This window comes from Saccostrea echinata, unplaced genomic scaffold (assembly GCF_033153115.1).
Source record: "Saccostrea echinata isolate AGI-Se365-2 ecotype Australia unplaced genomic scaffold, CSIRO_AGI_Sech_v1 ptg000007l, whole genome shotgun sequence".
Lineage (NCBI taxonomy): Eukaryota > Metazoa > Mollusca > Bivalvia > Ostreida > Ostreidae > Saccostrea > Saccostrea echinata.
In genome coordinates this window covers 5,297,641-5,585,998 of record NW_026889756.1, presented here as the reverse complement: position 1 = coordinate 5,585,998, position 288,358 = coordinate 5,297,641, and the positions used below count along the sequence as shown (strand labels likewise).

At 34.3% G+C, this 288,358-nt stretch overlaps 14 protein-coding genes, 4 long non-coding RNA genes and 1 other non-coding gene across 21 annotated transcripts in view; 6 read left to right on the top strand and 13 right to left on the bottom strand.

Annotated features, from left to right (window-relative positions):
- Positions 1 to 9,810: 9,810 nt before the first annotated feature.
- Positions 9,811 to 11,472, bottom strand: LOC133180685 (uncharacterized). Its single transcript, XM_061315152.1, has one exon. The coding sequence runs from the start codon at positions 11,470 to 11,472 to the stop codon at positions 9,811 to 9,813; it is 1,662 nt and encodes a 553-aa protein (XP_061171136.1).
- Positions 11,473 to 18,060: 6,588 nt separating this feature from the next.
- Positions 18,061 to 19,761, bottom strand: LOC133180684 (uncharacterized). Its single transcript, XM_061315151.1, has one exon. The coding sequence runs from the start codon at positions 19,759 to 19,761 to the stop codon at positions 18,061 to 18,063; it is 1,701 nt and encodes a 566-aa protein (XP_061171135.1).
- A 39,318-nt stretch (positions 19,762 to 59,079) lies between these two features.
- LOC133180683 (tripartite motif-containing protein 2-like) lies at positions 59,080 to 62,944 on the top strand. The gene is made up of 4 exons (XM_061315150.1): positions 59,080 to 59,161; positions 59,260 to 59,865; positions 61,330 to 61,408; positions 62,854 to 62,944. The coding sequence occupies exons 1-4, from the start codon at positions 59,080 to 59,082 to the stop codon at positions 62,942 to 62,944; spliced, it is 858 nt and encodes a 285-aa protein (XP_061171134.1).
- A 5,009-nt stretch (positions 62,945 to 67,953) lies between these two features.
- On the top strand, positions 67,954 to 69,902 carry LOC133180682 (uncharacterized). The gene is made up of 2 exons (XM_061315148.1): positions 67,954 to 68,290; positions 68,680 to 69,902. The coding sequence occupies exons 1-2, from the start codon at positions 67,954 to 67,956 to the stop codon at positions 69,900 to 69,902; spliced, it is 1,560 nt and encodes a 519-aa protein (XP_061171132.1).
- A 32,986-nt stretch (positions 69,903 to 102,888) lies between these two features.
- LOC133180681 (E3 ubiquitin-protein ligase TRIM63-like) lies at positions 102,889 to 103,641 on the bottom strand. Its single transcript, XM_061315147.1, has one exon. The coding sequence runs from the start codon at positions 103,639 to 103,641 to the stop codon at positions 102,889 to 102,891; it is 753 nt and encodes a 250-aa protein (XP_061171131.1).
- A 5,352-nt stretch (positions 103,642 to 108,993) lies between these two features.
- On the bottom strand, positions 108,994 to 109,755 carry LOC133180680 (uncharacterized). The gene has a single exon (XM_061315146.1). It carries the CDS (start codon positions 109,753 to 109,755, stop codon positions 108,994 to 108,996), a length of 762 nt encoding a protein of 253 aa, XP_061171130.1.
- Positions 109,756 to 121,157: 11,402 nt separating this feature from the next.
- On the bottom strand, positions 121,158 to 180,685 carry LOC133180771 (uncharacterized). Of its 2 annotated transcripts, none has more exons than XR_009720378.1 (2): positions 180,500 to 180,685; positions 121,158 to 121,472 (listed from the first exon to the last, which is right to left on the bottom strand). It is a non-coding gene; the product is annotated as an uncharacterized LOC133180771 (long non-coding RNA). The 2 variants fall into 2 exon arrangements; XR_009720377.1 differs by lacking the exon at positions 180,500 to 180,685 and adding an exon at positions 179,710 to 179,778.
- LOC133180770 (uncharacterized) lies at positions 129,806 to 130,925 on the bottom strand. Its single transcript, XR_009720376.1, has 2 exons — positions 130,841 to 130,925; positions 129,806 to 130,173 (listed from the first exon to the last, which is right to left on the bottom strand). It is a non-coding gene; the product is annotated as an uncharacterized LOC133180770 (long non-coding RNA).
- Positions 131,129 to 132,391, bottom strand: LOC133180769 (uncharacterized). The gene is made up of 3 exons (XR_009720375.1): positions 131,834 to 132,391; positions 131,394 to 131,494; positions 131,129 to 131,243 (listed from the first exon to the last, which is right to left on the bottom strand). It is a non-coding gene; the product is annotated as an uncharacterized LOC133180769 (long non-coding RNA).
- Positions 131,921 to 134,042, top strand: LOC133180768 (uncharacterized). The gene is made up of 4 exons (XR_009720373.1): positions 131,921 to 132,350; positions 132,953 to 133,049; positions 133,272 to 133,420; positions 133,703 to 134,042. It is a non-coding gene; the product is annotated as an uncharacterized LOC133180768 (long non-coding RNA).
- Positions 160,637 to 163,639, top strand: LOC133180764 (uncharacterized). Its single transcript, XM_061315235.1, has 2 exons — positions 160,637 to 161,054; positions 162,794 to 163,639. Exons 1-2 carry the CDS (start codon positions 160,706 to 160,708, stop codon positions 163,342 to 163,344), a joined length of 900 nt encoding a protein of 299 aa, XP_061171219.1. The 5' UTR covers positions 160,637 to 160,705; the 3' UTR covers positions 163,345 to 163,639.
- Positions 165,510 to 176,123, bottom strand: LOC133180765 (actin nucleation-promoting factor WAS-like). Its single transcript, XM_061315236.1, has 2 exons — positions 175,425 to 176,123; positions 165,510 to 165,604 (listed from the first exon to the last, which is right to left on the bottom strand). Exons 1-2 carry the CDS (start codon positions 176,071 to 176,073, stop codon positions 165,600 to 165,602), a joined length of 654 nt encoding a protein of 217 aa, XP_061171220.1. The 5' UTR covers positions 176,074 to 176,123; the 3' UTR covers positions 165,510 to 165,599.
- Positions 178,007 to 229,283, top strand: LOC133180759 (uncharacterized). The gene is made up of 48 exons (XM_061315228.1): positions 178,007 to 178,069; positions 182,199 to 182,408; positions 183,906 to 184,036; positions 184,208 to 184,334; positions 184,768 to 184,848; positions 187,204 to 187,248; positions 188,299 to 188,394; positions 191,044 to 191,180; positions 191,462 to 191,666; positions 192,265 to 192,376; positions 192,574 to 192,728; positions 193,135 to 193,257; positions 193,667 to 193,842; positions 194,751 to 194,901; positions 195,011 to 195,112; positions 195,200 to 195,232; positions 196,136 to 196,296; positions 197,833 to 197,925; positions 198,304 to 198,517; positions 203,933 to 204,043; positions 204,317 to 204,451; positions 204,806 to 204,977; positions 205,881 to 206,041; positions 206,292 to 206,408; positions 207,531 to 207,632; positions 207,934 to 208,032; positions 208,263 to 208,443; positions 208,557 to 208,690; positions 208,968 to 209,042; positions 209,254 to 209,463; positions 209,651 to 209,775; positions 210,064 to 210,202; positions 214,553 to 214,732; positions 214,854 to 214,969; positions 215,206 to 215,383; positions 216,323 to 216,478; positions 219,852 to 219,931; positions 220,637 to 220,759; positions 222,388 to 222,478; positions 222,631 to 222,717; positions 222,839 to 223,024; positions 223,296 to 223,385; positions 223,504 to 223,663; positions 225,370 to 225,539; positions 226,672 to 226,839; positions 227,173 to 227,275; positions 227,421 to 227,588; positions 228,052 to 229,283. Exons 2-48 carry the CDS (start codon positions 182,283 to 182,285, stop codon positions 228,186 to 228,188), a joined length of 6,222 nt encoding a protein of 2,073 aa, XP_061171212.1. The 5' UTR covers positions 178,007 to 178,069; positions 182,199 to 182,282; the 3' UTR covers positions 228,189 to 229,283.
- Trnat-ggu (transfer RNA threonine (anticodon GGU)) lies at positions 179,378 to 179,450 on the bottom strand. Its single transcript has one exon. It is a non-coding gene; the product is annotated as a tRNA-Thr (tRNA).
- On the bottom strand, positions 199,880 to 201,694 carry LOC133180761 (tripartite motif-containing protein 55-like). The gene has a single exon (XM_061315232.1). The coding sequence runs from the start codon at positions 201,692 to 201,694 to the stop codon at positions 200,006 to 200,008; it is 1,689 nt and encodes a 562-aa protein (XP_061171216.1). The 3' UTR covers positions 199,880 to 200,005.
- A 1,346-nt stretch (positions 229,284 to 230,629) lies between the features above and the next one.
- LOC133180763 (uncharacterized) lies at positions 230,630 to 235,912 on the bottom strand. The gene is made up of 4 exons (XM_061315234.1): positions 235,575 to 235,912; positions 232,752 to 233,063; positions 231,330 to 231,644; positions 230,630 to 231,146 (listed from the first exon to the last, which is right to left on the bottom strand). The coding sequence occupies exons 1-4, from the start codon at positions 235,906 to 235,908 to the stop codon at positions 230,983 to 230,985; spliced, it is 1,125 nt and encodes a 374-aa protein (XP_061171218.1). The 5' UTR covers positions 235,909 to 235,912; the 3' UTR covers positions 230,630 to 230,982.
- Positions 235,913 to 237,259: 1,347 nt separating this feature from the next.
- LOC133180762 (tyrosine 3-monooxygenase-like) lies at positions 237,260 to 257,512 on the top strand. Its single transcript, XM_061315233.1, has 11 exons — positions 237,260 to 237,552; positions 244,119 to 244,370; positions 248,596 to 248,779; positions 249,040 to 249,128; positions 251,431 to 251,498; positions 251,945 to 251,995; positions 254,879 to 255,024; positions 255,851 to 255,986; positions 256,227 to 256,353; positions 256,687 to 256,916; positions 257,271 to 257,512. Exons 1-11 carry the CDS (start codon positions 237,460 to 237,462, stop codon positions 257,440 to 257,442), a joined length of 1,548 nt encoding a protein of 515 aa, XP_061171217.1. The 5' UTR covers positions 237,260 to 237,459; the 3' UTR covers positions 257,443 to 257,512.
- Positions 257,513 to 258,695: 1,183 nt separating this feature from the next.
- LOC133180678 (uncharacterized) lies at positions 258,696 to 263,185 on the bottom strand. The gene is made up of 3 exons (XM_061315145.1): positions 263,128 to 263,185; positions 262,153 to 262,610; positions 258,696 to 261,329 (listed from the first exon to the last, which is right to left on the bottom strand). The coding sequence occupies exons 2-3, from the start codon at positions 262,564 to 262,566 to the stop codon at positions 259,041 to 259,043; spliced, it is 2,703 nt and encodes a 900-aa protein (XP_061171129.1). The 5' UTR covers positions 262,567 to 262,610; positions 263,128 to 263,185; the 3' UTR covers positions 258,696 to 259,040.
- A 6,233-nt stretch (positions 263,186 to 269,418) lies between these two features.
- Positions 269,419 to 288,358, bottom strand: part of LOC133180760 (uncharacterized) — a 19,767-nt gene continuing 827 nt past the window's right edge. Inside the window, exons 2-14 of one of the 2 annotated variants that reach the window (XM_061315230.1) lie at positions 285,445 to 285,550; positions 285,101 to 285,223; positions 284,164 to 284,332; positions 282,187 to 283,948; positions 281,211 to 281,523; positions 279,288 to 279,686; positions 278,142 to 278,237; positions 277,618 to 277,660; positions 277,406 to 277,429; positions 276,788 to 276,922; positions 275,736 to 275,996; positions 275,337 to 275,393; positions 269,419 to 274,330 (exon numbers count right to left, since the gene is read on the bottom strand). In XM_061315230.1, the coding sequence (XP_061171214.1) occupies positions 274,134 to 274,330; positions 275,337 to 275,393; positions 275,736 to 275,996; positions 276,788 to 276,922; positions 277,406 to 277,429; positions 277,618 to 277,660; positions 278,142 to 278,237; positions 279,288 to 279,686; positions 281,211 to 281,523; positions 282,187 to 283,948; positions 284,164 to 284,332; positions 285,101 to 285,223; positions 285,445 to 285,519 (3,654 nt within the window). In that variant the 5' untranslated portion in view covers positions 285,520 to 285,550 and the 3' untranslated portion in view covers positions 269,419 to 274,133. Of the gene's footprint in view, positions 274,331 to 275,336; positions 275,394 to 275,735; positions 275,997 to 276,787; positions 276,923 to 277,405; positions 277,430 to 277,605; positions 277,661 to 278,141; positions 278,238 to 279,287; positions 279,687 to 281,210; positions 281,524 to 282,186; positions 283,949 to 284,163; positions 284,333 to 285,100; positions 285,224 to 285,444; positions 285,551 to 288,358 lie in introns of both variants that reach the window. The other variant, XM_061315231.1, reaches the window with a different exon arrangement.

Sequence of the window (288,358 nt, the reverse complement as noted above, 5' to 3'; positions counted from 1 at the left end):
CGAGCCTGTATAGTTTACACATGAACTCGATAAAAGCAATCATTTAATTTGGTGTTTTGGGAGTTGATAGATGATGTTCAGCGTAAAATAAAAATAAGATCTATTGCATATGAATATAAATGATAAAAATTCAAACATGGAACAAAGGTAAAAATTAGCAATCAAATGAAAGAAAATACTTACGACATAGTTATCCGTACTTCAAAAATGATATTTTAATCAATGAATAGCTGTTCTGTTCTGCTATGAGATACATGTAACTACTGACATTAAATAAACGCAATATGGACTCTGAACTGATAACCCTCACAGTTAAATTAAAATAATATTTACACATTTGATAATTAGAGTCCTAAGTTATGAAGGTGAAGATAACGAACTGTGATCAAAATCTATAAAATGATAAAAGTATGTTAAGAGGGCAAAAGTCGCGAGCCCCTGCAAGTTCCAGAGGTAAGATCAGGTAACTAGGAGAAGTAATTAAGCATCCCCTGTTGATCCTGTCACGACTACAGCACCACGAACAAGATGAACACAGTCAGATACAATAATATCTTTATTCCTGTTTTCTGTTATATAGATTGGGTATTCATATAGTCTTTGGCCTGAGTTGTCGTGATCTATTGTTTGTATGTGTTGTCCGTTGTGACTGTAATGATTTACCTTGGTTGTGTTTGATTCAGTATTCGACATCCCGACCAGTAGATCTCCATTGGATGAGGAGCAGCAGACACAGAGTGGTCTCCATGGTTTTATTTTCTTTATCAGTGTAGACGTTTTTTTTATAATCATTAGATAGTTTCATAATGTTTTCGTCCTTGTCTATATAAATTAGATCCCCTGTTTTAGTCATTGTGTGTGCTCAAAAAAGACTATTTATATCCTTTATATAATGCAGTGTGTCATCTTCTCTGTTTTTCAAAATGAGATTTTGACCGTCACTGATCCACATCCGGTCTGACGCCACACAAGAAATGTTTATATGTTGTTTAACGTCCCTCTCGAGAATTTTTCACTCATATGGAGACGCCACCACTTGCCGGTGGAGAGCTGCAAATTTTGTCCTATACTCGGCACTTACGGCCATTGAGCAGTGAGGGATCTTTTTCGTGCCAGCACCTACTGCGACACGGGACCTCGGTTTATCCGAAGAACCGGTCTCCACGTCCCACAGTGGGATTCGAACCAGCGACGTAAGGATCAACTCCTTACTTCGCGACTCTAGAGCAGACGCTCTAACCACTGCGCCACGCGGGCGACCACACAAGAAATGTGTCTTATCTCAAGAACATATGTCACTTTCAAAGTTATTTGTAACACGGGTGTACACAGTTTTAACAGGAATTCATTTCTTACCTGTCTTTTTCCTGTCTCTATGGTTTGGATTTCAGTCAGTAACATAATCACATCCTCGTTGTTAATTTTCTCAGACTGGGGGAGCAGATCGTGTTTCGCAAGAATAGGAGTGTTCTTTAGCTTTGGAACAAAGGCTTTTTTAGGAATAAGAGAAAATTTACCGGTCTATTTGCTAACTGTTCAGATAATGTTCATGGTTCCCTATGCTGACAAGCAATCTGTTCACTTTTTTCTCTTCTCGTTGTAATGCATCAGGCATTAAACTTTCATGTGATTTCTTAACTTCAAATACCACAGTGTCAATAAAGACCTTAAGTTTTTGGGCTTTCATTGACATCTCTAATTGAAGATCGGATCTCTGTTTTTGACATTTTTTTAAATATTGCTTTTGATTTTAGTCAGAAGAATGTAGCTTTTAAAAATAGTCTCTCTTTCTAATTTTTGAATGTTTTCTCTTTGTTGATGACGATTTTTAGGTATTTGGTGTTTTCTGTGGTCAGTACAGTTGACACAAATAGGAATTTTACATGAGTGCCAGTACCGTAAATAGACTTTGCCTAGATGTCGTACATATCTTGTTTTGTGATAAATCCAGATTTTTCACGATAAATCACAACATCATGGGTTATAGTATCTAGATGCATAACATGTCTCTCTTTACACAGTAGACACAGGTCATGTTTACACGTTTTACAGTAGAATTCTGTGTCACCCCGACATTGAAAACACATGTCTTACTTTACAATGGGTTTTAAAATTTTGCGTACCCATGCTGTGGGTTTCTAAGTATTTTGGAATACAATTGTCTGAAATAAATAACACAATACACAGAAGTTCGAAGTTGAAAGGTTATGAAGATAAAAGAGTCATTTTTATCTAATTCATACAGATTTCTTCCCAATACTACTTCTATAACATTAATTTTACATAATGATCTAAAGATTAATCACAAGTAAACTAGTGATAAGAGTCTTCCTTCAACAGATACAAAAATATCTTGAAAGTGGTCGATGACAATTCTTTTTGCAAGTAACCCTGTACATAAGTAGGACAGATCAAAACATACGTCATGTTCAAACTTTCATGCTTCACTTATGCAATCCTTGTAACAAGACCCTAGTTTGGACACAAACAACTTTGACCATATGACCTTGACCTTAGAGTTTGACCTACTTTTGGAAAACTTCATCAAATTGTTTTTCAATAGCTGGTCTCGTTATATAAATTATTAGGTGGAGCATACTCTTGCGTATCTAATCAAATGAGAGACAAAAAACCTATGTATGTGATATGGGTTTATTGGTACATAAGTAAGGGAAACTGACGATAGAAAACTCAAAGTCATCACGTTTATAGTAAAGTATTGTACCGTTCACGGTAGCTCAGTCGGTAGAGCGGTCGCTCCGTGATCGGAAGGTCGTGAGTTCGAATCTCGGCCGCGACTGACCTAAGTCGATGAAAAATAGGTAGCAACTGTTCCTTCGCCATGCGCTCGGCACTTTGAAGTGAAAGTTGCGGATCCTTCGGATGAGACTGAGGCCCCGTGTCACGGCAGGCGTTGGCACGATAGAGATCCCTCACTGCTCAATGGCCTTGAGTGCCGATTATGTTCAAATTTGAAGCCCTTCACCGGTATATGGTGACGTCTCTATATGGTGAAAAATCCTCGAATGGGACGTAAAACAAAATACAATCAATCAATCAATCATAAAGTCTTGCTGTTGGGTTACCATTAAGGACTTTTTCCAGTAAAATATTCAAATATGAAACAGATGTGTCAGACTCAGTTGCATTTCTTATTTCAAGTTCACTGGTATATATCTAGCCGACATATGAATGGATTTAGCTATAGTAAATTGATAATACGTCATCGATATGTCTAAATTTCGAGTTAAAGGCCTTAATAAGTGTCTTCTCCTTTTCATGTACACGTTTTTGAATAAAGTATGCTTCATATGTATACAATAATAGGTCTGCTAATATCAAATTCATTTTTTACATATGCGTAGTGTCCACAAGATGTTATGGTATGTACACATTATAGCGTATAATTATGAGGTTATTGGTCTTCACTATTTACCATCAACGGAAGAGCTATGCCCAATGACATATCCTATCTAATTTTACATAAATTAGTTATACTGAGAAGAATTGTAAAGATTAATAAAACTGTTGCACAAATTCTTTACACATTCTCATGCAATCGGAATTTGAGAAACTTACACAAAACTGTGTATTTTTACTCTGCTTTAACTCCAAAAATTACAAATAGTTATAAAAATCTCGATATTCATGCAATTCTTACAATACCCTGCTTGATTATACTTTATTTTTAAAGGGTTAAATAGGGTATGTCCTCGTGCCGATGTTTTCTGTTGGTATCTTTATTATCTTGTTTAATAAAGGACAATGTCTCATAATATGATGTCATCATGTGTACTGCATATAAACTGCATGTAAAATACAAGTACATTTCATGTAATGAGTTTTACACTTCTGTGTAAGTATTGGCCTTATGTGTTTTAGTCACTTCATTTGCAAAGAAAAATGACCAGATACATGCAGTTTATTTCTAATTAGTTGTATAAATAAATGAAATAAATTAAATTCATAAAAAATGAATACCATTCTTTCTGTATCCTATCTCTGATGAAACTATATTAACATATATTTTCCTTACAAAACAATCAATGATTGGTTGGCTTTAAATTAAGTCGACAATATTACTTATTAGGTTGCTTACTGACTGTCCAAAAATATATTTTCTTGATCAATCTCATAGACGGCAAGCTGATTTATTTTCATTTTAGGATCATATTGTGAGATATAAAAACAAGACAGGCCATCGAAGCAAGGTTTTACAAAAATTGAGATAGGTAATGAAAAACATGACAAACAAGGGAAAAAAACACTATCTGCAAATAACTTTTTTAAAAAAAATCTGTAAAATAATCCTCTAATTGTTTGATATTTTTTAACACCACGGGACACTTCCTATTGTAACAGAAAGAATTCAAACCCAGAACCCCCCTGCACCCCCAACCCTCTAGTACCATGGATCTGCAAGAAGTGATGATCAAAATGATTGGACAAAACAAATCTCAATTCTGTTAATTTGTGTCTCACCATCTCGACTATCGAGTTTTGTCCACTCTCAGAGAGTGAAAATTGAAAATTGAAAATCTCACCTTTCACCCTTTCTTCAAAAATTTTTAGGCACATTTGTTTACTTTATATATTTATTTCTATTTAATTTTAAATCATCCTCTTTCGTTTGAGCGATTCTCGACGCTACCACCTAAATTTCTATGTAATATCTTTCTAAATTACCAAACTAAAAATTCTGTTTGTACGTTTAAAATTTTAAATTAAACGGGTTTACAACTATAAATTGCCCTTTAGCAAATGTTTAATTTTATACGAGTTAAACATTTGAAAAGATCTAAGAGACATTTATCCATATCCAAGAATATCTGAGAATTTAGTGATGCTTTAAAGCCTGATTTCAATGGAAACATCGTCTGCCACTTTTATAAAAAGCTCTCATGTTAAGTAATTAACTGTTGGCACTAGTTTTAATAATCATTTACCATTGAACTCTTCTTTGCATTAATAACAATAATGGCCAAATCGTTATTTAAATTCAATTAATAGGTGTAAAATGTAGGCGGAAACAGAGAGTTAGCGTGCGTAGTTCTTTGAAAAATAAGGAATTTGAAATCTCAGAAAAAAAAATCCACACATTTAGATAAGGTCAGGAGCTTAAATTAAGATAATACCTTATGATTGTTAATATTAAAGTGCCTTACTATAGTCAAAATGTACAAGTAAGACAAAATATTATTATCAAATCACAAAACACCAGACGCAATAATAATGAACCAGGGCTTAAAATGCTTATCAATGAATAATAAGTCAATGCTCTAATCTTATAAATGATAAGTTGGTGATTTAAGAAATGCACTATCGAGTTAGAACTGATAAGTCTTACTTGTTTCGATTCCAAATTTTGTTTTCATTGACAACGTAATTATTTGATTTCTAATGGATTATATTAATAACCGAAGCCCAATATCGTAAAAAATATTGAAAAAATAAAATATCAAATACAAAACCAACTAACAGTTATAACTAGAGCAAAGCTTGTTGTTGACCTTTAATTTGTTTAAACCACCTTGCATCCAGGTTTTTACACAATCCCTGATTCTAATCAACATGTATGTCAAAATAAGCTTCCAATGTTTCTTTTTCTACATTCTAAGGATAATTACATAAATAGACGAACAATATGACTCCTATATATTGTAGAATAAATATCATAAAAAGACTGATTTTTTGTGAAGGGGAGATTCAGTGGAATGTTTAACATTGACACCTGTGATGTATTCAATGCTGATATGTAAATTAATTTGAAAACAGGCTTATTAAAAAAAATCGTGGTCCTCCGCTGTCGGTTATTTAGCAGTAGGGAAATTATTTATGGTCTATTGTAACTGTTTTGTTTGTGTGTCCTGTCTTGTCTGTCCACAATACAAACAATATGTAAAGTCTTGAATTGTCTAAAGTTACGGCAAAAAATAATGTTTCTGAAAACTGCATCAAACTTCATGAACAAGGTCATGACGTCATATATCATAATATTATTTAAAAGAAAATATTACACATTTGGAAAAATGTGAAAGCTCTGTCTCTTCTTGATCAGAAGTTATGACAAACTTTAAAAGATTTGATACGTAGGTCAAACAACTAGGTCAAGATCATGGAGTAAAAAATGTTGTTTTTTTTTCTAAAAGGTGTAGTCAGAGGTAATATACATGTATGATATGAAAGCTCTATCTTCTCTCATTCCAAAGTTATAAACAATGTAAAGAAAAAATGAAAAGAATGTAGGCTACACTCAAAGGTTAATTCCATGAGGTCAAATACCAGCGTACATTTGGAACGATCTTGAAATAGGTAAAGCATATGTCAAATATGAAAGGTAATCTCTTATTCCAAAGGAATAAGCAATGTTAAATTTTTTGAAAATAAATTCAGAATTCAATGTCAAAATAATGGTGTTAAAAATCATAACATATTTGTAAACGTCTCGTCACAGGTACAAGTACTGCGTGTATCAAATTGAACGCCCTAACTTCTTTCATTCAAAAGTTTTCAATAATGCTTGATTTTTTAACAAAAGGGTCAAACTTCAAGATCAAGGTCACGAGGTCAAAAATCATAGTATATTTTGAAAGGTATTGCTTAAGGTAATTTTCACGTTAATTTTAAGAAAGACCTATCTTTTCTCATTCAAAAGTTATGACCCAGGTTAAAGTTATGTTTATTTTTTGAAAAGGAAGTCAAACCTCAAGCTCAAAAATCATAGTATATTTGGAAAGGCCTTTCACAGACAATGTGCATGTGAAATATGAAAGCTTTCTTTTCATTCAAAAGGTCTTACCAAGGTTGAAATTTTCGTGATACACAGACTGACAGATTGACAGACGAATGGACTTTAATGTCCCCTCGGTTTCGCAGAAACGGGGGATAAAAACTGTGATGACCCATTCAGAATCTCAAAGTACCCAAAGTTACAAATCAGGAAAGGTTGATAAAAAATGATAGTTAATATCCTTTATTTCAGATTAAATGTCGTCCAGTGCGGATCTTGGAAACGCGGTATAATGTTTGCTAAACTTCTCGTCGAGATTTTTAACTCATGTTAGGACACCACTGCTTGTCGGTAGAAGACTGTACATTAAGACCTGTATTCGACGTACGCTGCCATTGAACAGTGAGGGATATTTATCATACCAGCATGAGACCTCAGTTTATCAGTTCATATGGACTGATCTGAGGATCACGAAGCAGTTTCGGCTTAAGTCAGAATTTGACATTGCTACGTCTTTGAATTTTATTGAAGAAAACACATACAATAGAATAATAATGGAGAGGGTTAAAATGATGTTTGTTGGTTGTGATGGTCACCATGCCCATTCAGGGAAAGGATTTCCTCGTCCACCCATCCTTTTTGCCGAGATTTGGCCATTTCTGACAAATCGACTGTTCCTGTTATAACAAATAACTTGCATGGAAAGAAATATAAGACTCGGAATATCTTTTAGCTTCTGTGAACAGAAGCATGTCAAGTGACCGGCTGGATCACATGATTCGCGCATGTCAGAACGGTTTCAGATGTGCATTAAATTTTAGAGGACTACTTTTACAAAATAATGAACACTGAAACTTGATTTTATTTCTTTTATGGAAGTAATTCAATTAGTTCGCCATCTTTTTGATCACCCCTCGTATTTTACTAGGGAAAAAAAACGTTAATAGTAACCTAACAACAAAGCGTTATGATAAACGTGACTTCCCTTACTTATGTAGCAATAAACCCTTATCGCCTGCATATGGGATTTTATGTCTCTCAGTTGATTCGATACACAAGAGCATGCTCTACGTATGAACAATTTCTAAAACGAGGCAACGTTTTGACAAACAAGTTGAAGTGGTCTCAGTTATCCTGTGCTACAGATGATACGTCAAGTAAATGGTAAAAGGAGTTTGTGTAACGAAATTCATACTTCGCTCCAAATCTTTACAAATCCATACAAAACAGCTGATTATCAATGTTTATCAAACATTGAGTTAATACAATTCTACAAATTCTCTAAACGTTTAAGTGATTTTATGAAGAGTTCAAATTTCATCGGGTATAACCACATATGTGGGATGTATACTCTGTTGTGAACACGATGTATCCCCAAAGCGATTGGAAGGTGGTGGATATACCCTTTTTGTCTAATTTTGCAATTATTGGATATATTTCTCTGGAAAGCACATGCTTTCGAAAGAAGCATTAATTTCTGAAAGGACTCTCTGGAAACATCTAAATTGGTTTGACACATAACGATCAAATACCTTGACAAAGCTTTTGTTAATTGTCACTTTTTTTAAAATTACTTATAATCATATTTCAGCTTTATAAGTTTGTGCATGAAATCATTCGAATTTATTGACAGAATAAAACTAAACTAAAACAAGGGGTACCTTAGTCGCCTACGTCGCTTTCCGTTCACAATAGAGCCAACGTTCCGCATGATATGGAATAACTGGTAATTTATTGGTGATTAGTGAATTTGTTCAGGACAGAGTCTGATCATTTCGAACCAAGCTGGCGTTTTGAATGAACGTACTCCCTATTGTGACGATGTAGAGAGCTCCCTTAAGTATTGTTCAATATGGGAAGTATTTTTATCACAAAATGCATTGTGTTGTCATCAGCAAAGATATCCATAATTCAATGTTTTACAAACAATAGCAAATTGTTGATGTGTATCAAAAAAGAAGAAAGGGCCTGAAATAGAACCCCGTGGCACATCAGCTGTTACTGGAAGTGATTCAGATGTGTATGCAACTATTTTCACTCTTTGAGATATTAATATGATAGTAACCATTTAAAACTTTTGATTAGTTGGCAAAATTGAGAGCGGGCGATAATTCCTGGATTCCACTTTTCACTTTTTAGCTCACCTGAGCTGAAAGCTCAAGTGAGCTTTTCTGATCACCCGTTGTCCGTCGTCCGTCCGTCTGTCAGTCCGTCCGTCCGTCCGTCTGTAAACTTTTCACATTTTCGACTTCTTCTCAAGAACCACTGGGCCAATTTTAACCAAACTTGGTACAAAGCAACCTTGCGTAAAGGGGAGTTTAAATTCTTAAAATGAAGGGCCAAGTCCCCTTCAAAGGGGAGATAATCAAGAAAATACAAAAATTGGGTGGGGTCATTAAAAAATCTTCTTCTCAAGAACCACTTGGCCAGAAAAGATGAAACTTATGTGAAAGCATGCTGGGGAAGTGTAGATTCTAAATTATGCAAATCATGACCCTCGGTGGTAGGGCGGGCCCACAATAGGGAATCCAAGTTTTACATTGAAACATATAGGAAAAATCTTTAAAAATCTTCTTCTCAAGAACCACTGGGCCAGATAAGCTGAAACTTACTTGGAAGCATCCTGGGGTAGTGTAGATTCCAATTGTTCAATTCATGACCCCTGGGGATAGGGCTGGGCCACAATAAGTACTACAGGGGGGGGGGGAGAGAAATCAGGTGAAAAACAGCAAGGCCAAAGTTACTCAGGTGAGCGCTGTGGCCCATGGGCCTCTTGTTTTTCTAAATAGAGTAAATTGTGCAAACCTTTAACTGTAAAAGGAAAGATCCATTAATTATGCTAGAGCTTATTAGATGTGTCAGATTTTTGGATATATCCCGTTATATGTGAGATTGTGTGGAGTGTTACAACGCAAGATATAATAAAGACGCAAAATATAGTAAACTGACATTATCACATTTTCCTTTATAACATTCTGCGTCGAGGTCAATGCAGAATGTAATAACACAAAATGCATAACATACTTTTTGCATTATTTTATTACAGGCTCTCCAGATTCTCATGTGTGTATATAATATGTTTAATTTAAATACAATTTGTTGTCAGAAAGTTTTCTCTCTATGCATCTGTATGCATAAATTGTATTGTCACTGCCTGATCCAACCCATAGGAGGCGAGTTTTGTCATCATAACTCAGACTCCGTGGTCTGTGTATATCTTGTTGTTGTGTCTGTATCAGTGTTAGAAAGTGACCTTCTTTGTCAATCATCTGTACTGTGTTGGTGTACCAATCACATACCAGGATGTGCGATAAGGAGTTTGTACAGGCTCCTTGTGGATAAAGTCGTGATCCTGATGGGGGTCCTGTGTAGGTGAAGCGATATCTTCCTTCATAATCTGTCACCACTACACCACGGTAATAGTCAGAGACAATAACATCTCCATTGCTGTTCTCTGTTATGTATACAGGTCCTTTATACAATTCCTGACCTGTGTGGTCATGCTGTATTGTCTGTATGTGTTCTTGTTTGTTATTGTAACGGTTTAACTGTGCTGTCTTCGTATCAGAATTAAACATAGCGACTAGTAGGTCTCCGGTTGAGGGGGACCAGTAGACACAACGTGGCACCCAGGGTTTTGTTTTTACCATCGAAGATTTTAATCTATTATCTTTAGACAGTTTTTTGATGTTATAACCCTCGTCAATATAGATAAGATCACCTGTAGTGTTTACTGTGTGTAGACCACAACTCCAGTTATATCTACATATATCTGTCAAACGATGTAGTTCATCACCTTCTATGTTTGTCAAGATGAGATTGTTTTTATCACTGATCCAGATTTGGTCAGATGTCACATGTGATATGTGTGTTATAGCCCTAGTTCCTGTCACTCCCACAGTTCTATGTAACACGGGTGTAGATATCAGTTTCAGAAGACATTCATCTTTTACTTCTCTTTTTCTTGTCTCTATCAGTTGGATTCGACCCAGTAACGTAATCACGTCATCAGTGTTTATTTTTTCACAAAGGGGGAGCAGGGCGTGTTTTGGAAGATTATTAGTGTCTGCTTTTCTATGGAAACACATTTTCTTCAAGAACAAGAAAAATTCTACCGGCCTGTTTGCTGAGTGTTCATATCTGTGTTCATAGTTCTCTAACATCCCAAGGTGACGGTTCATTATTCGGATTTGCCGTTGCAATCTATAAATAAATCTTTTACGTCCAAATTTAACATCACATATCGCTGTGTCAATGCAGTCCTTCAACCTTTGGGCTTTTGTTGACATCTTGTTTTGACCGTTGGAGATTTCTTTGCAAAAAGTTTTTCGATCAGTTTTGATTTCTGTCAGGAGAAAACAGCTGTTATATAAAGACTCATTTCTAATTATATTAAGGATTTCTTTACACCGACGTAGATTTGCTTCATAGGCTAATCTTATGTCCAATATTTTGTGTTTTCTGTGTCCTATACATTTGACACAGACAGGAAGTTCACAAGACTGACAGTACTTTCTATAACTTTTGTCTGTATGTCTCACACAAGTCTCTTGTTTTTGAATATAGTCATGTTTTTCTCGGAAAACCACAACATCATGGTACATGGTATCTAAATCAATAACATGTCTCTCTTTACACTGTAGACACAAATCGTGTTTACACGTGTTACAGTAGAATTCTGTGTCCAACTGACACTGAGAACACTGCCGGACTTTACACTGGGCGCTTGATCCTGAACCCATGATTTAGAAGATCTTAGTCTCTAAGAACACAATCTCCTGAAAGAGATAGAAGAAAATCAAAATAGTTAAATACGGAAAGCTTCTAAAATGAATTCTTTGCAAATTAGATATTTATTTCTTTTTCTTATCATTTAAAATTTTATCATATAATATTCTGTAACTATTTTATGGGGTATGATCATGGCCTACGGGGATTAACAATCCTCGGGCGATCGGTCACACGTCCAACAAACCTATTGTATTGATCAGATAGATGGAGTATTCCCTAGTCAAAATAACTAATAATACAATTGTCTATATTAGAACTGGTAGGAAACATGCCATCCAAAGTACCACATATGAATAATTTGTATTTGAAAATGCGACCAAGCCGGTGTTTACATGTATCAGATGCGGATACTTAAGGTAAGATACCACACAGTGTCTACACATCTCTTTCATATTTGGATGCTTTACTCGAAAATCCAATACCGGGTATGTTAGAATTAGAGAAAATTGATCAGAGATTTGATGGCATTTACTGATTGTATTCCCTAAATATATGTGATATCCATTTTTATGTTAATAATAACAAAAAGTATTCAATTTGGTATAAAAAGAATATTAACAAAATCCAGCTCAATAATATTAACAAAATGTTTAGATTTATTACCATTTACTAATTTCTTTCTATAATTCATGATGAAATATAAAGTGTATCAGTTCTTTATTAAATTCTGCTTATCATGGCAATACAGGTAAACATTATACTGTACCCATATCCCCATCCCCTACCCCATCCATCCCCACTCCAACAAACAGGGCTTCTTCATCACTACACAGAAAAGTAGTAAACGGCGAGTAGCCGTTCGAAGAATACAATTTACTACGTGCTGTCTACACATTGTAGAAACGTCCTTATGCACGGGATAAAATACAAGTGTTTTCATTGTCGCATTGCCTAATAAGTTAACTTGCATAGTGATATTTGTTTTTCGTTTGAATTCACTGTATGCGCTCGTTAAAGAAGATTCACGAATATGGAATAAAAAGGTGCTTGTCAGAAGGAAATTTATTATTTAGATAATTAAATGTTCACCTCGAACAATCAATTACTAATAGTTGCTTCTGATCTGAGAAGATGACCAAAGCAATACTTGGGAAAAAATGTTTCAATAGTACAGTGAAAATGACTTAAAGATAACATTGATTACCTTTTTTTCGACAGTATGTTTGTAAAACGTCCAAAAATAAAATGACTCAAAAATTTAAAAAAAAAACTTAAGTACCTTACCAAATTGCGAAGAGTACTGTTAAAAGCATATTGATAGGATACGTGCAGCTCGTTTAAAAGATAGTTGAAGATAGTTGAAGTCGTATCAATGAAAATATATTAATAAGTATAATTCTTTTTTAAAAGAATTACCATTTTGTAAGGACTATTTCTTAAGCAGAGGTTTTTATGTGATTTTAATATTTGAAAGGTAATTACCTCAATCATTACGGAAAAAAGGTTAACAAAAAAATCTTGAAAACAAAACAATTGTTTATGGTTAACTCGTTCACTCCACAAACTTCCTGATTTGGAAATAATTCAAACCGGAGATAACAAGCTTTTCAGAGGTCTGTGAATTGAAAAGGTGTAAGAGATGTTAAAAATGAATAAAATCCAAACCTTATGAAGATATATGTATGTCTGTGGCTAGCCTATTCCAAGTGAGAATAAGAATAGATAATAAGTTATGAAATTACAAAACACTATTAAACTTACCACTGGTATGAGAATGATATCAATGAATTTACAAAAATCATTGACCTGCTCCAGTAGGAGAAAAAAAACTAGCGATTTAAAGGTCTCCTATTGATTTTGAACTGATAAGCCTTATCTGTTTCAAAATAATTTTTATTTGACAACGTAACTATTTCATTTAAAGTATACAGAGGTAAAAGTGCAATGAATAACATATGAAAAAAAAAGAAATATAAATCAATTAAAACGGTTCGAATCATAAAAGGGGGAATCTAAGGATGCTGTGCCTCTATCTATTTGCTTCAATTTCGAAGAAATATAATTACTTTTACAACAAGTACCAAATATCTAAATATAAAAATCTTATTCATGAAATATGAAGATAACGAACGTTAGTCAATCTCGAAATTCCAATGAAACGATCCAAATTTGGACAAGAGAAAATTCTCATAAAAGAAAAAGGTTCAGAAATAATCGTGAATAAAAATTTAATTTACAAAATCTATTTTAAAATGGCAAACAAAATATAATTATAAAAAAGGTGACAACATTGAACACCAGAATGAAGTAAAAATAAAAAGAAGGTATGATAGCAGGTACTTTTGTCTGAGAGTGGTGAGGAATAAGCAATATATGAACTGCCGAAATCCATCTTATAATTAAGTACAAATTCTGTAGGAAAAAAATGAAAGTAAAATCCCAGTATGTACCATAAGAAAAAGTGTGAAGAAAAAACGTGTTTTTTCAGCTAACCATCCAAACCCATGTTGAAATTACATTCATTGCAATAAAGTTTTCTCTTTTGATTTAAAAAAGATGTTTCAACATAATGTAACCTATTCACCTGAGACCTGTCCAATTTAATTTTGATCTTGTAAGAGTTAAAAAGCATTTCTTTCATACTTTTCCTCTTTTCAACGTGCTTTTATTTTCAAATTGTAGGTAAGAAACAGCATTTTATTCATTTTGATATTGGCTTTATCCAGTTCTTTTTTCTAAGAACAAGGTACGACTTAAATACAAATTTTGCCCGTATTTTTCTTAATTGACCTTCTAAATGTTAAATGTGACGTCAGGAACTTGTGCATTTTCTTAAGAAGTAGCAGAAGACATCAATTTTCAGTATAACTTTCTATAAAATAATATAGAGCACATGCATCGCCCACAAAGATTTTGATAAATGTGATTTTTTTATAGGATTTTACACAACATATCCAAAAATTAAAGTGGGCGACGGCTGTGGACACTATTTTCTTAAGGGAAATAACCCCTGAAATGAGTCGTTTTGAGGCTTTTTATGTTTAAAACATAAAAATATAACACATTAATGATGTCATACATGTATTTCCACAATGGTCCTCCTTAATGCCATATTCTTTCATGATTTTTCACATCCATCTCCTCATACCATATTTAAGCTAATTTCATAACTTTTTTTAAGAACATCAAATTTTAGGGCACAATAAAGCCCAAACAGTACCTTCTTCTTTGTTGATTTCATATTTCCATCTTCTTATTACCTGGGACACGTTTGTTGCAAACACTAAAGAAATAACGTTCACAATTGAAATATCTAATTAAACAGTGTTTGAAAATGCATTTCAAAACTCAAACCAGGTTGCAACCACTATTGAAATGACGTGTACTAATGAAAAAAAATATCTTGATAGTAGTTAAGAATGCATTTTTAACCACTTTAGCCATAATTATTTCAATAGTTCTTTCAAAAGTGTTGCAACAGACGTTTAATGCTCTTCTAAAGAATTTCCAAATAAGATCTTAAAAGGTCCAAAAAAGTCATGCTACTATGTCAACTTCAGATTTCAATAAAAATTTATTCCTAGTATTTGTTTAAGATTTTAATGAATAACGTTGCTAATTCTATTTCTTAAAAAAAAATCTTCAAACCTACAGAGCTGTCATGATAGCTCAGTCGCTAGAGTGCTCGCTCCGTGATCGGAGGGTCGTGTGTACCAATCATGGCCACAACTTACCTAAGTCGATAAAAAAAAATAGGTTGCAACTAATCCTCCGCCAGGCGCTCGAGACTTTGAAGTGAAAGTTGCGGGACGTTCGGGTGAGACCTTAAAATCCGAGGCCTCGTGTCACGGTAGGCGTTTGCATGATAAGGAACCCTCACTGCTCAATGGCCCTGGGTGCCGAGTAGAGGTCAAAATATGAAGCCCTTCATCAGTATAAGGTGACGTCTTTATATGAGTTAAAAATATTCTAAAACGGGACGTAAAACAACATACAATCAGTCAAACAATTAATCAAATCTACAGTATTTTCATAGTTTGCTGGATTTTAACTCTTCCCTCAAAATACTATATTTCTTTAATGTAAAACTTTACTCACATCAATAATTAAAAGCTAAACAGTTACTGCATATACAATGCATATTGTATTTAGAAATTAAAACAAATTAAATGTATTTGAAAAATAAAATAGAAGTAAGATTTTCTTTGGTAAAATCAAATAAAAAAAGGAAGCATATGGCAGTTGTCTCATGTATTTTGCAGGAAAGAAAGAACAAACTAATTTAAAATCTTAAACCATGTGATATTTTTGTACCAACCTTTTAATGCCCCTCTACAAAATTGCGAGTCTTCTTAAAGGAAAATTTAGATGAAATAAAAAATAAACCATACCATTGATTTGATACATCTTGCCTTATGTTCTCTTGAAATTTACCCATACATAAATAAATCAATTTTGTTTTTCTACTAGATATATGAGTTTGGTCATTGTTTGTCATCTTATATTTTTCCAATACCATACTACTTCGATTTGTCTGTCTTGAATATCTCTGGCGATCATAACTAAAATACTAAATAAGTTTTAGAAAGCATATTTTTATTTAAAGATATGATACATTGTGGAGTACGGGATAGTAAATTTGAATTTAATGCCCTAGGTATTTTATGATTATGTCGACTGTAGAGCAGAGCGGCACTTAGGTATCACCTTACCCGGCACCTGTCTGTCTGTTCGTCTATTACACCCTATCTCTCGAGAATTTTAAGAGGTATGGGTTTGATATTTTGCACATATATTGCGTGGGACTGTAGCTTTTGTAAATCATCATGGTTACCGTCCTCATGACCCTTTAACCTTAACCAATTTTTCAAGATAGTTCATAGTACCGATATACAACATATTTTATGGGGTAAGTCTATGCTATTTAGCATATGCACTGTTTGTCTTAAGACATTACAATCCACTTGATCTTGACCTTTGACTTTCTTTGCCAAAAAAACCCGAGACAGTTCAAATTGACTTATGACTTTTGAATTTTTACAGGAAGAATTTTGATAAGTACCATTTATACATGTTTATGAACTCATTGCACTGTAATTTGAAACTGTATGATATTCAGTTACCACACAAACCTATATTTAAATACTATAGAAATACATCAGGATCGGTTTTCCACAATGTATCGTGTAAACTGAAAAATTGCAGTAAAGACAAACTGAAATCTCTTTTTGGAGTTTTGTTGGAAACACGTTGAGCTCTTGATACCGTACTTTTAAATTCTATGAAATTCAGTTTCCTTACAAACTTATATTTTAAATACTATGAAAATATATCGGGATCGGTATTCCACAATGTATCGTGTAAACTGACAATTGCAGTAAAGACTAACTGAAATTTCTTCTTGGAGTTTTGTTGGAAACACGTTGAGCTCTTGATACCGTACTTTTAAATTGTATGAGATCAGTTTACACACAAACTTATATTTTGAATACTTTGAAAATACATCGGGATCAGTATTCCACAATGTATTGTGTAAACTGACAGTAAAGACAGACTGAAATCTCTTTTGGAGGATTGTAAGAAACACGTTTTAATAAAATGACAAATAGATATTTCTAATAATTTCATTCTAATTATTTATTTGAGGGATAGAAAACCATGTTAATTTTCATTGTCAGATTCTATTGCTGTCTTATACTATCTATGGATACAATTCTTATTTTCAGACAAATGCATTAACGATCGATCGTGCTAAAAGTAAAGAGAAATCTGACAACTCCTCGATTTATTTACATTTTTAATGAAGCTATAAAGCAGACAACAAATACTCTCCTTGGAACACTCTTGCTTTATTGATGAAACAATAGTTTTCATTACATCATACTATATACAATGTCAAATAAAAATCTTATCTGATCCATTTCAAATACCCTTTTACAGTCTGTAAAATTCTTTTTTCACATAACTATAAACAAGCAAGTTAACTGGTCTTCGGGTTGAAAAAAAACAACAAAATTTTACCAAATGTAAAACCTGATTCATTGCCATTATACTTCACTCATCCGGAAACCTGCCATACATTTAATATACAGTGCAAAATCTTCTAAAAGTACATGTAATACTGTACAACAAATGCAGGATAACAAGTCATTTAATCTAACTGCAGATAATTGTCAACTCTATATGAGGCGATCATTTTTCAAATCTTAAATTTTTGTTGAAGCATTTTATAGTCATTTACTTTTTTTTAAGAGAACATTTGAGACTGATCTTTTTTTTCAATTATCTTTACTTTTTTCCATCTCAGATACATGTACAATTAGATTGAGATTATGCAAAAACCTTTCTTGTGATTAAAATGTTGACATCTCCAGGGATGTTAACAATACAACATTTATACATATGAAATCTATTAAAATATTACAATCTTTCGGAAGTCCGATCAGTTGTTTTGATGGAAACAACAAACTGGACTATTTTACTTGTACAATGACAAATAAAGACATCAAATAAAAAAAACGGATGTGGAATCTGGCCGATAAAATTAAATTTTGAAACCATGTAGCTTTAGAATGAGGCTTTTTCTGGTTTTTAAATCGTCATTTCCGTACAATTAAGTTCTGTAGCCTTTTATAATCACCAGTTAGATATTCCTGTTTGTTTACGTATCTGTATACAGAAATAATATTGCTGTTTAACGATCCGACCCAAAGAAGATTTGTTTCATCATCATAACTCAGGCTTCGTGGTTTGTGTACCCCTTCGCTTTCTGTAAGCAACAATAAGAGGAAATGGCCATCTTTGTCAATCATCTGGACTGCTTTTGTGTTCTCGTCACACACCAGGATATTTAACAGCGCATCTGTACATACCCCTCGTGGTTGAAGTCCTGTTCCTGATGGAGGTCCGGTATAGGAGAATCGATGTCTTCCTCCATTGTCTGTCACCACAACAACACCGCGATGAATTGAAAGGTAATTGGCCACAATAACATCTCCATTGCAGTTTTCTGTGATGTATCTTGGATACATATAGAGTTTTTGACCTGTGTTATTTTGTTCTATTGTCTGTATGTGTTCCGCTGTTTTACTGTAGCGGTTGATCGTGGCTGTCTTTGAATTAATATTTCTCATTCCCACCAGAAAATCTTCATTCGACTTGGAGTAATAGACAGACAGGGGTTTCCATGGTTTCTTTATTTCTATCAGTGTTGAGTTTTCGTTTTTACCTTTAGATAGTTTGTTAATGCAGTGATACCTATCTATATATATAAGATCACCTTTACTATTTACTGTGTGTATACCTCCATAACTACCAGGTATATCTGGTAAATGATGCAGATTGTCACCTGCTGTGTTTGTCAGAATTACATTTTCATCCCAGTAATCACTGATCCATAACAAATCTGATGTAACACGTGAAATGTGATATACATCACCAACACCTGTCACTGTAAAATTTCTGTGTAACACGGATGTATACATCAGTTTCAGGACAGATTCATTTTTAATTTTTCTTTTTCCTCTCTCTGTTATTTGGATTGCATTCAGTACCCTTTTCACAACCTCAATGTGGATATCATCAGTTAGGACAATTTGTGATGTATTAGGACTCTCTTCTTTCTTGAAGATGCGTGCTTTCTTTAGGAATTTGAGTAATTTTACTTGTCTGTGTGTAAACTGTTCAAATTTGTGTTCGCAGTTTTCAATTCTGGCTAGGTGTCTGTGCATTTTTTCTATCTGTTGTTTTACTCTACAGATAAAACTTTCATTTAAAGAACATATCACAGAATAAATGACGTCAGTTATTATGTGTGCTTTCTTTGACATTTCTGACTGAAACTTAGAGATTTCATTGTGGCAAGTTTTAATATCAGCTTTAATGGTTGCCAGGAGAAAACAGTTGTTATAAATAGTCTCACTTCTGATGTTCTGAATGATTTCTTTATGTTGTTTACGTTTTGTTTGATATTCTTTTACAAAGTCTAATAAAATGTTGTGATTTCTGTGTTCTTCACATTGGCCACAAATTGGAAGTTCACAGGAATAGCAGAAGTTTTCAGAAATTCTTATTGGATGTCTCACACAAGTCTTTTGAATTGGGATGTATTGAAATTTCTCACAGTAAATCACAACATCATGGTACATTGTATCAAGATCAATAACATGCTTCTCTTTACACTGTAGACATAGATCATGTTTACACGTGTTACAGTAGAATTCTGTGTCCCTCTGGCATAGAGAACACTGTCGTATTTTACACTGGGCGCTTGATCCTAGAGTGCAGATTACCGTGTACATGATCTGATATTTCGATGCACTGTCGTACTTTACACTATATGCTGAATTCTAATACTAAGAGTATATCCATGAGGTTCAGATTTGTGGTCTTCAGAAACACATTCTGCAAAAATTAAGCAATGGATTTTTAACAAAAATTCAATTCAAAATATCCTTTTATTTATTTTAAAATGTTATTCCAAAACTTACTTAATTGTACATTATTTTAAGATTATTTTAAGATTGAATATATATGTTTTAATATCGATATGTTATGATACACTATTCGATCATAATAATCTATAAACAATACAAATTTGTCAAGAGGCCATAGAACACAGACCCCTGGAAATCCAAAGGTTGAATCAGGTGCCTAGGAGGAGTAAGCATCCCTGTTGACTGATCACACCCGCCATGAGCCCTATGTAGAGATCAAGCAGACGGAATATCCCGTTTTCAAATTCAATATACAAAGGCCAAAGAATTGGTATGAAACACGTCAGCCAAAATACAACGTAATGACAAGTGTATTTACTAACGGGGTCGTTATAACGACCATAGAATTTATAAAATGCTGACTTTAAGCAGGTTGTTGAAATCCTTGTAACATCAACATACATGTCAGTAGCCTACCTCGGTTTAAAAATTGATCTTACTCGGAGCATGCTCTTGAGTATCGAATAAGCTGGGAGATGTAAACATCATATGCAAGTGATAGTGGGATATTACTACGTAAAGCTTAAGTCATCTCGTTTGTCATACAATTTAGTTGATAGTTTGTCTGAGTAAAACATCCAAATATTAAACAGATGTGGTATGCTCTGGGGTGTTTTAATTCAAGTTCACTGGAATATATTGAGTCGACATATGAATGAATGATATATATTAATTCGAGCTGAAGACCAAAGCAAGTGTCTTCTTCTTATTATTATTTAAAAGGTTATAAATAATTTCTGCTTCATGGGAATATAAAAACAGTCGGCTTATAAAGGAGCACAATTGGTTCATATCGGAATTCCAACAGTTTGTTGGAAGACCTTGTCTCTGAAGACTACAGAAATGTTGTCTATGAGGAAAAATATTCTTACATAATAATAATGATAGACAAAGATCATAATCCGATTTAAACCACATCTATATCACTTTTTACGTAATTAGCTTTCATTCGCCAAACAGTAAGAAATGTTTACAAAATGTATATGCCATCAGCTGTGTAAAATTATATATAAAAATGTTCACGCTGTTTCAGGTATGGATTCAGAAGCATGTTACCAGTTGTATACACGGCTAATATATTTCTGTATCTATATAATTTGACAAAGGAAATTGTTTCTTATAATGAATTACTAATGGAAATCTGCACGTGTATTTTCAAAGTAATTTCTACCTGAAGCAGGTTAACACTAAACGATCGGTCAGCGGTCAAACGTCCGGAGGAATTCTGGAAGGGATTTCTTTTGTTTCCAATTATTTTTTTTTAATAATATTGATTGTAAAACTTTCAAATATTCACTACGCAAGTGAGTTAAGGCTATGTATAGGCTGTGCTTTTCTATGCAAATGAGCTAATAAAAATGCATAAGATGTATGTCTCTTATACAGAGAAAGTTTAAATTTATTTTCCTATACATACTTAGTACAACAAATTAAAACTAGTGCACATTATGGCGTTATGTTATGACTTCATGTTCTTTACCACTTAAGGTTATAAAACATATCAGCAAAACAGCGTCGATGTAAAGAATATCCTGTTAAATCTAAAACAAATAATGGATGATATTAAGAAGAATATTCTAAAAATAAATAAAATTGTTGCACAAATCCTATACACTTTTAATTTCACAAGAATTTTAGGAAATTTGCACCAGACTGTGAATTTGTACCCTGTTTCAACTAAAAACTATACGAATAGTAGCTAAACAATTGCCCTGTTGACATTTGTGCAACAATGTCATAAATCCTTGGAATATTCTGCTTATTTTTAGACATTTTTTTAAATAAAAAAATAATAAGGTATGCCATTGCTCCCAAGCTATTTTCTTGATGTTCCTTATAACTTTGTGTAGGTTAGAACGATGATGTCATAATATGACGGCATAATGTGTACTGGCTATCGCATGTTGTGGGTACCAAGTTTGTTTTAAATTTTTCTGTAAGAGAGGTATAGCCCTCATGCGTTTTAATTAGATTCCCTTTTACTGCAAGCTCAATAATGTGTCCTCTCTAGGCTTGTCATCGAAATCGACGGCCATAGTGGCAGTAGTAAGTTTGGAGATGTAAATACCAATGTAGATGATAACGGTATATCACAACATAAATTAGGAAAGTTGACGATGGAAAAATCTGAAGTCATCTCATTTATCATATGGTTTAGTTTTCTTAGTTGGCCCTTATTGTCTATGGTCGGTAAAACATCCAAATATGAAACAAATGCGGTAGACTCGGTGATTTCTTGTATTTTGAGCTCAAGGGGATATATCGAATCAACGTAGGAATTAAATTGAATATTGCAAATTATTTCTGAACACTTTTCCGTTAGTGTTTCATTAGATGTTTGGTTTCTGCAGTTCAAACAAAGGTTTTAATATGTTCTAAATACCTGATATAAAAAGGCAATTCCTTATTCAATAGTTTATATCACTTTGGTTTGATAAAATAGCACCACATCAATCAATTCAACCATTAACAACGAGACAAGACAGGATATATTTAGAACAAAAAATAAACGTTCATGATTTCTAGATGATCAAATATAAACAAGAATTTAAATTAGACTCAGGTATATTGAATTGTCCCAAAAATACTACAGAACTGCAAAATGCAGCCTTACTCAAAGTTTAAATGCCCACAAGTGTGTATTATTCTAGTACAATGGCATTCCTTTGAAAGGTATATCGATGATTTGTTTATGATTATTAAATTCAGACTCAGGTTTAATGAATTGTCCTACACAAAACACTGCACTGTAAATGCAATCTTATTCAAAGCTCAAATGCAACAAAACTTATTTTATTAACTTGGTGAATGTGTATTATCTTAATCAAAATATGACAATGTCACTATAAGAAGAATACACGTCATATACATGTCACTCGCAGCGCATATTGTACTATCAAGTCATTGTTTTCATCAGAGTAATATGTATAGTAACAATAGTACACATGATATGTTTGTTATTGAATAATCGGTAAATAGTTGTAAAAGATATTGATTAAATGCTGCCAATCGTATATTATTGTTTTGGAGTCGGGTTCACTGTATTTCAACCCAGTCTCGATCTCTATAGCATGTTTGAAGTCATTTATCACATTTCTTCTTTGAACATTTCATTGTCATTGTTAATATTAATTTAATAGTTTAATAGGCAAGTTAATATGTCTTGTTTAATTCTTATCAACTAATTAAAATCCACATCAGATATAGCTCAATGCTGAGTCCGTATATCCGTGAACATTTATCTTATTAATCAAGAACAATTAACTTAAAGTACTTTGTCTATAATTGTACTCGTTTCTAATAATATAATTACAATTAATTAATTCTAATTACAATATGCCTGTCTCTGTATGTATTTGTATAGACAGACACTGCTTGTGTTGTATGAACCAACCCAGAGAATTTGGGTTTCTCAACATAATGCAAAAAATATAGTTTATTTTCCTTCTTTTTTTCCACTTACAATTGTCAAGGAGTGAATTTCTGTATTTTACTTTTACTTTGATGTTTCAGCATCTGTATTATATTTATCAATTTGACATCTCTCCCCCTCGTGTCCCACGGTATCAATGGCAGTATTGTAAGTTTTTTTTATATTCAGCGTAGAGATAAAAGATTGAGCATTTCCTGTCTTGAGAATTCGGCCTAATTTAATGTCAACCATCTTTCTTTTGATGTTACAATTTCTGTTTTATTCCATTTCATTGGCTATCTTTAGAAATGTGGGATGAGTCTGGGGGAAAGAGATGAGATTTGTGTGTATGTTAGTTCTGAGTCTTAGGGTAGAGCTTTAGCGAGTTGTATATAACTTTTTTGGGAATTCATTAATAAAGAACCATAAAACATGTAGTGACGAGTGTTTTCTTGGAAGGCCTAATCACATTGTCACAATTGGTGGAGAATCCGGGTATCTTGGATATTAAGGGCACCCGACCGAGGCGATGACTTGCAGGTAAAATGCCTCTTACTAGGCAGCAGGCCAAAGAACCAGGTGAAGAGACAATAGAGAGAGAGAGACTAATAGAACTGAAATGGCGGGTGATTTAAACGCGACTATACAGGAACTAATTACAGTTTCAAAGGAAAAGACAACCGGGGAAAACACAGACACAATGAAAACCAGTGCTTTTAAACCCGAGAAACTCTCCGGACAAGAAAATGTCATTAACCTTTGGATCTCTCGGTTTCAAAGCTGGACCAAAATTTCTGGCATTTCCACAGATGCGGAAGCAATTTTTAATGCTCTGAAGTTGTAAGTGCCAGATTCCGATGTCAACTGGCTTGAGAACATAGAGTTTGCATCTGCTAACGAACTTCATGAACAATTAGCAGAGCACTTTAACAGTAAAACTCCCAATATGGCTTCTGGAACAAACACTTTGGAACCGGACCATGTCTAAATCAAAAACCTTGAAAGACTACATCAAGGACATAGAGAAAGTTTGCACCAGACTTCAAAAGTCAGAAAGGGAGAAGAGGACGGCTTTCGTTAGAGGTCTGCCACCAAACATCAGAATCCATGTTGTGCAGAATAACCCACTAACTTGGGAGGAAACGACGAAGAGAGCCCGTCTGGCAAAAGAAGCAAGCTCCTTGGAAACACCAAAGCAATCTCCAAAGGATCTAGAGTCCATTGTCACTGTGCAAACAAAGTGCATTGAGGAATTAACCAAGGCCGTGGGTGCGCTTCAGGCACAGTCCACCGTGTGTCCGATAGGAGAGCCGGCGTCCAGAGATGCACAGGTCCGGTGTCAGTTATGTTTCAAGAAGGGCCATTTCGCACGCGAATGCCGTAATAATAACCGAACACAAGTGCCGACAGATGTCCAGTGCTTTTATTGCCGTAAAACCGGACATATTAAGAGACAATGTAGGAAATTCCGCGAGGATACAGTCAAGTTAAACGAGTGAGACCCAGTAAGACCGGGGGTGTTACTGGGTCATGTGAAATTTCCGAATCCCCTATGAAGTCAACAAGTTTTGAGGGAACTATTTCTCACACCAGAATCTCAAATTAACAATGGTATTTTAGTAACATCATTAGGTCTTTTGAGAAATTTTGTACGTATGAGAATTCAAGAACACGATCTTTTTGCTATGGTTGATACGGGTGCAGACATGTGTGTTGCAAATGAAAACATTGTTTGTAAATATGATTTTATCAAAACATCTTGCACCATTACAAAGAGCGATAAGCAATTTATTGTTACAGCCAATAGTGAGAAAGTTCCTATCACCAAAATGTTATTTGTTGATGTTGAAATATCAGGATGCATTGTCAATGTGAAATTTTATTTGCTTCCAAATCTAATGACTGATTTTATTTTAGGTTTAGATTTTTTGCATGCAAACAATGTCACCATTCACTTTGGTAGCAAAGAATTGTCCATTGACCCCAGACGAACGTTGTCGACGATTAATGACATGACGATCCCCTCAAAGACAGAGACCGTTATAACTGCATGTGTACAAGGGCAGAAATTACCTCAAGGGGTTCTTGGCATCAGCTCGGGAAAGGTGGGTTACCCCGAGGGTCTAATTTTTGGGAATGCCTTGTGTCACATAAAAGATGGGGAAACGTTCTTAAGAGTGGCAATTTTTACAGATAGAGATATCAAAATTCAAAAAGGGGATGCCATTGGGAAATTTTGTTGCTTAGCTCGGGATGACAGCTTAGTTAAGCTACCCGATACTAAAACAAATTACACCAAAGAGGAAAATGTTCACTTGACCCCACCCCCTATTCAAGGATTCAGAATAGGTGAAAATTTCAATGAATCACAGTCCCGAAAATTACAGAATTTGTTTGACAAATATTCACTCGTATTTTCCGGACCAAAGGGTAAATTAGGCAACTGTGACATTATTCAACATGAAATCAGTATTGTAGAAAATACAATGCCAATCAGGCAGAGGACTTTCCGCTTAAGTAAAAAACAAAAGGAAGTTATGTCCGAAATGTTAGAGGACATGATATCACAGGGTATTATTGAGGAGTCTACAAGCCCCTGGGCTTCGCCTTGTATGTTAGTCGCTAAGAAAAATAATAGTGGCTACAGATTTGTATGCGACTACAGGAAATTGAATCAATGTTCAAAAATTCAAGCGCAACCAATACAACTGTCGAGGAATCGTTAGACAGTTTGGGGTGTCAGAGTCCAGCATGGTTTTCTAGCTTGGACCTACATAGCGGGTTTTATCAGGTTTCGATTCATGAAAATTCCAGACAGTATACAGCCTTCAGAACTCACATGGGCTTGTTTCAATTCAAGCGCTTACCTATGGGTCTGGCCAATTCACCGGGTACTTTTCAGAGGGTCATGGAGGCTGTATTACGGGGTTTGTCTTGGAAATCATGTCTCGTATATCTGGATGATATTATTGTATTTTCAAAAACATTTGATGAGCATTTGGTGCATCTTGAAGAAGTGTTTGAAAGGTTAGCTGCAGCTGACCTACGACTTAAGCCAGAAAAGTGCAATTTTGCACACAATGAATTACGATACCTAGGTCATATTGTTAGCAAGTCTGGTATCAGTCCAGACCCAGACAAGGTCAAGGCTGTGCAAGAGTTTCCAACTCCTAGCAATCTCAAGGAATTGAGAGCCTTTTTAGGTCTCTCGGGTTATTATAGGAAATTTATTCCTGATTACAGTAAAACTGCCTCACCACTGTACGAACTAACAAAGATGTTAGTTTTCACATGAATGAAAAAGCAATGTCTGCGTTTCAAACATTGAAACGAAAACTCATAGAACCTCCAATATTAGGCTTCCCTGACCTTGATCAACCTTTTCGCTTATATACTGATTGCAGCACTGATTCGGTCTTATCACAGGTGCAAGGCACGGTTGAAAAGCGCATTGCGTACGCTGGACGCACATTGTCTCAAGCAGAGCGCAATTATGGAATTACAGAGCGCGAATGTCTGGCGTTAGTATTTGGAGTGAAACACTTTGATTGCTATTTACGCCATTCAAAATTTGAAGCAATTGTTGTCCACTCTGCTTTAAAATTTAAAATGGTTATTTAGCCTCAAACAACCGCGTGGTAGACTGGCCAGATGGATTGCTTTGTTACAATCCTACACCATGGAAATTACATACAGGTCAGGTAAACTGCATAGTAATGCAGATGCTCTCAGCAGAAGAACTTACAGTGTTAAAGAAAATGGTGTCGACAAAGGTACGGAATCTACACAAGCGGTCAAGGTTTCTGTCCTCAAAGACAATGACAAGAAAGGTAAACAAGCTAAAAGCTGTGAAACCCTCAACCAAACTTTGACTACTTCTTTCTCATTACAAGAGATTTCTAAACATCAGAAATCTGACCCAAAAATACGGCCAATTTATAATTACATTTGTCATGGCAAAATACCTAAAGGTAAAGAACGGGAAATTCTTCCTAAGCAAAATCAATATTTTGTTTACAAAGATGTGCTTTACCACGTTTATACACAGAAAAAGGTCGAGGCCTTAGCTGACCTCCCTGTCCAGTTGGTAATTCCACGTCCCCTTGTTCCTCTTATTTTGAAGGAAACACACGATTCACATCTGTCTGGGGGACACATGGGAATTGCACGAACAATAGCGAAAACCAAGGTCAAATATTTCTGGGAGGGCATGTACAGAGATATTGTAAATTGGGTCAATTCATGCGAAATATGCTCTCAGCGAAAGCGGCCTCAGACTCAAGTGCGAGCGCACTTAACACCTATGCCAATCAGTGAGCCATTTGAGCGAATTAGTACATATATCTTGGGACCTCTGTCTGTTTGCAAGGGCAGTCATAACAAATATGTTCTTGTGTTTATTGACAATTTCACAAAGTTTATAGAATTGATTCCAATTTCGGATATCAAGGCGACCACTGTGGCTCGCGAGTTTGTCAATAGAATTATTTGCAGACATGGGGTACCAAGATTTCTACATTCAGATCGGGGTACTCAATATTTATCAAATATTGTGAAAGAAACTTGCAAAATCCTCGGTGTTAAAAAGACACAGACAACTTCTCTTCATCCACAATGTAACGGACAATCAGAAAGGATGATGTCTGTTATTTTGAAAACTTTGTCTACATACTTAGGTGATGAGAAACACAATGAATGTGACCAATTAATACCGCTTGTACAGCATGTGTACAACACATCTCCATGTTTAGACTCTACCGAGTTGACCCCCTTCTTCCTAGCACACGGAAGACACCCTAAATCCTTCCTGGATTTAGATCTTGATATGCCGACAGGCGTACAATCTTCGGCAATGGAATACATTGGTCCATTATTAGAGAGACTCAAGAAGGCAAAGAATTTGCGAAAGAAAAACTTAATGAAAGAAAAAAGCAAATGGTCAAAACATCTAATGAAAAAGCTAATCACCCACAATTCAGTGTAGGGGATACAGTTTACTTGTACAAACCTGTAGTAACCCCAGGGAATTGCGCCAAATTCTTAAGACCGTGGGTGGGTCTCTATCTTATATCCGAGAAAATTTCTCAGATTCATGTAAAATTGCGTGGGCTTTTAGATGGAAAGGCAATTAAGAACAGAATTCACATTAATAGGTTAAAGAGGGGGACTTTGCTATTTGATGAACTAAACGAAGCCCCTCCTGACAATGTTGATGCTATTGAACCTGCCATTTTAGGGGATGATGAAATCCCAGATCAGAATGAACGAACTGACATTTTGACTCAAAATGAACAAGATGAAAATCAGATTTATGAAATTGAGAAAATTATCAAGAAAAGAAAAGTGTATGGAAAAGAACAATATAGAGTGAAATGGTTGTCATTTGATAGCAAGTACAATTCATGGGTAGATTTTGACGATTTAACGCCAGATGTCAAAACTTTGTCAAGAAAACAAAAATTCCTTTGTTTAAAAAGCGGCGTTAATTCATTATAGCATGGTAGCATAGTGTATTCCTAGCTTGTAGTCTCTGTATTTTTTCAAATAAAGACATGTTTGTCTTTTTTTTCATTTTACTTAAGAAGACTACATTTTATTTTTCACAGTGCATATTTATAACCACGAAGGATTTTCATATTTTCTTGTTTTCAAGTAAACACATGAAATCAGTTTTATAAGTTTGCACATAAATGTGGAATGAATAATGTTTGTTTTCACACATTATATTTCTTAATTGTATCCATATGTTTTAACTATTTTTGAAAACTAGACTGATGTACCGAGTATATTGTCAGTTAATTGTAAAACAACGGGGCATGATTCACATTTCTTCTGTTTAAGAAATACATGTTAATTCCCAGTTTTATATCTAATAACAATTTCTAAGTCGGACTACATATTTTAATGTTTTCACCTTTGTTATTTTATAATTACATGTTGATGTATCACCTTTATAGACACAGTTGTGAAATGATAGGAGAATGACATTGTTTTATATTTTATTTTACTTATGTAAATCTTTAATGCTGGCCGTTATTATGATTTGTTTATGTGAATTAATTTCAATGTTACTGAATTATGGTACCATTCGGTTTCATTGTGTATAAAACGATGTTGTTCTTGTTTTATTTTAAACAATTGTTTCTTTCACCATTGTAACAATTTACTTAGTACAGAAAAATGTAGTGGAAACATTTTTAATTGAGCCGAGGGTAATGTCAAGGAGTGAATTTCTGTATTTTACTTTTACTTTGATGTTTCAGCATCTGTATTATATTTATCAATTTGACATATCTCCCCCTCCTGTCCCACGGTATCAATGGCAGTATTGTAAGTTTTATATTCAGCGTAGAGATAAAAGATTGAGCATTTCCTCTCTTGAGAATTCGGCCTAATTTAATGTCAACCATCTTTCTTTTGATGTTACAATTTCTGTTTTATTCCATTTCATTGGCTATCTTTATAAATGTGGGAGGAGTTTGGTGGAAAGAGATGAAATTTGTGTGTATGTTAGTTCTGAGTCTTAGGGCAGAGCTTTAGCGAGTTGTATATAACTTTTTTGGGAATTCATGAATAAAGAACCATAATACATGTAGTGACGAGTGTTTTCTTGGAAGGCCTAATCACATCGTCACACAATGTATGTTATGCCTATTTGTAAGAAGCTGGTAAAACATGCGCAGATCTTGAGGGTTTTTGGGGGGTCTAGACCCCCCGGAATTTGTAGTTATAATTTGTATATACTGAAGCTAATAAAATGACCCCCCCCCCCCCAGAAAACGTGGACCACCATGAAATAGGCTTTTTTCGCGTTTTGCGTTGGGAATGGACTTTACTTTTTTTTTTTGCTTGTCAAGAAATAATCTAAGTTTGTGACGTTTCGGAAAGGATTTTTTTTTATTTTATTTTATTTTGCTTGTGAAGAATTTTTTTTTGGATTGGAAATTTTTTGACTGTTGTGAATCCCCCTGGAAAAAAATCCTGGATTCGCGCCTGTAAAGCTCGGTCTCTTTCTTTTTTTGAGCTTCTCCATCCAGAGTTGGTTAGATTCACACCTTATGAACAAAATAAATATGCTTTTATGATCTCACAATTTATTATTTTTCACGGATACATGTAAGAAAAAATTCATTGACCATGATTATTGTTTGGAAGTGTTAGTAAAAATTAAAATCCGTAGATCAATGATCTTAAACAACTCTGTTTCGAGAGATTGACTGTTAACATGATTAGTCGATGTATAAAAAAAACAGCATCTGAAAGATATTTTAATACAGGGGCGTAGCTTGACTTTAAATTCTAGTGAGGCAAAACCATACATGTAGCAGCAAGAGGTCTGGGGCCGTCTTAAGCCCCCACCATATGAGAACAGAATTCTGATCGCCTTCAAATTTGGAATATCACCTGCATTTTGATTTGACACAGAAAGAAAAAAAACAGCTAAGAAATGAGAAAACGTGCAATTAAATATTGCACGTATTAGGATACAGATTTATTATAAAATAAATGCTTAGATTCTACACACAACACTGAATAAACATCATTTGCTTACGAAATATCTCTGAGAAGTCCTCTACCAGAAAATACGCAATATTGATTTACTAAGTAAGTCGCCTTTTTAATCAAACACAAATTAACATATGACATGGCAATAACAGAAAACTAAGAATACTTACCACAACAAACTGCTACGCAGCACGGTTAAGACTCCATTAAGGAGGCGGGCCCTAATTTTTATTGGGAAATACTTACTATGACATCACACAAAAATACATGTTCTTCAAATTACCACAAAATGAAGTGATACGCCATTTTAAACTGTTGGATAGCTTTAAACTACATTAGTACTTACAATTACATGTATTTTTGTCGTTGGTTAAATCCCACACAGCAATATATAAACAATTCACTGATCACAATGCACTTGTCAATGTGACGTCATATGGTAAAATTTGACGCAGTTTGTATGCAGTGAGAGGCGGATCAAGTTCTATTTTATACAATGAAAAATGTGTTTTGTAATTAAATAAAATATTATTTGCAGATATATAAGTGGCCATTAACTTGGATGCGATGTCTACTTTTTGATTTTATTCATATACTTCCCGTACATTTCCTAGACAAGTGAAACTGCCGTATATTTGTATGTAGATTCATTGAAGGGTAATAGAAGGGTCGTAATAAATCGATATATTGCAAGGGCATACCCTCAATGAATTACGACAAGCTTTTACACATAAACTCAAGAGGTATGAAGGTATTTGAAAAGTGCTGCGAACCTGATGAAATCTTGCAAATGAATTAATTATATCTACATTTAATGTACTTGACCAGCAAAATATTCAACATAGGGTCTAACAAATATAATTTTAGCAATTATACAGTAGCATCTATATAGGTTCGCAGCACTTTTCACAAACTACAAAGAGTGTTGAAAATAATTATAGATTAAACTTAGATTTTTAACTTGGTTATGCCCTTGCAATATTGGAATTTATAGATGACCTCAATACTGCAGGTATATTTGCTTAAATCACGTGACTGTCAAATTATGTGACAAATCTAAATAAGAAATACAAACGTCTTCAACATGTAGTTTTCAGCCATATTACATCTGTCCGACAATAGCAATGGCCTAAAAAGAATCGCCCATCCTTGTAAAGAATGTATTTTCTGTCTACAAAATTCGCCGATATTTCCATTTTGCACCTTAACTGTACTGCGTAAGTTTCATTTAAGTAGTTTTTTTTCCGTCTTGTATATCTTTTTTTTAACTAATAACAATTCCCTATCAGATACAGTATAATACTGTGTACGTATGCTTGTCTACATTTATCTAATTAATTACAATTATCTATAAGATAGTACTTCGCATGAATGTATGAGTACTTGTATCTAATAATCTAATTAGTCATTAGATAGCCCTGTCTCAATCAAATACAAATTGACATATGACATGGCAATTACAGAAAACTAAGAATACTTTCCACAACAAATTCCTATGATACATGTAAGTAGTTTTTCCTGTCATGTATATCTTTTCTAACTGATAAAAATTCCTTATCAGATACAGTATAATACAATGTCGGTATGCTTTTCTGCATTTATCTAATTAATTACAATTATCTGTAAGACAGTATTTTGTATGAATGTATGAGTACCTGTATCTAATAACCTAATAAGTCGTTAGATAGCCCTGTCTCTCTATGTATCTGTATAGACACACCTTGTTGTTGTTGCATTATCCAACCCAGAGAAGGTTGGTTTTATCATCATAATGTATGCCACATGGCCAGTTTACTCCTTGTTGTCGCGTCAGTAAGCACATAAGAAAGTTACCATCTTTGTCAAGCATCTGCTCACCAATTACTTCACATACCAGGATGTGTGACAGCACGTCTGTATAAATTCCATATGGTGATACTCGTTGTCCTTTTATAGTTCCTGTGTCGGAGAAGCGATGTCTTCCCCCACGCTCCGTCACCACTACACCACGGAAATAGCCACACACAATAACGTCTCTATTGTGGTTCTCTGTGATGTATCTAAGTAGTCTATACAGTCCCTGGCCTTTGTTGTCATGCTGTATGATCTGTATAATTTGTCCTGTGTTATTGTAACGCTGTATTATACCTGTATCTTTATCCCGTCTATACATACCGACTAGTAAATCTCCATTCGATGGGGAGCAGTAGACACACCACGGTATCCATTATCGCGTGTTTTTATGAGTTCAAGTTCTTTATTTCTTTGCGTCATACGACACATTAGATTACATATATTAATAACTAAACATATATACAATATTATAAAATATAACAATATGAGAGTGAGTAAAATCAATAAATAGCAAGTAAACTATGTAGGAAGTGTTTTCTAGCAGCCAACTGTAATTATAAAACACTTAAAAATTTACAAATGTTTCATTCTTCTAGTGGAAGCTTGATATAAATATTTTCCAAGGTTACAAAGTTCCTTTATATTTTGTACACTTAGAAGTTGAATTAATTTCCAAACACTGGATTTCTTATGATAATATTTTTCCAAACACTTAGATCTAAGGTCATGATAAAAAGGACATTGTAAAATAAAATGAAATTCGTCTTCGATAACATTCAAAGAGCACATTTTACATAACCTGTTTTTTTTTCTAATTTCATTAACATATCTACCAGTTTCAACATTTAGATTATGTGCAGATAGTCTAATTCTAGCAATTTGTATTTTGTACATATAATTAATAGGTTTACGCAAGTAATATTGTATACCAAAATTATCAACCAGATGTTGGTATATCGGGCTACGGGCATTGTTACAAATATAAGAAATCATATTATGGTTATTCATCTCAAGGAATCTTTGTTTTACTAACATATAAGTATTATCATTGAAAGCTGCATCAAATATATAGCCAAGTCCCAGTTTATTAAGTTCATTTTGAATATCTCTGATCCAAATATCATTATTCTTTAATCTTTCTTCCAAACATGATTTTAGTAGAATATTTTGTGTCTCCTTTAGTTTCAAAAATATTTTTTAATTTTCAATTTTCTAGATTCCCCCATAGGCATTCTTCCAAGTTCGAATTACACAAGATTGTTACAGGCTCTTTTTTTAAACGAAGTAACTTTTTACAAAAGAGACTTTGTATTTTTTCTACATCTGGAGCTTTATGAAATCCCCACACCTCTGATCCATAATTAAGAATACTACAGACACACATTTCAATAAGTAATATTTGGGTGTCGACGTTAAAATCAAAGTTGCAGAATTTTTTGTTCAACGCATAAAATGCTTCCCTGTTCAGCTACGTACTTTTGAGTTATATTAAATTTACTATTATAATTGAAACACATTCCTAAATAACTGAATCTATCTACTATTTCAAGTTCTTTTCCATTGTAAACCCATTTTTCTTCATTTCGTAAACTTCTACCATTTCTAAATACTAAAATTTTGGTTTGTATCTGTATTAACTTCAAGACCCCATTTCTTATTATAAGTACTTAATTCATTCAATAATTTTTGAAGTGACATTGGTGAGTCTGCAATAAGTACCATATCATCTGCATACATCAATGGAAAAATGGAACTTAACTGCAGTTCAACATAAGGACAATTCTTTTCTAAAAAATGCATCTCACAATCAGTAACATATAATGAAAACAATAGAGGTGATAAGAACAGACTCTGTTGCATTACATTTAGATAGTTTATTAATGATTTCATCACTGTCTATAAAGATAAGATCACCTGTAATGTTCACCGTGTGTGCTCAACAAAAATCATTTGTATGTGCATCTAAACAACAAAGTGTGTCACCTGCTGTGTTTGTCAGGATGTGTTTATCCTTACCACTGATCCAGACGCGGTCTGATGTCACACAGGAAATATGCTTAACATTATTAACACCTTTACTCTAACACGGGTTTAGACACTTCCAACAGACATTCATTTCTTACTTGTCTTTTTTCTGTCTCTGTAATTTGGATTTCGCTCAGTTCCTTAATCACATCCTCTCTGCTGATTTTCACAGTCTGGGTGAGCAGGATTTGCTTAGTGTTTTTTTATTCTCGGGACAAAGGTTCTTAAAAACAAGAGAAATTTTACTGGTTTGTTTGCTGACTGTTCAGATTTGTGTTCGCAGTTTTTTATGCTGGCAAGATATCTGTTCATTTTTCTTGTCTGCTTTTGTAATCTATAAATAAAACTTTTGAGTCTTATTTTCTCATCATACATTACTGTGTCAATGTGATCCCTTAGTCCCTGGGCTTTTGATGGCATCTTCTGTTGACAGTTGGAGATTTCTATGTGACAAATCTTTATATCAGTTTTGATTCCTGCCAGAATAAAACAGCTGTTATATAGAATCTCACTTCTAATCTTGTGAATGATTTCTTGATGTTGTTGTCGCTTTATTTTATAGGCTGTTATAAAGTCTAGTATTTTGTGTGCACTGTGTTCTGTACAATGGACACATAGAGCAAGTTCACACGACTGACAGTACTTTTCATAAATAATATCTGGATGTCTCACACACGTCTCTCGTTTTGGGATGTATCCATATTTCTCACGGTAAATCATAACATCATGGTATACGGTATCTAGATCAGTAACATGTTTCTATTTACAAATGACACAAGTCATGTTTACACGTGTAACAGTAGAATTCTGTATCCCTCTGACATTGAAAATAAAGTAGAGTCCTACACTGGTTGCTTGATCTCAGATTGCACATGATGTGGAGCGTCTGGGTCTTTAGGAAAACAATAGAATAAAAAAATGATAGGTGATAAAAAAAAACGATTTCAAAGATTAACTTTAGAATTTTCTTTAAAATGACATTACATACTCTTTGATATCAAACAAAAACATTTAGTAAAGGAAACGCTAAGAATTTTGGATAGTATAGTCTTTCAAAGAGCTTGAGTACTATGAATGTTGCTCTAGGGGTGAAATAAGACTTTGTTGTATGTAAATGTGATGCATTTTTGTATGGAAATTTTGAAATTTTAATTTAGTTTCGATGCAATTCCAATATCTGATACACGTGAATATTTGAAACTACTCTAGTATTTGTGGGAAATTACATAAAAGAGAATATTTATGAAAATCCAGTTTTCTTTATTCATTTTGTATCATGCAGCTACTTCTAATCATTTTGTTGTTAAAGGGTCTTGAACATGGATCTGGCAATAAGTTTCAAAAGTTTGACATATATGCCATTTCTCTTAAATATCAAACTTTGTTAAACTCCAAGAGTATCCAATGGCCTTGAATTGCAGGAATTAAAATCACAAAAGCAGTTTGTGCACTACAAATGTGAGTCAAAAGTGTGATGTAATTTTGATGTTCTTTCAATGCATGATAAATTTGAATACTTTGGAATTACAGATTTCCAAAAGCTCTGATACGAATATGACACAAAATAATCCCAAAAAGGTGTCATCAAGTAATCCAGAACTTTCGTTTCTACTAAGATGCTTTTAATTTGTTATTCACTTGAAGTTTGAACACAGGTAATTCTGTTATTCTATGAACAAACAAAGATGTGAGGTTCACAATAGATAAATAATCTTTTTGGCAGATTGAATATAGATCAGCTGGGAGGAATTGGACTGGATTTCACGGGTGCCAAGTAGAGGAAATGGCTGTGAAAGACCAGAAAAGTCAAGAACACAATTTTCTTATCTTGTGAAAGTTATTGGTCATCTATAAAATTACTTTGCAAAAAACACACCCATTCTACACGTAAGTACTCTAAGGTTAATATTAAAAGGATGTTGGAGTTCCTAAATTGACAACATTTATGTAGTCTTTGGAGTCCAGGTCTTACAACAACTTCTTGGAATTCCGATCGGCACTGATTGTGCTACTTTATTAACCGACCTGTTTTATATTCCTATAAAAAGAATTGTCCCCAAAATCTTCCTTTCGAGAAGAAGAAAAAATCAGATAAGGACCAACTAACAACTAAACTACATCACTAACTAGAGACAACATCGTTTAAAGTAAGTATTTCTTACATTTTATAATGACCTTGTTAGCAAATACAACCATGTCTTATTTTGACACATTTCAAACTAATTGTTGGGCCTTTGTTGAATACTAATTTTGATTACAGGTAACGCCATCCTACCGATCAATAAACACGGCTCACTGCAGGTGTGACAGGTCGGCAGGGGATGCTCACTCCTCCAAGGCACCTGATCCTACCTCTGCAATTTCCAGGGGTACGTGTTTTATCCCTTGTTCATAGATCTATTTGTATTGTTTGTATGTTTCTTGAGATCGATCACTGTTCTATATCTTTACCTTAAATCTTTACCTTTTACTTTTAATCGATGTCTTAAGAACAGACTAAGTATAGCGGCTGCTTATGTTATTATTATTAAATCATAGGAAACTTATTCGACGAGAAAGAATATTTCGAGACAGAAATGATCCAATGGACTATATAGGTATCTTCATACCTCTTGAGTTTATGTGTAAAAGCTTGTCGTAATTCATTGAGGGTATGTCCTTGCAAATATATCGCTTTATTACGACCCTTCTATTACCCTTCAATGAATCAGCATACAAATGTACGGCAGTTTCACTTGTCTAGGGAATGAACGGGAAGTATATGAATAAAATCAAAAAGTAGACATCGCATCCAAGTTAATGGCCTCTTATATATCTGCAAATTATGTTTTATTTAATTTCAAAACACATTTTTCATTGTATAAAATGCAACTTGATCCGCCTCTCACTGCATACAAACTGCGTCAAATTTTACGATATGACGTCACCTTGAAAAGTGCATTGCGATCAGTGAATTGTTTATATATTGCTGTGTGGAATTTAACCAACGACAAAAATACATGCATTAGTGAGTATTGATGTAGTTTAAAGCTATCCAACGGTTTAAAATGGAGTATCATTTCATTTTGTGGTAATTTGAAGATCATGTATTTTTTGTGTGATGTCATAGTAAGCATTTCCCGTAAAATTAGGCCCCGCCTCCTTATTGCACCCTTAACTATGCTGCAAATTGGCCTAGTGGTTATTGAGAAGAAGTCGAAAATGTGAAAAGTTTACAGACGACAGACGGACGCCGGACACTCTGTGATCAGAAAAGCTTACTTGAGCGTTCGGCTCAGGTGAGCTAAAAATGAATGAAATAAACCATGTCAATATCATTGAAGTTTCGTGTAACCACAGGACAATATCAATATCATTGAAGTTACAGACTTCTACACCTCGGAAACGAACCGTTCCGTGCTAGAAGCGTACCGTACCTTGCAAGAAGCGTACCGTACCGTTCAAGAAGCGTACCGTACCGTGCACAAAGCGAACCGTACCGTTCATGAATGAAATATATGGAGATAACGAACAGTATTCAAGCTCAAAAGTCCATTATACAATACAAAATAGGAGCAGAGCAAACACGGACCTCCAAACATCAGAGGTGGGATCAGGTGCCATGGAGGAGTGAGCATCCCCTGCCGACCGGTCACACCCGCCTTGTGCTCCTTGTCATGATCGAAAAATAACGGAAAATTCCGTCGACAATTCAGTGTGTAAATAATGGTCTAACAATTAGTATGAAAAACGTCAGTCAGCATTTGACTCAATGATAAATTGTATTTGCTGACAAGGTCATTGTATCGACCATAGAACTTACGAAATGATGACTTTAAACGAGACAGTTGATATTCTTGTTTGATCAACGTATTTGTCAATAATTGACCTCGTTTTAGAAATTGTACATACGTAGAGCATGCTCTTGCGTATCGAATCAACTGAGAGATATATACCCCGTATGCAGGTGATGAAGGTATATTGCTGCATAAGTAAGGCAAGTTGACGATTGAAAAGTTAAAGTCATCACGTTTATCATTGGTTGTTAGATTACCATTAACGTCTTTTTCAAGTAAAATATCCAAATATGAAACAGATGTGTCAGACTCTGTGGTATCTTTTATCTCAAGTTCACCAGGATATATCGTATCGACGTAAGAATGAAAATAGCCATTGTTAATTGACAATACGTCGTCGATATATCTAAATGTCGAGTTGAACGCCACAGCAAGTGTTTTCTTCTTTTCACGTACAAGATTTTGGACAAATTCTGCTTCATATGAATAAAAAAAAAGTCTGCTAATAACGGGGCGCAATTGGTACCCATAGAAATTCCAATAGATTGTTGGAAGACCTGGTCTCCAAAAACCACATAGATATTGTCAATCAGAAACTCAAGCATCTTTTTAATGTCAACTTCAGAGTACTTGTGTGTACAATAAGAATGTTTTTAACAAAATAATTTTGCAAATGACCAATGACAAGGTAAGTATATTTACGAGTTCCATTTTTATTGAAAAAGCAGCTGTCAATGACATCAAAACGCCTGGACTTTAATTTATCGTGGGGAATGGTTGTGTATAAAGTTGAAAATAATTTTTGAAATAATTATGCAAGCCACGCCCCGAAAGCATTCCGAATCTTGCAATGACCAAATACAGTAAGTCATTTTCTTTTATTTCTTTCGACGCAGCGCCCGTTTAAGAAAGACGAAAAATAACCCTAGAGATTCAAAATATTATTATTAAGTACCATGTATCGGGACTTACATCTGTTAATATAAGGAAACTACTCAAAACTAGTTACGACTACAAAACAACTCGACAGAGTGTGGGGCGATTCCTATGCATGATCGGGTTGTGCTTGACTTATTTTTTTTTTCATATTAAATGCAGCATCGTAATATTTTCGTATACAATAATAATAAATAAAAGTGAATTGTATACTTTAACATTTATTTCTATAGCTTTTTTCGGTGTCTTCTACCTATTCCCACTTTTTAAAGATCTCAGTTTCACCTATTCCCACTTGCAAATAACAATAGATGTTTAGATACTAGTTAATTTGTTTTTATAGTAATTAGACTAATTACATCCCATCCTAGATTTACCTGTATTTTGTACATTTCAAGACAGAAAACAGGGTTTGGATCAATTACTTTGAAATGTAATTAAATACTTTCAAATACGTTGAAAATTTTGTCAAATACTTGCAATTACAATTACATTGATTTTTACAAATATAATTATTTACTCTCAATTTTATATATTTTATATCATATTATATATCGCGCTGTTCCTGTACTGCTAGAAGACAGACTGCGCAGGTCGAGAGTTCAACCTTCGGGTTGGGGCGAAAGTGAGTATCCTTATAAAGTGAATGAATTTGTCTCTCTCTCTCTCTCTCTCTCTCTCTCTCTCTCTCTCTCTCTCTCTCTCTCTCTTGATTATGTTTATTTATTTATTTAAACATTTTTTTCTGTCCAAAATCATGTAATTATGCATAGTAACATAAAGTGTTTGAAATGTTAAGAGAAACATTTTTATTATTAAGGAAAGGATTCAGAACCATGGGCAAAATTATTATTAATTTAAATTAATAAAATTAATATTAAAAATATTAACATTACCATCCCCCAAGAATTTAATTTGTATAAATTTGAAATTTGAAACTGTTCATGTTGTTGTCTTTACTATTTTAAATCACCCAACTTAAAATAAGTGACTCTGGATTTTAAAAATGGCGGTGGTTGGTGTCCTTTAGAAAATAAAGAAAAACCTGTTGCATTATAGATTCTATGTTCACAAGAAGTATACCTTTAATAATGACACACTGACAAACAGTTGATTTGAGCTGTGGTTAAACCATATTGCCATCGTCAAATTACACACGGAACACTAGTGTATTTTAACATTGACGTCGTTGATATATCACATTTTGGCATTTGGGTAAGGCTTTTCTTTTGCCTGATTATCAATTTAATATTTGTTTTTTACATCAATCAATCGTAGTAGCCAGTGCGATACATTGATCAAATTTGACATTTCATTGAGGTTATGACAAAAAAAAACGAACAGTAATCAAGCTCAAACCAAAAACAAAAGAAATCGGGAGCAGAGGAAACTCGGACCTCTAAGATATCATATGTGGGATCAGGTGCTATGTAGGAGTAAGCATCGGCTGTGGACCGATCTCTCCCGCCGTGTTCTCCTTGTCATGATCGGGAAAACTGAAAAATCAGTAGATAATTCAGTGTGTAAATGATGGCTTTATAAAAGTATGAAAAACGTCAGTCAGCTTTTGACATAACGATAGATTGTATTTGCTGTCAAGATCATTGTATCGACCGTAGAACTTGCGAGAAGATGATTTTAAACGAGTTTGTTGATCTTTTTTGTTCATCAAATTGTTTGTCAATAGCTTGCCTCGTTTTAGAAATTCTTCGTACCTAGAACATGCTCTTGCATATCGAATCAACTGGGAGACATTAACTCCATAAGCAGGTGATAAGGGTATATTGCTACTTAAGTAAGGAAAGTTGACTATAGAAAAGTTAAAGTCATCATGTTTGTTGTTAGGCTACAATTAACGTCTTTTTCTAGTGAAATATCCAATATGAAACATGTGTCTGGAGCTGTGCTATCTCTTATTTTATGTTCATTGGAATATATCGTGTCGAAATATGAATGGAAGTAACCATTGTTAATTGATAGTACGTGTTATATATTAATTTCGAGGAGAACACCACAGCAAGTGTTTTCTTCTTCTCATGTATAAGGTTTTGAATAAATTCTGCTTCATAAGAATACAAAAATAAGTCTGCTAATAATGGGGCGCAATTGGTTTTCATGGGAATTCCGACAGACTGTTGGAAGACCTACATAGATATTGTCAATCACAAACTTAAGCATCTTTTTTTAATATCTACTTCAGATTACTTGTGTGTACAATCAGAATGTTTTCTAACAAAATAATTTTGCAAGTGACCAATGACAATTTAGTAAATTAACGACTTCCATTTTTGTTGAAAAAGCAGCTGTCTTTGGTGTTTTATTGTGAAGAATGGTTGTATAAAGTATGGAAAAGTCGTACGTTTTGATGTTATTCATTTTGGTAAAATTAAGTGATTTCAAATGAATATTGTTACTTGATAAAACGTTGCCGATACATTGTAACTAGTTCCTTTTTATTTATTTTTTTAAAAAAGCAGCTATGTATGCCGTAAAAAATTCTTGAATTTAATTATAATTTTAACTTGATAAATGGTTGAGAAATCGTACCTTTTGATGCTACTGACTATGATAAAATATTGTGATTTAATTTTTTTTTTCTAAAAGATCCTTGGAGTTTTTGAGTATCAAAATCTGATGAATACTATTTCTTGAATATATTGTTGTACCGTACCCCTGAAGTTTCTCCATCACTGTTGTTACTATGTTGGTGTGGAGTATAGAAAGAGACTTGGCAGAACATATACTGGTACCCGCTATGTATCTTCGTTTGTAATGATTTTAAAATAAATTATTATATGTTTTAAGGTGTGACCGTTGGGGTGAGCGCAGTTGTCCATCTTTAGACAGCTTACACTTGTAACTTTCATCCGCCTCTTCAAACTTCAAACTGCACGAGATACAGTCTAGACTATGACGTCACATGATGTCTTATGTAAGTTGCATTTCCGTAGCGTAGTCTAAATAGGTCTAGTGCAATTTTTTTTACTGAAAACATTGTAGAGTAGATGCAAATATTTTCCGTTGTTTCTTTTAATATAAGCTCTTTGCAAGAATCTTCAATTTAACTGCGGGCCTGTCATTTTCGCCATTAACACATGGAGTCCTGGTAGCGAAGGAATTCTGATAAGGTTTCACACAAAAATTTGCTTGAAGAACATACAAATTTCATGCCGAATTTTCTCTGTTCTTACACTTCCGTCTATCGAGCTCGCTATAATTATAGAATTCTCAGGTCCAGGATTCATGTTGATCGGTTTCTGTTTAGTTCATGATGCATTACTCTAAAATAAAGAATAGAGATATAACTGCATGATAAAAGAAAAATCACAAGGTTATTCTATTAAAGCATTTTGCAAATACATAGTGTAGAGCAATTGACCTCCCCATGATCTCCTTCATTCACAAAATATAAATTCAATTCATTGCTGAGATCTTTACACATTTTATTCTATCAGACACCACCATATTAATGCACCGCTGCATTGATCAATGCTTGGTCTAAATGCTTTTTCAAGGTCTATATATCTAGGGAAGGACCTCATGAAAATATAATATTTTTATAAAGTTATTTGTTTCTTTGTTTGTTGTTTTGTTTGTTTTGTTTTGTTTTGTTTTGAGTATGAAATAATGATTTGCTACTGAAGATTTTTTGTGGAACTGTGTTGTTTATATTTTGAAAAAATGAAAATACATTGTAAAATGACAAAGCTTATATTACCTTCTAAATAAAAGGAGACTAAATTAAAATGTTGAAACAAATGATTTAAATTAGGAAAGGAATCAGAATGATTATTTTTAAGAAGCTCTACATTTAAACCGGCTCTATATTCCTTTACCTCATTTGAATAGATTCTGTCCCGAAAGACCTATACCCTTCACATCATGGATACACTATGAATAAGTACTCAGTGTTAATTATAACAGTGTTCTCAATGTCAGGATACTCAAAATTCTGCTGTAAAATTTACAAACATAAAATAAGGTACCAGGGTAAGTTAGAGTGACAATCTATCATTTTTATCTGAAGAACATGAAAAAAGAATGATAAGAGCGTTGTGTTTACACGTCCCTGAAGTTGATTAAAAAATCGATATCATAATGTCTCTATATAGAAGGTGTTGTATGGAATACTACAATTTATTCTTAAAAGATCCTCTATGTTTTTGTGAATATATGTAATTTTAAACAATTAAATGCATATCTCCTGCATATGGTGTTTATAACTTCCTTGATTCTCTACTCAAGGATATGCTTTATGTACGATTGATGCAAGGATATCAACAATCCCGTTTTAAATCAATATTTTGCAAATTCTATGGTTGATACAATGATCGTTTTTTGCAAAGCAGTCTATCTCTAGGCAGAATGTTTACTGACGTTTTTCATACAAATTATTAGGCTAATATTTTCATGCTGAATTTTCTACTGATTTTTCAATTAATCTTTATCCGGTCATGATAAGGGGATCAGGATGTAGGTAAAACCGACCGACGGGGGTGCTTAATACTTCATGACACCCGATACCATCTCTGATGTATTCAAGAAATCATACTTTTTTGCAATTTTGCAATCTTACGTACGCGTTTTGGACAAAGTTTCAGGACAAAGGTATAACATTCAAGCTGCTCTTATATTGGACTTAAGCTTGCTGTTCAATAAAAAAAAAACACACAAAGCTTACATTTTATTGTTGTACTTGAATGTACACCGTTAAGTTGTGTTGGTTGTCATACAAAACCTTTGATTTTAATATCTCCCAACGTATTCGATACCCAAGAGATTCCGTCTACCTGATCAATACATAGGGCTGAAGTTAGGTGTGACCGGTCAACAGGGGATGCTATTTCCTCGTTGGCACCTGATCCAACCTCTGGAATGTCCAGCGGTCCAAATTTGTAATGCCCTGTTCACAGATTTGTACTGTTTGTAGGTTTTATTGAGATCGATTGCTGTTCGTCATTTTCACCCATTTCTCTTCAAAATTCTTTCTCCTCGGGTGCAAACGCATAAAAATAGGATAGTTAATTTATCTGTCTCGCAGCGTGTTTCACAATGTCAATGTACATGTAAGATATATTTACATAGATGAAATCTGAGAAATAAAATTTGGTTAAACATGATCAAGAGAAAATCTTATATGGGAGCTCGAAAAAATAAACCAAATGTAAATTCATACAGTGAATTTAAAGATTAATATGGTCAACAAAAATACATGTCTTTTTTACTAGTCGTTTTCAGCTTTAATTGGATATTTGAGCATGTATACAGTTCGTTATATGTACATTTCATTGACAAGGAACAAATGCCACTGACTTTGACTTGCATACACAAAGCCCAATACACTTTTTATCCCTACATGAGTTTTATAGTCTATCTAGAGAAGAGGAAAGTATTCAATGTAAATGGGTCAGAAGATTTATTTTTTATGTCACTTGCAAAGACAAATGAGACTAATAATTACTTGTCTATCTGTTATTTCGCGCTCTATAAATGCATCATAATTATTAGGATAATCAGGGCTAGTCCTTACATATCTAATAGATATATAATATTCATTATATACACTGAATAAAGATTTGATTGTTATAATTATGTATAATGTATTTGCCTTCTTAACATATAGAGGTTTACAAAAGGACAAATATTATACAAACCAAATAAATAAAAAAAGGAATAAAATCAGTGATACCTACCATCTATTAAATTTTGAGACTTACTAGCGTAAAAGACCAATTTATGTTAGGTCCTGTTTTCCTTTTATTTTGTGTGCATTTCCTTAGATATTATGATACGCAGAATCTGTTAGCTAGGGTAGAAGCAATAATTAGGAATTTTGCAACCTGTTGGACTTATTTATGGGTGTTATCGAAGTTTTAAATAATTTGTAATTCCAAATTGCTATAGGATAATGTATGTATATACCTGAATGACGAATTTGATAAAATATGATGTTCATGTTTACGTTATCAATGCCCTCCATTATCTATCTGATTGTCAACAGAATGATTCCATGCCTTCTCATCTGAACTCTAATTTGTTATTTGCAATTTTCTAGTAGATACTCAGGTGCTTTCATTTGATCAAATCAAAGAAAAAGTGTGCCTACATAAGCCTGATAAAAGCAGACAACAAGAATCCCACAGTGCAACACTTTCTTATAAAACAACTATTTTACAGCTTTTAAGCCAATTTCTTATATTTGATCAAGTCTCTATGTTTTTTTTTTCTTCTTTCTTTTTTTAATATTATAATGTGTTTACTTTGCTCTCTACCATAGTTAATTGTTATCAAACGTTTATGTTTGACACTATCAAAAAGTATTAAAGAGAGTGCTAAAACATAAAGACTTGAACGAGTCTACCAATTTCTTATCGTAATTCAAGATTAAGACATACAAATTCCTTTAAAAAAATCTGTTTTTTTTTTTTTAATATAATCATTCTTAGTGCAAAAAAGGGTAGTAGTGATGTTGACGGTAAAAAAAGCTATGGAACGCAGTTCAAAAGACAACAATTTACGTAATACTAGTATCATTACTATATTCCCATAGATATTACTTTTTTCGGATTTTCTTGCCAGATTGTTCTTTTAATTGGCAACATATTTGAAAAATAGGATATATTTTACCCCTTGCTGCGGTGTTGAACTAACGCAAACGTTTTTTTGCCACTTGCAGCGGGAAGGTTGCATGCGATGACATGTTTAAGTTCAAAAAGGAGAGTTTAACTTTTATTTCAAAGGGTTTTATTTACATTCATTCAGAAATTCAAATAAATTTAAATTTTACGTACTCCAAATGATAACTTGAGTGAAAACAAACTAAATTTAATAAATAAAATAAACAGATTTTATTTGAAAATATTTTCCTGATAATAAAAATAGGGGAAAAAATATTAATTGACTGTAAAACGGAAGTACTTTTTGTCGACTGCGTTTTGTGAACAAGAAATAAAATTGGATTTCCATTTGTTACAAGAAAAAACATTAAATCATATGAAATTTGATGCTGAAATTTTTAATAAATGATATAATTACACACTAGTACATGTATTTATTAATTACTCTGTTTCAGCATTTAGCTTCATTTCACATAATTAAGCTAAACGCGACATTGAACTCATTGTTAAAATTACGACGATTTACAGCGATGTATATATGATGCATGGCTTAAGATAATGTATATTTGTTTTATGAGCAGCAAATGTTTAAATTTGACTCATATTCAGTATAGACTAAGTCTTAATATCAAATGGTATTCTACATCCTGTTACACATTTATTTTTTTTTTTTTTCAGAGAGAGGGTGGGGGTAGAAATAGAGGGAGAGAGATCAATGCACATATACACTTCTTTATTCTAAAACAAAATACCTTCATGTAAAATGAATTTAGCCATTTTTATTTTGATCCATAGTTAATCATGTCGATATGCGCAGTTAGACCAGCTCATATCAATATGATATCGATATCCATATCTGTGTTTCAAGAGAAGGGGGAGGGGGGAGAGATTATTGAAAAGCAAAAAAAAAAATCCCAAATAAAAAAGTTATCGGTAAAAGTTCAATCTAAAAAAAGAGAACTTATCTTTTTTTTTTTTTTTTTTTGGGGGGGGGGGGTTATAGATACTGGTATCATGGGAGATTCGAACCTCCTACTACAACAACGAATGGGGGGGGGGGGGCGCAAACGGCCCCGATATAAATAATTCTTTGCTAAATTAACAGCAAGTAAATATGCTAAGGGGAAAATCGGAAAAGAGGGATGCCACGGCTATTTTGCAAAATATAAATTATGATAAAAAAACATTTTGAAATGATCAAATAAATACATAAAGAAAGTGGTCTCTGATAAAAATTACTCTTGTATCAATTCTTTTAAATTGTTCCGATAAAAGCTGACTTAAAATTGAATTGCAATATGTTAAGGAAATAAATTCAGCTAATTTGGACTTTTTCCAAAAGCATTATGATCAGGGTTGAAGAAAATAACAATTACTTCGACGGTGATATTAGGACTAAAAATATTTATGAAACAGAAGAAACAACAGATTAAACAATACATTAGGCTGTAAAAAAATTACAAACTTCTGATATATGTTGATATGGCGACATCTTTTTAGAATAAATCACTGATAGAGGAATAAGTACTAGTTACAAGTGGTTATGGGTGTCATATTCAAATGTTAAGAAATTATTCAAAACCATCAACCACACCAGTGGAAAGACAACAATCAAAAGAAATCAAACTTTTGATAAAGTTAAAAAAAAAAAAAAAATAACACTGGTGATGTTTCGAGAGGAAAAAATGGAGGTTCAGGCAAAACTTGTATAACCATAAAATATGTTTTAAACAACTTTTTTTTTTGCCGACTGCTGAATTTATGTACATCTGTATGTTATAAATTAGTCACGTTTCGTGTTGAAATCTTGGATGTTGAGTCTCAGCTCTGATATCTCCATACACCGGATAGATCTATCTCGACATTTTTTGAAAGTTCTGTTGATGTCGGGATACTGAAGGAAAAGGATTAAACAAACACACACATCTTTCTGATTTTAATCGAGATTTTGACAAATTGTTATTTTTAAAACAAGAACTAGGAAAAAATGGTCTGTCTATTTTATCTTTTGCTTTCAAGACAAAAGCAGATACTAAGTCGTCTTTGATAGTCAAGTTAGACTGGTAGAGTGACAAACATTCAATGGATTATTGCTAAGCCAGATCGCCTCAAAATGTATAAACATGTGTGTTGGATGTAATATTGAATTATTGTTTAAAAATATAATTTTGTGTACATTTCATCGCATCGAAAAATGAAAAACTTAGGTGTCGGGTTAGCTGATGCCACAGAAGAAGATGAATAGTTGACCTTCATTATGTTACAATATAAAATACATATATTCAAGCAGGTTCGTAGCTACAGTTTCAACAGTTTGGGGGGGGGTCAACATCCTCCAAAAATCTGACAAGCAAAAAAACCTATACTGACTAATGAGTGGAAGATGGGGGGGGGGGGGCAACTTTTCAAAATAATCTGACGAGCAGATTGATTAATTGATTGATTCATTGTATGTTGTTTAATGTCCCATTCGAGAATTTTTCACTCATATAGAGACGTTTGAAAAGGAAAAAAGGGGAAACTTATCTGTACAAATCCTGGAATTTGCCAGTGATCCACCTTACAACAACAGAAATTGGTGGTGGGGTGGGGGGTGGGGGCGGTGAGGCGAGGGAACCAAAACCTATTAAAGGAAAATTTGCTATAGCAAAATACTATACTGAGAAACATTGTGGGTGGGCAGGCCCCCTCTGGTCCCCCCCCCTCCCACCAGCGTTCTACGGGCCTGTTAAGTCTCACAAGATATTCGGTTTCAATTTCAAATAGATAAAAAAAAAATGTAGTGCAACTGTATTTCATTTCGCTCAGAAAAATATTATATATATATATATATATAATATAATATAATATAATATAATATAATATAATATAATATAATATAATATAATATAATATAATATAATATAATATAATATAATATAATATAATATAATATAATATAATATAAAAATCCAAAAAAATCTCAAAATATATTTTGCAAGCGCTTTCGCCATTTTAGGCTCTTCAGGCAGTTATACAAATGTCAGTAAGGTTACCTGGTAACGTCCAAAAGCAAAAGTTCATTGTGACTTCATAATAGAACAAGGTAGCGTAAAGTTGCCTTATTAGATAATGTACAAATATTGCATTAACTTGAACACATAATATGCATAAAATCTTACAATATGTTATATAATAAAGTATCATTTGCGATTTTTTTTTTTTTTTTTTTTTTTTTTTTTTTTTTTGATTTTTATTCACCCAACAAAACTGTACCAGTTCTTCATTTTGTTCCTGAAATAAATATATATATATATATCTATATCTATATATATATATTTGCTGCCATAATTTGCACTGTTTTCGTACTACTTTTTCTAGAAACGTAAGGTAATAAAAAACTTTCTAATTTTTCAAAATATCTGTCTGTTGAAATGAATGATGCTTAAGCTATTGAATAAGCTATTGAATATATTGTGTTGCAATTTGTCTATAGATTGACCGAACTAATCGAGTATGCAACTGACATGTTAATTGTTCTATGCACTGAGTGATTAAAATCTAATCGCTAAGCTTAATTGACAGCTTTGGTAGGTAAAGCAATACTTTCTGGGTTAATAGGGAGCACTTTAGTTTTGCTTTGGGTTCACTCGGTGTCAGAACTAGCAAACATACCCGAAACGAACATGGAAAACAAGCCTGGGGTTGGGCTGTGCCTGGTGTACTTCAGGCAATGATTGGTCAAAGTAAGATGCTAGCATAGAAAAGTTGTTGAAATGATGACCTCAGGGGTAGGGTAGTGTCTGCAATTGGGGATCACAGTTTAACATACGAATGGGAAATGGGAAAAATCATTTTAATAACAACGAGATTCTGATTTGTCAGATAAATATATTTATGTGCCTTATCATACTATTTCAAATTTGTTCAAAACTTCCACTTTTGCAACATGATGATCTTTTGTGAACTCTTCTAAATATACCCTCTGGTGAAAACATTTGCAAGCTTGACTATGTAATCCTCAAGAAACATAAATATAGGCCGCCTAACTAGCAGAAGGTTGGACTGGCCTCAGGAATAAGGGAACAATACCGATATCCTCAATGACAGATTCAAGAAAGGACTCCTGTACAATCTCTAGATCTGGGCCGGGCTTACACGTCTGACTTCTGGGACGAGAATTTTCCTAACCAAGCGAAGAACAGGTTAAGGCAAACTCGTCTCAACCACTGTGTCCCCTGTCAACGTTGCTCTCTCCTCCGGAATCTCATCAGGCCTCCCGATGCTCATCCTTATCACTTCTTCTCCTAAAGTAAGCTAAAGTAAGGATCCCATATCTCAAGTCTAGCTGGACTTTTCAGGCCTGGAGAAACTCCATGTCCGGCAGCAGTGGGTTATATAGGAATCAACATAGGGATCAACTTTATGTTGCTGATTGCCTATACTAAGACTAATCTCTTAAACCTGGATTTCGATGGCATATGCTTCCCCACTTCCTCTTACATGGTATCCACTTCTTCCTCAGCCAAGAAAAGCTCCGGTGTTGATGGCGTCTCAAAATGGTCCCTTCACCTCTGCCGTTTGCATCCATCCCACATGGTCTGAGTCTGTCCTCCCTGTGATCTAGGCCTATCAATCTGTATTCATCTCTCTCTCTTTCTTTGGACCAGTGGGTCCTTCCTCTTGGTCCTGCTCCCCAGCCCATCAGTAGTCACTGTTGCTCAGTAGCTAGAGTGGTGCAGTCTCTACGGAAATTCCCAATCTCTAAACACATATAACACACAGCAGGCTTTCGCTTTCACTCCGTCCATCTGAGGTGTCCGGGAAGGGGGGAAAGCTTCCATTTCTTAAATTGTCTCCTCAATCTTCTCTCGCCTGCTCAAAAGGACTTTTAACTCCTCCTCAGCAGTAACTTTTTCAGTCTTGAGATCATCCCATTTCTCATGCCAACTCTCTTCCCCCTCTTTTGCCAGGCCGCAAGAATTAATAGTATTGCATCCGCTCTACAGTTTCCTTTACAGTCCAGGGACGGTCATCAAGAGCCAGATCAAGGCCAGCTTCTCGGTCCTCCACCGAATAACAGACGTGGCATAGTGTATCTGTATACATCTGGCACATACGTGAAAGCTAGAGTACCTGAAGAGGCACCCTTTCATACCACTAATGAAGCAGATCCCAATGGTTCTGGCTGGCAGACTGGAAATTCAGCCTAATGGGTGAGGTTTGTTACAGAGAAACGAAAGCGCTTATCAAACTGCTGCAAAGTTTCGCCTAAGCAGAGCTGGCTGCTTGTTTCTAAAAGCAGGATATAATATTCTATTGCTGCCCCTTTAAGGGAGAAACAAACTAGTTATACTCCTTCTCGTCCGTTCACTGCTGGGTAAGAGACAATCTCTATACTTTAATTAACTAAAGTTTACAATAGTATCAAAGTTTTGACCATAGTAAATCAAAGTTTTTGTTATAGTAAATCGAAGTAATTTTAGTATGAATTTCAGATTGTTATATTTATGTTTTCCAATTGATACATGCATATATTTAATATTTGAGGAAACTGTTACTTGTATATTCACATATTATTTCAATTGCATTATAGTTATATCAGTAATCCCGAAAAACTCAGTCAGTTAATATGGTAAAGAAAAATACTTTTTTTTCTCTGTTATTCAGAGAAAACAATCTAATAACTAAATAATAACATGAAAATACAATGAACTAAATTAAAAAAAAAATATTAATATAAATTCAGTTTTTGAAAATAAACGGATATCTCAGACATCTCTGAAATCACAACAATGACTCTTAATGACCTTCATCCGACGCCTGAGAAACTTAAAAGTTATCGGAATGAAAATAATTTTGCTGTGTAAGTTTACAGAAGACGACAACTTATTGATTGATTACATTGTAAGTTATCGATTGAATACATTGTTTATATATGTAAAAGTAAGCTTTTTGGTGTTAATTCAATTTACAAAAAAGACAAATAATTGGTATGGAAATAGCGTGGACCACCATTTATAATTTTTTGGGGGGACAAGCAGTTTTGCTTAACAAAGAGCAACTCTGCATATAGAAATTGAGTTACCATCAAGTCGAAATTTCCCGTCTTCAATTTCAGACCACCAACTATAGATATATTAATTGATTGATTGTATGTTGTTTAACGTCCAATTCGAGAATTTTTCACTCATATAGAGACGTCACCATATACCGGTGAAGGATTTCAAATTTTGACCTTTACTCGGCACTTAGGGCCATTAAGCAGTGAAGATCTTCATCGTGCCAACGCCTGCCGTGACACGCGTACGTGGCCTCGGTTTTTAAGGTCTCATCCGAAGGACCCTCAACTTTCACTCCAAAGTGCCGAGCACATGGCGAAGGAACAATTGCTACCCATTTTTTATCGACTTAAGTCAGTCGCGGCCGAGATTCGAACTCGCGACCTCCCGATCACTGAGCGAGCAATTTACCGACTGAGCTACCGTGAACGTTCACCAACCTTGGAACTTCTAAATCGCTATTCATTATTTGAAAGGCCGCCAGCTAATTAAGGGCAGCTTACAATAGAACTTCTTTTCCTGCATTCAATCCCGAGGGAATTGAGTCAACTCTCTATCATTGATATGTTGCATAAAACATCACAGCAACACAGCGCGGAAATCTCAGTATTTGAAATAACTCTGGTTGTATTAGAAATGCTTACATCGATATTTCGTTTATAATGTATTTTAATCATTAATATAAAAGGTTTTTTTTTTCAAGGAACACAATAAAATATTAAAATATAAAGATAACGAACAGTATTCAATCTCAAAAGTCCATTGGAACAACGTAGATTAGGGGCAGAGACAACAAAAACCTCTAAAAACATCAGAGGTGGGATCAGGTGCCATGGAGGAGTAAGCATCACCTTTCGACTGGTTACACCTGCCGTGTACTTATTTTCAGAAAAATCTGTAAACATTTCAGTGTGAAAATAAAGGTCTAACAATTTGTTTGAAAAACGTCAGTCAACTTTTGACTTAATGATAGATTGTATTTGCAAACGAGATCATTGTATCGACCTAGAAATTTGCGAAATGTTGACTCTAAACGGGACTTTTGACATCCTTGTATTATCAACCTATTTTTCAATACCTTGCCTTGATTTAGAAATTATTCGTACCTACAGCATGCTCTTGGATATCGAATCAGCTAGGATACATGAACTCCATAATTATGTGGGTGATAATGATATATTCAAGGAATGTTTTTACTTTGTGTGTTATTGGTGTGTAAATCACACAGACCTGTCATATAGGCATATTGCTATTTCTATATTTTTCACTTTACATAAAATGGCATTAAAATCAGTTTCATGGTAGTTATAGTAGAAAAACACAGCAAATGTTAATATTTAAGGAATCACTGTCTAGTTAGTAGAGTGTGCCAGGGCATCAACGATAGTTGGAAACGTGGGATAATTTGCTTAATGGGCGAAGCCCGTTATGCATAAATTATCCCACCTTTCCAACTGATGTCCCAGGCATACTCTACTAACTAGACAGTGATTCCTTATATTTCCATTTGATTGTGAAATAAAATTGTAAATTTAGATTTTAAAAATGTAGACTAATAGATTTAAATTACACGAGGCCTCACATGTCAATTTCAATAGTCCCCGCCCACTGACGTCAAACACAAAGACAGCCGCACGAGAATTACATGCATATTAGGCCTTCATAGCTCCTACCTTTCGCTTGGCGAAATTTGCATTCCGGTTGAATGATCAAGAAATCAACTCAACTAACTTTCAAAGAGGTATTACAGAGAAAACAAATAGAAATGTTAATATTTCTATATAAATAAGGATAGTTGACGATAAAAAAAAAATTGAAATCATCACGTGTATCATAAAGTTTTGTTGTTAAGGTGCCATTAATGTCCTATTTTTAAATGAAAATATCAAAATATGAAATAGATGTGTTAGACTCTGTGATGTCTATTACTAGTATTTCGAGTTCAAAGGGAAAAACTGAATCATCGTTAGAATAAAAACGAATATTGTTAACCGATAAAAAGTTGTTGATATGATTAATATGAGATTAATGCAACTGATTATTCATCTGAAAACAAGTGTCAAGATTCTGCATAAATATAGGTAAAATGTAAAAAAAAAAATAATAATAATAATAAAAAAATAAAAAAAAAATAAAAAAAAAAAATAAGAAATCTATATCAGGAATACAAATTGTCTATATTTATTTTCTTCTTTTATCATTGTACCTTCACACAAATCACAAATACAAACAATCACAAATATATACATGATATAAATATCAAATATAAATAAATACATATCAAAAAGAGTGTGAAAGGTTTTTTTATAGATTGAGAAAGAGAGAGGGGGAGAGAAGTGGGCACTAATCTTTCAATACATATAGATTATTATTTTAGTTTTTACAGTTTTTCATCATTTTCCTACCAGTGTTTTCTAAATTCTTCAAATCGGCAATTTCTTAAAAGTTAAACTTTCCAGTTCTAATTCTATCAGTAAGTACGTTTTAAATCCTCAATTCTTAATTTTTGTTGGTTTCGTGAGCTTACTTGAAAAAATGAACTGTTTAATAAACATAATTAGAAGAATTTCAAACTTCTATAGGTCTTTTTTTGTAAATTCAACAAACAAGTTTAATTGATTTACTATTAAAACAAAAAGGCCGGTTAAGTTTCTGCAAGACCCATTGCCCAATCTCAATCCGAAGTTCTTTAACAAAACAGTGTTCAACAAAAAGATTATCAATAGTTTCAATATCATTTTCACTGAGGTGAATCTATTAATTTTAACTTATAAAGATAACATTTAGCATTTATTCTATGTACAATTTGAAATTGTAATTAACCATTAAAGGGATATAATGTTATTCTGCTAATTTTGTTCCCCGCTTTCATTGAAAGTGGGGGATATTAATTTCAGTCTATCCGTCCGTCCGTCCATCCGTCTGTCTGTCCCTCCGTCTGTATTTCTGTCTGCCTGTAACACTTTCGCTTCCGCGCGAAATCTCGAGAGGCCTTTGATCTTTTGCAATGAAATTTTAAATATCAACCCCCTATGGCCTAAAGAAGACCACTATTGATTTTGAGGTCAAAAGGTCAAAGGTCAAATTCTTAAATCCATAAATTCTGTCTGTTTTAACACTTTTGTTTCCGCGCGATATCTTGAGAAACCTTTGTGCTTTTGAAATGAAATTTTAAATAACAACTTCCTGTGGCCTAAGGAAGACCTCTATTGATCTCAAGGTCAAAAGATCAAATGTCAAGGTTGTAAATTCATATATTTTGTCGGTGCGAAACACTTTCGTTTCCGGGCGATATCTCAAGATGATTTTGAGCTTTTGCAATGAATTTTTATACCATAACTCTCTATGGCCTCTCTCACCCCCTTTCAAAGTGTCCCGCCCCGTTTTTTTTTAATTGAATTGCCCTTTATTACACTATTTTTAGCACAGTTGCATGTGGAGAGTTATTACATATAACACAGGTTGTCGGCGGACTTCATATTTTGATTACATCTATAAGAACTGCTTAGTAAAAACTAAATTAGTCACCATGCATTGTGTAAAATTTTGACAATATCGAACGTGAATGTAAACAATTATATGTGACCTAATGTTTGCGTTTAACTTTCTTTACATTCAAGTGCCTCCTTGGTCTGGGAGTATGATTCTTTCTGGGCTAGTGAGAGGTCCCGGGTTTAAGTCCCGAACGATGCCGTTTTTTTTTTTGTTTTTTTTTTTTGGTCCCCCGCTTTCACTTAAAGTGGGGGATATTAATTTCGGTTCCGGGCGATTTCTCAAGAAGCTTTTGAGGTTTTGCAATTAAATTTTATACCATAACTCCCTATGACCTCCCTCGCCCCTTTCAAAGTGTCCCGCCCCGTTTTTTTTTCTTCCGTCCGTTCGTCTGTCTGTCCGTCTGTATATTTTTTTCTGTCTATAATACTTTCGTTTCCGCGCGATATCTCGAGAAGCTTTGAGCTTTGCAAAGGAATTTTACATAACAACTTCCTGTGTCCTAAGGAAGACCCCTATTGATCTTGAGGTCAAAGGGTCAAATGTCAAGTTAGTAAATTTATTAATTCTGTCTGTGTGTAACCCTTTCCTTTCCGGGCGATTTCCCAAGAAGCTTTTGAGGTTTTGCAATTACGTTTTATACCATAACTCTCTATGGCCTCCCTCGCCCCTTTCAAAGTCTCCCGCCCCGTTTTTTTTTTCTTTGTATTGCACTATTTTTAGAACAGTAGCATGTGTAGATTTATTACATATAATACAGGTTGTCGTTGGATTTTGTATTCTAATTACATCTAAAAGAACTGTTTAGTAAAGGCTAAATTAGACACCATGTGTTGCGTAAAATTTTGACAATATCGAACGTGAATATAAACATGTATATGTGACCTAATGTTTGTATATGATTTGTTATAAGCAAGTGCCACGTTGATCTAGGGGTATGATTCTAGCTGAGCATGTGAGAGGTCCTGGGTTCAAATAACGGACGATCCCGTGATTTTTTTGTCTCCCGTCTTCACTGTAAGTGGGGGATATAAATTTCGGTCTGTCCGTACGTCCGTCTGCATTTCTTTTCTGGGATTTTTTTTATTTACTGAATGACGGTATCCAACATATGAAACGAAGGTATGACGTCTGGCGTATACAATCTTCTCATAAAATTATTATTGCAGTGTGATAAATATTTTATGTAAAAAGAATCCTTTATACACATATTAAATATAATCAATCAAATCTATATACCCGTATTGGCATTTTCTATTTGCTTCAGTATACATGTATACATTTAATAATTCTGAAAATCCAGTATGTCCGAGAACCCCCCCCCCCTTTTTTTTATATCTGTGCATGCTCTTCTTTTTCCTTAAGTGGGGAACGCAAATTCTCTGAATCAGCTTGTTCACTGTAGTTTTCATCGTATAGAATTTCACTTCTTATGCCGTTATCGACGAGTCGGGGCATATAGTTTTTGACTTTCGTCCGTCTGCCTGTCAGTCTGTCTGTTTGTCCGCAAAAAATTTAACCTTGCCCGTAACTTTTGATTGGTCGGAGCAATGGCTTTCATATTTCACATGTTTATTCCTTGTGACAAGATCTTTCTTTTGGTATCAACAATTGACCTCTTGACCTTGAAGTTTGACCCACTTTTGCAAAAGTACACCAAGCCTTAACCTTGGCCATAACTTTTGAATGATTGGTGCTAGGGCTTTCATACTTCTCAAGTGTATTCCTTTTGAAAAGACCTTTCTCTGTATTTTTTTTTTACCTTTGACCTTCACTTTGGAGTTTGACCCACTTTTGAGAAAAACTTAACCTTGGCCATAACTTTTGAATGGTTAGAACTAGGGCTTCATATTTTACAGGGGTATTTCTTGTGACAAGACCTTCCCTTGGGTACCAAAAGTTTTTAACACTTGACCTTGATCTTGACGTTTAAGCTACTTTTGAAAAAATTAAACCTTTGCCATAACATTTAACGATTGGTGCTAGGGCTTTCATATTTTACAGTTATATTCCTTGAGACAAAGCATTTCTTTGGGAACCAACAGATTATGATCTCTTGACATTTACCTTTGAATCTGACTTGAATTTGAGAAACTTTAACCTTTGTAATAAGCTGTCATAAGGGGACATCAGTGTTTCACAAACTCATCTTGTTTTATATAGATTTTGAAAACAATATTTTAGTTCCATTTAAAGTGTCATATTGTTCTGAATTAAGGGCACCATTTTCTTTTTCTATTCTGGGTATTTTTTACAATGATATAATTATATAATTTCTATATTCTAACTGACTAAAATATTTGATTGGTTTTTCTCCTTCATCAATCCATTTCATTCGAAATCGAATAACTTGTCCCTTTAATCCAGATAGATAGATAGATAGATAGATAGATAGATACACAGATATTTTTTTTTTATTTTAGCAGATTGTCATTACGATAGAGACTCTCCACATCATGAAAGCGCTCGGATTCAGCATCCAGTGTAAAGTAAAAAGGTGTTTTCAATGTCAGGGAGACACAGAATTCTATTGTAACACGTGTAAAAAAGACCTGTGTCTACAATGTAGAGAGAGACATATTGATTTATACGCTAAACACCATAATGAAGTGGTTGGTCGTAAACCAAAGACCCTTCACATCCACCTAGGATTCAGCACCCAGTCTAATGTACGTTCTCAATGTCACGGAATCAAACAATTCTACTGTAACACGTGTAAATGTAACATGTGTCTACAGTGTAAAGAAAGACATGATTTTGATCTAGATACCATGGATCATGATGTTGTGATTTACCGGGAGAAATATCAGAACATCCTAATACAAGAGACGTGTGAGAGACATCCAGACAGAATTTATGAAAAATACTGTCATTTCTGTGAACTACCTGTCTGTGTTCAATGCACAGAACACAAATATCACAAAATACTAGACATGCAAACAGCTTGTGAAAGAAAACGTGAAAAGCACAGAGAAATCGTTCGCAACATCAGAAATGAGACTCTGTATAACAGCTATTTTCTCTTGGCAAATATAAAAACTGATTTGAAAAATCTTCAAACGGAAAAATCAAACTGTCAGTCAGTGATGTCAACAAAAGCCCAGAGAATGAAAAACCTTATTGAAGGTATGATATGTAATGATGAGGTCAGACAAAAGAACATTTTAGATAAAATAGCACATGTCAGAAAATTGAACAGACACATTGCCAGCATTGATATCTACGAATATAGATTTGAACAGTCTGCAAACATGCCGGTTAAATTTCTCTTATTTCTAAAGAAAACTCGTGTTCCCATGATAAAGGATACTATACAACGCCCCATGATCTCTGATGAACTCAACATGGAAGAGGTAATTAAGTTTCTGAGTGAAATCCAAATCATAGAGACGGGAAATAGACAAGTAAGATATGAATGTCTACTGAAAATGATGTCTACACCTGTGTTACAAAGATCGGTCACACAGGAAGATGTAAGCGGCGTAATGCAAATTTCCTGTATGTCATCCGACCTGGTTTGGATCAGTGATTTAAGGGATAACAGTCTTATTTTGACAAACACAAAAGGTGACTACACTACTGACACACTAAGACAGACATAACAATTTATAAATGGAGTTATGGAGCACACACAGTAAGTATTAAAGGAGATCTTATTTATATAGACAACAAAGACTACATTAGAAAACTATCTAAAGATAACAGAAGAAGTTCTATATTTATGAAGCAAACAGAAACATGGAAACCACGCTGTGTCTTCTGTTCCCATTTAAATGGAGATATACTGGTGGGGACAGCTACAGGCAAAGTCAACCGTTTCAATAGCACAGGACAACACATACAGACAATACAATATAACAATAAAGGAGGGAGACTGTTTAAGACACCTAGATACATCACAGAGAACCACAATGGAGATGTAATTGTGTCTGACTTTCTTGATTATATCCAAGGTGCAGTAGTGGTGACAGAGCGAGGGGGGAAATATCGTTTCTCCTACACAGGACCTTCATCTAGTTCACGACTCGATCCACGTGGGATCTGTACGGACGCGATGTCACACATCCTGATATGTGATTGGATAACCAGCACAGTACATATTCTTGACAAGGACGGTACCTTCCTGTCACAGATACATACACAGCAACAGCAATCGATATGCAAACCACGGTGCCTGAGTTATAATGACAATACACACCTCCTGTGGGTTGGATCAGACGACAACAGAGTGTGTATATACAAATACATAAACAGACAGGACTGTGGGACAGGTATATTGTAGATACATGTAGTTGATTTTCTGCGTGAAAGCATTCCTAAGGGTATACATATTCTAGGCGTTATTGTCATTGTGCGTTCATAGGTTTTGAGAAAGCATTTGATTCTGTTTGGCATATAACACTATGGAACAAACCGGTCGGCAGGGGATGCTTTAATATAATTAGTAACTCGAAAAGATGTATTAATTCAAAGGTAGTTAGCTAATTCAACGTGCTCAGAAATGTTTAGAATTTTTATTTTAATTTTACTTAAACACTGTTAACTCATATGGGGAATTTTATCTTAAAACGGATTCATCTTGTATCTCTCATAATCTGAAGAATGAGTTCAATTTTCATTGTACGTATATAGATATTACTAACTAGGTGTCGGCAGTGCCAGATTATTTAAAAAATTGCAATGTCTGGCTTCTTAATTCTTATATTAAAAAAAGCAAAGTTGGAATAGTTGGAATAGTTTCAAATTACAGCTCTTTTTTATTCGAAGGCTTACATCTCTTTACATTTACTGGTTTAAAATATCTTGGTATCATGATATTTTATTTTTGCAATTCTTTGAATTAGAATTCCAAAAGGGAGTTAGACAAAACTACCACACAGATGTTTGGTGTCACTAGAATATGTTGAATACGTTTTTTAATTTAATCTAGAAATTAGACTTGTTTAACAAAATTATCATATCTAAACTTTGTAGTTTTCACAATAGTAAACAAACCGAGTGGAGTTGTCACAATAGTAAATATTTACATTTGCAAACGTTTTCTTTTATATAACACTATTAAAAGCAACGCGTATCTATATCCGTATAAACACGGGTTCCTCGCGTCATAAACGTTCGACGTAATTTCTCAGTGACGTCATAAAGGGTCGACGCGCAATCAATGGATCAAATACGTGCCGTTGAGTTTGAAAAATAAAACATTTCACTCGTTAAAGATTATAATCAGGAAAACATAAAATATGAATAAGTCATAAATGTAAATATAAGTAATAATGTATCATTTTTAAACATCTATCGGGATTTAAATACGGGTTGGTACGAGATCAAATTTACCATAAAGCCCTTCGATAGATGTTTAAAAATGATACATTATTTCTTAAATAAACCCCACCTCACATCTGTAGGCACATTTAAAGCTTGAACTTCTCAACACCAAATTTCTTTGCTTCTTGGGAGAACGGTTGGTATCCCCTAACTATTGATGTCAAAGTTAGTTTTTAAGGGGAAAAAGTACTTAATACACACAGTTTTTGACCGTTTGCCCTTATTAAGAGCACAGAAAAATTATTACAAAAACCCATTGAGTTCAGAAAGGTCCATTCTCTATAAGGCCGTTTTCCGGCTTACAACCACATTAAAATTTCAAGTAATATTTTCCCCCTTAAAAACTGCTTCAATCATCATACTAAAAATCTAATTTATTGATAGATCTTATTTGGTTAATGATTCTGTAGTATCTGTTATGAAATGGGGTCACAAAGTGATGTACTATCGACCCCTATTAGCATTAGGGCAATGGGAAAACTCCAGAGTGTGGGTGCGTTTGGCAACTCCTGCACATGTCATAACCACCTTGAACCAACACCAAAACTTGCATGCAAACTTCTTATCAATTTAAAAAGTGACTACTAGCTTATGAACTTGGTTTACCGTAGTTTGTTGTGGTTATGACATTTAAATAAAAACTTTTCGCTTCATTTTAAAGATAATTGTAGGGAAAGCTTACTTACGCATAATGAAGACATCACCTTGTTTAGATTATTCATACTCTAAAATTTTAGTTAGAGTACAATTTCTAGTTGATAAAAGAAAATGAATATAAGCCATGCAATTTTCACTCGGAAATATTATTTTTATTCACTTAAAATTCAAGAATAAGGACTGGAAAGACTGGATGTCATAAAATACTGTTCTGAAATCTAGTTATTACATATGATTATAAATCTATTGAAATGGTCGCTAAAATACATAAACAATACTTTTTATAAAGTATATACATATAGGAAGAATCTTTCTACTGAAACTTGATTATCCGACAGATAATTGTAATTTGATAATTAATTACATACTTGTACATAAAAAAACACAATTCTGCCTCTCAGTTCTTTGCAAGTATATAGTTCAAGTATACTTACATATAGACAAGGAAAAATCTGATAGTTCATTGTAATTAGTGAATTCGCTCCATGCCATCATTCATACACACGCTGGACTATCTGGCGTCCCATCATAATTAGTTTATTAGATACATGTACATGACTATTTGACAGTTCATTACAATTACATGTAGTTCATTAGATAAACGGATAAAGGAATATCTGACTAGTTATGACTTGCATAGTTACAAAAACCTGCACGAATTATCATAGTTTGTTGTGATACATTAGTAATCACAAGTGTTGTGAAATTTCCATGATTAAAATTTGTGTTAAATTGTCCCAAAATGATGTGGGGATTCTTCCATCGTAAATTATTTTTCCTGATAAATGATGACTGACTGATATATGAGGCAAAAACATTTATTCTCTCTACTGTTTGACAACTTCTTTTGTTTATTGAACACATCTTTTCATTAAATGACAAGTTCGTTTGTAACACCTGAAGTGGTAATTGGTTTGTTGGTCCTTTTTTGGTTGTTATTATTATTATTATTATTATCATTATTATTATTAATTTTCAATCAGTGAAAGATTTTTTTCAATCAAAGCAAAATGTGTCCGGTTCCAAATTTTACTGGCTGAGTCAGTTTAAAATATCTCACAGACATTTTTTTTTTATTTAAAAAAAAAACCATCGTCAATTTCTTTGACAGTCCATCGCATTGAAACTCAAAATTGTTAAAATCACTGCTCTGTTGACATTTCCAAATAATACTCCTGTACAAAGTTTACATTCTTTACATGTCTGTTTGAAAACAATGTGTTGAGATAACAAATACTAAAGTGGTATTTTCTGTTGCTTTATTTGTAATTTATCAGGTGTGGAACCAAGAAGGAGGAACTCAAAATCCTACAGAAAACAAAGAAAACAAAGAACAAGATAATGTTTAATCCAGCTTCTTACACATAGATCCGACTCATAATTGTAAGTAACTGAAAAGAAAAAAAACGTCGAGAAAAAACACTAATTAACAAATTATGTAAAGTTTTTTTTTTTTCTAGAATTTTTAAACTGAACAACAAATTAAAAGCAAAGCCTAATGTCATTTTATTTTTATAGATTTTGACGTGGATCCAGTGAGAACAGAACATTCTGGTTAAACCATTTGGAGAATTGAAAATAAAACAAATCTACTTTTAAAATCCAGATAAAACAAAGTAGTTATGGTGATGGCGTGTTCATTTTTGAACAGTGATTTTTCTTTGCTGTAATAAATAAAAATAATTCAAATGAAATTATTTTCTGTGTGTCTAAACAATAGTAGAATATAGTTCAATAAAAAGAGCATTTTCTAAAATAATTACAAGTGTGATGAGAGTAATACCCGCATCTAGGTGTTTGCCTCTAAATGTACTCACCTTCATATTTGGGTAACAAGGGAAGAAACCACAATAATTTCATTATATATATATATATATATATATATATATATATATATATATATATATATATATATATATATATATATATATATATATATATATATATATATATATACATCTACAGGACACGCCTAGACTTATTCTAAAATATGATTGGGCTACTGTGAACAAAGTTATATGAGTTCAGGGAACCAGGTTTTGTTAATATAAAAATCATTTTCGACCCCAGTTTGCCCCTCCCCCCACCTGGGTGAAAATCAAAATTCTGAAACCACAGTGCACATCTACAAGACACCATTAATCACTGTCCGAAAGATGATTTGGCTACTGCAAAATCATAGTAATTTAGAAAAACGACTTTTTCCGATCCCCAAATCATCCCTTATAGTAAAAATTGATAGTTCCGTGCAAAGTTGCACCGTTTGACTAATTTACGACAATGCACCGTACTTCAATTAATTATGTCTTTTGTATGAATTGTATATGAAGTGATGGTAAATTTACAGGGCATATTATTTTTATTTTAATGACATGAATTATTTTAGTCTATAACAAGAAGTTATAGATCTGATTATAGAAGTTATAGATTTTAGTTTCAATATGCACGGAATTACGTTCATAAAATCGGTGCGCTTGCACCTTGCACTGTGAGAATTTATGTTCGGAGATAAGACAAGTAAGTAAGGATAGCACCAGTAATGATAGAACTTAGAACCAATTAGCTTACATCAGTAACACCTGAATATCAGACACGTAGAACTAATTACCTCCAGTACCATCGGTGGTACCTGGCACCTTATGAGGGCAGCACATATCACCAAATATAACGTGAAACTGTGACATTTGAATGTGATTATTTTTGTACATCATAAAGACTGCGGAGTGGGACGTTATATTATAATCTATATACTGTATTAAACATCCACTCATTAATTTAGTAAATGTTGTGTTTTAATTGATGGCACTTGTTTTATTTAAATTTACTTAAGTGTACCAATACCTCCGAACCCAATTATTGTAACGTGCATTATAGTTACCATCTAGTTAAGTCTACACCCACAACACAAAAAAAACAAAAACGTTACATATGTCAAAGTTTATGTATCTAAAATTTTGGTATAGCGATCTAAAGACGTTTATTGACATTTAAGAATTTATAGGAACAAGCAGACCAACTATGTATTTTGATCTCATCCGATCACAGCAGGAGAGGATTAATTATGTTGAAAGAACTTGTATCCAATCCTTTTGTATGTATTATTACAATAAAATATGTTCAAATCAAACAGCAAAACTGAAGGAGTATGCAACATTCAGCAAAACGTTTTCAAGTTTAAGATATAATATTCTAATTTCAATGTGATTTTTTAATTATCTGATTTACTTCAAAGAAGTGTGCTATCAATTTTAAAGACTACATGAGAAATGTAATGCGATACAATGAAAATCAATGCGCTTTTCCGTTAGCGTAAGTAATCTTAGGGACTGTTTTTAAACGGAGAGTGTGATACATTATTCAAGTAAGTGATACAAACTTGAAATACCTTATTCCACCTAACTAGATTATCAAGAATACAGTTTTTATCGAATCGGAACGAAATTCTGCAATATTTTGAATACAGTTTTGGTATGACAATGACTTCTTAAAATCAGCATTACAAAGGGCTATAGATTCCTCTTCAGAATATGTTGTTTCCAGTCTTGGTCTCTAAAACATGAACATAAATTGAAAACATAGATTAAAATGACAAAAACATGAAAACAAACATTAATTAAAAGCAGTCATAGATGAAAATAACGATTATTTTTTATTGATTCATTTCATGTACCTTTTCAATTGTTGACAGAGTAATAAAATATTCATAAGGATTGTTTATATATTTGTATTACCACATTAGTTTTCATTTTCTGTGACGCTGAATTTGATAGATATATATAAACTGCACGTATCCTTCGCCTACCACTACTTGCATGAAGAAGACACGGATATTCTTTTCCTCTAGTCACAGCACTACACTTTTGGAAACTGATATATGTACAATTTATTCCCTTCGTCCCATTTGCTGGTTTGTTGCAAACACAAAGCTGTTTTTTGATTACAGAAAGAAAATTTAAAGTCTTGAAATAAAAAGACTGAGAAAGAAGATCCTCCTTTACTGGGACCCTGAATAAAAAGAGAATTGAAGACCATTAAAATTGGATTATCCAATATTTGTCATATGATTAATAGAAGGACATCCAATGAAATAGAAAATACGAGAGAAAAATGTGAATAATTGGAAATTATTCAAACATATACTATAACTTTGTAGATGTAAAGAGATCAATTCTTGAAAATTTATCAAAATTTCATCGGGAAAAAATAATACAAATAGACAAAAATTCTCCATAATACTAGCAAAAGATGTCTTCCTTTTCTGTCTATCGTAATTTGATAACTTTCTACACACAAAACGAGCACAATTTCTCCTCATTACTTAAATCTCTATTACGAACCTGTGTGTTGTTGCTACCCAAATGTCAAATTCCCATGAAATGTCTCATATAGTTCATTCGCCATAATACCTGATAATCGTTTAGCTCCCTTGCTTTCAATTTAGTTGAATGAGTGAGAAAAATATAACTGCCATCGACAAACTAGAGTCTCAGATATACTCTGTCGTTACACCACATTTTATTTAGGAATCATAGATTTATATTACGTTATGAAATTATTTTATATGCTACGTATTTCTAATCGAAATTATATAAACTTTGCATCATGTCGAGTCAAAATGAAATTTAAAAAAATGACGTATATTATTTAATAATTCCTCCACTTACCCTTGATTCAACAAGACTTACACATGTAGTACGCAGTAGTTACATATTTTCTATATCTTTTTTTGTGACTACACTTGATACCCACCATCCACTTATAAATATACCATTTAGAAGAAGAAGAAAAATTCAGAAATATTTAACTTCCATTTATTTATAGTGTTTGTAAATGTATATGCATTTTTAAAAAAAAAGAGGATTGAAAGAAAAGTTATCATATGGTTTCAAAAATATCCCAAAAACCCTAACATAAAATGACATTTAAAAAAATAGAAAAAAAGAATATTAAGAGAATTACAGCTGCTTTTTTTTCTTAAAATACCTCCATATTATAGAAAAATCGTTGGGCGGGTTCCATTGATTAAAGTTTTTATCAGGTGCAAGGTGCAGATTGTTGATCGTCTTGTACCAGGCGAGGTTCGGACAACCATTCTCAAAATCTTGTCTTTTATACCATGACGCAATGATGTATTGATCGTTTACGTCATTTGTAATTCTTTAAACTTCAAAAACTATACTTTAATCAGTTTACTGGAATTTTTGGATTATGTGATTATGTTTTGATTACCATATGTTGAACATACGTTGAACATAAGAAATTTACCACAGTATATTTAACATATGTTTCAAAAGTATGTTGAACATATGTTTAAAACATATGTTGAACATATAGCAGACTCAAAATATATGTTGATCATATGTTCGTGGTTACCATATTATGTTTAACATATGTTGAATTGATTGTTTCAAACATACGTTTACTTGCACGTAAGAAAATGTTCAACAGCTCAATTTCCCTGAACCCAAAACTTAGGTGGTTTACCTGACACTTAACAAAAAACTTTTTAAAAAATAATAAAATTATACAGGTAAAAGCACATCCATATTAATTACATTTTAATAAAATTAACATAATATGAATTCATATTATTTTAATTCATTGAGGGAAAAAAAATACGTTAATTTATTGTAAATCAGTGAACAATAATTTCATATTAAGCTTGATATAAATAACACTATATTAATGTTTTTTAACAAGTGCACTGCATGTTAAAAAAATAATTTCAATAACATATATCAGGATAAATTTGAACGTATATCTATTTAAAAGAATCAAGATGATCATTTCTTGTAGAAGCTTGCAAAAAGGGGGTGGGGGTGATTTTGTAATTCTTCACCCTTCCCCTTTTACAAAGTTAAAAATTTGTATTTCTTGAACATTGCATTTCGAAAACAAAATTTATTAAGTACGAGGGTTGATCCAAAAGGAATGCAACAACTGCTATAAAATGTTTAATAATCAAAAGTTTTCAACAAAACTTTATATAATAATACCTCTATGTATTTTGACTTTTGTCTTAAAATTTCATTAAGATATATGCGATACTTTATAAAATAGTAAAATATTTACATCCACCAAAGGTTTTTTCCTTTATTTCTTGTAAAAATCCATTGCTCGTAATACCGGTGTAAACCTACCCTACATTTCTCAAAGTAATCTGCCCGCGTATGAATATGCACATTCTTTGGACTACTTTTTAAAAGTACTTCCAAATGTAAACAAACGTATTTTGACGGTGCTTAATGACATGTCAGTCGAAATCTTAATAAATTATGAAAAATAAATGTTCATTTTGTTGTCATTTTTTGTTACTTTTCATTACTAACATAACCATATACAAAATCGTTTGCAAATGTGATGTATATTTCATTACAATGGCTAGTTCTCAGGGCCAGCATCAGTTTGGTCACTTTGATTTAGAAATGGAGTTTGATGAATTCTCTTTTAATGAAGAAGATTTCGACTTTGCGACAATCGATTTTGAACATTTAGATATGTTGTGTAGTAGTAAACTTGAAAATATCACAGAAAACCTTAGTATTCCTGCATTATCTGATCTCCCCAAACCTGAGACTCCTGCAACCCCTCTCAACATGCTCAAGCCCAATAGATTCAAAGAAACTACAGATGAAGAAGTGAACAAAATTTTTGAAGCTCGCCAAACTGCAGGAACCAAGAAAAACACTAACTGGGCGTGTAAAATGTTTCAAGGTAAATATGAGATGTATACATGTAAATACTGCAATACAAAAGTGTTAATTCATAAAAACATGTATCATAAAAGAGAGCGATGAAGACTAACTTTAAATTAAAAAAAAATATGGGAAATTGGCATTACTATTCATTTCTAATTTAAAAAAAAAAATTGCCAACAACAGGGATTGAACCTGTTCCTCTTTCCTCTTTATAAAGGAAAGTGTGCACCAATACACCATATCAGCATTCAAATGTGAAATGAATATAATATGTAATATCAATATTTCTGTCGAGAATAGATCTACTCATACACAGCATAATAAATCTAACAAAATCATTCCATGCAAAAATAAAAAAAAAAATGAAGAAAAATGTAATACATAATACGATATCTTGTCTATTAGACTGGGGCATTGAGAGAAGAGGGGAACCTGTAGATTTACAAACAATCTCACCAAATCAACTCAATAGTCTCCTCGAGAAATTCTACTGTGAGGCAAGGCCCTTAAAAAATGGGGAACTTTATCATAAAAATACTTTGAAAAACTTAAGAGGAGCTATAAACCGAAAACTGGCAGACCTAAAGAGAAACATAGACATTGTTAAAGACAAAGATTTTAAAACATCTAATGGAGTTCTACATGGTTTGTTGAAAGAGCGTGTTAGGGAGTGCACCTCAAAATCTACACAGCACAAGGATCTCATTGAAAAATGTGATATGGAGAAAATAATTACTTACTTCAAGGATGCGCAGCTTAACCTCATCATTCTCCGACAATGTGTTTACTTCCATATTGCAATCCACTTCATTTCTAGGTGCCAAGAATTTCATCACCAACTGAAATTGGATTCATTCTCTTTTCATACTGATGAAACAGGTACATATGTTACACTTAACCATGAAATACAACAAAAAAATCACCAAGGTGGTTTGGGAAATGTGGAAATGAACACTGATAAACGAATGTATGCTACAAATGCAGATTCTTGCCCTGTAAAAATGCTTCAACTACTAATTGAAAAAACGGATGAATCTGCCTCGTCTCTGTTCAACAAATACAAGTCAGAGTCAGTTTCTCTACCAAGAAGTACAACAAAATGGTACATGGATGCCCCCCTTTCCAAACGAACATTTTCAAACTTTATGAAAGATATCAGCAAGGCGGCTTGCCTTTCACGTATATATAAAGGACATTGTTTAAGGGCGACTGCCATCCAACATCTCAATGATGAAGGCTACGAAGCTAGACACATAATGTATATGTCAGACCACAAAAATGAAGGTTCCTTAAGATCTTATAACAGAAAAATTTCATCGACACAGAAAAAAAATCTTAGCTGCACTTTGTCAAAAATAATGAACCCTACAACAAATGAACATGATGAACAAATCGGTACCTCAAAATTAGAATTTCCTCTGCCACTTGCAAATGATGGAACTATGGTACCTGCTTCAACAACCTCTCTAACCGGTCTCTCATCACAATCTGTTCACAACCTTGCTTTGAATAGCAAATCTTCGACCCGCACCTCTGCACTTGTTCAGAATTCGTCCTTCATGAATTGTGAGATCCATTTCCATCACCACCATGACCACGCTGTACAGGAGCCAAATAACACAACCTAAAAAAAAAAGATTCCGCGTCCTAGTTACATGGAGTAAAATAAAAACGTTGAAAAATTACTTTTTCAATTTATTGTTGAAAATTTTTTCAATACAGCTTATTAAATCGTGTTTACAATCAATTTTTGGTTGCTTATTTTATTCATTTGAACTTTAACTCTGTGGCCTATTTTGATGACCGATTTAGTTCGATGACGTTGAACTTCCATATATGGAAGTAATCTTCAATGGCTTTTCCATCGTTGAAACTTACAACAAAACAAATGCATAATACTATGTTTCACATTCTTGAATGCTTAATGTGAAAGACGGATATAAATATAAACAATAAAATGTCTTTCTTTGTTTGTTAGTACGGGAATTAACGGTCGAAGCTATTGCAGAAAAAAAATTACATAACCCGCTTACGCGGGTTATGTATTTTTTCTGCAATAGCTTCGACTGTGAATTCCCGTACTAACAAACAAAGAAAGCATTTTATTTTTTAAATAAACACAACCTTGGATCTCGTCTATCGCCGCACGGCAAGAATTTGCAGACGCCGTTACAGTGGCTGCAACGTTATTGTTGACAAACCAATCGTGTAGAATCGTTCGTGTAACGTGCGTGATCGTTCGTGTAACCTGCGAGATCGTGCGTGTATCAGACTCAATCGTTTGCGGTTTTAATCGTGCGTGATCGTGCTTTAAGAAACGTGTAAATTTCGTTTTGTAAGTTTTTATCGGAATGTTATTTGTTATACAAGCATTTCTCTTCTCTCTCTTTTTTTTTTAAATCCAAATAAGATAAATGAAGCACGATTAACATAATTGAAAGCAGTACGAACTAATTATCGCTTGGAAATAAGCAATATAGCAAGTCGTGCAATATTGTGTTCTCGTCAAATAGCGTGATTTTTGTGATAAACCGTGTTTAGATGTTTAATGATTTTTTTCTCTGATGTTAATTATGTTTACTGCTAATTATGGTCAAGATATTTTTAAAATCAATAGATTAAAAATAGATATTTTTACAAATGAATAATAAACAATTCTCAATGCTTACATAAATATTTAGTCGGCGAATGTACATGTAGACTATATGATTGTCCGGGTTTCGTTTATCAATATTTATCTCTGGAGCTTACTTTTAATTATTTTATGATTTCTGCAAATAAATGATTTGAAAAATAATTGTTGATTTTAGAGATTTACAAATGGAAACATGGATATAACTTATAATATAATTCATTTTCATGCCATTTTTTTTCCACAAACTTATCCCTTTCTGCATATTATGAAGTCCATTTCAATCAAACCGCACGGTCCACCTACATGTACATCTTCTGATAGAACGAAAAAAAAATCAATTTTCTTAAGTCGGAGAATTATGTAAATAATTATTTGTAATCTAAAATATATAAAGGTCTTAAATGTATTTAGTTCTAGAAATATCCATTTCTATTTTTTTTTTCATTTTTCAAAGTCGATGAAATAAAAGCAATAATTATTTGAAATCTAAAATAAGTATTAAGCCTTATTTCTTTTTAAAAATATGCATTCCTAAAGAATTTAAACTATTTTGCATGAAGAATCGTGCGTTTGCGTTAGCAATCATGTAAGATCGTGTAACGTGTAGAATCGTGTGCGTGAAGGATCGTTCGTGTAACAGATTTTGTCGCGCGTTAATCGTGCGGAATCGTTCGTGTAACGTGATCGTTCGTGTGACTTGTCAACAATAACCTTGCAGCCACTGTATCACGTTTCTCTTCGACACTCATTTCGAATCTTATGATACATAAGATTTGCGCAAAAAGGAATAAATTTAGAAATAACAGTTGGACAAAGTTCAAATAATTTTAATACTACAACTCAAAACAAGACAGTTTATAGCAAAATGGCAGTAAAGATTATCAAATGAAGCAGGTGAGAGGTTAAAAAGATATTCGGATGAACTGAAGATGAGTGCCGAAAAGTAACGTCATAACGGCGCCGGTAGCATTCTTGCCTTGCGGCGACAGACAAAACCTAACGTTGTGTTTATTTTAATAGCTCTAGAAGTATTTTATACAATCAAATGAAATTTTTAGGCAAAAATTAAAATAGATAGGGGTATTTGTATGTGAAATTTTGTTGATAACATTTGATTATAAAAGATTTTATAGCACTTGTAGTATTGCTTTTGGATCAACCCTCGTATAAATTAAAATTTGTATTTCATTTAAAACTGTTTTGATTGGGTTTATTTCATGAGTAAATTTAAACTTATTCCACATTTCCGGACCGGTTTTGGTTTTTATCGGATGAAAGTGTACGTCATGGTAAACGTCACTGCTGCAACTGAAGACTTGGTGTTGGGTGCTGGAAAAAGTAAGTGCTCCCAGATATTTTTGTTTAGACTTTTATTTCATGGTGTTAAGATAAATTTATTACGGATACAGGTGTTTTGAACTTTTCTAGTTCTCTCATCAACATGTAATTGTTGAATTAATGCATTTCGTAAAAAGCTGATAAACATAGTGATCAATAAGTAATTTTGGATTTTTTTTCTGATGAATGTAAAAGCCATATATCATTACTGATTTGTTTTCTTTATGTTAATAGTTACGTTTGCATTATATAAACGATCTCGATATGAAAGGGAAAGTAGAAACCTTGTATAGCAGTTGAAGTAATATGTATGTTAAGATCGTTATCCATCATCAAGTTAGTGAAGAATGTTTGTTTTTGATTATGTATTAAGTAACGAGTTCAGTGTCACAGTGCCGTTTTTATTGAAAGAATCCAAAGTAGATTTGACTGACGATGATTTGAATTACGATTGCATGATCACAATACAGGTAAAAATAAATTTATACATAGAATAATAATCACAGTATATACAAGTAATGACTCCTTAATGACGGGATATTTCTTGAGAATTTTTCTTTACTTCTTAATTCTACATTGTTTGGCTTAATAAAAAAAAAAATAATTCAACTCTTTTTTTTTCAAAGGAATAATTCAGCACACTTTTAAAAATATGTAAGATAAGGACAGAACTTGCTCTCTAAAAACTACACAATATCTTCTAGGGGATAAATGAATTTCAACCTAATCAGACATTCAAGGTACAAGTGTATGTGTTTTCAAAGTACATCAGCCAATTCATTGACTTAATATCTTCAGTTTATTAACTTAAATTACATGCAGAGTTTAATTTGTATTACCGGGAACCTCATCAGCAGAAACCTTACATTGCAGACTCCACCCAGTGCCTTATCATGAGATAATTACAAATCCTTTGAAGATGGTCCAAGGGGCTGGAAAATGAAGAAAAGGCCCAGAGAAGAAATTCTTATGTGCTCATGGTGATATTTTTTTTTTCTGCTAACTAATAAATATCAATTCATTACACATGTATTTGACATGAAATCGGGACTTCTTAATTTTCATTAATTTTTTGGTGTCATTTCAGGAGCAATGCAGTCACTGTCAGGGAAATGAAGCCAGAATTATGTAAAAATTTGAAAAATAAATAAAGGAATAATGCTTAAGATTTTGATCTTTTAATTTCTTATTATTAAGTGTTAAAAGGGCAAGACGTTTAAGGACAAGATTAATATAAATTTCACATTGCAATCCAAAGAAATTCGAAATAGTAATATATAAGAAATGTAAGGTAAGAAATAGAAATAACATATGCTCAACATTTGAAAAACGTGAGAATAAATATATGCATGCTTATCTTATGATCATACAAAAAATATAAGCAACATATGTTAAACATATAATCAACATATGTTTAAAAACATATGTTGATAATATTGTGCGCGTTTTATGGAGAACATATGTTTATGGAACAGGGATGGGGTCAATTACATAGGAAAGTAATTAATTAAATTACAACTACTTGCCCAAAACCTTCAATTAAATTACCATTACCATTACAAGGATTTTGAAATGTAATTAATTAAATTAGAATTACTTTGCAAATGTAATTAATTAAATTACAAATTACATTTAGAAAAAACATATAAAAATAAAAATGATAAATAGTCATGAACGTTCATTTATATTCATATAGTTTCAGTTACTATTTTTTACATTAAATAAACATTGTGTAGATGTTAATGAAATTTTAAAATATTGTGTCCCCTAACCTACCTCTATCAGGTTTAAAGATTTTTCTGCCACAATGAAGATATTTTACACTTGGGTATTTGTGACAGGAATACATAAATATTTACTAATAGCAAGTTCCAGGGCTTAATTACCCTTTTTGGTACAGAGTCCTTTTGTGAATTCTTAATCGAAAAAGTGGCAAAATTGGGAAATGTTATTGACATATTTATTTGTTGATTAAAGAGTTAAATAGTAGATTTGTTTCCCATCTACATATCTAAAAATGATCAAAATTTCAAAACACGTTATTTCTTTATATAAACAGCATCAAAAAATTGAATTTGGTCATCAGTTGGGAATTGTTACCTGCATTTTGGGAAAAAAGAGCCAATTTTTCAACTGAGACACGGTCCTTTTACAGGACCTGGATGCTGTTTTCCATTAATTCATGTGTCCGTTTTTAAGCTTTCTGATATATTTATGCAAAACAATGGATGCGTTTTGTCTCGTTTCCTTTGCTTTTTTCATCATCCTAAGCTATACATCTCAAAATGTTATAGTATTTGACAAATTGTGTGTTAAACTACTGTCTTCCCACAATTTTACATGCTTTTCTCAATAGTAATTAATTAAATTACAATTACATGTAATTGAAAATTGGGCCAATTACACATTACTTTCAATTACATTTAAATTTGTAATTAATTACTGTCAATTACCATTACACATTACCATTACCCCATCCCTGTTATGGAACATATGTAAAACGTATGTTCAACACATGTCAGACATATGTTGCAATTTTACCTGTGTAACTACTGTATTGAGAAACCTAAAACTGACACTTTTTCTAAACTATCATTGCTACGTTGTATATTGGCATTGATTGATTCATTATAAATAAATTTGAAGTTTCAAAATGTTTTATTCATTTTTCCTGGTGTATTTGTTTTCTTTAGCCCATAACTCTAATCACCATAACTCTAGCAAATTATATATTTTCTCTTGACACTTTATCGAAATTACCCCCTCTCCCCATCATTTTCAAGTGTTGATTTACGCAATTTCTTTTGGTTTCAGGCTGCTATCATATAAAGCATTGGGTTTTTTTCTCTTGTAAATAAAAGAATATCATCCAGAGTGTGATAAATATACATGAAATAAAGCTAACCTTAGTTTTTTTCGTCATAAGAAGAACAAAAATTTAAATCTACCCTTTTTATACTGGATTCCTATGCTTCATAAAAATCCTTTCAAACAAAGATACATTGCCGGGTCCAGCAACTGCTTTACCCAGCCTCTATCTTTACTCCCCACAAAATATATACTGAAAAGGAGACACCTCAGTCTTAGAGTGCTACAGAATATCGAGAGATTGTGAAAATCAAATAAGTATTTTTAAAAAAAAGTCAGATAAGGTTTTCGAAAATTTAAAATCCCAAGATTTATCGAAATTCCCACCAAATTAATCACTTTTCGATCTATTCTTTATACATTTATTCCTCACGATAAATTAAATACTAGGCTTTTTATATCATAGGAAAAGACTTTTTCAATAAAAAAAAATGCATTCAGAAATTTTCATACCTTGTGATTGGTCATCAGCAAAATTATTTTATCAGACATTAATCTGATTCTATACATTAGTGCTCTGAAGCTTGTATTAAAAGAATGATGGAGTCTCAAATGTATAAAAATACAGTTAGACAGGCTGGTCTTTTTTTTAATTATATTTTTTACTCTTGTTGTCATTCATGAAAATATATTTTAAAAAATCCTGTCCCACTCCTGAACTAAATTTCATACACAACTACAAAACATTAAATGTCCTCAATTTCTACGAATAATTTCACGAAAAAAATACTTTGTATTTTGGCTGACTTCCTTCATACGAATTGTTCGGCCTTTTATTTGTTTTCATACTAAATTTAACTACAAAAATGTCCGTCTAAATGATCAATACACAGGGCTCACGGCGGGTCTGAACAGTGAACAGGGGAGCTAGGTTAAGCTAGGTTAAGGACGCCCATGATAAACTGATTAATATAATCAGAGAAAATGAATGCAATTTTAATTTTTTTTTTTAACAGCATTAGTTTTGATGAAAGTGAATCGTGGTGTTTGAACTTATATATATCGGGTCTTGGTTACGCCGAAAATTCCTTAACATGAAAAGTACTGGGAGCAATTTCTGTAAAATTTAGCCGTCTTTCTATAAACTTCAGACATAGATGTAATACGCATTGTAATAATTTTATATTACGGAATAAATGAATAATGCACAACCAGCTCCCAGCACTTTTCAGAATAGTAGGAATAATAGCTACACGTGTTTAAAAATTTAGAATTTATAGTGAAGCGGATATCGTTTCGAGGGGCTTGGCCACACATTCTAGCACGTTACTGTACAAATGTGCTCCGTACAGCTATAGATAAAGTCTGCACATTATCAATTTAGTTTGACAATAAACTGTGGATTAATATATTAGAATATGTCTTTATTTTGGTCCAATTAAGCTTGTTCCGTATTTATTTTAATTCTTACAAACTACGATAATAGATTGATCCACGCCTCAAGTACAGAGAAACTGGGTTAATCTAAGAAATGACGTCATCTCAGTAAGAACAGCGAGATCAAGCTGGCTTTCATTTTACATACGCCAAGTGCTATTTTGGCAAGATAAGTTGCATATACATTTATCTGTATAACATTTATGAGAAACGAAAGTATTTGAGTGTGTTTTAAAAAGAACATATGGTATCTATTCATCGAGATTTAATTTTATTGTTTTAACGTGACGTCATAATAGCTTTCCCGCTCCTCTGCATAGGCCGTCGTAAATATGGGAGTCCTTAACCTGCGTGCTTACTCCTCCTAGGCACTTGATCCCACCTCTGGAATTTCCAGTGGCCCGGGTTTTATGCCCTCTTCACATATTTGTATTATTTATAGATTGTTTTGGATCGATCCCTGTTCGTTATTTTTCACTTTTACATTGTATAAGCAGGCAGCACGGCGTTTAGCTAGGTCTGTTAGTGTTATGAAAAGTGATGACCCTGAGGTCCACGCAGAAAATATATAAGCGGGGTTAAACCGGGTGTCATGGGCTTACGTCAGGCTACGCATGCGCGAGAATGCTAGAGAGTTTGCCTCTAAGACAACTTGCCCTTAGAACAATTCGCCCTTTTCGAATTAGAATATGCCAATCATTGGCAAACCTCGCTCTAAAATCTACACATCTTATTTATGTATTTTTCGGCGTAACAAAGATCCGAATTTTCCTTCTGTACATATATCCTTATATACAAACTAAATTCTATGGTACAAGCATTTTGAATAAGTAGGAAGAACTTATATAGATAGCTTAACAGCTTGAACATGTTGAATTAAAAACTTAATACAACTACTAGGTTTTAAAAGATCTTTACCATGTTTACCGGCATTAGTTTTGTGTGCATCAAGGTTCGCAAAATAATTTGATAGACAGCAATCCAAATACAGCTTGATAAAGGCCTGTAGCAACCAAGGCCATAACTAGGCTCTAATTTTTAGTGAGGCAAGGGATCACGGGACCACTCAAATCCCAAGCGGGTCCAGGGTAGGGTGTTGATGAGGGTTCTCGCGGGGAGGGGGGGTCCGAAACCTGGATTTTAGCAAATTAAAGTCTTATTTTTACATGCGTTCTTAAATATAATGAAGCAACTGGAGAGATGATCGATTTAGAGTTTAGTTGAAAGTATTAATTTAGTACAAAGAAAAACATAATTAAAATTCAAATTAAAACTTTTTCACTTTTCAGAAAACCCTAAAATTTTAGTGAGGCATTTGCCTCACTTGCCTCAATGGTAGTTACGGCCTTGGCAACATTTTTCCATGTTGGGGAGAGGAAGAAACATAAAAAAAAATCTGCGTTCTACAGACCTGTGCTACACGTGTACCATCCATCTTTCCAATGATAAGCATAGGCGTCGGAACCGGGGGTGGAAGGGGGGCTAGGGGGGCTTAGCCCCCACCTTTTTTGCAAAGATAGACAATATAGGCATTGAAAATTGGGGCTTACTTTTTTTGTTGGTTAAGCACCCCCCCCCCCCCCCACTTTCAATTTGCTTCCGACGCCTATGTAAAATATCTTCCGTATAAATCTAGTACAGATGTCAGGTCCCAGTCAGGTTATGGGTTGCATGTATCGAAATTGCCCGATTTTTTCAGACAAAACTAAAGGCCAATCAGGGATAAAATTTAACAATTTTGCTATGAAAGCACAATCACTCAAGGTAGGCAGATCATTGTAGAAAATGTTAACTAAATGTTAACCTGTGCCACCTTTCAGAGTAACCAATGAACTCGTCCAGGGTGCATTGACGGCCGTTGTAACAAGAATAGATATGGGATACCCCATATCCAAGATATTCGACTTTTAATTTACTCCAATTTTCACTAGAAAAAAACTGCACATGTTATGAAACTAGTGTATAGTTCATGCCTGTAGCAAATACTCTCACCAGTCTAAGCGTCACTAGGAAACGGTGCACACACCTGTTCTTGCAATATCAAATAACTTAGGTCTACACACGTGCGATGAGACTGTCAGTCGCATCTTCTCAGACCTTTCTGGCGAGCTCGAAAAAATTCGTTGTTTTGCCGAGAAGTCACGATCGCAGGTGCTGTAGATTAACCATTCCGTTATTTAAAAAGAGACAGAGAAACACATACACACACAGAATTAATCTTTTTTGTGTTTTTAAATTGATCGAGTAAATCGATTACCTAGCATCGCTTTAGATAACTCGAGACCCTCCAGTGCCGAGACCCTCTGGTGCTCCAGTACAGGGTCGGATCCAGCAGTTTTTTAAAGGAGGGGGAGCGGGTTCTAGGTAACACCGTAGGCACTTAAATTCAAGCCCGTAGCAACGGTTTTCAAAGGAGGCAACCTCCAAAAAGAGTTGTCAAGCAAAAAGATTATTTTTCTAAAGAAAAAGTGAGCCCCCTCCCCCACATACTACGGGGACATTTTGAACCTTTCTGTTCATTGATTAAAATATCCACATAATATGAGGAGATAAATATTCTCTTATGCATACTCCCTTTCCTGACTTTAAATGCATACTTCTTAAAGTTAGTTACTTTAAAAGATGGTCCAAAAATGGCACTAGATGTACGCGATCTCCGGAATCTTCCGATGATATCAAAGTGAAATCTTTCATGTTACGTGTGGGTGTTCCAAGACCGGGGCCATGGCTGTGAAGGTATATGGAGGAAAGCAATAAGCAAAATTCTTTCTAGAGAGCAGAAAGGGCAAAGATTGAAGCACTTATTTTATTGAAAAAGCTAGACATAAATGAAATATGAGTAGATAACGAACAGTATTCAAGCTCAAAAGTCCATTAATCAATACAAAATAGGAGCAGAGCAAACACGGACCTCCAAACATCAGAGGTGGGATCAGGTGCCATGGAGGAGTGAGCATCCCCTGCCGACCGGTCACACCCGCCGTGTGCTCCTTGTCATGATCGGGAAATAATGGAAAAATCCGTCGACAATTCAGTGTGTAAATACTGACCATTATAACTGAAAATAGGTAATCTGACAAATAGATATCTTAAATCAAATATGGATGCAAACTTCACAACAAATTTTCATTGAATTTTAACCCCGCCACACTTCTGAAATCGCTTAAAATACACAAGCGCAAAAAGAAACATTTTCATCCTTCGGTTGTTCACTGAATTTTATCAAAATCGAAATAGATATATGATGGGAAGAAATGCACCTGAGCTCACATTGCATGTTTGAAAGATTCATAAAATTAATTGTCCTTTCCCAAAATAAAAATATCATAGTAATGCTAAATGGGGTACCTGCGTAACAGTCAGACATACGAATTGAACTGCATCATGGTTGTAGCACTACAAATTTACGCTTAGATAAAAGAAACTATTAGAACGTCTTATTTTTATCATGAAATATGAGCGTACAGTAATCAATGCCAGAAGTCAATTTGAAATATAAATTTTTATGCAGAGCAACTATGTACCTCTAAAAACATCTTACCTGTAGGCGGGATCAGGAACCAAGAAGGAGTTATCATCCCCTTTCGACAGGTTACATCCACCATATGCTCCTTGTCATGATCAGGCAACAGAAAAATTCTTTAACAATTGTGTAAAACTATTGGCCTTATAATCTGTATAAAGTCAGCATTCGACGTTAAGCGTTATCAAATGATGACTTTTAACTAACTGTTCATAATTTTGTTTCATTAACTTACATGTCATTGCTTCGCTCGTTTTAGAAATCGTTCCTATGTAGAGCATGCTCTTGCATATCGAATTAACTGAGACATAAACTCTATGCAAAGGTGATAGTGGTAGATTGCTACAAAATAAGGGACGTTGACGATAGAAAAGTCATCACGTTAATCATAAAGTTTTCATGTTATGTTACCATGAACGTCCCTCTTTTAGTTAAATACCCGAATGAAATAAAAAGATAATGAACGGAAATCAATCTCAAAAGTTCACTGAAACAATGCAAATATGGAGCAGAGCAAACACGGACATCGAAATGTAAAAAAAAAAATTAAGGTGGGATCGTGTGTCATGGAGGAGACTAACCCTGTGCCTATTGTCATGAAAGGAGAAACGGAAAAAATCCGTAGACAATTCAGTATTTCAATAATGGCCTAACAATTAGTATGAAAAACGTCAGCATTCGACTTAATGATATATTGTATATGCTGACAAAGTCATTGTATCGACCATAGAACTTGCAAAATGATGGATTTAAACGAGACTGTTGATACCCTTGTTTCATCAACTCGTTTGTCCATAGCTTGCCTCGTTTTAGAAATTGTTCGTACGTAGATCATGCTCTTGTGTATCGAATCAACTGGGAGATATAAACCCCATGTGCAGGTGATAAGGGTATACGTAACTAAGGGAAGTTGACGATGGAAAAGTTGAAGTCATCACATAATTATAAAGTTTTTTTTTTTGATAGGTTGCCATTTACGTCTTTTTCTAATAAAATATCGAAATATGATATAGATGTGTCAGACTCTGTGGTATCTTTTATTTCAAGTTCACTGGTATATATCGAGTCGACATATGAATGGAAGTAACTATTGTTAATTGATAATACGTCGTCGATATCTCTAAATGTAGAGTTGAAGTCCACAGTAAGTATCTTCTTCCTCTCGTATACGAGTTTATAAATAAATTCTGCTTCATGTGAATACCAAGTTAGGTCTATTGATAACGGGACGCAATTGGTACCCCTGGGAATTCCAACAGATTGTTTGAAGACTTGATCCCCAAAAGCTACATAGATATTGTCAATCAGAAACTCAAGCATCTTTTGAATATCTACCTCAGAGTACTTGTGTGTACAATCAGAATGTTTTTAACAAAATAATTTTGTAAATGACCATTGAAAAGGTAAGTAAATTTACGAGTTCCATTCTTATTGAAAAGCAGCTGTCTACGATGTCAAAAGGCTTGGGCTTTTATTTATCGTGGAGAATTGGTTGTATAAAGTTTGAAAAGTCGTATGCTTTGATATTATTGATTATGGTAAAATCTTGTGATTTTAAATTTTAAAACGCTCCTTGGAGTTTTTCAGTATCCACATCTGATTAACACAACTTCTCAAATATATTTTTGTAATATGAAACAAATGTGTCAGCCTCTGTGGTATCTTTTATTTCGAATTCAAAAGAATATATCAAATCAAAGTAGGAATGAAAATGAATATTGTTAATTGAAGAAAAAACGTCGATATATCTAATGTCTAATTGAAGTCCACAACACGATACTTCTTCTCTTCATATAGAAAGCTTTTGAAGATTATCTGCTTCATATAAAAACGAAAATGTCAGCCTATAACGAGCCGCAATTAGTACCCATGAGAATTCCAACATATTATTCCAGGACTTGATGTCCAGAAAGTATATAGATCGAGTCAATCAGAAATTTAAGCATCTTTTTAATATCAACTTCACTGTACTTGTGTGTATAATAAAAATGTTTTCGAGTTGACAACTGACAAGGCATGTAGATATACGTGTTCCATTTTTATTGAAAAAACAGCTTCTATCATGTTAAAAAGCCTTGTCTTTAATTTTATTACCACCTGCATAACTATATCTAAGTTCCTCTAAAAGACAATTAAAATAATGAGCCTTACAAACAAAGATATTATTGTTACCTGCTTTGCCAGTTGGAACCAGAACATATTGATCGTGTAATCTATCTAGTTCTTTTTTTCACTCCTGGATTCTTATAAACAGAAGGGTATATGGTTTTCATCTTGCTCCTCAACCGTTTATTTTAGATTCTAACATTAATGTGATATTTTTAATCCATTGTGAAAAAAAAAGTGTCATGGTATTCTTTTTCATTTTTGGTCCATCGTTTTTTTCGTCCATCACCTGGCGTTATCTTCAAGCGAATTCATAATATTTATAAAATTTTTGACGCCAGTTGAAAGAACGGGGTTCTTAAATTTTGGCTCTTTCAAAACATGTAATTTAAGGTCCTCATTATTAACTACATTCACATCACTAGCAATGAGGAATATACAAGACTGGATCATTTTGTGATTAAGAATAATTAGTAATAGTATCTGTGTCGATTGCCGTATTGACAAACTTGAGTTTATGGAACATACGGTTTACTCGAGCAGTATTCTCTTCATTAAAACGTGATGGTAAAAAAAGCCTCTGATTTTCAATATCCCTATACACGATTCCTTTTCAAAAGTTTTACAGAGTTATTGCTTTTTGCCACACGGTGGCGCTGTCGTCGGCCGCAATTACGGTACTCGGTGGAATATAGAAAAAATGATCTTTTAATTTTCAGTGTGGCAGGTAAGAGATTTGTTGACATTTATACATAATACCCCCCCCCCCAATTTTAATCATACATAATAACCCTGAATTTTTGAATTCATTAAAAGTCGAACGAGTCGGAAGCAAATTTAGAGGGGGTGAGATGGAGTGGTTAACTCTGTTGAATGTGGAAAAAGTTGGAGAAGGTGTAAGCTGTATGCTTCACTAATAAAAGGGGAATTAGTCCTACACTCACTCCTCTTTAAAACGTGTTAGTTAGTAAAGAATTTATATACATTTTATGAACATACTGAAAAAAAATCCATCGTAAAAATCAGAATTAAAGCCTGGGTCAAAGTTCCCGACGTAAAGCATTGGTTTGTCTAAATATGCTTCTATGTATGCGTATTTTCCAAAACGGCTTTTCAAATCACATGTTTTAATAGCAGATCTGCGAAACCCCCCCCCCTCTCTCTCTCTCTCTCTCTCTCTCTCTCTCTCTCTCTTGGAAGGTTTCTTTATTTTAAAACACGATAAAAAAAAAAAGAAAGTTGTCGCCGAATAATCTGTACGGGAACCAAAGAGCATATTTAAAACCTATAATTCCAAAAGAAAAAAATATAAGGATTCTGGGTTGTAACATATATTATTTATAGCAAGTTTATTTCAGTTTTACGCATGAAGAATTCTTCACTAGCCAAATGAAATGAACATTGTTAAATGTTTACGGCTCTAGGTTTTATTCCTGCCATAAACAAGACTCGAACAAATAATATTTTCATGAGATAAAGAAGACAACTTTTTTATCGATACCCATATCGAAATATTTATCGTTTTGGGGTTATACAGGAAAAACTTTCAAGGTCCCTTGATCCCTTTAAGGGGCCAGCTCCTTTTTAGAGGTGTCAAATGAAAGATCTTAAAATTTTACAATTGTCGATTGTTTGTATATTCATCTCGCTAAAATAGTTCGGAGCGAAGGGATAATAATTTAATCCTACTGAGAAACCTGAATTGTAGTATTTGTCAACCAACACTTCTTATTATTAAGTTGAAAAAATCGGTTCCCAGAAAAATCGTCCGGAAATTGAAGAGTCCGGATTACTGCGATGCCACTGTATTTTGATAAGTAATATTGAACAAAAGATGTTCAGAATCATATAATCACAGATCAAATCAGAGATAGGTTGCTAATTTGTAAACATAAGAACATGCAAGATCGATTGAAAATATTAAAACGTTAATTTTATAGCATTTGTTGTTTAAGAAATATAGTCCTATGTTTATATATGCCTTGAAATCACAGTTTGGGTTACAAAATAGGATCAAATTTGTATTTAGTACGATTTTCAAATAATAAGTGTTGGTTGACAAATACTACAATTCAGGTTTCTCAGTAGGATTAAATTATTATCCCTTCGCTCCGAACTATTTTAGCGAGATGAATATACAAACAATCAACAGCCAAAGTCCTGACCTGCATTATTTGCATTGCTATCACAGGAAAGCGAGAAAAGTCAGAAAACAACGGATTAATCGTGGAACAAAACTGAAAAAAAGCTTCCTGCTCACATTGAATAATGCAGTTTTCTGTATTGAAAAATTAATAAATTCTTTGATTTTTAAATACATAAATCTTTAGTCGAGGCTGGGCTTGTGGTGGACGCCATTTGATATTTCAATAAAGATGTTAAATGAAATGTTCTAAAAAGAGGATTAATAGCAATTAAAACAGAATGTCGCGGTCCAAAAGTAGTTTATGTTGTGTTTGGTATTTTTTTTTATTGTTACCCTCCCTTCACATCTATGCAAAACATTGATGCAAAGTATTTTATTTTATTGTTTAATTTCCGTCGTTCTAGAAACCACGCAACTATAAAATTTGAATTGTTTCACTTATCTTTTTCACTATCACAGTAAATATCATCACGGATCTCCTTATCCATTGTCTTTGAGATAAATCAATGCTGCATTCCTTTTCTCTACACGGCATTTTCATATATGCTTCGGACAGGAGTGAAATTGTAACTGACAGACCATAAAGTAAGTTGATCATAACATTATAACAATAAGATACAAAATGCATTAGATTTGAAGTATTGCTTACTCTTTGCTTTCAAATGATTTTATTGCTTTTCCTCATCAATATAAGCTTCAGAAATACCGATTACCTTGGGGATGAATATCATTTTTCACAGGAAAAATTCACCTCAATTCCGTACTTTTAGTACTTTGATTCTTTGGTGATTTTGCACCTAATACATGTACCTCTTATCTTAAGGTATGGCTGTTTGTTTGTTTTTTTTTTTTTTTTTTTTTTTTTTTTTTGTAAGAAATGTCATAATGTATCGAAGGTTCAAGCTTGCAGAAGAGAGACGTGTGCAAATCTCAATGTCAATTAATCTGATAATATAATTTTCTTCCTCTCTATGCCTAGATAAAGAATTGAGGCAAACCAGACCTAGAATATTTTTTAATACATTACGGAATTATTAAATTACATACCATTTTAACTTGATTCTTTCTTCTTGTAGAGACTCTAAAAAATGTTTTTAATATGAGTAGTTTTAAATCCGTTGATCATTTAAAGATAATAATCATCATGTTTGAATTTGGACTTCTTTAACCATAGGCTAACCCGAGTAGCACATTTTCAACGGACAACAGGAATTTTGCGCCTTAATTTGAAAAATTATAGCGTTGATGATATGAACATGAATCATATTGGAAAGGAAACTTAGATTGTATATTTCTCCATGAAAATAAAAGTATTTTTAAAGGCAACTTTCTTATGTAAAAGCTATCGTTTCTAATAAGTTTACAAGCAAGTCTATTTACTCTATAACAAACAAAAATTAATGCTGTTTTTGTGAGAAAAAATGTTGTACGCCTACATCTTGAGAAAAAAAAATACTAGCAAAAACCAGATGAAATTCAGATTAGAATCTAACAGGAAAAATGTCTTCCCCTATGAATTTCTAGGCAGGCCAAAACAAAAACAGACAATTTTTAAAAGTAGGAACAACATATAAAGTGTTTAAAAATATCACAATATTAACAACGTTTTTAAAATCATATAACATTGAGTTTCTGTAATTTTGTTTACTAGTTTCAAGGATTTGATATTGAATAGTACTTATTGTACCCCTTGGAATTCATCTTTAAACAAATATAACAGATTTTTTTCCGTGGGATGCCATATATATATATATATATATATATATATATATATATATATATATATATATATATATATATTCACTCGAGCTCACTTACACTGAACTCTCTTTATTTGAAAAATCGGCTAGTTTGAAATGAATTTGGTTTCCCCGCAAAAAACTTGTACAGTTTCTTTGGAATAAATACTCGACGTTTAGATTGAACTCGGTTAAATTAAAAAATACTATTAATTTGAAGTGATTTTGTGGGTCTGCTGACTACAAAGCTTATTGTTTTGATAACAGTTACATTGAAGTCGCCGATTGCGTATATTGTGTGTGTGTGTGTGTGTTCAAATCGGAGAGGAAGGTTATCGTAAGATATTTTTCAGCGATGTTTCATCATGCCATTAGGCTGGCAAAAATGTTGGGGTAAATTGCCTTTCAAAATATCAGTTAATTATATTTCTTGAATATGTTCCTAAATATTTTTGTAGCCCTTTCTTTTCCAAATATTAACTTAAACAATTCTTTTTACAGTTCACCAAAAGTTTATTAATACAAGTTCGAAGAACATTATATATCCTGATAAGCGATAGCATTACTTACTGTGACCGACAGACTATATAAGTCAGCACCTTCTTTATTCTAAAGCTTTTGCTTGGTTTCATCAGGCAATGATTATCATGAAACTTGTTATTTTTCTGAGCATTATTTTCGGTAAGATGAAATACTTATATTAAATCAAAATGAAGAGGTAACAATAACATCTTCTGAATTTAAATTTGTCAGATTATCATTGCATAAAAAGGATATACCAAACAATCACAAATGCTAGTATTTTAAGCTCACCTGAGCCGAAGGCTCAAGTGAGCTTTTCTGATCATAATTTGTCCGTTGTCTGTCATTGTTGTCGTCGTCGTTGTCTTTGTATACTTTTCACATTTTCATCTTCTTCTCCAGAACTACTGGGCCAATTTCAACCGTACTTGGCACAGAGTATCCTTGTGTAAAGGGAATTCAGGTTTGTTCAAATGAAGGGCCACGCTCTCTTCCAAGAGGAGATAATTACGAAATAGCAAAAAATTAATGGCATCATTGAAAAATCTTCTTCTCAAGAACAAATGTGCCAGGAAAGTTGAAACTCATGTGGAATTATTGTCAGGTAGTGTAGTTTGAAGTTTGTTCAAATTATGACCCCTGATTTAGGGTGGGGCCACAGTGGACGATCAAAGTTAAACATAGGAATATATAGGAATAATCTTTAAAAATCTTCTTCTCAAGAACAGCAAAGCTATGATGGGTCGTATTTATATTGAAGCATCCTCAGGTGGTGTAGAATCAAGTTTGCTCAAATCATGACTCCCGGGGGTAGGGTGGGGACACGATGGACGATCAAAGTCTAACACAGGGGTATACAGGAAAACTCTTAAAAATTCTTCTTCTCAAGAACAGCAAAGCCATGATTGGTCATACTTATGTGAAAGGATCCTCCGGAAGTGTATATTCAAGTTTGAACAAATCATGACCCCCGGGGGTAAGGTGGGTTCACAGTTGACGATCAAATTTTAACATAGGAATATATGGGAAAAATTTTTAAAAATCATCTTCTTAAGTACAGCAAAGCTATGATTGGTTATATTTATATGGAAGCATTCTCAGGATTAGTAGAATTAAGTTTGTTCAAATCATGATCACCGAGGGTAGGGTGGGGCAACAATGGATGATCAAAGTTTTTCATAGGAATATATAGGGAAAATCTTTAAAAATCGTCTTCTTAAGAACAGCAAAGTCATGATTGGTCATATTTATAAGGAAGCATCTGCAGGAGGTGTAGGTTCAAGTTTGTTCAAATCATGACCCCCGGGGGTATAGTGGAGCCACAATGGACGATCAAAGTTTAACATAGGAGTATATAGGAAAAAGCTTTTCAATACTAAACTGATTTTTGTTTTTTTCCTAGCCACAGTGCTCAGGTGAGCGATGTGCCCCTGGACCTCTTGTTTTTACTTCTAGTCGCCCGCTTGGTGCAGTGGTTAGAGCGCTTGCTCTAGAGTCGCGGTGTAAGGAATTGATTCTTATGTCGCGGGTTCGAATCCCACTGTGGGACGTGGAGACCGTTCCTTCGGATGAGACCGTATAAACCAAGGTCCCGTATCGCGGTAGGTGATGACACGAAAAAGATCCCTCAATGGTCAATGGCGCTAAGTGTCGAGTATTGGTCTAAATTTACAGCCCTCCACCGGCAAGTGGTGGCGTCTCCATATGAGTGAAAAATTCTGGAGAGGGGCGTTAAACAACAAACAAGCATTCAATATTTCTATTTGTACATAGAATATTTAGATTATAACTGATATACTAAATTTGCAGTGTTTGTTATTGTTGACATCATGAAGTACTTTTACAGGTTATGTGGCAGGCGAGTCATGTCGTTTTGACGAAGATTGTTACCACACTTATTGTGACTCAGGATCCGACCTACACTGCATTTATGGATTATGCACATGTGTAGTCTCGTCTCATTTTTGTAAGTACTTATTTACAAAGTATACCAATAAATCATTGAGCAAATTAAACTTTAACACTCAACAGCTTTTTACAAAACGTAAATGATTGCTCTAAAGTAAAATAGAAATGATTTTTCGTAGAATGTTAAAAGGAGTGCAAAATTTACTATAAATTTATATTGTTTTTTTTTCAGTTTGCATAAGTCTGAGTGATTGTCAGAGTATAAGCATCTGGTACTGTCCACAAAGTATGCGTCACTGTATAGACAACATATGCAAATGTTCAAGAATCTAGGAAGATTAAACAAAGTACAATGAAACATATAAATTTATTATTATATGTCTCAGAGAGAGAGAGGGAGAGAGAGATAGTTACTTCAGTCGAGAAAAAAGAGCATAGATTTAATACATATATCGACCTTTTGAATAGCAGAAACGTACATTTTACACGAGGTCATAATTTTGAAGAACCACAATTCTGTATACTGATACTGATACTCTCAATATTTATTAGAGAAATCATAATTTCATATTGATATCACTGATACCATAAATATGTATATTTGAATTTCTTGAGAGAGAGAAAAGGAGAGTGATGACATTGACCGATAGCCATGCCTCCTATTTATATTGATTAGGTGACCTAAAAACACTTTGATTGAAGTCAAATTCCGGACAGGGACACTCATGTATCGTTGCTTCATTTTTGATTCTCAACACCAGAGCATTGCTTTTGTGCAAATGTTATATCTTGTATAATCATATATACTTCGTTCATGGTGTTGCTTGTAAAATATTTTGGATTCACTTCATTTACTGCGCTTGGTAGAGGAACCGTAAAAAAGACCCAAAATATGTCGTAAAGTCCACTCATTCTTTAGTCAAATATAAGTATATATCACATGTGATATATGAAGCAAATCTTGCATGTAGCAGGTTATCTTAGATAAACCTGCAGGGTTTGCTAAGGTACATGTAAGCTTTGCAGTTTTTTGAAACAGATCAGCACCTGGCCACTGAAAATAGAAGACAGATAAAACATTCATAAGAAGTTCATAAGAAGTCTTGCAGTGAGCATCCGTATGCCCTATATATACCTTATGAGTTCTTTCTGTTTTGATGACTTCACTAAGGGTCCGGAGATATTCTCAATGTAATGATTTTTGAAGGGTCGGGCTGTCCGCAGACAGAAGATGAAACACTTCCTTTAAGCTTTGCTTAATGATGGCTTATAGGTCCTTAATGATGGCTTGATGGTCGTCTTTAAGTCACCATTAAGCACCTTTAAGCTATACCATTAAGCCATCTCAAAGTCCTTAATGGGTGCTTAATGGTAGCTTAACGCTGGTTAAAAAAAAAAAGGTCAGAGGTCTTCGAACCGGGTAAGTCGATCCAACTTGGGCTCTGGTGAAATTGTTGAAATTATATCAGTTTACTGCATGAATGTAAATAGAAAATGTGCAAGCTTATATCTTTTTCATTGATTAAGACATTTATAGCACAATTTAGGCGAAATTCAACTTTAAATCGATAACTTCTTTGTGGTATGTGCAATCAGTGAGTTGTGAGTTCAACTCACGAAACCTTCTAGGTTGTTGACTTGTGCCTGTAATTTCTATGTGATTCCTATCCTGCCTCTGTGGACTTACTCATCTTGTTTCAAAATGTGTGATACATCTGAAATTCTAAAGGAGAGTCATTCTGTGATTTTTGGCCAGCCAGAGTTCGAAATTGCCAGTACCACTGTCAGTGATAAAGAGCCTGAGAGCCAAATCATTTTGTCTTCAATTCACTCCTTATTGACACAAATGAACTCAAAACTAACAAACATTAAACTTAGGAGTGATTCACTGGAATCTACGCTCAATGCTATTGAAAATAAAATGGCTTCCTTTAATGACTTACAAGGATCTGTGAATTTGTTAAAATCAAATGTGTCAAAGCTTGATGAAAGCGTTACAAGTATGAAGAAGGATGTCCAAAACTTTGACACAGGTATGGAAGCACTAGGAAATACCTTTGCCTCCGTGAAAGAGACAACAGAAGCGAACAAGAATCTGATTATGAGCAAAACTAATTAAAACTAATTCTTTGCGTGCTTTGTTTGAATAGAATCAGTCATTACTCTGCGTACATAGAGCTCACGGTGGGTGTTACCAGTCAATAGGAGATGCTTACTCCTCCTAGGCACCTGATCCCACTTCTGAAATTTCCAGGGGTACGTGTTTTATGCCCTGCTCAAAAAAATTATATTGATTATAGATTTTTGTGAGATCGATCTCTGTTCGTTATCTTCACCTTGTCATCAATGAAAGTATTAATTGTTAGATTGTTTGTTCTTCTTGGAAGAAAACGTGCAACCCCCACATTTAAAAGTTTTGGATCTCATTTTGTTGCCATGACAATCGTGAGGTCATTTTACTATGCATACTTAAAAACTTTAACATCTTACCTTTCAGGATATATATTGGTCACTTTATGTAAATGTGACTAAAACGTCGTAAATTTCTTTTGAAACCATTTCGTAAGTTTTGCAGAAATGTTGTAAAATCCATGGGGGTAAGGGTTAAACAAACTATATGTAAATACATTATTCGAAAACTTGTACATGTACTAGGTAGAACTGCACGCACACGGTGCAACGATCCGTCTAACAAGTTATATGGCTACCCGTCAAATTGGTTGCTATATCTCATCAAAATATTGTAAAAAAAAAAAAAATGCAAGGGAAAACAGCAGACGTGGCAAACCTCCGACTTCATCTTCCGACTCTTACAAATTAGGTCCCTCTATATACACGTAACAAAACAACCTCAGCAGTATGGAACCCAATTATAACAAAATGCAACAATATTTACAATATTCTAAAATTATCACCTTTGTCACATCAAACTCAGAATTTATGAGGTAGTGTACAATCATCATGTTTATTTTGTTTCTATGTGTTCAAAATTGAAGTTTATTTTTAATTCTAATGTCACTTTTCCAGACATTCTTACATTTTCCGGTCCAAACCATCAATGGGATTGTGTTAGTCTAAAAACTATACAAACATAAATGTATTAAATACTTGATAACTGTTCGTTATTTCCATATTTCATTCAAAAAACATATTTGACGCTAAAATTTTTACTTACAATGAAAGTTAAAGCGTTCATTAAATCTATGCATAAACTCTTCTTCTTCCTTCTTTTCACTAGGTGTTTGGGCTCCTATATGCGCCATTTCCCCTCGGGTCACGCTTTTAAGTAATAACAAAGTCGTGTATATGCTGTCAGTTGTATGGGTATTTTTTGTTTTTGCATTGATATATTGCACTTTCTTAGTCTAAAAAAAATCTTAATATTTTACATAACTTTTCAGTTTTATTTAACTTCAAGTGGCTCTAGAAATATGTACTATAAGCTACTGTTTTTAGCTCCTATAAATTAAAATATTTATAATGTTTCATTCAAATTTAAAAATACTCATGTACCGTAAATAGTTTTATTATTTTGCATTTTTCCCTCCAAAAAGAAGCAGAGAAAATAATGTGATATTCAGACTCAAAAAAAGCATCGCGTTTGACACAATATCTTATTTTAATATTTATCCAATTTTTTAATACAAAATTGTTGTGAAAATAAATTATTGCTCTTTCTATTCACTTTGTCCAATTTTCTCCGTATCATAGTTAAACAGAAAATCAATTTCTGAAAAAAGTACTCCTCTCTTCATGATTTCTTTCAATTTGAATCTAATGTTTAAAAATATTATTATTCTTTATAATGAAATTTAGAACAAATGGGTATTAGACGTTAAAGTGGTGCTGTCTGAATCTTATTTTTGCAATTCAGTTATTCCCTCGACACCAGAGCACTGGAAGGCCTACAAGAGATTTCAGAGTAAAAAACACACGTACATCATTTTCAAAATTAAAAAAAATCACCGATTCCGCGGACAATCCTTAAACATGCATTAGTATGTAATTACATGATCCGTCAGATATCATGCTGTGTGCGAATGTAAGTTTAGTACTATTTGTATCTAATTAACAGATTAAAAAGACCTGTCATAGACCTGTGTGTGAATGTAGAAGTGTTATATCAGATAGCTATGCTTGTGTATCCATGTGTACATACAGATGTATATCTAATCAACTAATTGCGGTACTGTCACATTACATAATGAAACCTGTGTCCGTATATCCGATAAATAAACTAAGCTATCATAATAGTAGTAAATACACCGATTTCGCACTGTGCGATACGAGTGACGTCACAATATCCCATTTCAACGACCAGTCCTATAACCAATACCATTTTTTAGACCGGCGTGAAGAAATCAATGTCAAACCGGAAGTAACGATTTAATAACTTTTATTAATTAATTTGTTAATTATTTTGATTTCATTGAAAGATATAATTATATGTAAAACAATTCATGTACTAAACTGTTTTGACTTGATTAGTTTTAACTTGACCTAAAATTGCTCTATTAGATATTAAAGAAAAAGGTCAAAATGCAACTCGAATATCAAATATCTTAAATACATGATGAATAGAATACTACATACTGAAATCCATATCATATGCCATATAAGCTCTCTGGCCCCATATCAGCTCCGGACCTTCGGCCCTCGAGCTTATTTTGGGGTTGATATAGCAATTAGTATTTAACATTCTTTATTCATATTTCAGATAGTCTTGTGTCTGTTTATAAATAAAAGTGTATCTCATTAACTGATCACAGTTACCTGTCAAGAGGTCTTCTCTGTTTATGCATCTGTAAACACAAACTCTGATCCAACCCATAGAAGATTGGTTCTTTCATCATAGCTCAGGCTCATTGGTTTGAATATCCCTTGTTTTCTGTCAATATTAATGACAAGAATTGTCCGTCCTTGTCAATTATCTGTACTGTGTTGCTGTAATGATCGCACACCAGGATGTGTGACAGCGAGTCTGTACAGATTCCACGTGGTGCTAGTCCTAATCCAGATGGAAGTCCTGTGTAGGGGAACTGAGGAGCAATTCCTGATGGAGGTCCTCTGTAGGTGAAGCGATATTTTCCTCTACGTTCTGTCAAAACTACAGCATTAACACGCATTCTCTGTAAGCACCAACAAATTTACTATAGGGCTTGGAAACGACATGTCTCGGATTTTGATGAAATTTTTACCACAGATGTATCTTGGTACAAAACTAGCAAATATGGTGTCGGAAGTTCCACACGTGCACTTGGTTGCCATGCAGACGGATCCATTGATTTTGGCCATTTTTGACCAAATGAAAACATGAAAATTAAGGAAATGTAAACGGATATTTATCGGTATCTACTACACTCAAACTAAAACCATTGGATCATATGATAACTTGAACTTTTAAGGTACACAGAGCATATAATCATTTATTCTAGAAATATTCCCAATCTTAGAAAAAGGTCATGCAAATTGACATGGTTTCTGAAAATTTGAAAAATGGGGAATTTAGCATTTTTTGAGATCTTTAAGGCTAATTAAGAAAAATTGTCCGTGGAAAATTTCCAAATCTTATGTGTGTTTTTATACTTGAGAATTAGTAGTGTCACCTCATGAAAAAATATCGGTGGACTTTAACTCCTATTTTTAGTAACATGTATCTATAAATAGATATATTTTAGAAAAATGTAAAAAATCAAATTTTGGCAAAGTTTTAGATGTCAATGCTGGATAATTAGGAAGTATATTGTAAATATTAAGATGTTAATGACAGTAGCTAGACACCACTAGCTGGAGTGGACAATGGTTGAGGGGGATTCCCATTTCTATTTATAGTATCAAGCACCTAAATATAGATATGTCTCTGAATATTAGGAAAAATGACAGTTTTATGCAAATTGGAAGCTTCATAGAAAAAGTCTTAACAAATATTAAGCTTTCTACAATATACCTTCAAAAAGAACATGTGATTGTGCAATAATTGATACAATATTGAGGATCGACTCTTGTTTCTTTTTAAAGCACCAATGGTCTAAAATCAGATATCGCGAATTATCGAGAAAATGTAGATTCTTGCACTTTTTAAGGCAATGATGGATGGGAAAATGCAGACTAGTTGTTATAAACCTAGTGTGACTGACAAGTACTATAAAACATTTACAGAAATATACACTATCTGAAGGGGGTTCCCTTTTCTATTTATAGCACAAACACCCATAAATAGAAACATCTCAGCATTTGAGGAAAAATGACATTTTCCACCAGTTGTAAGCTTCATTGAAAAAAAATATTTACAAAACATACTGCTGTCTACAATATGTCATGAACAAAAACATTTAGGCAATTAATAATTGACACAATATTGAAGATGGTCTCTTTTTTCTTTTTATAGCAACCGTTGTCTAAAAATAGTTGCAGTGAGTTATTTAGAAAAAAGAGATTCTTGCATTATTTTAGACGTTATGGATTGAAAATTTGAATACTCTCTATTATAAACATTATGTGACTGACAAGTACTAGAAACCAATGACTGAAATGCAAAATGTTTCAAGGGGATTCCCATTTCTATTTTTAGCACACACAAAAAACTTATATACGTCTTAGTAGGTAAAATGAGGTTAAATAAAAATTTTCCACATACTGAAAACTTCGTAAAAATATTTACAAACAATTTGCTATCTACGATATTTTAACAACAGGAACTGACAAGTTCTAGTAACCATTTACTGTAAGGCCCTGTATTTGAAGGGGGTTCCCATTACTATTTATAGAATTAAACACCTTAAAATGTACATGTCTCAATATATGAAAATAAATAACAATTCTTAAGTAAATAAGCTTCACAGGAAAAAAATTTATAAAATAAACTGCTCTCTACAATATGTCATTAACAAGAACAGTTAGTCAATTAATATTTGACACTATTTAAGGGATGAACTCTCATTTTTTATAATAGCAAAATTGTCAAAAAATATCCGTGAGTTATCCAGAATATGTACATTCTTGCATTATCTCACACATAGCGGATGAAAAGTTTGCATCCTAACAGTTACTGTTATAACCATTATGTGAATGACAAGCAATAGTGACCATTTACTGAAATGCACACTATTTGAATGAGATTTCTTTTTCTATTTATAGCAACAAACACGTGAAAAAGTTTCTGTCTTAGCATGTGAGAAAAAAATGACAAAGTTCCACTAATAACAACCTTCATCTAAAAAGATATTTACAAAATAATACAATTGTTTACAATATGTCATGAACTAGAACATTTACTTTCATTTGTTTTTATGGCAACAGTTTTATAAAAATAGAAACCCTGAATTATCACAGAGATGTAGATTCTTGCACTATTTCAGACAGTAAGATAATTTTCCACCAATCAGAAACTCAAAGAAAAGGTATTCACAAATAAACTGCCCTCTACAATGTGTTAACATCAAGAACATGTGGTTAGACAACACTTTGTATATTATTGAAGGTAGATACTCAATTCTTTTTATAGCTATAATTGTCTGAAAAGAGATGCTGTGAATTATTGAGAAAATGTAGATTCTTGCATTATTTCAGATATTGTAAAGAGCAAAGAAGAAGGTACATCTTAAATACAAATATATTTTTTTTTAATATGAAAATGTGGTCAGAAACTAAATAAACGCTTTCTCAACCGTTTAAATTCGCATGCAGAAAGAACATGCAATTTTTAGCTCAACTGGTCAGAGACCAGAAAACCTTATGCGATAGTAAGGTGTCCGTCGTCTGTCCATCTCTCTGTCCGTTTATCTGTGAACAATGTTTCTCAATGCTACTCTACTTACAGTTTTGGGCTGATTTCAATATGCACACACGTAGACTACTTTAAAATACATAATTTTGTTTATCAGTTTTTGATTTCAATGAACGGTGTTGCCATGGTAACTAAAAATAAAAATTTCTTTAAAAAACTTTCAAAACGCTACTCCTCCTACTGCTTGGTTTGATTTCAATATAACCTGGCACACAAAAAATAAACTAAAATATATAATTCTATAAATTGGTTTTTGATTTTGATGAGCAGTGCTGCCATATTTACTAAAAATAAAAATTTCTGTGAAATACTTTCAAAATGCTACCCTCCTACAGTTTTGGTCTGATTTTTATATAACATGCAAGTAGACTACACATAAATACAAATTGTCTATCCTTTTTTGATTTTGATGAATGATGTTGATATGCTTACTAAAATAAAAAAAATTCTGTAATTTTCTTTAAAGGCTACTCCTCTTGCGGATTTAGTCTGACTGCAATAAATCTTGCCACAAAAAGAGGCTAAACCAAGGATCATTATTCTACCTAATGCTGTTCCAATGTTTCAAGTCAGGATGCTTCTTTCCTCTTCCTCTTTTATAAGTATAAACCGATAGAGCTACAGTCTCATTAGAGACTTCTAGTTTATAGATGAACTCCTAATTACCAATTGTGACATCATGAGCCTGTGCATTTTTCTGTATTTTAATTAAATTTTGCAGAAGACATCAATTATCATTGGAATTTTCTCTTAGACAATATGGACCACATTCATCTACTTTTTGTGTTGTTGCTGATTACAAAACTTATTATTTTTCCGCACAGGTGAGTTAAGGCTAGGTATAGGCATTTCTATGCAAATAAACTAATTAAAATGCTTAAGGACTTTATCTACTATACAGAGAAAGTTCAAACTTATTGTCTAATACAAACTTGGTACCCATGACATGAGATAGCCAGTACACATTATGACGTCATATTACGACGTCATTGTTCTTTACTACACAAAATTATAATGGACATCAACAAAAATGCTTCGGCGCAAGGACATGCTCTATTTTATTCAACTGAAACAAGGTATATTTAGAAGCAAAATATTTCAAAGTTTGCTGGTATTGCTGCAGAAATATCAACATCTCAGTTGTATAATTTCTTTTAGTAAAGTTTTAAGTTGAATAACGGTAAAAATGTACAGTCCGGTATAAGTTTCCTCAAATTCCGATCAAATGAGAGAATGCCTAGGATTTGTCCAGCAGTTTTATTAATCTATAGAATATTCTTCTTAGCATTATACAATTTTTATGTAAAAATAAATAGGGTTATCCCTTGCGCCGAAGCTGTTTTGTTGATGTTTTTTATAACCTTCAGTTGGTAAGATCAGTGACGTCATAATATGTACTGTCTATAACATATCGTGGGTACTAAGTATGCATAAGAAAATAAATCAAAACTTTCTCTGAATAATGAATATACCTCTTATGCGTTTTTATAAGCTCATTTGCATAGAAACGCCTATACCTAGCCTTAACTCACATATGCGATTCCTGATTGCCCTAATTCTTGTCTTTAAGCAATATATTAATCTACAAGTTTTTTTGTCTACAGTTTTTAATTCTTTTTAGCCAAAGACTCAAAGAGCTTATTTTGTGGTCTACGTCAACCTTTTGGAATATGGACCATATCTAAAGAACCTTTAGGCCAATTTTTGTCAAATTTGGCACAGAGTGTCCTTGGCTTAAGGGCTCTCATTAATACCAAACATAGGGAAGTGCCCCTTAAACGAAGGGAGATAATTAGGAAAACAAGAGGCCTATGGGCCACAACGCTCAGCTTAATTACTTTGTCCCTCCTGTTCCTCACCAGATTCCCCCCTTGTCAAACTTATTGTGGCCAACCTTACCCTTTGGGGTCATGACATGATTTGAACAATTTAGAATCTACACTACCTCTAGAAGTTTCCACATACATTTCAGCTTTTCTGGCCCAGTGGTTCAGATTTTTAAAAAGTTCCATATATATTTCAATGTAAAACTTTGATTTCTTTTGTGGGCCCATCCTAAACCCAGGGGTCATGATTTGAACAATTCAGAATCTACACTACCCCCGGAAGCTTCCACATAAGTTTCAGCTTAACTGGTCTACTGGTTCTTGAGAATACTTAGTATGTTTTAATGACCCAAAACTATTTTTGTTTCTTCTTGATTTTCTACCCTTGTAATGGGGCTTGGTCTTTAATTTTAACAATTTAAATTCCCCTTCACCCAAGAATGCTTTGTACTAAGGTGTTTAAAATTCACCCAGTGGTTCTTGAGAAGAAGTTGAAAATGTGAAAAGTTTACAGACGGACGGACAAACGGACGGATGACGGACAACAGGTGATCAGCTTAGGTAAAAGTAGTGGTTGCTAAAACAAATCCTCTTCTTAAGAACCACTGGGCAGTTTATCACCAAGCTTTAATTATATGCTAACATGGATGAAAATATGATGTAGATTAAAAATTGTTCAAGGCATCACCCTGGGGCATTATTATATTGCCCTATATAATATCTGGAATTAAGATTTTTTTTCAATTGATGCATCATAGGACCTCATGTCAAGTTGACTCAAAAGTAGGACACGATGAACTTTTTTGAATTTTGCATGTATTCATCTTTCATTTGATTTTGATGCATATCTCGGACACTTTGAAGCCTCTAATCATCAAAACTTATCAGTCAATGCATCATGGGGCCTTAGAATGTGTCAAAGAAAAAGTAGAAAAGTAAGTCACCGTGACCTACTTTCCGAACTTTATGGCAAACCATTTTCAAAAAAAATTATTGACATTATTTTAGCTACTGAGAGGTGTAGACTCATAAAACCTTGTAAGTTGATGCATTTGAATTTTGCTAGTATTTAATTTCAAATCATTTTAGAGGCATATTTTGGACACTGTGAAACCTGGAATCATCAAACATTGTCAGTTGATGTATCTTGAGCCCTCGGAATGTATCAACTAAAAGGTAGATCACCGTGATCTACTTTTAGAATTTCATGACGATATTTAAATATTTCAGATAGTAATTGGCTTAAATTTATCTAACTTCGTCACGTGATGCATCTTGGGTCCTCAGGATGTGTCAAACAAAAGTAGGTCATTTGAATTTTTAAGGGAATATCTAAATATTTGAGAGAGTAAGAAGCTAATAATCATCAAATGTTCTCATTTGATGCATCTTGGGATCACGGACTATGTTAACCTAAAGGAACATGTATGTTAAAGTGACTTAATTTTGGAATTTCTCAGCTATATCTAAATATTTCTGATAATAAGAGGCTTAGAGTCATCAAACTTTGTCAGGTAAAGCATCTTGGGTCCTCGAAATGTGTGAACAAAAAATAGGATTTTTAAGGCAATATCTGAATATTTCAAATTATAAGAGGCTTACAATCATTGAATTCACAGAGTTTATCCAAAAAGTAGATCACATAGCTACGTTTGGGATTTCAAGGTTTAATCTAAATATATAAGATTCAGAAGAGCGATCCTAGGCCCTCGAGTCTCTTGTTTAATTGCCATTTCATCAATCCGTTACAGGGTTATTCTCAGATGACTGTTAAAACTCTCTTGTCTCTTGTGTAAATTTGTTGCTATAAATAGAAATGGAAATCCTCACTGATTTTGTGTATTTCACTTATAAATAGAACTGGAAGTCCTCGTTGTTTTTTTGTGCTTGTCACTTAATGGTAACTAGCACATGTACTTGTTAGTCACATTATGGATATTTTACTAGAAAAAGACTTTAATGGTAACCTAACAACAAAGCTTTATGATAAACGTGATGACTTCAAATTTTCAATCGTCAACTTACCTTACATATGTAGCAATATACCCTTATCACCTGCATATGGGATTTATGTCTCCCACTTGCTTCGATATGAAAGAATATGCTCTACGTATGAACAATTTCTAAAACGAGGCAAGCTATTGACAAACAAGTTGATGAAACAAGAATATCAACAGTCTCGTTTGAAGTCATCATTTCGCAAGTTTTATGGTCGATACAATGACCTTGTCAGCAAATACAACCTATCATTCAGTCAAATGCTGACTGACGTTTTTCATACTAATTGATAGGCCATTATTTACACACTCAATTGTCTACGGATATTTCCGTTTTTTTTTTTTTTTGTTTTGTTTTTTTTTTTTTTTTGATCAGCAGGGGATACTCACTCCTCCGTGGCTCCTGATCCCACCTCTGATGTTTTAGGAGGTCCGTGTTTGCTCTGCTCCCAATTTGTATTGTCTAAATGGACTTTGAGCTTGAATACTGTTCGTTATCTCCATATTTCATTTCGTTTTCACCATTCAGTTAGTCTGCAAATTTCCCATCCATGATATCTCAAATAGTGCGAATTTACACAATACAGCATCTATTTTTAGACAACTGTTGCTAAAAAAGAATTGTGAGCCTACCTTCATAAATATGTAAAATGTTGTCTAAACAACTGTTCCTGTTGTTGAAATATTGTAGATAGCAATATGTTTGTAAAACTTTTAATGAAGCTTCCAGTATGTGGAAAATTTTTATTTTACCTCATATACTAAGACTTATCAAAGTGTGTTATTTATGTGCTAAAAATAGAAATGGGAATCCCCTTGAAACATTTTGCATTTCAGTCATTGGTTTCTTGTACTTGTCAGTCACATTATATTTATAATAGAGAGTATTCAAATTCTCAATCCATAATGTCTAAAACAGTGCAAGAATCTCCATTTTCTAAATAACTCACTGCACCTATTTCTAGATGGCTATTGCTATAAAAAGAAAAGAGAGTCCGTCTTCAATATTGTGTCAATTATTAATTGTCCAAATGTACTTGTTCATGACATATTGTAGACAGCAGTATAATTTGTAAATACTTCTTCAATGAAGCTTACAACTGGTGGAAAATTGTCATTTTTTCCTCATATGCTGAGATGTTTCTATTCATGGGTGTTTGTGCTATAAATAGCTAGAAAAGGGAACCCCCTTCAGATAGTGTATATTTCTGTAAATGGTTTCTAGTACTTGTTAGTCACACTAGGTTTATAACAGTTAGTCTGCATTTTTTCCATCCAACATTACATGAAAAAGTGCAAGAATCTACATTTTCTCGATAATTCAAGGAATCTATTTTTAGACCATTGGTGCTATAAAAAGAAACAAGAGTCGATCCTCAATATTATATCAATTATTGTACAATCACATGTTCTTTTTGAAGGTATATTGTAGAAAGCTTAATATTTGTTAAGACTTTTTCTATGAAGCTTCCAATTTGCATAAAACTGTCATTTTTCCTAATATTCAGAGACATATCTATATTTAGGTGCTTGATACTATAAATAGAAATGGGAATCCCCCTCAACCATTGTCCACTCCAGCTAGTGGTGTCTAGCTACTGTCATTAACATCTTAATATTTACAATATACTTCCTAACTATACAGCATTGACATCTAAACCTTTGCCAAAATTTGTTTTTTTTTTTACATATTCTTAAAATATATCTATTTATAGATACTTGTTACAAAAAATAAGAGTAAAAGCCCACCGATATTTTTTCATGAGGTGATACTACTAATTCTCTAAACACACATAAGATTTGGAAATTTTCCAGGGGCAATTTTTCTTATTTAGCCTTAAAGATCTCAAAAAATGCTAAATTCCCCATTTTTCAAATTTTCAGAAACCATGTCAATTTGCATGACCTTTTTCTTAGATTGGGAATATTTCTAGAATAAATGATTATATGCTCTGTGTACCTTAAAAGTTCAAGTTATCATATGATCCAATGAATTTAGTTTGAGTGTAGTAGATACCGATAAATATTCGTTTACATTTCCTAAATTTTCATGTTTTCATTTGGTCAAAAATGGCCAAAAATGGCCAAAATCAATGGATCCGTCTGCATGGCAACCAAGTGCACGTGTGGAACTTCCGACACCATATTTGCTAGTTTTGTACCAAGACACATATGTGGTACAAATTTCATCAAAATCGGAAACATGTCGTATCCGATTTTTTGGTGCTTACAGAGAATGCGTGTTAATTAGTATGTCCGATACTATTACATCTCCTTTGCTATTCTCGGTGATTTATGCAGGAAAACGGTATCGTTTCTTGCCCTTTTCATTGTGTTGTATTGTCCTTTTCGTTATATCGGATTACCATACCTATCTGTGTCTCATATATCCCGACCTGTCTTTGTATACGCATCACCACCATAAGATCTCCATTGGAGGAAGAGCAGTAGACACAATGTGATTCCAGTTGTTCAGTTTTCTTAATCAGTGTAAACTTTGTTCTGTTATCTTTAGATAAGTTTGCTGATGTTATGATCCTTGTCTATATAAATAAGTATTGTTCACAGTGTGTACACCATAATTATAGAAGCGCCGTTGGAATCACTCCATTTATAATTAACTGTATCTGTAAGATTGTGTAATTTATCACCTGCTGTGTTAAGATATTGAAAACACCGTTACAGATCCAGATACGTTTTGATGACACACGGGAAATATGTGTTACACGACTCTCGCCTCTAACCTTGATTATTCTATGTAACAAGGGTGTAATCATCAGTTTCAGCAGACATTCATTTCTGATCTGTCTTTTCCCTGCCTCTATCATTTTGATTTCTGCCATTTACTTAGTAACATTCTTTCTGTTTATTTCTTTAGTCATGGAGAGCATTATGTGCTTTGTAAGTTTAGCATTATTCTTTTTCATGGAAACACGGGGTTTCCTAAGAAATAAGAGTAATTTGACGGGTCTGTTTGCTGACTGTTCAAGTCTGTGTTCAAGGGTCTCTAAGCTGGCAAAGTATCTATTCATTTTTCTGATCTGTTGTTGTAATCTTTGAATCATTAAAGTTTTATGTCTGAAATTAGCATCACATATCACTGTGTCAATGAGGTCCTTTAGTGTCTGAGCCTTTCTTGACATCTCCGATAGATGGCTTGAGATTTCGATTTGACATCTCTCTATATCAGTTTTGATTCCTATGAGCAGAACACAAGTGTTATAGATAGTCTCACTTCTGATATTGTTAATGATTTCTCTGTTTTGATGACATTTTGTTTCATATACTGTTGTTATGTCCAGCATTTGGTGATTTTTTTGTTGTGCACATTTTACACAGACTGGAAGTTCACATGAATGACAATACTTATCATAAATCATGTCTGGATGTATCTCACAGGTTTCATGCTTTGTTGGGTTTTCATATTTTTCGCGATAAATCACATCATGGTGTTTTGTATCTAGATCAATAACATGTCTCTCTTTACACTGTAGACACAGGTCATGTTCATACGTGTTACAGTAGTATTCCGTGTCCCTATGACATCGAGAACACTTTCGTTCTTTACCCTGGTTGTTGAGTCTCTGATTGCCCATAATGTTGAGCGTCGGTGGTTATGAATATAATATGCTGAGAATACCTATAATGAAAAGGCAATTTCTTATTTCCAAATTGTCAATTTTATGTCAGTTTAAGTTAATAGATATCATTACATTAAACACTACATCCATTTGCAACAAGAGAAGACGGTACGTAGAGTTTTTGAGCACAAAATACAAACGTCCATGAATTGCAGATGATAAAATACAAACAGAAATTCAAATCAGTTTTTATAAGGTTTTATTGAATTGTCCCCCCCCCCCAAAAAAAAAAATACCGAATTACGAAGTGTAAGCTCATTTACAGTTTAAATGCCACAAAGTGTGTATTATTCTAGTATGTCGATTATGGTTGGACATGCTACTCACCCCTAAAATTACTTTTTACTTCAGTAAAAATGCCACAAAGCTTTGTGTTAATTTGATAAGTTATATTATCTTAATTAAAATATGAAATTATCTCTATAACAAGATTATATATATATATTATGTGCTGAAAAAAAAAACGACGCAAAATAGAGAATGTAATAGTATGTCGAGTGACTCAAATTATTGATATTCAGTTTCTGTAAACATGATGAATAAACCACAACTACACGAAAGTTATAACTAGAGGAAACAAGACGTAGCCTTATTCTATAACTACTATAAATATACTAAAAGCTCAAAGGAAATCCAACTTACACCCATAAATCCCTTTCTTAGAAGGAAATTCTTCAAAATCATTATCCCTTTTAAATATTGTTCATATTCCCAACAATCAAACTGAATTTGAATTATAATACCTTTTAATAGATTCCAAAAATACATAAAAATCCTTGCAAACAAAGACACATAGCAGGTTCCAGTAAATGTTCTACCAAGCCTCTTTCTTTACTCCTCACTAAAGTACTAACAGTAGTGAAGGAGAAACTTCAAGAGTACAACAATGTATTCGAGAAGTGGTGGAAATCAGATGAGGATACTTAAAAACTCCAAGGAACTTTTAGAAAATTTGAAATCAAAGAATTTTACCAAAATCAATAACGTCAAAACGTACGACTTTTCAACGCTTTATACAACCATTCCCCATGATAAATTAAAATCTAGGCTTTTTGACATCTTAGACAAGCTGCTTTTTCAATAAAAATGGAACTCGTAAGTTTACGTATCTTGTCATTGGTCATTTACGAAATTCTTTTGTTAACGAGGTTCGCTCCTGAGCTTTTGAGCAGATTCATATCTTAACCTGTATTTCAAAAATTCTGCAAAAAGTTTTAATTCTTACAATAAATTTGGATTCTACAATGCCAATTAAACAATATTCAGCTAAAACTCCATGATTAAATTCCATACCACAGGCATTAAGCGAGGAACTATATTTTGTGGCGGAAGGTTTTTTCGAAGAAAATGATCATTATTTCTTTTTCGAAGTAGTTAAAGTATGTTAAGTTTGGATTCCTATTTTTCCATGCAGCCTGCACACAGAGTTATTTTGTGCAGTGAACTGTTTTATACTGATCCTAAATTATATATCAAATAAACTGTCATAGATTCTATCATCATATTTGATAAATATAGCAAATATATTGTGAAAAATCAAGAAAAAGTAGCCTTGATTTAAGCTTAAAATTGGCACTTTTTTTAGTAATATCTGAAAATTAACATCACAGACACCCACTTTTTATTTTCTTTTCTGAATATATAAGATACTTTTAACCATTCTTCTTAAATTCAGTAAAATGTCATTACTTTCAAATTATTTTTTTGCTTGTTAAATTTTTAATGCCAGAAAAATGAATTTTTTTTGAGTGCAAAAAGGTCAAGTAATTGAATATGCGGAGTAATTTGAAATTTTTTTCATTGTCACAAATTTTAATGTGTCTATTCAAGATGAAATAAGGCTGTGTTTGTTCCCATATTTTATTTGAATATAAAATATTGGAGGAAAAACCTTAAAAATTGATTTATGTGTAAGACGTATTTACAGTGCAAAAAGGTCAAACTTAATGCTCTGTAGCGCCAAAAGAAGCGCATTGACCCCCATTTTTTGTTTTGATTTTTAATTACGCTATGTGTATAAATTCTAAAAATATACTTGATAAAAAATTCTCATTACTTCTGAAGGCAGGATCCAACCTCCTTAAAAAAAAAAAAAAACATTTTGATTCTACACACAAGTACTCTGAAGTAGATATTAAAAAGATGTTTGAGTTTCTGATTGACTATATCTATGTAGTTTTGGGGGATCAAGTCTTCCAACAATCTGTCGGAATTTTCATGGGTACCATTTGCGCACCGTTATAAACAGACCTATTTTTATGTCTATATGAAGCAGAGTTTATTCACAAACTTATACATGATAAGAAGAAGACACTTTTGTGTGGCCTTCAACTCGACATTTAGATATATCAACGACGTATTGTCAATTAACAATAGTTACTTCCATTATTTGTCGAATCGATATATGCCAGTGAGCTTGAAATAAAAGATATCACAGAGTCTAACACATCTGTTTCATTTTTTAATATTTTACTAGAAAAAGACTTCAATGGTAACCTAACAACAAAGCTTTATGATAAACGTGATGACTACATCTTTTCCATCGTCAACTTTCCTTACTTATGCAGCAATATACCCTTATCCCCTGCATATGGGTTTTTGTCTCCCAATTGATTCGATACGCAAGACCATGCTCTACGCATGTACAATTTCTAAAACGAGGCAAGCTATTAACAAACAATTTTATGAAACAAGGGTATCAACAGTCTCGTTTGAAGTCATCATTTCGCAAGTTCTATGGTGGATACAACGACCTTGTCAGCAAATACAACCTAGCTACCATTAAGTCAAATGCTGACTGACGTTTTTCACACTGTTAGGCCATTATTTACACACTGAATTGTCTACGGATATTTCCGTTTTTCCCCGATCATGACAAGGAGCACACGGTGGGTGTGACCGATCTGAAGACGATGCTCACTCCTCCATGGTACCTGATCCCACCTCTGATGTTTTGGAGATCCGTGTTTGCTCTGCTCCCGATTTGTATTGTTTCAATGGACTTTGATCTTGAATACTGTTCACTATCTCCATATTTCATCGATAAAAGATAGGTAGGAACTGTTCCTTCGCCGAGGTCCCATGTCATTTCAGGCGTTGGCACGATAAAGATCCTTCACTGCTCAATGCCCCTAAGTGTTGACTAAAGTACTTAAATTGAAGCCCTTCAGCAGTATATGGTGACGTCTCTATGTGAGTGAAAAATAAATCTCGAATAGGACGCAAAACAACATACAATCAATCAATCAATCAACAGTACCTGTGATATTTTAATGTTATCTGAGCACAGACCATTCAGATTACGAACAATTTCTGCTAGGTACAAACTTATTTTATTATAAATTATTGGATTCTATAAACAAGAAATTAATTTAGAATTTTGTGGTTTGTGGTTTGAACTGATTTAGCAACTACAGAAAACAAAGAGCACTTAAATGCAGCAACAAATTAATAATTAATGTCTTGTTTTATTCTTATAATCTAATTAAAATCCCCATCAGATATACATGTAGTATAATGCTGAATCCGTATATTTGTAGATATTTATCTCATTAATTAATTACAATTAATTGGAAGTACTCTGTCTGTAATTGTTCTTGTTTCTAATAATATAATTACAATTAATAAAATCTAATTACAATATTCCTGTCTCTGTATGTATTTGTATAGACAGACTCTGTTGGTGTTGTATGATCCAACCCAGAGATTGTGGGTTTCGTCAACATAATACAAAAAATACGGTTTATTTTCCTACTTTCTTTCCACTTACAATGTATGTTATACCCATTTGTAAGAAGCTGGAGAGTGGTCGGGGGGTTAAGACCCCCCCCCCCGGAATTTGCAGTTATAATATGTATATACTGAAGCTAATAAAAATGACTTTGCCCCCCCCCCCCATAACGTGGACCCACCATAAATTAGGTTTTTTCACCTTTGACGTTTGAAAATGGACTTTACTTTTGTTTTTGCTTGACAAGAAATAATCTATGTTTGTGACGTTTAAGGAAGGAGTTTTTTTTAACCCTCCCCTCCGGAAAAAATTCCTGGATCCGCGCCTGTAAAACTTGGATCTTTTTTTCTCTAAAAATTTCAGCTCATCCATCCATAGTTTGTTAGATCCACACCTTATAAACAAAATATTCAATGCTTTTATGCTCTCATAATTTATTTTTCATGGAAACATGTAAAGGAAATAGTCATTACTGGTATTGTTATTGTTTGGAAGTGTTAATATAAAATCCGCAGATCAATGATCTTAAACAATTCTATTTCGAGTCATGTGACTGTTAACATGATTAGTGATTAAAATAACAGCATCAAAAAAATATTTTAATCTAATCTGAGAACAGAATCCTGCTCGCTTTCAAAATTTGGAGTATCAGCTGCATTTTGATTCGACACAGAAAGGAAAAAAAATAAAAACAACTAAGAAATGAGAAAACGAATAATTAAATATTTCATGAGTTAGGATATGGATTTTTTTTATATAATAAATGCTTAGATCCTATAAACAATAAATATAAGTTAAAGTTCGGTTGTTTAAATACATACAAAACTGAATAATCATCATTTGCCTTATAAAATATCTCTGAGAAATCATTCACCAGAAAATACGCAGTGTTGATTTACTAAGTAAGTCGCCTTTTCAGTCAAACACAAATTGATATATGACATGGCAATTACAGAAAACTAAGAAAACTTACCGCAACAAATTGCTTAGTTTTATTTAAGTAGTTTTTTTCTGTCTTGTATATCTTTTTTAACTAATTACAATTCCCTATCAGACACAATATAATAATGGGTCCGTATGCTTGTCTACATTTATCTGATAAATTACAATTATCTGTTAGATAGTACTTTGTTTGTATGTATGTATGTATGAGTACTTGTATCTAATAATCTTCTTAGTCGTTAGACAGTCCTGCCTCTTTATGTATCTGTATAGACACACCTTCTTGTTGTTGTATGACCCTACCCAGATACCTAGTAAGTCACCTTTTTCAATCAAATACAAATTGACATATGACATGGCAATTACAAAAACTAAGAATACTTACCGCAACAAATTGCTAAGTTTCATTTAACTAGTTTTTTTCTGTCTTGCATACCTTTTTTAACTAATAACAATTCCCTATCAGATACAGTATAATACTGTGTCCGTATGTGCACGTCTACATTTATCTAATTAATTACAATTATCTGTAAGATAGTACTTTGAATGTATGTATACTTGTATCTAATAATCTAATTAGTCGTAAGATAGCCCTGCCTCTCTATGTATCTGTATAGACACACCTTGTTGTTGCATTATCCAACCCAGAGAAGGTTGGTTTTATTATTAAAATGAATGCCACATGGCCAGTTTACTCCTTGTTGTCTCTTCAGTAACCACATAAGGAAGTTACCATCGTTGTCAAGCATCTGCACACCAATTACTTCACATACCAGGATGTGTGACAGCATGTCTGTACAAATTTCAAATGGTGATACTCGTGGTCCTTTTATAGTTCCCGTGTAGGTGAAGCAATGTCTTCCCCCCCCCCCCCGCTCCGTCACTACTACTCCACGGAAATAGTCACACACAATAACGTCTCCATTGAGGTTCTCTGTGATGTAGATAGGTTCTCTATACAGTCCCTGACCTGTGTTGTTGTCGTGCTGTATGGTCTGTATAATTTGTCCTGTGTTATTGTAACGCTGTATTTTACCTGTATCTTCATCCCGTCTATACATAGTACCGACTAGTAGATCTCCATTCGATGGGGAGCAGTAGACACACCACGGTACCCATTGTCCTGTGTTCTTTATGAGAACAGACTCTGATGCATTACCTTTAGATAGTTTATCACTGTCTATATAGGTAAGATCACCTGTAATGTTCACAGTGTGTGCTCCACAAAAATCATTTGTATGTGCATCTAAACAACAAAGTGTGTCCCCTGCTATGTTTGTCAGGATGAGTTTATCCTTACCGCTGATCCAGACATGGACGGATGTCACACAGGAAATATGCTTAACATTATCAACACCTGTCACTGTGACAGGTTTGCGTAACACGGGTTTAGACATTTTCAACAGACATTCATTTCTTACTTGTCTTTTTTCTGTCTGTTTGGATTTCGCTCAGTTCCTTAATCACATCCTCTTTGTTGATTTTCACAGTCTGGGAGAGCAGGACTTGCTTAGTGTCTTTTATTATCGGGACACGGGTTTTTCCTAAAAATAAGAGAAATTTTACTGGTTTGTTTGCTGACTATTCAGATCTGTGTTCATAGTTTTTTTTTGCTGGCAAGATATCTGTTCATTTTTCTCGTCTTCTTTTGTAATCTAGGAATAAAACTTTTGAGTCTTATTTTCTCATCATACATCACTGTGTCAATGTGATCCCTTCGTCCCTGGGCTATTGATGACATCTCCTGTTAACTGTTGGAGATTTCTATTTGACAAGATTTTATATCAGTTTTAATTCCTGCCAGAATAAAACAGCTGTTATAGAGAATCTCACTTCTAATCTTTTGAATGATTTCTTGTTATACCGGTAATGTCTAGCATGTTATGTTCACTGTGTTCTGTACATTGGACACATAGAGGAAGTTCACACGACTGACAGTACTTTTCATAAATAATGTATGGATGTCTCACACATGTCTCTCGTTTTGGAATGTATCCATATTTCTCACGGAAAATCACAACATAATGGTATTTGGTATCAAGATCAATAATATGTCTCTCTTTACACTGTAAACAAAGGCTATATTTACACGTGTTACAGTAGAATTCTGTGTCACCCTGACATTGAGAACAAAGTCGTATCCTACATTGGTTGCTGGATCCCAGATTGCCCATGATGTGGAGCGTCTGGGTCTTTATGAAAACAATAGAATGAAAAAAACTATAATAGATGATAAAAAGAGATTATAAATATTAACTTTTGAAGCTTCTTTAAAATAACATAACATACTCTTTGATATCAAACAAAAAAAATAATAAAGGAAAGGCTAAGAATTTCAGATAGTATAGTCTTTCAAAGAGCTAAGAGTACTATGAATGTTGCTCTAGGAGTAAATAAAACGACTTTGACGTATGTTAATGTGATGCATTTTCTATGGAGTCATGACCATTTTGAAATTGTAAAGTATTTTTGATGCACTTTCAATATCTGAAACTACACTAGTATTTGTGGGAAATTGGATAACAGAGAAATTTTTTTTTTTGAAAAACCAGCCTTCTTCACTCATTTGTGTATCATGCAGCTACTTTTTATCATTTTCTTGTTAAACAAGGATCTAGCGATAAGTTTCAAAAGTTTGACATTAATGTCATTTCTCTTAAATATCAAACTTTGTCAAACTCCAAGAGTATCCAGTGGCCTTGAATTGCAGGTTTTATAAAAGCAGTTTGTGTACTATAAATGTGAGTCAAAACTGTGATGTAATTTTGATGTACTCTCAATGCATGATAAATTTGAATACTTTTGAATTACAATTTCCCTAAGCGTTGATACGAATATGACCCAAAATAACCCAAAAAGGGTGTCACCAAGAAATCCAGAATTTTTGTTTCGATTAAGATGCTTTTTTATTTGTTATTCACTTGAAGTTTTAACACAGATAATTCTGTTATTCTATGAACAAGCAAAGGTGTGAGGTTGTCAATCAATTAATAATCTTTTTGGCAGATTGAATATGGATCAGCTGGGAGGAACAGAACAGGCTTCGGGGCCACCAACGTATAAAAATCTCAGCTCAAATCTCAGCCTCAAATCTTAGATTTCTGCCTCACCTGAGATTTTCCTAAAACACCGTGCCACCAACATTTCTGAGATTCGTCTCACGTAAGCTGAGATTTGAGAAAATTCTTAGACTTATTCTTGTTGTTATATGCGACATTTTTTCTTATAATGCACGAAGCTGTTGAATCAAAGATTGAATTTACCTTTCAGTTAGTTGTTTATGCAATATTTTGGTGTATGATCGTGAAAATACACATTCTACGAGGGGTGATCAAAAAGTTCGCGAACTATCTCTATATTTACAAAACTACAATTCAGATCAGAATGAAATTTGGCACACAAATAGTCATACACATATTCTATAAATATCATATGTTAAATAATGTTTTGCTCCGTGTTTGGGACGTCACAATGTGACAATGACGTCAATATGTAGGTCACTTGTGACAAAAAATGGTTGACTCAGTCGTACTCGAGCAACGAACGGCTTTAAAGTTTAACGTATATCTTGGAAATTACTTTCCAGTAGAATATGATAATTTGTACAAGGTTTATGAGGACAAAAGACTTACCAGAAGTTCAATCATTAATTGGATTGATTGTTGAAGTAAAGACAGGGAGACGGTTAAAAATGATGTTTGTTCTGTTGCCCAGCGAAAGCAAGCCGGGGAAAAGATGTGCCCTTAGTTAAGCAATTAGTTATAAAACATCGTCAAGTAACAATTAGAAAAATGGTTGTATATCTTAAAAATAATATAATTATTAAATCGCTAAAATATCGTTTACTTTAGACTTTAAACATATGAGATATGATAAAAAGAAGGCGCCCATTCTTTATCCACATTAAAATCGGAAAGGACTACTTTAAAAAATAATAAACACTGAAACTTCATTTTATTTCTTTTAAAGAAGTAATTCAATTAGTTCGCGAACTTTTTGATCACCCCTCGTACACTTCCTTCGTCTTTTATTTGCTGTTTTGAGTCACTCAACGAAAAGGATTCCATTACGATCTTTGAGACAATAAATATTCACCGAGCCCCCGTAAAATATAATCCCTACAGAAGAATAACACAAAACATATCCAAACTTGATAGTCTTGGTTCGTCTGTCTACATAAACACACAAAAATATACACCGAGGCGTCACTTCCGTCATTGTGACGTTACGTGTCGAAAGATTACAAAGAGTAGATAGGCGGATCAAGACCATAATATATACAGGCTGATTACACATTTTTTTCTTTTACTGTCAGATATATTTTTTACATTTTACTCTCCATAGCAAAAATGTTTTAAATATAGGGAGTTTTTGTCCCCATTTAGAATAATTTAAAAAAATCATTTTAAGCGATCAAAGAAAATAAATTTTACCGCCGAAGCGATGATTTTAATACTGCAAACTCGGCATTAACAGTAATAAAGAAACCACCGAGTATTTTTTTTCTAGCTGATTAAATGCTAATTTTCTCACATGATAATTTTCTTGAGTGTTCCGTAAAATTCGTGAATAAGTTGCGGCAGAAAAAATGTCAGTCAAGGGCGAGTAACATAATTACAATTCAATTCAATATACATGTATGCTTGGTTTTAAGTGAACCCAATTTATCAAGAAAATTTCGATACAAATTGTTTAATGTCAGGTTATTTCAGGTATACACACCCCTTCCCCCGAAAAAAACAAAAAAACCTGAATTGAACTACGGACATGTATGTAGGGACGAGGCTAAATAACACATCACATTTTCCATGATCCCCTGTGAGAAAATGTCACAGGAAAAATATTCTTCTTTTCAGGTATAAAATATATAATAATTATTAATTTCAGATACAATAACAACGAATATAGTGAGCAATATTCGTTGTTACACTGGAAACCTAAATCAATCTAACAATCACTTATCAAGTGACGATTAACTTATTAATTCCTATGAAAAGTTTCACGGCGTAATCATGTACTATTTGAAACTTAGGACCATACTTGTTTTTTTTAATCTCAAAATGTAACTGGTCGTATTAAAAAAAAGTCAGGCTTATTCTTACAAATAATATAAACGGTCAGGGATATTTGTGTGCATAGCGAGTATAAAGCAGATGCCCATACGCGGATCTAGAGGGAGGAGGTTGTCGCCCCCTCCCCCTGGAATTTGCAAAGTTATTAAAAGTATATACTGAATCAAATAAAAATTGATTTTGGACAACCACCCCCTCCTCCCCCCCCCCCCCCCCCTTGAAAACGTGGACCCCACCACTACCATAACGAAATAGGTTTTTCACGTTTGTGAAACGGATTTTTTTTTCTTTTCAGAAATTTTCGCGGTTTGATACTTTTGGGAAATCAGTTTTACTTGTCAAGAAATTTCTGGGTTGGATTTTTTTTTTTTTTGACTTGGATGACCCCCCCCCCCCCCCACACACACACACACACTGGAAAGAATTACTGGATCCCTACTCTCAATTAAGAATTTTATAGATTTAGTGAAGATCCAAATTAGACAGATTGCTATCATCAGTGATTAATAAATGGTGATTTATGAATAAATAGAATATTTTTACACAGAAATTTAGACAATGTTTTTTTTTTAATATTTGCGTATAATTTACAGATTAGGTACGTATATTGTACAAGTAAAAAATAACTACCGGAGAAAGAACAAAGAAGAGGCCGTGGAGATTAATATTATCTAATCATATTTTCTTTTCTGATATACATGTATATATAATGTGAATTAATAAATTTGCCTAACCATGAGTAGCACACTAAAATATGAATTTAATTAATAAATGAAAATAATTCTTGCATGAATGAAGATATACATGTTATTTAAAACGTGTCACAAGAATTTTGATTTTATTCCTTTTTTTTTCTTTTGATATAGTTTCAAGTGCATTGTTTCATTGCGTGGACAATATTATGAGATTATGAGATTTTTTACATGTGCGTAAGACCCCCCCCCCCCTTTCTTAAAAACGTATGATCTTGGTTTGGGAGAAATAAACATGCTCTCTGTGTTTGCACGTTAATTTCATGTATCCATGGATTAACGTGTGCACTGTCATAATATTTGCAACCATTTTACCATAAAATAATTCTGTGAGATTTTATTTGAGACTACTATGTACCAATCTCAAGATTTTCTGAGAAATCTCAGATTTTTTTCTCAGCTGAGTCAGAAAAAATGTTGGTAGCACGCACGTTTCAGAGAAATCTCAGATTTGAGAAAAATCTCAGATTTAAGAAAAAACTCAAAAGATAAGTCTGAGTTTGAGAAAATATTTCATTGGTGGCACAGTTTGGTGAGAAAAACTCAAATTTTCTGAGAAATCTCAGATTTGAGAAAATCTCAGCGTTGGTGGCCCCGAAGCCTGGATTACATGGATGCCAAGTAGGGGAAATGGCTGTGAAAAGACCAGAAAAGTCCAGAACACAATTTTCATATCTTGTGAAAGTGATTGTTCATCTACAAAATTACTTTGCAAGAAACACTCCGATTCTACACATAAGTACTCTGAGGTTAATATTAAAAGGATTTTGGAGTTCCTCATTGACAACATCTATGTAGTCTTTGGAAACAAGGTCTTACAACAATCGGTTGGAATTCGAATCGGCTACTATATGAGAAGAAGAAAACATTTGCTGTAGCTGTCATCTCTGCATTCAAATATATCGACGATGTTTTATCAATTAACAATAGTAAATTCCATCCGATATATGCCACCTTGATATATCACAGTGAACTCGAACTAAAGGATCCAACAGAGTCTACCACATCGGTTTCATTTTTGGATCTTTTACTGCCTATAGACGATAAGGACCAACTTACAACTAAACTGTATTACAAACAAGAGACTTCGGCTTTTCAATCAACTTTCCTTATTTACGTAGTAATATTCCACTATTACCTGCATATGGTGTTTCTGTCTCCCAACTAATCATATATTCTAGAGCATGCTCTGAATACGATCGATTTTTAAACCGTGGCAGGCCAATGACAAATAAGTTAATGTTACTGGAATTTCCACAACCTCGTTTAAAGTTAGTATTTCTTACATTTTATCTCGTTATAATGACCTTATAATCAAATACAACCACTGTGTTGTATTTTGACACATTTCATACCAATTGTTGGGCCTTTGTTTTTTTTTCTAATTTTGACTACGGACAACGAGATCTACCTTATCAATACATACGGCTTACTGCGGTCTTGCCAGGTCGGCAGGGGATGCTTACTCCTCTGAAGCACCTGATCCCACCTCTGCAATTTCCAGAGGTCTGTATTTTATCCGCTGTTCACAGATTTATTTTGTAGGTGTTTTTTTTTTCAGATCGATCACTGTTCTATATCTTTATCTTTTTCATTTTTTTCTTTGCAAATGCAGTATCATGAAATATATGGAGATAACGAACAGTTTTCAAGCTCAAAAGTCCATTAATCAATACAAAATAGGAGCAGAGCAAACACGGACCTCCAAACATCAAAGGTGGGATCAGGTGCCATGGAGGAGTGAGCATCCCCTGCCGACCGGTCACACCCGCCGTGTGCTCCTTGTCATGATCGGGAAATAATGGAAAAATCCGTCGACAATTCAGTGTGTAAATAATGGCCTAACAATTGGAGTGAAAAACGTCAGTCAGCATTTGACTCAATGATAAATTGTATTTGCTGACAAGGTCATTGTATCGACCATAGAACTTACGAAATGATGACTTTAAACGAGACAGTTGATATTCTTGTTTCATCAACTTATTTGTCAATAATTTACCTCGTTTTAGAAATTGTACATACGTAGAGCATGCTCTTGCGTATCGAATCAACTGAGAGATATATACCCCGTATGCAGGTGATGAAGGTATATTGCTGCATAAGTAAGGGAAGTTGACGATTGAAAAGTTAAAGTCATCACGTTTATCATAAAGCTTGGTTGTTAGATTACCATTAACGTCTTTTTCAAGTAAAATATCCAAATATGAAACAGATGTGTCAGACTCTGTGGTATCTTTTATCTCAAGTTCACAAGGATATATCGTATCGACATAAGAATGGAAATAGCCATTGTTAATTGACAATACGTCGTCGATATATCTAAATGTCGAGTTGAAGGCCACAGCAAGTGAATGAAGGAATACATATGCTACATGTACTTTGACGGTCACCTTAGTATTTTGGGTTTCTCATGCCATGAGCAATTGGGCCAATGTGGAACTGGTCTGGATTTTCCATAACATGGGGGAATTTTGTGCATATGTATTTAAACGCAAACACAAATGCAAAGGAATTGGCAGAAATAAAATTCAGCAAATAAATTGGTTTGAAAATAAATTTGGTGCAAGTTTTGTTTTTGATCCTAACCCAGGTTTTTGTCCATGAAGTGTGCACACATTAGTTTCATTTTCACGTAAACTGTTTGTCATTTTCCCGAAATATTGCAGTAATATGGACAAAGGTTAAAATGTTTGTGATAGGGTGAGAACTCATTATAATCATGCAAACAGTTAGCCTGCTACATGTCCATGAGTGCATTTCCACTTTCTGACAAACTATATCCCCATCCTCATCCTGTAGTCTAAGCCCTGAAGAGCCATGATTTCACAATTTTGCTAGGGGACCCACTGCTTCTTTGTATTTATGCTTACAGTTTGTTTGCTTAAAGTCCAGGATAAAGAAAAAAAGAATTTTTAAAGATTGCAGTAAGTTTGATGTTTTTGGTCTAGTCCTTTAAATTCCAGTGAGGGGAGACAATAACATTCAAAAATTATTCCTCTTTATTTGTAGATGCTATGTACAGAAAAAGGTTGTAATTGATTGAGAGGTTTAGAAAAAAAATTGAAAATGTTCAAAAGCTCAAGACCAATGAACGAGGGATGACGCAAGAGGACAGAAAAAACAAAAGGCAAAGCCTTCTGAGTGACTTGGGTTACCAAACAACCAAAACTATATTCACTGTGGTTTAAATGTGGTTTATCTGTTATCTAAAGATAACGAAGAGGAATCATAATCAAAAGTCCAAACAAACGATATAATTTTAGACAAGAGAACACCCAGAGGTCGGATCAGGTGCTCTGGAGGAGTAAGCATCCTCTGTCGATCGGTCACACTCGCAGTGAACCTTTTGCCTTGACTGGTTAAACGGATAATTCCGTAGTCAGTACAGTACAGTATGTTAATAGCTACCAAAGCATTTGTATCAAAATCGTCAGTCAACATCCGACCTAATGACAGGTTGTATTTACAAGCAAGGTCCTAATAAAATCCCTTGAATTTGCAAAGGTTTACTTGATACCCTTGTACGATAGGCTTATTTGTCAGTAGTCTGCCTCGATTTAGAAATTATTCATACGAAAAACATGCTCTTGCGCATCAACTGGCAATCATAAACACCATACACAGTTGACAATGGGATATTGATACATAAATAAGAGAAGTTGACGATAGAATGGTTAAAGTCGTCATGTTTATTGTAAAGTGTACTCTTTAGTTTCACATCATTGTCTTTCTCTAGTAAAGAGAATGATCTGAAACTGGCAAACTAGTGCTAGTAATACATCCAAGTATGAAACAGATGTCACACACTCTGTGTGTCTTTCATTTCGAGCTTAGTTGGATATATCAATTCAAGATATGAAGGAGTTATGGAGGTGTACTGAAAGGGAAAAGTATTTTAAATTTTGCATTAATATTTGTTTGTAATAAAAGTGGCAACATTGTTGCAAAAATTGAAAATTAATAATATATCTCAGTTTAGTCTACTTGTCTATCGAGTTTTATTATTCTTCAACAGTTAAATTATTTTATTTAATTATTACTTGACCAAAAATGATATTTTCACACATAATCCTATCAGACGTGATAATTTTCTTTGTGATAATATTAAAAGTGAAATTAAAATTTTGACTGAGAAAATATAAAGGTAGCGGAAACACTCTCTATTCTAATTTCCTTCCAAAAAAGTGCACGTGTTTGTAGCTTTAAGTAACCATTCACTTCTGAAACTAAAAGCTTTTCAGTTGTATAGAAGTGGAAATAAGGTAGGGGTAAACGTAGAATATGATCCATACCTCCCAATCGTCAATGTTAATATGGCAAATCCAAATCCACTTTTAGGACTGGACTGTATTTTAAAAAAAGGATCAAATGAACAGTATATACAACGCAAATACACTTGTTTGCACCTCGGACATTTTTTATCATTTGATAAAGTCAATCTACTTATGTGCTTGGAGATAAATTATTGATCTAAGAGCCGAAAATTGGACTATAAACTGATATATTGTACATTAAACACTATGCTGAAAAGCAAATGGTATATTAGTTTATGAAATTGATTTTTTTTTTCATTTGCTCCAATAAAGTTGTTACACTAAGTCTTGTTACCAATGAGAATACATATATTATTTGAAATACGTGGGATGAGATTGGTACTTGGTTCCTGTGATATAAAAAAAACATCTCCTCCTCAACAAAGATTTGATATTTTAAATCATTTTTACGAGTTGATGGTATCAACTAATGTTATGTGACTTGTAAGGGATTCCCCAATGTATCGAAACTAAAGTCTGTCCCACGGTACCAAGGACCTCACTTTTCGCCTCATATCTCAAAATGTATAAATACCTTGGCCTTCAAGCTAGGTTCGATCGATAGATCATTTTTTTCCCCAAACTTCCTGCATTTATCCGAACCCTCGAGTTCAACCGGTGTATTGACACGGCGGCAAATTCAAAGTCTACGGGGATTTAACATTGCCAAAATGGCCACCACTTCGGAAGGGGATCCATCATTGTTCGTGATTTTCCGTACATCGCCGTCATTGACGTAATGACGTAAGACACGTTCGGGAATGCTCTGTGCTTATTGATGTACGGAACGGAATACAGCCCGAGACTTTCCAAGTGCCCAATAAACACATATTTATCTGCGAAAAAATTGAAAAACAGCGTCTTCGACGTATCCGGGAACAAGTGCTTAACACTACTAAGAAAACAGGTAAGATTCAACTCATATCTACTTCAGAAGTCATAACTGGCAAAAGTAATCTGTAATGGAAAGAACGATCGAGGCTACAACAAAATTCAACCAAGTGACATCATTGCTTTTACCAACGCATAGCATGATAGATCTATCTGTAAGCGAGTATTATTATGTTCTAATAATTTAGATTTGTAATTAATTACAACTGCTACTTTACCTTTTACCTCGCAAATAAATCCAACACACTAAACAGTATACTCTAGTAGTTTGTTGTAAACACGATTAAACAGTTTGTGAAACATCACTTCTATCATGAATTCACAATGCTTCCTGGCTTTGTTACATTTATAACTCTTAAGCACATACAAATCCATGTTTATACATTTTGAATCACTGTGCAAAACAAGATCTAGGCTTACATGTTGTCTGCATCAAACTACGTCATCAATGGATTTTGACCTTGCCCTTTGAAAACTTCCTGTATCGGCATTAGGTAAATGCAGGCCCTGAGACGTCAAACAATTATGTATTTTTAATAGTTTCTCCATATATGTAGCAGTTTTAATGCCAAAAATAAAATACGAAGATAGTAATTACACAAACCCCAGAACATGAATGGAATATATTATTTATTTTTTTTAATTTATTAAAATTTATTTGTGTACTTTATTTTTTTTAATAAAAAAACTTTTGTGGCATAAATATCAATTATTTTAAAAATCAATAAAACTTATGAGACCAGGCCCCAGGATCATGAAACAGTCTTAAACTTAAGTCACATTTTCAGTCGGTTGTAAAATGTTTATTTATTATTGAATTAATATCTAAATTTGCAGAAAACTACACTTTTGTGAAGCAATATTAAAAAATATTCTATTTTTTGGTCTGCCTGACTTCTACAACATTTTAGTATAAAATAAAGATTTTGACTTAATCTCAAGATGTTTCATGATCCTTGGGTCTGGATTTTAAATTTTAATGTGAAAAAATTCTACATTTGCAAAAAATGTAAGTCAAAGTCCTCTCATTATTTTTTGTTAATTATAATAACAATGAAATGTAAAATAAAAACAATAGATAAAGCTAAATTAAACATTTTAATTTTGAAACAAGAATTTAATTATTAGGAAAGAGAACATGAATACATATCAGACAGAAAAGAGCATGCAAACATGTACATTATATTAATTCAATCTTAAGTAGATGCAGAAATGTGTATGTAGCTTTAAAGGGGGGATTTGTCTTCAGTCATCTGTGAAATCATTTTAAATTTAATTTATGGGTTCAAGCTCATGGGAAGTAATTTAAGGAGGGGGGGGGCAATCAAACATTTTCAGTTCAAGCTTGACAAGCCAAAAAAAGAGATCATCATAGTGTTTATATTTATCATGTTAATTAGTCAAACTTTGTTGTCAAACCTCATCCTACGATGGGACTGATAAAAACTTCTGAGATATCCGAGTTTTCAAGATATCAAGTATAAAATATCGTACTTCAAGAATATTCAAGTGGTTGAGACTTCCAAATCACTTTGATATGAGATATCAGTGTTCAAGACACCAAGTTTCATAATTTACAACTTCTGCTTTGCAAATTAAATTCATACTCTGAAAATTGTTACAAGACTTGAATTACAAGTTGTAAAAATATCAAATCTCACATTATTTAAATCTTAAATTAGTGAAATTAGAGGGTAAAACCACTCAACATACTATGTTATTTGTAATTTTGTTTGAACTATTTTCAGCATTTTAAGTAAATTTGAAAATATTCCAAGTCTATCCTATATTTATTAAGATTATCTTACAGATATTCAGACTGAAGAAGAAATGAAAGTAAAATGCTCAGTGCTGCAGGTGTCCATGGTTTGAATGTCAATTGGTACAAACTTTAAAGAAAAGTTATGAATCATATTGGACATAGCAAACATGAAGCCGGGGAGAGAAACAACATCTATGAATGGATTAGAAAGTGAGTATTTTTCTCTCCATTATATCACTAACACTTCAATTTGTGTCTGGCTCATCAAGTGATCACTATTGGGCAAACTTTCAGGTAATCTTTGGTTTAGACTTTTCTTTGGGCCTGAAAAAGATAACAATAATACATATATTAACTGTCATGAAGATTCTGGTAAATAAACAAGAGGCCCAGGGGCCACATCGGTCACCTGAGCACTATGGCTAGGAAAAAGCAGAAATCAGTTCAGTCTTGAAAGGTTGAAAAGTTTAAATATAAAAGTGGTTCGGGGGGGGGGGGGCATGAATTGAACAAACTTGAATCTACATTACCTGACGATGCTTCCATTTAAATATGACCAATCATGGCTTTGCGGTTCTTTAGTAGAAGATTTTTAAAGATTTTTCCTTTGTATTCCTATGTAAAACTTTGATCACCCATTGTGGCCCCACCCTACCCCCAGGGGTCATAATTTGAACAAACTTGAATCTACACTATCTAAGAATGCTTTCATATAAATTTGACCAATCATGGCTTTGCTGTTCTTAAAAAATAGGGTTTTTTAAAAGATTTTTACTAATATGTATTCCTATGTAAAACTTTGATCGCCCATTGTGGCCCCACCCGACCCCCGGGGGTCATGATTTGAACAAACTTGAATCTACACTACCTGAGGATGCATGCTTCCATGTAAATATGACCAATCATGGCTTTGCTGTTCTTGAGAAGAAGATTTTTAAAGATTTTTCCTATATACTCCTATGTAAAACTTTGATCGCCCACTGTGGCCCCACCAGACCCCCGGGGGTCATGACTTGAACAAACTTGAATCTACACTACCTGAGGATGCTTCCACATAAGTTTCATATTTTCAAGCACAGTGGTTCTTGAGAAGAAGATTTTTTAATCATGCCATTAATTTTTCACGAATTCATAATTATCTCTCCTTGGAAGAAGGCGTTACCCTTCATTTGAACGAACTTGAATCCCCTTTACCCAAGGATACTTTGTGGCAAGTTTACATGAATGATGAAAATTTTGCACATATATGAATTTTTGGATTGATTTTCTTTTTGCACATAAATTTGGGTGTTTGAACAAAATGGGTCTACTATGGGGGATGTAAGTAATAAAATTAATAACTTTAAAAAAAAAAATCTACATGTAAAAGAAATTATAAAAGATGATTTTTTTTTTTTTTTTACAATACTTGTTTAAGTAAATAGAAGTCTGGAGGGTTGTATGTCGGGTAAACTTACATTATATTTTGACAATAAAAAATTTCTTGAAATAAAAAAGTCATTTTTTGAAAAGTTATAACACTAGAAAAATTATTATACATTAAATTAAACATATGAAATCACAGAATTGAAAGTGAATTACATGTACAGTATATATAAAATTGTCAACACTGAGAGACAAAAAAAATCACACATGAGAGAATTTGAATAATGTGAGACATGAATTGTGTTAAAGATTCATTCACTGACTGATTGTCCTTTATGTAAAAGATACAGGATATTTTGAGGATATTGGACATTAATAATAATAACAAAGTTTATCAAATAGTGGGGAAAAATTCTGTGGATTATGTCAAATAAAGATAAATAAATGCATTGTTCATTTAGCTCGGAAATTTTTTACCCGACATTTTTAAATGAGAAATAGGGCCTACTGCATTCAGTTCATTTAATGTAAAACCATAAGCAACACCCCCCCCCCCCCAAAAAAAAAAATATTAAAAAATGTAGAACAGTAGGTGTAAAACATATAATGTGAATCTCTGATATATGTAATTAATGTTTCAAAATTATATTTTTAGCATGTCTTAAATATAATATAATACAAATAATTGATATTTACCATATGCACTTGTACCTAGGTGAAATATTACATCTTTTGATTTTCATGCAATTTTATCAATGCAAGTATTTTAGTGGATAATTATGTTGATTTTCTTCCATCATATTTTCTTGGGCAAAGCACGCAGTAGATAAGTAACCCTTTAAATATAGTTAAATCTGGACTGCATCCATTTTTTTATAATCACATTTTCATATGAGTATTTTGCGTATGGGTTCTTTTATAATATCGGTTTATTTACAATTTTCATAATCTACAGAACAAGAATATGTTTCCTGATATGCTTTGAAGTGTTTATAAACATAAATATTTATTCATTTTATTGGAATTTGTGTCTATCCGCGAGAGAAAATAGTGTTCGGGACATGCGGTCAACAAAAGTGACATGTCGTGCAAACAAAGTTTTGATTTATAAATAAATAAAAGTTTTTCTATAATACGAAGTATTTCTAAAACTGTTTTTTAAAGAAAATTCACAAAATTGAACATTGTACAAACGAGGTTATTTTTACAAGATTGACGTGCTGGTAGTATATAAATAAACTAATTCTTGCGCTGTTATGCTAATGAACAGAGAAGTTTTCTCGCGTTAGTGATGAATCGTTCAACACAGAGATCACTGCCTATGTTAGTAAACAAAGCGAGAAGTTTGCAGTAAAGAAGGTCGAAGCAAATCAATTACTTATCTCAAACGGAAGAAATAAACTGAACCAGTTGAAAAAAAAAAAGATTTTGAAATTATAGTTCTTATTTCTTGTGCAAGCAATGAAAGATCGATTTCGATTGCTTCAAGGGTTAGATTTTTTCAGCAGTGAACAACTTTGTGCTCCAATTTCTTTTTCCCTGTTAAAAACACTGTTAAGCATTCCTGTCTTCACAATCTAGATCTGCCTCACAGCAAGCTTTAAATACAGCAATGGTCACTCAACACGCCTGTGATTCTTATCTCATTAATTGTCGGCACTACACTGGAAACTGGTTTCCTTTAATATGTCCAGCTGTGTTTTGCTATCAGATAAAGTGAATTAATAATACTGAAGGCAATAAATAAAAACAAAAACAAATTAAAAATAAGTGGGGTGTTATTGATAAATTAAATGTGAAATGCATATTAATAAATGTGAAGAGATCAAGAAATCAAATTAATTCAAGAATAGAAAGATAATATAAATAGTAGATATCATGCCAATGTGATGAATTTAAAGTCTTCAGTCGGAAAAGCCCAAAGAATTGAAATATTAAACGTGCATACATGTATCAATGAAAGTCAGGTAGTTGAATTTCAAGAAAGGCTTAACCGAGAGAAATGATATATAAAATGTGCATATCAATTAAAGTTAAGTAGTTATATTTCAAGAGTGACTAAACCAAACGAAATGACATATAAAAATTAATGCTCATTTCAGTTAAAAGTCAAGAAGTTGAATTTCAAGAGTAGGGTAATCAAGAGAATTAAAATACTTTTTGTGCATATCGATGATCATAAAAGACAGGGGGTGAAATTTCAAGAGTGGCTAAATCAAGAGTATTGAAATATTAAATGTGAATGTAAATTTTGAAAGACAAGGAGTTGAATTTCAATAGTAACTAAATCAAGAAAATTGAATTAGGTAATATACATATAAATGAAGGTAAACGATATGAACTTTAAGGCTGGCTTAATCACGAGAATTGGAACATATTGATGTGCATTGAAAATGTAAAATTGTTTGTCAGTTTAAGAAAGCAGTGAAAATATTCAATGAGCATGTTAATGAAATAATTCAATTTGCGCTGTTTGTAGATAATAATTCCCTACTTGTAATACTTTTGTAGGTTTAGCCTATTTATTTGAGATATGTGTGTTTAAAGCTTTTTTTTTTTTTTTTTTTTTTTTTTTTTTTTTTTTTTTTTTTTTTGTCTATTTAGTACTTGTTTCAGTTCTGTAATATGCTTTTACAACAGTTGTACCATTTATCCTTATTTGGAACTTTTTAGTCACTTGATATACATGTATAATGTTTCTGTCAAATGATATCGAGTGCCCAAAAGCTGTTCTCGGTAGTTTTCATGATGATAGTCTGTGCTCTGTGACCATTTCGATGATTGTATCCTTTTAAATTAATATTTTGTAAAAATACAAATTACTTTACAATGCAAGCTACGTTGTCATTTTACGAAAAATCCCAAAATTAACTAGAATTATTTGTTTTCTATGTTTAAAGGTTCCATCTGTGATAAATTAATATACATTCCAGCAGATATTAAAAAATAAATAAATAAATATAAGTGTTGAAAATACATGATGGAAAAGGTGTAAATAAAATTATATAATTTTATTTCTCAAAGAAAACAAAAAGAAAAGATTTTAAAGTTATAGTTTTCATCATTGCATATAATATCACATAATCCAAATATGGATTAGAGACCTCAACTCATTTAAACATTATATAATCAATACCATCAACTCGTAGTAGTACTTTCAGTACTTTGATTATCTGTTTTTCATTGTAAGCTTTATTCACAATGCTTCTAGATCTGCATGTATTTCATTTTTATCGGACAGAAACCCGATGGCCCATCGTATTAAAGAATATATTGGTTTATATGATGAAATTGATTTCTTTTTACTACATTACACCACCCTACATTACCCTAGTATAGAGACGTCACCGAATGCCGGTGCAGGACTTCAAATTTAGATGAATACTTGGTACTCAGGACTGTTGAGAAGATTTTGTCAACGCCAACCGTGACAAGGGACATCGGTATCACCCAAAAGATTCATGACGTAAACTTCTCATGCCGGACGCTTATTTATGTTTACGGTTTGATGCGGCGTGGCGATCGAGAATTGAAAACGGGCCACCAGATCACAAGGCGAACGCCCAACCACTAGACTACCGTGCCCCGTTTATATTGGAAAAAATCTTATGCTGAAGAACTGCAGGGCCAATTTGTTTTTTTCAATGGATTTTTGCGCAATACCGGTATTACTGTTCATTATTGTTATCTTTCAATATCTTGATTTCAAAAAGTTATAAAGGTATGGGCAGCGGAAAGGGCAAAAATTACCATAATGAGAAAACAATTATAATAATTTCAATGACCATTAAAAGTTAAGAAATGACATTCAATGTATAATCAACAGACCTTTTCGCAAAACAAATATACATAGCAAAACCAACGAGCACGTACGTATATAACAAACATATATAAATGCAAAACGAACGGTCATCTTTGCAGAACAAACGTACATAAAAACAAGACAAACGATAACAAGATGCCCAGGGGCCACATCGCTCACCTGAGCACTATGGCTAGGAAAAAGCAGAAATCAGTTTAGTCTTGAAAGGTTGAAAAGTTTAAATAAAAAAGTGGTTCGGAGGGAGGGGGGGTCATGAATTGAACAAATTTGAATCTACATTATCTGAGGATGCTTCCATTTAAATATGACCAATCATGGCTTTGCTGTTCTTGAGTAGAAGATTTTTAAAGATTTAACCTATGTATTCCTATGTAAAACTTTGATCGCCCATTGTGGCCCCACCCGACCCCCGGGGGTCATGATTTTAATAAACTTGAATCTACACTATCTGAGGATGCTTCCATATAAATATGACCAATCATGGCTTTGCTGTTCTTGAGAAGAAGATTTTTAAAGATTTTTCCTATATATTCCTATGTAAAACTTTGATCGCCCATTGTGGCCCCACCCGATCCCCAGGGGTCATGATTTGAACAAATTTGAATCTACACTACCTGAGGATGCTTCCACATAAGTTTCATATTTTCAAGCACAGTGGTTCTTGAGAAGAAGATTTTTTAATCATGCCATTAATTTTTCACGAATTCTTAATTATCTCCCCTTGGAAGAAGGCGTGGCCCTTCATTTGAACAAACTTGAATCCCCTTCACCCAAGCTTAAGGATACTTTGTGGCAAGTTTGGTTGAAATTGGCCCAGTGGTTCTTGAGAAGAAGATGAAAATGTGAAAAGTTTACAACAACGACGACAGACAACGGACCAATTTTGATCAGAAAAGCTCACTTGAGCCTTTGGCTCAGGTGAGCTAAAACCTTAACAAACGGACGCTGGGTGGCGCTGCAGGTTTTTTTAGTCAGTTCGTACCCTGATCGACTCGTAATGAAGTCAACTATCTCCATCAATTCTTGTTGCGAATGGACTCTCTCTTGAAATTATAAATAATTGATGATAATTTAATAACTTAATCAAAGCTAACAGGTACATGTAGACCAATCCGGCGAGCGACACAATATTACACGCAGTTCGTGGACATGATAATTTTACTGTTGAATTTTTAAATTTGTATTTTCAAATTATGCATTGGCAATGACAGTTTTGAAGAAAATTCCCTTTTTAGCTCACCTGAGCCAAAGGCTCAAGTGAGCTTTTCTGATCAAAATTTGTCCGTTGTCTGTCGTCGTTGTCGTCGTTGTCGTTGTTGTTGTTGTTGTAAACTTTTCACATTTTCATCTTCTTCTCAAGAACCACTGGGCCAATTTCAACCAAACTTGCCATAAAGTATCCTTGGGTGAAGGGGTTTCAAGTTTGTTCAAATGAAGGGCCACGCCCTCTTTTAAGGGGAGATAATTAAGAATTAGTGAAAAAAATAAATGCATCATTTAAAAATCTTCTTCTCAAGAACCATAGGGCCAGGAAAGATGAAACTCATGTGGAAGCATCTTCAGGTAGTGTACATTCAAGTTTCTTCAAACCATGACCCCTGGGGGTAGGGCGGGGCCACAATGGAGAATCAAAGTTTTACATAGAAATATATAGGAAAAATCTTCTTCTCAGGAACAGCAAAGCCCAGATTGTTCATATTTATATGGAAGCATCCTCAGGTAGGGTAGATTCAAATTTATTCAGATCATGACCCCCGGGGGTAGGATGGGGCCACAATGGAGGATCAAAGTTTTACATAGAAATGTATAGGAAAAATTTTAAAAATCTTCTTCTCAGGAACAGGAAAGCCCTGATTGATCATATTTATGTGGAAGCATCCTCAGGTAGTGTAGATTCTATTTTGTTCAAAGCATGACCCCTGTGGGTAGGATGGGACCACAATGGAGGATCAAAGTCTTAAATAGAAATATATAGGAAAATATCTTCTTCTGAAGAACTGCAAACCATGATTAGTCATTTTGATATGGAAGCATCATAGTATCATCAGCAGCAGCATCAGGTAGTGTAGATAAAATTTTGTTCAAATGATGACCCCCAGGGGTTGGGTGGATCGAAAGTTTTACATAAGAACATATAGAAAAAATATTTCTTCTCAAGAACAGGAAAGCTATGTTTAGTCATATTGATATGGAAGCATCCTCAGGTAGTGTAGATTCAAGTTCAAATGATGACCCCTGGGATAGGGAGGAACCACAATGGGGGATCAAAGTTTTACAAAGGAATATATGGGAAAATTTTTTTTAAATCTTCTCAAGTACAACAAAGCCATTTGTTATATTGACATGGAAGCATCATCAGGTAGTTTAAAATTCACCCCCCCCCCCCCCCCCGGGCAATCGTTTCAATACTGAACTGATTTGTGCTTTTGCCTAGCCAATGTGCTCAGGTGAGCGATGTGGCCCACGGGCCTCTTGTTTATACATATGATCATATGAAATACATGTAGTTTTGTTTTAAAGAGTCAGTTTTTGCAGACCATTAGATGTTACCCATTAAAAAGCACGAAATCTGTTACTTTTTGATACGTAGTAAAAACCAATGTGAAAAATTGAACACCTTTTTTCTGTTACTCCAAATTGTTCGTATTACGTATCTGCTACAATTTCATCTGATTGCTAATTGGTATCTTGTTTTTATCAAGTTTTTGATATACATATAGATAGATATTTATAAGCAAACACATAGCATCGATTTTCAAGTTTTGCATTTGTGTGATGTGTTGGGGGGGGGGGGGGGGGGGATAATAATTATTTCAAGGTGTTAGGGGAGGGGGAAATAATTGACAAGCAAGTAATAAAGGGAGAATAGAAATAAAGGAGATTCAATTATACTGCGACAAACAGAAGGAGCTAGGATGAAAAATAATTTAAACAATTGCACGAGAATTTGAAAACTTATTTTACACCAAAATGGGGACGCAGATCGCCTTTCCCATTCGAGGGCTACAGACCTGCTGGTTAAAAACATATAACTTATGCCATTTTGAGCATATAATGGAAATTCTATATAGTAAAAAGCCGTAACATTGCATCTATCACTGCATGAAAATTTGGCTTTACAAAACAAGTAAAGATAATGTAAATTTAATATTTACAATGCCTTTAATTGGCTTTTCTGAAAAAAGTCAAAGTTGGAAAAGGTAACCTTTACATTAACTTTACATGCACTTAAATATGATGTAATGTCCCACTTTTTCTTGACTTTACAAAAAAGTAAAGTTAATATTTACAAACAATAAACACAGTATTTGGGGTACATTAAATCTGATAATTACAAATATTAAATTTAATTAAATACCATCTTTAATAGCCACAAAAGTTAATAATTACTGTTTTCCATTCTTCTGAATAAAGCTTGTGCATATGATAAATAAGCTTTTCCTTCCTTAATATACTAAGTAACAACAAATTGAATTAAACTTTGTTTATTACTATACCAAACATTTTTATACAAACATATAATCAAAAACATCAAATTTCGTGACAGTATCTGTTGTTCATAGTCTATCCTGCAAATCCCATACACATAAATAAGTATCCAGGACAGAGTACATTTCACCAAAATCCTTTTCAAACATGTCATTTTGTTTTATAAAGAACCAATTGTTCATCCTTGAATTTAAAGATTTGAACTGACATGAAACTGTGCTCCGCTTTCTTGTTACTGGACATGTGTTTCTGTGGAAATCAACAACTGTCCAAATATATATTTTGTCACATCTTCCTTTTCAGAGTCCAAAACTTTTATTCTCATGCAGGCAGTCTTCTACTATTTTCCTTAAAAGAAAAAAAAAATATATTTTCAGTGACATGAATATGAATATTTTCATAGGCATCTGTGTTATAAATTCAAATAAACTGTGATATCAGTATTCACAGTATCATGACTAATCAAAATTGAAACAAGATGCAACCACATTAATAGATAAAAATTTCATACATGACCTTTAACCTCAAAAAGAAAATATTTTGAACCATTAATGTCAGCCTTTATTTTTACCAAAAAGACAATGTTAATCTTATTAAATAAGACAGATACAAACAGATGAACATGTTGTTATTAACTTATTTTATGATATAAATGGACTGGGCCTCTAGCCCTTATCTTACCCCTAAGATTAATATTTAATAACTGTAATTTCTTTGTTTATCATTACCTAATTTTTCTTTTGAAAGGATTATTTACAAAATATACTAATGCAGGAGTAATATAAGATTTCTCATGACCTTCTGTAGCTAAAATACTTTTGCAGAATTGGAAAATGGTTGTCTTACTTGCAAGATAATTTGTGAAAAAGTACTGGCATCAGTATCTATGCATAATTTCTGAACACATATAATTAACTCCATTTTCCTTCTTAGTAATCAGGTAACAAAAGGACCAATAGTTGCTGCTTATTCAGCTATAGTATGATACTCAAGTTATGGTTTATGATATATGTACCTTTCTCCCAGTAGCATGTTGCTGCTCATGAATTATTTCCTGATCTTGGAATTGTAAATTTGAGAGGTCCCTCATTTTGAAGATAACATGCTAAAATGGAATTCATACTTTGATAAACATTTCATACATCTGGAGAAATATAGTCAATGTTTTCATAAATACATTTGAGTTTGAAGCATGCCAAAGAATGATTTTAAAAATACACAATACAATCACAGTCAATAGTTATGAATTGCCGAACACCCTTACGTTTGTTTTCTTCACAATTAAAGAATACTTTAGGTCCAAGCAATACTTGCCATCTATAAAATTAAACTATTGAACCCTTCTCAAGTGTTTCTTCTTCATGAAAGATCTGTCAATAAGGTGTTAACTCTCTCACAGTAAGCTGAGTAGCTGGAGCCTGGAAAAAGTCATAACACATTTTTTGAAAACAGAAATGTATAATTATACTGACTCCTAAACAAGTCAAGTAATTGATAATGTAAATAATTGTTTAAGTAACATTTTTATGATACTATTTATTGATTTTTTTTAAAAAACTAATACGTACAAGTACTGTCAAAAAACATTGGTATCCCTTGGTCTGGTAAATCATACATTGTTGTCATCCATGACTTTCTTCAAGAACCTGCATAATTGATTTCACTGTACCTGTTTTTGAAAAATGGACATGGTTTAGAATACAAAATTATATCTATAAAATATAAACTAACTTGCCCTCTATTAAGAACATTGTCCCTACCCTGGCTTCTATTTTTTTTCTAGCACTAATGTAAACAGGTAAACTGCTAAACATTCTAAAACTGTGACCTAGAATTGTTTTTCTTGGTCTTGTTTAATCCACGATCCTTTACAGAAAAAAATGGAACATCATCCCCAATTTATCAAGTAACTTATCTAAAATACATATTTAGCGTAGTTTTTCCTGACTTTCATCTGTTTCAATGTTCCACAATGTATGCTGAAAACAGATGGAAAACGTAAACAAACCTGCAGTGCATGCCAGCCCCGGAGCTCGAGCAGTTTTCCAAGCAATAACCTCCTTAATTCTACCGGTAGATGAAAAGGTATCAAGTCAACTGATCACTGGTTGCATATTTTCGTCAAAAATACCAGAAAATCCGATGAGACCCGCTCAACTTAATTTGAAATGATTGGCTATTCAACCGAATACACAGTGCCATATTTGGGTTACTATTAAAAGTAGATCGTTCTTTTTGTATTCGAGAAGACTTGGATGAAGAGGATTACACAATACTGAGGTGGAAACATCTGTATAATACGATAATATATAATTCAGTATTTTAAAGTAAAGGTTGTCAAATGAACGGGACATATTACTGATATTACCTCTTATAAACAAAACTAATAAGCGTATGACTTATTCAGGGCACTTGCAATGTATGGGAACCAGTCTACAAGGCTACAAAATTCCGCCAAGAATAAACAAAGACTGAAAGAGATTGCGGGATGTTGTTTACGTGTGTCACTCGACACTGACTGCAAGGTAATGAAAATGTGCTTATTTGTTGTGTATAACTGTTTTCTGTCTTTCAAGATATTGAACAAGAGTCGTTTAACATTTCAGACGAAACATCTAGGGGAGGGAGGGAAGAAGAGGGGTCACCTCTTAATTTGTTGCATCTACTACCACTGTGTATCAGTGTCAGGATATAATAAATTAAAATGAAAAAATATCATCATAATAAAAATTTTGTTATAGATTTAGGACAGCTAAATAAAGGGGCGACTATTTTTTGTTTGATGCGGGGAGGGGGGGGGGTTAAAGATATATTAACCTCAAAAATGTAAAAATGTTTAAAAGATATAATCTCATCTCAACTGAAAAAATGAATAATAATCTTTCCTTGTCTGATTCCATTATTGCCTTTTCCTCACTGCAATAAGAGTTTCTGAGTCAGTTTATTTTTTTCCTTTTGTAGTGGCAATGGGGGGGGGGGGGGGTCAAACTTTGTTCATTACAGATGAACATGAATAATCTGTCCCTGATTTTTAAGGAAATCAAATATTCTGTTCATCACTGGCTGGAAAATAATTAATCTGACTTAGCTGTCAAAAAATTACCTTTTCATAATTTATCTTTTGTAGAAACAAAGAGTGGAGAACTAATGCATGGTGCTAAGTATGGAGAGGTCTCTTGTGGATTGGTTGTGCCAGAGACAAATGTACATTATTTCCATGTTGGGTAATGTCCTTAAGAATGGAAGTTTTTTTTCAAATATAAGGGACATGACTTTTTCATGTTATCATTGTACAGAGATCAAAATATTTTTAAACATAGTCAGATACTCACTACATTATTCCATCTTTAGAAAAGTATTTAAAATTATTTTCTCACATTTTTTAGAGACCAATATAGTGAAGAGATTTTTTTTTTATTTTAATCTTGAATTTGGGTATTATACAGGTCAGAAGTCTCGGTACACTTTGGGTGAGTGGCAGTTGGGAAGATGGATGACCTTCAGATAGTTTGAGATGAAGAAGTTTTTTTCAAATGATTGAAAGTGATCATCACAGAATCAACTCCATTTTGAAGATAAATTACAAGCAAGTCAGGTGAGGAGTTGACTTCAATGTTTATCACATTGTGTAAATGAATCTTCATTATTAAGATCTTTTACATCTTATTTTTATATTTGAACTCACTTTTCTATTATTCTAAACTTCCAAAAATAAAATTAAAGTAGTTAAAGCATGCTACAAACATTTTAGGTATCTTGGCAAATTTTCAAGGATATTGCAGATGTGCTTTAATTTCAAAAGATAACTAATTAATGCAAACCTGGAAAAGAAATGGATGTTATTCTCTATAATTTCGGAGATTATGTTTTTTATTAGCACTCCTTTTGTCCAACACCTGAGAGATCTGAGTACCCAGCCTACTGTTGAATTAATTAGTGACCAAGAAAAGATGACAGAGAGGGGAATCAAATGTGGATGCCATCTTGATCAAGAATATATACACTGACTAGAAAATATCTGAAAATATATAGATGAACATTCAAGCATTTATAATAATGAAAGTTATTCAGCAAGAGAGTTTTTGCACAAGTTTAATTTTCAGTAAAATTATGTATATTGTGCACTGAGGAACTTAGTATGTAACTCATTATGATTATCCATTTCTTTAGAGGATTTATTTGGAGTATACTTAAATAATCATTATCTTCTAGAAAAGACAGCACAAAACTTTTCTCTCTGTGTGAAACATGACACGTTTGCATACACTCCAGCATTTACCACAACCACAGTTACATATTTTCCAGGGCGTGTGAAGTCGAGCACATACATGAAAATGTGTGAAGCTGGACACATATGCACACACACAAGCATCTATCACAACCAATTACATATTTTCCAAGGTGTGTGAAGTCGAGCACATACATGAAAATGTGTGAAGCTGGACACATATGCAAACACACAAGCATCTATCACAACCAATTACATATTTTCCAGGGCGTGTGAAGTCGAGCACATACATGAAAATGTGTGAAGCTGGACACATATGCAAACACACAAGCATCTATCACAACCAATTACATATTTTCCAAGGCGTGTGAAGTCGAGCACATACATGAAAATGTGTGAAGCTGGACACATATGCAAACACACAAGCATCTATCACAACCAATTACATATTTTCCAAGGCGTGTGAAGTCGAGCACATATGTGAAAATGTGTGAAGCTGGACACATATGCAAACACACAAGCATCTATCACAACCAATTACATATTTTCCAAGGCGTGTGAAGTCGAGCACATACATGAAAATGTGTGAAGCTGGACACATATGCAAACACACAAGCATCTATCACAACCAATTACATATTTTCCAGGGCGTGTGAAGTCGAGCACATACGTGAAAATGTGTGAAGCTGGACACATATGCAAACACACAAGCATCTATCACAACCAATTACATATTTTCCAAGGCGTGTGAAGTCGAGCACATACATGAAAATGTGTGAAGCTGGACACATATGCAAACACTCAAGCATCTACCACAACTAGTTACATATTTTCCAAGGCGTGTGAAGATGAACACGTATGCAAACATAATCTCCTACCACAGACACAATACACGTAACATTTAGTCCAAGTATAAAGTCAAGCTCAAACAGGCTCACTGCGTCAAGCTGGACATACGCATTTACTTATTCATCTTGCAAAACTACATCTGAACCTATATTCTAATAGGCGTTTAAGCAATTTTGTTTATTTTGTGAATATGTAAATTGCACCATTATGCTTACAAGATGTCAACATTATTAACCTGTACATAAATACTCATTAGATAGCCTTTAATAGTTTAAGCTGGAAATGCTAGTACTTTGCCTGATTTATGTTGTGTAGTTACTCGTCAGTGATCTTGAGTAATAACTGAGTATGGCATTTTTAGTTCCATTTAAACTGCAAAGTTTTAACACATGTACATCCACCATAAAGGATAAATAATATTGTATTGTATTTTAACCTTTTTAATTTTATTCTTTGTCATTTTATTGCCTGTTCAAGTAAAAGATGTAATCTTGTAATGTTTGTAACTGTTTTTGGTAGATATTTATGAAGCAGAAATTATAACAGAAAAGGTTTCAATATATCTACACTAAAAGCAAATAAAAAAGAGTTCTCCATCTATCAGATATCAGCGTCATAGGGAATTTTAAAGTTTATTATATCTATATTCTGATATCTGATACCATTTTTACATTTTTGATTGTCCATCTATAGTATACAAAAATAGTATAATTTTTATATTTTATAGATGACAATCTCTAATACTAAATACAACTGGAAATTGATATAACGCTTGAAAATTTGTGCATTTTTAGTAAGATCGAGTTTAACAAAAATGACCTGGGGGTATCACAATAGACACACCAGGCACCTATTTATTTTAAAAGTCAAAAACCATTTGTTGAAATCTTTAAGTAGAGTGTATTAAACAAAGGCCAGTATTTAAATAAGGATTTAAAAAAGTTTCATATATATATATATCTCAACTTTAATGCAGCATTAAAGGTGAAAGGTTAAATTTAATTACCTTTTCGTTTAAGTAAAGGTTACCTTTTCACCTTTACTTTTTGTAAAGTTAATACAAAGATGACCTTGCTTTTTTGAGCACCTTTAAAGAGATTTACTTGGCAAGTAAAGTTTTGTAAAGGTGTTTTTTCAAGCAGTGTATATGTTAAAGTTTACACATTTTAATAAGCCTCTTGTAGTACATTACACCAGGAAACTCGTTGCCTTACATATAAAGCATGCAAGGCACTCAGTCAAAATACTGATTTCCTTGTAAACTGCTTTTCCTAACAATTAAGGAGGGATTCTCGTCTGGTTTCTGACTAGATGAAACATCCAAAGTATATTTGCTTATATGTCTTATATATTTAGATTTAAGAGATTTAGAAGATCATATTTTTCTTTCCTCATCATTATTGTACAATTTTAAATAAAAATGGTAAACTGAGTTTGAAATCTAGCAGGGACTATAATTTTGGCGGAACGGCGGCGTATGAAAATATCTCCTTTTCTGCTTTTCAAAATTATTATAGAACAATGAATTTAGTTAAAATTTCTAAACAATCAAAGACTACAAGATAATTTCAAATGTAAGTAAAATTAATAATAATGGACTGAAGTTTTAAAATATATCAAATAAATATGATTTTCCAAACAAACTACAATTTTGTTAATTTTTAAAAGCTTCCGATCTAAGTACAGATTTGAGCCAAAAATCCGTAAAAAGTGTTTTTTCTTTCTTAGTAAACGGTCAAAAGTTTTTGTTTTTGTATTGATTTGTACCTTTATATGACTACTTTACCAATTGTGAAAATAAGAAAAATTTAAATATACGAAGCATATAAAAATAACTATTATATCCTAAAAATCTAAGAAAAATAGAGGAAATTCGGATTAGCCAATATCCATTTTAGTTAAATTATCCAGGGACCTATATACTAATATATATATATGTATATAGGTCCCTGAATTATCTTTGTCAATTTGGTAATATCATCTGATAGACCCTATATGGTAATATCTTTTTATGCAAAAAGAAAAACATTTAATCTTTTGAAATAGAAGTAGGCATCGCATGATTGGCAACGGTATTTTTTTTATTCTTAAGGTCAAAGAAAAAGATAATGACCTTGACCTGACCTTGCTTTTAAAATAAAAAGGTCAAATTTAATCTAGTTGATACCATCACTTAATGATAATGTCTTCTTGAATCTATGAAAATTTCATTAATTTTTAAATACAAGAAATATGAGAAGAATCCCTCCTTAAGGAATTTCTAATTGAATTATAGCTATAATTACAAACATAAACCAGGGTTTTGTTTTACAGCAATATTAGGGTCTGGATGTGTGCAAGTATGTGTGTGGGGGGGGGGGAGGAGGGGGCTTAACAAGCTGATATTTTCCTCGTATTTTTCTTTAAACTTCCTAACCAATAAAAATTTCAATGTAGCACCCTTCTTTTGTCGTAAATCTCTTTCATCTGATTGATTAAGCAGTACTACATGATTTATTCAACAACATAGATAAACTGTAAATGCAAAGATTTACACACAGTACATGCACATACATGTAAGAAAAATATTGAATAATTTGAATGCAGTGAGTGACGGCCCCGATTACATGTAAATGTACATATGTATCAAGGGGGGGGGGGGGTATTACTTCTTACAAACAAGCCGCTTTCCTTAGTATAAAATCTTGTCATCAATACTTGTATATAAAATCTTGCTATCTTAACCCTACAACTGAATGAGAAATGTCATATTTCCCAGTAGGTATGAAGACCTTTTAATAACTCTGAAATTCATATAGCAAAGTTTAAGTGGCGGGAACCCCCCACCCCCCACGCTGGAACCGCAACCGTAATATCTACTTGTCATCTTATATTAAAGATGAATTATTCTCTAATTATCTAAATATTGAATTAGTCCAGTTACTTATTATTATCAGTAAGATTATAAAAGGGTGTTAACTCGATACAAGAATTTTGGATGAAGTTGACTTCATTACGAGTCGGTCAGGGTACGAACTGACTAAAAAAAAACCTCCAGGTGGCAGGGGATAGTTTCGTACTAAAGACCCGGTCAAATTTCTTAAAAAATTGAGATATCCCCTGTTTGATGTGATATTTTATGTAGAAAAATGATTAGAATAATTATGGGACACATTTGCAGTGTAGCAGAGTGCTTGCTGAAAAAAATGATGTGCAACATGTAGGTGTCACTATGACGCTTATCATATACAGAGTTGTAAATGCGAAACTAAGACACGTGGTCAGTTGCAGAGGAAATTCAGCTGAAAAGCAGTAGGCCTTAGAAGAAGGTGTGTATCTCAGAGGGAAGGTGAATGACCCCATATCAATTGGTGAATTTTTATTAGGGCTTGCATTGATTTACAGACTACTGGGTGTTTTATCCTGCTCGCTCGGGCCCGGGGGTGGGTTGTATGGGTGTGAATGAGGCCCAAATCTTGGAAAAACAAGCCAAAATTTGGGGAGTCCCCAGGTGCATTTTTGGTACATGTGCACTCTAATACGCAGATTACATGTAATTTGTTGACATAATTTGTGAGCCATGGGCATATGAAGTGTAATTAATTAGCCCCTGGAAAACTGTCCCCATGTACATGTTTTTATGGATCGCATGTATATGTGTACCCTCTCGGCACATGTTTGGCATTAAAAAAAACTATCCCCTGCTACCTTCAAGAAAACACCAATTTTCAGAAATATGTAATTTAGTCTAATTCTTCTCTAAATAAGTTTATTGATGTATGCCATTTTCAAAACTCACCATATTTCTTTCATTTGACTCTTATTCATTTAGGTAGAGAGACCTAAACACAAGGGGGGTAAACCTTTTCCAGTACACATTTTCAAAGAGTTTGAAGCATCAGCATAACAAATCTTAACAGAGTAAGGCAATTTTTTTCTGAGAAAAATTTACTTGCTTGAAAATAATAGTTTGGGCACTGTCACATATATTTTATCAAATTTTGATTCAATTACTTAGTATTAATTAAAATTAAAGGGGCTTAATTATTGCGATATCACTGAAATTACATAAATTTACTCTTTTTTACATGTGTTTCACTAAATATCATTATTTAGAAAAAAAGAATGAGTCAGTATGCAAAAATATCAGTTTACAGAACCACATTTATTGAAAGAATTGCTGTGCTTTAATTTTTTCTCAAAATAGACCCATTTTACTATTGATGATTACATAAAAAAATACCCCCCTCCCCTTCATTTTCCCCCTCATTTGTCTTCTATAATGTGATAGAACTTAAACTTTTCATTATTTTCATATAGATTATATATATTTCTTTAAATTAGAACAAAACAGATGGTCTTTTTGCATATTTAATGGACAAAATATCAAAAATATGTACATTTTCATGTAATTATTGGATTCTACTAAGCACCTGAAATTTACTCACAAATGCCAAGTAAGGACAGGATGATCACTTTAAATATTCAGGGGAATCAAATGCATGTATTTGATCATTCAGATATGTTGAAATTGAATGAAATATACTCAGAAAAAGGACAGTCAGGAAACTCAGATTTCCACAGTATATTTTCAATAGAATCAGGTAATGGTTGGAGGGGTAGGGTAGATAACTGCAATTTCCAGGGCACTTCTTCTTGAACCTTTGATGCAAGAGGGGTTTTTGTATATTACAATAAATATCCTGAAAAATAGATTAGGTTTTCTTTTTGCAAACAAGCTGTAGATGTATAAATTCAAGCAATTAAGAGGTAAAATGGGATTTCTCAAAACATCAAAAATAGGAGAGTATGTGTTACATGTGAGTACATTTCATCAAGGCATGCAATTCTTATTGAGTTTTTTTATATGTAGCTGCATTTGAAATTGATCAAAGTTACCATTAAACACTGTTTTGATAAGAAATAGTTTCTTTTGGATTGTAGGAGTTGGTCATTTTTGAAGTAACACAAAGAATATGGGGTTAAGGTGGTTGACCGACAATTGGTGGGGTCACATATTTGCCTCTAACTTTTTTATTTTTCATTGAAATAAGACATATTTAGTATATTTTTACTCAGAATTGATTGCACTTTCTAAATATGGAAAGTTATTTTAATTGAAAAGCAAACTTTGAAAGTTAAAGGTGGCAGGGGATAGTTTCGTACTAAAGACCCGGTCAAATTTCTTAAAAAATTGAGATATCCCCTGTTTGATGTGATATTTTATGTAGAAAAATGATTAGAATAATTATGGGACACATTTGCAGTGTAGCAGAGTGCTTGCTGAAAAAAATGATGTGCAACATGTAGGTGTCACTATGACGCTTATCATATACAGAGTTGTAAATGCGAAACTAAGACACGTGGTCAGTTGCAGAGGAAATTCAGCTGAAAAGCAGTAGGCCTTAGAAGAAGGTGTGTATCTCAGAGGGAAGGTGAATGACCCCATATCAATTGGTGAATTTTTATTAGGGCTTGCATTGATTTACAGACTACTGGGTGTTTTATCCTGCTCGCTCGGGCCCGGGGGTGGGTTGTATGGGTGTGAATGAGGCCCAAATCTTGGAAAAACAAGCCAAAATTTGGGGAGTCCCCAGGTGCATTTTTGGTACATGTGCACTCTAATACGCAGATTACATGTAATTTGTTGACATAATTTGTGAGCCATGGGCATATGAAGTGTAATTAATTAGCCCCTGGAAAACTGTCCCCATGTACATGTTTTTATGGATCGCATGTATATGTGTACCCTCTCGGCACATGTTTGGCATTAAAAAAAACTATCCCCTGCTACCTTCAAGAAAACACCAATTTTCAGAAATATGTAATTTAGTCTAATTCTTCTCTAAATAAGTTTATTGATGTATGCCATTTTCAAAACTCACCATATTTCTTTCATTTGACTCTTATTCATTTAGGTAGAGAGACCTAAACACAAGGGGGGTAAACCTTTTCCAGTACACATTTTCAAAGAGTTTGAAGCATCAGCATAACAAATCTTAACAGAGTAAGGCAATTTTTTTCTGAGAAAAATTTACTTGCTTGAAAATAATAGTTTGGGCACTGTCACATATATTTTATCAAATTTTGATTCAATTACTTAGTATTAATTAAAATTAAAGGGGCTTAATTATTGCGATATCACTGAAATTACATAAATTTACTCTTTTTTACATGTGTTTCACTAAATATCATTATTTAGAAAAAAAGAATGAGTCAGTATGCAAAAATATCAGTTTACAGAACCACATTTATTGAAAGAATTGCTGTGCTTTAATTTTTTCTCAAAATAGACCCATTTTACTATTGATGATTACATAAAAAAATACCCCCCTCCCCTTCATTTTCCCCCTCATTTGTCTTCTATAATGTGATAGAACTTAAACTTTTCATTATTTTCATATAGATTATATATATTTCTTTAAATTAGAACAAAACAGATGGTCTTTTTGCATATTTAATGGACAAAATATCAAAAATATGTACATTTTCATGTAATTATTGGATTCTACTAAGCACCTGAAATTTACTCACAAATGCCAAGTAAGGACAGGATGATCACTTTAAATATTCAGGGGAATCAAATGCATGTATTTGATCATTCAGATATGTTGAAATTGAATGAAATATACTCAGAAAAAGGACAGTCAGGAAACTCAGATTTCCACAGTATATTTTCAATAGAATCAGGTAATGGTTGGAGGGGTAGGGTAGATAACTGCAATTTCCAGGGCACTTCTTCTTGAACCTTTGATGCAAGAGGGGTTTTTGTATATTACAATAAATATCCTGAAAAATAGATTAGGTTTTCTTTTTGCAAACAAGCTGTAGATGTATAAATTCAAGCAATTAAGAGGTAAAATGGGATTTCTCAAAACATCAAAAATAGGAGAGTATGTGTTACATGTGAGTACATTTCATCAAGGCATGCAATTCTTATTGAGTTTTTTTATATGTAGCTGCATTTGAAATTGATCAAAGTTACCATTAAACACTGTTTTGATAAGAAATAGTTTCTTTTGGATTGTAGGAGTTGGTCATTTTTGAAGTAACACAAAGAATATGGGGTTAAGGTGGTTGACCGACAATTGGTGGGGTCACATATTTGCCTCTAACTTTTTTATTTTTCATTGAAATAAGACATATTTAGTATATTTTTACTCAGAATTGATTGCACTTTCTAAATATGGAAAGTTATTTTAATTGAAAAGCAAACTTTGAAAGTTAAAGGTGGCAGGGGATAGTTTCGTACTAAAGACCCGGTCAAATTTCTTAAAAAATTGAGATATCCCCTGTTTGATGTGATATTTTATGTAGAAAAATGATTAGAATAATTATGGGACACATTTGCAGTGTAGCAGAGTGCTTGCTGAAAAAAATGATGTGCAACATGTAGGTGTCACTATGACGCTTATCATATACAGAGTTGTAAATGCGAAACTAAGACACGTGGTCAGTTGCAGAGGAAATTCAGCTGAAAAGCAGTAGGCCTTAGAAGAAGGTGTGTATCTCAGAGGGAAGGTGAATGACCCCATATCAATTGGTGAATTTTTATTAGGGCTTGCATTGATTTACAGACTACTGGGTGTTTTATCCTGCTCGCTCGGGCCCGGGGGTGGGTTGTATGGGTGTGAATGAGGCCCAAATCTTGGAAAAACAAGCCAAAATTTGGGGAGTCCCCAGGTGCATTTTTGGTACATGTGCACTCTAATACGCAGATTACATGTAATTTGTTGACATAATTTGTGAGCCATGGGCATATGAAGTGTAATTAATTAGCCCCTGGAAAACTGTCCCCATGTACATGTTTTTATGGATCGCATGTATATGTGTACCCTCTCGGCACATGTTTGGCATTAAAAAAAACTATCCCCTGCTACCTTCAAGAAAACACCAATTTTCAGAAATATGTAATTTAGTCTAATTCTTCTCTAAATAAGTTTATTGATGTATGCCATTTTCAAAACTCACCATATTTCTTTCATTTGACTCTTATTCATTTAGGTAGAGAGACCTAAACACAAGGGGGGTAAACCTTTTCCAGTACACATTTTCAAAGAGTTTGAAGCATCAGCATAACAAATCTTAACAGAGTAAGGCAATTTTTTTCTGAGAAAAATTTACTTGCTTGAAAATAATAGTTTGGGCACTGTCACATATATTTTATCAAATTTTGATTCAATTACTTAGTATTAATTAAAATTAAAGGGGCTTAATTATTGCGATATCACTGAAATTACATAAATTTACTCTTTTTTACATGTGTTTCACTAAATATCATTATTTAGAAAAAAAGAATGAGTCAGTATGCAAAAATATCAGTTTACAGAACCACATTTATTGAAAGAATTGCTGTGCTTTAATTTTTTCTCAAAATAGACCCATTTTACTATTGATGATTACATAAAAAAATACCCCCCTCCCCTTCATTTTCCCCCTCATTTGTCTTCTATAATGTGATAGAACTTAAACTTTTCATTATTTTCATATAGATTATATATATTTCTTTAAATTAGAACAAAACAGATGGTCTTTTTGCATATTTAATGGACAAAATATCAAAAATATGTACATTTTCATGTAATTATTGGATTCTACTAAGCACCTGAAATTTACTCACAAATGCCAAGTAAGGACAGGATGATCACTTTAAATATTCAGGGGAATCAAATGCATGTATTTGATCATTCAGATATGTTGAAATTGAATGAAATATACTCAGAAAAAGGACAGTCAGGAAACTCAGATTTCCACAGTATATTTTCAATAGAATCAGGTAATGGTTGGAGGGGTAGGGTAGATAACTGCAATTTCCAGGGCACTTCTTCTTGAACCTTTGATGCAAGAGGGGTTTTTGTATATTACAATAAATATCCTGAAAAATAGATTAGGTTTTCTTTTTGCAAACAAGCTGTAGATGTATAAATTCAAGCAATTAAGAGGTAAAATGGGATTTCTCAAAACATCAAAAATAGGAGAGTATGTGTTACATGTGAGTACATTTCATCAAGGCATGCAATTCTTATTGAGTTTTTTTATATGTAGCTGCATTTGAAATTGATCAAAGTTACCATTAAACACTGTTTTGATAAGAAATAGTTTCTTTTGGATTGTAGGAGTTGGTCATTTTTGAAGTAACACAAAGAATATGGGGTTAAGGTGGTTGACCGACAATTGGTGGGGTCACATATTTGCCTCTAACTTTTTTATTTTTCATTGAAATAAGACATATTTAGTATATTTTTACTCAGAATTGATTGCACTTTCTAAATATGGAAAGTTATTTTAATTGAAAAGCAAACTTTGAAAGTTAAAGGTGGCAGGGGATAGTTTCGTACTAAAGACCCGGTCAAATTTCTTAAAAAATTGAGATATCCCCTGTTTGATGTGATATTTTATGTAGAAAAATGATTAGAATAATTATGGGACACATTTGCAGTGTAGCAGAGTGCTTGCTGAAAAAAATGATGTGCAACATGTAGGTGTCACTATGACGCTTATCATATACAGAGTTGTAAATGCGAAACTAAGACACGTGGTCAGTTGCAGAGGAAATTCAGCTGAAAAGCAGTAGGCCTTAGAAGAAGGTGTGTATCTCAGAGGGAAGGTGAATGACCCCATATCAATTGGTGAATTTTTATTAGGGCTTGCATTGATTTACAGACTACTGGGTGTTTTATCCTGCTCGCTCGGGCCCGGGGGTGGGTTGTATGGGTGTGAATGAGGCCCAAATCTTGGAAAAACAAGCCAAAATTTGGGGAGTCCCCAGGTGCATTTTTGGTACATGTGCACTCTAATACGCAGATTACATGTAATTTGTTGACATAATTTGTGAGCCATGGGCATATGAAGTGTAATTAATTAGCCCCTGGAAAACTGTCCCCATGTACATGTTTTTATGGATCGCATGTATATGTGTACCCTCTCGGCACATGTTTGGCATTAAAAAAAACTATCCCCTGCTACCTTCAAGAAAACACCAATTTTCAGAAATATGTAATTTAGTCTAATTCTTCTCTAAATAAGTTTATTGATGTATGCCATTTTCAAAACTCACCATATTTCTTTCATTTGACTCTTATTCATTTAGGTAGAGAGACCTAAACACAAGGGGGGTAAACCTTTTCCAGTACACATTTTCAAAGAGTTTGAAGCATCAGCATAACAAATCTTAACAGAGTAAGGCAATTTTTTTCTGAGAAAAATTTACTTGCTTGAAAATAATAGTTTGGGCACTGTCACATATATTTTATCAAATTTTGATTCAATTACTTAGTATTAATTAAAATTAAAGGGGCTTAATTATTGCGATATCACTGAAATTACATAAATTTACTCTTTTTTACATGTGTTTCACTAAATATCATTATTTAGAAAAAAAGAATGAGTCAGTATGCAAAAATATCAGTTTACAGAACCACATTTATTGAAAGAATTGCTGTGCTTTAATTTTTTCTCAAAATAGACCCATTTTACTATTGATGATTACATAAAAAAATACCCCCCTCCCCTTCATTTTCCCCCTCATTTGTCTTCTATAATGTGATAGAACTTAAACTTTTCATTATTTTCATATAGATTATATATATTTCTTTAAATTAGAACAAAACAGATGGTCTTTTTGCATATTTAATGGACAAAATATCAAAAATATGTACATTTTCATGTAATTATTGGATTCTACTAAGCACCTGAAATTTACTCACAAATGCCAAGTAAGGACAGGATGATCACTTTAAATATTCAGGGGAATCAAATGCATGTATTTGATCATTCAGATATGTTGAAATTGAATGAAATATACTCAGAAAAAGGACAGTCAGGAAACTCAGATTTCCACAGTATATTTTCAATAGAATCAGGTAATGGTTGGAGGGGTAGGGTAGATAACTGCAATTTCCAGGGCACTTCTTCTTGAACCTTTGATGCAAGAGGGGTTTTTGTATATTACAATAAATATCCTGAAAAATAGATTAGGTTTTCTTTTTGCAAACAAGCTGTAGATGTATAAATTCAAGCAATTAAGAGGTAAAATGGGATTTCTCAAAACATCAAAAATAGGAGAGTATGTGTTACATGTGAGTACATTTCATCAAGGCATGCAATTCTTATTGAGTTTTTTTATATGTAGCTGCATTTGAAATTGATCAAAGTTACCATTAAACACTGTTTTGATAAGAAATAGTTTCTTTTGGATTGTAGGAGTTGGTCATTTTTGAAGTAACACAAAGAATATGGGGTTAAGGTGGTTGACCGACAATTGGTGGGGTCACATATTTGCCTCTAACTTTTTTATTTTTCATTGAAATAAGACATATTTAGTATATTTTTACTCAGAATTGATTGCACTTTCTAAATATGGAAAGTTATTTTAATTGAAAAGCAAACTTTGAAAGTTAAAGGTGGCAGGGGATAGTTTCGTACTAAAGACCCGGTCAAATTTCTTAAAAAATTGAGATATCCCCTGTTTGATGTGATATTTTATGTAGAAAAATGATTAGAATAATTATGGGACACATTTGCAGTGTAGCAGAGTGCTTGCTGAAAAAAATGATGTGCAACATGTAGGTGTCACTATGACGCTTATCATATACAGAGTTGTAAATGCGAAACTAAGACACGTGGTCAGTTGCAGAGGAAATTCAGCTGAAAAGCAGTAGGCCTTAGAAGAAGGTGTGTATCTCAGAGGGAAGGTGAATGACCCCATATCAATTGGTGAATTTTTATTAGGGCTTGCATTGATTTACAGACTACTGGGTGTTTTATCCTGCTCGCTCGGGCCCGGGGGTGGGTTGTATGGGTGTGAATGAGGCCCAAATCTTGGAAAAACAAGCCAAAATTTGGGGAGTCCCCAGGTGCATTTTTGGTACATGTGCACTCTAATACGCAGATTACATGTAATTTGTTGACATAATTTGTGAGCCATGGGCATATGAAGTGTAATTAATTAGCCCCTGGAAAACTGTCCCCATGTACATGTTTTTATGGATCGCATGTATATGTGTACCCTCTCGGCACATGTTTGGCATTAAAAAAAACTATCCCCTGCTACCTTCAAGAAAACACCAATTTTCAGAAATATGTAATTTAGTCTAATTCTTCTCTAAATAAGTTTATTGATGTATGCCATTTTCAAAACTCACCATATTTCTTTCATTTGACTCTTATTCATTTAGGTAGAGAGACCTAAACACAAGGGGGGTAAACCTTTTCCAGTACACATTTTCAAAGAGTTTGAAGCATCAGCATAACAAATCTTAACAGAGTAAGGCAATTTTTTTCTGAGAAAAATTTACTTGCTTGAAAATAATAGTTTGGGCACTGTCACATATATTTTATCAAATTTTGATTCAATTACTTAGTATTAATTAAAATTAAAGGGGCTTAATTATTGCGATATCACTGAAATTACATAAATTTACTCTTTTTTACATGTGTTTCACTAAATATCATTATTTAGAAAAAAAGAATGAGTCAGTATGCAAAAATATCAGTTTACAGAACCACATTTATTGAAAGAATTGCTGTGCTTTAATTTTTTCTCAAAATAGACCCATTTTACTATTGATGATTACATAAAAAAATACCCCCCTCCCCTTCATTTTCCCCCTCATTTGTCTTCTATAATGTGATAGAACTTAAACTTTTCATTATTTTCATATAGATTATATATATTTCTTTAAATTAGAACAAAACAGATGGTCTTTTTGCATATTTAATGGACAAAATATCAAAAATATGTACATTTTCATGTAATTATTGGATTCTACTAAGCACCTGAAATTTACTCACAAATGCCAAGTAAGGACAGGATGATCACTTTAAATATTCAGGGGAATCAAATGCATGTATTTGATCATTCAGATATGTTGAAATTGAATGAAATATACTCAGAAAAAGGACAGTCAGGAAACTCAGATTTCCACAGTATATTTTCAATAGAATCAGGTAATGGTTGGAGGGGTAGGGTAGATAACTGCAATTTCCAGGGCACTTCTTCTTGAACCTTTGATGCAAGAGGGGTTTTTGTATATTACAATAAATATCCTGAAAAATAGATTAGGTTTTCTTTTTGCAAACAAGCTGTAGATGTATAAATTCAAGCAATTAAGAGGTAAAATGGGATTTCTCAAAACATCAAAAATAGGAGAGTATGTGTTACATGTGAGTACATTTCATCAAGGCATGCAATTCTTATTGAGTTTTTTTATATGTAGCTGCATTTGAAATTGATCAAAGTTACCATTAAACACTGTTTTGATAAGAAATAGTTTCTTTTGGATTGTAGGAGTTGGTCATTTTTGAAGTAACACAAAGAATATGGGGTTAAGGTGGTTGACCGACAATTGGTGGGGTCACATATTTGCCTCTAACTTTTTTATTTTTCATTGAAATAAGACATATTTAGTATATTTTTACTCAGAATTGATTGCACTTTCTAAATATGGAAAGTTATTTTAATTGAAAAGCAAACTTTGAAAGTTAAAGGTGGCAGGGGATAGTTTCGTACTAAAGACCCGGTCAAATTTCTTAAAAAATTGAGATATCCCCTGTTTGATGTGATATTTTATGTAGAAAAATGATTAGAATAATTATGGGACACATTTGCAGTGTAGCAGAGTGCTTGCTGAAAAAAATGATGTGCAACATGTAGGTGTCACTATGACGCTTATCATATACAGAGTTGTAAATGCGAAACTAAGACACGTGGTCAGTTGCAGAGGAAATTCAGCTGAAAAGCAGTAGGCCTTAGAAGAAGGTGTGTATCTCAGAGGGAAGGTGAATGACCCCATATCAATTGGTGAATTTTTATTAGGGCTTGCATTGATTTACAGACTACTGGGTGTTTTATCCTGCTCGCTCGGGCCCGGGGGTGGGTTGTATGGGTGTGAATGAGGCCCAAATCTTGGAAAAACAAGCCAAAATTTGGGGAGTCCCCAGGTGCATTTTTGGTACATGTGCACTCTAATACGCAGATTACATGTAATTTGTTGACATAATTTGTGAGCCATGGGCATATGAAGTGTAATTAATTAGCCCCTGGAAAACTGTCCCCATGTACATGTTTTTATGGATCGCATGTATATGTGTACCCTCTCGGCACATGTTTGGCATTAAAAAAAACTATCCCCTGCTACCTTCAAGAAAACACCAATTTTCAGAAATATGTAATTTAGTCTAATTCTTCTCTAAATAAGTTTATTGATGTATGCCATTTTCAAAACTCACCATATTTCTTTCATTTGACTCTTATTCATTTAGGTAGAGAGACCTAAACACAAGGGGGGTAAACCTTTTCCAGTACACATTTTCAAAGAGTTTGAAGCATCAGCATAACAAATCTTAACAGAGTAAGGCAATTTTTTTCTGAGAAAAATTTACTTGCTTGAAAATAATAGTTTGGGCACTGTCACATATATTTTATCAAATTTTGATTCAATTACTTAGTATTAATTAAAATTAAAGGGGCTTAATTATTGCGATATCACTGAAATTACATAAATTTACTCTTTTTTACATGTGTTTCACTAAATATCATTATTTAGAAAAAAAGAATGAGTCAGTATGCAAAAATATCAGTTTACAGAACCACATTTATTGAAAGAATTGCTGTGCTTTAATTTTTTCTCAAAATAGACCCATTTTACTATTGATGATTACATAAAAAAATACCCCCCTCCCCTTCATTTTCCCCCTCATTTGTCTTCTATAATGTGATAGAACTTAAACTTTTCATTATTTTCATATAGATTATATATATTTCTTTAAATTAGAACAAAACAGATGGTCTTTTTGCATATTTAATGGACAAAATATCAAAAATATGTACATTTTCATGTAATTATTGGATTCTACTAAGCACCTGAAATTTACTCACAAATGCCAAGTAAGGACAGGATGATCACTTTAAATATTCAGGGGAATCAAATGCATGTATTTGATCATTCAGATATGTTGAAATTGAATGAAATATACTCAGAAAAAGGACAGTCAGGAAACTCAGATTTCCACAGTATATTTTCAATAGAATCAGGTAATGGTTGGAGGGGTAGGGTAGATAACTGCAATTTCCAGGGCACTTCTTCTTGAACCTTTGATGCAAGAGGGGTTTTTGTATATTACAATAAATATCCTGAAAAATAGATTAGGTTTTCTTTTTGCAAACAAGCTGTAGATGTATAAATTCAAGCAATTAAGAGGTAAAATGGGATTTCTCAAAACATCAAAAATAGGAGAGTATGTGTTACATGTGAGTACATTTCATCAAGGCATGCAATTCTTATTGAGTTTTTTTATATGTAGCTGCATTTGAAATTGATCAAAGTTACCATTAAACACTGTTTTGATAAGAAATAGTTTCTTTTGGATTGTAGGAGTTGGTCATTTTTGAAGTAACACAAAGAATATGGGGTTAAGGTGGTTGACCGACAATTGGTGGGGTCACATATTTGCCTCTAACTTTTTTATTTTTCATTGAAATAAGACATATTTAGTATATTTTTACTCAGAATTGATTGCACTTTCTAAATATGGAAAGTTATTTTAATTGAAAAGCAAACTTTGAAAGTTAAAGGTGGCAGGGGATAGTTTCGTACTAAAGACCCGGTCAAATTTCTTAAAAAATTGAGATATCCCCTGTTTGATGTGATATTTTATGTAGAAAAATGATTAGAATAATTATGGGACACATTTGCAGTGTAGCAGAGTGCTTGCTGAAAAAAATGATGTGCAACATGTAGGTGTCACTATGACGCTTATCATATACAGAGTTGTAAATGCGAAACTAAGACACGTGGTCAGTTGCAGAGGAAATTCAGCTGAAAAGCAGTAGGCCTTAGAAGAAGGTGTGTATCTCAGAGGGAAGGTGAATGACCCCATATCAATTGGTGAATTTTTATTAGGGCTTGCATTGATTTACAGACTACTGGGTGTTTTATCCTGCTCGCTCGGGCCCGGGGGTGGGTTGTATGGGTGTGAATGAGGCCCAAATCTTGGAAAAACAAGCCAAAATTTGGGGAGTCCCCAGGTGCATTTTTGGTACATGTGCACTCTAATACGCAGATTACATGTAATTTGTTGACATAATTTGTGAGCCATGGGCATATGAAGTGTAATTAATTAGCCCCTGGAAAACTGTCCCCATGTACATGTTTTTATGGATCGCATGTATATGTGTACCCTCTCGGCACATGTTTGGCATTAAAAAAAACTATCCCCTGCTACCTTCAAGAAAACACCAATTTTCAGAAATATGTAATTTAGTCTAATTCTTCTCTAAATAAGTTTATTGATGTATGCCATTTTCAAAACTCACCATATTTCTTTCATTTGACTCTTATTCATTTAGGTAGAGAGACCTAAACACAAGGGGGGTAAACCTTTTCCAGTACACATTTTCAAAGAGTTTGAAGCATCAGCATAACAAATCTTAACAGAGTAAGGCAATTTTTTTCTGAGAAAAATTTACTTGCTTGAAAATAATAGTTTGGGCACTGTCACATATATTTTATCAAATTTTGATTCAATTACTTAGTATTAATTAAAATTAAAGGGGCTTAATTATTGCGATATCACTGAAATTACATAAATTTACTCTTTTTTACATGTGTTTCACTAAATATCATTATTTAGAAAAAAAGAATGAGTCAGTATGCAAAAATATCAGTTTACAGAACCACATTTATTGAAAGAATTGCTGTGCTTTAATTTTTTCTCAAAATAGACCCATTTTACTATTGATGATTACATAAAAAAATACCCCCCTCCCCTTCATTTTCCCCCTCATTTGTCTTCTATAATGTGATAGAACTTAAACTTTTCATTATTTTCATATAGATTATATATATTTCTTTAAATTAGAACAAAACAGATGGTCTTTTTGCATATTTAATGGACAAAATATCAAAAATATGTACATTTTCATGTAATTATTGGATTCTACTAAGCACCTGAAATTTACTCACAAATGCCAAGTAAGGACAGGATGATCACTTTAAATATTCAGGGGAATCAAATGCATGTATTTGATCATTCAGATATGTTGAAATTGAATGAAATATACTCAGAAAAAGGACAGTCAGGAAACTCAGATTTCCACAGTATATTTTCAATAGAATCAGGTAATGGTTGGAGGGGTAGGGTAGATAACTGCAATTTCCAGGGCACTTCTTCTTGAACCTTTGATGCAAGAGGGGTTTTTGTATATTACAATAAATATCCTGAAAAATAGATTAGGTTTTCTTTTTGCAAACAAGCTGTAGATGTATAAATTCAAGCAATTAAGAGGTAAAATGGGATTTCTCAAAACATCAAAAATAGGAGAGTATGTGTTACATGTGAGTACATTTCATCAAGGCATGCAATTCTTATTGAGTTTTTTTATATGTAGCTGCATTTGAAATTGATCAAAGTTACCATTAAACACTGTTTTGATAAGAAATAGTTTCTTTTGGATTGTAGGAGTTGGTCATTTTTGAAGTAACACAAAGAATATGGGGTTAAGGTGGTTGACCGACAATTGGTGGGGTCACATATTTGCCTCTAACTTTTTTATTTTTCATTGAAATAAGACATATTTAGTATATTTTTACTCAGAATTGATTGCACTTTCTAAATATGGAAAGTTATTTTAATTGAAAAGCAAACTTTGAAAGTTAAAGGTGGCAGGGGATAGTTTCGTACTAAAGACCCGGTCAAATTTCTTAAAAAATTGAGATATCCCCTGTTTGATGTGATATTTTATGTAGAAAAATGATTAGAATAATTATGGGACACATTTGCAGTGTAGCAGAGTGCTTGCTGAAAAAAATGATGTGCAACATGTAGGTGTCACTATGACGCTTATCATATACAGAGTTGTAAATGCGAAACTAAGACACGTGGTCAGTTGCAGAGGAAATTCAGCTGAAAAGCAGTAGGCCTTAGAAGAAGGTGTGTATCTCAGAGGGAAGGTGAATGACCCCATATCAATTGGTGAATTTTTATTAGGGCTTGCATTGATTTACAGACTACTGGGTGTTTTATCCTGCTCGCTCGGGCCCGGGGGTGGGTTGTATGGGTGTGAATGAGGCCCAAATCTTGGAAAAACAAGCCAAAATTTGGGGAGTCCCCAGGTGCATTTTTGGTACATGTGCACTCTAATACGCAGATTACATGTAATTTGTTGACATAATTTGTGAGCCATGGGCATATGAAGTGTAATTAATTAGCCCCTGGAAAACTGTCCCCATGTACATGTTTTTATGGATCGCATGTATATGTGTACCCTCTCGGCACATGTTTGGCATTAAAAAAAACTATCCCCTGCTACCTTCAAGAAAACACCAATTTTCAGAAATATGTAATTTAGTCTAATTCTTCTCTAAATAAGTTTATTGATGTATGCCATTTTCAAAACTCACCATATTTCTTTCATTTGACTCTTATTCATTTAGGTAGAGAGACCTAAACACAAGGGGGGTAAACCTTTTCCAGTACACATTTTCAAAGAGTTTGAAGCATCAGCATAACAAATCTTAACAGAGTAAGGCAATTTTTTTCTGAGAAAAATTTACTTGCTTGAAAATAATAGTTTGGGCACTGTCACATATATTTTATCAAATTTTGATTCAATTACTTAGTATTAATTAAAATTAAAGGGGCTTAATTATTGCGATATCACTGAAATTACATAAATTTACTCTTTTTTACATGTGTTTCACTAAATATCATTATTTAGAAAAAAAGAATGAGTCAGTATGCAAAAATATCAGTTTACAGAACCACATTTATTGAAAGAATTGCTGTGCTTTAATTTTTTCTCAAAATAGACCCATTTTACTATTGATGATTACATAAAAAAATACCCCCCTCCCCTTCATTTTCCCCCTCATTTGTCTTCTATAATGTGATAGAACTTAAACTTTTCATTATTTTCATATAGATTATATATATTTCTTTAAATTAGAACAAAACAGATGGTCTTTTTGCATATTTAATGGACAAAATATCAAAAATATGTACATTTTCATGTAATTATTGGATTCTACTAAGCACCTGAAATTTACTCACAAATGCCAAGTAAGGACAGGATGATCACTTTAAATATTCAGGGGAATCAAATGCATGTATTTGATCATTCAGATATGTTGAAATTGAATGAAATATACTCAGAAAAAGGACAGTCAGGAAACTCAGATTTCCACAGTATATTTTCAATAGAATCAGGTAATGGTTGGAGGGGTAGGGTAGATAACTGCAATTTCCAGGGCACTTCTTCTTGAACCTTTGATGCAAGAGGGGTTTTTGTATATTACAATAAATATCCTGAAAAATAGATTAGGTTTTCTTTTTGCAAACAAGCTGTAGATGTATAAATTCAAGCAATTAAGAGGTAAAATGGGATTTCTCAAAACATCAAAAATAGGAGAGTATGTGTTACATGTGAGTACATTTCATCAAGGCATGCAATTCTTATTGAGTTTTTTTATATGTAGCTGCATTTGAAATTGATCAAAGTTACCATTAAACACTGTTTTGATAAGAAATAGTTTCTTTTGGATTGTAGGAGTTGGTCATTTTTGAAGTAACACAAAGAATATGGGGTTAAGGTGGTTGACCGACAATTGGTGGGGTCACATATTTGCCTCTAACTTTTTTATTTTTCATTGAAATAAGACATATTTAGTATATTTTTACTCAGAATTGATTGCACTTTCTAAATATGGAAAGTTATTTTAATTGAAAAGCAAACTTTGAAAGTTAAAGGTGGCAGGGGATAGTTTCGTACTAAAGACCCGGTCAAATTTCTTAAAAAATTGAGATATCCCCTGTTTGATGTGATATTTTATGTAGAAAAATGATTAGAATAATTATGGGACACATTTGCAGTGTAGCAGAGTGCTTGCTGAAAAAAATGATGTGCAACATGTAGGTGTCACTATGACGCTTATCATATACAGAGTTGTAAATGCGAAACTAAGACACGTGGTCAGTTGCAGAGGAAATTCAGCTGAAAAGCAGTAGGCCTTAGAAGAAGGTGTGTATCTCAGAGGGAAGGTGAATGACCCCATATCAATTGGTGAATTTTTATTAGGGCTTGCATTGATTTACAGACTACTGGGTGTTTTATCCTGCTCGCTCGGGCCCGGGGGTGGGTTGTATGGGTGTGAATGAGGCCCAAATCTTGGAAAAACAAGCCAAAATTTGGGGAGTCCCCAGGTGCATTTTTGGTACATGTGCACTCTAATACGCAGATTACATGTAATTTGTTGACATAATTTGTGAGCCATGGGCATATGAAGTGTAATTAATTAGCCCCTGGAAAACTGTCCCCATGTACATGTTTTTATGGATCGCATGTATATGTGTACCCTCTCGGCACATGTTTGGCATTAAAAAAAACTATCCCCTGCTACCTCCAGCGCCACCCAGCGTCCGTTTGTGAAGGAGGCTCATTACACCACTTTTTGATGACGTACTACACAGAAAAATAAACTTCCATTGTTTCGTCCGTTTCCTCCTGGGGACGAATTGTAAAGGTTCGCTTTGCTAATGATCTAAATCTTTAAAACGCTCTAAAAATAGACTACATGCGATGTTGCAAACAATGAGAACAAGGTAATTTATTATAAATCACAAACGAAGATGGGCTATTTTTAAGTAGAGACCAGAGAGAATGACAGTCAAATTTTTGCTACCCAAGTAGTGTAGTATTTCATAGCGAAAACAGCAAGTTCTACCACTGACAACATGTACCTATAGAGGAAATTCGAGTTGAAATCTACAACCTCGTTGAAATAAATTATAATTGACTTGCGCTTTAAGTGTACTGTACTCTAGCTGGTTTTTGTGCTTGTCTTTATTTCTTTGAAAAATGTATATTTATTCTAGAAATTTTAGCTTATTCTAAATCTGATATGTTCAAACGTTCCTGAGTGTTTTGAGTCGGGGGGATTTAGGAAAGATAACTCTTGCAAGTTGACTTCTTATTCCAAATATTTTTTAAATTGGAATTTTCATTTCCTAAAAATATTTCTATTCAATTTGTCACTTGTTTTTCATTAGTATACATTTATTGTCTATTTTTAACTGATTTTCCAAATTATTCATGCAAAGATTAAGAAGAAAATCACATTAATTCTTTTTTGGGATATAATTATTTTTTTTAATTAAAATAATATTGAATATTATGAAGTGTTATTATATTGCTTACATATCTGAAGATGATATCCATGACTTGACACTGAGATTTCTGCAATACTATCAATCAGAAACTTGAAATAAAACATTTAACCAAAATCAGAAAAAAATATTTAAAAATCTTTAAAAAATATTTATCGTATCATAACCTCCATTTGGATATTTGAAATCATCATAATAAGTGGTGCTTTAATGAAAACTAAAATAAACTGTGGGTGTAATGAGCCTCCTTAAGTTTTTACCGTTTGTCTTGTTTTTATGTACGTTTGTTCTGCAAAGATGACCGTTCGTTTTGCATTTATATATGTTTGTTACGTACGTGGTCGTTGGTTTTGCTTTAATGTATGTTTGTTTTGCGAAAAGGTCTGTTGATTATGCATTGAATGTCATTTGTTAAGTTTTTATGGTCATTGAAGTTATAATAATTGTTTGTTTTCTCATTATGGTAATTTTTGCCCTTTCCGCTGCCCATATAAAGGGCATTTCCAGATATTGTCTTGTATCTGTGAAAGCTTTCATTTCTGCTCCTATTCCATCTACTTCACAAGTTTTTCCATTTTTAAATTTTTCTATAGCCTTGACGATATTTCCTTTCTTATGAGACCGGTATTAGTATCTATCTGATCTATTGAATTTCCTTCACTTTCAGCTTTTAAAGGGTGTTCAGTTTCTTGAAAGTGAACTTTCCATCTTTTCTTTCATCTTGGCTGCTCAGGATTTTGCTCTTTTTGTCTTTTATTGCTGTTGTCTCCTTTCCTTCCGTTACTTGGGACTCTGTTTTCTACACTCTGTTTAATGTAGCCATTGCTGGCTACTCTTTCTGCTTCTCTAATCATGTCTTCTAGTTATCTCTTTCACTGGTTTACTGTAGCCATTACTGGCTACTCTCTCTCTCTCTCTCTCTCTCTCTCTCTCTCTCTCTCTCTCTCTCTCTCTCTCTCTCTGCTTGTTGCTTGTTCTTCCTGCTTCTGAAATCTTGTCTGACCACTTTCTCCTGTCATCCCTCGTGTTGCATTTTACCTCTCTCTCTCTCTCTCTCTCTCTCTCAATTATTTAATTTCTTTTCAATCGTTCTGATTTACTGTTGGTAAGTTGGAGTTTTAGCTGTCCCTTTTCTCTACAAGTTTCCCTAAATCTCTGCTTATCCAAGGTTTTTGTCCTTTTTTCTTTACTCCAAGTATTATGTCCTCTGTCTCAGTACATGAATGGTCTTTTCCCATGCTTTCCCAGATGTCCTTTACACTTCCCCTCGCCCTCGTGGCACAGTGGTTAGAGCATCTGCTCTAGAGTCGCGGAGTAAGTTGATCCTTACGTCGCAGGTTCGAATCCCACTGCGGGACGTGGAGATCTGTCCTTCGGATGAGACCTATAAACTGAGGTCCCGTATCGCAGTAGGTGCTGGCACGAAAAAGATCCCTCACTGCTCAATGGCCCTAGTGTAGGTCAAAATTTGTAGCCCTCCACTGACAAGTGGCGGCGTCTCCATATGAGTGGAAAATTCTCGAGAGGGACGTTAAACAACAAACAATCAATCAATCAATATACACTTCCCAATTCCTCTAGCATTTTGGATCAAATTTTGAACTAAATTGGTAATCTCGCACATATCCAATTATTTCTCTCCTTGTTCATTTCGTTCCCCTATCCCATATTTCTCCAGAGCACTTTCATGACCTTTGTTCTTGCTGTCAATCTTTGCATTAAAATCTCCAACAATGAGCAAAATGTTATGTTTTGGAATGCTATTAATGACTTTCTGTAATTGCTCAAGAAAATTCTCTTTCGTCCCTTCAGGGTTTTCATTTGTACTAGAATATTCTACATCAGGCTTATGTTTAAAGTTGTGTAGAACCTTGTCTATATCAATCTCTTATTTATAGGTATCCATTGCACCAGGGACTTCTTAACTCCGTTAGATACTGCGTAGCATGATTCCTACATCCTCCTGGTGAAAGCCTTATTTTTTCCTGAGTAAAGTGCTAGTTTCCCACTTTGCATTGAAGTTTTTCCAGGCCACCTAGTGTCACTTAGCTCAATTATGTCCATCTGGTATCTTTCCATCTCCAGTTTTATCAAGGCTATTTCCCCCGAAATTTACATACGTAGAAAGAATAAGATCTGTATAATTTTAATCTGACTCATGTTTGGATAATAAGAAACATCTGAACACCTGACGTACCTTGCACTATTATGTAACTTTTGATGCCATAGATTTTTGACTGATTTCTTAGATTAAGGTTTGATTAATCTGCCTTTCAAGTCTTTGTGTACAATAGGATGCAAACAGATTTGACTGTAGGCTTGTTTGTACAGAGTAATGGATTCTCAATTTTAAGTAGTCAATCTTCCAAAGTCTGACCCTATCACTATCGCCTATAACTTATCTATTAACCTTTCAGTAAATTTGCAAATTGTGGACTATAGTCTTAAAGAATTATATTACAGGAATCAATTTTGTTTTTAACGTTAAGGTATTTATTTAGTGATAATTTTTCTTTTCAATATTTTCAATAAAATTATTAAATGTAGACAAACTAGAACCAATAGGTCTTGCTGTTTTCTAGAATAAGATGTTTTAAAGACCCCCCCCCCCCCCAATGTTGTTGATATTTTACTGATACCTGAACAATAAGCACGGTAATGTATATTGTGCTATATTTCAAAGTGAGAATTCTGAGTACTTTGGTATTTTATCTCAGGTATAGGACCTCTTTACAGTGGGAATTATTTTGTTTTAATGAACGTTGATGTTCTTGGTCCGTATAATCTTCATGTATATATTGTAATAATAAATCCTTTAGCATCGCCACGTGGAATCTTTCCCAGTGTGGGAATTGTTGAATTAAGCTCTCCGCTTATTATGAGGATACACGATACCAGTATACTCTTTCATTTGTCTTTTTTTTTATTTATACAGTGTAAATTATGCTTGCTCCAGCCATGCGCAAAAGTATCGTTTTTTAAAGGGGGAGGAGGGGGGGGGGGGTAGTCGGAAAAATTAATTAACTTACCTGACAATCTTTGATAAGCAAATGAAAAGGAAAATCGGGCAATATCCCAAACTCGACAATCATTCTTCCTTTAGGGGGGGGGGGTGGTTTTCCAAGTTGTTTTTTTTTTTACCAGAAAAAAATAATTTTGTTAACATAACCATGAGGGCCGGATTTCACGTCACTCAAAAAAAAAAGTTGGGGCAGCCCCCCTCCCCCCCCCCCCCCCCATTTTATGCGCCTTTGCTCAACTTTCTAAAATACAAAAAATGTAGACTGTATCTATACATACACTATGACACTACACACATACATAATTATAATTATATATATGAATGTTTTTGATATCTGAAAGAATCAAATGTGGATTTCTTTAGGAGCCAACTTAAGTTTTCATGAGTTATCTCTCTTTGAATACTATTTAAGAAGTTGATAAGATTTAATTAATTATATATTAATGTTTTCAAATTAAAAAAACATGTGTCTGATATTTTGATAAATCATAAATATATAGTGCAAAAATTTTTTTAAAAAATATTTAGCTAGAAATATTGTAAATCTGCATTAATTAACTGAATCATCAATGCTGAAAAAACATTTGACAATTAACATAATCAACATGGCATGAACGTTCCTCCCTCCCCCTTCCCCCCAATAATTTTGCCGAGATTTAGATTACCTTTTCTTTTGCTTGTCAAGGAATTTTTGGTATTTGATAGTGCCCCCCCCCCCAAAAAAAAAAAACTTTTGAAAGACAACACATCTTTCGATCTGCGTGTTCTCTTTTATTTTCGTTTATTTTTTCTATTTTTTTGTCATCTATTAAAGGTCAAAGTACGTTTTTGAGCAGAATAATTTTCATTAAATTCCAGTTAAAACACAAGCTAACACTATTAAAATATAGTAAATCAGCAATAAAATACAACATATATAATTACTCAGTATTAGTCCTCGGTCTGTATTCTACCTCTAACAATATCTGCTAAAATTTCCATTAACATGATTAATGTTACCGATTTTTCTTCCGCTAAAATATCCTATAAAATTTCCCGCCGATAAAATTTCCATCCACACCCTTTGCAATTATAATTCTGCTATTTACAGTCTCAAATATCCTTTCCCTGCACAAAATATTAATCTTTCCTTATCACTACATGTGTAGCTCTTCTTTGTCTTTTTATATCAATATGCCTCCCCCCCCCCCCCCCCCATTCTACATCTGTGTAGGTCTACATATTCATGTAATTATATAAATGGCTCTTTCGGCGTCACAAATGTTATAAAACTCGGACACAAGTTTTAACTGTTTGCCGCCAAGATATCGCGGTCAAAAAGTCCAATATAAATACATTGCGTAATGTTACAAGCTAAGGAATGTGTAAACATTGACGTGGACAGGGTCAAAGTTCAAGATTGAATGGAAGACTGCTGAGCATGCTGTCTACACGTGGGAAAAATACAACTAGTCAACCAATGAAAAATATCAATGTAAACGCAGCCCTTTCTGATTGGCTGTTCATCAATATTCGATAGTGTACAAGAAATAACACATTTGTGTTGAGTAATCATAACAGAGGTAGCTATACAAAGAGAAAGACGTTCATATTAAAATCGTACAGATATTTATACCAAAGAAATCCTCAAAGAGTCCAATATGCCAATTATTAAGAATTATGAGTTTGATTTTGAAAATCCTGAGGAAGTCGATGAAAGCTTTTTGATTAAAAGATTATCCTTGTATGCTACCGTACGCCCCGAGGATCTCAAATCTCTGGGTGCGGATCTTTACCAGTCCAAATGGCGCGAGTTCCGACAGTCCCTACAGGATTTATTCCACCCGCCCCAGGTTTTACGCCATGATCCACCCATCGCCGGGGAGAGGGAGTGTCGTGACTCGTCCCTAGAGGGTCTGAAGGATGAAGAAACACCAGTCATACATGAGCGGGATTTTTCCATTCAGTACCAGTCGGCGGGAATCCGGCCACACGAATTCCCTGTTATAGGTAAGATAATTTTATTTTTTAAAAAGAAGGGGGGTGTCAATGGAATAATTTTTTAAGGTAAAGTATCGGACACGAAAAATAAATTCTATGTATTTTGCTAAAAATACCCCCCCCCCCCCCCCTCGTACTAGGATATATTTAGAACCATTTCCCCAGAAATCATTTAAATGGTCTGAAATTTATATGTTTCAAATTCGATTTTTTTAAAATCAAAGAAAGTCTTGAGCTAAGAGCTTCATTGATTATTAAATATATATATTGTCAAAAAAGAAAAAAATAATTTATTACATTGTACATTAAGCACGTTTAGTGAATGAAAACTGCACAATTAATTTCTTGTTCATATTTGTATAGTATTAACTTATCACCGGATTTTTAAATATTCAGGGAAATATTTGATAATAATGACTTTATGTAATGTATGTGACTGCTCGACCTTTGTACTTACTCAAAATAGACTGTTTCCTATAGCAACTCTCAGGTGCAGACGATCTGATAACTGGTTTAAGCAAGAACACGCCAGACGGATCTGCAACTCAGCCGCATGCATGAATCATGTTTCCCAAATAACGATTTTCCTAGATCAATTTTTCTACCAAATAGCGATCTGTTTGCTTTGGAACGAATTATTTTCCCAGATTGATTTTTTTTAACAAAATCTTATTATTTTACAAATAAAAAAAAGAACAACAACAAAAAACCAAATAAACAAACAAACAAAACAATAAAAAAAGCAACAAAAATACTATTTTTTTTATTATTATTATTTATTATTTTCAGCTTCAAAAGATTTTTTTTCTTTTTGAAATATTTCTAATTTAATATTAATCATGAACATGAATATATACACATGAACATACAAAAATGCTTCATTTCAAGAATTTGTTCTTAAATATGTTTATTTTTTATTTATTTATTTATTTCACTCTCTCTCTCTCTCTCTCTCTCTCTCTCTCTCTCTCTCTCTCTCTCTCCATACAACTGACTACAAACTTTGTAACATGACCTTGACCTGTTTGTTGACCTTGGTGTGTGTGGTTTGAAAAGGTTTTGTCTTTTCAGTTAACAACGTTTTCTGCTGTGACACTGCTCGGTAGATACGTAAAGCGTAAGTTGTAACATACTTATGTTACATAGTGGGAAAACAAACAAACACACAAAGAGGAAAAAATAAAATAAACAGTCAAATGTTATTTGTCACGTGGTATTCGAACTTGAATGGTGTGTTAACATTAACATACACATGAACCAAACCAAAAAAAATTAATTATGACCAAAAATTTAACCCCTGATATTAATGGGTATAATTGCAACATTCTGAACAAGATTATCAACATCACTTAATTGGAGAGAAAGAAGAGGAAGGAAGGATAAAAGAAGAAACAAGAAAGCAGAAGCAATTTGTGGATGTGGATACTACAGGAAATGTTGCAATTTCCCAAGTAATAAACATGAACTTATTTTCCGATAAAACATCTCTGTAAGAAAAGTTTTATACCACGTGACAATCATATTCTATGCCTGTATGATTTCTACAATATATTTCTGTCAACATCCATGTCAGGAAAAAAAAATTGAGCTCTCAAATCAAAGTAAAATGGATTTGAAAAGTATTCATTACAGTGACAAAAATAATTTATCATTTTTTTAAATGCTGCCCTTTGATCTTAATTAAATTGTCCGTTTTTTAAAAAATATATAATGTACCAGGGGTTTTTAAAGATATTTGTTTCTTTCAGGTTTTCACGTTGACGATAAAATCTGCCCCGGATTCTGCTACCAAGTCCGCTACATGGGAACCAAAGACTTCCTGTTTAATGGAGAACCGCGCATGCTTCAATCCGTCGGCTTTGGATACGGAAAGCGACTGACCTTCCAGGGAAATACCCGAAATAACAATGAGAACTATTTCTGGTCGGACAGCCGAGTGGAAGGATTTGCTTTCAGTATATGCGCAGTGGAAGCAGGCGACAAGTTCGTCATCTATGACGAAGTCTCACGTGTTGCTGGTGACGTAGAAGTACTTAGTGTTGACGACGATCAGGCGGAGGTAGATACCGTTTATGAAAAAGGTTGTGTCAAGAAGTTCGTGCGCGTGCGCATGACTGCCAACGTTCAATATCACAACCGCCATCAGGGTATGTTGATGGACGTCACAGACCACGTGATTGATATCGAGGGGACTGCTGAGATTGTACGCCAACGGAGTTCCACAAGGGCAACGACTCAACAGATCACGGACGTGCACATCCAAAGTCTCGGCAAGTGCACGCTATGGAAGGAAGACTGAGGAGGGAACTAGTTTATGGAGACTTCACCAGAATCTCATGAATGATCAATGCCACACGGCGTGTTCACCTTTCCTTAGTTTACAGTTCATGTACAGGCTGGGTTCATGAACGTACCGATGAACGCGTGTACGTGTAATTAAAAAACTGAGAAACATGTACCATGATACTTAAACGAGACTTTTTTTTATATGTATAAACATGTATATTGTTAGACATTTTATCTTAATATATTGATATACATTTGTTACTCTTATTTTGTTTTTAATGAAGAATAAAATATTTGTTCAACATGAATTTGTGAATTTCTTTTAAACCAGATGTAGATAACATAGAGTTCCTCTTCCAGATTGTCAAAAATAGAATAATTTAATCAGAATGAAAAAAAGGTGAAGATAACGAACAGGGACTTAAGACTTCAAACAATACAAATATGTAAACAGGGCATTAACACGGACCCCTGGAAATTCCAGAGGTGAGATCAGGTGCTGAGGAGGAGTAAGCACCCCCTGCTGACCGGTCACACCCGCCGTAAGCTCTGTATATTGATTAAATAGACGGAACATTCCGTAATCAAATTTAGTATAAAACAAAGGTTTAACAATTGGTATGAAAAAAGTCGGCCAAATTACCACTAAATGAAAGGTTATATTCGCTAACAAGGATTAGAATTTACGAAAAGCTGACTTGATTTAAACGAGATTGCTGAAATCCCTGTAACATCAACTTATGAGTGAGTAGCCTGCCTCGGTTTATAAAATGATCATACTCAGAGCATCCCCTTGAGTACTGTAGTGAATAAGTTGGGAGATAAACACCATACGCAGGTGAAAGTGGAATATTACTACATAAATAAGGAAAGTTTATGAAGGAAAAGCTGAAGTCTTCTTGTTGTCTTACAATTTAGTTGTTAGTTGGCCTTTGTCAACTTCGGTCAGCAAAACATCCAAATATGAAGCAGATATGACAGGCTCTCTGGTGTCTTTTATTTCGAGCTGAATTTTACTTTTATTGACCCACCTATCTGTAAAATCTACACAATATTATTATATTGAAGACCTCATCCTTGTCGACCGGCCACATCCTTTATCTGCCTATCGTATCGACATAAGAATGGAAATAACCATTGTTAATTGACAATACGTCGTCGATATATCTAAATGTCGAGTTGAAGACCATAGCAAGTATTTTCTTCTTTTCACCTAAAAGATTTTGAACAAATTCTGCTTCATATGAATACAGAAATAGGTCTGCTAATAACGGGGCGCAATTGGTACCCATGGAAATTCCAATACATTGTTGAAAGACCTGGTCTCCAAAAACCACATAGATATTGTCAATCAGAAACTCGAGCATCTTTTTAATGTCAACTTAAGAGTGCTTGTGTGTACAATCAGAATATTTTAAGCAAGATAATTTTGCACATGACCAATGACAAAGTAAGTAAATTTAAGAGTTCCAATTTTATTGAAAAAGCAGATGTCTTTAATTTATTGTGCGGAATTGTTCTATAAAGTAATGAAAAATAACTTACGTTTTGATCTTATGGATGTTTTTTGTGATTTTAAATTTTTCAAATAGTTTATTGTAATTTTTAAGCGTCCAGATCTGAATCACACCACTTCTCGAATATACTGTTGTACATTACTCCTGGAAAATTTCCTTCATTGCTGTTAATATTTTAGTGAGGAGTAAAGAAAGAGGCTTGGTAGAAAATTTAATTTATCTTAATGAGTGTGTCTTTTTAAAAGTTCTAATCTACAAGGAATTTGCTCCACATAAACCCAGAGTGGATCAGAGACTCTTGTCTTTGGAAGATGGCTACATGTAATAATTTCATTTTGTATAGGGTCTTTATCAAAAATACTTTAAAGCCAGAAATATTATTATTTATCAATTAAATAAACTTTTAATGTTTCCATGAAACCACCAAAGACAAATTAACAAGCAAAATTATTTGCCCCGGGTTTCCTGCGGGATTTCCCAAATTTAAGTACTTTTAGGTCTTTACCGTGTCTCATTTTGAATTTTTTGTAAAGATATACCTAATATTCGTTAGGAAACAGAAGAAAATAATTTTGGGAAATGATAACTGAACAGTTTTTTTTTCTTTTTGAATTTATGTAGTTTTGTTATTTATTTGGTGATTCTATCATGTCGCCTTTTTGGCTACGATCTGAGTTTGGGGAACTGACTCGCTGGCAGTGGAGAGGACCCTTTAATGACGTAATGTCCGGTCCAAATAGGTTTGGGACGATTACTCTGAAATTAGACACAGGGAAGCGCTAAGTAAATGATACTACTTTATTCAGGTCTCCGATTAGAATGATACAAAATATATAGTCACCAGGCACAATAAAATTATATTTCTACCTGCATAAAGCATTACAAAGGTTGGTGCCCTAACTTACCTAACTCTGGTGACTGATAGAGTGATCAAACAATACAAAAATACTCACTCTATATAAAAAAAAAAACTAAACAAAGTCATTTGGCTAAATAAGAATTGAATGTAAACATTTAGTAAGGAAATTCGAACTTACAAAATGTAAACAAGCTTACGTTAACCTTATCAATATGAATAACTTTAACTCATAATAAGAAAAATCATAAAACCCATTATTTTACATTAAACATCCTTACTACATTAATCAATGAAAGGAATACTTTAACAAAACTTACAATATCAAAGTTACTTGCCGCATGATTGTTGATTCGTTGTGAAAACCAGTTTAATAACATTAAAACCCAAAACCTAAACTGAACAAATTATTTCCGAACTTTGCTGGCTTACCACCAAAAATTTAAAACCAAATAATATGAGTCAATATAAACATAAGTTTAGTTATGAATAATGACCAAAAACAATTTTTTATAAGAAGTTTAAACAATAAAAACCTTAAAACTGAATAAACTGATTATTGTGTAACAAATAATTATAATAGAATTATACTTTACGTGAAAGCTCAAATTTCCAGAGAACTAAATAAAACTTTAACTAACTTTAAGAAATAGAAAAAAGAAACTTTTACAATTACTTTAAGAAAACATACAAATAATTTTACCTGAAATTAGACACAGGGAAGCGCTAAGTAAATGATACTACTTTATTCAGGTCTCCGATTAGAATGACCGAGGTAGGGTACGCAATCTTAATCGGAGACCCGGGCTTCCCTGGTCAATTTTGGCCAATCAAAATTCAGATTCTTTGTTCTTGAATAACTTCGTTAATTGAAAATTCGATTATAGCTGATCACGTGACCATGATCTCCGGACACTGACCATTATCAATTAATTGACTCTAACAAGTGTAATCCCCTAACAAAGAAAAACCTACTGACACCTGAGTATATCTTGATTTTGACACTAGGTAAAAAAAGATGAAAGGAAACCCTTAAGGACAAATGCAAACAACATAACACCTATCTGCAAATTAACTCGAATCTCTGAATAAAAACTTACATCATTGTACATTTTTGTGCTATTCTTACAAAACATACCTAACAGATGGAGTTTTGACAAGTAAATTGACCAGATTTAATTATTTGTCTTGAATAACACACACTGAATCTGCCTCAATTTATGAACGTAAAAGCAAAAATTATTTAAACTATTGTAACTAACATATCTAACCTCGTAAACAGAAATATATATGAATATACAGCTGTACTATATAAAAAAAGTAAAAATAATCAAACACAAAAAAACTACATTACTACTTTTTCGTTCTACACTATTTTGATGAATAATAAAGAAAAACACAGTATATACTTAGTCATTCTACATAACTGTCCTTCCTGATATACTTTATTTTGACAAATAAAATATACAACATGACTATCTTCCCCCTTGCTCCAATTACTTTCGTCCCCGAAAGCTCAAATTTCTATACATAAACACTACTATTATCAAATGTACAATATTGAACACCACAAAAAGATTGAAAAGAAAAAAATTACATTTACGTAAAGTATGTACAAGAAACATTATTGTATTCATAAAAGTAAAAAAAAATTAATGAATTATAGTCACCTTAGTTGTGACAACCAAAAGATGTACATTTTTCACTTAAAAGATATCTACATTAATGTAATATAGGACAGAAAAAAATAAGCCAATGAAATTATGAACAGCTAGAATGAACCTAAGACCATTTAAGTTAGTAAATCGAAAAACTTGTTATATGATTAGAAACATATTGGCAAAGTTTTGTGATTCTGTTTTGTTTTATTCTAGAATTTTATAGAAAAAAATTAAATTTTACCATGAGTTTTTTTTTTTTTTTTTTTTTTTTTTTTTTTTTATATTGTCACATTAATCTTTTCTGTTTAGGTCATTGATAGAAGCTTTGTATTTACTCTGTTTTCTGCAAGTGAAATGCATACTGGTTGTGTACAATTATGACATGTGCTCTAAAAGGTTGTTTGAGAATATGGCTTAACTTATAATGTAACCAAAAGTTTATTGAAAATTTGGAAGGAATTTGTATGGTTGTTTGTGTTTGTTTGTCTGTAACTGAAAAATTGGACCATGTTGCATATACTTTGCATGTTGGAAAGCTTGAAACTGAGATATCTGTAATGGTGGGTTTGGTGATGGTATAGTATGATGGACATAATGATAATTTTGTAATTGGAATTATCACACAGTCTCCCCCTGAGGTTAACTCAAGTGCTACGACTGACCCTTTTTTTGACTTAGCTTTATACAGGAGATACATAACAATAATAAGAATTACTAAAACAATGACAGATATTATAACAGAAGCATGTATCCATGTGAACTCACTCAACCAGTCACTAGTATCATTAGGAGGTGTCATAGTGACAGGTTTCCTATAGATAAAAGAGGGAATCTCTTTAGAGGATGCATGTTGAACCTCTTTCAAAATTAACAAGGTGGTACAAATTTTTCTGACCTTGACACATAATATGATACATACTACTAAGCATAAACCTGCTAAGCATAAAGACACTAAGGTTATGATATCAGAAGTATTGGGCCATTCTTGAGGAATTTCAATTTGACCATCTAACAGAGGTTCAGCAAGGGATTTAAAAATTTTCTGATCATTTTTCACTGCTTTGGCTATTTTCTTCAAATTTAAATGAGCTTTTTGATCATTTGCTAAAACATCATGCATGGTATGGTTATAGAAAACAAATTCAGGAATGGACATGTTTATAGGTGTTGGGAAATAAGTATTTCCGAAAACATGACTTAATTTTGACTCATCAAAAAATTCTTGTAAGAGTGCTAAATTTACAGGGTGAATAACAGAGAAATTTGATGATGCTTTATAACAATTGACCAGGCGTGGTGCAAAGAACAATGTTTCCGTGGATAACGAACACCTACATGGAATATGCAACACACAAAAAGCACACCCTTTCAAAACCTTTTTTTCTTTTGGACAATCCAATACTACAGTGGGAGTATTATATAATAGAACAGAAGTTGGAGATAATTCCATAATATTAGATTTTAACATATTTTGAAGATATCTAAAATTGCACAACTCTTTAACTTTTCTAACATCGTTTGCAAATAAGGCCATGGTACAGTCAGGAACCGTAATAGGGGACTGAGGCCAATTAGAATAACACAAAATAGAGGTGCCATGTACACAATCTGTCAAATCCTTTGAATTTAAAGACAGAAAATAATCATGATGTGGGGTGATTGCAAAATAATCTGACAAGGACAGAAGTTGTGTAGCTTGCATCTTAGAGGTAACATTTTCTGAAGTTGGTACAGGGAGACCTATTACCTTATATAGATTCAGTGGAAGTCTCTGAGAAGAAATTGGAAATTTTACAGTGATAAACAAATTATTTTTATGTCTAGCAAAAAGAAATTTTCCACCTGAATAGTAAAATGAAGCATCAAGTTGAACCAAATAAAATTTCTGGTATGACTTTCGAAGTTTGTGCCGAATATTAGAAATCACTTTTGACAAAATGTGCTTTGGAATTAAAAATGGACTAATTTTTCCTTCTAAGAGACTTTCTACTGCATTTTCTAACTTAGTGAATTTGGATCTAAGTAATGTAGCTTGATTCACCTGATTAACAAGAATTTCAGAAACATTTGTGAAAGCAGCTTCAAGATTGAACAATTTGTTGTTAAAGGCAGTTGCTACACTAGTTATATAGTCAGAGTTGGATTTTATTCCATGTACTAAATTTTTCATGCGTTTATCCGTTAGTGAAATAAAAGAAGAAAGATGGGAACCATGCTGTTCTAAAGCTTTAGCTAGTGTTTCGGTTTTCCTATTTAAAGCATTGATATGACCAGCTAAAATATTAACATCATCCATGGTCGCTGTCCCAAATATACTCTTTGACAAAGATCCAATAAAAGGCAAAAGGGCACGTGTTTGTCGTTGATTACTTGTAAGCTTGGTTTGAGGGATCATGTTCCGAATAGATTGTATAGTTTCATTAAAATGTAAAAGAGTTTCCTCATGCAGCCCATGGATGAAGTTAGCCAAGTTATTTAGTAGCAAGCAAGAAGAGACTCTATGAGTATTACCAAGTGAACAAAAAGGAACCTTTTTGACCTTAAATCTTGTTGGCAAAGGAATATGAAATGTATGCAGCCAATATTCTTGAGCTAACATGATTTTCGACTGTTCTTGAAAAATCACACCATAGTTGATACGTTGTATTACATTGGTAGAAGATGGATCCACTTGACTTGCTTGGCCCATTACCATACACAAGGATAACATCATGAATATCCCAAACATATAATGTTGAATTCCAAAGTTCCCTACAAAGTCATGAAAATGGAAAAAGACTATTAAAGATGTGATGATCATGTCATGAAAAGATGAACCGATCGTTATTCAAATTTTCTAGCACTAATATTACTGTAAATTAAATTTACAAAAAGGGGTGACTACATCACATCAGTAATACTTTATCCTAAATTTTTGCAAATAAATTTGAAAAAAAAAAAGATTAATCAAAATAATTAAAAATTTAATTTAGTGGCTAGCCGTTTAGGAATTCAACACACATATTTGACTATCACCTGTTTAATCCCAACAACAACAAAAAAATGAAATCTGTAGAGCTTATCATGGTGAGATAAACAAAATAACTAATCTTACATGCTTTATCAACTGTTCTACAGTAACCTATCTTTTTTTTTTTTTATTTAAATGACACAAGCCCATAACTGCGAATATCAACCACTATGTAGTAAAAAAAGTTTTGACATAGTGTTACCTCAATACTTAATGCAGTACAAAGAGTTTTGGCATTGTAAAGTAGCATTGAGCAATTAAAAAAAATATATTACTTTTGTTTTTCCTGAAACATTTTCTTTGTCTTCTTTTTATTAAAGACCTAATAATTCCTCTTGAAACAAGATTTCCTAACTGTGCCAAGTTTGGTAAACTTACGATTTATCATCTCTAAGACCTCATTGTCAAAACATTGGTCTGGTTCCCAAGTCTTAGAACCATCTTCCCATTCAATGTAAATTTCTCTACGACCATTTTTGAAGCGACCTCTCAAAAATTTCTTGAATTTCCACTTTTTCTGTGGATCATAGATCTCCTCTTCAGGAGTATCTGAATCCTCCTCTGACCTTTGACCTGAGTCTATGGACTCATTCTTTGAATTTTGATCATCAGTAGAACCATTTTGATGATCTGCATTCTCATCCTGATCATGAAATAGTCGACCTAAACCGTCATCTTGCACGATATCAGTATCATTGTTATCAGCATCAATATTTTGATGATGCTGAGTTTCCTCCTGACCTTGAGGTTGAGCATTCTGATTATGACTTTGACCTTGAAATGCATCCCTTTGACCTTGTGTTCCAGGATCATGAAAAGTAGGTCTTGTGACCTCTGGGTCATGATAATGTTTCAGATTTGAAGCATTCATCATAGAACCATGTAATTTGTCGTCAATACATCTACGAAGTTTGTAAGTAAAATTAGGACCCATTTCGACAATTCGGTATGGTCCATCAGACTTGTCGTACAGTTTACTAGACAACCCCTTGGGAACTTTGTTGACCTTGATAAGAACCTGATCACCTAGTTGAAAATCTGGAATATTTGAGTTTAAGTCATGCCTAATTTTGTTTTGAGACTGATGCCATGCAATATTTTCCTTAGCAATTTTGTCAAATACCCTCATATTTTCCAAAAACTCTCTGATGTATGCTTTAGCATCTCTACCCATGCTTTCCAGTGGGTCGAGAGCAACATCATAGGGAAGGTTCATTTCTTCCCCAAACACTAACAAATAAGGGGAAAATTCTGTAGAATGTGAAGATGGTGATTTCCGATAAGCCATTAAAATAGTTGAAAGCAAGTCTGGCCATTGTTCTTGAGCGTTTCCACAATAAGCTCTGAGTGATTGTGCAAGTGTGCTATTTTGCCTTTCAACTAAACCATTTGTTTTGGGGTGATAAGCCGAAGTGTGATGTTGAGTGATGTCAAAAATTTCACAAAGTGCATTTACTAATTTTGACATAAAATTTCGACCTCTGTCCGAAAATAAAACTTTGGGGGCTCCATATCTAGAGAAAATTTCTTTGAAAAGCATTCTTGCAGTTTCCTCAGCACTTTGAGTTCTCAACGGAAACCCTTCTACCCAACGGGAATATGCATCTACACACAATAAAATGTATTCATTTCCCTCTTTTGTTTTGTATAACGGACCTAAGATGTCTATGTGCCATCGTTCAAACTTTTTCGCAGGTGGAAGTGTTTGCATTGGTGGTTTTGCGGGGTTATAATCACGTTTTGCTCGTTGACATCGGTCACAAGACTTTACATACTCGACAATGTCACTATGCATTCGAGGCCAATAATACTTACGGTATAGAGCTGTTTTCACCTTTTCTATGCCAAGGTGACCTCCTCCTGCGAGACTGTCATGGTATGACAGCAGGGCATCCTTGCGTAGAACTTGTGGCAGTGCCAATTGTTTAATGAAATTAAACTCACCTTTTGGCTTTTTGCATCTTTTTTGAAACCAGTGGTACAGGATACCATCTACTAAACTAAAATGCTTTGTTTCTGCAATGATCATGTCCCTAGCATTTGTTTCTACAGGAAGTGTCCCATCTTGAAGGTATTGGTAAATTGACTTAAAATCTGGACAATTTGCTTGTAATTCACCCAGATTTTGGGAACTAACCTGAATTTCTTCTTCATCATCGGATGTAACTTGAACAGGAGCCACCACCGGAATTTCGCTATTATATGAAAATGATACCTGTATGCAGCAATTGTCTTCTATGCTGGCCTCCTCATCTAAAGATTCGTCAGTCTCTTCAGAGACAGATACTATATTTGGAGTTGTCTGAGTACTTACCATGTTCATAACCACTGGTGTCGATTTCCCATTCTGTAAGGGAACTGATGCATTGGATGTTAGGTTAGAGTCCAGTTCATCCAGCTGGCTGGTTTGCATACCTATTGAGGTAACCGTGGAAGTACACTGACCAGGTGTACACACCTCCATACTCACCTGTTGACTGTCTGTTGTAGCTTCCAGATTAGAGGTAATTGTCTGGACACTTACTGATTCGTACTCTTTCTGCAAGGGTGGTGCAGGAGCACTGCCTGGAGTTTGAATGTGGTCATCAGTTTGTATGTCTACAGAATTTATTTCAGAAGTACTTACCTTACCAGGGTAATCTCTCCTACTGAGGGCATCAGCTACCCAATTGCTCTTACCTGGTCTATGTATTATCTGGAAGTTGTACTCCTGCAGTTTTAGAGCCCAGCGCTCTAAACGACCTGTGTGTTTGGCTGTTTGTAGCCAAACTAAAGCTTTGTGGTCAGTAACCACAGTGAACCGGCTATGCACCAAGTATGGGCGGAAAGCAGCAATACCTTCTAGAACTGCAAGGCACTCTTTCTCAGTAGTATTGAATTTTCTCTGATCTGCTGACAGAGACTTACCTCCATATGAGATCACATACTCTCTCTTGTTATCATCTATCTGACCTAATACATAGCCAACAGCACTATCAGAGGCGTCACATGTTAAAATGAATGATTTTGAAGTGTCAGGATAGGCCAAAATGGGGGCTGAAATAAGTTTTTGTTTTAAAGTATCAAAAGCTATCTGACACTGTTCAGACCATTCAAATTTCTGGTCCTTACTTAAGAGAGAATTTAGAGGTGTTGCAATTTTGGCAAAATCTTGTACAAACCTCCGATAGTAGTTGGCCATGCCAAGAAAGCTACGTACCTGTTTTTGAGTTTTAGGTGTGGGGAACTCACTGACAGCTGCAGTTTTATCTGAATCTACACGTACGCCTTGGCGAGAGATAATGTGCCCTAAAAACTTAACTTCCTTGACTGCGAAGTGACATTTTGCAGGTTGCAATTTTAGATTTGCTTCTTTCAAGCGATTAAAAACTTGCGCTAAATGAGTAAGATGCTCATCAAAAGAGCGTGAAAAGATTAAAATGTCATCGACATACACGAGCACTGACTTCCAATTTAGACCCCGTAACACATTGGACATCAAAGTTTGAAATGAGATTGGTGAGTTAGTAAGTCCAAAAGGCATACGTTTCCATTCATAAACTCCACCTTGAGTTATGAAAGCTGCCTTCTGTCTACTATCCTCATCAAGCTCCATTTGCCAGAATCCAGACATTAGATCTAAATTTGTGAAATAATTGGCTTTGGCTTCCCCTATAGCATCAAAAACTGTCTCTAAATGAGGAAGTGGGAAGGACATTGGCACTGTAATTTTGTTAAGAGCTCGATAATCACAAGCAAACCGAAACTGACCATTCTTTTTCTTTACTAAAACAACTGGCGAATGCCATTCTGAATTTGAAGGTTGAATTATGTCATGTTTTAACATTTCAGACACTTGATTTTCAATTTCTTTAGAAGCTTGTGGGGAAGTTCTGTAGAATTGAAGCCGAACAGGTTTTGAATTTGGTTTAATCTCAATTTTGTGTTTGTGAGCACTTGTCCGTCCCAATTCACTCAGATCAAGAGCAAAGTTTTCTCTGTATTTTAATAAAAATTTTTGTAAAATTTCTTTTTGATTTGGGTCTAAATCTGAATTTTCTAAATCAAACTGAATTTCATTTTGACATTTCATTTTGGTTTCTGATTTGTCTGGATTCAAAGCACTAACATGTCTAGTTTCACTCTCTAAAGACAAAATGTTTTCATGATCTATGTCAATCACATTAGCTACAACAAAATTCATAGGTAATTCGACATCTTCAAAAGTGGGGTTAATCACCCTAAGGAAAGCACGACTACAGTCTACCTGTACACAACACCTAGCTGCTGAAAGATTAAGATTTTCTAAATCTTTATGAGGTTCTAACAAAACAACGTCACCATTCTGATGGCGAGAGATATGCACTAAGATATTCATTTCAGACCTCTGGGGTATTGTAACAGGGTACCTTGCCCTAGCATAACCATTTTCAGTGGTTATCACACAAACATTGTTCTCACCATACTGATCTGGGATATGTAATGTATTTGAAGTTGAAAATCTTAGCACTGTGTCATGAGCACACAAAAAGTCTACACCTAAGATAAATGCATGATGAATGCCATCTACCACATGAGTTTTGAATTTGTAGTCTTGGCCATTAATGGAAATTTCCAACATTATCTGACCTAAAACTGGAAGTAATTTTCCACTAGCACCTTTGACAGACTGAAATGTGGGAGGAAGCAACTGCTGTTTGGCATACCTGGTTTTTGCTAAAAATTCTTTGTTAATTATGGTAACAGATGCACCAGAGTCAATTAAAGCACTTGTGTTACGACCACCCACCCAGATAGGGATTGTGTTTTTAGTCATGTGAGCAACTAAATTTACCTGTGGGACAGAATCTGTGTGTTGCCTATCTTCAGAATGGCTTCCAAAGACAGGCGCGCACCCCTAATGTTGTGACCTGTATGCGTTCGGAGAGTAAGATGGCTGGGAAGAGTGTGTGTATTGTGAATTGTAATGCGACTGTCTGTGTGGGCAATGTTTTTTCAAATGACCTAATTCTCGACAATAAAAACACCTAATCAAAGAAACATCATTAGGAACAGAATCACAAAACTTACCCTTGTTGTTGTAAGGCTGTGGTGGTCTGTTGTATCCAGGGTGTGGGCCAGGTGGTGGTGGTTGTTGCCATTGAGTTGGTGGTTGCTGGGGCCATGGAGGTGACTGCTGGTAAGCCTGAGGAGGTGGTGGTCGGTACCCTTGCTGCTGCTTTGACTTTCCAGGACGTCGAGGCTGCTGCTGGGGAAACTTCCTCTGATTAGCTCTCATGTCGTCTCTAATTTCCTGTAAAGCATTTAAAAGAGCAAGGTTAGTGTTCTCCTGCAGGGCAGGAGAGTTGGTCCGGCGTCGCTCGGCAACTTCTGCTCGGGCTGCCACATTCCTCAGCTCCTCCAGGGATTTGGGGTCCACCTTTATAACGTCCGCTCCAATGTCTGGTTTTAAGCCATTCATGATGACAGTGATGAGCCAGTCCTGGTCCACCCGTCTATCTGTGGTCATCTGTGTTACGCGATGAATGAAGTCCTCCACCGATTCTGTCTGCTTTTGTTTCACATCCATCAGCTGGAGGTTGTTTCTGGATGATGGTTGAAACCGTTGGTGGATTGCCTCTTTGATGGCTGTAAGGGACTGCTTCACTGTATCGTCTATAGAGAAAAACCATGACTCGGCGGCTCCGGCCAAATAGAATGGTAATGTTTCAATGGCCATCTTCTCTGTCAATCTTTGTAAATTAATGAAGGTTATGAATTTTAGCCACCATTGAATGATGGACGTCTTTCCATCATATTTCTCTAATTTGACTTTGGGGGTGACTGTGGGGGATGGTGCTGTATGATGGTGTCTGGAGCTACCCTGTCGTAGCTGCTCTTGGAGGTGCTCAATCTCCTCCTCCCTTGCTTGTAGCTGTCGCATCTCTCGTCGGCGCGACTCCATCTCTCTCAGTTGATGCTCCTCATTCTTTTCATGCAGAGCTGCTATTTCTCTTTCTCGTTCCTCTAAGGTCTTTCTCATTATCTCGAGTTGTGAGGACTCATTCTCCACTGGTGATTCTCGTCCTCCATTCGATGGTGTTGGCATCTTGACGCTTTTGCTCCTGAGGTTGTAGTTCATAAAATCCGGGTTTTGGATCTACTCGGATTCTCCACCAGTTATCATGTCGCCTTTTTGGCTACGATCTGAGTTTGGGGAACTGACTCGCTGGCAGTGGAGAGGACCCTTTAATGACGTAATGTCCGGTCCAAATAGGTTTGGGACGATTACTCTGAAATTAGACACAGGGAAGCGCTAAGTAAATGATACTACTTTATTCAGGTCTCCGATTAGAATGATACAAGGATAGTCATGTTGTATATTTTATTTGTCAAAATAAAGTATATCAGGAAGGACAATTCTACTGAATGGATAATAGAGTGTTTAATTTTTTTTTCCAACAGCTGTTCAATATTCATACATTTTAATAAAAGTATAACATTATCTTTATAAGAAGAAAGTTGTTAAAAACTTTTCGGCCAATTAAGTGTTTCCAAATTTTGTAATATAAGGATATCCGATCCTCAGCCATGAACGATAACTCTTAAATTATCATTATATTTAAAGGGTCTCTAAATGAAGCTTGAAATTGAAATCTTTTCATGCAACAATTTTCCTTTCATCAATCTCAATAAGATATTCAAGATTCTTTGAAGTCTTAGAAACAGTCTTGTACAAAATTGACATTCGTACCCCCAAAATAAAATACATTTTTAGAGATTGAATTTCCTGTAATCTTGAATAAGAAACCAATGCTGATTAGAATGATATGAAATTAAAAGCGATCTTGCAATGAAAGCACAAGCTTTTTACATTATATTATCATATAACAATTGAAGTAAATAGAACGAAAATACCGTACAAGTATGAAAACATTATCCAAATGCCTGGATACCTATAGTTTAATTATCCTAAAATATATTTGTTGATCAATTTTAAATTAGAAAATGCATGACTAGTGGTGCTTTTATTCGCGTTTCCTGAAAATATGATTTAAAATAAGATTTGACAATTTTCGCTATATAATTTGATTAACTAACTATAATGATGAACTTTGAAGAAATACACTAACTATGGTTAAATACATATAACTTTGTGAAGAGACTATAACTGCTGATTTTCAGAACCTGAGGATCGGACTACCATATTAAGCGGTCCCATCGGGGAAAAACCAGACAGACAATCTATTAACAAAAGAGGTTAAATTATTTTTAAAAAGTTAAAAAGTTTGATTGGACTCTTCCGACTCAAGATGAAAGAAAAGGTAGGGAGATTGGAAAATAAAAAAGTTCAGAAATTTCAACATCAACGCTTATGAATGCCAAAAAAATCTTTTCATAGAAGTTTATTAAAAAAAAAAAAGAAAAAAAAAATCAGAACATTTTTAGGCAGTCGGACGGGAGAGGGCAAACACAAATTTCTTGAAGATTGCCCGCGGTAATATTTTATTTTTCCATGCGAAAGTCATTATTATTCCGGGTAATTTTGTTTCATTCCGTCTCATGAATATTAACCAATCAGAATTTAGCTTGCACGAGTTTGGCACATGTCGAGTAGATGAAAACAGACACACATGTGTTTTGGGTCCGTTGAACAGTAGATTACGTACGAATCAAATTCTTATGCAACATTAAAACATTTAAGGAGGAAAAGAGCCTGTCAGATTCACATTTAGGTAAGACAACTATATTTATTTGCAGTGAAAGGGGGTTTGTCATTTTAGCTACAGAGCAGCCAGCATCAGATTTAATGAAGAACCAAGTCTGCACGTAACGGTGAACCCCCTCCTCCATGTAGCCATGTTTCGTGTCGAAACATTGGATGACATTGTGAAATGTGAATATTTATGATATGAAATAAACCGTAGACAGTGTCAGCAAAATATTCAAGCTGATGTGCTTTTGAAAAAAATGAAGATTTGACATATTACAACTAAAAACAAGTCAGTTATCGTTCAAGGTCAATTTGCAATCCAACAGCATCTAGCAATGTTAAGTTTTATTTGCATTTAAAGGAAATTAATAGAAGGTAGGAAATAGTATAAGTTGCCCAAAAGTATAAAAGTCAAACAAAAATAAGGAAGACATGCTTTTTATTAACGAAAAAATATATTTAATAAAAAGATATTATATATACTACTGTCATGTAGGGGCAGATTTAGAATCTGTCACACTCGAAAAAGAGTTACCCCCCAGGGGATAAACTGCCAAAAAAAAAAAAGATGTTATCTTAACCATTCCCCACATAATGCTTTTACAGACAAAAATAATGGGTCAATATTTAGAAAGGATGTCCGAATTATTGGAATTTTGTGTATGACTATGTGTACACTGACTATAACATCTGTTGACCACATGGACAATACCTGCTGCTGGCGTGTGTACATCTGCCTTAGGGGCATCTGAACTCAGTCTAAGACAGACTTCATTTCAAGGAGGGAATGTTAAACTGACCATCCCAGCCAACCTGGGGGGGGGGGGGCATATGTCCTCACTTTTCACTGCAGGGTTTGAAAAAAAAAATGTGAAAGAGAATAAGTATAGGGAGAAGGGCCAGCGTTTTACTGAGGGAAATTATTTTCTGCTGTTTAACATTTTGACATGTTGCCAGCTTACAAGATATGCACAATGGCAGATACTTTGTGTCTTTATCATGTTTATGTTTGATGTCAAGTGCAGATATTCAGTAGATTTGTTTGTCTGCCATATGGGAGTTCATAACCTCTAATCTTGGACTAGACTTTACATGTAAATGTGTGTATACCCTTTTATATAGAAATATGATCATTCTTTGTTGTCATTTTTCTCATTATTCAGTGTAGACACATTACTTTGTACCTGTAGGAACCCGGCCACTATTAAAAGGGTCAAACATGTGTCAAGGCTAGAACAGAGTACATGCTTGCTTGCACCGGAAAGACAGCTATACAAATAACATTTTCATTATAATACAGTATATAGATGTCACAGGTGGTGAAAAATCAAGTCTCAACTGGGACTCGAACCCAGGGCCTCTGGCGTACCGTGCCAGCGCTCTAACCACTGAGCTACTGAGACCCGATACAAGATACAAGATACAAGATACAAGATTTATTAGTCCAATTTGGGCCCCCGGAGGAGCAAAAAAGATTTACAAACATGAAACAAAGAAGGAGGAAGATCCAAATGATAGAACAAACATGATCTTAAATATAATGAGCAGTGCATTTATATTGATATATTGACTGACTCTCACGCACCTGTGAACCCGGTGACATAGATAAAATATAAACACATACAGCTATTACAATTATAAAAATAAGAAAGTGTAGCTCACCTGAGCCAGAGACCCAAAAAGTGTCTTATTCTTATTCGACTTGTGGAATATGTGTTTTCTGTAAACTTTCACGTTTTCGACAAGCGCAGAAGAACCAAAATTTAATTTGACACGAGTCACTCGAGTGATTGAGATTCAGTTGAGTTCATTAATGAAGAGGCTAAGCTAATCCTGTTTCAAAAAGGGGAGTAAATTAGTGTAGTTTGGAAAAGAGGGCATTAAAAATACATAAGTAATGAATTAATGAATACATGGCTGGGCCTGGAACTTGGGACCCATGTATCATTATTCAGGTGCTCTAACCACTGAGCTACCCAGACCAATATCTTCAGTCCAGCCTAAATTTCTTTGAAGAAATCATGAAAATAAAGTGAGCTCTTTTAAAAATCTTATTCCACTTTGTTTTTTTTACATGTTAAGCCACAAATATGTAATGTACTTAATCTTTGAAAACTTGAAAAGTAAAAAATTAAACAAGGTCACTGCAACGTGGAGCATCCCCTAGCAAAGAGCATATCTATAAATCATGGCAGTATTAGACAATGATCCCAATGCAAATTACATCACTTCTGTTTTGGACAAGGACAAACTAACACACACACAAACTAACACACACACACACACAAATGCGTTACTATATCCTCTCCAACTCCATTGTGAGGGGATAATAATAAGCTGTCACAATGTGCTTGCATCATTTGGTGTCTTTATAAACAGATTGTTTATTGATCTGCAGAGTTTATCACCCTCTAAGCATTAGCAATTGGACGCAAATCAAAAAATATAATACCTCCAGGCTACTGAACCTCCCTGTCCTCAGACTGTAAACAAACTCGAGATCTGACTCAGGTTTATGTCAATAAGCACATAAATCCATGTGTTGTGGAGAAATATTTTGGGAACTACTTTGTTGCTAGCTGCAATAATGTAGCACTCTCCATTTTTTTGGAGTACATCCGATTAAAAATATCGCAGAGGGCTACATTAATGCAGCTAATGTTGCTTGCATCCACAAGTAAAATTCTAACCTCTGAGAGAATTATCTAAAACTGTAGTTGTTACGTAATGACTGAATAATACAAGACAATATTTCTGTATATGTGATGAGATGATAAAACAAAACTGTCTGGAGTGAGCAACATGTGCATTATGTTAAATTCTGACATGAATTCCTATGTAGAGAAGAGCAGGGCCTTCAGTAGGTTGTGTCAGGAGGCTATTAATTTAGTCCCATAACTCCCATTCTAATTATCAGCTAGAATTCAAGGTTTAAATTTTATAATTGACAAAACAAACTATAATTGGAAATAATTCTAGAACAGCCTCATCAAACAGTAAATTCACTTCTTTATATCAAAATTATTGAAGGCCCTGCTACAGACACATCTTAGAGTTTTTAGTTTTTATAAAGTTAACAATGAACTGTTAACCTGAAGTTTATCAGTCTTTCAGCAAGTTGACCTGTATGTTACAAACTGTGACACTAGGACTGTTTTTAGCCGTAGTGTAGTATAGGGCTAGACACGATTGACACTGTGACACTAAAATCAGAATCAGCAAAATCTAAACGAACTTGGTCGATGTTTTTTTTCTGTATCAATTGTACAATCAGCGATCATCAAACGGTTCTTTAGCAGGTTAAAGGTACATGTGTAATCATGACCTACATTAATGGGGTCGCAGTCTGTTTTATCATGGGATTAAAGTCGTCCTTTAGTATTTGTGTTATGTGCATACTAACCTAGTTATTCATAATGTGATTATAACTTCCTGAAACATCAAAGAAGTTTTATGTACTGAAGTCTTCTCATTAATAAGAACAATCCAGAATATTTTGCATTTAAAGTTGTTTTAGAAATGATTTTTTTTTTTTTTTTATTAAATGATATAGAAAAAGTGAATAAATCTAAAAAATAAACAAAGGTTTAAATGATTAGAGTTCTGTGACTTGTTATGGAATCTCAATAATCAGTCAGGGGTAAGAATTAAATCTATCATTCTGAAAAAATGATGGAGTATTGTTATTTCTAACATGACTAAGTACTAAAAAATATACATATGTTACAGTGTTTTATAAGTGGTAAAATATATTGTTGAAGAAATAAAACACAAACACAGCTGCTGGGTTCGATATTCGTATATAAATTTTACGTCTATGGAATGTTATGTAATTGTCACCGGGTTCACAGGTGCGTGAAAGTCAGTCAATATATCGGGTCTCAGTAGCTCAGTGGTTAGAGTGCTGGCACGGAACGCCAGAGGCCCTGGGTTCGAGTCCAGGTTGAGACTTGATTTTTCTCCACCTTTGACATTTGGCGCCCAGCGTACAAATACCCTTGGAACAAGCCTTACAGCATTTCCTCAACTCCTAGAATTCGAGGACGAATTTCTACAAAGAGGGGGAATATGATGGTTTAATAAAACATGATGATTTTCAGTCATTATGAAAAAATTATTTTTTTTTATGATTAACTTTTTCCTACTTTTAGTTTACGCTGCACAGCTGTTGAGGAACAAGAAATCAGTTTTACAGACTCATTCTCGGTGTGCAGGTGTGACATTTAGTCAGCACAATGCCAGCATTAGAGGGCCTAACTCCTGGACTGCCTCACCCCCAGGGCCTGTATGACCCCACCCTGGAACGAGATGCCTGTGGCGTGGGGTTTGTGGTCAATATTGATGGGTCTAAGTCACATAAGGTACGTTCATTCATAATTGTAAATTCTCCATAATAAGAGTTAAAAGTATAGTAAAAGATGTTGACTTGGGAGAAAATAAATATAGGATCAATCAATAAAACATCGATCTCAATTAATTCATCTGCCAGCGTCACAGAATCAAAAATTAATTCGCAGACATCTAATCCCTGGCTGATTGGGTGCAAGATTATGTGTAGAGTGTATAAATTGGTACTAGAAGTCCATCGCTATAGATTTTTCTCCATTCTCTGATGCTAAAATTGTATGTATAGACTAAATAAAAGAAACTTTCCAGGGGAAAATTGGAATAATGTAGAGAAATTGATTTTGACATTGTTTGGCAGACTAAAACACTAAAGGAAAAAATGAAATCCCTAGAGACATAGAGAATTGATTTTGGTTTTGGAGAGGGAGGGGTGTAAATGTGTATCTGGTAATGGAACAAATCAGAAAGCCCTTATTCCTGTTATGAAGCACAAATAAAGAAAAGGGTGATTTAATTTGTATGTGGTATTGTTTGTTAATTTAGAGTAAGAATTACAACATTGCGAGACAAGATGTCTGACTTCTGCAGAATTTTATAGACAAAGCATCATAATACATTGTATTAGGGAAAATAAGGTACATTGCTTGTAAAAGGGAAAAACCAGTATTAGCTAGGCCACAAATGATGGAATCTGTTCCTTTAAAAAGATAGTTTTCTGTAAAGATAGTAGAGAGTGACTTGTAACAATTGCTAAGGTGGCTTGTTGCTATTGTTTCTCTTCCAAAGTTGTCCATCAAGGGTCTTTTGAAAATTTCATTTTCTTCAGTACTCATGACCAGACCAGTGTCAACCAAACTTGCCACAAAGAATCCTTGATGATTATTTAAAAGGGAATTCTAATCTAGAAATGAAGGTTCCCGTTCTAGGCTAGGGTGGGGCAACAATGAAGAATTGAAATTTAACTTCCAGAATTAAAGGAAAAGTCCTAATTTAAAACAACCTTCTGCTCAACAACAATACAGCAATAAAGTTTCTAAAATCAAATGTGCAGTATATTCATGTATAGTTTGAAATAAATTGATTTTTTTTTCAAACCAAGGCCCTTGGCAGGGTTCGAAATTCACGATATACAACTCGCAAAACGCGAGTTAAAATTCCCAAATTGCGAGTTAAAAATTAGGTAACTCGCAAAAACTTGCGAGTTGATTTCTTTTGCATTGAAACTGTAGCAAAATTATATAATATGACAGAACACAATGCTTTTGATTTAAATCAGCAATTTAAATAAAAGCCACACTGTAGTTGTATTTTGTGTATTGTACAGTAGTTACTTTTTCCTTAAGTTACATGTATTTAATTTATATAAATTCAACTTTATATGAAAATTGCGAGTAGTCTTGTAAAATTGCGAGTTCATTTTCTTGGTACTCGCAATCATTTGCGAGTTGTAATTTTAGGGAGTTTCTAACCCTGCCTTGGGTGATACTATTATAAGGATGTATTGTTTACAGGTTCTGCGTGATTCTCAGATGATGCTGGAGCGTATGGAACACCGCGGGGCCTGTGGGTGTGACAACGACTCCGGGGACGGAGCAGGGGTTCTGACTGGGATCCCCCACAAACTCTACGCAAGGATCATGAAGTACGAAAAATTACACACAGAACTTTCAATAAACCTGGTTTAGTTCATTTGCATTTAAAGCTGAAAAATAATCATAATTGTCAGAAAATGTAGGAAGTACATGTATCAGGCTTTTATTGGCATATTATGGACCTATCTAGAAACATGTATATATCATCTATTTTTTTGTAGGGAGGAACAGGGACTTGACCTTCCAGAGCCTGGGAAGTATGCCACAGGAATGTTATTTGTGGACAAAAATCAGATAGAGGAGGTCAAGGTCATGTTTACACAGATAGCAGAGGACTTCCAGCTCAAGGTAGGTCATTACAATATCCTTCTACGGGTGATGGTAGATCACTAGATACTTACCAAGATCAAAGTGGGTCAAAGGTCAGATACATACCAATTGAACAGAGACACATATTGTAGAAGATGTTACATTCTGGTTAAGGTAGATCACTAAACAAAAAGGTCAAAATGTGTCAAAGGTCAGATATACCAGTTAGAGACACATACTAACACAATCTGAGGCATTGCATTCAGTAATAATAATTTCAGTAAGGGTCAAGGGTCAAACAGGTAAAGGAAGATAAATATTTTTTATGCTTTGGCAAATGTTACTACATGTATCAAGTCAAGGAAGGAGATGTACTAATGATAAGGTGACATTGATTAGCATTTAAAGACTGCCAACTTCAATAAATGATGCCATGACTTAGAATTGATCATCAGGTACATGTTTACTGCAGGTGTTTGCCTGGAGGAATGTGCCAGTAGACAGCACACAGATTGGACGGGTTGCCATGACAACAGAACCGGCCATAATACAGGTAAATCTATTGGTTTCAGGGGGAGGGGAAACACCTATCAGTTTTATATTTGATTGCATTAAAAATCAACAAAAACATCTTTATTCCCATTTTGTTAGGCATTGAAATCAGTTCAGCAAGTTAAATAGAGGCATAGACCTGTACACAACAAGATGTCGTCATTGAGTGGAAATTAATTTTGATTGGTCAGTGTTTAGGTTATGTCTGTTCTTAAGAGCTCCAGCTTCTCTCATGTAATGTGCTGCTACAGTTAATTCATAAAACAGATCTCTGTACTGACCCATCTACTTTAAAAAAAAAGACACAAAGATCTAAGGATGTATATTATTTATAATGTTGTGTCACAGGTACAGGATATTACCTGAAACTTTGTCACAAACTTTGTTGTTTTCATAATTTAGTCAAACTTGGCAGTGTAGTTAACTAAGATAAAAAAAACTTAATATTCAAGTTCTATTCAAGTTTTGTTATAAATCTAAGCAGACCCCATAATATAAGTCAAGTAACTGAAGAAAAATCAAGTAATCAAGCCAAGTTAAGTTTTTATCTAAGTCAAGTTTTTTATTCCATATCACTTTGAATCTGTAGGTCGACATGCCTCTTTCATGGAAAAAAGAGAGATTTCATATTTCTTTACTCATAGAATTCAGTAGCAAATGTAGTGGAACAAAACCACATTATATATATAAATTTGTATACACTCTTACAAAACTGTAGATCGAGGGAAGAATGCATTCATTGAGTAATTAAACAGAGGAGAGGTGTACTATTTCTGTGACAGTAGTGTGTCCCACTTCACTATTGTAGTGGCTGCAGAGATTAGCTGGTGTCTCAGTTAAAAAAAAAGTCATTATATAAATATATGTAATTAATGAGGCAATTAGTATATGTCTGTGTACAGGAATATGCTGAAATAACATTATGCTGCTTCATTTAGTCAGAAATTCCTTTACAAAACACAGCTAGCATGAACTTGATCACAGGAAATAAGACCCTGTAGTTTGAAACATTGATTTTATATTGTACAAAGTGATAGTCTTATACACAGCTGTGAAATCCACATTATTTAGTTTATCACATGAAAATGTTACGCATTGTTTTGCTTTTTAATTACTTTGTATAATTATCCCACAATTGATTAGAAAAATGTGCCGTTTAGTTGTTACTGCGGCAAAACTCATGACATGCTTTAACCAATGTTTATATTCTAGGCAAAAGAAATATTGTTCCCATAATGCCTCATTCAAAATGGTTTTCTGCCCAGGTAATTCTTAAGTAACAAGGCCATAATATGTCAGTGTCTGGGGCCAGCTCTCACAATTGGCTGGTTCACATATCCTGTTTTTCCAGGGTTGTCCCCCCTTGATGAAGTCGGACAGGTTGTTAGCGGGCCCGAGAATTGAGCCATAGACCGGCTTCAATTCGATCGGTCGCCAGCTAGGTTGGTTGGTGAAGCATCTGTTCTTATTGTTCTTAAGAGTCAATACCACAATGCAACACTGACTGAACAGGGAATGACGTACGTCATGATATTATTTTAAAATGTTCTTATATAAATTAAAAAAGAACATCAGGAAATTATAAATAAATATAAGATCTAGAGTTCTTTCATAAAGGTCCTTTTAAATTCAGAAGTAATTTGTATGCAAATGAATGCCGCATGAAATATTTTAAGGAATAACTAGATTTTCCCAACAGGAAAATTAATTAAGACAAGAGAAAGGATTATGGAAATGAATTTCTTGATAGCTGGCTAGTTTAAGATTTTCAAAAGGTTGGATTAGAAAAGGGGAGGGGAGGGTTAATGGATAAAAGAGTTTTAGAAAAAAATCCTTATAGAAACTTTTTTCCCCTAAATTCAAGCAAGAAAGGGAATATATATTCTAAAAGGTAAATTATTTTGTGAAGAATAAGTGACAAGACTTCCGTAAGACCTTTGTACAGTCCATGTTAACTAAGACGTTCAGTCCGTGTTGTATTGTGGTATATATCCAAAGCTGAATCTTTAATTTCATGATGCACAGTTATTTTAATATAAAAGTGAATTTATGTGATGTCTTTCAAAGTAACTAAACATATAAAATAGAGATGTACGTGCTGTTAGTACTATGCAGTGACAGATTTTTGTGTATAACAGAGTCTATAATTAATCGGAAAAATGGTTTCTGAATTTTTATAATGTAATTTATTTTTTGTGATTTTATGTAACAAATGTTAACGTACAAGAGTTGGAAAATGACAGTTTGTTTTTGGTGCATGATGTATAATTTTATGTAACACTTCTGTATTGCTCCATTATCGTCTTGTTCAGGGTCTCTGAGAATGGATTGATAATGAGGCTATTTCTATTTATAGGTCTTTGTGACAGGAAATGGTGACAAAGCACAATTCCAGCGTGAGGTAAGAGATGTCTGATCAGATATTGTTTGATTCTCTTGAGCAGTTAACAAGTGTAACCTTATCACAAGAACTTTGTGACAATGCAAACAAACAGAGTAGCCTCCCTTTCCATCTGTTTTTTTTAGATTTGTCACATGATATATGTTGTAAATATTCTTTAAGAAAATATTTATTGAAGAAATGCAACATAACTTTGTTATGCAAAGGGAGAGAGAGTTTCCTGTTCACAAATACTTGTAGGCTTTATGTATGTATAAAGACAACTGGCCCTGTAGGAAAGTTAAATATATGAATTAAAATAGGTTCTATGTCTACACTATTTTTGAATGGATGTTGTACCATTCCAATTTGGTATAAAAAAAGAACCCAGAGAGAGTAATTATATTAACTAGTAAAGTAAGAAACATTACAATACCTAGTATCCCAATAACAAAATTATTACAGTAACATATCCCAATAATAGAATGATTACATTAACATATCCCAATAACAGAATGATTACATTAACATATCCCATTAACAGAACTATAACATTAATATATCCCAATAACAGAATTATTACATTAACATATCCTAGTAACAGATCTATTACATTACATTAACATATCCCAATAACAGAATTATTACATTTACATATATCCCAATAACAGAATTTTTACATTAACATATCCCACTAACAGAATTATTACATTAACATTTATCCCAAAAACAAAATTATTACATTAACATATCCCAATAACAGAATTATTACATTTACATATATCCCAATAACAGAATTTTTACATTAACATATCCCAGTAACAGTATTATTACATTAATTTACATACCAATAACAAAATTATTACATTAACATATCCCAATAACTGTATTATCACATTTACATATATCCCATTAACAGAATTATTACATTAACATATCATAATAACAGAATTATTACATTAGCATATCCCAGTAATAGAATTATTACATTTACATATCCCAGTTATAGAATTATTACATTAACATATCACAATAAGAATAAATGGAGTGTTTCTATTTTCTGATTTTTAGGTTTACCTATTGAGGAAGTTCAGTTCTCACCATATTCCTAAGCAGAATCTTCGCTTTTATATCTGCACTTTGTCTACAGAGACCATTGTATACAAGGTCTGTATATTAATTATTCACATATGTGTTTTGTATGAATATTAATCTTCACTATGTCTTCTGTATCTGTTCATCAGAGGTCACTGTATATATTATAAATATAGCCCTTTTATGAGGTCAATCCATAGATATATCGACTTCACAGAAAAGCATGTCAACTGAGCATGAAATGCGAAGTCAGTATGCTTTTCTGTAAAGTCGATATATCTATGGATTGACGGAACCAAAGTGCTATATATGTTATATTATTTTCTTTGGGAAAAAAAGAGAGAAACAAATTCATTATGTAGGAATTTGGTAGTTTTAAGGACTTTTCACAATTAAAAAAAAAAAAACTTCTTTGGATTTTCCCTAAGTTATTTTTAGTAACTCAAGTCAATATCGTAAAATATAATTCTGCACGTGATAGCAAGCAAACCAATCAGATTTATTGAATTACACAGTAAAAATAATAGAAGTTTTTATCACATGTTGACTTCTTTATACAGTGGATATCGGTCATATGACATTGTTTTCATATCAACACTTGTGACATCACAATGGTTTTTGCATGAAAGTGATGAAGTCAAATGGATTCATATAAAGTGTAAAATGTGATAGTTATTTGTTAGTCATGATAAAACTATCTCCCATGGTTTGTAGTTGGATGTGATTTATTTCCAACGTGTTGCGTGTTTTCTATCCCTGAGCCTGGAATAGAACATACACAATTGTTTAGATAAAAATCATATCCAACCACAAACTGAGGGATTAAATCTTATATGTATCAATATGAAATTTCACAGTTTAATTGTTCCCTCCATAGAGACCACTGTTTAACATTTCAAAAAATATATATTAATTTAAAAGTATTAGAAAAAAAGAAATTTTCAGTAAGGTACAGTAAACAGAAAAATGAACAAATGGTTGAATAGATTATAGAATTTCCTGACTTCAGTTGAAACATTTCCTTTAAAACATTTCCTTTTCTCACAAAGGAAATATTTTCATTTTCAAATTATTATTAAAAGCCTGTAATTTCCAGGATCCCCATAACCACATGGGCTAAGAAGCAAAAACTCACTTGTGTGCCAAGTATTTTATCTTTAGAAATAGATGCAAAGTTTTCCTTAGTTTAAGTAGCACTTTAAGATATTAAAATGGTCATCAACAAAACTAGTACACTTTGAAAATTTAAAAGGTATGTTGTAAAAAAAAAAGAAATAAATATTTGGAATGTAAATCAACTTGATGCTATACACATATATGAAATGCAGTGAGCGTATAATGGGAAAATTCTGCAATGGTTTAAATTTATTGACTTCATATATTCAGAATTTTCCATCACTAGCCGCCAGTCAACTGTGTACAATGTCTAGTGATGACTCATGCATTTAAGGGGGTTACATAAAGTACATCCAGTCAATGAATACACATTGCAAACAAGTTAAACATGGGTCTTGATCAAAGGAAAAATTTAATCTGTGTTAAACTATAGAATTTATTCCTTGTTGCTGTGTGCTGTTTAAGAGTAGGGTTTTCTTTCATAGTAATTTATCACACATGGTATACGTGAGTTTTTGCTAGTAAGTATTTTCAGAGGTGAGTGACAGAGGTGAACGAAAATTTATGTTCACTGAAAAAAAAAATCAGGAAATAGGTAAATAGGGAATTATGTAATCTGCATTAAGTAACAGACAGTGCCCAGAGATTGTGGAGATCACATTAAACAACAAAAAGAGAAATCATATAACACTGTAACAAATGTAAATACAAGTGTGTAATATCTGCGCCTATATTTAATGTTGTTACTGATAAAAGTACACATAAAATTGATCCAGGATCTTTTGATAAAGGAAATCTCTCATTGACTTCATTTGATAAATTATCTCAGTTAAAGTGACAAGTTAGAGTAGACCCTGGTTCTTTTGATATGATGTCCTAAAATTACAAACTTTATTGATAAAAGAAAAATTGAAAACTTAAAGATGATATCAAGTAGATTTGTTTATGAAGCATTGACCGTCAGTCCTTTTTAATGGTTGATAATTTGCTGCGAGATCAATGACCTATACCACTGAATTAAACATTTAGTTTTATTCCTTAAACAAGCTGAGTGATTGCCGGAAGGGATATTAAATGATATGATTGAACCTCTAACTAAAAGCATTAACTAAAAATAACTTCAAGTTTTGACAGTCATATGTTCAGTTTACTTTTATAGCAGTATACTGTAGTAGATCCATTGGTACTGATGACCTTAAATTCTTTTATAAGTTTGAAAACTCCAATGAATATGCCCTGATAAGGATGTTGTGAGTGAATTATGTAGGTCTCTCACATATAGGATCACAGGAAGAAAATATGTGAATAACGGAATTTTTTCTTAGCTCAGCTAATATTTTAGAAGACAAAAATATTCAAAGTTGACAAAGGACTTGCAATAGTTGAAGCAGGACAATTAATGAGAACCTATAACAATAGTTCTATTGTATATCAAAAAATTCCTGCTTGAGTAATCCTTCATTAAATGGTAAAATTCATTACCTGTCCTTGTCAGTTGAAAACTTCATTACTTCAGTGTCAATCACGAAACATGATTTGCAAAATTTTAAGCACTTGTCTATTTTTTACCGAAGGAAGAGAGACAACTCTGTTTTCTGATTTCAGGGACAGCTGAACACAGCCCAGATATGGCGTTACTTTCCCGATCTTTCAGACCCAGAGTACGAGACACACATCTCACTCATACACAGTCGCTTCTCTACCAATACCTTCCCCAGCTGGGAAAGGTCACACCCCAAAAGGTCAGGGTTCATAGGATGGTTAACCAAGAAATGGTTTTAAAATTGAAATTATGACTCTGTCTAAAGCTACAGAGTTGTTGTTATGTAAATTTAGAGGTCATAGGTCAAGTAATGCTGAATTTGAAAATCTAAAGCTGTAGAGAGGTTAATTGATATTGATTGCATACTTTGATAGGAGTGTTTAGTTTGAAAACTAAGGAGTGACACAAAATTCCAGAGGCTGTGTCGCAATGTGTTCTGGTATACCAAAGAAATTTTAAATGAAAAACTCTTAAATTCAGGATGTTGGCTCACAATGGAGAGATTAACACTCTCCGCGGAAACAAGAACCTGATGCGAGCTCGTGAGGGGGTGATGCACAGTCATGTGTATGGGGACCAGCTACAGAAGCTGTACCCTGTAGTGGAGGAGGGGATGTCCGACTCGGGGTGTGTGGACAACGTCCTGGAATTCCTCTGTATGGCTGGAGGAAGGGAGCTTCCTGAGGTACGTTGGGGGTGATTTAGTGAAATGTGATTGAAAATGTTAACAATACAGCAAAATGTGTGTGTATACCTGTTGAGTGTCATCACGGAAGAAGCATTTGTAATAAAATGGTATTTCTTCACCAAAAAATACAAAAAGACTGAGATGTTGTAGTGAATAATAAATGAATAAGAACAATTATTTCCAGCTATCTCTTGAAATTTGCTTGTTTAAACACATGTTTAGAAAATCTTAAATATGTTTGAATACACTAGTTGTACTAGAGTAGCAGAATAAGGGGTGGTTCCCTGCATTGCAAGTCCCACTTCAGTAGGTGGGTACTCTAGAACAACAATTGTGACTAGAAATAATTTATTGTAGGCTGTGATAACTTTTTTATTGTAGGCTGTGATGACTATTTTATTGTAGGCTGTGATGTCTATTTTATTGTAGGCTGTGATGACTATTTTATTGTAGGCTGTGATGACTTTTATTGTAGGCTGTGATGACTATTTTATTGTAAGCTTTGATGATTATTTTATTGTAGGCTGTGATGACTATTTTAATGTAGGCTGTGATGACTATTTTAATGTAGGCTGTGATGACTATTTTATTGTAGGCTGTGATGACTATGGTCCCCGAGGCCTGGCAGAATGATAAGAACATGTCTGCTGAGAAGAAGGCATACTACCGCTGGAGTGCCTTTGCTATGGAACCCTGGGATGGACCAGGTAAACATTTGCACACAGGCCTTTTGTTTTGAGAGTTGACTAAAATACATTCAGCATCCTATACATTGAAATATTTTATCAACTTATTTTACATCCTATACACTTTATTATGCCTTATTTCTAGCCTTGTTAATTCTTTCTGACAGTCATTACGTCGTCGGCATCTCATTCACAATATTATTTCACTTTGTTTCCAGCCCTGTTAACATTCTGTGACGGTCGTTATGTGGGAGCCATTCTAGATAGGAACGGCCTGCGACCTTCACGATTCTACGTCACCAAGGACAACGTGATGTACATGGCAAGTGAAGTCGGTGTGATTGACATCCCCGCGGCAGATGTCATTCAGAAGGTGAGATGATAGAGTGACCTAGTTAAGCCACATCATCAGACCCAGAATTTGTATGGTTATTGTGGTATATTAATGGGGTTAATGAAAGGCAGATGAGATTTTTTTTGGTAATAGGGTCGACTGAAGCCTGGATGTATGTTACTGGTTAAAGTCGGATTATTTTTTGTTACATGGTCGATTGAAGCCTGGACGTATGTTACTGGTTGAAGTCAAATTATTTTTTGTTACATGGTCGATTGAAGCCTGGATGTATGTTACTGGTTAAAGTCGAATTATTTTTTGTTACATGGTCGATTGAAGCCTGGACGTATGTTACTGGTTAAAGTCGAATTATTTTTCGTTTACAGGGTCGGTTGAAGCCTGGACGTATGTTACTGATTAAAGTTAGATTATTTTTTGTTAACAGGGTCGGTTGAAGCCTGGACGTATGTTACTGGTGGACACAGAGGACCAGACTTTTATGAGGGATGAAGTGATCAAGCACCACCTAGCGGCACTCAGACCTGTGTCCAAGTGGCTCCAGGAACAGGTACACCAAACATTAGAAGGCATTGTATGAAAAAGAGCAAGGTTCACAAACTTATGATTTTTTATGACCAGACAGAGTACAAAACATTGAAAAACCAAGAATGTTTTTCCCTTCCAAATAACATAATTATAGACTATCAGTTGAACTAAGTTATGTACACAATTAAGAATGGCAGCAGAACTTGTTTCACAATCATTGTCAACCAGTAAATTATCATTTAAGATGCACCTTTTTCGGCCAGCGATGAAACAATGGTGGAAATTGTAATTGTAAAACGGATTGATATGAGTTGTTTTTCTAAGGAAATGTGCATAATATGATTTTTAATGTGTGTTGAAATAGCTCTTAGCCTTGTTTTGGTGTATTCGTTGATGTGTTAGCCTCTTTTTCTACTTTTTGTCCCTCACAGACGATGTCTCTGGAAGAGATGAGAAGGTCATGTGATCCAGCATCATTAATCCCACCCACGTACGAGCTTAGAGAGACAACACATGAGAGCTGGCTTCAGAAGGACCCGCGAATCTCCCTGTTTGGTTACACCTTGGAGATCATTAACTTGCTGGTGTTACCAATGGTCAAAGAGAGGTAAGGGAACCAGCTAAAGGTTCCAGTTTATTAACAAATCAATTAACACAGTCTGTTGTTTTCAATCTTGGAAAAAAATACATTGAGATTTATAGAAAGAACCCCCCCCCCCTTTAACCACTGAAAGAAAGTCTTCAGGAAAATTGATTTCAAATGTGCATTTATCTTTTCCTGAGATAATTTACATGTAAAATAAAAGAGAATGCATACCGTAAATCTGAAAATTTTTACGTCGATTTATTTTTGCGAATATGGGTCAAAAAGCTGTTGATTAATTTTTACGTTTCAAAATTTTGCGAATTGTCACTGGCGCTAAAATTATAAAGCGCTTAAAATTTCATAACAGTTAAAAAACGATGTCAAGTATGGTTCATCATGGTTTCATTATACACGAGAGTAAGTTTCTCGTTAACAATCTGTCCTGCTAGGGATTCGTACACACTGCCTGTCAAACCATCAGACGATATTGAATGTGTTGAAAGCACTCTCCATGCACAGATTATGACGGGTAATTAGCTTGTAGTATAAACAGGTTTCTTAAAATGACCACTGCTTACGAACACCTGTTCATGGGGTTAAAAATAGACAGTAGCTGTCAGCAAAATTTTTGTTTACATTTTTTGTCGTTGATTTATATTTAACGAAAATATTTTTGCGAATACAATGCACGCGCAAATTTGATAAAAATTTATCTACAGTAAAAATTTCCAGATTTACGGTAAATAAATGAAGGGAGATCACATCATTCTGTGTGTACAGTAAATCAATGTATATTAAAGGAAAAAGAAATGCTTTAATGTGTGTTTTTCTGTATGTGTCGACTTGATTGTACCCTTTTGCTTTCACATTTATATAAAGTAGATGAAATGGTATGTTGAAATTCTATTTAGAGTAACTTGTGTTTGTAGGAAGGAAGCCTTAGGATCTATGGGTAATGATGCCCCCCTGGCTTGTCTGTCAAAGTTTAATCCTCTGATCTTCGACTACTTCAAACAATTATTTGCCCAGGTCACCAATCCACCCATTGACCCCTTCAGAGAGAAGATTGTCATGTCACTAGTAAGCCATGTTTATTTGCTCATAGTTTTCCTTATTCATATAATTTTCAAAAACCTTACAGGTAAACTTTTAAGCTCTTATTCTTACATTTGATTGGTTAATTCTCCAGGCATGCCCAGTGGGTCCCGAGGCTAACATTCTGGAACCAAGTGAGGAGCAGTGTCAGAGACTCTGGCTGGAACAACCCATACTATCACTGACTGACCTCCAGGTGTTAAAGGCGGTTAATCACAGAGGATGGAGGGTAAGTCAAAGGTCAAGGATAGAACAACCCATACTATCATTGACTGACTTCCAGGTGTTAAAGGCGGTCAATCACAGAGGATGGAGGGTAAGTCAAAGGTCAAGGTTAGAACTACCAATACTGTCACTGACTGATCTCCAGGTGAAAAAGGGCGGTCAACCACAGAGGATGGAGGGTAAGTCAAAGGTCAAGGTTAGAACAACCCATACTATCATTGACTGACCTCCAGGTGTTAAAGGCTGTCAATCACAGAGGATGGAGGGTAGGTCAAGGTTAGAACAACCCATACTGTCTCTAACTGACCTCCAGGTGTTAAAGGCGGTCAACCACAGAGAATGGAGGGTAAGTCAAAGGTCAAGGTTAGAACAACCCATACAATCACTGACTGACCTCCAGGTGTTAAAGGCGGTCAATCACAGAGGATGGAGGGTAGGTCATAGGTCAAGGTTAGAACAACCCATACTATCATTGACTGATCTCCCAGGTGTTAAAAGCAGTCAATCACAGAGGATGGAGGGTAGGTCAAAGGTCAAGGTTAGAACAACCTATACTATCATTGACTGACCTCCAGGTGTTAAAGGTGGTCAATCACAGAGGATGGAGGGTAGGTCAAAGGTCAAGGTTAGAACAACCCATACTATCACTGACTGACCTCCAGGTGTTAAAGGCAGTCAACCACAGAGGATGGAGGGTAGGTCAAAGTTAGAACAACCAAAAACTGTTTGTAATGGACTTTTGCTTAAGTGATGATGTTTTTCCAAAAGAAATCATAACTTATAGCTAAAATGCAGACAAATTCAGCATGCCTTGCATTGCAATATTTGGCAGAAATTGCTTAACTTGACAATTCTATAATAGAATATTTAATAAGTAATTTATCCCAGGAGGAGGTATCCCTCGTGTCAGGGGGACAGTGAACCTTAAATATTTTGCTTTGTGATTGGTGCATTTTGACAGGAATGGTTTACTTCTATTTGTTGACTTTTTCAGAGTAAAGTGATTGACATTGTGTTTCTGCTGGAAGAAGGAGGTGATGGACTTGTTCCAGCTCTACAGAACGTTTGTCAGCAGGCAGCGGAGGCCGTAACCCAGGGATACAAACTTATCATACTATCTGACCGTAAAACAAGCTCCAACACAGTACCCATACCGTAAGTATAAAGACACTGTACCCATATCATTAGTATAAGGGATATAAACTGTACCCATATCGTAAGTATAAGGGATATAAACACCGTACCCATATCGTAAGTATAAGGGATATAAACACTGTACCCATACCATAAGTATAAGGGATGTAAACACCGTACCCATACCCATATCGTAAGTATAAAGACACCGTACCCATACCGTAAGTATAAAGACACCGTACCCATACTGTAAATATAAAGACACCGTACCCATACCGTAAGTATAAAGACACTGTACCCATACTGTAAGTATAGAGACACAGTACCCATACTGTAAGTATAGAGACACAGTACCCATACTGTAAGTATAGAGACACAGTACCCATACTGTAAGTATAGACACCGTACCCATACTGTAAGTATAGAGACACCGTACCCATACTGTAAGTATAGAGACACAGTACCCATACTGTAAGTATAGACACCGTACCCATACTGTAAGTATAGAGACACTGTACCCATACTGTAAGTATAGAGACACCGTACCCATACTGTAAGTATAGACACCGTACCCATACTGTAAGTATAGAGACACCGTACCCATACTGTAAGTATAGAGACACAGTACCCATACTGTAAGTATAGAGACACCGTACCCATACTGTAAGTATAGAGACACCATACCCATACTGTAAGTATAGAGACACCATACCCATACTGTAAGTATAGAGACACCGTACCCATACCGTAAGTATAAAGTCACCGTACCCATACCCTATGTATAAAGACACCGTACCCATACCCTATGTATAAAGTCACCGTACCCATACAGTAAGTATAAAGACACCGTACCAATACCCTATGTATAAAGACACTGTACCCATACCGTAAGTATAAAGACACAGTACCCATACTGTAAGTATAAAGACACCGTACCCATACTGTAAGTATAGAGACACCGTACCCATACTGTAAGTATAGACACCGTACCCATACTGTAAGTATAGAGACACCGTACCCATACTGTAAGTATAGAGACACCGTACCCATACTGTAAGTATAGAGACACCGTACCCATACTGTAAGTATAAAGACAGGAAGAAACAAGGAAAGAAGTCCAAAGTTAAAAGCATCCTTGCTGAGATACAAATGTTTGTTATAATTTTATATACAAAAATGTACATTGTAGAAATGTTAAAAAAAAAATATAATCTATTCGTAGAAAAAAGCGTCATATTTGGCTTTCCAAATCATGAGAGGTTTTCTTCTGAGGAATATTTAAAAGTTTATTCTTTTGTAGTAGAGTTTTTTGATCCCGTTTTTATTTTTGAAGAAAGCACAGAGACATAAAATCTCATTTGTTTTTCTATCACAAAAGCCTTGGTCATAACCTTTGAATGAGAGAAAATAGGACTTCATTACAAAAAATCATTAGCTTGAACTTTGACTCTTAAGAGTCAGGGAGCTCATTTCTCTGAATTTTTATTTTGGAGCAGGTCACTGTTGTGGAGAGGGGGCTGAGTTTTTCTGGTAAATATATAATCTTATTTTCCTCAGGTCTCTGCTGGCAGGGGGAGCAGTTCACCACCATCTGATTGAGCAGAAACTACGACTCAAGGTTGGCATCGTCATGGAGACCGGAGAGGCCAGGTAAGGGTTTATACATTTAATTTCTCTTTTCTGATAAGACATTCCAAGAGAGATTTTTTTTTCTGTTTTCAGTTGAATCTTGAGTTGTTGAACTTTCATGATGTAATTTATTGCAAGTTTTATAATGATTGTATTTTTCTTGGGAAAAATGTAAAATTAGTTAAAATTAAGGACCTTTTGGTGATTTTTAGCCTTGTAATGGTATCCTACAATTTCTCAAAAGATCCAATAAAGGTCAATTGACAAAAAATAAATGTATGGAATAACGATTTAGACTAAGTGTAGACTTTCTCACTATGGGTTTCCACTACCGACGTATTAGGACATTAATTCAAAAGAGACGTGCTACCTTAAATCTTGATATTTCTTTCTTTATAGAGAGGTTCACCACCTGTGTACACTACTAGGGTATGGAGTTGATGCCATTTGTCCGTACCTTGTATATGAGACAGTAGCTCGACTGAGAGGTCACGGTCTGCTGAATCCCCCACTCTCAGACAAGGACGTGTTTGACAGCTACCAAGCCGCCTGTGCCCGAGGAATCTCCAAGGTCATGGCCAAAATGGGAATATCCACTCTCCACAGTTACAAGGTGGGTCAGGAAGTCAAGGTCATATATATGTAAGTTCAAATTTGCAACGACTTTGACTTGATTGTGTTTTAGCTCACCTGAGCCGATGGGTCAAGTGACCTTTTCAGATCAAAATTTGTCTGTTGTCTGTTGTCTATGGTCGTCGTTGTGGTAAATATTTCACATTTTCATCTTCTTCTCAAGAACCACTGGGCCAATTTCAACCAAACTTGCCACAAAGTATCCTTGGGTAAAGGGGATTTAAGTTTGTTCAAATGAAGGGCCACACCTTTTTCCAAGGGGAGATAATTATGATTTTACAAAAAATTAATGGCACCATTCAAAAATCTTTTTCTCAAGAACCACTGTGCTTGAAAGTATGAAACTTTTGTGAAATCATTGTGAGGTAGTGTAGATTCAAGTTCATACAAATCATGACCCCGGGGGTAGGGTGGGGCCACAATGGGGGATGAAAGTTTTACATAGGAATACATAGGAAAAAATCTTTAAAAAAAATCTTCTCAAGAACAGAAAAGTTGTGATTGATCATATTTATATGGAAGCATCCTCAGGTAGTGTAGATTCAAGTTTGTTTAAATCATGATCCCTGGGGGTAAGGTGGGGCCAGAATGGGTGGTTGAAGTTTTACAAAGGAAAAATCTTCACAAAAATAAAAAAGACATGATTGGTCATAATAATAATACAAATGCACCCTCAGTTAATGTTGATTTAAATTTGTTTAAATCATGACCCCTCAGGAGAATAGAGGGGCTATAACAGGGGATCATAGTTATACAAAGGAATACAAATGATATATCAATAAAAAATTGTCTTCTTAAGAACAGCAAAGCCATTATGTGTCATATTAATTCAAGAGCATCTTTAGGAAGTTTAGATTCAAGCTTTTTCAAATCATACCCCCAACCATTTTTATATTTAAACTTTTCAATACTGAACCGATTTCTGCTTTTTCCTAGCCAAACTGCTCAGAAGAGCAATGTGGCCCCTGGGCCTCTTGTTTTTCAATATAACACTGAATGTAAATTATATTCAGGGGTTAATTAGGATATCACTAATCAATTTTTTTTGTCATTCATATTGATACCTGAACTTCCAAAAGATATTGGTCCTGTTGTTTCATTTAGTTTTCCTATTTAAGAATTTTTTCTAGAAAAGTACAAAAGAAATTCAATTAATTTAGTGATTATATAGAGTGTATAATTTCAGTTTTACAGTAGCACACTAGCTATTCTGTATCAAGTTTACATTTGATCTCATTAAAGTTAGAGTACTGTGTAAAAGTACTACATGTATCAATTTAATCATAAAACAACATAACTAATAATGTATTGTGATGATATTTTAATCAAAATTTTTGTTATAAGCTGTGAATAAGGAGTTATTAAATACAACTAATTAAAAAGCATTGATATACTGCATAGTGGCTTTTAAGTTATCATATTGTACTGTATCATATAGGTTTTATTTGCTCAATACACAGCCCTAAAATCAACACATGTATTTAATTTTCTTCACCTTTCTGTTTTCCCTTTGAGCAACAAATAGATTGTCATTTGTATCTGTACACAGTCCATAGGGTTCACTCAGTCCACAGTCTATGTAACGGAGGAACTGTCCATCCTGGTCTATGATGTGGACACAGTGATTGTAATAATCAGATGTAAGGATGTGACTCTGACTGTCTGTGGTGATTCCTAGTGGATTGAATGGTTTGTTCTTTGGAGCAGGAGTATGTCCAGTGTACCTGAATCTTAGTTTCCCGGCCTGATTGACGACCACTACTGCTTCAGCTCCCCAGTCAGACACACAGATATCCAGGTTCCTGTTCTCTGTTATGTATCTGCTATAACTACCAGATGAATAGAGAGATTTACCTTTATCATCAAACTGAATGGTTTGTTTCTCTGTGGAGCCAGAGTAACAGACAACTTTTGTTGGTTTGTAATCATCACTGTCCATGATAACCAGGAGGTCACCAGAGGAGGTACTACAGACATTGCGAGGTATCCAGTCCTGTAGTCTGATCACCTCCTCTATCTTCTCATTCTTCACAGTGTTCACAGTTCTATCATAGTAATCAGTATAAACTAGATCTCCACTTTCTGTCACTGCTATATCAGATGGCATGTTCCCTGACTTGGTTGTGATTGACTTGAGTAGTGATCCTTGATTGATGCTGTAGAGTTTCATGGTGCTGCCATTTCCACTTGTCCAGATTTCTTCATCACTCAGACAGGCCACATTGTAAAGTTCTCCATACCCAGTGTCTATGGTGGCGACAGTCTCTGGTTCATCAAGCAGCTGTTTGACTGGAGGAGAGGATCCAGCTTCTGGTGATTTCTGTGTTGTCTTCATGCTGTATCCATGTTTATCTGAAGTTAAAGAACTAAATGATAAGGCCCCAAACAGCTTACTGAGTTTTTCTCCATGAATTTTTTCTGAAATGAATTTCAATGGAGATGGTGCTAGTTTTTGTGGAAGGTTTGTGTATATATGTACATTGGAAGTGACACTAAATAGTTTTGACAAGTCATTGGTGTCTATAGCCATTTCAACTGAATCAATTTCATCCTTGATGTCAGACATTGTCTTGTTTATTTCATCCAGATGTTTGTGTAGAGTTTGTAACTGTGTGTTTTTCATCTCATCAACTTCAGCTTTAAGTTTCTTGACAAGTTTGTCAATTTCTCTGTGCCAGTCCTCTCCATGTTTTGTTATGGCTGTTGAAAGATCTCCATATTCTTTTTCTAACTGACTCATTGTGTTTTGTACATCAGAGGCAATGTCCTGGTAGGTTGGATAAATTGTTTCATTTAATTCAGTTAGTTCTTTGATGATTTTGTTCTTTTTTTCTTCCACAACCTGCAAGACTTCTGAGATCCTGTGACTCAGGTGTTGACCAGATGCAATACACTTTGTACAAACAGGAATATCACATTGGTTACAGTACATTGTACATTGTTGTTTGTTGTGAGTTGTACATCTAGGGTAGAGGGGAGTGGATTTCCTGGACTGAAATTTGACAATTTCATGTTTCTTTGACTCATCTGAAATCACGTGTTGACCTACACAAGCGTTACACAGGTTGACAAGACATGTATCACAGTGCATCTGTACCACAGCGGTCTCACACAGGTCACATCGCATCACGTCCTGGGCACTGGTACGGGGGTCCATGGTGAACGTGTGACTCTGAAGTATAGAGTTAATTAGGTTTTAGAGTAGAGCTAAGTTTGTAACATATTGAAAAAGAAATTACACCTTTAAATTGTTCTTTTCTCAAGAACATCATAGTTATATGATGATAGTTATTTGCTTGATTACAGAGTACTATTCTTTTTTCAGTCCCCTACCGGTGAAACCGGAGGGGACTATAGGTTTCCTCTGAGTCTGTCCGTCCGTCCGTCTGTCTAGCTGTCTGTCCGTCCATCTGTCTAGCTGTCTGTCCCTCTGTCTGTCAGTCTCTCCCACTTGGTTTTCTGCACTTTTTTCCTAAACGCTTGCAGATATTGAGCTGATTTTTGGTATGTGAGTGTATATGATGAGTTACAGATCAAGTTTGCATTTTGTTCCGCTTCATTGATTTTTGACGGAATTACGACCTCTTCAATTTATAAGGGTTTTCCGCAATTTTCTTCTAAACGCTTGCAGATATAGAGCTGATTTTTGGTATGTGACTTTACCTTGATGAGTTATAGATCAAGTGTGCATTTCATTCCGGTTCATTGATTTTTGACGAAATTATGGCATTTTCAATTTTTACGGGAACCAGATTACACTTGCCGGTAGGGGACTAGTATTGCTAATGCAATACTCTCAGAATGCTTGTTATATTTTTATTTTTAATTATATTTTTTACCAACAGTAAAATATAAAAGTCCATAATTCATGCTCCAGGGTGGGGTTTTGGTCATATATGCATGCATTGCAAATACATTACTTCTTTGGAATTTTGTAGTCTCAAGGACAATTATCAGGCAAATTGTTTACATGATTATGATTTATAGCACATAGCCAGTGTACAAAACTATAAATATTGTGGATAGATGGGGCTGAGTCCATCACATGAAGAAACTACTGTACATTAAACTCAGAACAGAATGATTCATTCATTATTCATTGACCTTAAAAATCCTTTATAACTTTTTTTTAAAAACTTTTTTGATAGCAAAATATCTATGGCAAACCTAACCAATATATCATTATCAAGGTAAAAATATCTAAATACTTGAGTAATATTTAAACATTACCTAAGACAGTAATGGCTGCCGATAAAATGGCTGTTGTTATGTGTTCAGGTCACATGACCTGTTTACCTGTGTTATCTACCTGTCAGGTATTTATACTTCCTGGTCTATATATAGTGGGGATTTAAATCTCGGCACTGTATTTTGCTTTATTTAACGTGGCAGTCATCACACTTTTAATATTTGATTAAGATATAGACAGTAAAAATCATGAAATAGTCTCAGCATGGTATAAGAAATTTAAAAAAACCTGGTCACTGAAAGATGATGATACTAGCATTCTAACCCCTTCCCTTCTGCATCCTATACAAAAAAAATTATCAAAAACTATTGATTGGGTTCACTAAATGACCTTCTCAAAGAGAAATTTAACAACTTAATAATTTGGAGTCTTAACTAAATTACTGTCACTCAAATTATCTAAAGTATTATGTATTCAGGATGTTAGAATGATTGTGTGAATTGTTTATATCTGATAAGAAGAAAGTTTTTGTGTTGAGTGTCTTTAACACAGTGACTAATTGATAAGTCAGTGAAACCTGAGTAATCCAACATGCACTGGGAGGGAATAGAGGGGGTGTCAGATTACATTATTAGCTCACCTGAGTCAAAGGCTTAAGTGAGCTTTTCTGATCAAAATTTGTCCGTTGTCTGTCGTCTTCATCGTTGTCATCGTACACTTTTCACGTTCTTTTTTTCCAGAACCATTGGGCCAATTTCAACCAAACTTGGCACAGAGTATCCTTGGGTGAAGGAGATTTAAGTTTGTTCAAATAAACGGCCACACCCTCTTCCAAGGGGAGATAACTTAGAAATAGTAAAAATTGGGTGGGTATATTTAAAAATCTTCTCCAGAACCACTGGGCCAGAAGTTGAGACTTAGGTGAAAGCTTCCTGACATAATGTAGATACAATTTTTTCAATGTTCCCTGGGGTTAGGTTGGGGTCACAATGGGCAATCAAAGTTTTACATAAGAAAACAGGAAGAATCTTTAAAAATCTTCTCAAGAACAGTAAAGCCATGTTCAGTTCAGTGGTGAGTCTTCTAATGATATCACCCGTATGAGTGTATAGACTGAGGTTACCTATCAGTATTCCTGATCGATTTTCAGACAAGGGCCATCAGAATATTTAGACCTTTGATTGTTTTGTAATTTTCTATATACAGGGGGCACAGATCTTTGAAGCTCTGGGACTCCATGATGAAGTGGTTGACATGTGTTTTAGAGGAACAGCTTCCAGGATCGGAGGTGTCACGTTCAAGGAGCTCGCCACGGAGGTAAAAAAGTCATTGGGATATGTGTCCTGAAAAATATCTAGTCTGAGTTTTGAAGTTGTACCATGCTTGTTATGAATTGAGCTAAATAGCTTTGTCAACAAATTGAATTCATGAATGAAAACAAGAGACATTTTGTGTGCAGATACAGTACATTTAATTGTACCACTTGTAGCTGTTCAGCCTTTTGTCATAATAATGATTTAAATCTAAGATTATCTGCCCCAAAATGTATCAAAGTTGATATGATGCTGACTTTTGTTTCCTTGGTTACAGGTAATGAATCGTCACAGCCTGGCCTACACCGTGCCTGACGTGGACCAGTACACTGTGATGAATCCGGGACTGTACCATTGGAGAGATGGGGGTGAACAGCATATGAATGATCCCCTCAGTGTGGCTAACTTACAGGTAAATGTTTCCTTCTATATCTACTAGACAGTCAGATATTTTTTCATGGACATCTAGTTCTATTTCACTGCTGTTAAATTTAGCGTTAGTTTAAACATTGCATTCAAGATTGTAATGGAATTATATGTGGTCTGGATAAAAAAAATGAATAAACTGCAAAAAAGGTGAAAAAGGAAAAGTTAAAGAACTGTCAAGATATTGTGAAATGAAGTTTGTTTGGGAAATGGATATGGATGATAATTTTGAAAGGAATTATAGCTGTCCTTAGTTAGATTACTTAACTGATTGCAGTATGTGCTTGGGGGGGTACATAATATAATGTTAATATTAACACCTCTCTAACTATGATTACAGGATGCTGCCAAAAACAACAGTAAGACAGCATACGAGAAGTTCTCTGAGTCCGCGTGGAGGAGCGCAGTGAAGTGTTCTCTCCGTGGACAGCTGGACTTTACCAGCAGGGACGGACCTATCGATGTATCGGAAGTAGAACCAGCACAGGAAATCGTCAAGCGGTTCTGTACAGGTAGCAGCAGTGAACAGTTTATCTCATAGCTTTATCTCCTTATTTGGCTGAACATAATTATGATCATTGTTAAAGAATGTATAGAAATGATATGTAGTATATTGGATTTGGTTTAGGTCAAAAAATTGAAATCATTACCAATATTTGTGACAAAGGGAAAAATATAAACACTCTTGAATTAAAGAGTATATATATTTATCTCTGAATTCACTATCATACATGTATGAAATGTTATGATCCGTTTCCCAGAGCTAAAGGAGATTTTCAGTTGTTAAAAACATTTTTATACCCCCGCTCCGAAGGAGAGGGGGGTATACTGTTTTACCCTTGTGTGTCTGTCTAGCTGTGTGTCTGTCTGTAACAAATTTTGGTCACAGTTTTCTCAGCAACTACTCATCGCAGATTCTTGAAATTCTAGCACACTCTTTGTTTAGGCATGCCATATGTTGGGTTTCATTTTTGTACGAAACCGATGTCAACTTCCTGTTTATCTGTGCGTCTGTCCGTACCATACATAACAAATTTTGGTCGCAGTTTTCTCAGCAACTACTAAATGCAGTTGCTTGAAATTTTAGCACATTCTTTGCTTTAGGCATGCCATATGTTGGGATTCATTTTTGTACGAATCCGATGTCAACTTCCTGTTTATCCTTGCGTCTGTCTGTACCATACATAACAAATTTTGGTCGCAGTTTTCTTGGCAACTACTCATCACAGATGCTTGAAATTTTAGCACACCCTTTGTTTAAGGATGCCATATGTTGGGATTCATTTTTGTAAAGATCCAATGTCCACTTCCTGATTATCACTGTGTCTGTCCGTAACTGAACTTGTATATTCACATCAGAGCGGGGGTATTATTAGTGAGCATTGGCTCACAGACTTCTTGTTTATTTTGGTCAGGTGCCATGAGTTTTGGCAGTATCTCCATCGAGGCACACACCAGTCTGGCAATAGCCATGAATCGGATCGGGGGAAAGTCTAACACCGGGGAAGGGGGAGAAAATGCCGACAGATATCTCAATGAAGACCCACAGTTCAACAAGCGATCTAAGATCAAGCAGGTGAGCGGATCCAAAAATTTCTAAAGAAGTTTTGCTTTAATGATACATTAGGATGTTGTGAACGTCTCATTTAATCTCCGCCTTTTTTTGGTCATCGGGAAGCATTTCTTCAAAATTATGAAATAAACATCTTTGTAATTAATAATGGATTGAAAGAAGAAATTTTGGATAACCTGAGGTTCTTCAATTTGTAACATTATATACATGTACCTAGAGATTTCTGTTGTGTAATGCTGATTTTGACCTGCAGGTGGCGTCTGGAAGATTTGGGGTTACCAGTTCATACCTGACAAACGCTGATGAACTCCAGATTAAAATGGCTCAGGGAGCTAAACCTGGAGAGGGGGGAGAGCTGCCCGGTCACAAGGTAGGGAAAGTGAAGAAGTGTTTTATAAATTATGATGGTAATGTAAAATAATTAGGGATGTCAACGAGTACCCGGTTAACCGGGTACTCGATAGAACGTCCGAGTATCGAATACTAAAATCGCTACTCGGTTACACGGATGTATTATATTTTTTTCATATTTCAAAGAAAAAGTATATTTCTTTTATCCAAAACTTATCAAAAAAAATGCAACTTCAAAATGAATTGTCCATGTTTACCTTGTAATTAGCGTCCCCCACACCTGTTAATACCCGTTATTGTCTGTGGCTGTCTACTTGTTTATACAGTAATTACCGAGACCAATCACCTGGTAAACAGATGTTACATGTATCACCTCCTGTGATCCGTTATTTTTTGGATGGCTTTAATGATTAGTATTTGATGAACATCATTTGATTAGGGTTTATTATCCTAAAATAATTTAGTTCGCATACGGTAGCGAATTCAGCGATACAAAGAAATGCCACTACCACTTCAAAAGTGAAAAAAAAAACATAAGGCAAGAACTTAAGATTTAAAAGATGTTTAAAATTAGCTGTGCAAATTAAACATAGAGTATATGGGGAAAACAACCAACATCCATGTATTAATTAAATAATATACGTCTAGAAATCTCGACACCGTCTCTTTATTTAAAAAGAATTTCTTGCGCTTGTCTAATCATTGCAAAGCTACGTTACAGACTGTCTTCCTCTTGCGTTGATCAAATCGTCTTCCTAAACAAGAACTATAAACCATTTCTAATTATTGATGTATTCATTGTTGTCTTTTGTGTTTATTTGATAAATAAATTTAGTACAAAAAATCTTTCGTTTTGCGCGCTGTTTGTGTACAGGCATAAAAAAACGTTTAAAAAAATATCGATGGGGTTAAAAAGGGCTTAACTGGTATCAATAAAATTAACACATTTGTACCCGGGTACTCGATCGGAAAATCGTCCGAGTAACCGATTATCAAATATCGACCGATTTGACATCCCTAAAAATAATGTATCGTAAACAAATTCGGATAAATTAATTTAAGATATTACATTTATATAATTACATGTATATAGTTTTGCAGTCATCTATCTGACATTCTAAAATATTCTCTGTATTTCCAGGTGTCTAAAGACATCGCCAAAACTCGTCACTCCATCCCCGGGGTGGGGCTCATCAGTCCTCCCCCCCATCATGATATCTACTCCATAGAGGACCTGGCAGAGGTAAGGTCATTTCTACAACCTTGATTGGGGCTAATGAACATCAAAAGAGAGCTTAGACCTGCCACTTTATTCAAAGGTCCTTAAACAGCAAACATGCCTAAAAGCCCATGTGCACGGTTCATTCATGTACAGAATTTAAATCTTTTAGCAAATAAATCTTTACAAACAAACAACACCCTTAGTTTATAATTACTTCTCTGCGACTGCTGAATGATTATATTTGATCATCAGCTAAGAAATATCAGCTAAGACATATTTGATGGAAGGAGAGCTGATTTAAGTTTAAATGTTGCTGTTTCAGTTGATATATGACCTGAAATCGTCCAATCCTAACGCTAGGATTAGTGTGAAACTGGTGTCAGAGGCCGGTGTGGGGATCATCGCTGCAGGAGTTTCCAAGGTAAAACAACCCCAGGGGAATTGTGGGAAGTCTTTATGTGAAACATGAGGAGAAATAAGTTTGAATTCAAGAAAAAGAAATAAAGATTTCTCAATAAGAGAAAAGTAAAGATCTTGAAGAATCTATGGTTCTTAGCTTATGAGAAACAATACAGCATGATTTGGTTGTCATCTTATATACAGTCATGCTTTTATATCCATATTGTATGTGTATGTTTGTTTCTTGTGAAGGGAAAAGCTGAACACATCACAATCTCAGGACACGATGGAGGGACGGGGGCGAGTTCTTGGACGGGGATCAAAAATGCTGGGTTACCATGGGAACTGGGAATTGCAGAAACGCACCAGATTTTGGTTATGAATGACCTCAGGTCAAGGGTCGTACTACAGGCTGATGGCCAAATTCGATCAGGTGAGAGGACATCTACACTACTTACAGAGATCAGAAGAATTTTCATTCCCTTTTGATCACTTTTTGGCAGTATAGCTCTGTTTATCCTCTTATTCTGCACTTCACTTTGTCAGGGCGTGATGTGGTGATTGCAGCGATGCTTGGAGCAGATGAATACGGATTCTCCACAGCACCTCTTATTGCACTTGGGTGTACCATGATGAGAAAATGTCACCTTAACACCTGTCCTGTTGGCATAGCAACACAGGTAAATAATAATTACATGTACCTTATGCAGCAAAGGAGGTAAAAATTATTTAATCTTAAAGAAGCAATTGCAACAAAAGATAAGATGTTAACTTATTGGATTGGTTTTAAACTTAAATTTGGTCTGAGGTTCCTTAACAAAGGTATGGTCATTTATACCTTATAAGACAGCTTTCATATTTCTGTAGATGATCTGGCATTAGTTATCTGTTATTATGTGAGCATTCTTTATTGGTTTATCTGTTATTATGTGAGCATTCTTTATTGGTATTTTTCAGGACCCAGTACTCCGGGCTAAGTTTGCTGGTAAACCGGAGTATGTGGTGAATTATCTGTTCCTGCTGGCTGAGGAGGTCAGGAGTTGTCTACCTATATCAGAAAGTTTATAAGGCTATTCAAATATATATACTTAATTATATGTATGGTCATGCAATTTAAAATGACTTTTAATTGGAAAACTATAACGGATTATGTTTAAATTGGATAAGTGGGAAATATTGACTGCTTTTTTGGAGAGCATTATAGAAGTGAAGGTCTGATGTGGAATATTTTCTGTTTATAAAGATACGGGAGATTCTAGCCAAGCTCGGCCGCCGTAGTCTACAGGAAGTGATTGGATGTACAGAGCTCCTAAAGTTTTCTCCAGATCCCGAGAACCACAAGGCTAAGCTTCTGGACTTTCAGCTGATTCTAAAGAACGCCCTGACTCTCAGACCAAACACCAACATGGTCGGGGGCAGTGTCAGCCAGATATTTGACCTTGACAAGCGACTGGTCAGTATATTAAAGACAGGTTTATTTTGACCATTACATACAGCTAAACATTTTGATTGGAGTGAATTCAAACTGTAGTAGATAACATTGGGGTAAGGGGGAGACAGCTGTTTTCATTAATAAAATAACCTGTAGCTGTGTTAATATTTTATTAACAATATTTAAAAATGTTTGTGTTTAAATTTAGGATTATAAAGTGTTGGAGAAGTGTCGGGATGTCATTGATGGTAAACAGAAGAGTGTGACACTGAACATGAACATTTGTAATGAGGACAGAACCTTTGGAGCCACTCTTAGTTACTATATATCTAAGTAAGTACTTTGTAGCTAGTCAGTATTTTTGTAGGTAGGGGTCAACTAATATGGCAGGTAGTAGTGAACCATCAAAGAAAAAGAAGAAAGTTTTTCCACTGGTTTGTTCAAGGTACCATTGTAGTGGCTTTATACCCTAAAAAAAAGAGTGAAGAAAAAAAAATTAATGACAGTGATATTTATTTACTTATTTTTTGAAAAAAAAATTCTTACCCTCAGTCTATAAAACGTGTCAATTGCTTCTCACTCATCTCAGTGTTTTCAGTACTTTGATTATTTCTGTCACAGGAAGACAGTAGAGGACGGCCTTCCCGAGGGCAGCATCAACATCATCCTGAAGGGGTCGGGGGGACAGAGCTTCTGTGCCTTCCTGGCCCGGGGGGTACATGTGACCCTAGAGGGAGACGCTAATGATTATGTAGGAAAGGTAAGTATCAAGGACTCTGTATTTATTTCCTGTATCGCTTGCACTGGATAAGCATATATAACCTGAAAAAGAAATGCATTTATGATATAAAGATGAGTGATCTGTGATTAAGGAATTTGTCCCACACTCAGGGCTCAGTATTACCTTTTTGTTGCTGCCTAGGACTGTATGCATGACTTCTATTTTTCATACCCAGCAAGGGTTCAGTACAGTCAAACCTGTATTAAGCAGTCACCTACGGGAACCATTAAAAGTGACCTTTATAGAGAGGTGACCTTTGAAAAGAAGTTCATCTTTTTTCAAGAAAAATTCTTTTCCAATTTATATAAGTTCTGTGTTTTAAAATACTACATCATAGAATATTAAAAAGAAAGATGTGTTTTGAACATCAATAGTCTCAGATTTTTTTTAAAATTTTAATAGTCTCAAGATTAAGTTGAAGATGAATTTGATGACTCCAACAACAACAAAAATTGAGTCTAATAGGGCATTGCATTATCCTCCCTCCAAACAAAACTTTCTTTTATTATAAGATTACTTTATCATGTTGTGCCATTAAAAAAAAATAATGAATTTTTTATCTAAACTGTCTCTAAAAAACAAGTTTAGTTCTGATAATTGTATATGTTTAATAATACATAAATAGTATGTAGCGTAATAAACAGACAATCATAATATTCTCAGTTTATCAAAGCAGTGTATACTACAAATTGATATCAAATTCACAGGTGTTGTGAGCAATGAAGCGTGACTAATCCTAACGGTCGTCTAACCTACCCCGGTAGTTGAAAATCACAAGATGATCAGGACACATTGAGTATACAAAACAGTTAATTAGGGTCTCTACAAATAATACGTTTCCTTTATTATGCGTTAAAAACGGCTTGTCATGCGTTTACACAATTACACCTATCGGAGTTGGACATGCCAAACGTGAACTAATAATTAGGAAACACCTAATTATGTTCCCCAAACGAAGTTTGGGAACATATTGTTTTTACTCTGTTTCTTATTATTATTATTATTATTAAGGTCTTCCGTCTCCACGGAAGACCTTATAGTGATTCTATTGTTTCTTATTATTATTATTCTTTTTTTTTAGACAAAATTTTGTGCACGCGATTTCTCGAAAACTATTCAATGAATTTCCTTGAAATTTTCAGGGATAAAAGGTCTTTATATGAATTTTATATAAAAATCCGTTTTTTGGTAAATTCGGTTCCAGTGCCAAGTTATGGACAATTTTCTGATTTTAAAATGACATTTTGTCCGCGAGTGTTCTCAAGAATGGCTTAAGATATTAACTGGAGACTTGTTAGAGATGATAGAACATGATTTCTAGATTGGAGAGGGCACCTTTTCGTTCGTTGTCGGCACTTCCGGTCGCTTACGGAAGTGATCAAAGAAATTGTTAAATTTGAACTTTCCTTTTTTAAATCAATTCTTACATCACATTATTGCATCTCTTTTGTAGTTTTGAAATATGTTGGTCCCACCGGAAACAGAAACGTCAACTTCCGGTTATAAGAGAAAAACGACAAAATTTGAATATTTTTCTTTCCCATTAATATCTTTTGTAGATAAAGTATTTGGAATGATTTTAAAATATGTTATTTAGACAGCAAATGTCTAGAGTAACCTCAAATATCTTTCAAAAATTCACTTCCGGTCGCGTGTTTTTCTGTCCTAAAAATGAGAAGTTGTCTGAGCAAGATCTCGGAAACGGTACAAGATTAAGACACCAGACTTATATGAGCAACAGACCTTAAGATGTAGCCAAAGCCACTTGGGTTCAGAGCGTCAGCCGTCACTTCCGGTCGTCACAGGAAGTGATCAAAGAAATCAAAAATTTCAACTTTTCTTTTTTTTATTTAAAAATTTCATCACTTTATTGTATCATTTTCGCAGATTCAAAAGATGTTGGTCCCACCGGAAACAAAAACGACAACTTCCGGTTATAAGAGAAAAACTACAAAATTTGAGTATTTTACTTTCCTATAAATATTCTTTATAGATAATGTATTTGAAATGAATTTTAAATATGTTATTCAGACTGCAAAGGTCTAAAGTAACCTTAAATATCTTTCAAAAAATTCACTTCCGGTCACGTGTTTTTCGTCCTCAAAGTGAAAAATTGTCTGAGCGAGATCTCAAAAACAGGTAAAAGATTAAAACACCAAATTTTTATGAGTAGCAGACCTTGAGGAGTAGGCAAAACCATTTTGGTTAAACGCGTCCGTCGTAACTTCCGGTCGCCACAGGAAGTGACCAAAGAAATCAAAAATTTTAACTTTTCTTTTTTAAATTAAAGTTTGCATCACTTAATTGCATCTCTTTCGCTGTTTTGAAATATGTTAGATTCCACCGGAAACAAAAACGTCAACTTCCGGTTTTAGGCGATAAACTACGTTATTTCGATATTTAACTTTCTCGTAAATATTGCTTATTGATAAAGTACTTGAAATGTTTTTATGCATTTTGTAGATACTGCAAATGTATAGAGAAACGTCAGAGATTTTTATTTTAATAAAATTCACTTCGGGTCGTGTGTTTACCTGTCCTCAGAATTATAATTTGTTCTCACAATATTGCTCGGCAACTGTAAACGACTGAAGTCTAAAACTTTCAGAACTGATAGTCAGTCATCAGTTTATTTGAATCGCGAGGAAATCTTATATCGCCGTTACTTCCGGTCGTGACAGGAAGTGATGCAAAAAAGTGAATTGTTAATGGTTAGCACGTTGGATTGTCACGCTGACAACCAGGGTTAAATCTCCAGAGTGTCTGAATTTCTTTTATCACCTTTTCAGCTTGAATTTACGTTTTTATTTTCAAAATCGGACGGAAGACCTCTCATTGCTCGCAATGAGTTTCTAGTTATTATTATTATTCTTTTTTTCTACTTTCTTCTCTGGTACTTTTTTGTCCGCGAGTGTTCTCATAGAACCACTCATCCGATTGACATGAAACCTTTTTAGGGTTAATAGGCATGTTGTGTAGGTGTTCGGAACGAAGGTCATTTTGCGCGCACATGCATGCACGTGCGCGCGCGTGCAATGAGTGAAATGACTGATATACTTGATGAAGCCGTAACTTTGATATTTCTTGATGAATTGCTTTGAAACTCAAAATATAAAGATACATTAGTAGTCTAGACAAGATAACATGGTCAAATTAGCGTGAACTCACGCGCATGCACGTGCGCTCTTCTCTGATTGGCTGATACAAAAATCTCAATAATTTCCTTGTTTTTTGACAAAATACTTTGAAATTTAGAATATAAGTATATATTATAAGGTGCTACAACATGTTATATAGGAAATTTCTTGAAAACACGCGCATGCAGGTGTGCTGCAATCTGATTGGTTGAAACTTTAAATGTCTATAACTCCCTTGGTTTTCAACAAAACAGGATGAAATTTATGACATGGATAGGCACATAGAACTCCTACATTATAATACTATCAAAATTGAATGCAAGGACCTGCATGTGCGTATGCTGAATTCTGATTGGCTAATACTTAAAGGGTTACATCTCTCTTATTTTTCAATGAAATTCTTTAATATTTAACACAACTGTATGTATTGTGAGACACTATAAGAAAATTAAAGTGAAAAATGTAGAAAACATGTGCAAGCACATGCGCTGAAATTTGATTGGCTAATACCCATATGGCTATATCGGAGTAGTTTTCCAATGAAATACCCTTAAAAATAAAGTGTCCATCTATATTACAAAAGTATTGTCTAATTTATTGAAGCTTGTAGAAAATGGGGCATCATAAGGGATTTGGGGGGCCGTTTGGGGAACATCTGTAACGGTTCCCGTTACAATTAGCACTAGTTATTTTATCCATTGATAGATAAATAAAGATGCCTTGTGTATCACTCAGAATTTTTTAAACCAGATTCCAATTCAATAAGATTAAGATTCTCGCAAGTCCGTTTTCCTGATAACCTTTTCGATCACTAACACCCTTGTTTAGTTTTGCTAAAAAAATAAATTATCCAATATTTTAAATGGTTTTAATAAGGCCAATTATTTTTTCCATGATCTCGCTACACGAGATCAATTATTTACATTAGTGCTAAAAATTGGGAGTCACCTGACATTAGATCTGGTCACGTGATCGGACAAAATGGCCGCTATATACAAGGTAAATCGGTGATTTTACATGAAATTTGATGACCGCTGACCGTGTTACGCAGGTGACCGCTTAATAGAGTTACATTATATAGGAAAATTCATTGGGAGGAAATAAAATGACCGCATAGGACAGGTGACCGTTGGATAAAGGTGACCACTATGACAAGTTTGACTGTATTTATGACCCCGTTTTTGTTACCCAGGGTCTTTCTGGAGGTGAAGTGGTCATCTATCCCCCTAAAGACTCCGTGTTTAACTCTGTGGATAACATCATTGTTGGTAACGTGGTGCTGTACGGAGCCACGTCAGGAAAAGCGTTCTTCCGTGGACAGACGGCAGAGAGGTTCTGTGTCAGGAACTCCGGGGTGACCGCTGTGTCAGAGGTGAGGCTCATGTAAATTCTTATGTTGACTCGCTAAACATTTGATTGTATTGATGATATTTAAGTTGGTATAAAGTAGCTGTGATGATTTTATTTTCTGATCAATGTTATTATAATTTCAGGGCTGTGGAGATCACGGATGTGAGTACATGACCGGCGGCCGCGTCCTGATACTGGGACTGACAGGTAGAAACTTCGCTGCTGGAATGTCAGGGGGACTGGCCTTTGTTTATGATAAGTAGGTCATCATGTCTTATTCATCAGATTTGTTTATGACAAGTAGGTCATCATGTCTTATTCATGTCTTATTCATCAGATTTGTTATGACAAGTAGGTCATCATGTCTTATTCATCAGATTTCTTTATGATAAGTAGGTCATCATGTCTTATTCATCAGCTTTGAATCCCAAAATTGTATAGTTTGGTTTCACATTATCATATTGTCCACACAATGGTTTACTTGTTTTTCCCCAGGCAGCGAGTGTTTGAGTCCAAGTGTAACAAGATGTCAGTAGACCTGGAGAGCCTGGAGCTGTCGGAGGACTGTGACTTTATACAGGAACTGCTGAAGGAATTCCATGAGAAAACAGGCTCTGTACAGGCACTGAATATCCTAGAGAACTGGGCCCAGGAGAAGCAGTACTTTGTTAAGGTGGGGACAGAGATATAAGTAGTGTTTCTAAAAGTTTATGTTGTGTTCCTCAAATTTTTGGACAGAATAATTCTTTAGAAGGCCTGTTCAATGTGAGGACATAAATCAGATTTTTTGTTCCTCATACACTCAGATGGCTAAGTCAATAGACCCTTTAATAACTTATTTGACAAACTAACATATTTGGTGAAGACAGAAGTTTTAGTTATTATTTCTCAAATTCTCAACAGAATAATGATGTTGAGAACACTTTCTTAGTTCTTAGTCAGAACAATGCAGACTTATAAATATATTGCATTTTAGAATCTGAATATAGGTAATTTTGAGATATTTTTCATTGATACCAATATGAAGCAGTTTTTTTTAACATAGGCAGTTACTTATTAATTATTAGTCCCCTACCAGTGAAACCGGAGGGGACTATAGGTTTCCTCTGAGTCTGTCCGTCCGTCTGTCTGTCTGTCTGTCTGTCTGTCTGTCCGTCTGTCCCTCTGTCCCTCTGTCTGTTTGTCAGTCTGTCCCACTCGGTTTTCCGAACTTTTCTTCTAAACGCTTGCAGATATTAAGCTGATTTTTGGTATGTGAGTGTATCTTGATGAGTTACAGATCAAGTTTGCATTTCGTTCCGCTTCAATGATTTTTGACGGAATTACGACCTTTTGAATTTTTCAAGGTTTTCCGCGATTTTTTTCTAAACGCTTGCAGATATTGAGTTGATTTTTGGTATGTGACTTTACCTAGATGAGTTATAGATCAAGTTTGTATTTCGTTCCACTTCATTGATTTTTGATGGAATTATGGCATTTTCAATTTTTAACGGGAACCAGATTACACTCGCCGGTAGGGGACTAGTATTGCTAATGCAATACTCTCAGAATGCTTGTTATTTAAATAGTGCTTGAAGGAAATTATGCAATAAGCAGGCTATTTTATTGGTAGGTATTTCCACATGAGTATCGCCGGGCTCTGAGGGAGATTGCAGAGGAGGAAGAAGCCAAGAAAAAGTTGGACATTATGAACGGCGTCATTAACGGAGAGACGGACGATAAAGATTATGACGAGGATGAGATAGAGGAGACAGACAAGGTAGAGAAGGTAAAAACTGACAGATAAATATACTGTAAACCAGCTGTTTTTGTGTCAACTTTTATCTGCAATTGGTCAGTTTAAAATGTATCAGCGGCAGTAAATTTTCGCGATTTAGGAAATATTCTGCATGGATACACAATCAAATAAATTGTTCTTGACGAGAAATATTTGCAGTTGAACAAAGTCACGAAAGTCTGTCATAGGAATAAAAGTTTGTTTACAGTAATAATCTTGCGTCTTTCTGTAAGTAATAAGTGAATGGTAACAGAGAAAAAAAATAGAAGTTCTTAGTGACAAGAAGATAATATCTGAATTTATGTTTTGTTCATGGAATTATGTTTCAGCAACTTGAAGAACTTGTATATAGCTTTATAACATTCAGGTGATAAACGCAGTAATGTTAAGGCTTCCCGCAGCTTTCAATGCATTCAAAACATAACACTGCATTGCAAGGTCGGCTTTGATTTTAATTTGTAAGTTATGTACTTAAGTACGGCCAATTTATATAAAGAGTTCTCTTAGCTATATTCACAAATTTGTTATTTTATCATATGACTTCATTGATCACGTGACGATCAGTTATAATATTTGAAGAGTTTCACATTAATCACTTCGGCGCAGCTGATTAACACAATTATTATTAACTTTTTGTCATATAAATAAATGCATCGCATCCTTTTGAACCCGAAATGTGCTTGGGAAAAGTTATACTATTACTCTAGTACAAAATATTTCACAATAAATTCAACTTACTGAAAAATTCGAGGGTATTTTCCACACAATATCGTCATCTGTATTAAAACAAAACCAATCACACATTTTTCCCAAGCAAGATTCAGTTAGAGGGGAAACTCCTTTTACAGATTTCCACAAAAGATCTCAAATAAATCCTCATTAATCACCTGCGCCAGGCTCTTTTATACATATATTACAAGTTGCTGTCCTTTAAAAAAGGACTGCAATACGTGGACCATGTATGTGTTTCTAAACGAAATTCAAAGAAAGTTTCTAGATTTAGTGATTTTACAAAGGTGTAATTAAATTTTAATTTTTTTTTTTTTTTCGATCACCCACGCGTAACATGAACGATTTCACTTTGATATCGTCGGAAGATTCCAGCGAACGTACGGCTATGCCATTTTTGGACCATCTTCTAAAGTAACTAACTTTAAGAAGTATGCATAAAAAGTCATGAAAGGGAGTATCCATAAGAAAATATCTATCTCCTTATATTATGGGGATATTTTAATCAATGAAGAGAAAGGTTCAGAATGTCCCCGTAGTACTAGTATGTTGGGGAGGGGCCTCACTTTTTCTTAAAAAATCTTTTGTTATAATTTGAATATATCAGTTTTAATTTGCATTGGAAGTTTCCCCGCACTTTTTGTTGCGGGAAGGTTCAAAATACAGAAAATCAAACATTTAAAAGAAATCAAAATGTACCGAAAAGTAAGACGAAGTCACCCCCCCTTCCCCCCCCCCCCCCCCCCCCCCCCTTGAAATAGGATTTTACAGGGTGGTGCACAGGTTGTTATTTTGATTTATTTATATATTTCTTACTATAAACTCTTTTTGGAGGTTACCCCCTTTAAAACCGTTGCTACAGGCTTGAATGTAAGTGCCTGCAGTGTGACCTAGACCCCCCCCCCCTTTTTTCCCTTCAAAAACTCTGTATTTGAGCACTAGAGGGTCTCGGCACTAAAAGGTCGCGAGTTATCTAAAACGATGCTAGGTTATCGATTAACTCGATCAATTTAAAAACACAAAAAGAATTAATTTTCTGTGTGTGTGTGTTTCTCTTTTTAAATAACGGAATGATTAATATACAACACTTGCAATCGTAACTTCTCGGCAAAACAATGTGTTTTTCCGAGCTTGCCAGAAGGTCTGAGAAGATGCACTACCTCATCGCACGTGTGTAGACCTTAGCTATTTGGTCTTGCAAGCACATACATGTATGTCTGCACTGTTTGCTAGAGACGCTTAGACTGGTGACAGTATTTGCTACAGATATGAAGAACTATACACCAGTTTCATAACATGAGAGTTTTTTTTCTAGTGAAAATTGGAGTATATCTTGGATATGGGGTAACCCATATCTATTCTTGTTACAACGACCGTCAGTGCATCCATGGACGAGTTCATTGGTTACTCTGAAAGGTGGCACAGTTTTACCTTTCGTTAACATTTTCCACAATGATCTGCCTACTTTGAGTGATTGTACATTCATAGCAATGTTGTTAAATTTTATATTCCCGATTGGCCTATAGTTTTATCTTTTAAAAAAATCGGGTTATTTCGATACATGTAATCATTATGCATAACGGATGGGACTTGACATCTGTACTAGATTTATACGAAAGATATCCTATCATTGGAAAGATACATGGTACACGTGTAGCGCATATCTGTAGTACGCAGATTTTTTTTTTGATGTTTCTCCCTCTCCCCCACATGGAAAAAAACATTGCTACAGGCCTTTATTTGGATTGCTGTCTATCAAATTATTTTGCGAACCTTGATGCACAAAACTAATGCCGGTAAACATGGTAAAGACTGTCTTTTAAAACCTAGTTGCATGGGTGTTCAAACTGTTAAGCTATCTCTATAAGTTCTTCCTACTTATTTAAATTGCTTGTACCATAGAATTTAGTTTGCATATAAGGATATATGTATTAAAGAGAAATTCAGATCTTGGTTACGCCTAAGAATTATACATAAATACGATGTGCAGATTTTAGAGCGAGGTTCCCCAATGATTGGCATATTCTAATTCGAAAAGGGCGAATTGTTCTAAGGGCAAGTTGTCTTAGAGAAGAACTCTCTAGCATTCTCGCGCATGCATAGCCTGACGTAAGCCCATGGCATCCGGTTTAACCCCGCTAATATATTTTCTGCGTGGACCTCAGGGTCCACGCAATAAATAATACCTCCATCAATGGGTATAAAAAAGGGTAAATGTCAAACGTACTTTTTTCGCATATATTTTGAACATTCTGACTTTTAAACAAGCGTAATTAAGCAAAGTTTTCTAAAATAATTGGATACATAAGATTTAAAAATAAAAGATTAAAACACATTTATTTCGCACTAGCTTCCTGACACTTTATACGCAGATTGAAATAAGGTGTAAAGTTTATGACACTCCCCCCATCATAACAGCTCAAGTTTGCAGTGACTTGACGTTATTTTCAATTACGACGTCATACATTGGTAGTTCAGAGAAGTGAAGGCACAGAGTACACTGCAATATTCTCTGGGAAGCCTTAATGTACCTGCGAACATATATGTTTAAGAGAGCTAGAGAGTGTAGAGTTGCTCTACATATCTGAACATTTTGGGGGGAATCTTGCTGTTGAATGTGTTTATGATTTTGTAGAGTAAGGTTGTTGATATTGAGGAGACAATTCCTAATGCTACACAGAACCAGAAGAACTTAAAGAAACTAGACAAACTCAGGTAAGCTAGACAAACTCAGGTAAGCTAGACAAACTCAGGTAAGCTGGACAAACTCAGGTAAGCTAGACAAACTCAGGTAAGCTAGACAAACTCAGGTAAGCTGGACAAACTCAGGTAAGCTAGACAAACTCAGGTAAGCTAGACAAACTCAGGTAAGCTGGACAAACTCAGGTAAGCTAGACAAACTCAGGTAAGCTGGACAAACTCAGGTAAGCTAGACAAACTCAGGTAAGCTAGACAAACTCAGGTAAGCTGGACAAACGCAGGTAAGCTAGACAAACTCAGGTAAGCTGGATAAACTCAGGTAAGCTAGGCAAACTCAGATAAGCTAGACAAACTCAGGTAATCAGGACCAACTCTGATAAGCTAGACAAACTCAGGTAAGCTGGACAAACTCAGGTAACCTGGACAAACTCAGGTAGGCTAGACAAACTCAAGTAAGCTTTCTATCAGAAATCTTATGATCTCATGCATTCTTAACTGCTCTGTAGACAATAATTGCAGTTATACATTCAAGGACTCTTCAAACTAAATTTTGATTCTCAGAGGATGACATAGATTTTTAAAGATCTTTTTTAGATGTCACTTTTTTCAGTGAGACAGATTTCTATAATGTTATTGTCAGATTTTTTAAGGAATGGAGTCTGCAAGAAAAGGGGTCCATTGGAAAGAATGTTTCATTATTTAGAGTATTTTATTTTACAGAGGTTTTATGAAGTACAGTCGAGCCAGCTACCAATACAGAGATGCCAAAACCAGACAGAAAGACTGGAAAGAAATCTACAACCACAAAGTGGTCAAAGACGGACTCAAAGTTCAAGCCGCTAGGTAAGAATTAGACAAGGCAGAAAGACTGGAAAGAAATCTACAACCACAGAGTGGTCAAAGATGGACTTAAAGTCCAGATGGCTAGGTAAGAATTAGACAATACAGAAATACTTGAAAGAAATTTATAACCACAGAGTGGTCAAAGACAGACTTAAAGTCCTGGAGGCTAGGTAAGAATGTACACAGTATCCTGGTGTTTATGAGAATTGTCTCCAAGTCCAGATAGCCAGATGAGAATGTTATGGACTCCCAAGTCCAAGTGTGTTCAGGTAATAATTATAACAAGTCAAATTGAAATGAGTTTTGAGAAAAGGCAAATATTAACAAAAATATCAGAAGCTTAACCAACCATGAATTTACAAGGTTTCTGTGTGATTTTGTTATAGCAGCTACATGTATGATGCTATGTTTTATTTCGTTATATTTACATTTCCAAATATTTTTCCTTAAGATTCTTTGCAAATTAGAAGGCTCTTCATTTTCTCATGAACTACCATGGATGAGCATGAATATCTCCATTGTTACGTCATAATACCGTACTTGAAGTCAAAACTATAGTGCAGACTCTTTTGCTTTAAAAATGACAGTTGAATGGTGAAAGAACTATATACGGTAAGGGCGTTTTCCTGCCCCCATAATAGTCGAATTTTGAAAATCTCTTGAAATGAGAAAAAGTGCATATAATGTATAAAATAACCCAAATTAAGACAATATATTATGAAATTGGAAAAATTAGTTGGCTTTTCTTGTCTCTGTGACGTCACAAACTATTTGGATTTCCGTTATTTTTAAAATAGAGGCCAAAATGCACAGAGTTTGTTCAATTTTGACTATAGTATTTATAGAGCGCAAGCTTGCTCAGGTACCATATTCACATATTTCATTGATATTATCATTCTACACATTATATCAAAAGATCTAGTCTGAGCAGACCTGCGCTCGATAATTTCCAATCAAAATACCGACGTAAAATACGCTATTTTCTCTCAAAATCATTGCAATTTGGAATTTACGTCATTTTATTGACGTCATATCTTACTAATGATGTCATAGTTGATGAAAATATTTAATGCTTTGAAGTCTGCAAATATCCACCTGGTTTAGAACATAATTAAAGATTTCTCCATCAAAGTTTTATTTTGGGGGCAGATACTGGCCACTACAGAATATAGTCCTTTGTGGTAACTCATCAGAAAAATAATGTAAATATAAGAAATGAATTTAATTTTTGAAGATTCATGAGGTACATGAACTACAAAGCTTCACGCCGGCATATTTATCATGAAGCGCTAACGCGCTTCATGAAATATGCCGGCGTGAAGCGTCGTAGTTCATGTCCTCATGAATCTTCAAAAATTAAATTCATTTCTTAAATACTTTTAGTTGTACGAATTGTAGTGTGTAATCTTTATCTATGGTAGAAAAGAAGAAATACATGGAAGATATTTTTATGTAGTATTTCATTACTTTTTAGATGTATGGATTGTGGTACATGTTTACCCTTTTGTTGTATTTTGTTACTATGTATGTTAGATTGTGGTATATTGTTTTGTACTATTTTGTTACTATTTTTAGGTGTATGGATTATGGTGTACTGTTTTATTATAGTATTTTGTTACTATTTTTAGGTGTATGGATTGTGGTGTACCATTTTGTCAGTCACATGATGGTTGTCCCCTGAGTAACATTATTCCAAAGTGGAATGACCTTGTCTTCAAGGTTAGTCTAAAAATGTCAATAAAAAAAAATAGGCATTCATCTGAATTGAAGAAGTTGGAGCTATACAGGAAATGAAATAAAAAATGAAATCTTTGCCTGGAGTTATGTCCCTTTGGTTCACTTATTTACTTGTGAATTGTCTGTTGTTCCAGGACGATTGGAAGGATGCCTTGAATGAGCTTCTACAGACCAACAATTTCCCAGAATTCACTGGGAGAGTGTGCCCCGCCCCTTGTGAGGTGGTTATTATTTTTTCTTTTGATGATGTGTATAAGGCATTACCTCACTACTGTTTTATCTCTTATTTTCCAGGCTTTGATCACCACTGTTATTTTCCCATAACTATTTGTTTTATAACAGGGAGCCTGTGTATTGGGCATTAATTCTCCAGCTGTCACCATTAAGAACATCGAGTGTGCCATTATCGACCATGCTTTTGAGATGGGATGGATAAAACCAGAGATTCCTCACACACGCACCGGCAAAAAGATTTCTGTGATCGGGAGTGGACCAGCGGGATTAGCGGCTGCTGCTCAACTGAACAAGGTCTGGGGTCTAAATAACTATCTGTGTGATGCTATTTTATTACTGTCATTATTAATGAATAAATTTTTTTCCAGACTTTGAGGATAAAATATATATTTATTATGTGTCTCTTTCATTATGCATGTTAAACAAACATTCATCGTGATAAACAATTACATGTAATTTGTAAAGTTACCCTAAACTTGTGCTTTGTTATGGACCTATGCTGAACAATATACAAGTATATCATGATTAATAGATTTATGTCACCTGAGATGTGTGTATATTTTAGGCCGGTCACACAGTGACGGTGTACGAGAGGAATGATCGAGTCGGGGGTCTACTTAGATACGGTATCCCCACAATGAAGCTCGGCAAAGATGTGAGTACCCAGTCTCAATACTCCCATGTAGTCACAGACAAAATTCTAAGCAGATTAATTGTTTTGGGGTTCGGAACGTGTGAATTTTTGATGGCTATTCCTTGCTTTTTGTTCCCAGGTCGTACAGAGACGAGTGGACCTGATGATGGAGGAGGGAATTACTTTTGTCTGTGGACAGGAAGTGGGTAAAGATGTGTCCGCCTGTAAAATAATGGAGGAGAGTGATGCCATGGTCCTAGCCCTGGGGGCCACCTACCCCCGGGATCTACCTATACCAGGTACAGAAATAGTCTAAATCAGTGTTACAGTACATCAGGGGTTTTATATAGGGCCAGGAGATTTACCTATACCAGATACAGTCTAAATCAATGTTACAGTACATCTGGGGTTTTATATAGGGCCAGGAGATTTACCTTTACCAGATACAGTCTAAATCAATGTTACAGTACATCAGGGGTTTTATATAGGGCCAGGAGATTTACCTATACCAGGAACAGTCTAAATCAATGTTACAGTACATCTGGGGTTTTATATAGGGCCAGGAGACTTGCCTTTACCAGGTACAGTCTAAATCAATGTTACAGTACATCAGGGGTTTTATATAGGGCCAGGAGATTTACCTATACCAGGTACAGTCTAAATCAATGTTACAGTACATCTGGGGTTTTATATAGGGCCAGGAGATTTACCTATACCAGATACAGTCTAAATCAATGGTACAGTACATCAGGGGTTTTATATAGGGCCAGGAGATTTACCTATACCAGGTACAGTCTAAATCAATGTTACAGTACATCTGGGGTTTTATATAGGGCCAGGAGATTTACCTATACCAGATACAGTCTAAATCAATGTTACAGTACATCAGGGGTTTTATATAGGGCCAGGAGATTTACCTTTACCAGATACAGTCTAAATCAATGTTACAGTACATCAGAGGTTTTATATAGGGCCAGGAGATTTACCTATACCAGGTACAGTCTAAATCAATGTTACAGTACATCAGGGGTTTTATATAGGGCCAGGAGACTTGCCTTTACCAGGTACAGTCTAAATCAATGTTACAGTACATCAGGGGTTTTATATAGGGCCAGGAGATTTACCTTTACCAGGTACAGTCTAAATCAATGTTACAGTACATCTGGGGTTTTATACAGGGCCAGGAGATTTACCTTTACCAGGTACAGTCTAAATCAATGTTACAGTACATCAGGGGTTTTATATAGGGCCAGGAGACTTGCCTTTACCAGGTACAGTCTAAATCAATGTTACAGTACATCAGGGGTTTTATATAGGGCCAGGAGATTTACCTATACCAGGTACAGTCTAAATCAATGTTACAGTACATCTGGGGTTTTATATAGGGCCAGGAGATTTACCTTTACCAGGTACAGTCTAAATCAATGTTACAGTACATCAGGGGTTTTATATAGGGCCAGGAGATTTACCTATACCAGGTACAGTCTAAATCAACGTTACAGTACATCAGGGGTTTTATATAGGGCCAGGAGATTTACCTATACCAGGTACAGTCTAAATCAACGTTACAGTACATCTGGGGTTTTATATAGGGCTAGGAGATTTACCTTTACCAGGTACAAACACTTGTGTCTAAATCATTGATATAACAATACTTGTTGTTTGTGGTTTACATATCATCAGGATTTCCCATTAAGACAAAAATCACTTGAGTCTCTATTGTTGTTTGAACAACAGTGGTTCTGTTCAGGACTAATCTCTTCTGCTTATATTCTACAAATGCAGCAAAATGTTTTCCCTGACAAAATGTTCTAAAATTTCAAACTGAACACTTTCAGGCAGGAATCTGTATGGTACTATCTAATATTCAAAATGAACACTTTTAGGTAGGGATTTGAAAGGTATCCACTTATTTTTTCAAATGAACTTTTTCAGGCAGGAGTTTGAATTAAGATTTTAAACTGAACACTTTCAGCACTTAAGATTCCATATTGAACACTTTTAGGCAGGAATTTGAATGGTATTCACTTTGCCATGAGTTTCCTTGAGACCTGGCAGAAAGTCCAGAGTGGAAATGAGATGGATTACCTCAAACTATATGCCAAGGACAAGGATGTCGTCATCATTGGGGGCGGGGACACAGGCTGTGACTGTATCGCTACCTCTCTCAGACAGGTAAAACAGGGGGCAGGGATCTAAAGGGGTGTACAGTTATATAGCTACCTCTCTCTCCTACAGGAAAAACAGGGGCAGGGATCTAAAGGGGTGTACAGTTATATAGCTACTTCTCTCTCTCCTTCAGGTAAAACAGGGGCAGTGATCTAAAGGGGTGTACAGTTATATAGTTACCTCACTCTCCTACAGGAAAAATAGGGATAGGGATCTAAAGGGGTGTACAGTTATATAGCTACCTCTCTCTCTCCTTCAGGTGAAACAGGGGCAGTGATCTAAAGGGGTGTACAGTAATATAGCTACCTCTCTCTCAGACAGGTAAAACGGGCAGGGATCGAAAGGGGTGTACAGTTATATAGTTACCTCTCTCTCGGGCAGGTAAAACAGGGGCAGGGATCTAAAGAGGTGTATGGTTATATAGCTACCTCTCTCCCAGGCAGGTAAAACAGGGGCAGGGATCTAAAGGGGTGTATGGTTATATAGCTACCTCTCTCCCAGGCAGGTAAAACAGGGGCAGGGATATAAAGGGGTGTACAATTATATGCAATGAAGCTACCTCTCTCTCTCTGACAGGTAAAACAGGGGCAGGGATCTAAAGGGGTGTACAGTTATATAGCTACCTCTCTCTCCAACAGGTAAAATAGGGATAGGGATCTAAAGGGGTGTACGGTTATATAGCTACCTCTCTCTCAGACAGGTAAAACAGGGGCAGGAATCTAAAGGGGTGTACAGTTATATAGCTACATGTACCTCTCTCTCCAACAGGTAAAACTGGGGCAGGGATCTAAACGGGTGTATGGTTATATAGCTGCTCTCTTTCAGACAGATAAAACAAGGGGCAGGGATCTAAAGGGGTGTACAGTTATGTAGCTACCTCTGTTTGAGGGTAAACTAGAGGTAGGGATCCAAAGGGTTTAACTGCTTTCACAGTTAAAACATCAGATTTAGGATAGGATTTAGGAAGTGTGGAACTCTAAAGAATAATTTTACTTGTTACATATAGTATGACTGAAGTCTGAAATGAAAATCAAACCTTCAATAATTAAAAGAAAATATGAAGAATTGAGAATTTAAAAACATTCTTCATTTCGATAAAATTTTGAAATTAAAAAAACATTGTTTTTAACAATTTCAGGGAGCAAAGAGTATAACGTCTTTTGAGATTCTCCCTCCTCCCCCTCCCTTACGGGCCGCCAACAATCCCTGGCCCACCTGGCCGCGGGTTTTCAAGGTCGATTACGGACACGAGGAGGTCAAACTCAAGTTTGGGAAGGACCCCAGAATCTTCAACATCAAAAGCACGGTAAGATGCTGCCAGATTCACAATTTATATTTGCATGTCCAGGGGGTGTAATTCATATAATCAATAACTGTAAACCAATCAAAGCAGAAATCACTGAAGGGACCAGAAGTTTACATTAGTTTGCTCATAAGAATGCCGTATTTGTCACTTCTGTGGTTTGGGATTAGAATGTAAATATGATTTTAAGTATGTTTGGTGTGTACATATTCCTAGTCACATGTATGTTTGCCTGTAATCCTTTTGTCTGTAATTTGTTATTGGATGTTATTTGTCTGTGGTTTGTTGTTGGACGTTTGTCTGTACTCATTTTGTCTGTGGTTTGTCATTGGACAGGAATTTGTGGATGACGGTAAAGGCAATGTGACTGGAATCAAAACGATTAAAGTGGAATGGAAAAAAGATGAGGCCGGCAGATGGAACATGTCTGATATACCAGGTAATTTTACTGAGACAAAGACAGGACAGATACACAAACATGTCTGATGTAATTCATATTGCTAAGAAACAGAAATAAGTAGAGTTATAGTTCTCTGCTCAACATTCTATCGAATTGTTACCTCATTTGTGAATTCTGTTCTCAGGGTCTGAGGAGTTCATCAAGTGTGACTTGGTTCTCCTGGCGATGGGATTCCTGGGACCAGAGAAAAAGATTGTGGAGGAGCTGAAAGCAAAGCTTGACCCCCGGGGAAATCTGGAGACCCCCCGTAATAAGTACTCCACAAGTATCCCCAATGTATATGCTGCTGGAGGTAAGAGTTATAATATTAAATTTGTGACTCCCCTCTGCCCCCCCCCCCCCCAAAAAAAAGTGCTTAATAAATGTCTCCAAGGTGTAAAAGTTGTAATGATAAAATTTGTGATCCCCCCAATAAGTGCTCTAGTGTCTCAGGGTGTATGCTGCTAAAAGTAATAGTGACTTTGTCAAATCTGTAATCCTCTCCGACCCCCAAATAATTAATCCCAACCACAAGTGTTTAAACTGCTAAAGGTAAGAGTTTGTCACTCTCCTCCCTGAAAAAATCCACAAGTACCCCTGGTATTTATGCAGGAAGAGGTGTGTACTGTTAAATCTGCCCCCTATCTAATATATTCATGAGTGTCCCTAACAGTTTTCCTGCTTATGGTTGTAACACCTTTAAATCTGTGTCCCCTATGTAAGTACATGTATCTGATAGCCATTTACTGTGTATTGACCTTTGACTCTGCCTGTAGATTGTAGGCGTGGCCAGTCATTAGTGGTCTGGGCAATCTCCGAAGGACGACAGGCGGCCCGTCAAGTTGACTTTGATTTGATGGGATCTACTAGTTTGGCGGGGCCGGGTGGAATAGTGTATCAACCTGAGCAGTGATTGACAGAGAGGGCGGAGTCAGGCTAGGACAGCAGGGGAGAGAATCTGACAAAGGGAGGTCACTGTGTACCAACAAAGGACATCTGTGACATATAGGGATCGTAACTGGCTGTTGGAAGTTTTCTTTGTCAAAAGCAAAACAAACATTGTGTGATACAAAAAGAGAAATATTTAAGTTGTAGATATGAAACTTTGATGTTAAGCAGGGGACTTTGATCATGTACATATAACAGGTGTGAATCTCATTTTAATTGGATTTAGAATTTTGTCTTTATCGGTGCTTGTAGAAATGTTTGAAAATGATTGATTCTTGTAAGTCCTTATAAAAATGATGCATTATTTGTCAGTAATTATAAAATGATGGATTGGTTTACAGAACTTTACTGAAAAATTATAATGTTGTAAAGAGAAGTAGGTAAAATACAACTTGTTGTCACAGCTCTGTTTAGTATTAAATAAAAAATATGTGTAGAAACATTTTTAATCCCAAGTATCATGGTGTCAGTTGTTAGTTTTTTTTTGATTGATATAATGTTAATATTTTTTTTATATATTTAGTGTAGATCTTGGTGACTGCTTGATTATGAATTTGATCTTGTTGAATTTTAAAATAGATCGTGTTGCACTTTTATTTATGTCATAGTCACTGAAAATATTCTGGTTGAAAAAATAGCACCAGTAAAATATGAACAAGATTATAATTCCTAAGATTAGCTGATTTCATTAATCTTCCTTGTTATAATTACTAATATTAGCTAATTCTGTTAGTCTTCCTTGCTGTAAATCTGTGCTGATTCATGGAAAAGTTCTATTATTCAGACTTGTGGTCATTGTATAAACTTGAAATGAAGGGTAAATTGCACAATATCTTGCAGAAGATAACAATGAACTATATTAAGACTGTTAATGAAGTCTTTTTTTTTGTGTTGGTTGTAACAGTTTTTGATGTTCCAGTAACGAGTCATTTTCTGTTATTCCTTTTTTTTTGAATAAGATTTTAATTTTTGTCTGTAACAGGTATTTGCTTTTACAGAATTTTTTTTAATATGCAAATATAAACACTTGTCCCACTTGGAATACTTATCAGTCTGTTAATAGGGTAAAATTTATGTATTATAAAAATATGTAGTGGGCCATAGCAAAAAGTTGTTTGCATAATAACTATATATCACTCACATAGAAGAAAGTAGAATGTCTGTTTTGATAGTCTAAGGTTGAAGAAATGTTACTGGTAGACAGACAATGATGAGATATAGGCAGATTACGTACTGTTCTCCTATCGCGAGGTAATCGCACACCTCGAGATAATCGCACACCTCGAGATAATCGCACACCCCGAGATAAATAGAGAGGTGTGATAAACATGGAATCAACAAGCAGTGTATTCTGGGTAGATTTCTAACTGAACACAACTTTTAAATAGGATTTTTCCCCAATCTTAAACTAAAGAGCCTCAAAGAGTGGAAGTTTGTTTTGTTTTGTTGTTGTTTGTTTTGTTTTTCTTTTCTTTTTTGTTTTGTTTTGATTAAATTTTTTCTGTGTTTTGTTAATTTACACTTTTCTGGAGCCAAAGGGACGAAAGATTTCCTTCTGCAATTTATTTTTCTATTCCTATTTTACGCAAATTTTATCACAAGGTGTGATATTTTGCTGAATTGAGTTCAGAAATATTGATGTAGTTTGATTAAGTCACTGATTTTGACCTATAACTATACAGACAGCTTGATTGAATTTTAGAGATGATTCTGTATAAAGTAATAGAGAATCTGCCTCTACCTGTACAATATATCTGTTATAACAAGCAGATAGCAAGATTTTGACAAAAGGCCTATTTGTGATTCATATGCAAATTCCTGTGAGTGAAATTTCCCAATTTTATTAAACTTTTTTTTTAAAAAGTTTATTTAATCTGGCAATTAAGAGAACTGTGTCAAATACTTAATTTTTACTACACAAAAAATATTTAAATTTAAATTACATAATAAATTGTATATCTACAGCAGTATATTCAAATAAAATGATTTTATTGATTAAATGCCAGTGTGTTGTTTTGCATAATAAATAGTTAAACCAATGCATTGTTTGTTTATTTTAAATGGCTGATGAGACTGTAGCTCTACTGGTTTGTACTTACAGAGCTGAGAGGAAGAGAAAAGTAGCATCTGTAATTGAAACACCTGCTTTAGTTTTACATTTACAAAATTATGTTGTATTTGATATCAATCCAAAACTATAGAAGGAAAAGTGTTATTGAAGAATTTCAAAGAACTATAGAAATTATAATGCCATTTGTCCAAATCGTAGACTGAGGCACAAGTTTTATGAAGTGGTCTATAGCCTCCCAAATACTGTTCCATAAAAAAAATCCTTCCAGCTCTCACTGATTGACAAAAAAGCATCAATCGTATTGAATTAGATTACTTTTATTGATTCATACAAAATACCTGAGAATTAAGTTATAGAAGTCCAAGTCGTCAACTCGCTGACAATTGAGTGTCTGTTCATTTGAACAAGAAGTTCCTCAAAGTTAGACTGTCTCTGGAAACTGACCTACATGTACTCATAATATTGGGCGATGTTCATTGAACAACCCTTGCATGCAGAGTGTCCAAATTAAATTGTACGAGGCGTAGAGTGCAAAATAGAAATGCTATACATTGTACTTAAGTCGTCCATCTCATGTCTTTATAATCTGATCCTGATTGAATTGTATACGTATGTGAGTCATGTCAGGTTATTCTACACCGTCAATACTAAAGTAAACTGATGGTATGTTTTTGTTGGACGTCGTAAATCAATCGATACAATTATTAGTACAGGTTTGGAAGATGTCATCGAAGCACGTGTTGATTGGACACTGATGCACGATGGGCGTGGCCGCATCACACGTGACGTAGCGGGACTTCTCATGAGGATGTCGTATTCCCCGACCAATCATGTTCTGCCCACAAAGCGTCGCTGTAACATGGAAGAAACGCAACCATTAGTCAGGTTTATAAATGAATTTTGCACAAATCTGCTGACAACAGAACTTAATTTTTAACGAAAAACTTTTATTTAATCTGACTTTTTCGAAAAATTAGACACCATATCCAATTTTAACCTTTATCGCTGAATAATAAGATGGTTAAATCTACTCACGTGATAACACGAACACTTGCGTCTCGTCATAATCTTCCGAGTGTTTGATTTTACACCGTATTCTGGCCTGATCCCAGATATCGGTAAACACATGTGTAACGCTGATCGACTGCTGCCTCACACAGTTCCTATCCCTATTCATCACCTTCGCAGCCGGAAATTCAAAGTTCCGGAAGGAAGTGTCATTCTGAAGTTTAACTTGAAACTCCATCTTCCCACGTGGATACATCGGATTTCCTTCACAACGGAACTCAGTATCTTTATAGCCGATGACGTCACCTATTTTTGATAGAGTGGGTTTACCGGACGATGGCGCTGAATATAAAAAAAATATGTAAGCATTGAATCATTTTTTTTAAAGATATAGTCTCATAACTGCAACGGTGTGTGCAAACAAATTGAGTAACGCGCGTTATGAAAATTTGTTTGCACACACCGTTGCAGTTATGAGACTATATCTTTCAAATAATAATGATTCAGTCCTTATATTTACATTTTTTAACTCCTTGCCTTGACTACAAATGTGATTTATATTTCAAAATCCCATTTATTATCCTTCGGGTAAGTTATACATGTAATTAATGGAAGAGCCGTTGTAACAACTTCTGTTCAATGTGAGCGTGAACTTTGATTTTCGCCTATGACGTTGCTCTTCCACGGCGTTCAACGTTTGTGACGTCAAAATAAAACGCACACTTTAATCTTTTGACCCCCTGTCCGTGTTATGGTGTGTTGAATGCCGTAGCTTTCCTCACACTTTATAAGCAAAATACATGTTGAATGTAAGTATTCTGACTTAACGGATTCATAGATTGGTGATATAATCTTACTTATGGTATACTCATTATAAAGTGCAGCCGTTACCTCACCAATTAAATTATTGTATCCGGATAAGGCCATGCATTCACTATGGCGCATCTACTTTGGGTCGATGACACGATTAAAATTGATGATGACGCAATGGTACGATGACGTAAGGCGCAATGACAATGATGCAAAAGCGAGTATGATTTCATCGTCAACGTATACATGTACCATCGCGCCTGCGTCATCGCACCATTGCGTTATCGCCGCCATCGTATCATGCATCATTGCGCTATTGCATCATATCGTACTACTGCACTGTCGTCATGGCATTATCGTGTCATTTCATCATTGGGGAATCTCTTCATGGTTATCGCATCATCGTCATCGGTCGCTCCAAACTACACGGCCTTATCGGGATTCCATACCAAACTACACTCTCCTTGGCTTTATTTATCCGTTTCTGATATTACCTGACGGACGGAGCTTATTGACCTTTTATAAAATATAACTTCTGCATGGGAACTCAATTAAGTCCTTTCATCTCCAATCTGTAATAGCATTGTGCAAAGATTTTTTTTACGGTACATGATTCGTTGAATTTAAAAAATAACTCACACGTGACAACGACAGCAATGTTTCGTGGGGGTTTCTTTCCCTCTATCACGCATGTGTATAAGCCTTCATCGGTACACCGGAGGGAGGAAAACGTAATAGTTATCTCCGCCAGATTCTCCCGAATGGTGGGCGTGATGCTGAGATATTTCGGGTTGAAGCGTGTCTGGACACGCCCATCATTTGACAAGTGGACCACAGTCTGGCCGTTCCGTTCGATGTTGAAGTACGTCCAGTTGTTGTGATTGGTCACGGAGCAGCTGATCTGTTTACCTCCTGCTCCGACTTCCCCCGTAACGTTCTTTACTTGAATCTCTATAAAAATCAAATCAATTATCATAAAAGAAAAAATTCCGTGTAAAATTGTCAATAAAGTTAACGTACGTGTTTTTGAAGTCTTAGATGCATTGGATAAAAATTACAAATAATTTACATCTAAAGATATGTCCTTAGCTTTCTTTGTATTTCCAGAGAGAAAAAAAAAATACCTGGCACATAAATTTATATTTTTTTCTTCTTAATCAAACTTATGGTGATTATGAACACTATTTCTTTAGATTTCAGAGAAAAAGGAAACACGCTATTTAATATATGTTAAAATTTGCTAGATAGCAACCCCCAGCTCTATATGGATTCCAGCTGCATGCATATGTGATGCGGTCTGGAAAAAGAAAATGGTTCGTCCATTCTCATTTTATTTAAACCAGTGATCTGCAGCTATGTGGATTCATAACAATACCTATATTGGCAGGCTCAGAACAGTTAAATTAGTATGGGGTACCTCCACGTTATGACGTATTTCTGTTTGAAGTATTGTACAACGGAATTGTAACACGTTTCAAACAAAACAATGAATCATTGAGGGTGAAATTACCAGGTTGCGAAACAGAATTTGTACTTGTATATTCATTTGTTTTGTTCTGTAGTCTATATCCATAAGGCAAATAATTGCAAAGACTTGCTATTTCTATAAAGAATTTCTATACACATATCAAAACAAGTGCATGCTACAGCAAATAAAAGATCTTTTTTCTTCAAAAAATATTAGCAACATAGCATAATATATTAAACAATTGCTTCAAAAATACGCGTGACTTTCCTCCTTTTTTACATTAATTAGACAATCCCCCCCCCCCACTTCTCAATGTGAACAGAAATCGTATGCCTCCTCAGTGTTGACCTTTTTCCTCCAAAGATCAATTAAAAATTAATAATTTTAAAAAGTATAAATACAATATGACTTTTATGTATAGGCATTATGACTTTAGGGGGAAAGCCGATATACTTTTGGAGTACGGTATAGGACTGGAATATTTTAACTAAAATATCTGCTCCTTGACTTTTGCATTGTGTAACTGTCAACTTCAATGAAATTCTCATTAAAACTACAATTTAAAATTAATAAAAACGGAGCCTCACAAGGTGACAAGCTGACCTGTAATATTTACAGATGTCAAGTAATACTTTTTACTTTATAACAGGAGATAATGACAGTCGCGTATGAATTATTTATCAATTTAGTCTTATTTAATAATTAAAGCATTGATAGTAATTTAAGGACGTGTTTGTCAAAGACTTATAATTCTAGGTAAATATTCTATAGATCATCCCAAAAAAGTGAAATATATGCATCATGTTTTTTATTCTAGAAAAATTAATACGATATATTTAATCGTTAAACTTCAGATTTTGTGTTAAAAAAATCTGGAAATCAGGTTTTTAAATAGATATAAAATACAGATAACAAAAACATAAATGATCGCAGTTGAAGTTATTTAGTTTTTATCATTAAAATAAATTTCCGTCTTATGACATTTATATACGTACTTCTCGGGGAGGTTATGTGAATTGATGGGTTCACTTCGATAAATAGTTCAACATAAATGACCTTTAACCCCATCAGAGAGTTTCGGGATCAGTGGGAAAAGTGATAGTTTTTAAAGGATATCAAGTTGAAGTTGTACACTTTAACCATTCATAGATCAGTAGGGTCTACTGGAATCTTTGATAGTTAACAACTACTTTGGTTTGCTAAAGTAATTCAAATATAAATTTCGCAAAACTCTGGTTTTATTTTAAAGAAAAAAAATACATGTACAAATTGTACATGTATTTGAATGATTTTATTACATTGATTAACTATAGTGAATACAAAGTAACTTTTATAAACTATATAATACAAGTAGATACTGAGTAACTTTGATTAATTGTGCTAAATACTAAGTAACTTTGATTAACTATATCAAAAACTTTAGTACACTTTCATTAACTGTAGTAAATACGAAGTAATTTTGATTAATTGTAATAAATACGAAGTAACTTTGATTAAGTACAGTAAAAAGTAAGTCACTTTGACTAACTATAGTAAAAAACTAAGTAACTTCGATTAACTGTAGTTAATACGAAGTTACTTTGATTAACTGTAGTAAATACGAAATAACTTTTATTAAGTAGTTTGATTAGATATAGTAAGTATCGTAAAAAGTAATTCACTTTGATTAACTATAGTAAAAAACCATGTTATCTTTGATACAGTATAGTAAAAACTAAGTATCGGATTAACTTTGGTAAATACCAAGTAACTATGATAAAATATAGCAAAAATTATGTTACTTTGATTATCTAGAGTGAAAATTATGTTACTATATTGTAATTAGTTTTGTAAAGTCAATACTTTTTAAAATGCCTTACTGTTAGGTGACTATTAGATTTTTGGGCCAGAACAACACGCACTATATTATGCGATTAAGGAATTTATTAAGGAGCTCGGAGATTAAGGGAGATCCCCCCCCCCCCCCCATTTTATTGTGTAGTGGTTTTACTTACCGGAGTTATCTTCCTTGATTTCTCCCAGCTTCAGTGCCAATTCTCGCAGCTTATCCTTGAGAAGGTCATTTGTCTGTATGACCCTGCGGAGTTCCGCTCGTAACCTGGCGTTCACTGACGTCAGAATCTTAAGGCGCATGTCCTTGTGGATTCCCCGGATCTCCATATCGGAAAATTCCGTCTTCAGATCCGTAAACTTATCCCGGATCTGTTTACATTGGTTAATCTCTGTTAGGAAACCCTCCATGATTTCAAAAGACTGAGGCACGACATGTCCGAAAGACATGAACCCAAGAAACACTACAAACAACATGGCGGTGTTTGTCTGTTTCATGGCATCAAGGCATTCGTAGGGGAAGAAAAATCTCCCTGCCTTCGTTCAGGAATTACCATCCTGGAAATACACGAAAGAAAAGGACAAACATTTGTTAACATACCATTAAGAATTTAAAATGATAATTAACCGATTAATTTACATAATCATTTTGCATTGCCAAGTGAAGGCACGAAGCACTAAGTGATTGCATATATATTTGTATTCAATCAAATGTTGAATATATTAGATCAAATGTTGACATGAATGGACTTTTATGAATAAAATAGCAAATATTGGATAAACTAATCGGTTGTGAATAAGTGATTAATTATGGAGAAATGCTTTTGATATATATGTGTATGAGAGAGAGAGAGAGAGAGAGAGAGAGATTTCAGTACAAATTACTAAGATACTTGATGAGAGCTGAGACGGAGGTACCGCTACTGGAGAGAGAGAGAGAGAGAGAGATTTTAGTACAAATTACTAAGATACTTGATGAAAGCTGAGACGGATGTACCGCTATTGGGGAGAGAGAGAGAGATTTCAGTACAAATTACTAAGATACTTGCTTAAAGCTGAGACGGATGTACCGCTATTGGAGGTGTCAATGTAGTTATTTGTTTACTTTAATGGACCTGACTTTGGGCCTCGCTGATGCATTGATTTCTAATGGTTCCCGATTACGGAATATATTTGTCAACATATCGAGCTCGAAAAACTTAATCAAAGGTAGAAAATGATATAAAAAATCTCTTCCAGATTACTGCATTACAGACGGAGAAAAACCCAATAGCGCTGTAATTCAGAAGTTCATTTGATGCCTTTTGAACAAAACCCCCACCGGAGCGAAGCAGAAAAGATCGCGCCAAATTTCATTTAGCAGACGATCGTTGTATAAAAAGTTAATATCGACTTTATTAAGTGTCGTTTGTAAACCCAAGCGCCAAAAGTCAATGAACATCTATTCAACTGCAATTCATGCTTTTAAATGTTTCAACATCTTTGATACAAATGTGAAATCTAGCTAAGTGCTGAGTCCCGAATCCGTTAGCATCATAAACTCTCCTGCGTGGGAGGAAAAAAAGGGTCGTGCTAGTGTTTACTTAACATTTAAAATATTTATTAATACCGTATCATTTAAAAGAGAAAAATCGATGAAGTTTAATAAAAACATATATATCAACAAATATGCCCCGATATTACACAAAAATATACACTCAGGGTATGGAAACACAAACACGCGCAGAATAGCCCGTGTGGGATAGACTTCCTGCGGGGGGATCGATGGTGCGTTATATATAGAGAGGGGAAGCTGGAATGGTCTATATCTCCGTACCAGAGAGACCTCGCCAGAGTCGACGGTCAATTAACGAGACATTGTAATATCGCCAAAAATTCTTGTCAAAATAATCCAAAAACGGAAATAAGCTGTTTTTAAAACAAGGTGGATTCTTAATTTTTCGGGAAAATTTACGACCTCAGGCGCGAAGAATAATTTAATTTTGTGGATTAACTTTTACGAGGATAGTTAAGTTACATTGTGGCAATATTTGAGTGAGAGAGAGAGAGATGTTCGCCACGGAGCCCGCGGTTATGTCCCCTACCCAGGATCCGGCTGCCGTCAAACGACGACTGGCTTTCCAGAAGAGTTATAGTTTGGAGGTAAGAACTATTATTTAAAAATGAACTAAACTACAAGTTTATAGCTACTTTTAAGGGATAAAAAAATTGAACTAAATTGTGTTTGAGTTGAGTTTTATATTTTAAGGAATGCTTTTCAGAGCTTTGGAAATTAAAAATATTATGCTCTTAATTTTTTTTCAGTAAACCTTAGGATAAGCGGTGCATTTTCCGTTTTTCCCCAATTGTATACCAACTCATCTAAAAAAAAATTGTGTTTTAAAAATAAATCTATATTTCTTTATTTCATTTTTCATTTATGCTTCTAAAATTCTCTAATACTCTTGTGTTCAATGATCTTTAATTTCTTATTACTAAGTATTGAATGACTAGAAATACTTTGTTTCTTTTCTTTCCTTTATTTTTATTTTTCACCATAATCAAACATATTAAAATCATTTCGAAAATAGTTGACTTTATTTAATGCACTGGTCGGAAGAGAATATCAAGTGCTTATTTTTACCAGATGTGTCTGTTCTATTCTATATAAAGTTGAAGTTGGTTGATATTAGATACATGTAAAAACTTAAAAATATGCAGCATGTAACATACGTTTAGTAAATATTCAGTCGTATATAATATTGATAGGCCAAATTTTATTCAGCTCCTTCAAACAATTTTTCCGTGGACATTAAAAATGTCCATGGTGCAAAGTAAACCCTGGAATAGGTAAAAAAAAAAGGGGGGGGGAGTGGGGGGGATACTTATTGCCCATTGAATCGAACTTATTTTATTGACGAAAAAATCAAAATGATTAGACATAAGTTCAGAAATCTAGTCTTCTTCGAAATACCCATTACATCCAACGATGGAACTTTTTTTTTCTCGAAAGGAAATAAAAAAAAAAGTCAGTTAATTGTTGAAGTGACCATTTTAATACTACATCAAGTTGTACATAAAATATTAACGTGATTTTTCAATGTGTTAATGAGCTTTTCCTAGTTTTAAACCCAAAGGAATAAACGATTTTTAGCTTCAGAATGTAATTTCAGAATGAGTTTTACTGTGTTTCATTAAGTTCAACCAAAAAAATAAATTTCCGTTCTGTACTTTGGACTCAATCATTTCAGTGTATTAATCAAAAAGGGAATAAAACGAAGGTGCTGGCTTAGATTATTTAAGATACGTTGAGGCTCCGTAAATATACTTTTTTCAGAAAACTGATGAAATAAACTCTTTTACAAATTTATACTTTTTTCTGCATAGGAGGTTTGACGATACATACTGTCGTCGGCGACAGTATGCACCTATCCTTATTGCACTTATTGTCGTCCATCGACACATATTGTCGCCGACTGAAAAATCAAACATGTACATAAATTTCCGTTCTGTACTTTGGACTCAATCATTTCAGTGTATTAATCAAAAAGGGAATAAAACGAAGGTGCTGGCTTAGATTATTTAAGATACGTTGAGGCTCCGTAAATATACTTTTTTCAGAAAACTGATGAAATAAACTCTTTTACAAATTTATACTTTTTTCTGCATAGGAGGTTTGACGATACATACTGTCGTCGGCGACAGTATGCACCTATCCTTATTGCACTTATTGTCGTCCATCGACACATATTGTCGCCGACTGAAAAATCAAACATGTACATATTATCGCTGGCGACATGACGTGCCTATACTCATTGCACATAATGTCACCCCACAGTTAGGGCTGCTTAATGTTTATCTATTTATTTATTTATTTATTTATTTATTTATTTATTTATTTATTTGTAGTTATGTAAATGTAATTTGTATTTATTTAATTGGTGTTTAAATCACACATAGGGGTCTCGTAGACTATTTCATGCAGCATGATTGTGGTTCTGTACATATTGTCGCTGTCAATAATGCACACCTACCCTCACTGAACATACATGTATTGTCGGTACATATTGTCGCAGGCTGCAAAATTATACCTATACATATTATCGTTGGCGACAGCATATTATTACCCTCACTGCATATATTGTCAGTTATAGTATTATAAATTATGATGACGATATCGAAAAAATACGTTCAATTCTTAAAAGATCGCTTATTTGTCATTTTTCAACTCCATTGTTAATATCATTAAAAAAGAATAGGAATCTCTCTTCAACCAAACACCCGCTTTCTGTTCACTTTCGACTCACTGATATCCAGTGTACTAAAAATAAAAGACATCCAGTGGTCATTTAGAACAATATACTTAATCTCTCGGAAAATCTTACATGCGAAAAGTGATTAAAAACAAACGACCAAGAGAGTATTGCAGAGAGAGAGAGAGAGAGAGAGAGAGAGAGAGAGAGAGACTAAGTAGACGTGTGTAGGTGAGGTCGGGTGGTATGGGTTTCTCCAATCCATATCTAAAAAAATCTAAGACGAAGTGTCTTCATCTAATCTAAGATGGAGATTCATACCGATATAGTAATTAACTGACAATGAATTAATTAAGCGGCGACGTTTGGAGGTGTTTTTTTATTTCCTGTGAATGAATCTGTTTTAATTAACCAATAAAATATTGGAAAATTTGCATAAGAAATACGGATTTATAGTCAAAAGTCAATAATGATAATAGGCTTAAAAGCGCTCTGTATAATAACTAATCTTTGATCATATATCGACTCAGAATAGCACTCACTGGGACAGTATCGTTATAACACAGTACAAACTGCCTGTAGACTTACTACTGAACATTCAATGCAACAAAACCTGAAAATAACATTTATGTCTCTATTTTAAAACAGAAAAGATTTTAAAAATACAGATGAAGTTTTACTGTTGAATTTAGGAGGGGGCACCTGCTAAACTTTGACAAGATTAAAAGTTTTATAGGTATTTACCAAACAAGTTGAAATATAATCCAAATATCTTGTCGGTTTTGATTAATATTTGAGCGTAGGATTGAAAAGAAAATATCTCAATAAATGTGGATTGATTGATTGTTGTTTAACGTCCCTCTCGAGAATTTTTCACTCATATGGAGACGCCACTACTCGCCGATGGAGGGCTACAAATTTTGACCTATACTCGACACCCAGGGCCATTGAGCAGTGAGGGATCTTTTTCGTGCCAGCAGCTACTGAGACACGGGACCTCGGTTTGTGCGGTCTCGTCCGATGGACCGGTCTCCACGTCCCGCAGTGGGTTCGAACCCGCGACGTAAGGATCAACTCCTTACTCCTCAACTCTAGAGCAGACGCTCTAACCACTATACTGATGAAAGAGCGAGTTAGTCTTCTAGTTGACGTGACGTGTGACTCCAAAATACATATACGAATAAGCACAACTTCGTTTCAGAATGAAGATATAATATTCTGAATTTATATTTTTGTAATTATCTTGTTTGTAATTATCTTGTTTGACTCTAATGCAAAATTTTTCAAATGCTTTAAAGCGCCATCACATCAAGGCAGTTGAATTGCTTCTTTAAGCTCCAAACTTTTAAAGCAATCTGCCTTAAAATTTAGATCTTAATCTTTACATCCACCATAAATTTTCTCATGTGTTTCGTATCGTTGATTAATCGATAGATACAATCAACTTATAAAGTAATAAGATCAGGGGCCCGTTTTATAAAGGAACTTACGACTAATACCAAAACTTAATTCTGCTAATAACGTTCTAATTTATATTAAATAGAAAATGGTTTTAATATTTTTAAAAGGTATCTAAAAAGATACTTTTACGCTAGAAATTTTAAACACAACCATTAAGTCTGCAAAATTTTACATTCAACTGAAGTTTTTGGTCTTGGTCGTAAGTTCATATTGTTTGTTCTGTACATATTGTTCTTTCTGTACGTATTGTTGTTCTGTACGTATTGTCGTTCTGTACATATATCATCGTTCTGTAATATTGTTTGTTCTGTACGTATTGTCATTCTGTACATATTGTTTGTTCTGTACATATTGTCGTTCTGTACATATTGTTTGTTCTGTGCATATTGTTGTTCTGTACATATTGTCACCGGCGTCACTGCACATATCGTTCATCGAAACGAGCCGTTTTCCTCCTGTAGAATTGACGACAAAATATACAGTCACACATCAGCACATATTGTCGTCGGCGACAATATACTGTGAACATTTGTACATTTTGTCGCCAATATTTCGTTTTGAATATATATTTACTGGGGTCTTGAAAGGAGAGAGAGAGAGAGGCTGACATAAACAAACATGCATAGAGAGAGAGAGAGAGAGAGAGAGAGAGAGAGTGACAGAGAAACTATTTCAGATAGATATACATGTATATCTAGATAGATATACATGTATATCTAAACAAGCAATTAGTGGGAAAATGTTTTTGTCAGAAGATTGTGTCCAAGATCGGTATTGCACAAGTATATGACAAGGCACCGTAATTCTGGATAAATCAGCCTATTCTTTTTATTTCTTATTCTATATTTGGATACTGAATGTTAATTTTGTGTTCAGTAGTAATAATAATCGGGACTATATTTTTGTGTTCTTATTATACATGTACCAATATTACTGGGGTTGGGGTCGATTTTTTTTTAATTGAATAAAACTGGCATCTACAGAAGTTATATGTTTTTAAGTGCTTCTTCAGTCATATTGTGAAATTGGTTAAAACTTTTAGTGCACTGGATATCAGTGAGTCGAAAGAGATGAAATTTCTTTTTTATTACTAAAGACGGGTTATATTCTGGTATGATGTTCATGTTCTGTCCGCCCGACTGTTAGCTTTTTCAAATTACAAATTACAAAACTTCCTTTCATGTACTGGTAGGGTTTTTCATGGCAATGTTACAAATAAAACAATAAAAAGAAAGAAAAAAAGAAAGCATTTTATTGTTAAAATAATAACTTCAAATGGTCCAAATCTTATTTATCCACATTTTATCCTATTTCATAGTCCACTTCAAGGTCTTACTCCAAATTTCAAGGTAATTAGGCAGCAAGTAAGGGATTTTTTCCCCAGAGTTTTCATATTAGTAAAGTTATATTATACGTAGAGTTTAATATGTGAGCGAAGGATTACTCATCACGTGATACGGTTTCATGTGCTGGAATGTGCAGCGCCCTCTCAAGGGGCGATACTCCAAGCCGCGTGTTGACAGAAGATCGGATTGGAGAATTCAGGGTCCTATTATATTGTCACTGTGTTTACCCAGCTCCTTAAGTCCGCGTTAAGTGTTTGTTTAGTTAATGAATTTTTCAGATCTCAGACGAGGTTAGATCAGTGACGAATGCCGAATCTACTTAAATAGGAAGCCTGATCTCATCAGACAGAAAACATCGTGTTATCATTGTAAATGACTAAGTCAACAAAAAGTCCTACAGATTTACTGATCGAAACAGAACTCTATCTTGAGTGATTAGATTTCATTTTGATTAACTTTGCAAACTGGCAATGATACTCATTAATATTATATTTTATTATTTTATGTTTTTGGCGGGAAAGAAAGGTGAGTTTAAATTCAAACCCAAAATTGTTATTTTCTCATTTTCTAAACACTCTGTACTTTTTTTTTAAATTAGAAAGCATTGAGTAAAAATTCAAAGATTACTCCTGAATATTGATGGAGTCTTTGCAGACTTTTCACATTATACACGGTTGCAGCAAAACAATAGTACAAGACAAGTTGAATTTAAAGCTACTCTTATTTTCTAATCAGTTATCGAAATGAGACCATCTTAAATTTTACTTGTGACTTATGGATACTGCCCATGTCTGTATATAGTTACCTAGAGTCAGATTCACTCATTAAACATCGTCAAAGTACATGTAAATCAGTAGCTAATATCATAAATATGCCTAATTTGACAACTGTCAGCACAATCCAGATGTAGAATCCGAAACCAACTCAAAACATTGAAATCCGAGATAAAAAGGCAAACCCAAAAATAAAACTTAAATGCTTTTGAATGGATTATCATTGATTTCGTTGTAAGATAAATCCTGAACAGCGGAGTTAAAGTAGACAGGTCGGGTTTCTTCACACCCAGAGCTGGTGTGGACGGTTCATGGCGAACAGTCGATGATTATCAGCCCTTAATGTTGCCTAACAAGAACTCTCTAATACCTGTTCCATCACTAGTTTTTCTGATAATCAGAAAACTGCAACATTACATGGAGGTTTCTTTTTTAGACCAAAATGAATATTTCCCATAGATACAATTTTGATACCAAAAACTTAATAGATAAATATGTAACTACAGTACATAGATTACAATTCCAGAAATAGTTCTTTGTATTCCCTGTGCTTTATTTTATAGATTTCAACGAGCCTGTCTATTTGGATTGAGAGCGTCTTTACATCAGTTATATGTTCATGTCAAATGGAAACAATGTTTTGTGATCTTTTATAAATTGCTTCTCCACTAGACCATATACGAAATGTGTCCGTTAATTGTTTTCTTATGTAATAACGATTTCCGACTTTGTGCTTTGGGACAAAATTTCAACAAACTAGAATCTTTCTCTCTCTCGTTGTATTAAATACAATTTTCTCTTGCATAAGATGGAGGACCCTTTTTTCCCCAAAGTGTATTAATTTCACAATTTTATGAACACAACATTCAAATTTAAGCTTCTATATTATTATTCAGCACGGTGGGTCATGGCGGAGAAAAAGCTTAATCGAGGATGCAAAATTCGAAACAGTGACAAACATTGAATTCGCCAAGCAGGAGAGAACACTCAGTAACCGAGGCTCCATCAGCGAAGAGGAGGAAGTTTTCATCCAAAATGGCGAGACAACGTCACCCGTGGAAACCGAGCCGTCACGTGTCTACGTCATTCTTGTAACACTAAAAGAAGGAATGACTTCATCACTGTCCCGGATTATTAGGGTGTTTGAAGTAAGTGAGATCGTGGGCTTAATTATCAATGTAATAATCAATGAATATCAGCAAAAGCCCATTATATCTTAGTTTAAACGTTGGGAAAAAACGTCTTTCACATACCTGAAAAAAGGGAAAAAAGTCACTAGATAAATTTTCATATTAACCAATATTTGCCTGTTTTAAGCAGAAGTCATTACTGGGACACTGGTATTTTAAAACATTTTAATTGAGATTTTTCTTGTCATTAGAACAAACACTATTCACACAGGATGCTTCAGAATTTCTCCGTGTCTAATAATGATCTAATTGTCCGTAATTATACCACGTGACTTGTCAATTTCCGTCTATGAAAACTAATGACGTTAGAATGTCATGCAGGGATGACTTGTAAATGTGAAACTTCATTTATTGTTTGTTTTCATTTTAAGTAAAAAGGCAATAAAGCTTTACTTTATTCCAATACGATTTTTCCATCCCAAACTTTGGTCTCTGAAATTTGAATCCATCGCGGCACGGAGATTTAACCCTCCTCCAATAACCTTCTGTAAACAAACGCTTTCAAATCAGACGTCAGTCCTTCCTGGCAGTTGATTATCACTGTACAATAATCAAAAACCTGTCTAAATTTCCGTTCCTTTGATCTTCTGTTTTAAATGAAACTTAAATCACCCCAGTCTATTTTAAGAGGACCTCGCATTAATGTTTGTAGCAGCTACAAGAGTCGGTTCCGAGTGGTTGGGTTTGCTCAAGACTAGGTTTACACTAAACCTACTTCAACCTGACCCTGTTAACCCCCTTTTATAGATCAGTAATTTGTTTGATTCTTTTTGAACTTGTAGCAGATAATGGTGACTTTTTTCAGTTATCGAGCAGTGAAGTGTTTTAATTTTTTCACAATAAAGTCGATAATAAAAGTTACTTGAAGTCAATATTACAAGTACAATCAAAAAGTTACTAAAAGCAGTCTGACGTCACACTCATTAGACAATTAACGTAATTAACCAAAAAATATCTGATTTTATCGTCTTACTTCTTGAAACGTACATCATCAACACCAAACAATAAAACTTCAAGTGTAATACGAAGTACTTACCAAGCAGACAATCGCCATTTTACATGTTTTAATGCAATATTTATTTTCGTATTCGTTAGTAGGTAGTCCGTTTCTAGGTTTTCAAAACTATCAGTTAAGTAATTAGAAATGCTCACAAAAATGTATCAGAATTTACAGTGTGAATTTACCTACAATTTCTCCACCGTTTATCATTATAGTTAACAATAGGGAAAATTATCATATCACAAACATATTTTCAGGAAACAATTATACATTTTTTTAATTAAAGATTGATAAACAAGTAAAAAAAAACGAGGTGTCCAGGCATGTGGAAAAATGCATTTTTTAAAAAAATTGAGCAGTGCATGGATTTCAGTGCTTCTATGTACTTCAGTTTCTATCATATATGTAAAACGCATATGATATCATTAAGCAGGCATTTATATCTAAGGCAAGATTAAAGGAAATGCGATTTCTCTAATAATGTTCTTGAAAATACTTTTATAGGGTACAAATGCTTACTTTTTTTTCAAGACCGTTTATAAGACCTCAAAAAGAATCTTAAATCATATTAAGATGCATATCATGAAATGAAAATTGTTGAACTAAAAATGACAATTTCCAGTTTTCGTTTCGAGACTTAGTGAAGCAAGTGGAGTTTTTTCAAAAAGCTTACCGTCTTAAGCAACAACTTTAAACAATAAAGTGACCTAAACCTATCAGGCCGTATAATTCTTGAAAATTTCTCGGCTTTGTATAAATTTCTTCTTTAGTTTTTTTTCTGATTTAAGCCCTACCAAGTGAAAGGTTAACAGATACTCGGCTGTCTCCGTAAACTTCGACTTTGCTGCCAAGATCATTCGGCAAACCTCGGAAGATTCTGTCACCTTTGTGATGCGAATCAGCCTAGTGCTGCCGAGATTAGAAAGACAGTGCAGAATACATAGAAGCTGTAAAGCTTGCATGCAATAAAGATCAAATCGGTTAACAATGAAAATATAGAAACGGTTTTTGTAATTGTTATAAAAAAAACTAGCATGTTATTTCGAATTAATTACTGCCAATTTCTACTGTTCGTTTTGTCATATTTTTTTACGATTGAAAATCTTGAAAAAATTTTAAGGCGTACGAAAATTAGATCATCCGAAAATTATCTCCCTTGCCCTGAACAGCATTTCAACTAATGAAATAATTGAAAATTTTCTCATCATGCAATTTCTACCTATCACAAAAAAGAGGAAGTGCATAGTCCGAAGACTGTAAAATACTTCAACTCTGTATACCGTCTTCCAAGGAATACGGTAATAAATGAAAATTTGGAGAGTTATTGTTCCTTAATTGACGAAGAGCGGACATCCTTAAGACTAAATGCTCTTTCAAGAGCTTGAACGAAACCTTATCTTTGTGGTGTTTGAGCTTGGATCGATCAGTCCATGTCTCAGGAGTAGGGAAATAGGATTTATAGTTGGGTCGGGAATAGATAGAAGGAGGGACAGTTATACTGGGGGAGGGGATGGGGAGGGGATGTATGATGCTGTAGAGGGCACTTAATGCTAGCGCGATGAATATAAGGGGAGTCATCTTAACACAGCTAAATGTAAGGCAATACAGTGATGTAGAATGGAGACTGAACTGGGGAGTGGGAGTGGGAAGAGAAGGGAGATTGTACTAGAAAGAAGAAGGTGGGAATGTAGACTGAAGACTTGACCTAGAAGTTGAATTCTGGTGTAAAGAAGAAACTGGACTGCGAAGTTGGGTTCTTGTGAACAGGGAAGGTTGGGATGAGAGCGTGAGAGAAGGGGCGTGGCGGGAGAAAGGAATTGGAAGATGGGAGTGGGAGCAGAATATAACTACTTGATTAGGAAGGTGGGGTTAAGTGAAGTTAATGGCTTGGGAAGCTAGGTGTATGTGTGTGTGTGTGGGAGGGGGGGTAATTAAGTGGGGTTACTGCATTTGAAAGGTGGTTGTGAAGTTGTACGGGGTCACTGGAATGGGAAGGTGAATACTGGGGTGTGGGGAGGTTACTGGACAAGGAAGGTGTGAGTGGGGTTGTACGGGGTTACTGGATTGGGTAGGTCGGAGTAAGGGTTAGTGGATTAAGACGGTAGGGTGTAGCGAGGGGACTAGATTGGAAAGTGGAAGCTGAGCATGCATTTCGGTGATAAGAGTGGGTATGGCGTGTTTAATAGATCCGATGAAATGAAAGAGTAGCTTGTTTTTATCTGAGATTAAGAGTCTGAGATCAAAATAAATCTCGAGATTCACTTAAAACTAATAAAAGTAACAGCTTCATCAACCATAAAATAAGCCTGATTAGCGCCTTTATAAACGCAGAGCACACGGACAGACCTGTTTTTTCTAGTTTATCTTACATTCTAGAAGCTCTTCAGGGACTTCCTTCTCTTTGAGGTACGATTTTGCTAGAAAATTTTGTTATTGGAGATAGATTATGTTTTGGTACGTTTAATACAATCTTGAGATGCACAGAGAGTTAGTGGGAATTCGCTATTTTTCCACAGTAGGCTATTTAGCAATTTTGATAACTAAATTTAGAAACCATTTTCATCACTTTCATACCGCGCTTTTTCAATAAATATTGTTAGATTATATCTCTCTGTCTGACTCCTTTAATTCATTTTCATCTTTAATTTTATTCAAGGAATAACAAACACATAATAATATGTTCCCTTTGCACATCAGGGCTTTATCTATTGACTATTGGAAAAAAAATGTGGCGTCAAATTCCATCTTCATTTTCCTTCAATGTTATACGATTGATACTTTTTAAGAATCTTTTCATTTTATTTTTGAAACCTTGTTTTCAGTTAAATAAGATTGGTGAATATTGTTACTGAATATCACCCGTTTTAAGATGCTCAAATTTAAATACATTATGAAAAAAAAGAAAAAAAAGAAACATTGATAACTTTTATTAAGGTACCTTCAATATTAACATCATGAACCCTAATATAGCATACTTGCCATTCTGTTCCCACGAACAAAGTTCCTTTGGGACAGAATTCAGTAAATTCCCAAGAAAATCTGTTTGACATTCAAAGTCGCGACTTGATTTTGAATGTCAAACTGTTAAACAAGTTTTTTTTTTTTGATAAAAATGTACTTGTACCAAAATTTCATGGGGCACAAAAGCATTTTTAAAGGTATTGTTGATCATATTATTTTTAGACAACAAAAGTTGTTCTGGAACACATAGAATCTCGCAAGTCACAGAAGCCTGGAGCCATCTTCGATGTTTTGATACAGTGTGTGTGCCCCCGCCAAAAAGTGACATCATTGATGAACACAATTCGACAGAATCAATCAACCGTGGAGGTTTCGGTCATTGGAGACAAGGAAACAGATGTTAAAGGTCAGGACTCTACCGATTTGGGGAAAAATCTTATGCATAATGTTTTTGTAAAAATTCAGTTATACAGTTTCGCAAAGGGTAGAAAAATACAGCCTGGAAATATTAAAAATAAAAGAATAAAGTGAAAAAATATTAAATTTCTCTTTGTACAGCATATGTTTTGTGTTCTATCTGTTCACATATGAATCTGTTCACATATGAACAGAAAGTCACCAAGTGTCAGTACTTTTAGTACTTTGATAAAAGCTTGTTTTTTTTAGAGGCGTGGTTTCCCCGACACATAGCAGAGCTAGATAACTGCACACATCTCGTCACAAAGTTTGAACCCGAGCTAGATTGTGATCATCCGGTATGTAAATGTCTCTGTATTTCTAAGTCGTTAAACCTTTATAAACTGTATATATAGCTTAATAAAGACAAATTGTAGAATATAGGACCTTAAAGGGGCATGGACACAGATTTGAAGTTCATAATTTTCCAAAGAGTCGTTAAACGTTTAACTAACATAGTTGCAAAGCTTTTCAGACTGATAAATTATAAACCCTATTTAGAAACTCCTTTTATTTGAAAATTATCAAACCTATGAATTTTGGGATTGTTTTATTGTCATACATACTTGCATTCATGAACTAAAATCATCCTTAATATTCAAGTAAAGTAGGAAATCCGAGGTGTTTTAATAAATATATTAAAACTGTTATCAAGAAAGGTAAAAAATAAAAGAAATGTAAAAAGGCAAAACCAACACACCAGTTTTGTGGTCAGTGATGTTTGCGACGTCAACAAATTGAACACAGCCATAAAACGTAAACATTAACAATAACAGAGTTCTACACAATTGTTTCAAAACCCAGGTGTTAAATTGGTGTAAAGTTATGAACAATGCTGTTGTAATTAATAAGAAGGATATTCAGGCAAGCCAAATGATTAACTGCAGATATTTTTGTTCCTCGCTTTCAATGAAAGTGGATAATATTACTTTCTTTCGGTCTGTCCGTCCCTCTGCCAGTCTGTATCATTATCAAAGGTCAAGGTCATAAATTCGTATATAGCAAAAATGGTTTCCAGATGATAACTTTAGCTCTCTTTGAGCTTTTTTCAATAAAATTTGCATGTCGTAGCTCCCAGTGTCTTAAAGAAGACACCATAATATAATGTCAAAGATCAAAAGGTCAAAGACCATGGTAAGATATTGTTGCACATTATAGATAATTTTCGTATGATAACTTTTTTTGTCCGTAAGCTTTTACAATGAAACCTAAGGTCATGGATTCTTTAACTTAAAAAAAACCTATATTAACTTTAAGGCCAAAAGCTGAAAGGTCAAAGTCGACCTGTTTTCTCTTTCTCCATCGATTTTTTTTTCAGGCGGGGGACCCCAATTCTCAAATGAGCTTATTCAAGTAAAAAAAAATCAAAATTGTTTAAAAATAAAAACAGCAATGCAAGTGTGTCCATACACTGGATCTGAAAAGAAACATATCGATATTTTTTTTTTCTTTTACTTGTCTCTATCTTTCTATAAAAACCCATTTTTGATTTGTTGTCTTGAGCTAAAAGTCCGACTTTGAAGATAATACATTTATAGAATGTGGAGCTTCTAAAATTTAGCACTGAGCTCCGTGTATATTCGCTTCATGCATTCTACCAGGCTAAGCGATTTTTTTTAGTCGCGTAATTAACGGTATAAATAAAGACGATGTTACAATAAAAACACAGTTTATAGAGTTTGATTCATTAATAATTGATTTGAATCAATTTACACCGGATGAGGAGACTTTTAACCTAATTGATTTACTCGCGAATAAAAATCAGATCCCGACGAAAAGAAAATAAGTAAATACATCTAGATCTTCACTTTTTGGCATCGTCTCCGCTCATAAATGCGGCAGCCATTCTTGTCTGTCATAAACCACGGTACATATGATGTCGTTCGCTTATAACCGAACATTTTCGCTACTAAAACGCATTGAAAGCACAATAAAGAAGTATTTAGCGAGTTTTCATTTGCTTGAACGACCGGCTTATAAAAGAAAAAAAAATATTGAAGTGATTCATTAATAAGAGCTTGGGTTAATTTGGTGATTATGTGTTGTGTTTAGTACGATCGATTCGGTTGTGTAGCATTTCTCAACATTTGAAAGAAAGAAAATATTAATACAGGGAAAGTTAGTGCACAAATATTTTACAAACATTTAATTCTAAGAACTGGGTTGGTTAAGGGCCATTTTGGTCTCTTATTTTTGAATGATCCTCAAAACAATGCATATCCCGATTAAGTTATAATCATAAGAGTAGATTTTTCAGTACTTTCATGAACATACCTCAGTGGACTGTCATGAATTTTTCATATTTCTAAATTTTATTCACTGTTTTTTAAAAAGTATTTCTTTACTGAATTTTAAGGTAGATCTACATCTTTTTCTTCGAATCTAAGTGCAAGCTGGCAATTTTTTTTTTCCAGTTAATTTACCTTAATTATTCTTTGATTTTAACGCGACCTCAATGCTTGTTGTGTACGTGCTGATGAGAGTCCCTCGTAGACGTTCTATTTCATACTGAATTTACATCAGCGTTATACCTTCTTAGATTCGAACAAACCTGAATCCCGCGTCATTTATTGTCATTGATACGTCACTTCCTGTTTTCAGGGTTTTACAGATGAAGTCTACAAGGAGCGCCGGAAACAAATAGCAGACATAGCGTTTGAATACAAACAGTAAGAAAAGATTTTTTGTCCAGAGCAATAAAAAAAAATTCCTAAGAATAACTGAAGTAAAACGATAAGATCACGAATGATAAAGCATTTTACAGATAGGCTACTTAATTAACATAATACGTGAACTTTACACTGACAGTAAAACACGCTAATTCAGCAATTCTGTATTTTCAGAGTCATATCTGCTTCGTCAATGTAGCTATAATTTGTTTTATCTATTTTATAAAGTTCATTATATCCAACTTTTTGTTTACAAAACTGATTTCATAATACGTGAAACTTTTAAACTCTCTTCATACCATGTACACAACGAAAATTGATCATGAACACCTGCGAAAAGTTAGTACTTAACAGCATATATGATTCAACTGACAGCTCAGTAATCTTTTCTTACTCAATATTCTAGATAGTGAATTAAAGTTCGTGATTTTTTTTTCTTAACACAGTGGTCATCCTATTCCACGAGTACAGTATACCGAGGAGGAAATAGCCACGTGGTAAGTCGTCTTACATAAAAAGAATCCTGGCAAAATATAGGCGTGGATATATATGTAATAAGTAAAATCCTCTCTAAATATTGGCGTAAATCTATACATTTAAGACAGCTTTATGTGAATATAGGCGTGGATCTCTGTAGAGAGGGTAATCTCACGTAAGTTAAGATTCAGCTGAGAGAGAGAGTACATCTTGATATATAATTATAGGCGCGGATTTTTGTTCTTGAGAGAATGGCTTTATTATAAAGGAGAAGAGGGTAAAATGATTTGTTACAGATTTTTTTTTATATTTCTATGTAACAAAAAGGAACATCCTATAAATGAACATTGGGCGGATCTCGAGTTTCATAACGGGCGTTGGATGGGGATGAGGGGTCACAAGGTTATTGTCAATGCAACTTATATGTTAATAATGAATCAGAATACATTTCTTTTGAGGTACTTGAGGACAAAATGTACTTTGAAGCAAATAAATTGGCAAATTTTAGGGATTTTTATACCCCCCCCCCCCCCAATTACATGTAAATCCAACACTGCATGGTTCGTGCACATAGTCATGTATGTATTGCACTTTCCAGTATTGCATTAGTAGTCAGGACACTAATGATTCATTATAGAATAATTTGCCTTACAATCTGTTTTGAAGTGACAAATCCAATATCGTCTCATTCATTTAAATTGTTAAAGCAAACCCAGAGTTCCCTTTATTGACAAGTTAATGTAACGCAATTTAATAACTGGTGATGTAATACTCAACCAAGGAGGGGCCGATTATTGGGGAGGATTATATGTTAAGACACCCTGGCTCCAGTAATCCGCCAAGTCCTTATAATAAAACACACAAAACACTTAATTATTTTATATTAAATTAATAACAACATTTTGTATTATTGATTAAAAATTCAGTATACCTAATCATTCCTCTGGAATTTTTTCTCTCTAAATCTTCAATTCCTTGAAGAGCACGATACTAAAGATTTTTTTTTTATGTAGGACAGGTTAAGTAAATTTCGAAGATATATAGGAATTTGTTTAATAGGAATAAACTAATTGTACGATTATTATAGCGACTTTCTGCTGGGAATTCATCGATTCATAAATATTGACCAAAGAAATGACAGCTGTATTAACATGATATAACTTAGAGATTTTAAACAACATCCATTTGCGATAATATTTTCATCAATTACACCATTATTGTTAAGTTATAAAGCGGAAAACTCTTCAATATTTGAAAAAGCAAGAAAAATACCATTACCAGGTGACTTTACAATTCAGATAAAGCAGGTGACACAATATCGCTTACGATTCGGATGCCAGATATTTTTACATACAGTCGGAAGGGCAGACAATGGCGGGAGTTAGTGTGTTGTAGTGCGAACACGAAGGACACAATAAGTTAATTAAGAACAATAACATCGGTTGTCGATATTGTTTTGTTAATATTGCATTATGACAGTTTCATCAGGTGTTAAGGTATTGTACAATATTCAGGGCCTTGGCTTTACGCTTAAAAAGGGTTCGGTATTTTATGACCCAATCAACGAATGTTCACCTAAAATAATCCCAACTCCGGAAAAATATCTTTGAAGTTTTTTTTTCCTGCATAAAAAACTAGATTTCCAATTTTTCCTTCTTTTAATTGGTGCGGTAAAAATTTCTCGCTTCGCTTTGATAGAATCAACTAAGTAGAGCAGTCATTTGGCAAAGTACGCAATAAAACAAGTATTTATAATTCACGTGTCAACAACTCCCCTGAAGAGATCTGAGAACACAATCGTGTCGGATTTTTTTTTTGTGAATCAAATTCCGGGCCGACGATAGAGATCGGAAAAGTCCCATTAGCGCGGACTGATAACGATCGCGGGTCTTTGTATCCCTCCGCCAGTCGAAACCACTGCTGATATTCGCTGTATTTGCATTTAGAATCTATTAAAGGATGTATTTTACTGTTAAGCGGCTGACAAATTGGTTAACTATTTGATGCATAATGTCGTCGAATTACCCCCAGATGTTGATGTATTCCGAGCCCGATGAAAGAGTGCTCGACGATTTGCATTAATGCAGACTTAATTAATTGATAGATGAATAATGAGTTTAACGTTGTTGAGTGGAATACGAAGAGAATGGTACATACATTTTGGGATCTGAAAAATGGGTTCGAAGTCTGACAATGTGTCACTAAACAAAGGTCTTCAAATTGTATTTTTGCAAATCGGAACTCATTCCAATGATGGATGGTTAAAGATAAAAAATTATATTGAAATGATCCCTAGTGCTCAGAATTACAAACCACGTCAGAAAATTAGAACACAATAGTACTGTTAGTACTTTTAATAACGTCAGTACTTTTACTATAATACTTAATTTAACTAAACAATTGACAGTACTTCGTATATACTGTTCTTAAAAACCATAATCTAACAAGCAAGAGAAATTCAACATTGTGATCTCATCTAATTCTCTAAATTTATTCAACTTCTAAATTAAGAGTCATAAACTCATAAGTTTGGGTATATTCCGATATAGAAAAATCAAGACAGTCAAAAATTTATTTATTTTTAAGCTAAAATTGTTGTGATTTTTTATAATTGGAGAGAAAGAGATGGAGATTAAGACTAAAATTAAAGTCAAACATTGTTATTTTGAAAAAAAAATTATGTAAAAAAGGTGTCTCCGTATGAAATCATTGAATTCTTTTTTCAATATGATTTTTTTAAATATATATTTATGGGGGACATACTGGAATGTAGACTTTTTTGTTATACATTCTACATGATTGTATGTTGAAAACATTCACAAGTCAGTGACATAGCTAATCAAGTCCTATTGACATTTTTTCTGTAAAACTTGGTAATTTATTTTTTTATCATTTGACCTCAGGGGTCACGTGTACAGGCATCTAAAGGAACTGTTTCCCACACATGCGTGCCGTGAGCACATTGACGCTTTCAGGGGACTGGAGAAGGAATGCGGATACAGTGAGAACGCCATACCTCAGTTGGAAGACGTGTCTAACTTCCTAAAACGTACGTATTTCTGTCTATTTCACGGAAGTACGTGTCTATTAAACGCACTTCTCTGTCTATTTCACGTCCAAGTACGTTTTTAATAAACGTATGTACTTCTGTCTATTTCACTATTTCACGGAAGTACGTGTTGAACTTCCTGAAACATACGTACTTCCTGAAACGCGTACACACAGTCATATTCAAGTTCACCTGCAAAATTGATCCTGAATGGGATAGAGACACAACAATATGAGTTAAATGTGAAAAAGTGGATCAAAAATATATTAACAATTTAGCAAAATAAATAAATATATGAATAAATAAATAAATAAAATAAATCAATCAATCAATCAATCAAGAGCAAGGAAGACATTTGTGGTGCCAGGTAGAAAAACATTTTATCTGGTGGCCGCCAAATAATTATTTGGCGGCCGCCGAAAAATTATTTCGCGACCGCAAGAAAAGTTTCTGGCGGCCGGCACTTACTCTATGTGGCGGCCGCCAGAAACTTATCTGCCAGAATTCTGACAGAATTCAGGCACAAAATTCACCTTACTACAGGACTGTTGTGTTTTTGCAAACGTATCGAAATCATTCATGTGAGAACTACACACGGAATTTTGAACTGAAATGCACTCGTAACTGTTTTATTATTTTACATGACAATATTAATACGTAAAGAATTCAGGCACAAAATTCACCTTACTACAGGACTGTTGTGTTTTTGCGAACGTATCGAAATCATTCATGTGAGAACTACACACGGAATTTTGAACTGAAATGCACTCGTAACTGTTTTATTATTTTACATGACAATATTAATACGTAATGAATTGCATAACAGGTAAAACCGGATTCCAGCTCCGTCCAGTTTCTGGATTACTTTCTGCCAGAGACTTCCTGGCCAGTCTCGCCTTCCGGGTCTTTCAATGTACACAGTATGTAAGACACGGATCCAAGCCGGACCATTCCCCGGAACCGTAAGTTACGATGGATAAGACAGTGTTTTGGGATTTTTTATATAAAGAAATTGCTTGCATATAATTCAAGATTGATGGATTTAATTGTCATATCAAAAGACTTGGACTTTGTAAAGAATATAAAACGATATAGTTCAAATTCAGTCTCTATCCAAAGGTGTTATTTTTGAAATCAGTATCAAATATCCATGCAGTGCCTGACAATTTGCTTTATGTTTTACTATATTCACTATTTGATAGGGATTGTATCCACGAGTTGTTAGGTCACGTGCCGATGTTGTCATTTCCGGCGTTTGCGCAGTTCTCACAGGAAATAGGGCTAGCGTCACTTGGGGCCTCAGACCAGGATATAGAGAAGCTAGCGACGGTAAGGAAAGATGGAGCAAGGGCTGCACAAGACCCTTAATTGTTAACTTTTTATCCTCCATTGCCAAAGAGTTCTTCAACACAATCACGTGAACTGCACCGAGTGCATATGCACAATAAAGTTCCTTAGTTACTTAGTATTTAATGGCTTGACATACACAGCATTATAGGAATTAATCAATGATTATATACCCTGTCCAGTGAAAAATTCTACTGTAAATCTAGCTAGGGTTATTCTTACAAATCATTTTTGCACCTTTTTCACAATTACAAAGAGAAATCCCTGCTTTCCCGTATTAATCCTGGTTTTAATCAACGATATTGTATTCGACAGCTTTATTGGTTCACCGTGGAATTCGGTTTAATTCGTCAAGATGGAAGTCTCCGAGCTTACGGCGCCGGAACTCTGTCGTCATACGGAGAACTGAAACACGCCCTCTCTGACAGTCCTAAACAACTTCCGTTTAACCCGGCAGTGACGTCAGTCCAGGAGTATACAGACGAAGACCTACAACCTGTGTACTTCTTTGTCGAGTCATTTGAAGACATGATGCAAAAAATGAGGTAAGACACACAACATACGAAAGTTAACCTGAAGTATCTATATATGGGAGAATACTATCTTACTTTCTGATAATTTCTATTTATAATGATTTGTAAATGAATTCATTTTTTTTTTTCATTTAATTTTGATTGTTGTAAGCTAAACCGACTACGTAGATTGAATATTTAATCATATTTGCATTTTTATCATACTTTCTGATCGACCTGTGAAATATTATTAGCATTGTTGTTTAATTAGATGCTCATAATTAGGTTTCTGATTGGTTCCAATATGTTAAGTGTTTCATTCTTTACGTACATGTAGTTTTGATTGGTGGCTTTATGATAAAGATATCTGACTGGCTGATTTTACAGGGACTACGCCTCTTCCATTAAGCGGCCCGCTGACCTGCGCTATGACCCCTTCACGCAGACGATTCAGGTGATAGAGAAAAGAGAGACCTTAGAGACGGTATCCGCCTCCCTCAGGACAGAGATCGCCAACTTAGAGAAACTTGTCAAGAGAATGGATCTAATAAGCGTATAACAGTCATATAGAAATAAAAATCCCCTTTTAGGAGAATGAACCGACATCGTGTAAAACAGTCAGATATATTCATAAATAGACATCTTAATTTGTCACGATGAGGAATTTTTGTTGTTAAGTTTTAGACAAATTTTATTGACAAAATGTCAGTCTGTGATTGGACACAAGGTTTGTTAACTTAAGTGGTCCTCGCTCCTTTTATAAGTAGACTACCTGAAAACCGTTCATTTCTTTACGCCACAGATTTAAAAATAAGCTGTAAGCATTGAGGTGCATTTCCTCTAGTAGTGTGAGAGAAAAAAATGCATTGTTTTTTTTTTTTTTTTTTCATAGATATAAATGAAACGTCTGTAATAACCTTAAGTACAAAATCGGACATGACGACAGCATGGCTGCTACTTTTGGTTTATATTTTAACATTTAAATAAATCTATTTGACCGTATTGATGGTATCTTTTTATCCTTAGAAATATCATTTTCATGGAAACATTTATCTTTTAGATTATGACATTTTTGTTTAAAATTATGTTGGTTTATATCCAGTTTGAGAAAGCATTAAAATTGAACGACAATATCCCGCTCAAATAAAAGTGCGGAAATATTAATATTATTGACAAAAATTGCAAAATTGCACATCCGAAACTTGAAGAAGGGAAGTTTTGCGGTTTTTCCTTAAACAAACAATGTAATAAATCTCAAAAATTGGTGTTGTGGCGGAGAAAATTATCTTGAGAAATATCTAGTTTTTTAGTAACAATCTACGCAAATTTGTTTCTTTATTTATTGTACATGTACTTTGATATTGTCATTTCATTCCGGGATATTCCTACTGTAGCAGAATATAACCTGTTTACTCATTTTGTCGCTGTTTTTCCTAAGCATCATAAATAAAAGAATGTTTTAGGCTGTTTCGTCAATTTGTTCCGATTTATACGTTGTATAAAGAGTTAGAGATATGGGCGGATCCGCACACTGATATCACACACTTCCTTTCCATGATCTATGTATATAGTCAGAGACGTAAACTTTGGCGTCTGAAAATTTATATCTTTTTTAAAAAATCATTTTATCTGTGAAATACTTGCATTTCTATTTCTGTTTGAAATGCGAATTGCATATAATTTACACATTTATGCACAGTAAAGTCGGTTTTAATTTGAAGATACATGTAAATGAGCATAAATTATAGAGAATACTATAAACAATTTTAAGGAACCATCAAGTAAATAAAAAAATAAATAATTCATGGACAGTATCCCTTGATTAATCAAAGAATTAAATAAGGATAAAAAGAACTCCTTGTAATCGACATCACACGTTGTATTATGTATTATGAATCACACAACAATTTCACATATAAAAGAAGTGTATAAATTCTTGAGTATTAGATCAGTATCAATTTTGACTTTAGGCAATGTGGTACTTATTCCTTCACTAAGCATTGCAGTCGCCGATATATCACGGGAGCACAAAAACCCATTTAAAATCTGGAGGTGAAACTTAGTTAACTTTTAAGGACGTATTGGTTTTCTGTTTTAGTAACTTTTATATATGTTTCTAGAACATTCGTTAGAGAGTCGGGATCGGGGTCCGAGTCTCTATGCTTCCGTTGAAGACTCTGTTTCAGAATTTGACTCTTTACCAGACGGGACGCTGCTGGCAATACCGTCGTCGTCCGAGTCCTCATCTTTGCCAAAGTCCATATTTATCTTTAGTACTTTTTTCTGTGAAGTAGGTACATTTTCTATGTCTTCTGCCTCGTTTTCGCTCTCTTCACTGATTGTTCCCTCTGAAGGACCTGCTTCTATTACTTGGAAATCGTCAAGAGGAGAGGCTTCTGGTTCTGTCGAGATCTCCGAATCTTTCTCAAAGAGAGGGTTGTCTAGTGTGATACTTTTTCGTCTTGTTAGCCCACGAGGTTGTTCAGGCTTATCCACGGTCTTGTCAGACGAGAACTTGAGCGATATGTTAATATTCGGCGAATCAAAGGTTGGGTTATCTAAAGTGATGCTTTCTCGTCTTAAAACGCCTGGTTTTGGTTTTTCCTCGTCAGAATGACTTGAGTCACTGGAGTCGTCGAAACTTATGCTGCCGTGGTCTATAGCGATCTTTCGCGTTACGCTTTCTCGGCGTTCTTTGTTGCTGTCCACCATTTTCTCTATTTCCGCCGTTGGTGCGTCCTCCTCATCATTAACAGATTCACTTTCACTCGAGTCATGGAAGGAAATGTTCAAATCTGGCTTAATTGTTTTCGATACCGTAGAATGTTGTTCATGTTCACTGTCTGTAGGTTTTGAATCCTCGTGTATTTTGTCCTCTATGATTTTTGCCGTTTGCTCTAGTGAATCGTCACTTACATTGTCCTTAACATTATCTGCAAATGCAGAAGCTTGTTCATGTGAAATGACTTCAAACGAATCCGAAGATTCGTCTTTTGATTTAAAATCGTGCGAAACAAACGAGAACGCACTGTCAAAGCTTTTACCATCAGGATCGGAAATGGACGACACGGAAATATCTAAATTGTTGACGTCCATGTCGAATGATCTATCCACCTCGGCGTCCTTTTGATCCACCTCAGCGTCCTTTGGATCCACCTCGGCGTCCTGAGGGGATACCGTATCTCCTTTATCCTGAGACTGACCCTTGTCTGGGAGGGTCTCACTCGGATCTATAGCCTCTTCTTTGACATCATCCAAGTGTTCCTCTTCGTCCGAGGATTGAGACTCTTGTGTTGAAATTTGGTCAGTTTGCTCCGCTTCATTTTCAGTCTTTTTGACTTCGAGTTCCGCAGAATCAGACTGATCAAGGACAACGAAAGATTCGCTCGAAAATGATTCTTGAAACGAGTCCCGAGTAACAGGTGAATGAGGGAAATCTAAGACGTCTCCTTCTGCTTCATTTTTCTCGGAGCTGGAATCATTCTGGGACAATTTTTCAGAATTACCGTCTGCTATAGAGTTTTTCTGTTCATCTTTAATGGCTTCTTCTCCAAGGGACACGTTTTCATAAACTTGAAAGTCGTCAACAGAAGTGTCTTCGGACACTTCCTTTGAGTCTTTTATAGGAGTATCCTTGAGACTAGAGTTTATTGAACTATGTAGCGCTGTGTCATAGGTGTGTTCGTCTTCTGTTGCTGTGGGCGATACGTCTTCGTACTCTTGCGAAATCTCTCCGAGATGGATCTCGTGCTGAGACATGTCGTCATCTCTCACTCTATGTGACGTCACCTTTACTGACTTATCTACGTTGATTTTGTCATTAGAGTTATTTTCTACATTTTCATAAAGCGGAGAATCTTTTTCTTCAGAATCTACACTATCATAAGTGGAAAAGACACTGTCATGAGAAATGCCTGCTGTCGTCTGACTGTTCTTGTTTTCTTCCGCGCTCTCGATACTGTCAGATTTTGATTCATTATTTGAGTGAAGTCTTCGTGGCTTTTCTGGGGCTCTCTTCCCCAAGTCAGGGGAATCTTCAAAACTTCGTCTGTAATTAGAATATACCACAGAGTGTGTGAGCGCCGGGATTGGTTGGTATTGGGGATCGTCCTCCATATTGAGCGCTGGGTTGTCATGGGAAACGCCGGTGTATGCTGCACCCTCTTCTATGTCTTTCTGGTAATCGTCCAAAGCGGCGTTTTCTCTCACAAGCGTTGCCGTGGAGGCACGCTTATTGTACGCAGGGTTACTGAACTTGGCGAAGTCCTTTCCCACGATCATGCGCACTGGATACTTCCGTCTGTACCATACATAGGCTACAATTGCACCAATACCGATAATAAGTATGGGAATGATGACTGCGACTGCAATCACACCAGGACTAGATCCGCCACTTTTTTCTGTGGATCCAACAGAAGTCGTGGTTGTTCCAAGGTCATTTAAAACCTGCGTATCATTAAAAAATATTAGTTTCAGTTAAATAAAAATAAAAATTACACAGGGACATTTTTTACATACATGTAAGAACTTACATGTACGACTAAGACCAAAAACTTTAATTGATTGTAAAATTTTGCAAAATTAATAATTCTTTTTTAAAATTGATAGCATAAAAATATCTTCCTAAATTCTTTTCAAAAGATAAAAACTATTTTCAAATTAATGTAAAATAGAAAGCAATAAGCAGAAATTTTGGTCTTAGTCGTAAGTTCTTTTGTAAAACGGGCCCCAGCAGAGTAAAAACTGTATACACATTCCCGGACACGTAACTTTGACATACATATACATGTATAAGAGAGATGAACCCGAGTTTCATTTCTGAAATTCCTCAAAAAGCAACTTTGTCAACGAAGTAAATCTTATTGATATGACATTTCTGGACGAGGGAATAAATAAAATATTTTTTTTCTCCCAGGTACAATTTTATTCAATCAAAAAATCTATGATAAAACTACGGGCATTTGTGTCTGCAATAATTTTTTAACCAAAATATTAACAACAGTTTTATTAGTACACAGTTAAAAAAATTAGTTTACGTTCAAAATAACTTAATCTTGGAGCAGAATTTCAAAAACGGTAGAATTGTACCTATTGTACATCTTTTGTAATGTGTAAGCTTCAACTTCTTATTTATTACTTTTGTTTAAGGTGGATTCATTAAAAAGAAGCATCATAGCTACATGTACACAGATTTCTAATTTTCTAGTACTGTCAAACAACAAACATATTTTCTTTTTCAAAGATATGAGAGAGAGAGAGAGAGAATTACCGTGTGTCCCCGCTCTGGCACGGACAGATAATGGAGATACACGTCCGTACCAGACACCCGACCATCCGTCATGTTATGGCGGTAATAAATCGTCACCTGATGGACAGAACACACACTTGTATTGACAAAAGGTTGGATCTCTCTTTCATTGTCAGCTTCGATCTCCAAAAACGCTCCCAATAGATCCGCGCCATTAGAGTAATAGATCTCCAGACAGTTATCGCCGTCAATGAGAATTGTCCATGTGCAAGAGATTTTGGCGGAAGGTTTTATGTAAATCACCTGAGCAACGGAAGACGCGTTTCTTGATAGGGGCGGATCACAATTCGTGGTTTCTACATCTATAGTATAACATACGATTCCAGGCACGTATCCAAGAAGAAGAAACTTCAATATTCCGTGAATAATACACATTTTTCAGTATACAACACATCTGAATTGAAAAATTCGTCCTCTATCTAAAAAAGGCATTAAAAAAAATCAAAAATTGAATTTATTTTGTTTTAACTATATACAATGTGTTATATTAAGCTATGGCAATGTTTACAAACGAAATTCTCCGAATTTTTAATTTAAACATGAGTTTGATAAAACAATCAGGCTTTTAAGATAACCTTATCACAGTATATAGCCTGTACACTGTATTACGTGCACCGCCGATTAAATATGTAATCTTTACTGTGTATGCAATTAGCAAAGCTGACAATCATAAAAACTCTCGTAATTTTATTTTTCATTTTGTGCATTAAACCCTCTATCAATAGATACCCATGTCCCAAATTCCTCCACCCTCTATTAAATTTCTTTTCCAATTTTTCGATAAAATAGGGGGCGTTACTTTTACGATATATTAGAAGGAATAAAAACAAATTTTTGTACTTAAAAGAATATTAGAGAAATAAATTATTGTGTGGGCATAGACTCTCTATTTATTGTTAAAAACAAATTTAAACCCCTATTTGTAACTGTACTTACCATAAATAATGAAAATCATCGGGCACCTGTGAAATTCCCTTTTATTTATGGACTCCGGATATAAACACCGATCCCGAGCAATTTAAAGATCGAGAATCAAATAAATTTTGAGAAGATTCTTTTTAAACTTACTAAGATAAAAAGTATGCGACAAATAATTGTTTTAATTTTTTCTCAGATAATTTTTAAAAAATAAAATCTGCTTCAAACAAATGCAATAATAAAGGAGCACAAACAGATTGTTAGAAATATACGCTCTTATGTTACCAACTTTTGAGAAAAAAATGTGATTTTGAATTTTATAAAAGTTCTTTAGAAATTTTTTTTAGAATCCACATTTATACCACTTCTAGAATATGCTGCATAGAACGTCTAAAATTTCTCCTTAAGGGCAATTAATTTTGTTGACTAGAATGTTAAATATATACACTGAAATGGGACATCGAAGAATTTAATCCTTAGAAAGTGAACTGCGAGTTTAAGTAGAATTTCCAGATGTAGAATTTAAAGCAAGTTTTTCTAAAATACTAGGGTCATTAAAAAAATTCGTAGACTTTTGTTATAACTTTTTTATTTAACGTCATATAATAACCAAAAGTACACATATCTTAACAACAGATTTAAATAATTTGAGTCCAAAAATTGGAATATATCTTGATATTTATAAAAGATTTAAGACAGCAAAATTGGGGTCACGGAGCAGGGTCAAAATTGAGTCATATAATAATTACATTTTATTATGTCTATAGTCATACCTCTAATCAATGGCGCTTAAACGAAAAAAAAGAATAAATGTTCAAATTCTCCATTGTTCTATTACTTCAGATGCTAAAATGTAATACATTGCTTTGTTTAAAAGATATCAATTTCTAAAGACAGACAACTACATTCAAAAAAGTAAAAACGCTGACGTCGAAGGACGTCACGGAGCATCGATTAGGGACAAAATTTGCTTTGCATTCGGAAAACCTCTAAAACAAACTCTGAAAATGCTGGAAGAACCAGGAAATATATCAGAAATGAGCCGTACATTTGTATAACCATGGAAAAGACAGTTTTTGAGTGGTAGAGGCTTTGATCGGACGAGGGGCGGTCTGCAAAGAAACATATTATAGTTAAAAATATGGTCAAAAGTGTTACATGTAGTATAGCGTCATGAAACGTGATGTGCGCTTTACTGTTGCGGAGCTTGTGAAAGCAGAGCTACACGGTAAAGAATTTGAAAAAAAAAGAATCTAACTTAAGCTACTCGAATAAATAGCAAACTATATAGGTATCAAGTGTTATGGATACGTTTTTAAGAATGGGTGAGACGCTACAAAACCGTGTGTGAAATGAAAAGGCACAGTAATTTTGAGAAATTTTCTCGACGTTGTTTTTGACGTTATAATGTTGTTAAGGTGCTCCGTGACGACAAAACATGTTACTTTTTAAAATTGGTTAACATGAGTTCCATTTAATCAAATGGAATGAAACTTCACACATCGACAAAATAAATGTTTTTACATATGAAAATGTGTTGATCTTAAATCTTTCAAAAATAATATGATGATGAGGGACATTGTCTACGTACTTTTTGAATGACCCTCGTACAGTTATAATTACAATACTGAGCCTTACAAACAATGACAATTAATATTGTAACAGCCCTGTCTGCTGAGACCAATACATATTGTTCAATGACATATATTCTTTCTAATTCTTTTATTACCCCCGATTTAGTGAAAACGGAAGGACAGGTGGTTCGCATATTGCCTTTTAACTTTCTAACACGAATCTTTAATATATTTCTATAACACTTAAGACGGCAGACCATTAACTGAGAAAGATTGAACTCTTTGGTAAATACAAATACCCGCCACCTTGTTAATTATTGAGCTGGATTGGTTTTGAAGCATGTTCCCGGTGAATTTATTCTTGTTGAAGACCTTCGATAAAAATTCTGCAGTTCTCCTTTAAACCGGGATAATATGGAATGACTACTAGTATTTTGTTCAAAACTGCTCTAAAATGACGGAGGAGTGAAATACATATCTGAGTGTTAATAGAAATTAATGTCACACTCTCTTTGTTCGTGCCTATAACAGATATTTAAGGAACATTTCTCTACGCAGCACTGTTAAGGCGTATACTTCAAAGAAATCAACAGAATATAAACGTACATAAATACATACCTTTTTAAACTGAATTTATTTTTGTAAAGGTACTATATTATCTTATGACTTTAACAATTGTATACCCCGCTCTGTACTGAATTTGGTTTGGTCACGTTATTTGATAGTCACGTGATAAATGCATGTAATGTGTACTGTATGTAGGTCACAAACAAATTTCAATATCGCAAGGGCATACCCTAGTTAAAATTAAAAATTAAAGTAATAGCGAGCGCAGCGAGCGGCGCGAAGCGCCGCTCGTCACTGCGAGCTCTTAAAGCAACGCCTGGGCGAAGAGAAAATTCGGACTTTGCACATTGATCCAAATGATTTTTTTCCCGCAGTTACCTGTGGTCCCATAATGCTTAGCGAAATGCATCTCGTCGCAAACTTCATTCTCGCGGTAGCAACAAAAATATTCAACAAAAAATAAAATCACCTCGATTTAATGGATATACATGTATAGCAGACAGATAGTAGATTAAATGTTTTTGATTAAAATTAGCACTGTTCAAACTTCGTTTGGGTAATGCACATACGACGTCATATGACGTCAGAGTCTAGACGTTGCAAATGTCACGTGCGGTTTGACGAGCCCGATTTTAATTAAAACTGAAAGGTATCTGCGCTCGCCCTAACGGTCGCACCGTCAACATATTATATTGTTTCTACATAACTTGTAGTTTATGGAAAGTGCTGCTGCTTTAAATAGAATTCGCATTTTATTAGTTTAAATTTCAAGTTATCTGACTAATGTCGAAATATGTGTGACCTTTACCAAGTATTTTATGTATTTATGAAATTATGCTATCGTTTTCAGGAAAGCAGCAGCACTTTTCAAGTTAAGGAATAAGTCCGTTCTGTGTATTCAAAAAATGGTCAAGATCTGTTAAGTGTATGCCCTTGCGAAAAGGCGATTTAATGAGGCACCTCGGCGTGAACATGCACACCCTGTAGACAAAAACACGGTATCTAGAATTAATTCAATACTTCTCTCGATATTTTTTAAATAATGGCACTAAACAAACGTTTCAGATTTGTATTAATGGTCTACCTAAGATTTGCAAATAATATTCTGTTTAATAATAAAATGCATTTTTCACTGTGAAAAAATTACTTGATCCGCCTCTCACTGCACATAAAATGCGTCAAACTTTACCATGATGACGTCATGTCGACAAGTGCATTGCGATCAGTGACTTGTGTGGGATTTAACTAGCGACAAAAATGAATGCAGTGGAAAGTTTTGATGTAGTTCATTAGCTCTTATGCAGTTTAGATTCGCAAATTATTTCATTTTCTGTTATTGTGAGGAATTGCTATATTTGTGTGATGTCACAGTAAACTTTTCCCGTATAAATTAGGCCCCGCCCCCTTTATGCAGCCTTAACAGAGCTGCGTATTTTTTTTTGTTTTATGATGTGATCAAGCAATTAGCTTGCGTCATAATATGCATAAACGCCGAAGGCAACTTTTATGCAATTTTGGTCTGATTTAGGAATGAATGTAAAAGCTACCCAAGTTGTACTGTATAACCTGGGTTGGGGCAGTTTACGCTTTATAAACGGCGAAGCGGGTTTATAAAATAGCGTAAATTGCTCCAACCCATTTTATACCAGTATTACTTGGATAGCTATTAAATTCATTCCTTATAATTTAATTTTCAGTCAATAAGACAATTTCTCCTTCAAAGTTGCCTTTAAATCGTACATATTTTAAATGTAACGTCAAGCGGATTGATACTTTTTGACGTAAGTCATTGTGACGTAGTCAACCCAGGTTAATCGATATAGACAAATTTTTATCCAATCAAATAACGCGTTACAACCAAAATTAAATTATTAGAACTTAATAAATTTTCAAGAATGATTCTGCTCTAAAAAAGTTAACATGGTTACTCATTTGGAAGATTTAGGTCAAAAACAGCAGCTGAAAAAATTCTGGTAGTGTGCATCCCTTGATGCATCATCCATGCAAGTTTGGATCAGATAGGCCTTATAGCTTCTTGGTAACGGACCTGCTCAAAAAACTTTAACCTGGTCACTCATCCAGAAAATTTAGGTGGGATCCAGCATCCGCAGCAAGTCGAGTAGATTGCATCCTTAAATATAACATCCATGCACATTTGATTAACATAGGGATTATAGATACTTTAGAATGAACCAAAAACTTTAACCTGGTCACTTATCCGGAAAAAGTATGTCATGCATCCCATAAAGCTAATCATGGCTTTGCTGTTCTTGAGAAGATTTTTCAAGACTTTCACTATTTCTTTTTAAACTATCTCCCCTTGGAAGAGGGCGTGGACCTTCAAATGAAGAAAATTGATTTCCCTTTACTCAGGGATACTCTGTGCCAAGTTTGATTGAAATTAACCCAGTGGTTTTTAGAAAAAGATGAAAATGAGAAAAATTTACGACAACGAAAACGACGACAGACAACGGACACATTTCGATCAGAAAAGCTCACTTGAGTCTTTGGCTCAGGTGAGCTAAAAATCTTTGAATCTACATGGGGATGCTTTAATATCAATATATGACAAACATGACATTTTCTCGTGCAAAACTTTCATCCTCTGTTGTGGCCCCACCCTAGTCTCGCGAGCCATGATTTGATCAATTTAAAATCTACACTACCCCAGAAAACTTGCTTTTACATCAGTGTCACATTTTCTGGCCAAGTAATTCTCAAGGCGAAGACCCCGTCCTATTTTTGCCTTTTCTCTACTATTTCCTCCTAAAAAGGGCTTATCCTTCATTTGAAGAATTTGGAATACCCTTTACGTAAGAATGCTTTATGTCAACTTGGTAAAAATTATTAAATTGATTCTCAGAAAGTCGAAAATGTGAAAGGTTTACAGTAGGACGAACAGACAGACGCCAGTTGATCAGTAAAGCTCATCAGAACTTTCAGCTCAGTAGATCATGAGCTAGCAACAGGTCAATGGGCCACAACGCTCACTTGAGTAGCCTTGGCTTCATTGTTCATTGAAAACGTGAAATTTTTATACTGATTTCAGAAAAAATCTGAAAATCAGATATCAGAAAATATTATTATCTATATTAGTAGGGATTATGACAAAGTCATTTGTGTCACTTGGGTATTAAGCTGACGAACTGAGTGCTTCGTTATGACGAGCCAGTGTACCTCTTCCAAAACTGTCAAATGTGTGGTCCAGGGGTTAGGGATTCATTGGGAAAGGCGTATGGGTTACCGGGGGGGGGGGGGGAGGCTCCATTGATTTGAATTTATGTTTTGAATATCTTCTCCTCTGATCCTGGGTAATCAGCAAACAAACTAAATACATAGCCAGGATGAGCAAGGGTGCCTCTTCCAAAATTGCGAATTTCATGGCTCCTGGGTCAGAGGTTTGTAAGGGAGGGGCTCTATAAATTAAAAATTGTTAATGCATTATTTGAAAATCTTCCTCTGTCCCTGGGTATTAAGCAAACAACTAAATGCATAGTTATGAAGCAAGGGTGCCTCTTCCAAAATTTTGAAATCCCTGGCCTCTGGGTCAGAAGTTCTGATGTTTGGGTGGGGCTCTATTCATTAAATAGTAATATACATAAATTCTTTGAAAGTCTTTTTCTCTGCTCCCTAGTATCCAGCAGATAAACCAAGTCCATTTATGATGAACAAGGGTGCCTCTTTCAAATTGCAAAATGTGTGACCCCAAAGTCAGGTCTTCCTTTTGGGTGGGTGTTCTAATGATTATAAAATGAGAATGCATTATTTCTTTGATAATCTGCTCTTTGGTATTAAGTAAATAAACTAAGCATATAATTACGATGAGCAAGGATGCCTCTTCCAAAATTGTGAATTTCATGGGCCCTGGTTCAGGGAGCGTTAGTGCAGGGCTCTAATGATTACATATTTAAAAATCTTTCTTTGAGAATCTTCAACCAAGTGCTTAATGTTATTCAAATCTTTACTATTACCTTATTCCTAAAACAAGAAATATATTATGTATCTTATAAAAGTTGGCTTTTTCTCAGTATGACAAAAAAATGGAATTAACTTTTTCTTTTGTTCAACTTGAAAAATAGAAAATTGTGTTATTCCATTTTTCAATAGTCAGTGAGGTGAGCTTTCTTCCAAGTACCCTGAAACTGTTGGAAAGTAGCAAGCATACATATAATTTTTCACAATTTTTTTTTTATTACACCAATAGCAACATGCATAAGAACAAATACAAATAATCTGTGAAGCACTAAACAAAATTAGGAGGTAGAGGTGCTTAATGAAATATACAATGTTAAACTCGGAAAAAGACAGGCCTTGCAATTTGAGATCATATCTGGCCTCATAACCATAAATTAAGAACTTAAAACTTTTATTCTAAAAATCATGATTTTTATTTCACATACAAGTTTAAAGAATTGAAGCATTGTATAATATTCATATACAAACATTCCAAAAGATATATTTATTCTGATATTCATAAGTTTTTTTCCCTCAGTTTATGGTCTTGAGGCCTGAATACTTTTACTATATTCATCTATTAGTAAATATAGTTACATTCAAACTTGGAAAGATGCACATGTATATAATTTATACTAATGTTGGTAATGAAATATATTTCTTTCAAAATAAAATACATATTCATATACTTGTTACATAAGTTTACATACATGTATATTGAAATAATAAAAATTCAAAGCCAAAACTATAGTGAAATGACAAAATGATAATGGTTTTCTTATTAATGCAATCACTACCCAAAAATTCCCCGTCTTTGAAAATCTGTATACTAGGAAGGTGACCAAAAAGTGCAATACATATCTAACTTAACTAATGCAAATATATTTTGCAGTCTTTCTGCAGATGTCCCATCAACATACTCTCTCTCTCTATTCAGGGTTGTCCCTAGAAGTATTAAGAATTAAATAAACAGAGGATGTTAAAAAGGTAGGAGGGGGTCTGGAGTTCCTCCCCTAACAGGGGTCTGAGGAGGAATATCCATTGGCAAATAACCGTGGGATTAATCATTAAAGGCGGGAAAATTCCCCGGCCCCTAGGTCTTAGGAACAACCCTGGACTCTATATACTCACATTATCCATACCCTTCCCCAAGAACCCATAACCATAACTAGAATGAAAGTGCGAAAGTGCAAACATTACCTATGCTGTAAATTACATAAAAAAAGAACAAATATCAGGACAATATTTATGAACTTAATTTCTATACAGGAACTATGATTTTTTTTCTTTTCATCATTACCTGTACCTGTTTACTGAAAATTGGTAACTCATAAACATAATATTAACAATTCACATTTTAGTGAATATGCTATAATCCTTAAGTTTAAAACAATTTCACTGCTACCTTTTCAAAATATAATTGTATAGTTATTATTAAGCACAAATACACCTGTTTAAATATATAAAGGGTATTAATAGCTGACAATCACATCTACCTTTTAGTACATTAGTACAATATGAAATCAATGTACATCTTTAGTCCTTTTTCCATAATGTTGATCCACAAAATAGAGCAAATAAAACATTTACATAACAAGCAACATGTATTTATGTTAACTGTGTTGTATATGTTTTTCACTATGCTTATAAAACACAATACAATAGACAAATGTTATCATAAGAAAATCTAAACATTTAAAACAATGTTAGGGAAAGAAATAAAAACTCCATTAGTTATTACAGGTTCAATGAATATTCTTTACAACAATCCAAGTTAATATTTATTAAAACAGTTTCCTATTAAAATATTTGATGTATGCAATCGAGGGTAGAGTTTACATACATTGAAAATTCATAAACACACAGGGAACTGAACCACAGATCCTAGCATTACTAGTCAGATGCTCTAACCAATGAGCTACTGGAGCCAAAACCCTCAGTCCCACCTCAATTACTACATAATTATTTAAAGCACAATGCTTATGAAATCCATAAAATCAATAAAAGGTAAAATAAAAAATCAAATTCAATATCTCAAAAATATTAGAATTCAAGACATACAATGTGTTTCTAAGTATCACATACAACTCATGTCAAACGTGAACTTTTCAAAGGCTACTACCTCACCCTTGCTTTAAGTCAGATTTGTTCACATACATTGTAAAACAAGATGTGTTTGTAAAACAATGTTGTCCCGAGGCCATGGTTAACGTTTTCTAAAAAGTAGGTCAAATTCCAAGGTCAAGGTCATGAGGTCGAAAATGAAAGGTCTTAAAGCAAGGAATACACATGAAATATTTAGGCCCTTGCACAAACAAAAGTTATGGTGGACGTTAAATTGTTGCAGACAGACAGACAGAACAAAAAAAAAGAAGGCATTTATCAATCAAATTGGACACTCATATGCTACAAGAGATTCATTTTGTTCTACATGAATCATTTTTTAAGACAATGTATACATGTAACTAATAATCAAAATTAATAGAGGACTCTCATTATATAGCAGGAAATTACAAAGAAGACTTAGAAAAGACAGTGATTCAAAAGAATCCTCTTGAATAAGCAAAACTTAGAAAATTCAATTGCATATTAAAATCAAATTAAGAAATCTGAAAAAAAAAGAAAAGATAAGTGTCAACCTTCCATCTTGGCTAGCCAGATGTTTCTGATCCACCACACTCCTCACAAACCACTGGCCTATCATACTATCCAGTTGTGATTGGATTTTATTATTAGCATGTTAAATATTCTTTAAATACTTCAATTTTTCATTTAAAAAAAAACCCCACTATTTACTTCTGTCACTAATGCAAGATTATCACAGTGAGATTGGATAGGCCAGGGATTTCATGAGGAGACTAGCAAATTAGAAACACCAGGGTGGCAAATATGCCACACCTTCATTCCGAACTAAACCTTGAAACAGATCAGAGTCTGTTATTGCAAACTTACCATGTCCTCAATATATCCCAGAATGCTCCACAAGCAGTACATTCTATGTATGGTGGGTCTCTGTCTTATAGAATATTGACTTTTAATGTTACTAAATGCAAAAAATATTTTTCTTAATGCCATCATAATTTTTCCTCTTTCAAATTACACTGTACTTACTTCAGTGTTCAAAGCAGTATGGGTCTCTATTATAGAATATAAGAAATAATTTAAATTTTTGATAAAAAAAAGGTCTTTTTTCATTACACATTTATTGACTCCCTCCACAGTTTGATACAGAATTTCCCCACCCCTCCTACACAATGCCTTTATCTACCCATGTCAACTGGTCTGTTTCAAACTTATCCCGATCTAACATACACATAAAAATGACAAAACACCAACACAGAGTTCTCTTGCGGCAATTAACTACTGCAAGCCCTTTTTTCTTTCCCATTCATAACTACTCAGCCTTTTTCAGAGAGAAACCCATTCACGGAAATTGCAGAGCAGTTATGATTCTTTTCTTTTCCATGTGACTAACCTTCTCCATAATCTTGTAAGCAATATTTTGTCAGTGTCACAAGTTGCAATAATAGCAAGCTAAAAATGCAAAAATTGTGAAAGGAAAAATGAAAAGGAATGTGTGCCCCTATACAGCGTTCAGTCCCTATCATATGATAGGTTAGATCAATACTTTTAACCTCACCTTGAAAATTTTTAAAAGTGACTCTGCTTGTCAAAAAAGCTATTCATAATTGATTATACTTTTATTTAAAAGTCGAGTTACAGTTCTTGAACTTGTATGGCTAATTGCCATGCAAAATTTTTGAAAATTTTTTGTGGTATTTAATTGGAAGAGTATAAATGTTTTAAGTACTTAACAAAGTAAAACATACAAATCTCTACTTGTTATAACATGTATATGTAGATTTTTTTTCAGAATAATAACTATTCATTATATAAAAAAAATAAGACTCAATTTTTTTTAAATATCCAACAATTAAAATTGTTAATTCATAAATAAGGTGTGACTTGATAGCATAATGTCATAAGTTTACCATAGTTTTCATATACTCATAACAAATACATGTTCTATTACACTTTGCCTAATAAATTCACACACATGAAGAAATGGCCAAAATATCAAACTTTGATAAATTGAGCCTAAATTTAACTAATATATTTTGATCTGTAATTCACATTACTCAAAGTTTTTTCTTTAGATGACAAAAGTCCCTGTAGATTAACTAACACTTTAAATTCAAGTTTTCACTAATTTAGAGAATTTCATGTCCCAATCATCAATGTCACCTAAGCATGATTTTTTCAATCCATATTCATCATCTTTGTAAATTTTAGAAGCCTGAATGATCATTACATATCCTTTTCAATAACAATTAGAATTGACATGGCTTTGCACATTTTGAAGGTTAGGGTAATTTTGACCTAGTATTTACTTTAGTTCTTTAGCTAGCACAAAATGTTCAAACTGAGGCAAGATTCTTTTTTAATTCCATGTTTAACACTGTGGTCTAACTTTGTGTTGAAATGATTATGCTTAACTCTATAACACATCCCTGATATATGGTGTTTGTTCACATAAACAGTAACAGTATATGGGAAGAGGCAACAAAATTGAATCTCAAACTGAAGCAAAATGGTAACTTCAGAGGATATGATGGACTCATTTTTCTGAAGGTGACTTATCCTGACTTGTATTACTGGCTTTTTCTCCCAGTTTATCTTTTATCTAATATAGTTTACCTAAACTTACACTTCCTATGAAATAAAAAGCTCAATATCAATTCTTTGCAAAGCCCTCGGGTTAAGAACAGAAGTGGAAAATGTTCAAAGTTTCAAAGTTTTGGACTGATGCATGGTACACAGTGCTACACACCGACAGATGGAAACAGATAGCAATAGGTCACCTGAATCACTAGGTGACCTAAAAAGTTTTGAAAGGACCTCTTCATAAATCCCCACACCTCTGAAAGTTTATACAAGATAGGTTTTGACAGTGCCCCTGACAAACTCCCTACAGATGGGACACTTCCTCATGGCAGGAGCACAGTCGGCACAGCAGGCCAAGTGACCACACGGCAGGAAGGCAATGGACACGTTCTTCTCCATACATATCTTGCAGATAATCTGGTCCTTCAGACTCGTGTTCTCCTGTCTCAAGGATGTCAATTCTGGAAAGAGTTCAATAAACAGTGGGTTATAAAATGCTTTACTTTAAAAAAAAAAAATTACTTATGTAGTTTACACTTTTAAAGCATGGAAATAAAGATTTACTCAGGTTCACCTTAATATTTGTTCAGCTTTCACTTTTCACTCACGCCCAATTTCCACTTTATGTGAATTCACTCACTGTTCATGTTTTGCTCACAATTCACTCTTCTCACACAGTTTTTTTTTTCACTGTTTGCTCCCTACTTGCTTACCATCTATTTACAGTTCATTCAGCAACCATACAAGACAGAAAAAAGTCTCATTGTTAAACTGAACAGTTAGGTCTCGTGGTCATGTTCTGAACAACTAGACTTCACACTCCAACAGGTTGCTTACATACAAATTTTACAAATTCTTGTCCTTTCTTCCTCATTACAAACTTTAAAATGTTCAATTTTTTAAAGCCCCCTCCCCCCTTCCAAATAAATAAATCTATAGTAAATTAATGTTTCTAACACACACTCCATTTTCTATTTTTCAAAGTTGAAAGAAAACTGAGTTATGCCCCTTTTCATACATGCTAAAAGAGAGATGTTTTTATATGTTTACACAGAAGGACTAAATTTTGTGCATTAAGGCCACAAAAAATTAATCTTTAGTTTTTCAAGCCAAAAACTTCAAAATTCAATGCCACAGGCAGCTCTTGTTTTCTTTCTTTCTTTTTTTTTTTGAAGCAGGTGTTATCTTTTTTTCCTTGTCAGTCAACACAATGATGATATCAACTGACACTTCCTTTATGGTACTTACAAATTAATTATCGTTACACAAATTTAAATAATGTTTTTCCAAACATTTTTATCAGAAAAATTAATTCATAAAATACTGTTAAAAACCTGGGAATAAATGCTTTTATAATAGTTTAAACTTTACCACGAGTTTACAGAAATATACAAAAGTTATCACCTCCAATTGTATATACATGTATATAAAAAAGGTAAAAGCACAAAGGTAAAATATATCACTCACCATCAAAAGTAGGATTAGATAAAAAATTGGAAATATTTTCTCCAGTGCCAGCTTCACCTTAAAGAGAAAAAAATTGAACTGTAGGGGGAAAACTATAGAGGTACAAAAATAAAATGGAATGTTTGATGGCAATCTCAAGTATAAACATGTGATAAATGTATTTATGTACAACCTCATCATTGAATAAATTCATGACTTTTATTTTGGGAGTCAGTTCTACACACAAGCAAATTGATAACGTCCAAGTCCAAAAAATATTTTTATCAAACTTCAGCCCTGTTTTACTCAATATATACAGTGTATAAATTCAATATCAAAAAAGAAAATACTTCACTCTCGGTCAAATAAAACTAAGCTCTGAAATACAGAAGCATGGACTACTGTCTCTCCATATTTTACCTGCATTAGAAGCTCCTGTTGTTGCAGTCTCTTCACCTGTTGATTGGTCAGTCTTATCTGTTGTGGAAGCTGATTGGCTGATATTATTTGTAACATTCTCTGTGATAGCTTCTGATTGGACAGCAGGTGTGGAGGAGGATTCTGATTGGTCAACATTTCTCTGTGGCTCTGATTGGCTGCTGGAATTTTCTGATGCTCTCTGACTGTCCGCCAATTCAAATATGACCTCCAAGATTTCTTGAGCAGAGACCTTGTGTTTCCCTACAAAGTTATTAAACTTATAAAGGACAAGTGGTTCTAATAATTTATTTCAATGCCTATAAAACATATCATATAGTGCAAATTGCAATATCTGATATTCTTGGAGATGCTTTTCTTTTTTACTGAAGAAAAAAAAGATGCAATCATACACAAATCTTCCAGATCTTTTTATCATTTATCATTTCTGATCTTCGTCATTAACCAGTTAATTTGTAAGTAAACTTTCCATACTTCAGTTGAACTTTGAGATCTTAAACACTAATATGTGGAATATCATGGATAGGTTGAAGTCATCTAGAAGTTCCAACCACTTATTCTATAATTACTGTATACAGGGCTGTTTTCGCCTCGTGTTATTTTCACCCTTTTACACTTGGAAACAATTTTGCCCTGTTTTCATTTCGCCCACTCACAGTTTTGCATAAAAAAATTATACTTCTTTATTTGAATTCGCCCCATCTTAAATTCATCCACTTGTGTCTAGGACCAAAGGGGCGAAAATAAAATGGGGGTGAAAACTTCCCTGTATACAGTATTTTACCCTAGATATCTAAGTTTTTTTGTGACAATCCCATTAAGTTCAAGATAATGAGGTTTGGCTGTATTATAACTTAAACACTAAAAAATAATTTCCAACATTCAGAATTTGATCTGATAGGTCCGATTCTATAGTATCAGTGTTCAAATTCATCCATAAAAGATAAATTAAGACTCCGACCTAGGTGGACTGAAAATATCATAACAATGTACCTCAAGGAAGCCTTCTTTTGATTGTGTTATGTATACACTACCTCTGGGTAGCCTGCTTTTGATGGTGGTGATGGCTGTTTTAATCGTCTCCTCGCTGTACCCCATGTCCTTGATGCTGATAACAGCCGCCGACTTCATGATCTTCTCCTCCTTAGACAGAGCCTGGGCAGCATTACCTGTAAACAGGTAGATACAGGTGAAATTTAATGACAAAATCTGGGACCTAGACAGGTGATATAGGTCTAACTACTCTGTGTCTGTCATTTTCTTTGTAAAGAGGTGGAACTTGACTTACTTATCTGTTTCAAGCTTATATTCCATAAAAAAAATATACACAGTCTTATTGTCTAGATAACTGTCATCTGTGTGTCTGACTTTTGATACATATATCTGTATACTTGGGTGTCTGTTACTTACTTGTCTGTGTGTATTACTTACTTGTCTGTGTGTTTGTCTGTGTGTGTTACTTACTTGTCTGTGTGTTTGTCTATGTGTGTATTACTTACTTGTCTGTGTGTGTTACTTACTTGTCTGTGTGTTTGTCTGTGTCGGTTACTTACTTGTCTGTGTGTTTGTCTGTGTGTATTACTTACTTGTCTGTGTGTTTGTCTGTGTGTGTTACTTACTTGTCTGTGTGTTTGTCTGTGTGTGTTACTTACTTGTCTGTGTGTTTGTCTGTGTGTATTACTAACTTGTCTGTGTGTTTGTCTGTGTCTGTTACTTACTTGTCTGTGTGTTTGTCTGTGTGTATTACTTACTTGTCTGTGTGTTTGTCTGTGTGTATTACTTACTTGTCTGTGTGTTTGTCTGTGTGTATTACTTACTTGTCTGTGTGTTTGTCTGTGTGTCTGTTACTTACTTGTCTGTGTGTTTGTCTGCGAGTTTCCCGCTTCATCCTGTGACCTCTGTTCCTCCTTAATACAAGAAATATAAAGACAATGGTTAAAATATCAACCTTCTTAACAATTAGTGAGATGAAATTTCTTCAAAAGTTCAAGGTTTTTAATTAATTTCAGCAACAAAACTGTCTCAAAATATTTAGTCTCTTAATGACCTCTGAATTTAAAAATTTTTTCGAAAAAAAAAATGTTATTTAACTTTGATGTAATCATAAAAATATCACTTGAGGCCATCTTTAAAATAGGCCTCTTTAGGTAGGTGGAAATTTTTTTTTCCTAGAAAATTTTAACATCAATGCTGAATTTTCAAAATATTTTTTCTGGAAGGCATAAAAAAAATAATTGCTACATGAAAGTTCAAAAAAATTTTGAGTCGGGCCATTTTTGGCCAGTCAGTCCGGAGAGGGCAACCAAACAATTTTTTAAAGATGGCCTAAGCTGCTCCATTTTGAACTACTATTTCTATACAAGAACAAAAATTTCTATCATCACTAACCATCTCCGCTGCTCGTCTCAGAACAAGGTCAATAAACTGTTGTCCACGATTCTGTCGCACGAACGCACATTTACTGAACCAGCGAGCATGCTCAACCTAAAAACAACAAAAAATCACAAAAGCTTTACAATTCTCCTTAAAAAAAAACAGTTAAGAATGAATGCAATTCTATAAATTCAACTTTAAGGACCCTCTATACACTGATGAAAAATGTTTTTGGACTTTGAGAAAATTATAACATAAAGGAGGATATTTTGAAGTTAACTAACTAATCTTTAATATAGGGAGCGTGCCTTTTTTATTCAGGAAAAATCTTCAAAGAAATTGAAGTAATAGAAAAGAAAAATTGCCTTGGCTTACTCAAAAGGATAAAATACATGCAAATAAAGTTTTCAAATACCCTATCTTGGTCTAATATAATGTTTAGAATACTTTTATTTTCAATTATGTGATACAGTTCAGATTACAGTTTATTCTACTTATATATCAAATGGTGGGTCAGTCTAATTACACAAAAGTACCCTGAAAATAGGGTGCAGTGTAGAGAGGGTCATTAAATACATATGATCACAAAATACAATATTCAGGTACATTTTGTTTTGAAAATTTTTATGGTATTGACCTTTTTTGTCATGTTTGTTTGCTGCAAATTCTTGAAAAGTCTGTATAACATCCAAAACATCAAGAAAAAATTTCATTTCCTAATTAAAATTATGTCATCTTTTTTGACAAAACAAATGCAAAAACTTTCATTTCATAATTAAAAAATACGTCATCTTTTTTCAAAACAATAAAAACATGAATCAATATTTTTAAAAAAAAAAACTTTCACAGTGTTAAAAAAGGCTTCAATTCAACTACAGCTATGAAACAAAGACAGATGAATGCATTTCCAAACCATTCATCTTAAAATACATGTTCACAAAATATAATATTCAAGGCACTTTTGGTCCTGAAAACTTTTTGGCATCTGCAATTTTTGTTTCCTGCTGTTTTTTTAAAGTCAGACGAGTATAACATCCAAAACAAACACAAAAAAATCATTTCCCATTTATTTCACATTATCCTTTTTTTCAAAACAATAAATGCATGAATTAGTAACTTTTTGGAAGCCTTTCACTGGAAGTTTAAATGCCTCTGACTTACCCAGGGGTCGTCCCCCGCCTCCCAGTTCCTCAGTCCCCCTCCACAGAAAAAGCAACGGGTATAGTCTCCATATCCAGCGTAGAAGAACCCGGCCAGGGCCATGTCACGTGGAGTTTGTGTCATAGATGCCGGCCAATCAGTGAAGGAGCTGATTCGGACAGCTAGAATGGCGTAGGACGGGTACTTAGGGCGGTCGAAATTAATCCCCATGGGGTCCCTCCTCAGTGCCTCTAACTGAGCCTCTCTACCTGAGGGTAGGGGTGGGGGGCCTGCTGCAGAATAACCCTGTGGATTTGAGGGGCTATGCTTCAGTACGGGGTTAGATTCCACAGGAGCAACTAGTTGGGGAGGAGGTCTGGATGTGTACGATGAATTATAAGCAGGAGGTCTCTCTGAGTTCTGCAATTCAATAAAAAAATTATGGAACATTTTAAGTTATTGAATTTTCTGAGCATTATAAAATAGGGATGTCAATTTTATTCGGACAGCTTAGTCGAATAGTCGGAGGCTTTAGTCGAACGATAGTCGAATATTCGTTGAAATTTAAATTAATTTTTCATGTCATTTTCACTATATTTGTCTTTTATAGACTAGTTGTACAATATTTAACCTACGCTATCACCATTAAACATAAACATTTTTGGAGTACAATGAATACTGTACATCTGCATGTATCCAATGCATTTGATTTCAAAAATTAATATAATATTAATTTACTGCACATTTTATCTAAATGCAGGATATCAAACGCTCGCATTTGTCCTTTCTTTTCATAACAATTGTACATGTACCCGTTAATTGAAGCCATTTCTACATGTCGTGCCAGTGTCCTTTGCCTGGTAAACAATTAAAGCGTGCCTCTTATAAAAACAGAGAGAGCTTGCGATAAATTTTAATTTTGAGATTTTGTCTAAACAAACAATACACTGCATGATATTAATATCAGAAAGAAACAGCATTTAATTATGCTCATAACTGTCACCCAATTTACATGTACTTACAATTTTGTAATAGCTATTTCATTATTCTTTATGAATAGTTGCATTACGTCAGATCTTATGGTATTGCAGGTTGAAACTTTATAATAATTTGAATCTACAAAACCAAAAAAATCTTGAACGTCCTCTCTATTACAACAATCAGTGGTAAACAATCCTTGATAATCATGTTCGTGATAACAACATTTTTCTTTACGGCTCTGCTTTTTGGCATTTTTGTGAAGAACTTATATTACTAGGAAATTTTTACTTGAAGACTGTGTATATGTTTGATGGATTCGGCATATAATACATCATATTTGATGTTCCACAGCAGAATACAAGTTCAGCTTTACATAACCTTGATAACATACTTTTAACTGTTTTTTTCCATCCTGGCATCTTTTTAAGTATCTCAAACTGTAGGTTTGGAGGCATAAATCGACATACAAATAATTTCCTTTGAACAGTTAAACCATACCCTGAGTTTTACTTACGAGAACATTGATTTGTAAATGAAATGGTCAAATCCACGTTTATTACCTTGAATTTAAAATTACTTTTATGTAACACATTTTTAACGAATAACCGACTAAAGAAATTTTAGTCGATAGTCGGTATGATCGAACGATAGTCGAGTACTCGAATATTCGTTGACATCCCTATTATAAAAGCTTTCTGAAACAACATGCTATAGTATATCAGTCTAACTCAGCTAAAAGATATAATATTAATTTATACAGGTATAGTATTAAAGGTCCTAAACTTTAACATTTAAGCAACAGATTTATTCACAGTTGCTGCTTTTAGATCTAAATGTTATAATAAGTATGTCCCAGTATATATTTTAAGGTGTTTTAAATATGGCTACACATATATCAAAGTATGTCCTACCATTCTAGACACATCTTATATATATGCTGACCTCTATACAATATATACTGACCTCTAAATTTGGAGTCACGTCCCTCGGGTTACAGCTGACCTCTGAGTGTGATGTCACATCCCGCGGGTTACTGCTCACAGCCACCAGGTTCCCTCTCTCTTCCTGGAAAGGTTCCCCGACGTCTTTAGACATCAGATTCATCACAATGTTTCTGTTCTCCTCCTCAGACCGGGGCACCTGCTGTGTCACGTTTCCCTGGGGTACTACATCACTGCTCTCAGGGAGTCTCTCACGGTCCCTCTCTATTGTTCTTAGAGTAGGAGTAGGTTCCTCCCGAATAATGGGGACATTATCGGACACACTTTGTAGAAATCTGAAAAATAAATAACACTAGGTTCAGTCACTCTGTATGCAATATATGTATACATTTAATTGTTTGTAAACAGTGGATAAGTACATTCTGACCTGTAATGTTAAAATAGGTTAAAACATTTTTGAGATGATCAGGATGACTGACAATTATTTCAGAAAATGATACACCATGTTTAGATAACTTCAAGATTTAAAAAATAAATATAGGATCTCCCATGATTTGTAGTTGGATATGATTTTTATCCAATGAGTTGTGTGTTTTTTATCCCCGAGCCTTGGCGAGAGGATAAAAACACACAACAAGTTGGATAAAAGTCATATCCAACTACAAATCATGGGAGATTCTTTTTATCCCATGTTTAATACTTCACAACCAATGTTTTACACTGTTTTATATAGGACTCCACTTTATTTTACTTCATCGCGCTAACGCAAAAACCATTGTGACGTCACAACTGTGGATTATGAAAAAATTATCCAATGAGTCATATCCACGGGATAAAGGGGTAAACATGGGATAAAACTAAATTATATGATACAAGCATTAAACAAGCAAATTCTTTGCATGATACACACGATAAAGCAAACAGAAAACTTGTCCACAAGCACTGAAGACTTTGTAGATCACAGAAATTACATTCAAAAGTGGAGAAATAAATCTCACCTGCAGTGTCTATCATGGAAATCTAATGGATTATCACCAATCTTCCATCCCTCGTGGACAACATGACAGCTGTAACATCTGGCTCCATCACCCTCCCCCAGTGCCACCCACCCACCACGAGCCATTACCGTGGAGAAAAGGGACGTCAGGGGCCAGCTGGAGAAAGTCTTCAGTCTGATCCACTCGTATCGGAACGCCTCGTCTTCCTCAACAGATGACAGTGAGACACTGCTGAAGAAGCTACTGAGGGTCTCTGTTGATGTCATAGATGCACCATCTGCTTCTGGGGGTACTGAAGGGTGGGAGGGATTAGAAATTGCCTCCTCTGTTGTCCTCCCCTGTGACTGCCCCTCTTCTGATAAAGGGACAGCATTATTTTCTGTGCTCCGCAAACTGGAGTTCTCACTCTCTTCTATGACTGGGAGGGCCTCAGTGACCGATATATCCCCCACCTGTGGCACAACTGTGTAAATAGCTGGTAGGGACCTTGTGAGGGGGTCAACCTGAGGTCTCTCTGTCCCCATTGTGGGACTGGAGTAGAACTGCCTATTGGCATCCATATTTCCAGTTTGATTTCTTTCTGCTACATACCTGGGAAATGTTGCAAAGTTGCCATTAAGTATCCCATTCTGCATCTGTTCCCCAATACTTGGATCTGCCTCTGCGGGTCGACTCTGTACTATATCATTACGTTCTCCACCCTCCAAGCCTTCGTTAGCTATCTGATTTAGTCTTGTGTTTCCCGTTGTTCTGGATGGGTAAATATTCTGGGTTTGGAAATCATACATAACAGTTGTATTTCTTCTTAGACTTATCTGCCAGTTAATGATTTCTCTTAGAATTCTTTGCCTTTGTCGTTTCTTTCTCTTAGATACATGTAATATCTTCCTTTTCTTCTTTTTTTTCTTCAGAGTCTCCACTTGAAATTTGAGAACATTTTCTTTAGACTGTGTAAAGACTGCAGCTATTACACTTAGATTCAAGAGAAAAGCACAAAGCATAATGCACAAAAAAGGATGAATTTCATTTTTGACATCATGTTGAATAAGATCTTCAAAATCAACTTTGCCTTTTAATTTTTCAGGTAAGGGTTTTATACTTTTCTGTTCTTGAGATGAATGGAAATTTTCAGTTATGTTTTCAACAATACAATTCACATCATGTTCAGACATATCAACATAAGCGTTTTCTTCCCAACAAATAACTTTCTCTGAAACACGAAGGTACTCTTTACAATCAAGATTTTCTTGAAACTTCAGAGAATGCAATCCTCCCGATGAGACAAAACTGTTGGAGTAAAATGAACTATCTTGACTGTCCCACTGATTGGACTCAGAGTCACAGAAAACTTTTCTCTGTCTCTCTTCCAAAGAATTACTAGTAAAAATTGGATGCTGGTACGTTTGCTGTTTAGAATTGAAATCTGTGTCAATTGGACTGGTATAATCTCTATCAAAACAAGAACTAGACCAATATGTCCTGGCTGTCCCCTTTGGAGTTGTTATTCCTTCTTCTGTGTCAGAGACTTCAATGACAATACTATCTTGGCGATGTTTGCCTCTCTGTCTATACGACTCCTCTGTTTCATTAGGCGACTCTATGTTAAAGGACATTTCGTATTCCATATTCTCCACTTCTAGATCAGAATCTTCCTCACTGTCTGACAATTCCAAGAAGCTAACATCCAACTCCTCAGCAACATAACACTGGTCTTTTCTCTCACACACTTCATCCAGCAACAGTGTTGTAGAAGAGTAATTGTCTAAAAATACCAAAAATAAACTCCTAAATTCATGTCAAATTGACATCCATAACCATGTTGTACTGGAAATGAATGAATTATTTATTTTAGATCAGACCATTGAAGAAACACAAGAATAATTTTTTTATTATCATGATAAAAAATAAAAAATGTTATTTGAAGTCTTCACAAATAATGTCAAGTACAAAAAGAGTAATTAAAAAAAAAACTATTACTTTCATGTGTATGTGTAGTTTCACATTCTGGATCAAAATTTCCCATTTCATTTTCTAAATGAAATACTCTGCTTCTTTCTTTCATGATGTCCGCATTTAAAGAACATGTTAATGAGGAATTGCCACAGTTATATGTGTTACAAGAACTATGGGCTTTGAGTTTTGGTATCTGAAAAACATATAAAATTCTCTTTTAGCAAGTATGTGTACTATATTTTGATGAAAGTTAATATAAGAGAAAAACTGTTATACGAGAAAAACTGCTTCAAAACTGTTTTCACAAGACACAGTTTTTATCAAAAAATAAAACATTGGACAAAACATGCAACTTTGACCTTTGATCTAATTGTCCTAAAATTAAGATATCATTAAATGGAGTACATGTATTTCCATAGCATAGCAGCAACTGATGACATGTAAACAAAAGGTTCTTAATGTATTGATAGAACACTGAATGTGGAATGTAAAAAATACCTGTCCAATTAAGCTTCGAAACTGTTTTCACCACAACTTATTCAGATTTAAACAGAAAGGAAAACTGTCAATGTGACAGACAGCAGGTTTTCTTTTTTGTGAATAGCACTGGCATTTCTCCCATTAATTATAAAATCTTTCTATTCTGGAAACTGCATCAACAGGTCAATATCAATGTACCCCAAGAACATACTTTGCATAAAAATGACTCGAAGTTTAACAACTTTCCCTTAAACATGCAAAGATCAAAATCCAAGTACTATACAAATTTCTGATATATATATCCAAATAATATGCAAAATGAGTATTTTTCTCATATATCAAAATCAAAATCTAAGTACTCTCTCATATATGTATAATTGATCTGCAAAATAAAAATGTTTTTCCTACAGAAACCCACTTAAAAAATCTTAAATTAATCAGATCTCCAGGACTCAGAAAATCAATGAAATTTTGATATTACCTTTTCCAGAATAAATGTGTTGTATAGCAGCCATGGAGAAAAACATCTCAGAATTAGGTATTGAAATCGCTTCATTACATAGACTATATTCCTTGAGGATTTCACAATCCACGAAACCTTCTTCTGAGTAGAAAAAATGTTTTACTATAATTATAATTCATCATTAATATACTGCAGGTAAATTTTCTATTTATTTTTACCACATGTGTATGAAATAAACACATTATGGTGTCAATATTTACTCCATTTTTATATCTACTGCCCTGCATAAAATTAAAATATGGAATAAGGATCAATGTATCTACATAGGTGCATCTGGTCACTGAAGAACTTCATCTCCTTACATTTTTTGCATAATCTCCTCTTGAAGTTGCTGCATTGGTCAGGAGAAGGTCTCCCATAATGGAGTTATATGACATGTCTGTATCTTTGGTTCCAGTATTCCTTATACTAAAAAAAAAACAAAAAGAAAATTTAGTTATTCAATAGCACTCGGTTGCTATCATTTCCTAGTTCTTAGCTCAGTATCACTTGACATGGGTTCTTATCACCACAGAAGTCCATAATTGTATATTTACATTTCCTACTTTTTCTCTGGGATAACTCTTTAAAAGTTAAGTGTGTTAATTTCATCATATTTAGGCTACAACTGAATGTAAATTTTGCCAAGGAAAAGGTTAAGTGCCTAATATGCTTGTCAATTTCCCGGCCTGTCATTGTTTCTGTCAGTGGGCAGGTACTAGGAAATTAACATGTAATGCTTAGTGTATCATGTGTATTGGAGCATGTAATATTTATATTTTTACTTCACAAATACTTTTATCTTTCCTTTGTTATAAGTACAAACCAGTAGAGCTACAGTCTCGGCAGAGACTTCTGGTTGATCTGAATTTATTTACCTCTTGTACCAGTGATCTGGTTTTGAGTGAATAAAGAATTGAATTGAATTGATAAAGTGTAGCAAAACATAGGTAATCAGAGATTACAGAGCTCACCTCAACGAATGTTGTCTTTAAGTAAGGCAAAGTCCCACACTAAACTAATAATCTAGGAGTGTGCATCCCTAGATGCAACATTTATGCAATTTTGGTCTGATAGGGCTTGCAGTTACTTGGGAATAGACTTATCTGAAAACTTAAAACTAGTCACTCATTCAGAAAATGTAAGTCAAATCCAGAATCCGAAGCAAGTTTTGAGATTGTTCGTCCCTTGATGCATCATCCATGCAAGTTTGGTTCAGATAGGCCTTATAGTTACTTGGAAATGAGATCTGCTCCAAAAACTTTAATCTGGTTACTCATCCGGAAAATGTAGGTCAGATCCAGCATCCGAAGCAAGTCCTGTAGTGTGAATCCTTAGATGTATCATCCGTGCAAGTTTGGTCAATATAGGGCTTATAGTTACTTGGAAATGACATCTGCTCCAAAAACTTTAATCTGGTCATCCGAAGCAAGTCCTGTAGTGTGCATCCTTAGATGTATCATCCATGCAAGTTTAGTCAATATAGGGCTTTTAGTTACTTGGAAATGACATCTGCTCCAAAAACTTTAACCTGGTTACTCATCCGGAAAATGTAGGTCAGATCCAGCATCCGAAGCAAGTCTAGTAGTGTACATCCTTATATGTATCATCCATGCAAGTTTGGTCAATATAGGGTTTATAGATACTTAGAAATGACATCTGCTCCAAAAACTTTAACCTGGTCACTCATCCGGAAAATATAGGTCAGATTCAGCATCTGAAGCAAGTCCAGTAGTGTGCATCCTTAGATGTATCATCCATGCAAGTTTGGTCAATATAGGGCTTTTAGTTACTTGGAAATGAGATCTGCTCCAACAACCTTAACCTGGTCACTCATCCGGAAAATATAGGTCAGATCCAGCATCCGAAGCAAGTCCAGTAGTGTGCATCCTTAGATGTATCATCCATGCAAGTTTGGTCAATATAGGGCTTATAGTTACTTGGAAATGAGATCTACTCCAAAAACCTAAACCTAGTCACTCATCCAGAAAATATAGGTCAGATCCAGCATCCGAAGCAAGTTCAGTAGTGTGCATCCTTAGATGTATCATCCATGCAAGTTTGGTCAATATAGGGCTTATAGTTACTTGGAAATGAGACCTGCTACAAAAACTTTAACCTGCTCCAAAAACTTTAACCTGCTCCAAAAACATTAACTTGGTCATTCTTTAGCTGAAATTTCAGCATCTGCAACCTTGACTGGTACAATGAAACACACTAGAAGCATCCTCCATGCATGTCTGACTAATATAGGCCATAGAAGTACTTGAAAAGAAAACTGCTCCAAAAACCTTAACCTGGGACGCCGACGGTATTACATAAGCTCCCCCAACTTCGTTGAGGTGAGCTAAAAATTCAATCAGAAGTCTCTGCCGAGACTGTAGCTCTACTGGTTTGTACTTATAACAAAGGAAAGATAAAAGTAGCACTTGGACTTGAAACTTTGCAACAGCAATAAATAGAATAATGATTCTTAGTTTTAGTCTCTTTTTGTGGCAAGATTTATTGCAATCAGACTAAAACTGTAGGAGGAGTAGTCATTTAAAAGAATTTTACAGAAATTTCGATTTTAGTAACCATGGCAAAATCATTCCACAAAAGCAAAAAACAACAGAATTAATATGTATTTCAGTGTAGTCTTCTTGTGTGCCAAGTTATATTGAAATCACATGCGCTGATTTACTCACTGGTTGCAAATTTTGCATGCATGCAAAATCTGCACCCGGGTGTAAATTTGAGCATGTGAACGCAATTACATACGTGTAAAAGTAAATATACATATGTGCAAATATACATCTGAGTGTAAATTTACATCTACTCAGACCAGGTGCAAATTTACTTTTGCATATGTGTAAATTTACTGCTAGTGTATTTTTCGGCATGTGAACGCACAGCAAATTTTACAGCCAGTACAATGTAATAGCAACTTGCTTTTGGACCCTTGCTTTTGGACCCTTAGTGGCTGGCGAACACATTTTTCTTTGGGAGCTAAGTATTTGTCCAGAATATAATAATTATTGTAAAGCATTTCGAATGCGTGTCTTCCCATTCAAAAGTCCTCAATCCATTGAGAATTGTCAAATCTTTGTAACACAATTCTGTCGTACCAGTTTGTTGACCTTTCCCTAGCCCATTGATCCCTCAAACGACCTAGCCCAGCACAAAAACCTAAAGCTACACAATGTGGGAATATCATCCTTCCTCTGAACCTAAAATAATTTGCCATCTTTTTTGTTC

Excerpts from the sequence above, each read along its gene's own strand:
- LOC133180685 (XM_061315152.1), bottom strand. The coding sequence starts at position 11,472 with ATGGGTTCAGGATCAAGCGCCCAGTGTAAAGTCCGGCAGTGTTCTCAG.
- LOC133180684 (XM_061315151.1), bottom strand. The coding sequence starts at position 19,761 with ATGTACACGGTAATCTGCACTCTAGGATCAAGCGCCCAGTGTAAAATA.
- LOC133180683 (XM_061315150.1), top strand. The coding sequence starts at position 59,080 with ATGCAAATTTCCTGTATGTCATCCGACCTGGTTTGGATCAGTGATTTA. Across the intron at positions 59,866-61,329 it reads CAGACAGGACTGTGGGACAG|TATCTGTTATGAAATGGGGT; the intron begins GTATATTGTAGA and ends ATGATTCTGTAG. Across the intron at positions 61,409-62,853 it reads CAATGGGAAAACTCCAGAGT|GTGTGGAACCAAGAAGGAGG; the intron begins GTGGGTGCGTTT and ends GTAATTTATCAG.
- LOC133180682 (XM_061315148.1), top strand. The coding sequence starts at position 67,954 with ATGGCTAGTTCTCAGGGCCAGCATCAGTTTGGTCACTTTGATTTAGAA. Across the intron at positions 68,291-68,679 it reads GGCGTGTAAAATGTTTCAAG|ACTGGGGCATTGAGAGAAGA; the intron begins GTAAATATGAGA and ends CTTGTCTATTAG.
- LOC133180681 (XM_061315147.1), bottom strand. The coding sequence starts at position 103,641 with ATGGGCAATCAGAGACTCAACAACCAGGGTAAAGAACGAAAGTGTTCT.
- LOC133180680 (XM_061315146.1), bottom strand. The coding sequence starts at position 109,755 with ATGTCTAAACCCGTGTTACGCAAACCTGTCACAGTGACAGGTGTTGAT.
- LOC133180764 (XM_061315235.1), top strand. The coding sequence starts at position 160,706 with ATGCCAATTATTAAGAATTATGAGTTTGATTTTGAAAATCCTGAGGAA. Across the intron at positions 161,055-162,793 it reads ACACGAATTCCCTGTTATAG|GTTTTCACGTTGACGATAAA; the intron begins GTAAGATAATTT and ends TGTTTCTTTCAG.
- LOC133180765 (XM_061315236.1), bottom strand. The coding sequence starts at position 176,073 with ATGGCCATTGAAACATTACCATTCTATTTGGCCGGAGCCGCCGAGTCA.
- LOC133180759 (XM_061315228.1), top strand. The coding sequence starts at position 182,283 with ATGCCAGCATTAGAGGGCCTAACTCCTGGACTGCCTCACCCCCAGGGC. Across the intron at positions 191,181-191,461 it reads GAAAGGTCACACCCCAAAAG|GATGTTGGCTCACAATGGAG; the intron begins GTCAGGGTTCAT and ends TCTTAAATTCAG. Across the intron at positions 227,276-227,420 it reads GAACATGTCTGATATACCAG|GGTCTGAGGAGTTCATCAAG; the intron begins GTAATTTTACTG and ends TTCTGTTCTCAG.
- LOC133180761 (XM_061315232.1), bottom strand. The coding sequence starts at position 201,694 with ATGGACCCCCGTACCAGTGCCCAGGACGTGATGCGATGTGACCTGTGT.
- LOC133180763 (XM_061315234.1), bottom strand. The coding sequence starts at position 235,908 with ATGAAACAGACAAACACCGCCATGTTGTTTGTAGTGTTTCTTGGGTTC. Across the intron at positions 233,064-235,574 it reads AATCAAGGAAGATAACTCCG|AGATTCAAGTAAAGAACGTT; the intron begins GTAAGTAAAACC and ends TGATTTTTATAG. Across the intron at positions 231,147-231,329 it reads GCAAGTGTTCGTGTTATCAC|CGACGCTTTGTGGGCAGAAC; the intron begins GTGAGTAGATTT and ends TCCATGTTACAG.
- LOC133180762 (XM_061315233.1), top strand. The coding sequence starts at position 237,460 with ATGTTCGCCACGGAGCCCGCGGTTATGTCCCCTACCCAGGATCCGGCT. Across the intron at positions 237,553-244,118 it reads AGAAGAGTTATAGTTTGGAG|CACGGTGGGTCATGGCGGAG; the intron begins GTAAGAACTATT and ends ATTATTATTCAG. Across the intron at positions 256,354-256,686 it reads ATATAGAGAAGCTAGCGACG|CTTTATTGGTTCACCGTGGA; the intron begins GTAAGGAAAGAT and ends TGTATTCGACAG.
- LOC133180678 (XM_061315145.1), bottom strand. The coding sequence starts at position 262,566 with ATGTGTATTATTCACGGAATATTGAAGTTTCTTCTTCTTGGATACGTG. Across the intron at positions 261,330-262,152 it reads TGCCAGAGCGGGGACACACG|GTTTTAAATGACCTTGGAAC; the intron begins GTAATTCTCTCT and ends AATGATACGCAG.